The sequence below is a fragment of the Oreochromis niloticus genome, linkage group LG5 (assembly GCF_001858045.2).
Source record: "Oreochromis niloticus isolate F11D_XX linkage group LG5, O_niloticus_UMD_NMBU, whole genome shotgun sequence".
In the NCBI taxonomy this organism is placed as follows: domain Eukaryota; kingdom Metazoa; phylum Chordata; class Actinopteri; order Cichliformes; family Cichlidae; genus Oreochromis; species Oreochromis niloticus.
In genome coordinates this window covers 16,876,501-17,161,460 of record NC_031970.2, presented here as the reverse complement: position 1 = coordinate 17,161,460, position 284,960 = coordinate 16,876,501, and the positions used below count along the sequence as shown (strand labels likewise).

Here is a 284,960-nt window from a genome sequence, read left to right as displayed (position 1 = left end):
GAGCTGTTACCTTTTGGTGTGATAAGATATTAAAAATTCACACTGTTTCTGCAGCGCTTTGACTGGTATGGCAGTATGCTCATTAGCATTTAAATAAGAAAAGGATAACACTGCACATCGCAGAGTCATACCTCCTTCACAAAACTGGCAAACAGAAGAAAAACTTGAACCAACCCCGGAAACTTCGGCTGCTTTTAAACACTCAAGACTGGGAATAGTTACATCCTGGGAATAGTTACTAAAGTTGTACGATTGTTTTGACGTAACTCCTCTAGACATTCACATTATGTTATGTTGCGGTAATGTGTTGAAGAATGAGCTCATTCATGTCAATTTGTATTTAAACCCAGAAACATAAAACATCAGCGGTTCTAGATGTCTGTAAAAAAGCACTGTTTCTCTTGACTGTGGAAAAGTAAAAGTGATTTAGTGGGAATTAGGCCATTTTTCTGTTCATATACTTAGCAAAACAATAAGAAAAATGTAACTGAACCAAGCACTCAAATAAAAAAAATGCTGACTCTGAGGTCAGTCTCTTGTTTTTGGAGTAGTTCCAGTTTTTTTCTCTTGTTAATAGTAAAACCACATTGTATGCTCTCTTAATAAATACAGCACTATTTGTCTATTATTCTTTAAGTGCACTCAGGCCGACAGGAAAGACATTCAGTCCCAGTTTCTAGATTTCCATTCAAACCACACACTACTTGTGAACCCAGACTAGAAAAATAACTCGTATTTACCCAATTTTTGTTGGCCTGGCATCATATTGACTTTAACAATTAACGACGCAAGACAACGTAATGTTGGAACAATAGCCTCAGTGAAATGCTAACAAACATAGAGCATTGCTTTTGCTCACTAAGTGAGTCTTTAATTAGATGCTTATGCTGTAATGTAAATTCTGTTTAAAATGTACTTTTTCTCCAATTGCTCACATATGATGTGCCTGTTGAGCTGTATGCTAGAGATTAATGCTGCTCTTTTCTTCTTGCATATTTTCCCCATCCAGATCTCACTGTGCTTGGCTGATTGTCATTTTTCTGCTTGTACTTGTTCCTCTGTCTTTTGTCAGAGAAGCTGACTATGACTCAGCTGGAGCTTTGTGGGGCTAAAAATGGGACAGCTGCCTTTTTTAAAACGACACAAGTTTGTCTCATTGTATCTGGCTCATATGTCTTCTGCCTGGGAACACAGGGAGGAGGGCAGCTGTGGTGGAATGATTTGGTATGAATTAAAGCTGTTTCCTAACAGGCTCCACAGGGTCTGATCCTGCCCCTTGCTTTTCTGGTGAATTCACTAGACCACTGTCGAGTGTGCATTATATCATCTCCCTCATTTTTGTTATTCTCAATAAAATATACTGCAAATAATAACAGTAGTTTTCTATTTAGCATGACTTCATAGATGAAGGTGACCCAGCCGTGCAACCTGTGGTTGTTTGGAGGGTGTCTGTGTATGTGTGGGTTGTAATAGTTTTCCCATGCAGTGTTTTTGGCTTGAGTTTCCTGAACGTCTAGTCTGTCAGTCATTCTTCGTCAGCATCCTACCACAAGTCTCTGGCCAGAACAAGAGACTAAAATGACTTCTTTTTGTCCTACATTACCCACTGTTGTCTGTGGTCTGGAATGGGGAATAGATAAAACTTAATTGCTACTGACATAGTCTAGTTTTAATTACCACAACACTAAATTGGATAAACAGAATAAAATGTTAGATGGATGGATGGATGGATGATGGATGTTTTTAATTACTTAAGGAGAAAAAAAGTAATTGTGCAAATGTATTAATCCATTTCTTTCTTTTTGAAGCTTCTTTCAGCTACTGAGAGACGAAGACAAAACTAGGATGGAGGTCCTAATTTTTCTCATTCTCTATGCTGCCAAGTTAGCAGAGGGAAAAGGGGCAGTATGTAAAACTGGGATGGAGCACTATTATATAGCATACTATTCAATCTAGCAAAAAGCAAGCAGTTCAGCGTATATTGGGTCCAAATAAGGGAATAGGCCATGAACACAGAGAAAAGAAATGAGAGCAAAGAGAAATATTACATTTATTTCCAACTACCATACGTTTTTACCTATTTATTACACTTAATTGTATTCTTATCTATATCCTTGGACTGTACTAGGAAAGCTTCCTGTTTATCTTGTACTGGGACTTTTGCAGCTCTTCAGTTCATCCACTATCTGAAACAAGACAATTTATCTTTAATCCCCTTCCTTTTAAGCAAGCTTTCTTCTTATTGATTGCCCCTCGTAAACAGAAAGCTTCCACCAGAAGTTGGTGGTGCTGCTGTGCTCATAGATGGGTCTGTGTTCCTGGGTCTGTATTAACATATTAGAAATACTTTGTATCTAATATCAAAGTGAACCAAGTATATAAAAAAAGGAAACCATCTAAAGTCAAGTGGCTCAGAATGATTTCCTGCATTTCCTGCTGTCTCATCATTTGCAGCTTTGACCACGATTAATATGACCATCTGCCACTTTAACAGTACGTATGAAAATAAGGAAGAGCATAATAGATCCCCTTTAGTAATGATTGAAAGTAAAATGAATTTATTGCAATACATTTGGAGTTTTGCTACAATACAACTTTAGCATTTCAGGCCCTAAATTAAAATTATCATGGTAATCCATACTTGCAACAGCATGGTACCGTTGTTGCTTCTAGCATGTTAGCATACTGATGACAGCATTAAGCTTAAAGCTCCACTGTGCATATACGGAGTCACGGAACAGCTGGCATGGCTATCGACTCTTGTTTACAACATCTGACTAACAAGGACAGGCCCATACTGGTACAGGGTTGAAGGTTTGGATACAAATATATATATATTTATGACGCTTGAATTTTTTGATCTCGCTTTTGCAATTACTCTACTCTGGACTATGCTGAGTCCCTTGTCCTTCACCCTTCCCTCACCCACCCCTCCCCATCTCATCCTCCTGTCATCACTCGCCCTGATGAGGCTGTGAAACAGGTGGCTCAAGAATTCAAAATGACATAGGAGAGATGGGGACCAAACAGTTGTGTGTGTGTGCGCGTATGTAAGAGAGAAATACAGAAGGACTTTGCATGTGTATCTGTGTTCATGAAAGACAAGAAGAAAGTGAGATGCCAAGCAAACACAACAATAGCAAACAAAGCACTAATTTAGCTATTTCAGATTCTCCTCACTGCCTAAACTGAGAGCCTGTTGCCATGAGACACCTAAATTTAAAAAAAAATCAAACAAACAAAAAAACCTTAATGAAATCCATCTTGATGAAAACCATAGACTCTAAAGTATCAGAGATGAATGGCTGGGAAAAAAGCAAAAGATTAAATGATTTCCAGAAGACAAAGGCATTCATGAGTCTGAATGTGCTACGATCAGTTGAAGCAGATATAGTGACTTGCGATGATAAGAGAACATTTTTTCTGTCTAACACGAAGGTGCTGTTTGGTCACATGTAACAATGGGCTTCAGCTCTGCAGAAGGACAACAAATCTGTCTGGACATCTGTTCCCCAAACTGTCAGCACCAGTTGTGTTGGTAAAGATCCTGTAGTAAGTTGTCTGGAGACAGCATGGACAATCAAGAGCATATTCCTAACTATGTTTTTTCTGCGAGGCTTAGTTAGCAATTTAATTAACTGTGGAAATGTTGCAAAGATGTCACAACTGTCAGTGGCTCCACATCCAATCCCAGAAGAAAGTCGCTCAGTCTTATCGCTTCTTATCGTGTCTGCTTTCCCATCAATGCCCCCCCTCCTCCTCACACTCAAATTACCAGTTTGTCTCACACATTTGACAAAAAAAATTGTTTGCAGCACTGATGATGATGATTAGTCATTCATGTTCAAATTACAGCTGATTTTGCTTTCCTCACAGCTGTGGTTCATCTTGTTTTTGGAGCAGTGCAGAAAGACCAGTGCAAAACTGTACTCAGAAAAGAAAAACATTTAGTTTGGTAAAACCTAAAATATCATATCAGTTGCTTTATCAACATTAAACCTGAGCTTTACAACATGTTGACAGTTTTATGGTCTGCCACTGGGGATAGTGTCCAGCCTCAGACAGCTGCCAGTAATGGGCACATCTGGCTCTTGATTCTGCAAAAAGAAGCTGTTGTTCCAGTAGTTGCCAGCCAAAGAAAGCTAACCCCATTGTCTTCTCTGTGCAACCATGTCGGCCAGATAATTTGTCTCCGTGGTTTCAGATTTGTAATAAAATGGACGGAGGCTGTGTTTTCCGCAGTTTGTATGTATCTGTCATTTGTGGATTGTTGCTTCTAACCCAAACAGAGGAGACACATTTATTCAATTATTTTACACCACATGGATACCATCTTCTGAGCTGAGTGATAGTTGATGAATATATTGAGCAATACTGGATTTGCCAAAATCCCACACTCCATGTGTCTCTTCTCGTGCGTACATACTGCATATATTATTTCATTGTTTCTTTCTCAGTCTGTCTGAGTCCGAGGATTTTTCTTTGCAGTATGTGCTCCAGAGGTTGCACAACCGCCAAACTCAATGTGTTTCTGACACAAATGAACAGCCTAAGTCAGTTCATCCAGCGTGAACATGTTTCGGTATGTTATTAGCATAAAGTATGGTTGACAGATAATACTGCTGAATAGTAATTAATAATACTAAAGACAGATCTAGCAGTTACACAATGTGAACTGTTTTGTATCTCTAGTCTGTGTGATGTTGCAGTGGCTGTAAGGGCATAAACATGCACTGCTTTATAAAGCTGACAAGCTCATTTTCAAATAAAATGAGATGTTACTGGAAACAACACTGAACTTGAAAAGTGGATTTAAACACAGGCAGCTGACAGGCTGGTGCTGAGTTTGACAAGTTAATTCAGTTTTCGTTGGAGGTCTCAACATAGCTTCCTTTTCTAAAACATTTTCAGTACACACTCCTCCACACATACACTTGTGCTCGTGCGCACGGAGAGACACATTGTAAATAAAGCAGCAACACATGTAGACAGCAATCTGATTGGAACAGAGGAGGCGATCAGGCAGACAGCCTAGGGAGAGGTGGCGCCTGTCATGTGGAATGGATCTCATTAAAAGTATGCCCCAGGTCACACTTTGATGGACGGGGAGACGTCAGTCATCTGCCAGCCAGATTAGCTGAGACTGAAACCCCGTCCTCTCCCTCTGCCCCTTGAGAGCTCACAGCATACCAAGTGGGTCCGGCCAGACTTACGTGCGCCCCCCCAGCCTCTGTCAAACCTCTCACCTCTGGGTTGCCAATCACAGAAACCCACAAGCACATCCAACTTGAAGGAGAAAAAAAAACGAAAAACAAAACACCTGCTGTGTTAAAAGGCAGGTGCTTCCAGGCTGTTTCTTTTGCCTCTTGTTTGAGACTGTGTGGCTGCCTCAAAGGCCGTGTCCCCTGCCCTGTACACATTTTTACTCAAAAGAGCCTGAATAATCAAAACAGTTTTCTCATGGTTGAGCATGCCTTTGCCGTTGAACTTGATAACATTTTCACATAGTGCACTCTTAAAATGTAAAGCATAAGGAGCATTCACTCACAGGGACACAGATCTATACTACTTATTATTAAATAAATCTACTCTTCTATATGCGCTCCGTTCTTGCGCTTCCTGCATGCACTCAGTTTCCTTTCCACTTTGAATATTGTGGATGTGTTTATAGATATCCCTCAACCTAACTGCTAACATGTTTCAGTTATTAGCACATCTATAGTTTCATAGGATTTGTGTGCTGGTCTTTTTTTCATCGTTTTTTATTACATCACTTTTTTCATGTTGTTTGTCAGCACTGTCACACAGGAGCTCCCAGACACTGTAATGAAGTAGTGGGTTTATGTTATTGACACTAGATTTATTCATACGGATTCATGCTTAGTCCTTTTGATTTTTTAAACTAATTTTTTCTTGGGCATCAGGAAGGTATTGACAGGTGTCCCCCTCCTGTAAATGAAACAGTTAGCAAAGTGACATGTCATATGTTTCACTGGCTACAGGCTGAGGGGGAAAAAGCCACAAATTATGCACAAGATGTCCTTTAGCATCTGTTTAAGGCAATGGTGAGACAGGTCTGTCATTTCCAACTCATTACATATGTGCATTTTTAAAAGATCTCCTGTTTAAGCACACTGGGGTCTGATGTTTTAACTCCAACTATGATTTTTTCTACAGTCTTACTGTAGCTGAGCCAAGCTAGTTGTTTCCAAGAATAAAGTTACGTTGAAACCAAGCACACCATTGTTTTTCTTGTGACTTTACCAATAAGTTTGATGTGTCACATGGCCCTCTTCCTATTGAAAAAACAAAAGTTGTATCCAAGATGGCCGACTTCTAAATGGCCACCATGGTCACCACCCATCTTGAGAGTTTGCCCCCTCACATATACTAATGTGCCACAAACAGGACTTTAATACCACCAACCATTCCCATTTTATTATGGTGTATCCATATAAATGGCCCACCCTGTAGAGTTTCCAGTGGGAAAAACATTTCGTCACTCATCCAAGTGACTTCTCAGCTTCTCAGACTCCTCAGCTGACAGCGGGTTTCTCCAGCCTTATAAACAGTTTCTTTGCATAATGACTGAAACCAGCACCACTGATGAACAATGGGATGTGAGGTCAGTTTCTTGATCATTAATATGCAAATTGTAATTACCATTGACCAACAACCACTGATCAATGACAACTGATCAATGGCCATGAGTACCATTCACAGAGAGTTGGGGAATGGCTGCAATCACAGGATTGTAAGATGGTGAAAGATGTACCCTTAGGCCCCCTCCTTGATTCAGAGATGGTCTTTCCCCTTTCCCTTTTCTCGTAAATGGCCTTGGCCTAGTTTCATTATGCAGATGTACTGTTTATAAGGTTGGGGAAACCTGCAGTCAGCGGAGACTGAAGAAGTCACTGAATGAGTGACGAAATGTTTCTCCCACTGAAAACGCTACGTCCAGTTAAACAGAATCAACTTTCTGGGATTTCCTTACCTGGATGATTGAGCATGCATCAAGACATGTCTTGATAGCCTATTAAACCAAGTGCTTGTAGGCTCTAGCCTCAATTTCCAGACAGACTTTACAGACTATAGATTTTTATATTTCTTCAGAAGGAGGGCTATTTTCTTGGTATTCTCCAAGAATAGCAAGAAATCATTGATAAAACCAGTTTTAAAAAAACAAAAACAAAAAACAGTTTGCTGCAGAGATAACTTCATTGAATTTTTGCTTACGCAGCAATGTTTCCCCCATAACCTAAAATCTTTTGTGTTTGGGGGAAAATTCTGATTGCAGCTTACTAAAAGCTATATTTAAGATGCACTGTTTCTAGGCTTCTCCTTATTCTGCCGTTTCCTCTTTTTGGTGTTGTCTAGTAGAAAAAAGAGCATGTGCTCTAATCATACAGCGACCTACTGTTTATCCCAACATTCCCAAGAGTTCATGTCCAGCAATAGACCTGTGGCATGATGCCCAGGACAGGAGCCACGGATGGCTCACTTTGACAAGCATGCTAGTCAAGGCTGTGCTAGGTTCACTCGAAGCAGATATGGATTCTCAGCAATCTCTGACACGCCGGTTGACGTAATTCTAAGTCAATTTGAATTACGTCTAAATATGAGGCTGGTAAAATTGAGAGATAGTTTTGGCAAAAGATGGAAATGGTTTGGGCTATTTACAGAGCTGTGGATGGGTCCAGGGAATGTGTGGCAGCGTTTAAAACTTACTTCAGCATTTTGATTTGTGACAACTCCTGCAGAAGTATGATGTCTCCCACATTTAATCCATGCTGTACTCTGACCAGCATGCAGTATGTCATGCTTCATGTATCCTGCATGATAAAAGCCAAAGGCAGTTAAGGCTGCCTTTGGCTTGCTAAGGCGTTGCCATCTCCAAAACCAAAGGCCCATGCAGCCTTTGCATGCTACAGTCACACTAAGGAAAACAGTGATTGGAGGCCATGAAACAACCAAAATTATTGTGAGCTTGTTGCCTTTTAAATTGCTGCTTTTAAGACGGGAACCAGGTCTGTCACCACTCACAGTCAGCTGCCGTTTTCAAAACCACTTTGGTGCGTCAAGACGGAGTCAATGTTGACTAGATTACTATCAGTTTGTGATAGAATGGGGGACCAAACTGGCAATTACATGTAATCTGTTTGTGATAATATGATAATTAACTGTGATAAAATTTACAAAAACTGTAAATCCACATATGCACAAATTCATATTAATCAGAAATTAAATATAAACTACTTCAATTCAGAGTTCAGCCTAAATGTCATAGATTTGAAACAGACATTCAGAAATTCCTTCATAAATAGTGACGTCGTTGCTGCTTGATGGCAATTTAACTGTTAAATAAAATGGCCAGTTAGCAACCTTGCTTTTATATAGGAAATAAAATACCAGTTGGCAACTAGTTAGGTTGAGCCCACTGGAGATGAGTTGTGCTCATGGTTGCAGACTGCGTTTATAAATTCAGTGGCAGTTATTTGCAAACCTTCACCAGTCTGAGAGTGACTGCAGTCAGACTGAGACAGAACACAGTTGTTTGGAGACAGGTTGTTTCCCACCAGGCGACCCGTGCAATTGCCTTGAGACTGAAAGTGGTCACATAGAGTTTGGGAATGTTGCACTTTCAACTTTTGAGTGACCAGTTGGTTCCTGCAACTTTTTGCAATCTGTTGCTGAACATGAAAAAAATCAGTGCAATCACTGGGCAAGGAGAGTGTTGTCCCACTGCTGTGAACAATCCATATTTCCCTGGAGGTCTGGTTGTTGTAAACACTCAATTCTGACATCATTCACCACTTGAAATGCATATTTAACCCGACTCAACTCAGATGCTGCTGAAATGCAGCTCATGTGGAGTTGCTTCCTTTGACTTTTCCCAAACATGTCAAACTGCAGCACTAAACAGAGTGCTTCCAGGCTATACGGCTCTCTGTTTGTCATCATGTGACTGCTGCAACACCTGGATTCCAGCTGTTTGTTAAGACTTGTTGCTGCAATTGGGCAGATAATTAGGTCGCAGTGCTTGTTTGCATTCTTAACTGATTTCCATCCTTTTGTCATCTTTAGCTCATCAGTAGTTTTTTTCTGGTTCTCATTATTTAATACAACAGAGGTAGAAGTTATTCATTTGTTAGATTAATGTACTAGAAAAATAATGAACTAGTAGCATCACAACAATAAGAATAACAAAATGTAAAAAAACATGAAATATTAAGCAATCGGTTTCTTAATAATAAGGGAGAATGATCAGATTTCTTCACTAATACCGGCAAATCCTCTTAGCATGTGTTTTACTCCTAATAACTGATGAGTGCACAGTGCACTTAATACCCGACAGTTCAATTCTCTACCTACACCCTTGCACTGATGTACACTGCTGTTGAGCATAGCAATAGATTTATGACTATCGAAATTAAATAAAGATATTGATATTGTAAATATGTTTAGGACAGGGCACACTGGATTTATTGGGAGGTCACTAAGGGAAAAATAATGGCCTTGAAGATTTCATCACATTGGCTGAGGGGTCAGAGAGGGCTCAACAGTGGATGTGATATTTGCCTTCTTTTCCTGAGGGATTATGACTTTTAGACATCATTGCAACATGAGCTACTCCAGAACACCATGCTGAGCATTCCCTCCTGAGACACCCAGGACCTGGGTCACTTGGCTTTGACATGACCCTTCACCCTTCCCTACTTACTTACCTAACTGATGTTATGTAAGTGGATATGTAAGGGAAGTGTTAAGAGGCATGCTTGTTTTGTTGCGTTTCTTTGAAATGTTCTAACTATATGGGTGAAGCATTTTCATTTAGTAAAACATGCCAATTAATTAGTTGAAGTTTAAGAGCTTGGCGACAATTTAGTTGAGATGGGGGAAGGGGGGGTGACATGCCTCAGGTGCAGCAGACCCTAGTGACTGCAGCAAGAGATGTTAAAGAGCGGTTGAACACAATGCATCAGTAATCACAATAAATTTACTAATCCCTTCCGGAAAACACTACGAGAAACCCCACATGCAGCTCTCCCTGAGGCACAAAGACCCTCAGCAGGCACATTTCTTTTACATCCCAGTAGTAAAGGGTTTTTTTTGGGGGGGGGGAGAGAGAAGTGGAAGCTACTCATTATCCAAACAATCATTTTCAAATATTTAAATGTCAGGAAGTGGCTATTTGGTGGAGTGGAGAAAGACGGTGGGATGCTTCTTACAAGCCACCAAATTAGCCAGCCACACTCAAAAAATATTTGCCCAAAATGCAGACTTTAATTTGATTATTTGAATAAATAAACCTTTGATTTTTAAATACTCAGTTGCTTTTTACTCAGAATTATTGTCTCATTTAGTGTAGCAGGCAATATTGCATGCCTATTACAATTAAGGTGAAATAAGAAAAGGTATCATAAGCTTAAACAATGATGATACACATCAGCATTACATAACCATGGAATTTATACGTTATTTTATGGTTAAATGTGAAGTACAAATACTGAATTCCAACAGCAAAAATGCTACAAGCCTATAAATGGCAGAGTTTTCATTCCTCTGGGGTGTTAAGTGTTGTTGGCTTCACTGCACAGATATTGACACATTTAAGGTACAGCAGTGAATTAAACAGCAAGCTGACATAAAATTCTTTCAACAGTTTTTTTTTTTCAAGTGCTAATAGATACTCAGCTGGACTATCGGCATCTGCATCTTTTTCTCATTAAATGGTACTGGGTAGCCTGCATGTATTCACAGCATCCACGAAGAGCAAACGATCAAGTAATCAAGCTGCCGCCTCTCACAGGTTGTTGCCTTCCTTGCTTTTCCCTCATCTGACTGTCACTCAGTACGATACTACTCTCTGCCTCCCTCCTTTAATCACCTGTCATTTCTGGTAATGCAAAGCGACTGCCAGGGCCATGTAGGAAATCAGCCACATCTTTAATGTCACTTCTTGTTAATAGAGAAAGTCAGGTAGGAGAGATGGGCACATTTACTGTACATTCACAGGGACCTGGCTAAACCCCTGACAGTGAATTCCTCTGCTTTTGTGTGGGTATTTCCAGTTGCACTGCATTTTTTTTAAATGAGTCTTAAGTGACAGTTGGTTTCTTTGGCTGTTTGGTAACTGGATCATTTTGTTGACACTTCGCAGATCGAAACAAAGATTGTTTCGGCACCTTCCCCAGCCCTTTGCTGTTCCCAGCTCTCGCAGTCTTTCATAGCCCTTTATCTCCACTGACACAGCTGGAAGAGTTCTCCAACTCACCCACAATGAGCTCTCAGCCACAGCTGTGCTCGCTGCCTGCTGCTGGGTTCAATTTTTAATATTAATGAAGCTTAAGCCTGACACTCACCTGCAGTGCAGCATACGAGCGAGAGGAAGGGAGGGAGACCTCGTTCATGTCTGACAGCCCACCGTGGCGAGAGAGAGCTGCTGACACGCTGATATTATCAGCATCACTCTCTCCCTCATCCCTCTTACATGTAAAATATGTAATTTTAAGGCCCTGCACTTCAGTGCGTCAGAGCACATGCAGGTTAGCGTGTGTTTACCTGTAGCTGCATTTTAATCTTTTTTACTGCCTGATTACTTCCTTCCTCCAGTGTTATTTGGGATGCCCTTCTTTCATCAAGTCTGCATGAGGGAGGATCACACAAATGCATGGGCTAAAGGAGCATATAGAGAAGAAATTGTAGCAGTAGCATTGACTGAAGACGCTCACATACCACACACACAAAAATCTTGAATACTAAATTATATTTCTATGCATGCATCAAGTCTTATGGTCTTATGGGGTCTTAAGGTATCAGATAAGTCACACCAAGACAAGAGAGAAGAAAGAAATGCAACAGTTTCTCATAATTTTGGGTCATATCTTACCAGTGACTGTCTTTAGGAGTTGGTATCTTAATGCAGCAGCTATAGTTATATTAATTATCCCATTTTAGAACCTCTCAAAAGAATTTGGCCTGGGTGGTAACGGTAGCACAAGTTGCAGGTTGCAACACACCTTTTGCAGCTGTGTGTTGTCGTTGTTTAGGCTCTAAATTCTGCTTGGTTAGGATTAGGCACTCAAAACTAGGTGTACGGGTTAGAAAAACATAATACCATAACGGTAAGCCTGCATATTGACAATTGGCAAGTGGGTACCTGTCCCAGTGATGCCGAAGGTTGCATAACTGAGACACACCAGTAGACCCCCCCTAAGAAATGAGAACATGAAAATCATGATTAATTTTGTATTGCTTGCAGGTGTCTTCTTGTCAAATCTGTCTTCTTGCAAAAATCCCCCAAATTCCTAAAAGCTGCTGTGTGGAGCCATGCATTACAAACAGGACAGGAAGCAAAGAGTTTCTTATATTTTGGCAAATGGAGAAACTGAGCCTTCACTGAGACAAAAGCAGACAAAAGCAATGCGATGTTCAGCAGGATGAATGTAAAAACTAGGATTATGACATTCAGGATACATGCGCACCTAGAAGTCTTTTGCTGATTTAGATTACTATATTTAAGCTGATCAGTGTTCTTTGATCAGTGGGTTTTGGTCAGTGATTGTTGATCAATGGTCATGGGAATTTGCATAACTATGATTAAGGAACTGACCTCACATCCCATTGTTCCTTCAGTGGGCTGGTTTCAGTCATTATGCAAATGTACTGTTTATAAGGTTTGGGGAAACCTGCAGTCAGCTGAGACTGAAGAAGTCACTTGGATGAGTGACGAAACGTTTCTCCCACAAAACGCTACGTCCAGATGAACAGATTCAACTTTTGGAGATTTACTTTCCTGGATGATTGAGAATGCATCAAGACACTATATTTAAGCATTTTGAATAGGTGGATAATTCAGAAAACTTTACTAAAATAGTCTTTTGGCACTGAGAATTAATATCTATTTAATAATTAATTTGTTTTATAACAGCATGCTATGGGTGCTATAAAATTAAGGTACCAACACAACTTTGACAGTTTTAGAAAAATTTTGCAGATTGGCTTTAAGATTGGGAGTCTTTGTCGTCATAGTTACAATACTTGGCCAACCATGTTAACATAGGCAATGGTTGTGGTTATAATTAACAAACCAATTTTTGCTGATGCTTGGAAATTTAAAAGAAACAGAGGTCTCTTGTTATAAAAATTTGACATTTTTAGTGATCCATCCATCCACCCCAAACTCCTACCTCTGCGGACTGCATGTCATTTCGGGATGATATCATTCACCTTTTTTTCTTTACATCTTGACAGACAAGACTCATAACTCCTACAGCTAACCACAGCCATTGTCAGCTGCACATAAACAAATACCATTTGGAGCAGGGTAACCACAAATTTTGTCATTTTCTCAGGGATCTCATGTTAGCACCCTGTCTCGGGCCATCATCTCGCTCTGACCTTTGTGGCACTTTTGGAGTTTGTGAACGTTTTCTCTAACCTAACAAGCATGATGAACTTCGAACCGGCACTCCCACATGAAATCTGTCAGCACGCCATGCCTTTTTCACCATCAACCCACGGGCATGACATTAAGGTTGCCCTACATATTAAACTGGTCACGCTCTGAATTGTGGTTGTCCCTACACCCACCCCACCAGTCAGCCCTCTGGTTGCTTCCCCCTGTGCGCACACAAGCAGCCCTATTTGTTGTGGTAACAAGGCTACTCACAAAGACGTCTGCTGATCTACTCTGGATACAATCAGAATCTGTAATGGCATAAAAAGAAAACGCCTCAGGGAACTATTGACTATTGCTGTCGCATCCAGCATTACTTATCTGAGTATCTTGTTGGCTGATTAAACTAACTGTTAGCCATCACTTTCTAGACTTTCACCCACGGGCATTAGCTAATGTCACCAGGCTTCTTCTTGGTATGTGTAAACAAGCTTATAAAAATATTGTGATTATCATGTTTAAATAAAGTACTCGCTTGGAAGAAGGAAATATTGACTTTACATTATTTCTTTGTATACAGACTGAAATAAAGACTACTTAATGCTATTTTTTCTCTGTAGTAGTTATAAGACCCATATACTTCCTTTAGCCTTTTGGTAGTTGTCATAAAGATATGACTATTCACTCTTTTTTTCAGTTTTTATTAGTTTTCTGTGGCTGTCCCAGAGTCTTTCATTCTGTCGACCTTTGTTAAATATTTGTTGTTTATTCTTTCGTGAATAAAGTAGCAAGATTTATGATGGCAGAATGACAAAAAGCACAAATTCTAAATAATCCTGCCAAAATGAAAAAAAAAACAATGTTTCTTGTGCATGAAATAATAGAAAGGAGAACTGTGCTACCTACAGCACGATTCTAAAATAAGAGGATGTCTGGAGCAGCTGACATGTCCTGTCATTTTGACCTGGCAGTGTCCTGCCTTTCCAGACACAGTTAAGCCTGAACGCAATCATGGCTAAAGTCCTGTGCTTCACAGCCAACACAGGAAGCACAGCTAAATATGCTCACATACACACACACAGACCTTCCAAGATACACATGTGGGATGTTGGCTTGTCAGTTCCTCAAACATTTCCCCTTTGGAATATTGTCACCTGTTTGGTGTTTCCATGGACACCAAGCACACTAATGAGGTAGGGTGTGTGTTTCCATGTGTGTGATTATGTGAGTTTGTGTTTACACAGAATAAGGGACAGATATCATAAAATAGGGAAAGGTAATGGGCAGAGGGTTCATCGGTTTTATGGCTTTTTTTGTTGTTATAAACCTCCAGTATGTAAAAATAACAGCACAAACATATATTTACACATACATATTAGTTAGTTTGCTAAAGATGGGTTCATAGACAGAGAAGAAGATGATTGTTCTTGCCTCAACTTGTCAGACCTGATGAGTCATAAAACATATGTCCTGGGAGGCGGAAAGGAAGAAAACTATGCAAACATGGGAACCCACGGCCAATTAACAGTGGAAGCAAGACAGATGGCCCATTTGGCCGGTAAACCAGAATTTTCACTGAGTTCCATAACCTTGTGGACATGTGTCCTTTAAAAAAAGATTAATATGGGTATTTTTGTGTGGAGGTGTATTTGTGTAATTTGAATATTCTTTTCTGCGTTTCATTCATCCCACTTTTCTTTTCTTTTTTTGTCTTTCAGTGTAAAGCACATCAAGTTGGCATGTGCATGAATAAAACTGCCATTTCTAGTAGGCAAGCTTTTCATTCGGTCACAAGAAGTAATTTTGAATAAAAATGCAAAACATGTCAAGTCATACAACAAAGAGAAGTACAGCTTGAATAAGGATTAGACCGATGAGGCGTTTGCATTTTATGCCTCTTAAATTCTTTAATTCCTGGTCATTTGAGTGTCACAGTGTCATGTGTGGATCCACGCTGTGACAAGGGCATGGGTTTGTCACCTAGAGGCGACAGTGACATGTGGGAGTGGATTACAGGAGTGAATAAAGCGACACATGTTAATCTAATGGCTTTCAGAGAGTCAATCAATGACCCAGTTTCTCAGTGTCTGAATGATGAATTAATGTGGTTGACTCAACAGATCCAGCAAACAAGTAAATAGTGAAGCAGCTTTAATTTAGAGGACATTATTATTTTATTATTATTATTATCATTATTATGATTAAGATACTACCACTGCCGCACAGAGAAACTGTGAAGTACATGCTTTATTATACTCACACTTTCTAATAAGATGCAGGCAAAAAACTGTTTTCCACATTTTGTATCTTTTCTCAAACACAGAAACCAGGTCATGTAATCAAAAACCCACAGCATAAAGCCCACAGCCCACATCAGCTCTACCATCTGTGAAATGGTCTAGTCCTGGATGACAGACCCCAGGTGTAATGGACACACGACTGAAAACCAAATGTGCCTGTTTGGGGAAAAAATAGCATCCTTCTGGTTCATGACAGCATGTGTATGTGTGTGTGTGCATGTCAATGTGTGTCTGTAGGATGAACTTCCTCCTCTCTAGTCAAACAGACACCTATAGGATTCTTGCTCAATAAACTCTCTGCCCTATGCACCTTAGAGGAAGTCCATCTGCTCTGGTGAGTGCCGAGCAGCCTCTGGGCAGCATGAGAGATGTATACATAAACGTACGGTTCACCACTGACGACCGTGTGGAGACTTCCACTTCCTAAACGGGACGTTCTTCCCTTCCAGATCCACTCAGGCTCTGTGACATGTTTAGCATTGCCTGTAATTAATGTCTGAGACTTTGCAACAAGAAGCTTCAGACCTCAAGGGGAACAAGCAAAAGCTGAGGAAATTTATTGTCCATATCCACATCTGTTAGACCACTTTGGGTTTTATTTCCATTTAAAAAATAATGCAGAATAGCTCATATTGTTTAAAATCTTTTATATTGATGCCTTTTTCTTTCTTTTTTTTTACAAGGAGCTGATATTTATCCACTATATAGGTTATTGTAGTTTGCATTTTCTTTCATACCAGAGTCTGTGTTTATGTGTGCTGTTTACTGCACATCAGCCTTCGGAGAGCTATTGCTGTTTCTCATGCGATACTCATGCCCAGCTACAGCCACAGATGTAGACAGCTTAACATGTCTGTCAACATGACGGCATATTATTTGGTGTTTCTAGCATCTCATAATCCCCTCTGGATTCTTCAACACACAGTCTGGTAGAAAAGGAGTAACAGGGAGTCACAGTTGACACAGAGGAGTAAGCCAATTTTTTTTTTTTACATTTTAAAATATGTTTAGTATCAGTTACTTAATAATATCAAATGGGGCATGACGATATCCAGAAGTAGTGAAACTATCCCATTTACAGGTCCAGTTCCTTTGATACTAAAAGCCATTTTGTCCATTGTTGTCCTTTGAAAATAATAAGTAATAAATAATTAATTTTACCTTTTACAATGACTCAGTAGGTAAAATTAATATAGTTTATAGTTTATGAATGAAAATAGCTTATTGAAACCCAACGACTCAAATAAAAAGTGTTTTTTTTTACTGGTTTTTCCATGCTTTCATGTTGTTTGCACCAAATTCTGATCCTACTCATCCAACTAATGTTTTTCCAACCTGCTATTCTTTGGTGACCCCGTGTGAATTGTGGCCTCAGTTTCCTGTTATTAGCTTACTAGAGTGACACCCAGTGTGGTCTTCAGTTTCCGTAACTCATCTGTTTCAAGGTTCAATGTGTGTTGTGTTGTGTGCTCAGAGATGCTCTTATGCATACCTTGGTTGTAATGAGCGGTCATTTGAGTTATTTCCTCCTATCAGCTTGAAGCAGTCTGGCCATTCGCTTCTGACCTCTGACATCAGCAAGGCATTTTCACTCAGAGAACTGCCACTCACTGAATAGTTTTTTTTATTTTTTTTGGACCATTTTCTTTAAACTTTAGTGATGGTTCTGTGGGTAAATACTCAGACCAACCATGCCACATTCAAAGTCACTTAAATCACCTTTTTGCTCCATTCAAATGTTCAGCAAGCTGTCTTCACCATGTCTATGTACCTATATGCACCGAGTTGCTGCCATGTTGTTGACTGATATTTGTTTTAACAAGCAGTTAAATAGGTGTACCCAATAAAGTGACAGTTGAGTTTGCACAGCTGCAAAAAGAGTTTCATCATTCTGATATCCAGATCAACTTAAAGCTGTAATGAAACGGTCCATTTTGGTCCATTTCTGCTGTTATGATGAACAATTCAAGATGCTGTCAAGGTAGATCTGCTACTTTCTTCTTCTTGTGTTCCTCAGAGTAGCACAACAAATCAAAGCCTGATTACCTGTCTTATGCATTTAAGGAGATCCTCAATGACATTATTTCACTATTTACTCTCCTGGGTCTGGATGTCGACAAAAGATTAATGGGGTTACCTCGGGTCTGTCTTCCCCGGTGCCTTTTTGAGCATAATGGCCTGCACACACCAGTTCCACCTGGAGGTCTAAATCTTGTAATCAACTTGCAGAGCACAGTTGACATGCTGCTGATGTCTGCTAGCCTTTGGAACCACTCCTGCAAGTCAGCACATTTTGACGACTGCTGATAGCGATGCATGACTCTGAAGACTAGATTCTTTTTTTCTTTTTACGAAATAGATTTTGGTTTGAAGACATCATCCTGGATAATGCAGTGAGTTTGGGAGCTGTTTATGTGTTTGTAAGTCCCCACCCACCTTTTCTTCTGATAGCAAGCATTCACAAGAGACAAATATATGCTGTACATTGTGCACATGTCCGTTTTTTAAGTATTATATTTTGATTAATCACTAAGAGTTTTACACTTTTTACACAATGCATTCACCTTACATGCAACAGATCCCCAGTTGAAAACCATACTCCTAGTACCAGTCCCAAGCCTGGATAAATGGGGGGGTTGAACTTCCAGTTCAACATGCAGGTTATCCTGCTATGACAACCCCTTGGGAAATAAGGGAGCATCTGATAGTTCCTGCTTCTCCTTCTCCTTCTTACTTGGATCACAGTAAACCTGAATAACTATATATGTGGAAAATGAAGTAATCAATAAAGGCTCCATATGCTCCAATTGGATAGTCAAACTACCAAAAACACCAACATCTGATGCTCTTTTATCACCAAGTTCCTTAACCTTAAAAAAAATTGAAATCTTAAATTCTCATCATTACCCCATCCTGTACATCCATACCAGTGATATATCTTAGACCTGATTTAGACATCTGAGGGGAATCTTTGTAGAGCCTACGATGTAGCCTACATAAGTACCTAACATTGCTGCATTGTTTTATGCTGGTGTTAATTACTGTGTGGTTTTGTCCTGGTGTTTTACATGCAGTGCCAGCCAGTAGAAAGAAATAAAATGCTGGGACTGCTTTCTCTCCTGGATCCCCATTGATTGCTATGTGTTGTGTCATTTTTTTCTCTTGGTCAAACACATCTGTCCTTCAAGTTTTTCTACTTATTTCTACATTACCTCACATCACTTTTAGCAGTTTTAGCAATCTTCCTCGAGGAATTTCTATCATCTATGAGTCCTTATATTGATGCTATGATTCTTATTCCTTATACTGAGATGATGATTGTTATTATCTCACTGATAAATACAAAAAAATGACAGTGAAAAAGTAACTGGAAATGCATAGGAGGAACTGCTGGTACTGAATATGCCATCTAACTACATGTAGATGCTACATGTAGTTACATTTATAGGAAGTTATACATCAGGTTACACAGCAGGTCAGGACATCGCTACAGCAGAGATTTCCTGCTGAAGCATAAATCGCCAGTAACTATTATTTTACTTACATAGCTTTTGTTTGAGTTAAAAAGCTTCAATCTAGTTTGTATATACAGTCCAGTTCTGAGACACCATTCTCAAAAGTGGAGTGAAAATAAATAGTGCTTGTTTTACAATGCAAGCAACATACACATAGTGCTTTACCCTCTATCATATAAATCCACAACAAATATATCAGAGCAGTTTTGGGGTTCACTATTTTGCCCAAGAACACTATAAACTGTAGAGAAGTCAAACATCAAATCATGGTCACAGTCACCCTGTTAGGCTTTGTCATTATAATTTAACTCAGTAAAATTATAAATATAGGACAGTGTACAGTTTGCATTTCTTGCTTATAGATGGTGCACTCATGGTATTGCACTCATTCGTACACAGAAAAACTGACCAGCATAGCTGTGTGTGTGTGTGTGCGTGTGCATGTGTGTGAAGGGTGAAAAAACAGAGCCTTGGAGAGAATTTCACACCCTGGCTTCACACCTCTGCATACCTTGCCAGTTTTCCTTAAAGTGGACCCCTTCTGAATAAGCTGTATATTAATGTGCGCAGTGAATCACAGTGTTATGATATAGGAAAACCACTCTGCCTATTCTCAGCTTAGCTCATTATCATTCTAGATCCTGACTAAACTACAGTCACGCTGGATGTTTCAGCCCCACCTTGACATATAAGGAGCGACAGGCCAGTTTCACAGATATAAACCTTAAAGGATATTTTCACAGGGGAAAGGTGACTGATTTAACTGCTCTCCAATCCCCTGCACATGTGTGGTAAAATTTATCACTGCTGCAAGAGAACTGTCAACCTGTGTCAGAATTAATCAACCTTAGTGAAACAGTCCCAGGCACCCACAGACATAAATCTGCACATGCACGAAATTCAAACAAATACCTTTCTCTTCACTGTTGATGAAGTTTCTTGAATATGGAACCCATTTTTTTTTTTTTTTGGTAATATAAGTAACGGGAATTGAAATGAAAGAACAGCCAAGACAGCAACGCACAGCTTGCAAGCACAGACTTTACTGAAAACGTCTTTTAAAAAGCAGCTGCACCAGAGGGGCAGCAATGTTTACTGTAGCACTTTTAAATGCGTTGGCATGAGTATAAAGGAGAGGGATATTCTTCGGAAGCGTTTACAGCTCTACTGACTTCTTCCCCCAATGCAGCGAAGGTCTCTAATTACAGAGTCCTTCACATACTGTCCGTGCTCACCCCTCACGCTTCAAACATGATGCTCCATTCACACAGTCTCTGAGCTCATAGAATAGCAGCCACAGCTGTTGCAGTGTCATCAGACACTCATCCAACAGCAGGAGGTCAAAGGTCAAATATAGCTGAGTTCATGTTTGCTTGGAATTGCCAGATGTCATCATTCATTGCTAAACTGTATGTGACTTTAACATCACTGAGTAATATTCTAACAATATCAAAATGTAGACTGAACTGACAAAAGTGACGCTGTTTTTCAGAGTTTGAGATGAATGCATTTCTTCCACTGTAAGAAACCTAATCGAATAGCTTACAACGATTTTGATGATCAGTAGATAATGCTGAGCTTTTTTCCTATCCAGCATCTTTAGGACTAATTGTAACATAGACTATGAGTCAGACCTCATCATCCAGCATCTCTGTATGATTAGAATAAAGGTATTTGGGTGTTACATTTGGACAAATCTCTGACTGCACTTTCTTGTTCCCTTACAGCAATAGGATAATTCAGTAAAAGGCTTTAACTCAAATATTGTGCTTTATGTTTATATTTTTTGCTCATGTCCATCTGTTTGTGTTAAAGTATTTAAAAGCATCTAAAACATACAGTTTTATTGATTTTTTTCAAAAATTCTTATCAGACTAAGACCTTGTTGGTTAAGGACTATTTTTAGCGGTAGATTTGGTGCATTTGTGGCCATGCTCATTATAATGAAAGATCCTCCAGTGTTTCTGGACAAAAATGGAGGTCTGTGGCTCCAATGCTGGCTTCCTTGATAACAGTTGTTAGCTCATTTCTGCTCAGTTTAGTCTCTCTCCATGGGCTTTGTTGACAATATCACCATATTTTCCTTTCTGAGAAGAGCTTAATTTACAATACAAAGAATAACACACACTGAATACTTCTGGAGCTCTGTCACTAATCCATCTCAAGCACTCAGGTATGTGTGTTTGGTTGGGTGGCATAATAACCTTTCCCTGAGGGAGTCATGTCAAAAAACATGGGTGCTCTGACATATCCAAGCATCGGTGATGTTGGGTCACGTATTCCTATTTTTTTTTCTCGACTGAAAGTCTATCCAGCGTAATTCTCAAAGACCCTGGAGTATTCTCTCAAAATGAATAACATGTCTCTCTTGAACTTTGACTCTGAGCCGTGCTGAGTTATGATTGTTTTGCCCCTGTTGGAGTATGATTACATATGGTTCTTCATTTTAACAATCCTCCACTTGTTGTCAGGCATCGCCGGGGAAGGGGAGATGAAGTGAGGGAATTTTATCCCTCAGGAGACAACTACTCTTGGACCTTCTTCACTTACTATTGCACTTAGCTCTAAAACAAGCGTGTTCACAGTTACACACTGCAACTGAATCTCGTTCAGAATATGTAATCTAAATTGGGCTTTTTGACTGTTTACAAAGCTGTATTAAGCGACTTTGGTGAATGCAAGTGAAGTAAAATGCCCGCTGGAACCCTGGTGCACTGTTTCCTCTTAGAAAATAAAATTAAGTCAATTAGATTAGAAGAATAAAGCCGGTGGTTATCATGCTGCAGCCTTTTAACTATTCAGTTACGCTGGTCTAAAAGGTTGTGGATATCAAATTTTGCTTGGACCAGCCAGCATTAAATATCATTTAAACAGAAATGGTTGGCCGCTGTCTCACTTGAACATACATATTCAAAGTTTCATCAAGCTGAGGCAGAGGTGAGGTTAGGGTTTCCTGTTAAGAATGCAGGAAATTACAACATAAAAATAACTATTTTAAATTGGGAATAATTTTCTTTAAAACTAATTGTACTGAAGACATATAGAAAGTGATATAAGATCCCCCCCAAAAACTACACAAAACTAGAAAACATCATCATGAGCTTCATGTTTTGTATTCACTCGCACAAATCCAACATTAGCTCTGGCTTCTAGAACAGGCACTGAACATGTCTGTGCCTTTCAAAGACTTGACCTTTGACCACTGCAGTAAACAGACTTATTGGGTTATGTTGATTTCTCTAACAAGTAAAAGGGTCTGAGGACGCCACTAATGAGACAGCGTGGGGTCAGGAGCTGGGGAACAGGATAGTAAGCTGTACCAAGACAAGAGGGGTTAGATGAAAAAAAGACATGGATCTTTCTACAAAAGACACCAAAAACACTGGATGCTGGACGCAGCTTCAACTAGCAGAAGCAGGAACAAACACTCCAGCTAATATTTAACATTTTCAGCAAAATTATAAGTATGCAAAAAGAAGCTGACCAAGTCCATCCAGTCTATAAACATTTTCCTGTTAATGTCCAACATTTTGCATAACCGGCATGCTCCTTTAGCCAACATGCTTTCCATTAAACAAATAAGTCTTGACACAGTGAGAAGACACGTATTTGTTTGCAGAGAATATTCAGCAGCAGTTTATTGGCCTTAAAGAATCTGGACAAATTCCCTTTTGTTTGGAGTATAGAGCTGGCCTGATCTGATCGTCAAAACAGAGGAATGGATGTTGATTTTCTCTCTACTGACCCTACTATGTGAAGTGTCCTGATATGGCTTATGTTACTAATTTGCACTAAGTAAATACATTAGGCTGAATTAAATTTCACTTTAAGCTATTAAAATACCAATCAGAGTGATGGTGCAATTAAAGATGTGGTCAGACAACCTCGTGTTTATTGTTTTTCAATACCAGATGTCTGTACTGAAAGATAAAACCAATCAATCTAAGACAGAAATGGGATTATAAAGGAAACAGGCTTGTTCATTTATGGCTCAGCATTTGTCAAAAGGTCCTTCAGCGCTACAATAAAAGCACCAGTCCTCCTGAGCCTCCCAGCAGGCTTCTGATTTGGCATCCCCAGGAGAGCCCTCAGCCCATGTCTACACTAATTGCTCATTGATACAGATTGTGATTATCTGTGCTTACGGGGTAATTATGTAGTGTCAGCGTCACTAAAATCAGGGCTGGAATGAGGCTATCACCGTGTTGGCTCTCTGGGGATTAGGGGGGGGTTGTATGTCTGGGCCTCTGCGTTATCTCAATTCCTCTGCTGTCCTTATCTCCAAAGCATGAGCCTGGAGAGAAACAACAGCCGGGCCACAGCCAAAGCAGACAGATAACTGTAGTGCCAGGCATGCAATGGAAAGACGCAGAGTGAAAGTATTGTCCAGACAACAAACGCAAACACACACAAACACACACATGCACACACATGCACGGCTCATGTTGTTGCTTTTTTGCGTGCCAGCAAGAGAGAGAGAAAAATGCTGTTTCACACTTTTCATCTTTCAACTGAAGGATGAAAAGAAACTGACTTGGGTGAACTTTAACAATTGAACTGAAATTTGGAATTTGCGAACTGGGCTCACGCATTGTGTCATTCCTGGCCTTTTTTATGTGTTTCTCTAAGCTTTTATATGCAGCCCACAATTTATATGGGCAACAAATTCTTACTAAACCAGCGGTCTACAATTTTATGGCTCGGTGTTTTGACATCACATTATGTGGAATTATATACAGCCTGTTCGGGCTTAAAACTAGGCCAACATTGATTCAGTGCCACAACTGTCTTAGCCCCCATTTGTGAAATGGAATGGGAACTCATAGCCCAAAACAACACAAGCACAATGCCTGCAAAAAAACAAAAAAACCCCAACTAAGCTGTTGCTTTGGGAACTTTTACATACTTAAATGCATGATGTTGGTGAAGGTGGGTATATAATGACTCATAAAATTAAAAATACCCCAAATTACACTCAATAATCTGTTTTTAAAGGAAACCGCAGCTTTGAATGATTTCTTGTGAAGAATGAGGAGTGCTTTCTTTACCAAATACCCTTTGTTTCTACTCCCTTGTCTCTGTATATGAATGTGTGTGTGTGTTGGCTCTGCCAGTTCACCGTCTGCAGGGGTGCCTGTCAGTCAGAACAGCAGTAAGTGAGCCGAGGCCTCCGCAAAGAAATTACAAGGCATAATTATTCAGAGGCAAAAAGCCTGTCTCTGATTGAATTCTACATCCACTGTCATTCATAAGGGATTGTACAAATCTAGACTGTGTTTTTTAGCTTCTAAAAATTTGTTACAGGCACCATCTTTGATCAGGGCAGATGCTCAGCCGCTGATTTGTCTCTTAGACTTCATAAACTGTTTCCACATTTTAAAAGCCACACTGAAACAAGAGCTGTTTTCCACAGACATTACATTTTTTTCATCTCAGAAGAGCTTGTTGAAGCACTTTTGCTGACCCTACATCTACTAATACATTGAAAAAATGTCTTAATGAATAATCTTGCCTTAATTTATGTTTGTCCTTTCATGTAACACTTTATTCCAGCCCCTACAAACAATTATGACATATTTCTAACACAATATAATATAACTGCAGTGATTTTTTTTAACAATTGAAGCCAAAGTGTTCATTATCAGTGTGTAAACAGCTGATAAATGATTTCTAACTCAGGATTTACATAGCTGCAATCATTTATGTTCACATTTATAAACTCGCTTCTCAATGATTGTTTCATGTGTATAAATATTAGTTACATTAGTGAAAACATACATTAGTTAAAACACACAGTGTTATCAGACATTATATAATTATATATGTTATCTGATATCAGGTTATTAAAAGAATACTCTAATGTTTATGTAATACTGTAAATTCCTTGTGAGGCTATATAGACATTTTAGTCCATAACAGACTAATTGCATTGTGGTGTAAAGTCTGTTTTTAAATGTTAGTGACGCAACTACTGTTTATGTTTGGAAAGATTAAAAGACTTTAATTTGTCTAATTGGAAATGGGCTTGTCTGATAAGAAATCTCTATTAAGGAGATTCATCTGTAAAGCATAGATTATTTAACTTTATTTCACCGTGTTTATACAACATAAATTAGTATTAATCAGCAAATTTACATGGTGACAATTGTGAGGTAAACAGTTGAAATACTTGCTGGATAATGTCATACTGCAGTTTGGCAAAAGCTGAGCTTGAGCTTCGTTCAGCTTTTGGGCCTGATGAGCCTGTCTTTCGTTTTTTGCCAGAACGCTCTGAATTGGCACCACATGTGTGTGTTTTTCCCACACAGAGCTAAAGTTGGTCTTGCTTTTGTGCCTGAGTGAAAAAAGACACTCTTCATGCACTGGCACAGAAAACTGGTGCTGGATATAGTTGTGGACCACTGTAATATGGAAAATGGGTAGATAAAACCACCATATATGTGTGTATATATATATAGATAGATAGATAGATAGATAGATAGATAGATAGATATAGATATATAGATAGATATATATATGTATTTATAACATCTATAGGAAAACTGCTAACAAAACAAATGAAAGCTATGCATTCTGCTAAAAAGAAAATATGGATCCCATAAATCAAAGAAACATGCGTAGTCACATTTTTAAAAACTAAAGTCGGAGCATTTTTCATCAGAACAGGGAACATTTCATAGAATAACAATGCTCAAGTCTCAGAGCCCTTGAACATTTCTTTAGCTTCGTCTGCTCAGTGTAACATGTCATGTTTCAAGTTCTGAAGTATCTGTTCAGTGATGACAGACATTTCCCACGACCCTGCATTCATTCTTCAAATAAGCTCTTTCTTCCCTCTGAGATCTTCCCCTCTTTTTAAAACACTGACAAAGAAGACTTTTTATGTTTTATCACTGAGCCCTCTCTTGTCTTTGGCAAGAGCTTCTCTTTAATGCACTCTCGAGAACATATCGCGAAAACTTACAGCGTCACAGTGCAACAACTTGGTGTAAGACATTATATGTAAAAAGTTTTTATATACTGTGCAGACTTTTTAAATAATTTATATTGCCAGCACACATACGTCTATGAAATAAAACCTCAGTCTCACTGCATATCTTCGGCTACTATTAGCAAAGAACGAAGAACTTACCTGCCTATTGCAGTAACAGTAATGTCAATGTCATTGTGCTGATGAATAAACATAAAACATTTGTTTAGTCTTTGCAAAAATGAAAAGGTAAAATTGACAGGTTTTGCACACATCAAACAAGGCACAGTGTGCTGTCTTCTTTCTAGCTGCAGCTCTGTGTAGATGAGTCTGATTGCAGCTGCAAGCAGGATGCTCTTGCATGTGACACAGTGTAGCTAAAAACTGTTGTTAACATTGCTTCAGGAGACATTTTTACTGGGACTGTGTTTTTTTAACCCGTCAGCTGTGGTTTTGTGGACACATTTTCTACTCTGTAACTACTTTTATTATGCTTGTCAGGCCCAGACTAGCTATTTCCCCTGGGTCCAATCATTATGGTAAGCTAAATGGCTGCTGGCTGTAATATATGATATATTTAATTCACCGTGTTTACTTTTACCTTACACACATGAGATTGGTTTCAGTCTTTCTATCTATCTCTATGCAAGAAAGCCAATATTTCCAAATATATTCCTTTGACTGTAGTGCCTGTATTTAAGTATCTATATCCATTAGTGCTTATGATTGCTTTTAGTAAAATCATCAGAAATGCTAAGTCACATTCTGAGAGCAGAAACTCTTTAAAATTGTTGGTTTTAGAGGGTGTGTAGTTTAGTGTTCACCTACCTCTGAATGTCTTGAAATGTACTCATTCCATGTAAAAGTCAAGTAGATACCACATAACCAGCAAAGAGCTTGTTAGTTTCCCTCATCATTCTCCTCTCAGTGGGCTTCACCTGCAGCATAGTGGAGCTCTGCTTGGGGTGCAGGTGCTTCTTCAAATCTGAAGTACAACTCTTCACTGGAGAAAGAACCATTATCATCAACAATATACTGCAAATGTTTTAAAGGCTGTCCTTTTTGCAGTCTGACCTTAACATAGTCACTGACAGAACCACTGGACTGGATTATTTTCCTTTTCACTGTCAACCAGACAAGAGGCAACAAAAGAGGAATAAAATCTGGTAAAGAGATTATTTTTGTGTTATATTTGGAAAAGGCAGCTCATGGAGCTGGAGGCGGCAGACTTGAAGATGGTAATACTTTCACTGAAACTGACCAGGAGGGACAGGATTAGAAATTAGTACATCAGAGGGACAGCTCAGGTTGAGTGATATGGAGACAAAGTCAGCAGTGGTGAGAGGGTTTGGACGTGGGCAGAGGTGGGATAGTTGATATACTGGAAAAAGGATATTGAATGTAGAGTTGCCAGACAGAAGGAAAAGTGGAAGACCACAGAGAAGGTTAGGAGGATGTTAAGGATAGGGTGAGGCAGATGATCCAATGTACGTAGCTGATCGACAAAGAAACTTAGCTTGCAAAGCTAATGCATTAGGTATTTGTTGCAAGAACAAAGTATTAAAAACAGTAATATGCTCCACTTTTTATAACAGGGTGCTATGTATAGTCTGAAATAGAAGAATAAATGTGATTCTTTCATTACCCAGCATATCGTAACATAACATTATTTACACTGACATTTAGAATTAGGGCTTACAACCTCCCAGTGCTCCCATACAACCACCAGCCAGAGGCCACTAAATGACATTTAAAACAGATATTACATATAACTGCACTGACTTCACCAGTAAGCAATATTAAATGTGTTTAAAGGTCTACCATTGGATGCTTACCAATGACCCCAGAGCAATCACAGTAGTAAACAAAGTGTAGTTATCTTTATCCCTTAATGATCTGTCCCAGCAGGTCTCACTGCACTCAGATTATGATTTTAGCCCTGTTGCAATCAATGTCTGATTTCAACCTCCATGTATTATGATGAACATGTTATTCCTGTTTTCCCTCTGCTTTGCACGATATTTACTTCACGGGTATTGATGGACTCTCATCCTCTTTCTTTCTGGTCTGCAGTTCCTTATCTGCCACTTCAAACAAAAGTCACTCTCCCACCAAAACATTGTCTAACAGCTGCTAAAGATGCTCCTGCTGCTTTCAACTCACTTGTAGCTTCCCCCTCCCTTTCGCTGGCGGTACACAGAATACAGATTATCATCAGAGCATCCCTTTGTTGCTGCATGAAGGGGATGGGGGTATTTGAGTTAGATCTCCTGGATAACATTCGAAGCACCCAGATTTAATTTCACGCGATCCTCTTTCATGTTGACAGAGTTGCTCAAACTGTGATGTTTGTGTTATGATTTTTGAGAGGTTTTGACCTGTATACCAACTTGAGCATCCTGAAGCTTATGTACTAGATAGTAAATAAAAATATATAAGCAAAAATGTATGTTTTCTCTTTCTATGCTCCCATTTGTTACTATTTGCGTGTGAATGCTCTGTACTGGATGACAAATTCGGGAGGAAGAACTAAGGCTCCTGCAGAGACAAGACAGAGATGTTGTTGCTTTTTATGGCTTGATGGACGGGCCTTATCGATGGCTGTTCTCACAAAGCTGACAGACTAAAGGGGTGGATCTGATCTCCGTTTTTGTTTTGTTTTCATCAGACATCTTATCTATGAGTGAGTTGGGTGGAATCCAGCCACAGACGTAATGTCAAGGAAGGAGGTGACACGCAATGCTGTTGCAGGTTATCATAGATTCTCAGTTACGCATGACCCACCTTGGCAGTGACTGGTTGCCACTCCAAACTGTTTGCATGGAATTTTGGCTTGTTTATCGGCCTTTATGCTCGGGTTATTGTACAGTTTGTAGGCGTAACTGCATTTAAATTTTCTCATGATTCCTTATCAGCAGATAGTGCTTTGCCAGCTATTTAAAGGAACACTTTGACATATTGAATAATGTGCTCTTTTTTTTCCTTCTTAGCAACAATTAGATAAAGATATCTGTGTCATTCTTCAGGCCTATTTGATAAACAAAATATTAAAATAGGGAACTTACTGGAAAAGCTGAACAACCAATTCCTTAAAAGGCCTGCACAGAGGAAAAGACCAGCAGTAATGTAGTGAACAAAGACCATGTGATTCAGCATTGACAGGTGAAATAACTGTGTTAGGCATGTGAAGTAGGCTGGTACAGAGCAATGCATTAAAGCTAAAGAAGTGTTATTTGGCATATAACAGAGAGACATATAAAGGGTTCAGAGCCTGGAATGTCCACTAGTGTTTAACTTTAAAGGGATGAAGACTTTGTGGAGAAGTTTTAGAAGAGCTGCAGTTTTCCTTTGCATACAGTCATGGTTGCTGTAGGCCCAGGGGACAGATAAATAAAACATGTTTGTAAATCACTTTTAATTGTAGTGTACAGTGATTCTGAATGACACTGGTTACTCAAATGAGCTCTAAAAAGAACTCAAGTGAGTCAAAAAAGTAAACACATAGACACAGCTGTGACTGTGAGACTGCAGTAGCCGCTCTACTTGATGCCACACATTACTAACTTCACAATGCATAAACTCGTAGCTCTCACCTCTATGTGTAAACCCTTTTAAAACAATATTTACATCTTAACTACCAAACTTCCTGTCAGAAATTCTGTCACACATATAAAAATAGTTTACAAGAGCAGACAAGGCTCTTCTGTAAAGCATCTGTGAATGCACTTGTCATTATATTGAGATCCTCTTGCTAAAATAGATTACAAATGCCTGGGGGCATAAAATAAAACATTTCCAAGAAACAGCATGGGACTTAAAGTTTCTATGGTTGACGAAGACTTAAGACAGAGCTCTTCTATCTCGTACTGTCAGGACATGCCTTGCTGAGGTGCAAAAACAAAACAGTCCACAGCAATCAAGAATGAGCTCATGTACTGGGAAGTATGGGAATAATCAGTTGTTAATGAATCAAGGCTCATTGTGTGGATCAGGCAAAATATCTTGCCAGAATCTGAGTGTTCCCCTTTTCAGATATCAAAAGAACTTTGGGAAGTTGTCACACTCAATCCACCAACACATAAAACAGATTTGTTCCCATTAGGATGATTCCCATAATCACATCTGAGAGTTAAATCCTACCTCTTTATTTTCTAGCGGACTTCACACGAACAGCATTTATCTGATTTTACTGTAAACTTCTTTACTGCTTCTGTCTGCTTACTGTAACTTGCCCATGGAGATATGACTCGTCAGGAGACCTCTCGTGCAAGCGTCAGATGGCGCCTCTTTTCTCTTCCTTGGTGCGGGTTGACAATGAGTAAGAGCATATCATTTAAGGAAAAGATGAGTAATTGACATTACAGGAGGCTGTTTTATATTATAGCTGCCTATTTTCTCCCAACCACATATTCTGATAAATTTTATCATCCCCTTTTATCTAGAGGGATGAGCTAAACTTGTTCTAACCTGAATACGTTGATAGGAGGGAGTCAGATATGTGGTAGAGGGAGGAGACGCAAGTTTAGTCTGAGTAAAAAAAGGCTACTACACTGCCATGGTGTATGAGTAGATATTGTGTTACATGCAGAGATGAGTGGAGTATCAGAAGTAGCAGTGTCCTCCTCTTAGAAGTGGAAATGTCCTCCTCTCTTTCTGCAAGGCATTCCATACACACCATATCCAGGGAGCGGCCCACATCAGATGATCCTCTTTCTACTTCATACACTGCCGACAGGGCTGTCGTCAGAGGGTTTTACCAGCGGTGTCTGTGAAACCTGAGCGCTGCTGGACAGACTTCACACTGGGGGCAGGAGGTGAGGGGAGGGATGGTTTAGCACTATCGAAGAGGTAACACACACCCTAAGTACCGGGGAAACCATGGCTTGGTGGCTAGCCACAGGGCTGCCTGCTTGAGGAAAGCCAACCCGTCGCTTCTAACGGGATCAGATTTCCTCACAACTTGTTGCTTGGTGCTATATAAACTCTGGCATGTGGTGATGATACCTGATAGGGACTAAAAGAGCCGCTGGAGAGATTCTATGTACCCACAGTGTCCCCTGCTCTTTCAAGTCAGTAGCTCTTGCCCACACCAACTTACTGGCATGATCACCCTCTATGAGACCCCCAGCGGATCTCCACCATGGAGAACTCACTCAGACTCAGTCATCACTGCACTGTTAATGAGGGTCTCAAGGGACAGTCTGCCACAAATAAAGGGACACTTTGGGACCAGGGAGCTCTCTTTAGTTTATTGTATCCTCATGTGTTAAAGCTGTTTAGATGCCAGGTAAAATAATCAGACTGTCATCTGAATGATATCAGATTTGACAAGCTTACACAAAGTCACAAAGATGATAATTATTTATTTCCCTATACTCCACATAAACATAGGGTTTAGAGTGGCTTTAAAGGGAATATTTTAAAGTCCAACGGTTGTTTGGGATCATCCATCCACCAATCCATCCATCCATCCATCCATCCATCCATCCATCCATCCATCCATCCATCCATCCAGCTACGGGGCAACAGTCTCAGCAGAGACTCCCAAACTGTCTTTTCCATATCCATCACCTCTACCTCTGCCAGAAGCTGATTAAAAGACTGCTGAGATGCCCTAACGGGAGAAAAGCTGTGACTCTAATCTACCTCTAATTTGGAGGTGGTAATTATTATCCCAGCTACTTTACTCTCCACTGCAATCCAAAATAGTATGAGCTGGAGGTTACAATGAAGTCAACACAGCACCATAGTCCACAAACACATAAAGACATGACCCTGCAGCCAACCCTTGGCTGCACCTAGAAATTCTGTGCATAAGAGATGTGAAGTCATCAAAAAAGAAAACCCACACTCACCAGGAAGTACTCTGACTTCTTACTGTCAAAAAAATCCAAGATACAAAGCACCATTAACTGTGGAATTGAGGGCATCCTTAAGATATTCCTTTCACAGCCTGACTACATATTAGGAGTTTCCCCATATCAGCTGATCATTTTATATACCATTCACATTTTGGGTTTGATTTGGACTCACTGTAAACTTAGCACTAACACAGTTTAATAACTGTATAACTTAATTCTAGTGATGTATGGACATTACAAGAATACCTGATCAGCTTTTATTAAGAAAACAGTGAATCGTGGAACGCATTCACTATAAATGGCCAGCATTTGTATAGCGCTTTTACTCAGTCCCTAAGGACCCCAAAGCGCTTTACACTACATTCAGTCATTCACACACAGGCAATGGCAAGCTACATTGTAGCCACAGCTGCCCTGGGGCACACTGACAGAGGCGAGGCTGCCGGACACTGGCGCCACCGGGCTCTCTGACCACCACCAGTAGGCAAACATGGGGTTAGTATCTTGCCCAAGGATATTTGGCATGCAGCCAGGAGGCAGCCTGGGATCGAACCACCGACCTTCTGATTAGTGGCTGACCTGCTCTGCCACCTGAGCTACATCCACCCCGGATGTATAATACACCAGTAGTACAAACCAGCAACTGAATTAACCAAAGCAATTTAAAAAATGCCTTTATACCAACAACAAACTCAAGGCTGACAAGTCTGCGGGCCCTGAATGGAGTAATAAGTGCTTCTAGCATCAATTATTCATTTTTATTGAATAGGATGTGAGTTTTCTATTCTTCTAACGTCAAAGACCTGATGAGCTGGCAGCCTCTGAGGGAAGTCCATAACCTGTCATAAATTTATCATAGTATAGAAATCTACCAATCAATATCATATTCTTTAGCAAAGATTAAGCTAATGCACGTGGTTGACTGAGAGTTGTTAGATCGTGAGAAATGACCTGGTTACTGGAGAGCAAGTATAAAGAATGAAGAATGAAAGGCAGTAAATGGCTTTATCCTGGAGTTGTACAGCAAGATTGCACGCCAGTCTGATTGTTTTGACATGACAAATGGGCATTTCAATATTGACAGAAGACAGTGTACAAAGCTCACATTATCTATGTTTTAGGAGGTTATTGAACTCCACTTGGGAACTTGTGGAAGCAGCGCAAATCAAAGATTTTAGAACACAAATAAACTCGTCATATGTGACACATAAATATGCAACTTTAACTCAAACCACATCACAATAGGCTGCATGCATCTCTGGTTCCTGGGTCAGTGTTAACTTTAACAAAGCAGCCTGTGACCTTTCAGCTGCCTTAAGCTCTTTGGAGAGTCTCTTCAGATGAGGATTAGGAGTAGAAAAAGAACTTGGCAACGTGAGACTGTTCTTTTTGTTTCAGCGAGCAGGGAAATGGAAAGAGACCACATATTTCTGTGAAAGCTGCAAAGAAGGTGAGCAAAAGGGAGAAGATGGGATTAAAACCGCAGAGAGCCCCTTTTTCCCCATTTAGAATTTTGTTTATGTTGTTGACAGGCCTTTTAACCTCCCTAAGCTCATTCTGTGAGGTCTCTTTGGGGGCTCACTTTGGGTTCGGAGCCTGTGGAGTCTCCATTCAAACAGTTGCATTATTTATGAGTGCTGTGCCTGCTATACTGATTTGCTTTTTGAGACTTAATGATACCTCATCATGGAACAAAATAATGACGGGGACAATAAATTTAAGTGCCGCGGGTGAACGCCATGTCAGGTTTCTATCCCTGAGATCCTGATGACATCAGTGATATGTTTTTTCTTTTAGACGGGTCCAATGGATTGGCCTCAAGGTCCATTTCACACTGGATTAGTTTCCATTTCAAGCCACAGCCCAGCCCCCCACCTTCTATATTAGACACGAACTAAGGTTAAATCCTCAAAAAGTCTTTTTCATCGCTTGTCATGGGTCTAAAAGCAATGTGACAGAAGTTTGCTTTTGGGGCATAAATTATGTTGGGTTAGGCCGCAAACAGACTCTAATCCAATTGTTTGAAATAGATCTGAGAATGGGCTTGTAAATCACAAAAAACATTGTTCTTGAAATGTTGAATAAACTGGCAGGAGATGCAATCTCGTGTTTAACCCCGGCTAACATTCCCGCAAGTAAATTGTTAATAATACTCATAAGACCACCAAAAGTACCCCATTTTCTCTCATCAGTGTACTTTCGCTGTACCTACAGATTTAAGGTAAACATGCATGCTAATGCCCATGCACAGGCATTGCATATATAAGAGAATATACACAAAACCACACACTATAGGCAGAATGTATAAACCATTTCTGTGTTTTAGCAGACAGCTGTATTTGTATGCCACAAGGTCCTCATCTGCCAGTGTGCTTCCAGATGTGAGCACAGATAGGTCACACTTAGAGCAGCATGGCTGTTTCTATCACGGGAAATCATAACAGGAAAGGTCTAAAGGGGAACGTTATCCAAGCTGAAAGTTCCAGCACATCACAGACTGTGAACACCTCATCATCATCATTCTACAAAGGATTGGTAAATGACAGAGGCTCATTACTGACATTTGTGTAATACTAAAAATGTATAAAAAATGGCAATAAAGTATGTTTAAATGCATAACGGTGTTAGGTAGAATCATGGCAGATTGATACTATTATTGCAAATCTTTACATAAAGTTTATAAAACAAGATTCTGCTATTAATTAGCGCTTTATTGTGTCGCTGAATTAGTATTAACTCTTGTCCTGTAACACCTCATCACATTGAGTTTCCAGTCGCACTACATTAGCTCTACCTCAATGAGGCCAGTTTTAGGAGTAAAACCCCCTCCTCCTGTGACCCTTTGACTCCAGTTCACAAATTGCTCACATTCTGTCACTTTTTTTTGTAGTGCATGCTAACAGACCCAAAACACTCAGTTCTGTGTCAAATACCACTGGTATGTGTTTCTCGTCTTATGAGGTTCTTGTGACATTAAATGCATCCTTGATAATGAGTTTAAAATGGTTAAAAGAAAAGTAAATTTCAAAGAAGTTCCAACATTTTTCAAAATACTTCAAGTTGATTTTTGGGGAAGGTTCTATTTCTTTTGGAGTGCGAATATCTAAGACATTCATTAAACTATTAGCACTGTAAATGTCTGTGAAATATGATCATATTTCTGCTCTTAGAAGTGAAAACAAAAAGAAGAGCACACTTTAAATTAATTTGATTACGTGTCATCAGTGTCTTGGATAAAGGTCAGTTAGTGGAAACTATCTTAGATGCATTTTGATCAGCTCCGTCTCGGGGAAGTAATAACTAAAGGGGTCATTTCTCATTAACAACGGTTTTGCTCTGGGCTTATTCAGAGCGCTGCCTGCAGAGATTTTGGTAACAAGCATGAGGACTCTGTTAGCCCAGCTCTCCAGCAGAGTGGCACATAGATGACTTTGCCACAAAAACCCTTGGGGTCCTGCTGCCCAGCCTGGCTTCATTAGCGGAGTTAACCTTCAAAATGTGCTGCTGCCGCCTGCTCTGCCCTCAGGTCTGTTATGGCTGTGAGGAAGTAGGAGCGAGACATGTGTCAAATATACTGTCAACACGCTAACCGGGAACAGGTTGGACAGAGTGGCAGTCCAGAGTCCCGCTGCAAAAAGTTTGGTAAATTGTACAGGAAGTTGAAAATCTTTCTTTCAAACAAATGTCCCTTCCATCTGTATGAAAGTGACAAAGTGAGAGTCAGACTTTTATTTGATGAGGGTCAACTAAATCGGGACCCATACGAGCAGCAGCAGAAGCCTAATACACAACATGCAGTATATAGGATATCTTTGTATGGTGACAGACCAGCAGTCTCTAATCACAGTTTCACACTTCATGTTTAGGATTAGGTGTGTATATTCAGACAATGTGCAACATAGCATGGATGATATCACATGAAGGAAAAACATAGCTAAGTATAAAGGAACGTACACTCAGTAACCATGATGCTCTCTGTACATCTTGCACTGGTTTACCTTCCCTGAAGACCACACTTTCAGTCCGATATATGGGTAGTATTATATGACCTGAAAGAAACTCAAAGGAGCTGTGGAATTTGTCAACATGTATATGCAGTGAAGCCAGAACACAGGGGCTGGACTGAATCAGCCTTTTGGAGTCACAGTTTATTAAACAGAAAGAAGACCAGCACTGAATTTAAGTCTTACCAGTCTCTTGCACAGAGTGGGCTGTCTATTATTGCTGTACAATGTGCTTTAAATGTTTTAAACATTATTATTTTGTGATATTATTTTCACTTTATGATAAGTCTTCACCGTTCCGGAAAAAAACTTCAATAAAAAATGTAGCATGATCTTAGGTAAGACCAGCTCAGCCTGCTCCCAAACCTTCTTTTTCTTCATTTCCTCTCCACAACACCCTTTTGCTCTGTGTGAGGCTGTTTCACACCTCCCTTCTACTGGCCAAAGGCCTGATGAGGTCCAGATGTGGTGCAGATGAGGTCCACATTTGACGTAGTGACCTGAGAAGAGCTGTTGACTCCAGGTGCTCCATCAAACTTCCATAAGTTCTGCTCAGATTGCTGTGCTGACATAAAGGTGCATGTCCCGCCACAGGTTCACTGTTTTAATTTTATTAAAATAGATTTGATAGAAATTTCAAATCCATTATTTTACATGTATGACGAGATTTCATCAAAAAGCCTCTGATTTTTAATTGTGGTCAGGATATATGTACTCTGTATGCACATGCTAAACAATGTGCTGTATCAGATGACTGACTTTGCACTTTGTTGCCTCAGTAGCAAAATAAACTAGTGTATGATGGATGTGATTCGTTTGTTTAGAAGTTTATCTGTCAATGAAGCATTTAAACAGAACAAGTTATTCACTCATATTTATCATATGGCGCTTATTGCAGTACAGCCTTTTATAAGGGCTGCTTCTAACATGTAAGGCTACATTTCACATCCTCGAAAAAGAAGAAAAAATCCCCTCAGCACAGTCCTATAAACCTGTTAATGATTGTTTTACTATTTAATTAAAGTAATAGATCAAAAGGTATTGTTACAGATGTTATTTGACAGTTTCTAGGCTTCCATGTTCACAGATGCCTTGATAGGACAAGCATGTTGCTGTGTGCTCACGTGTGCATAAATCTGTGTGAGAACAGGTTACGACGTTACCGTGCATAAACTGTGACAGCGGTACGGTGCAGGCAAAGCTCATTCTCAGGGGGAAAGGCTCCCTTTTGGCAACAGCTGCATGATGTCAGCTGTCGAGCAGAGATTGGGCAGATGTAGTGATCTGAAGTATGCTGGAGCTTAAGCTTGTCATCCACAGAGAAATCAGAAATGTTAAGCGGGCGTAGAGCAGTCCAGCGTTTTAGATTAAACCTCTGCTCTGAGTTTGAGACAGGGACATAACTTTTATTAATCTGTGATGCAACTGCTTTGCATGTTTTTGCCAGTGTTTAATTTGCTCTGTTATCAGTCAGAAAAACTGACATTTTTGTGTGATTGCCTGGAGCTTAGCCTTATTATGCACAAAACAATAAATCATAAAAACAATGTGCATCTACTGCAAAAGAAAGCAAATATGGCAAACTAAGGATACCAAGCACTAGCTATGCAGAATATTACAGGTAATGAAAAAATGTGGCTTTACTTTTTGCAATAAAGTTTGTCATAGATGTGTTAAGAGCACGTAAGTAATGTAGGTATGCAAATGTGTGAAGTATGTTTATGCATTCTGAATATAAACACTGTTAGTACAAATAATGGAAGGAAATTATCTCTGTTATCTAACACTCCCTAAGCTACAAAATGGCACTAGGGAAAAACACATGAATGGATAGAATTAGGCTTATCATGCTGTTTGTAGGTCAAGCCGTAAGATTTTATCCACATCGAATGTAATGTTGCTGCAATACTTTACATTGTAACGAGTTACACACAACAATGGTTTGACAGTGATTAATTGGTAAGTATATATGATTATGTTATGACTTTATGATTGGGCTGTGCTAGTTTCCTGGTTTCCCAGCTGTTTGCCTGATGCTTCTTTGGCCTTACAGCAAATGGCACCTCATACGGAAAGCAGAGGATCATGTGTTGCTCTTGCACACAATATAAGAGAAGAAATACATGACCTATTTCCTTTGTGACAAAAAATGAAAAACAAAAGAGTTATAGTACGGCTTTATAGTTGTATCTGTTCGCAGAATTTAAGTGCATCATTTATTTAACAGCACACCACTGACAACATTGGATATACTTACATTCATCACATAACTTATTATAAAACACCTCAAAGTGCATCAGATTACGTCTTTAATCACTTTTTAGCAAAATGCACTGTAGTAGGCTTTCTCAGCACTGTCTCTAATATCAAAGTTTGTATTGTGACTGAACACCCACAGAATACAGGTACACCAGAGGAGTAGGGAGACAAAAAAGTACTGCTAATTATTGGCTGTCACAGGACACAGAGATGATGAATAACGATTACAGATGGCATAAATTGCTGTGTAATTTCATATGCTATAGGTATTTTCATTTGGAGCAGGACTCCTCTTGTACTGTCTGACAGATGATATTCAAATAGAAGGCGAGGCCAGAGGAATAGCATGCCGTTGTTGAACCATTTGATATGCCGTGGCTATATAATGGTCCTGGCAAGATGCAGAACAGAAGATCAAACACCTTCTTAGATTTCAGGAGAACACAGTGTAACACAAAACAAGCTCAAGACATGCGTCATTGTGCTCTGGTGGGCGCGTTTGCATTGTAGAATCCGGTATTAGAAACTACGGAGGAATTTTATGGTGATGGTTGATTTTCAAGTGAAGAGAAACAGGCGTTCGTTGGCGCTGATCGGTCCAATAAGCTCACACACTATCCACAATAAGGCTTCATCGAGTTTTCTTATTTGATTTATGCATGAACAGCTGCAGGAGTGGAACTCGTGCCAACCGGGCCTGGCACAAAGGTGGAGCTCTCCTTCAGCCACTCCAGATACGTTCTGATGATCTATGAAGGTGATTAGGCTCACGTCAAAGGAAACACTCTGGGAGTAACTAGGAACTGTAGCTTGCTGGAAGTCACCCAGGCACAGACAACTAATGTTCTCTGTGTTCCTGAATCATGAGCCCTCTATTTGCTGGCAATGAGCACACTGCGAGTATATCATAAGGTTTTTGTCAGGGTTCAGAGACACCAGTTGGCCTAACATGCAGAATTGTACAATGGCTGCGTGAATGAGCACATCTGATTTTACTTTAATTTGAATTATGCTGTAACATGTCATTTTTACACATAATACAGGCAGAAAACATTATTAAGGAAAAAAAAAGTAAAAGAAATCTGCTGTATATTATGCCCTGTATTTCTTTTAAGTAGAAAAAGCTTGGTTATCTTTGTTGGTTTGGTATGGTAGCACTGTCAGTGTAAGCTACAATTCTAATAGACTTGAATTGGATTAATTGTGTGATTATATGTTCACACCACTGATATCCACAGGTAAGGGCAACACCTTCTCACCCTGGGTCATAATTTAAGCACTAGCAATATTAATACTAAGTAATTATCATGTGAAAAAATGGAAATGGCAATAACAGGGCTAGATGAAAACTAAGTGATTAATAAATTTGAAATTCTACTAAAAATTAAGACAACTCTTTGAAATGACCATTAAGAAGTTTAATTTAAACCCATAAACACGATCCTCGCTGCTGTACCAGAGAAAAAGTATTACTAAAAAAATGGAAATTATTCTTCTTGGAAAAATGAATGTGTTTATTCTACTTAATACCATCTCAGCCAGTTCTCTGAAGCCCCCGTCACGCAGGCCTAGAGACCTATCAGGGACGCCCCTATTTGCCCAAAATTCTCACAGCCTGTGTGGCTGGGGCTTTAACTAGCATTCAGGCAAATAGATGGTAAATCTTTAGGGTTTCTATTCATCATGCTACAAAGTGAAAACTTATAAAGCTTCCAATATCCTAATGGCTTAATGGGTCATGAATAATCCCACATCTTAATCTAATCATAGTGCATTCATGGTTGATAACAGATTCCTTTGATATGTTGAATAGCAACAGTGTAGCATTTGTGTATTTTGCTTGCATGAAATTTGCAGTAGAAGTTGAGCCAAAGTCAGCTTTACTGTGATTCCTGCCATATGCACAGGGCACGCACAGAATCGTTCCCCCATGACTAACAGTGTGAGAACAGATAAATGCAGAGTTTAATAAAAAGAAAAATATGAGTTAACCCAACGACAAAAAGAAAGCGCAGTGGGGGGAATTAAAAATATCTGAAACTTTTATGGACTTTTATGCTTGAATGATTCATAGATTCATGTTAAGTCGCTCATCAATAACAGCAACAAATAATTTCCGGAAAATGGTCAGGAACAAGACCTGGACTGGAAATGAGTGAAAAAGCAGAGAAAGACCTCTTCAAAAAATACAAGAAAATCTAACAACTTGGAAACAAAATACAAAGAAATTAGGGGTGGCTCAAGACTTGCACACTCAGGTTCAGTAAAAAGATATTATACACTTTCCTCAGGGATTAATGAAGTATTCTGATTCTGATATTACAGTCTGTATAGAGTAGTTATTATTGTACATGCTACATGAGATGTGACTAAGATGTGCTGTAATATTCAGCTGAAAATTTTAAATTAAGGTTGTCTTGATGACAAGGGGCATGCATGATGGTGCATCTATGTCTGCATCAGTGCACTGTATTCTGGTTATGCTGCAAAGGAGGCTCTTTTGTGCTTTTAAACTTTTTGCTTGTGTCAAAAAGTTAAGCTTAAAAAAATATCTGGAAGCACAGAAGGCAAGAGTCGCTGTGTTGACGCTAATTAGGAGCAAAAGAACTGCAGGAAGTCTTTGAAAAAGTCTGAGATTTCAAAGGTAAGAATCTGAGATCAAATGCAGGGGCGACTGAAGCAACTTGAAAGAAGCTTTCAGTGCACTTATTGATTTGCATGCAGATATACTGAGCAAAGATATATAGAAGTGTAAAAAAAAGGTTAGGACTAAATAGAAAAAGGCATTTTACTTATCTTTGGCTGTGTTTTGGAAGGGTAATATAATATGTGAGGATTATGATAGAATAAGTAAATAAAATTATACATTTTAATCACACTACAGATCATCTGAGTAACCAAAGAAACAAAATACCTATGTTGTCATCAGAAACTCTGAGCTTTATTCTTCAGAATGAAGTAAAGACTTTAAAAAACAATGAGGTTCATTATCAGGTTTTCAGAGAAAGACTGAAATTTTTTTTTCCTGACAGAAATTCTAACAAAAAAAAGGTAGAGCGAAATCACCTACCAAACGCTGCAGATGCATGTTACACCTGAGCTTTAACAGGCAGCCATTAAGACACACACATTACAGCATTCTGTCTTTGCTTGCACACCTACACAGTATTCAGGGAGCGGCCGACCCAAGTGGCTGTGTTGTTGTCAGTATTGTCTCCGGGGAGGTGGAAGTGGTTCAGGTTGAGGCTTTCTCAGCTGTCAGTGAGTGTGCAAGGCACTTACATGCATAAAAGCGAGGGAATGAAAGGCTGGTAGGTAGATGGAGTCATCTTAAACATAAAGGGTTTTAGATGCAGTTTGGAGATTTACATAAGGAGGCATTTAACTGACATGATTAGGCACTTTACAGCCTTGCTGTAGTGTGTTGTTTGAGGTCTGTGCTACAGAAAGAGACAAAATGATTTATTGCCTCCATTTGTCATCCAATGGCCCTCCAGGACTCTAAGTAAAGACAAATTACATTAACAAGACACAGAAGCCCTCCTGTGCTCAGATTTGTCAGAGAAATGGTGTTTCTTTCAATCCACTGTCTTCTATAGTTCAATATAAAATTGCATATGATGGCTCCTCATTTCTAACAGAGCAGCAAATTGTACTCCTGATAGTCAACATGAACATTGAGCCCGCTCTGGTTTTCGAACCTCATCACGTCTAGTAGATTACCACAAATTGAGACCTACGTATTAGAGTGGAAATCAAGAAGAGTGAATGAGAATGCCTGAGCTCAGATTGTAGATAATAACATTTGCATGTTTCCCACCAGCTCCATCCATTCTCATTTGTGTAAGAGCATAGGCAACATTACAGACTGCTATAATCCCTCAAAGCTGACAGTCGTGATGTGGCAGGTAATGTTACTGTACTGGTTTGTGCCTCCAGGACAGTGAATGATTTGTACAGTCGTTTTCCTTCCAGAAATTGGCACAAGCACAGGTGATTGTGTTTCAGCAATGCTGTTGTATAGAAATGCCATGAATGTTGTAAAGCCAAGAACAGTAATGGAAATATCCTGCAGCCAGCTTAGCATAGATCAAGTTGGGGGGGAATGAGAAAAAGCAGCAGCACTACGTCTCCATCTGTTGTACAACACTTTGCTGATCATGTTATCAGTTGGAGAAAGCTAATGTAAACCTACTGCTGATGAAACTAACCATGTGTCCTCTGGTTTCCTCCATAGAGGGAAGACTAAGTAGAACTGTAGTTTGGGGTAAAGAGCTGGTGTTGCGAGCACCTTTCAGCACCCTCTGATTCAGTGCACATTTACAGGGCCCCAAAACACAGGTAGGCTGAGGAGCAAAGCCATGTTTCTGTCATCGGGGGTCTGCAACCTGGATCTTTGCTTCAGCAGTTCCAGTGCATACGTGCTATGTAAAAGCCTAAAAAAATTACAGGTATAGTAGCAGCAGGAGATTGTCATTCTCACCTACAAGGTTTCAGAAATATGTTGAAGAAGCTTTATTTGGTATGTGGTACAATAGCAGACAGGGCATCCAGAGGAGGGGTGAGGCTGTGAGCGGCCACTGTAATGTTTGGCAGTGGACTTCAGGCATACAAAATGAATGTAGTGGACTTGATTGAACATGCTGCAAGTACATTTAGCCTGTCTTGAACATAGACTCCTTTTTTCTCAGAGTGCAATTTACTAAAAGAGCTCACGCAACATTTATAACGTGGGAGAGTCTGACCTGTCTGGAACGTGCAGCAAGAGTGTGAAATACAAACATGGTAAATCATACCAGTTAGACAAAATGACTAGCAGGTTAGTTCTCAAACTGCAAAATAAAAAAAAGAAAAGAAAAAAATGGAAGCTGCATGATGATGATGTTTGTTTTTCCCCTTGTGGAAGCATAAGTTTATACATTAACTGTAATTTTGCTGCAAGTGTGCATCACTGCGACTGTATAGCACATTAATTCAGATGAAGAGGGAAAATAATGGAGTTGTGTGTGTGAGAAGGAGATAATATAGAGAACGCTACTAATATGGTGTCAGAATGGACTACTAGTAGTAAAACTGTCGTGCACAGTATAGTAGTAATGGCTGATTGCACTGACAGCTATTTCCACTTACTGTGAATAGCAATAATACACTGAGGCAATGGAACTGACCTGAAATAATCCATATGCTAAGCTCATTAAACATATTCCCAAGTGCAATCATTATTATAGCAACATCCTGACAACATTATTGCCAGGTATGGCCATAATAAATGAAAAAATCATCATATTGACATTAGTTATAATAGGGTGTAGGGCCAACTTTCCAGTCAGCTAATAAATTATATTATTTTTTCCACCCCAGGCCTCATGTTGCTCTCAGCCCTTTGCTCACTCAAGCTGATATTATATTAAAAATTAAACAGGACATTAATAATATACAAAGATGAAAATATAAATATCTGAGTGCCTGGACTTGATGACCATGAGGAACCTTATTAGTCACACAGAATTTGAAACCAAGGAAGGGCCAGCTCACTTGAATCCTTAAAGATTTCTTGCATACCGCTTGTCTTACCTAGCTGTGGAGTTTTATTCTTTACTCGCATTTTAGTAATTTTGTAGATTTTTTTAGGTTAGCAAGTAACTGAAATAATGGTGGCTTTAAGTTTTGATAAAAACCATAGGGGAAAAAAGTATTTTATGGAAATCATGTGAAAGATTTCATTCATTAAAAATGAATGAAAATACTACTCCACACTGTAATTATGAATATCTTTAAACTGCTGTGTACAGGCACATTGTTAGGTACACCTTTTTAACTTCTTGTTAATACCTAACCAGCCAGTTGCATGGCAGCAGCTGAATACAATGAGTCATGTAGACATGGCCAAGACAACTTGCTGATTTTCAAACCAAGCATCTGAATAGGGAAGAATTTTTACATGACTTTGGCATGGTTTCTGGACTGGTCTGAGTATTTTAGAAGCTGCTGATGTCTTGGGATTGATCTTCTAGTGATCAGGTGTGATCTCTGATCTCTAGGGTTTAGAGAACTCCTGTCAGCTAACAACAGGAAAATGGCGCTACAATTGGCACAGGCTCGGCAAAATTGTACAGCAGAAGATTAGAAAAACAGTGAATTAGTCTTAGTGAGTCGATGAGTCTCAATAATATGTAATCAGCATGAAAGCATGGATTCATCCTGCCTTAACCCAATAATAAGCTGATCTTTGTTTGAAAGCCTAAGTCTACCTGAGTACTGACCACAAAATTCCCTTTTTCACCAGTGTACTCATCTTCTGACAGCTGCTTCCAGCAGGATAACACACCATGACCACACCACAAAGCTCAGAACATCCTAAACTGGTTTCTTGAACATTACAACAAATTCATTGTACTCAAATAGCCTCCACACCAGATCTCAGTCCAGCTCCTTTGGGATGTGACAGAACGAAATAATTGCATCATGGATGTGTAGCCGACAAATCTGCAGCAAGTGTGCGATGCTCATTGAATTAAAACAGTTCTGAAAGCAAAAAGGTCTCCAACCAAGGACTAGGATTTTGCACCTAATAAAGTGGCTGGTTTTAAGAGATAAAAAAAAGTCTTATTAGTGTTGGTTTTATTTAAGCCTTGACTTCCCATGAGGAACGGAAGAAGGCTTTGTGCTGAAACAAGACAATTCTTCCAGTAGATGAGTTGAATTTTTTTATTTGTCCTGCTTTTAGTATTTTTTCCTCTTAAGTACTCAGATGACTGGTGAAATAGGTTAAAGAAGTCGCCTCTTAGCATTTAATAGCCACACTAATGCACCTTATGAGACAAGACATGAGTTATAGATGTTCCGACATATGGTAGCACCTGAGGACAGACGAAGAAACCCTCGGCACTCTAGCATGTAAATCTAATCTTGTGAGGACTGAACATACAATTAGATAATTACTTTTTTATTGCTTTTGTGGTGAGGGGATTATTCTGCTGCCTACAGCTAATATAGACACTTCCTTATTATGCACATTCAGCTTTCATATAAGAACCCTCCTGATCCCCACCCCCAATGCAATTAACATAAATTCTCATATGGTTAGTGTGTTCACAAGCACGTTGTTGGTCAAGATAAAAAAACAATAGTTTGGAAAGGTACTCACAAGATTATCATGTTGTCCTTCACCATTAGGTTTGCCAATCCATTTGGCACACAATTTTATAACAGTTTTAATTTGAAACCATGTAAAAACAAAACAAAACAAAACAACAACAAAAAACAGAGGATTTAAGCCTTTTTGGTTATTTTTTCCCCCCGTTTCTTTTAATCAAATTCATCCACACTACCTCAGGCAATGAAATTAAGTTTAACTGTCAGGAGACAATAGTGAGTCACAGAGCATTCAAAGCAACTGCCACTCTTGATAGTGATTAATATAAAAATGACGCAGGGCTACTTTTAACTTTTTGAATCACATCTGAATCTGAATCGCTCAGATGAGCTTCGTAAATCTCGTACAGTTCTTCCAAGCAGTGTTAATGCAGAGTGCGCCTAGAAAAGCAACGTGGCAATAAAGATGAGAACCGCTTATGCCAAAACCTCCTGAGTGATAATTAAATGAGACAACTGTAAATTATACAAAACTTGGAAGAGAAGCTTTTTTCTAAGTCAAAACAGGCTGTGAAAATAGAGGGAAATGTTCCAACTGGTTGTTTTCTCTATTAATTTAGTGCTATCACTTCTGTCATTTCTCTGTCAGTTGGAGTTGGAGTGCAGGACCATGACATCATTTCCAAATGTCTGTAATGTTCTCACTGACAGGGCTGCTAGTGGGTCTCGTTCTGCTCTGAGCAAGGGTCCAAAATTTCTCAGCATGAGCCGCGCTCTGAAGTATGTCCCTCAACTCGCAATTATGAGGACATTTTCAAGATAATGTTGTGGATTAACAATCAATAACAGACAATTTTCCAACTTACACTTGAAAGACCAAACCAGATGGGGAAACTGCTCAGACAAGAATGATTTTCCTATGAACTTGCAGTGGTTTAGTTTCTTTGTTTGCACGGGGTGACCACAGACACATGCTACTCCTTAAGGGACTCTTTCTGCGTGGGATATGCTTTTGATCATTTGTCATAAGGGACAGAGACGAGATCTGAGATGACCACACAGTCATCCTACATGTTACCATATTGTAAATCCATTCCATCTTTAATAATGCTATGTGGGTTATGTTTCTGGGGCTCTTTGAAGAGGGAAAAGCAAAATGGGAAAAACAAAGTGATGTGCTGTGAATTAGCTTTCGATGCAAGGGTGCAAATACCAGGGCAAAAAATTAGCAAAATGTAAATATATCCAATTTTTTAGCATCTTTTTACATTTAGAATATTTCCACATCTGCAACAGCTTAGTGTCAGACCACCAATAAAAGCAACCAAATGATGTTTCTCCCTCCTCTTCTCACTGCTGTAGTCTGACAGCACATTTCAACATCTGAGAATCCTGCTGACTGTATCTTCTTGTGCCGTGTCCCCAGACTGCTGCTCCGGCTCCACCTGCCTGCTGCTAAAAGGCGTCAAGCTGGGATAATTGGCCCCCCTGTCCACTTTTTACTGCCATCCACAATGTCTGAAAGCTCTCCTTCACACGCACACGGGGGATACTAACGTGACAGTTCCCCCTGCGCTACCTCTCTATTTGGCCTCTCATCCTCACAGACTAACTGCACATTAATTTTCATTCCGTAGACCATTAGGACTGGATAATGATGGCATCTGTCACTGGGAGCTGGGGGTGTCTTTGGGGTCTTGTGACAGAATTGAGAAAAGAGAAATGGAAATCAGTCCACAAAAAAATGAAAATGGCCAGAGATACCTTCTCAAAACGCCTCCCTTTAGCCCTTTGGGACAGTGAGGGGAGATAAAATGCTAGATAATCCCTCACCCAGTGTATTTATTTGAGTGCATGAATCACAGTATAAACACCTACTGATATTGTTGACACTGTTATACAATAGTATTATACAGGATCTGGACTGAATGATAAAAGCAGCATTTTCAAATTTCCTAAATTTCTACTCTGACTGTACAATCACACATTTTATTTAACTTATAGTTTACAGGAGGTCTAAAAATTATGTCACTGAAGAACATGAAACCCAAATCAATGGGAATCTTGGAAATAAAACTCCTATTTATATGGAAATACAAAGATCATGGCTGCAACTCCACTAAATCTGTTGCCTTCAAAATGTATTCATTTGATTGATGCCTGAAGATACAGTGACGTACGATTAAATCAAAATACAAGTTAATTTAAACACACCAGAAGGCTAGCAGGGTAGAAAAATCCCTGAAAATATGGAAGTAATTTTAGGACCTTTCAATGTATTAATATATGATCAAATGCTTGATTTTATCTGACACACAAGCTGTCCCTTTCCCAAGGACAGACTTACAGTGACCACAAAAATGCTTTAAAAACAAAGGGCTGCACAGTAATTTTGTTATGGTAGTGTATGTTATTCATCTTTACATTGTATTTTGCTAAAATATACTTTCATTTTAGGTTATTTTGTATATGGTGGAGCATAAAGATTTTTTTGCTGCATAAAATGTGACATTTGAGCAAAGGTATTACATAATATTCAGTAAACGTTTCATACAATTTCCCCCTTCTGAATAACTTGGTATGTGGGAAATGTGGAAAATCCTGATAGCTGTCACATTATATTACTGTTAGTGGAGCCATTACATTTGGTAGATTAAGCAAAACAGAAAAGTTGTCAAGCTGCACACATTAAATAAAGTAAATTAGACAGGTGTACAAATAAAGACCTACCGCTTTGCTTTTGGAACACAAAAGAGCAACGGAGGCTTTAATTTCACTCCACATTTGTACAGATGTTTCTGCAGAGTTGAGATGAAAACTGTATTTTATTAAAAGTGTGTTTCTGTAGTATTATTATTATTAATTTTTTTTAATTGCTGAGCAAAAATGGGCGTAAAATAAAACAAAAAAAACAAAACAAATTACCTGATGTTTTTGTTTCTAAGTAACAAAATCAGGTTTACACTTAACTATGTGGATTTGTAGGTTTAACTGTATTTACTTTACCTGCTGGTTGTTAAGATACGGGTGCAAAAACAAACTGGATTAATTCTTCCAGTTAGGCAAGTTATGGCCCTAAACTAAGCATAAAGTAAAAGGCATGACTGCTCTTGCACACGTGATAAAATGTTGGCTCCCTCCCTGCTGTATCTGCTGTTTGTCACACTGATTGCAGCTCCTCAGGCTCCCTGTTCTCAGAGTAGCTGGTATACCAGCACATCATGCAATCCTCTACAGGCACTGAACTGAACCACCACTGTAGGTCTTAGTTAAACTCAGTAAAAGCAGAGATGGTGATGTTCTGGGTTCTGCAGTGCACAATTGCAAACATTAAAACCACAATCAAGACTTACTGTAATGAATAAAACAATTTGTCAGAGCTAGTCTTCACCAGCATCCATAATTAGAAATATGCACATCCACTTGAGACCTTCGGCTGTCTTCAAGTTGGTGAAGACATCAAACACATTCTTACTTGATTCAATTATCTCAACTGAATACACCAGCGGTCACACCAATATATAACACGGCATCACACTGCCACCTAGTGGTCAGGAGATGTGTGTGCAGCTGACATGAACCTCAACAGACACAGAAACACAAGGTTAATTTCTTTCCTTCTTTTTTTTTTTTTTTTTACTTAAAATATGCACATATATAATAATTTTAACCATTCAAATTAGAGTGTAAAAAAATCGTTCATTCTTAAGACAAAACTGTGGCCATAGTGACATTTCTTTCAAAGGACGGGGAGAGAAAAAGACAATCTAGACACATTCACAAATATACATACAGGCCACAAAAAAAAGTGGGGAAAAAAGGGCAAAAAGTATTCAAATCAACTGTATTAACACTTCATATACAAAATCCATAGAGTTTAGTAGGGTTTTAAGCTCCATTGAAGCCTTGTAATGTATTTTTAAGATCTCATTTGTCAGTGTTCAGTGTACAAAAATGTGGATCTACAGAGTAACAATGTCCAAAGGCATTTGTACGGATCTCTCATGCCATGGCATGTTTTTAACATTTCACATATCAAACAGAAGATGTGTTCAGATGAGATCACTCAAGTTCCTTGAACCGTGCAAACATGGCCTTGCGTACTGCTTGTTTGTAGGTGGCATGGTCCCAAACGACAGGCTCCTTCTTCTTCCTTGGCTAAAAAAGAAAAAGAAGAAAAAAAAAACAAAAAAACTCAATAAGATGTCCAGCAGGGTTCGTACGCTTTTTTCAGGGTCAAATTCAAGCACTTTTTAAGCACTTTCAAGGTCCCTTTTTAAGCTTTTCCAGCTTAAAAAGACTCATTTTATTTCTCTATCTGATAAGAAAACAATTCAATCAGATAGCTATTTATTGTGAATGAAATAGTTACATTTTCAAGCACTTTTAAGCACCACATCTGAAATTCAAGCACTTTTCAAACCTTGAAAAGACGACATTAGAATTCAAGCATTTTCAAGGATTTCAAGCACCCGTACGAACCCTGGTCCAGATAACAAAAACCTCTCATAATGCTAAAACCAATCAAATGAAACCCAGCACCTACCGCGACAGGTTCCGCCCCCAAACCAGGCCTCTCACTGACTTTATTCATTTCCCTAAACACACAGGGAAAAACTGTTAGGCAAATATGAGCAGAAGCATGCTTTAATTTTTTTTTTTTTTAAATCTCGTAATATTTACTTTGTTTCCCATTTTAGTCACAATAAACACATTTTGTTAATGCCTCTACCTGGAGCTCCCAGCCCAGGTGTTTTGATGCTGTGGTTGTGAGTGATGGTGTTTTCTTCTTTTCTGTTCTGGTGATTTGGGTGCTTCTCTGGCACTCAGCTGTAGAGGACACAATCACTTTTACTTAGTCTACTGAATTATCCACACAATACCCTCCTCTGCAAACGTTCCCACTCCACACATGTCCACTTACTTGTCTTTCCTGGTTCTCCAGTGCCTCCAATTCCTTCTTTGACCTCTTGATTTTAAGGTGGATCTCCATATTTTGCTGTGGAGACAACAATGCAAGTTTTAGAGGCTAAATTTGTAGTATCAGTGCCAATAATTGATGATAGAAAAGTCAGAGGGTAGTACTTTGTGCAGATCAGAAAGCTGTTGGTGACGGATAAGAGCATCCTTGTTGGGGAACTGCCTTCTACACAACAGACATGCCATCTTCTTCCAGTCAGTCAGTTTGTCGTCCTTTTCTTTTGACTGGCTGCTCTGAGTGGTTTTAACCGTCTCCTCCTCCTTTTCTTCCTCCACCTCTTCATCGCTTCCGGCTCCATAGTCTGATGCCAGCATACCCAGGGATCCCATTGGACGCTGAAAATGGAAGCAGATGAAGGTTAAACTGAGAATAACCAAAACACCAAAAATATGACCCAGAAGGAAATCTTACTTTTGACTTCTCGTCTTTCTTAGCAGGAGCAAGGGGCTTCTTAAAAAGATCATCTCCACCTGCAATCTGCAGATGACAGAATAGGAGGAAGAATGATTACAAAACAGCAGAAAGCAATAGCTGTTACTCCTGCAAGTGAAATCGCCTGAACTGAGTCGACTCAATTATGATGTTTGGGGGTCCCTAACCTTCCTTTCAAATACAGCGAAACCAGCATCGGCCGATTTAGACTGCCTCTTATCGTCGTCTGTTCCGGTCTTCAGCAGAGGAGATGGAGCACGCACAGTTTCCTTTTGACGATTCTGGATCTTTGCCCAGCGCTCCATGTCTTTCATTATCTGCAAATAGTAAACAAAACATTTCTCATCTATTTGCCCCCTGCACACATTTATTTAACATTATGCACAGCAGGTTTGTTGCATAACTGATACCTTGACAGCAGCTAGGCTTCTTGGCTTCTCCTCCTTATCCTTCTCTTTGTCCTTTTTAGAAGAGTCGTCACCTTCTTTGTCCGGAGCAGCAGCAGAAGCTGAGCCAGGCTCCTGAGCTGAACTGGCAGCTGAAACGGGAACTGGAACCGTTGAAGCCTGCGGTGACACTGACGGCTTCTTCATTTCTAGAGGGGCATCTGCTGCTGGGTTTGAAAGAATGGCCTGGTCTTCAGCCGTCATGGTAACAGGTTGGTTATCTGCAGAGTTACTTCCTGGGACTGGGACGTAGGTCTTTGACACAGCATCCCAGTACAAGTACTCCTGGGTTTGAGCATTATAGAAATACTACACACACACACACACACACACACACACACACACAGAGAATAAAAATTAAAACCAGTAATTGAAAACTCATGCTACACATAACTCAAATAATGTTAGTCTGACATATTATTCATAAGCTTGAGGAATTTAACTTTGTTAAGACATGTTACAGATCAAAAGTGTACTGTTATTAGTGTGCAAAAGAAAAATAATACAAGAACATCCTCTTGCACTACTGCCTGCAGTGGAGAAGTGGTTAACACATTCATTTGGCAAGTGAAAGGTTCTATTCTATTCAAATTCCCTTTGGGGTTGCTTAAAAATCTGCTAAATTAAATCAAAGCATCTTCTTATTACTTAATGATTGGGTCATAAATTTTAATCATCTAAACAATCAATCTTCACAAAAAGAAGTGGGAGGTACTGGGTAGATGTTTTAATTATGCAGTGAAATCTACAACATAAACTCGTATTCACATTCTTCACAGCAATCATTAATCTCAATGACTCACTAAACTTTGCACTTTTTAGGCAGCGTGCAGGCTCACCCTGGAGTTCGGATCGTAGTATAGCGTCGTCTCCGGATCGTAATAGAAGCCTGACGTGGCATCATACAAGTAGCTAGACGTGTCTGGAACCTCAGCTCCTGGAGGAAGCATAGCAAATGAATGAACATAAATACATTGGATGGTAGATGATCCTAAAAAAAGACCCATTTAAACCGTCTAACCATAAATGTAGGCCTGTGATCCGTCTGTGGTAGCTGCCATCCCAGAAGACTCTGTGGTCACATGAGCTCCAGCCAACTGGTATGATGGATCCACAGTTGGAGGTGCAAGATAGCCGATTCCCTTTGAGGGGTTGAAAAATAAAAAACAGTTATATGGTCACATTTCAGACAGCATACATGCAACTTTGCTCTTTTGGTATGCAACCTACCAAGGTACCGCTGGGGTCTAATGGCGGCGCAGCAGCACCACCTGAGGAGAAACAACAGTTTTTAAATGGAAATATATATATCTATATATATAGATCTATAGATGGAGATAGATATCTCCAACAGGAGAGACACACTAGACTGTATCTGAGAAAGACTCACCTTGCATTCCAGTAAGAGCACCAGCAGGTGGCTGCAGAGGCTGCAAGAACTGTGGAGGTTGTGGATACTGCTGCTGCTAAAACACAAAAAGAAAATAGATCATCTATGAGTCTGTACCATTCACTTATCCAGCTTCAGTAATTAGAGAGCACTGCAGATTTAATAATGCTGACTCTTATTACTTAGATATTTGATTATGAAACCCAGAACTACTACCACCTCGATAAAGATGCAGAACAGCAGTCAATAACTGTTCACATACTTATGCATAACACCCAAACATCAATAGTCAATGTAACTCATTGCTGACAAATCATGAAGCATGGCAGCACTTGTCAATTAGTGGTGCTTTTCATTTCATTTTATTTTATTTTTTTAAATACCACAAGATATACAAATATAATAGGGAGCTTTTTTAAATATATGACTTTATAATTTACATTAAAGATGTGTAAAGCTGATGAGCACACAGCCTTTGGTCATGTGTCTTCACCCAGACATCACGCAGAGATGTTCAAACAAGTTCATTCATAATGCACGCCTCCCACGCTGCTTTTGGATGTTCTCACTACAGACATGCCCAAACAAACGACACAATCTTTAGTCCTTTTTGTATCCCTTGCTCCTCCTTCCTTCTAGCCTCTTTGTCCATCTTATTCACTTTCAATCATTCCACTTTTCTTCACCTCCCTTCTTATGTTTCATCCTCACATCCTCCCCCACTGTCATTATCCGTCCACTTTACCTTCATACAACTTTCACCCTCCTGTTAGCCCTCTATTTTTCCCCACCTTGCTTCTTCCCTTTTTAACAGTAACTGCCCTTTACAGCACGGTAGCTCACAGACAAACTACATCACCTCAACGTGGGCAACCAGGTGTTTGTCTGGAGTTCTGTGTCCTCCTCCTTAGTCATTAACATCATTAGAAATCAAAGCTCTGGAGTTTAGTAGTATTTGCACAGAACTAATATTAAAGATGATATTAGAAACCCTTTTAAGCTGTTATGATCTTAATGAAATTATGCACTTAAATTCACTTTGCCTACTGAACTGAAGAAGGGGTAACTGTTCGGAGCTCCCAATAAAAAACCCTTCATATGTTTAACATTCAAAAATGCAGTTTTCTATAATTTTTTTATAAAGACCACAACTTACCCCGATTATGCTGCCGTCAGGTGGAAACCCAAGGATAGAAGTGTTTGATTTCTCAACATCTTTTTTGACACTGAAGGGAAACCAAAAAGAAAAAAAACAAAAAGGTAAAGATTTTTCAAGTGAACATGTCTGATTTGAAAATCTTTGCAAAGCAGTTACTTACTTTTGGTTCTTCAGGGGTTTTGCAACCTCAGCATATACTCTGACTCCATCGATATAAAGGGGCCTGGGTTTAGTGAGGAGTTCAACCAGACGTGTCACTTGCTACAAAAGAAGAAACAATGGTATGTTCCGGATACTGAACAAGTAACCCCATTACAAACTCGCCAAGAATGGAAAAGGAGCGATATCTGGCAGTACCTCATGGGAGTCCATGTCAACAAAGCAGAAGCACTTTGATCCAGGTGGTTTGCCTTTCACTAGACGAACATTTCTCTCATCCAAATAAGCAAAGGGATCCAAGGCTTTCAGGATAGTCTCAACTGTTGTTGTGGACTTCACATTTTTTATTATCATGGCTGTAAGAGTGACATTTTTTTACTTGATCTGTAACAGCAAATAACTGAATAAACATATTCATCCATATCAAGATACAAAGGACAACAAACTGAAGTTCGCATACTCTTGCTGTCTTTAAATACAGAGTCAGACTGTTGTGAGGGGTGATGAGGAGGGTTGCGGTTGTTCCAAGACTCTGCCTGTTGCTCCGTATCATGCTGTTGAAGCCGCTGGTCCACCTGCTGCTGCCAGGCCTCTGGAGTGAGGTCAGAGCTACGTTGCCACTGACTATGGGAAAAGGGCTCAATCGGACCTTTTGGTCTGGACCCATTCAGGTTAATCTTCAGCTCTTCCAAAGGTTCATCTGATATGGGCATTTGGGGCTCCTGGATTTGAGGTACTTTGTGATCTGATTCCTGTAGTAAGAGTAAATACGAGCCATAATTTTTAAAAAGCATTTTTTCACGTTATCTTTTACTTTACAGATATATGCTTTATTTTATTTACAAAGTCTTCTTGCTCCCATAAGCTAGTATAAGTTACTATTGTTGCTGTTTTCTATTAATGCAAGTCCAATACTTAGATCTACTCTGTTCTATCCAAGATCAATGTGTTCTGATTATTCAGAAGAAACTGCTTTTTGAAGATGAAGAACTAAAGATTCTTTTCTTGAAATTCACTCACATGAACACGTCTTTCACACTCTTCTGGCTGGATATACTTCACTGAAGCAGTTCTAGTGCCAACCTTTATAGACCCCTGAAAGAAGAACAGAAAATACCAGTCAACACTAAACTTCCCAGTTACTCATATCTAAAATACCAGTGACACCCAACATGCACTGTGGCAGGTTTAGCCCTCCTCTCTTCTATGAGGACAAAACGGGCCATCACTAATGAAAGAGTGCAAAGCCCATGTCCATGACCCATGCTACACATGGATCATTAGTCCCCGAAAAAACAGCTAGTTGCAAGGGGACCACAAAGCGCTGTCTATGGATTATATTCATTACTACTCTATCAATAGATAAAATTATCATGTGGGCCATTATAATCTCCGATTTCTTGCGCCAAAGTAACATGCTGAAATGTATTTTTTGCCCAACCAAAACCCAAAGCTATGCAACTCACTATTAAACAAGAAAACGACAGCGAACCCTGAACTGAAGAGCTAAAACTAGGAAATGTTTGTCTTTTTTTTTTTTGTCAAAAATAACTGAGATCATACCAATTTTTTTCCCTCTCAATCCACCAGCCTTATTAAACAGTCGGCACATGAAGTCTGAAAAGTGTCATTAGAATCAGATCAGATTGTCTACAGTTGTCCCTTTCTCACATGGAGCACGCAGTAGATATGTCCACATTTGATGCATTCTCACTACTACAAACATTCCAGTTGGTTTAGGCCACAGAGTTGCATAGTCAGAGCGGGTAGGAGGCTGGACACATGGCGCCCACTGCTCGTTGTGAAGTCACCAGACCTGCACTAGTCTCTCATTTGCAGAATCAGATATAACGCAGACTTAGATATAGGGAGCTGGTCCAGACATTAGAAATTTCACTCTTGGTCTAGAAGTCAGCCATCCACGGAAGAAAAAAGATCACTATAAAGTGCTAGATGAGAACCAAATTCTGAGCAGATGAGTTGTATAAACCAAACATTGCCACTGTAAATAACCCATTTCTAACTCCAGGCTGTATCTGCATGAGATGAGATGTATCCCAAAACCTACAGTATGTATAAATGTTTTTACAAATTTGAATCATTTATCATCCATAACCCTGATGTACACATTGTGGAAGTCAAAAATGCATCCAAATGTGGCCAGTGTCTTCATTCCAGAGCCATTATTTTACCCCCAAATACTAGAGCCATCCTTTTCCTCTCCTAGCAGTTTCAAGGTGGATATTCAAATATTTGTCATTAAAACCTGACAACTGATTCCATCGGGTTTTTTTTTCTCCTTTAAACGAGCTGATCACAAGCTGCTGAACATGTACAAAAATAAATAAATTATTGGTGATATAGATGAAAAGCAAAATAGTCAACTTGAGCCAAAACAGCTACACATTTCAGCAAAAATCCAACTGGTCAAGATAAGTCAAGATCAAAGTTGCTCCAAGCAATCCAAAGGCAGATATCGAAAACCACAAAAACAAATAAGTAATTGATGAGTTCAAGAGGCCAGCAAGAAGACTTGCATGCTGAGAAAAAGTTGAAGATAAATGAAACTGAACCGAAAACAGAAGACATGCTGCAGAAACTTGAAGACAAGACTGTTTGCAACTGTGTCTTGAAGCTTTGTGAATCTGTATTCCCCATTTTCAGGCATTCCATGAAAATTTGTGTAGTCAGAGAATCTATCCAATAAATGTTGTGGCAAAGCACCAAAAACAGAAATGTCAACATAATAAATGACCCTAAAGGAACAGTCAGGGGCTCGATCACAAATCAAACAGCTTCATTTCGAGGAAAACCCAAAATAACTTTCTTGGTGATTCAACAACAGCTGAGATAATATAGTCAAGATATCGTCCGGTTATTTCAGTTTGCACCAAAGTCGCGAAAGCAACAAACTACAGCGCCAAGCTGTAAGCACAGCTAAAAGCTCTCGAATGCAAAGTAGTTACAGACATTATAGATAAGTGGGTATTCACTATAATGCTTTACCCTTCCTAAAATTACAACTAGAAAAGGTTTCAATCAAGACCCATTTAAAAAAAAAAAAAAAATCATTTGAATGAAGACAGTCAGCAACACAGCTTACAGCCACCACACACACAACTCCTACAAAACAAATACGGTCAACTGGTGAAACGTGACATCTTTCAGCTACTTCAATCAATCAGTTACATTTTAGCTACAATACTGTTTTTCAACCCCAAGGCTCAAGATGAACCGACTGTCACTTTCTGATATGCCTTCAAACTCTATTCCTCAAACTGGGAATCTTTCAAAGGATGCCGGTACAGAAAACGAGCACCAATCAGCCTCCTTTTTTTTTCTTTTTATGGGAAATCCTGTGAAAATTGCTGTGTAAAATGTTAAAACTTGCAGCTGCTTACTTGAAAACAAAATGCCACCGCAGGATGAGAACGACGAGTACTCCAAATTTTGTAAGACATAAAGGCACCCATGTGTTGCAAGCAGCAAAAAATCTCCTTTGGTCTTCATAACCAAATAGAGTAAACGTTCGAGTTTAAAAAGAATAAATGTTAAAAATCATTGATTCATTGTAGATAATGAGACTAGCTTTTCATCAAACGTTAAACCATGCAAGAACTATATTTCTAGTTTCTGGTTAAATACGTTGCAGTGTTACTCGTTTGGCACGTCATGGCTGAAATCTGAAAAGTTAGGACTAGTAATCAATAAAAAGAAAACCAGTTACTGTCTGTACATACAGTTTTAAAGTCATATTTTTCTAGATCTACTTAATAGGTTATCTGTGGTGTTATTATGGCTGTGTAGATAAGCACTGATATGTTAATAAAAGAGATTAGGACCACCTATTAAAATATATATATATAAAAAGAAAAAGAAAAAGATATCTTAAACTGTCGACATCTGACATCATCTCCTCAGCCAAGATGACTTCACTAAGAATTAAAGCAATCCCTTCCATGGTTCTCTTCCTCCCCATTTACTAAATGCCCCCTCAACCCCTAGTAATCCTGATGGAAGAGATGGCCTTCGTAGAGTGACGAGGATGGGCCACCTTGTTGGACTCCATGAAGTGGACTGCATCCTCGAGGTTTAAAAACTCCACATAGGCCGTATCGTAGCTGTAACCTGGGGACAGCATTTGAAATACAGATGGGTTTTTGTTAGTCAATGCCAGTAATGATAGTCACCCAGTGAAACATTACAAGAATGCATTTGTGAATACATCGAGATCAAAGCGAGCGAATTTTCACACCTTTACCGACACCCATACCTTTTCAGGAAAACTTTTAGTTTATGCCTTTTTTTCTTAATCAGTCTTCTGATGACTGACGACATTTCAGACTCGTCATGAAAGGCTTTGATAAGCCAAGCCTTAACAGACCACTGGCAAGTGAGTGTTTGAGTAGAGAGCACCACGGAGACAGAAAAATTTACAATTTGTTTTCATATCTAATCAAAAATGGAAAAAAGGCACCCATTTCTGTGAGGTGTTTTGATACATTTGACATGATCTTCACAAAAAAGCTCAGCATCATGAAGGCACTGCATGTACAGCGACCCACTGAGGAAAACCTTCACACTAAAGCAGATGTTTAAATCAGCAAGATGAACAAAGCGCCAGCAGAGGGCTTTCCATTTCAGATTGGCAGACATCTTTTCCCCCCTGATCAGAGTACTTGGATAGCGTCCCCGAAGGACACATTCAGCAAGTCACATGCCACACGTCTTTTTTCTGAATATCACTCTCCAAAAGCTGCTAATATTTAATCTTGCTAAGTCTTTTTAAACGCTGGCAAAGACCCCAGATCTTCAAACATGAAAAAGGATTGCAGAAACACCCTCCCCCCCCTCTTTTCTGGTAACTGCAAGTTACCAGAGACAACAACAAGAAAAGCAACCAAGAATGTAAAGGAATAAAGAATGCGGAGGTTCGAATATCGTAAAAGCGAATCGTCAGGAGGACAGACTAGCGAGAAACTGTCCCAAACAGTTCCACAAAGAAATTTCATTCTTACCTGGCACAACCTTCTTGATTTTCATCCCCTGCATTGGCACACCATCACGAGCTGCAAAAGCACCAAGAATCTGCAAAACATTTCAAAATGAGTAAGCTGTGTCATGTCTGTGTATGACAATTAAAAACACAGTATGGTTTAAAAAAAAAAACAGATAATGTAAAAGACAAGGTTGCATTTCTATTTCAATTACCTGCTCCATTGTGGCAGTCTTAGGAATACCAGTTACAGATATAGTATTGGAAACGTTGTCTTCCATTGATGCACTCCTGTAATCTTGATCCTTTCAGGCGGCAGCCATTAAAATATTCAAATATTATTAATACAATATATTGTTAAACAAATACTAGTGAGGAAAAACAAATTACACATACCTTGGAACCAGATTCGCTAAACTTTGAAGGTGAGATTGGTTTAGACTCTTTAAGGAGCTTCTCTGGAACTTGAAGTTCTTCATGTTTGTAGTCAAAAACCCCTCCAGAGCCTGTTCTGTAATCAATGTCCCTATAGTCCTGATCTCTTGCCTGTATAGTGCTGCTGCTTGGGAAGTCCTGTTCGGGCCCTAGCTTACCCCTTCCAGGTCCTTGATTTGGTGGGCTATCCTTCATACCTTTAAAGCGATCAGTTGGCTCCTGAATTTCGTGTAAAGGATGATTCTTCTCGAAAGGCGGCCTTTCATCACAATTTGATTTATTGTGAATATGCTTTGGGTCTCTTTCTCCAAGCCAATGTTTACCCTCATTTTCCCTTCCTTGCGGACCAGTAAGGGGACTTATTTCTGGAAGTGGATGATCTTGTGGGCCTTTGCTTCCAATTGGTGGTAGACCCATGGGAGGAAAGCGATCACCACGAGGAAAGCCAAGATCCTTCCGTGGAAAGTCAACAGATGGTCTATCCCGCTCATTAAAGCCTGGTGGATCCCTAATATTCATATCTCGGCCAAAACCTACAGGTAAGCTGGGTTCAGGTACACCACCCATACCTTTGTTGAAGAAAGAGTTGCTATCCTTTCGACGGTTCTTCCATTCTTCTGCAAGTGTCATCTCTTCACCACTCCGATAATCCATAAGGGGACTGTTACTCTGCTCAGAATAGTCTCTCTTTCTGATAGCGTCTACTGCATCCATAAAGTCTGACCTAGGAGGACCGACATCTGGTCTTCCTCTGTTTTGTGGAGGGACATCATTATTTCCAAATCTTAAAGGAGATCGATCTCTACCTCTAAATTCAGCTGAAGGTCCGGGGCGATTTCTGAAATCCATATCAGAATCAAAGCCACCCCTTGCATTGAAAGGTGGCCCTCCTCTCCTGTCAGTGTCCATCATTCTCCTGTCACGTGCAGCCAAGTCCATATCATAGCAACCTGCCTCTCCAATGCCCATTGGTGGTCTGTCATGCATGTCTATAAATCCATCCTTTCGCTCCATTTGATCCATGGGGAACCCTCTTCTTCCATCAACATTGGGATTGCTAAACCGTGGCATTTCGTAATGGAATGGTTCTCTCTCCCTCATATCCATAAACCTGTTTGTTTCTCGAGGCGGCATACCCCTGCCTCCCATATCTACTGAGTTCCTGCCGGGCCCAGGGAGACCTGAAGAATTCATAAGTTTGTCTCTAATGGAATTTTCATAGTGCCGCCGAAGACTGAAATCAGGCTCTTCTCCAGGTCTGAAGAACTCTCTGTTTGGCTCCCTTCCTCGCATATCATGTGGGTCCATATCACGCCCCCTCATGGGTGGCCCATCCATCCTCCTCATTTCCATAGGCGGCAGATCAAGGGGTCTTGGGCCCATATGACCTATATTCATCCCATCTCTACCTCTATAGTCAGGCATGGGACGATCTCTGCCCCCAAACATTTCTCCACGGTGATCACCACTGGAATATATTAATATTTATTAAAATATTATTTTTAAAAAAAAAAACACAAAAAAAAAAAAAAACACAAAAAAAAATAGGTGCAAGCATGGTAGAACTAAGTGACATCCAATGATTTAGTTTAATTGAATTCACTGAGGCTTTATTAGCATGGGTTTCATGAAACAATAGTGCAAAAGCATTAGAATTTATCAAACTATTTGGATAGTACATCATGACAATAATCTGTACATTAATACAGTTTTATGCTTTATATTGACAACAAAAATACAGTGTATCACATGCATGTCTGTGTGCAAAGGTAATTTAAATTCCTTAGGTTGTGGCATGTTAATTAAGAATAGGTATTCTTTGAAAGAATATGTATTATGTAGATTTTGTAAATTTAAATATACAAAATCTGAGGATTTACTTTGTTAAAGCAACTTTTACATTTCAGAAAATTAATGTCTGTCTTAACCTCACTTGCTTAACAGTTATCACTGACCACATATAACCTTCATATCATCTTAAGATGTTTATTCTTTCCCATTTTCAAAATAGGATTCATTATATTTTATACCACCAGGTGTTGGGCTAGCAGTGGGAACTGCATCGTTTCTGAGAAGGACCAGTTAGTCGCAGCACCAAATGACACAGCAGCTGTTGTGTGTGGGGAGCTTTAGCATGGAGGTTTTTATAGGTTTGGGAAAAAATTTGAGTGAGAATATTTAGTAGAGGTCTGTGTACTTATCTACATGTATTTGTTTGTGGTTCTTTGTCTACATGAGAAATGCCTCCACAGACCTTTGCTAATAAAGGTTCTGACATGTCCCTTAGTGTGTAGTGCTGAGTGGACCTCATACTTCACAACTCTATAAGAATATGGATAATCTTAAGCCAGATTTGACAGTGAGTGGATATGTTTATGCAGATCAATACAAACATTCAATGGTTCAAGGTAGGTAGCAAAATGTAATGCATAACTTTTTCAAATTAATGATAGTGCCAAATCACATCAGCAGTCGCTTGAAGGCGCTTTATATTGTAAGGCAAAGACCCTACAATAATACAGAGGAAATAATACATTAAGATTGCAATCTTACAAAATATGCAAATACATTTCCTACTGCTTGCAAATAGCATTGCAGGTAAAAACATGTGCAATTGGGCAAAAATAAATACACAATAGTACATCTTAAAGTCAGTATGCGCTTTTGACTAAATGATGCTCGTTTACCGAAAGGGTGGTCCTCCCCGTGGTCCTTGCCCTGGTCCATCCCACATTCTTATAAGTCAGTATCCTATCTGCAGAGAAAAAACAATTTGCATCATTATCCACACCATCTAAGCTACCCATGGTACATTGGTCCCTTAATAATAAAGCTGATAACTACTGGGCTTTGACAGAAAAAAAAACCCCCAATAGGACTGATCAGAAATCTCTGAATGTACAGTCACATGAAAGTGTCCATTTATATGTAAGAAGAGCGCTATTAGGCCGATACAAAGATGATTTTCAAAAGATGGCTGCACGGGATAAACATGCAGTGTGGCGTGAGTGCTAATGGTGGCCCACAAAAGAACGGCTCGCTAATTATAGCCATAGGTAGGCCTCACAAAACTACGCCACAACATAGACAAATAACAATGATGTCCTACTAATTGAACTGCGAAGGAATTCAACTGCACGATCGAATCATTTCATCAGCGACAGTGTTTTAACTTGTAAGACCATTGTAACAAAAGTCAGTCTACGGTAAGTGATGAGTGACGCTATCGAAGCTAACGTAACTTGGCTAACGATTAAAGGACGTTTTCGTTTTCCCAGCTTCCAACTGCGCAGCACCTTCACCAGGGCTTATTTTTCAGTATTATTACGTGTATAATTAGTCTATGGAACCCACCTCGGTTGCTCCTCGAGCTGAGAGTTGATACTGCGAGAATTTGTCGCTCAGACCGTCGATGGCTTGAACGAACTACCGAAAAATGGAGGCGTGTGCTCTTCTTCTACAGCTGCTGCAGCGCAGACTCGTCTTCTTCGTTTTTGTTATGGTATACCTATGCAGGGCGAATTGCTGCCACCCAGCGGTTATTAAATGCACTAATAATAATAATAATAATAATAATAATAATAATAATAATAATAATAATAATAAATACATACATTATTCAATTTACCAAAACAACAACAACAACAACAACAACAACAACAATAATAATAATAATGATAACACCAGTAATAATAATAATATGTGTTGGTGTGTTAGGAGACAGGTGTACGTATGTTCTGAAGAGAAGAGGGATGAAAGATGGCAATGGTATAGTGGAAGAAAACAGGAAAAAGATTCATAGTTATAGTGAAGAAGGATATGCAGATGATTGCATGACACAGAAGGATGCTATGGATGGAGAGAGATGATCCACCTAAAGTGAACAGCTGAAAGAATAATAAGATAAGATAAGATAAGATAAGATAACCTTTATTAGTCCCACACGTGGGAAATTTGTTTTGTCACAGCAGGAAGTGGACAGTGCAAAAGTTATGAAGCAAAAATTAGAATACAATAAGAATAAATACAGTACACAACCGTACAGAATAGAATAAAATAAAATACTATATACAGTAGAATAAAATAGAATAAAATATACAATAAGATAAAAATAGAATACAAATGCTATATACAACTGAGTAAAAATACAACGATGCCAGAAAAGATTATTGCACATTAGTGTTATTGCACATTAGTGGATGTGTGTGTTTGATCAGTTAAAGTCTTTGTTGTGGAGTCTGACAGCAGTGGGGAGGAAAGACCTGCGAAATCTCTCCGTCCCACACCGTGGGTGCCGCAGTTTCCCACTGAAGGAGCTGCTCAGTGCTGTCAGAGTCTTTTGCATGGGGTGGGAGATGTTGTCCAACAGGGATGAAAGCTTTGCCGCCATTCTCCTGTCACTCACCACCTTCACTGGGTCCAGAGGGCATCCTAGAACAGAGCTGGCCCTTCGGATCAGCCTGTTCAGTCTCTTCCTGTCCCCAGCAGAGATGCTGCCGCCCCAGCAGACCACACCATAGAAGATGGCTGAGGCCACCACAGAGTCATAGAAGGTCTTCAGGAGTGGGCCCTCCACTCCAAACGACCTGAGTCTCCGCAGCAGGTACAGCCTGCTCTGCCCTTTCCTGTAGAGGGCGTCTGAGTTATGAGTCCAGTCCAGTTTGTTGTTCAGATGAACACCAAGGTACCTGTAGCTGTCCACAGCCTCGATGTCCATACCTTGGATGTTCAGTGGTTGCAGTGGAGGATGCTTGTGCCTGCGGAAGTCTACCACCAGCTCCTTGGTTTTACTGGCGTTGATCTGGAGGTAGTTCAGCTGGCACCAGTCCACAAAGTCTTGGAGACTGCCTCATGGCTGAATCAAATCTGTTGAAGAAATGATTCAGTTCATTTGCCCACCTCACATCCCTCCCAGGCAGAGAGTTCTGATGTTTGTGGCCTGAGATGGTTCTGAGGCCTCTCCAGACTTCACCAACGTTGTTTTGCTGAAGCTGGTTCTCCATCTTCTGCCTGTAGCTGTCCTTCCCATTCCTTATCAGTCCCCTCAACTCTCTCTGCACCCTTTTCAACTCCTCTTTGTCTCTGGATTTGAAGGTCCTCCTCTTCTGCTTGAGGACAGCTTTAATTTCTGGGGTAATCCAAGGTTTGTTGTTGGAGAAACACCGTACAGTCCTGGTAGGTACAGTGTTATCCACACAGAAATTAATATAGTCAGTAATGCATGTAGTAAGGCTGTCGATGTCCTCTCCATGGTCATCACAGATCACCTCCCACACAGTCGACTCAAAACAATCCTTAAGAGCCTCCTCGCTCTCCTCCGACCATCTCTGCACTGTGCGGGTGGCTGGTGGCTCCCTGCGCACTAAGGGCTCATACACAGGGACAAGGTGCACCAGGTTGTGATCAGATCTGCCCAGTGGAGGGAGGGGTGATGAACTATATGCCTCTTCAGCATTGGCATACAGTAAGTCCAGTGTTTTATTGTCTCTGGTTGGGCAGGTCACATGCTGGGTGAAGGTGGGCAGTGTGGAGTCCAGTGAGGCATGATTAAAGTCCCCTGATATTATGAGAAGGGCTCTCGGAGATTGTGTTTGCAGTCTGCTGACCACAGAGTGGAGAGAGTCACAGGCTGCATCCGCGTTGGCTGAGGGGGGAACATACGCTGTTATCGCGATAACATGCGAGAATTCCCGGGGCAGGTAGTACGGACGCATGCTAACGACTAACAGCTCAATGTCTCTGCTGCAGAGTTGTTCTTTCACAGTGATGTGCCCAGGGTTACACCATCTGTCATTCAAACACTGCCAGTCCCCCTCCTTTCCTCTTACCGCTGTCTCTCGTCCTATAATAATAATAATAATAATAATAATAATAATAATAATAATAAGAGGAATATCTCCTCCTACTGCACCCCAAAACTTTCTCTGTGGTCTTTCTCTTTTACCTCCTGTCTGGAACCTCCATGTTCCACTACTTTTGTCCAGTAGATCCACTATCCTTCCTCTGCACATTTCCAAACCATTTCAGCCATCCCTCTCTAATTTTACCTCTATGATGTGCTTTCTAATTTCTAATTCTGTCTTTCCTGGTCCCCCAAATGAAAATTTTAGCATCTTCCACTCTGCCACCTCCAGTTCCTCCTCCTCTCCTTTTTGTTAGTGCCACACAATAATAATAATAATAATAATAATAATAATAATAATAATAATAATAATACTTTTCATATTGGGTGTCCAAATCAGTTTAGTTTTTAAAAATCACTGAAAATCCAATTTACCACAGACAATTATAGAAGCCCAAAGCTTCAAGGCACAATAAACAATATAAATATTGGCTGGGACATTTTATGAACGTGCATGTGTTTGCATATGTTGCATCTATTGTTTGTTTTCTGTGTTAGCAGTTATCACAGTTTGTAATTAAATACACTTTCTTGGTATAATATTACTGGAATTGCTGATCTGGTCTGACATTGGGCAAAAGGCATGGATTCTTATACTAATTGAGAAACAAAGCAAAACATAACACAATCAAATGTCAAACACTGTATCATATAAGTGAAGGGCAACTTCAGAAGAATGTCAGCTTGTTTCAGCAACAGGAGTATTGCTCATTTTATTCATTCACAAGCATTGTAGCAACTTGTTAGCTCAGCTAAAGGTTGCCAAATACACACAATTAAAAAAAATACACATGTATACACATACAATTCAAATATACATAGTCGTACAGAATATGGACTCTGCCATAAACTCTGAGTTTTACTAGCTACGAGTTACAACACAATAACAACTAAAACATCACTCCACATAGAATGCTCTACATCTAGTTTTCAGTGTTTTAAATGAAGTGTCAAAGAGGACAGAACACAATTATCAATACAGCGGCTAAAGACTCTAAACGGAGGCGCAAATAAAACAGCTAAAACATTTCAATGAACTTAGTAAGCATTTCTAATCAAGTTGTTCCTCTTGAAACATATTCGTACATGACTGCAACAAATATTAAGGCACTTTAACTTAAAACGTATGCTTTCTTGTTGCCTTAAAATTCTAAGTTGTCAAAAGTTGTGCGGCAGTAGTCACGGTGTCAAATTGAATCCACTGTATTTTTACATAGTCTTATAAAAGATTTGAATACCACTCATATTGTACAAGTTTGAAATCTTTAAGACGGCTGAAAAATAATTATTTGGACTTTTAGTTTTATATTCAATTACCTGTGAGATGGTGTGTTGCTGTCTATTTTGGAGAGACTTTTAAATACAACTCTATATATTTATTTTGAAATAAACCTTAGTATCGTTAAATTACCAACTCATAATTTTAAGCCACAAGATATAAACTCAGGATTTTAAGTTCTGAAGCTAAAGTAGCAATTTGCCAAAACAAAGACAAATATATCTATATACAGTGGCATGATGAATAAAGTTGAGTTAATTCCACTAAACTACGCTGTGAGTTTTTTATAGTTCTCAAGGAAAACAAACACAACAGAAGACCTACTTTGCAACAAAACAAAGGAGAGTGGCGAACACTATTGAAAAGACTAGTCATTACATAATGCAAAAGGATGAAAGTGAGTTGTTGTGGATTAATTCTGCAAACTGGGGGTAAACTTAGACAGCAAAGACACAATACCATGATGCCAGATTTATTGGCTGTACTGCACATGTGATTGTTGCTCCTCCTTACGTGTTTGACTGAGGCCTAGTCTCCTTTTCTCTGTGGCAACATTTGAGGAACGTCACCATTGCACCTTGCCTGCTCTTCCTGTCTGGTTGCACTGAGCAGGGAGAGTGCAGTCTGTGTTTCCGGAGCCTTTTCACTGCAACCAGCTTTCATGTTGGCGGCAACGCCGTCGCTGCCACCTGCTGGAGGAGCAGGAGCACCGCTTGGTGCGTTGGGGTCAGCTGGAGCCCCCGTGGCCCCAGAATCGCCCTGCTCAGATGCTCGAAGTCTCTTCATGAGAGTAGTCACTCTAACAGCTTTCTGTGAGTAACGAAAACAAAATTTAGTTCATATAAGATGATTACATACAAGGAAATGCATTAGTCCATCTTTTCACTTGCACTCATCATTGGCAACTTCACTAGCCACTTTATTAGGCACAACTGTTCAACTACTCATTAATGCAAATATCAATCACATGACAGTATCTTCATGCATTTAGACATGTAGGCAATATCCTTTTGTGCATTGTGCTCTAGCTACATGCAAGATGTAATCTAATATCTGTAGGTAATTTCTATATATTTATATTGTGTGTGTTTATATTAATGTTTATATAGAGATGTATATATTGTAAATACCATATAATCTATATTCTATTCTATTTGTCTAACCCTTTTTTTGCACCATGACACCAAAAAATATCCCTAATTTGGGTGCTACAACCAACAGTTTGAAAGCAAGCAGGTACCATCAAAGTGTGTCTAATAAAGTGGATGGTGAGTGTAAATCAGTATTCTAAGAAACAGAGTCAAATGAGAGTCATTTTATGGATAAAGAAATGTTTTAGACATTTTATACAGCTAGATATAGCCTCGTAGTTGGATCCTGGGCCACAATTGAATACAACATATGCATTTAATGTAATAAACTAAAAACTACTTTAATTATGTAATTACATTACAGTATTAATTTAATATATGATGTATACTTCATATGAAGGACTACCTTCCACTTGGCTTTGGCAAAGTTCTTTTCAATTTGTGCACAAACGCCATCCTTGATGTTCTTATCTGAGGCAGCATTGCCAGAAATCCTGAAAATAAGTAACAAAAGAGAGATTTTCTCCAGTGCCTGAATTATATTTAAGATATCTATTCAACAACTTCATAATTTAACTTGTATTTATGGTACTGTTTACATTTGAGTTCGGTTCTTTACCATTCATGGGCTATGGCTTCTTGTGCTGTCAATCGCTGATCTTGGTCCACTTCCATTAAAGATGCCACTAAGCTTTTGGCTGTAAAAATTACAAATAAAATAAACAAACAAACAAGAAAAAGTAAAAAACAAAAGAAAAACAAATGTAACAACACTGCATTATTTATACCTTGGACACATCATCTGTAATCTGCCTATTGCAGACATACATACATGTAACCTTGTTTCCAAAAAAGATCAGGAGCTGTGTGAATTCATATGGGCTGCATATCACTTGAGTGCAGATGACCTGAACATCTCAACTCAGGAATTTGTTTTAGAGAAAACAACCAGATGTGGCAGTTTGAGACAGCTGTAGTAAACTAGTCTGACTCTAGTCTGTGATTGCTACTGCTGGATTCTGTCCATTGTCTAACATCTTTATGGCAGTATGTTCAAAAATATTTAGACAGTGCTGAGCTATGGTTTGCATATACTGCTACTCATACCAAATCATTACCTGACTCATATACTATGATGCTGGTTTTTGAACAGTGAACTAATAACAAGTTAAAATCCCACTTTGTTCTTCAGCTCATCAATGCTTCATCCATATTTTCTAATAAGAACTTCAAATGTTGTTTGTTTTCTAATAAGACCTTCAAATTGTGTTTGGCATGCCAAACAGCATATATATATATATATATATATATATATATATATATACATATATATATATATATTTTATATAGTCAAGTCTAACTTCTATTTATGGATTGGCAAATCTTGGAAATTTTAAATGTTTTGACTATGGACATTGTTAATATACATATGCCTATTCCTGTGTACTTTCACATACCCCAGTGCTACTTTAGAAATTCCTTTACATATTTAGACAAGCTAACCTTCATTTGACTGCAATGAAAAGCATTTTCACATGCTTTGGATGAAAACCAGAGTTTAGAAAATCGCAGAGCCCGTCAAAATGTTGAACAGTGTTTTAGGATGTAAGACAGGGGACACAGAATAGAAACGCTTTGCACCCCTATATAAAGAGAGACATGTGGTAAACCTAATAATAGTATATTAACAGTAACCTGTAATAGGTAAATGGAAACATATGGGAGAAAGGTCTGATTCAGGGAAATTACCACTTGCTCTAATCATACAGGAGATTTAAAAGAGAAATAAAAGGCTGCCGCTAATAGAAGCTTCCTTCAAATATAGTCACTTTGTTAGATACATGTTGGACCCCCGTTTGAATTCATATCTGCCTTAATTCTTCATGGCATAGACTCAACAAGGTGCTGGAAACAATCATCAGAGATTTTGGTTCATACTAACACGATAGCATCATGCAGTTGCTGCAATTTTGTTAAACAGATTTTTGATGTGAATCTCAGACCGGCTTATCTGGCACAAACAACTATTGCCACATTCATAGTCACTTATATAACTTTTCCCCCCGTTCTCATGATCAGTTTGAATTTCAGCAAGTCATCTTGACCATGTCTACGTATCTAACTGCATTGACTTGCTGCCATGTAAATGATTAGACATTTGCATTTTTGCATGTGCTGTAGAGTAAGTATACCTAATGAAGTCTGTAGTGAGTATATATGCCTGCTGCTGTCTGAGGCTGAGGTAAATAAGGGTCCTGATCCCTAAGTGAGAACATGCAGGGTTTTTTGTTTGTTTTCTGGTTTGCATTCTGTTTTTTTTTTCTACATTTTACACAGCGTCTCAACATTTTTTAATTTTTTTTTTAAAACAAGGTTGTACAGTCAAATACATTGAGTGTCTCTTACCAGAGTCTGAAATATCATCCCAGTATGGGGAATCAAATTCATAATCCCCTGACAAAATCTTTAGGAAAAGATTCTTATCACGATTATCAGAGTCATCTTCTTCAGCATCATCATAAAAAGGAGGGTTCCCAGACAAACTAATGAGGTGGAAAAAAATTAGGATAAAAGAATAAGACTTACTTCCACAAAACTCTAACTTAAAAAATAACAAAACTTGTAATACAAGATACTCTAAGCACATTATGAGTCACTTACAGTATATACATGATCACACCTATGGCCCAGCAGTCCACAGGTCTTCCATATCTCTGTCTTGCCACCACTTCAGGGGCTAGCAGCAAAAACAGGTTTTAAGTATTTTGGCAGGTTTGCACTTTATAATTAAAAACTAAAGCAGTACAAGATGAATTTTATTGATCTGAACCGATTTTACTCACCAAGATATTCAGGAGTCCCACATGGATCTTTAATGAGTCCATTTTCCAGTTTTGCCAACTGGAAGTCGCTGATAACAATTTTGGAGTGCTTCAAGCGATTAAAGTAGACCAAGTTCTCCAGCTGGTTAAGAAAATGAAAATTTGTTTGTTTCATAGAAAGCATATGATCTTAATGAATGCAACATTTATTACAAGGTGGTCCCTGCATACAGTAATTTATTTGGCCAGTGATGATATGCTGTTGTTTTTCACTAGGTGTCAGCAGTGCAGTACCTTAAGGTTTCTGTGGATGATTTTCAGAGAGTGCAGGTAAGCTACAGCTTCCAACACCTGCCTCATAACATTGCTGGTGTCTCTCTCTGAGTAGTAGCCTTGATCTAAGATCCAGTCAAAGACCTCTCTGCCTGTAGCGCTGGCAGAACAGGACACCTAGATTTAGTACATCACTTCTTGATAATACTCCAAAACATTTCACAGATTCAATAAATCGTTTCTTTTGTGAGAGGTGAAGAAGTACAGTGAACAACAAATGCCCCCAAAGTACTCACAGCTCCAGGAAAATAAAGTACTCTTTCTTTGTTTCGAAGGCGTCAACGAGCTGAAGGATGTTATGATGTTTTACCCTTTGAAGGGAACAGGAGAAAGATGCAGTGACGTAGGTGAGGTTACATGAGCAATAACTGAGTCAAAAAGGATAAAATAATCTCAGTGGTACTCTGTAAAACAAGAGCACAAAACAAGGTAAAGCTGTGTAACTGCAACAGGCAGTTTTTTCCATTACGTCAAAAACTGCCAGCATGGCATCACCACGGTCTAGCTCATCAGAGGGTGAATTTTTAGAACACCAACTAAAACAGTGCAGGCCTTAGTCAAGCAATGACAAATCACCACAATAATAGTCAGTTCTGGGTTCATAAATAATCACCATCTAATGAATTCCTTATTAAACTGATTTGGGACCAAGTATGCTGATTGTTATTATAATTTCTTGTCAGTTGCTGGTGGTGTTGACCTTTATTATGTATTATTTTTCATGCAAATGTGACAATTGAGTCCTTAGACATCACAATAGGCCCACCGAATGTTATGTGTCTATAGAAGTTCAGGCTTTTAAAAATAAAGTTTTACAGGATAAGAATGGTGGGAGACCCATTTAAAAAAATTAACTAAAAATGTGTTTGGTTCTGATTTTGTCAGGTCCAATACTCATTTGTCACCTCATCTTAAAGCACAGGTAACACACTACTTTTATTTAAAAAAAAGTGATGAGCAGTAGTTTTGTTTTTTTACTCATCAGTAAACACTAGATTTAAGCTGCACCTCTTGTGCTCTAATAAACATTTACAAAAGCAGTCCATGTGGGATAAACCCATGTTTATGGTAATGCCATGCCATCTACTGCAATAGTTATGCTCACTGATCTCTCTTTTTCTTCTTTTTTTAGCAGATTTTCAATATCTTAAAAAGGCATAAGTCATAATTTGGCTGCAAAATAAATACATATTAAAAGGATAAATTAATAAGTTTACTTCTCAGCTTGGTAGATGGTAAGTAAATTTTGAATATCACCGGGCTTATCCTTTAAGCAAAAACAGATATATATGAAACAAGCAAATAAGCTGACTTTACTCTGTTTGTCACTTTTGCAATACACCAAACTTGAATATCTTGGCTTTTTCACCACAGTGCGCCCTTTTTGGGATTTTTGGCTGAACTCAGAGATAAATGGTCATTTCACATCAGCTTTGCTTCACTGCCAGGTGGCTTCCACACCCCTAAATGAGCACCTCCATATTTTACTTACATCTTCAAGATCTTAATCTCATTCTTGGCAGCTTTCCTGACTTTCCTTCCATCCTTTTTGTGGAACTTTTTGCATGTGTACATCTTTAAGGTGTTCCGGTCCTTCGCCCGAAATATCTCACAAAACTCCTCTCTGTGTCAGTCGGGGAAAAAAGCAAACATATATCATATTATGAGCCAAATTCCTCAGAACTCTGTACACACTTGTCAGCATTCAGGTAGGGAAAGGTTTACTCACGATTTAACAATTTGTCCGAGGTCATACTTGTCGGTCACCTCTGAGGGACTGTTGTAATCCTTCTTCTCCCCGAGTGTCAAACAGCCAAATGGCATGGCAGCTCGTGCCCTAGCCGGGGAATATCTTGCCAACACAACCTGGCAACGATGGGTAATAAGTGAAGAGATAACATATGAGTATAGCTTTGTTTTGAAAGATATCGGCATAGTACATAGTATTTGCTAAATACTATAAACAACATTATTGCACATTAGTTTTAAAGGCTGTGCTAAAAATTACTTCAGAAAGAAATAAACTGTTTCATTAATGACACTAAAAGAAATGGGGGGAATGGTTTCTCAGCGATGCGTTTAACATTAAATGAATGCAGTAAATCAGTGCACACGTTTGCAGGAAGCATGACTCTCTTTCTCTGGATACATCTGAGACTAGGCAGGCATAATTGAGCTTGTGGGAGCAAATTATTTCAAATTACCACAAGAGCAACACAACATAAAAATTAAAAATTTCAATAATCTTCTTCGGGGAACTCAGTGAGACCGGCAAGCGTGCTTCTTTCCATCCTGCAGTGAGTCAGCCCTGTACTGCAGGAGCAGCGGCTTTCATTTGTCTGTTTTCTGCAGTAAAGAATATTCAGGTGGATTTGACCTTGTGCAACAGCTGAAAATTTGAAAAAAGTTGTTGCCCTGTTGGTGTTCAAATAACAAGAGTAAAAGCCACAATATTAACATATAAAAACGTACATGTTTACTGTCAACCAGGAAGAATTCAATTTTAAAAATTAAGAAAATATATGAGAAAAATCTCTTAGAGAATAATATTATTGTCCAAGTACTGTACTACAACAAAGTAAGTGGTAGTTTATGATCACAAAACTAATGAATAACATGCAGTGTAAGCCACATGGTTTCCCAAAAAGAAGTTCGGTGCTTGTGTTCTAATTAGGGATGGCCAATGTAGAATAAAAAAGACAATCGCAGAATACGTAACTGTGTGTCAGACAAGTATCATGATGCTGGAAAATGTGAAATCACATAGGATCATTTATTAAATGCTTATCTTTTTTTGGTCAATCTTCCCAAGAGCACCAACAGAGTAATGTAAAACAATTTAGACTCTAATAATATAGTCTGTGATTTATACAGTAATTTTACGGTATGAGTCAAAACACTCATACCATAAAATTCCATGTTCCGTGAACATCACCTTCCACACACATCATGTATGTGATCCATCCATCCATGCACGGGTGGCGATTGACTGGCTGGAGCCCATCAGAGATGTTACAAGACGAAAGAGTGAAAAGCTGAAATCCTGGGTACAGCCTGGACAGGTTGCCAGTGTATTTTCATGCAGGTTTTATTTAACTCCGTTCTGCAGAAATCCCAGGTTCTGAACCACCAATGAATTTTCTATAACACAAATCTCAATATATTGTAAGATAAACAACATAAATATGAGAATTTTTAGTATATGGGAAAAAACTTTTACTAAATATGTCAATCATACATCATAACTAACCCACAGCTTTCATAAATACAAAACACTTTGAGTGCACTGGTCTCTCTAATGACCGAAATAACAGAGCTTAGAAATACATAACAACATAAATCCTTAACTGTAGGATAAATGACTGCATGCAGGATGACATTTCCAACTGTACGCCACAAAAAGCCCAATAAATTAAATTCACCCACATGAATTCCTCTAACAGGTTTCTATGCCAATTTCACAGCCTGGCTACATAACCCCGCTGCTTTTTTTCATCGTGAAAATTGGAGCACTTTTACGGACACAGAGTGATCTAACACTGGATTATTTGCTATAACGTGTTCTCAGAGCAACGGCATCTTTGTGTTTCGCCTTTGCTTTGAATTAGTTATCTACTTTGCTTAGAGACTTTCTGTCTTGTGAGATCAGTGCAAGCAGCTGGTGGTCAAAGTGTTTACCAGCTGGGCCTCTGGTTTCCATTCTAGGTTAGAACTCAAACTTTGCTTTGAAATCACACATAACTTTAAATTAAGATAACCTGAGCTGATGCAGCTGAACAAGTCCACAACTGCCAGCTAAAATTACTGATGACATAGGAGCTGTGTGTGGATAACAGACTATTTTTTTGGCAGGCCTTACAATGGAAGTAGCAGCCAGTGCAGAAGAGTGGGAGTACAAAAATTCTGACTGAGGTGTTGAGTGATAGCCTCAGTCAAGACCAGAGATAAAGATTTCTCCCAGCTGCGGCATCCGGTAATATCTGTAGTACAGCAAGGTGTAACATATTTTAAGAAGATGGTCTTTCAGTGTACTTTTTAACAATGTATTGCTTAAGAGTAATTGTGAATCAACACCCTCAAGTTGAAGACACTAGGATGGTATAGGTGGCCAAATGTTCTGAAGGTGACTCTCCAAAGACGTCTATGTGAGATAGTGATGCTGCAGTATCTGAACTCCTTATCTTTTCCAGCGATATTCCAAATTTTAGCTTCTTTTTAAGGAATCTAAGAAATGACATAAGTCAGGTTAATATGTCACCATAAGGCTATTTAGTGGTTTAGTGGAAAGACACAGTTGCCAACTTCTTTATCGCTTGGATTTTGTGTTTGCAAAGGGCTCTTTCAGTAAATAAATTGATAACAATTCTAAAATGCAGCATCCTTTATTAGACTTCAGCAAGTGACCTTTATTGCATTTTATACACATCTTGTATCTCTACCTGTATATATTGTAAAATGTTTGAGCTATGAGGTTAATAGCATTAGTACTAGGATAAGCAATGCAGTAGGTAGTTACAGTACAACTATTATTATTAATTTAAGAACTATGTAATTGTGTTTTGAATAGGAATGCGGAAACATTATGCAAGTTACCAGCATTTCTAAGTCACTGTTACTTATGTGGTAAAAAGTAATCCACCCACTCTTTGACTGCAAACAGGCCACTTTTATTTTGAGCACGCTAAAGTGAAGGTGGGGGTCAACTTGGAGTAGCCAAAGGGATCAAGTCTCTTCTTTTCAGCCATTACTTTTTTGTTATTTAAGTCCATCCCAGACTTTACTCAAGGTTGTGTTTTTTCTTCCATCAGTGTGCACAAGCAGGAGATGTTTCCTGGGGGGTGAGTGAAAGACCGAGAGTGCTGCAAACTAAAAGCACACGATCCATCTCCTCCTGCAGAGCTCTAGCCCAAACAATTCCGTACTTCAGTTTACCATTTGCCTGGTGAAAATGCAGAACACAACAGCGTGGCTCTCCTCTGTCCTAAAGGGGCGAGCTTTCACTTCACCATTGGTCTAGAGTATGGGGAGCATTTGAAAGATATGCCCAAGCTAAATCACATCCTCTGCATGAATCTGACAAGAACAATACCCAGGCTCACCATTAGCATTTTCTCTCACTCAGATTGATACAACTCTGTTGTCTGGGTATCAGAATAATCTCTTTTCATTATACATACACCAGTCCTGTAACGCTCATTTAGACCAACGGAAGAACACATATGTGAGGACACAAATGCACACATTTTGCTTTCATTATTTGTGTTTATTCAACCAGAATTCATCATCTTATTTACCCTCACTTATAAAAGGGCTTGAACAAAAACTAGGCCGCAAGCATATTTAGTAAGGTCTGACCAGAGTTTTAAGAAACAAGCATTTCATCTCAGGGCCTCTGTTTCTCACCACAGCCAATAGCTACCGCAGAAAGACAGACGATATCATGAATGCCATGCAGAATTATAGGGTAAGGCGGATGTGAGACCAGTTAATGCAATTATCAGACCTCACAATGAATCACAGATCCCTACACCTGTTCTCAGAAGCTTGAGTCACAGGACGGCTCACCAAACAATAAACAGAAATATGGCAAGTTGGGCAGAATTTTGTGTGCACATGTTTTTCCCCTTTCAAAGCAATCTTTGAGATAAGAAGCAGTTCTTCGGCAGAAGACAAAAAAAAAGACAGAAGACACTTGACTATTGCTGAATCAGGGGTCTTTTATCTATGCCTTTTGAAAGAGCTGAATGAAGTGCTCTTCAGTAATGGGGATGTAAATTATGTCTCAAATTAAGTCGCTGAGCTCAACTTAAAAAAGAAAAATATAACTAGTGACACCCTTGGTGAATAATGACAAAGGCAGAGCGGTGTGATTAGAAAATAAATTAATTTTTAAAAAATGATGTCACTGTCCAGCTGCTGATTGGTAGCATAAAGTAGTAGTTCAGGTTATTTTGTTTTCAATAACAACTTTAATATACAGCCTACAAAGCTGACAGTCGTGATGCATGGGGTTTGAATAGACACCTTCTTTTTTTTTTTACAGAGGTTTTGCAACATTAAAACCCAAACACAAAAAAACTCCCATTTCTATGCTGAAATGGGATTTAAACAAAAGTGAACAAAAAGGTCAAAAATGTATAAAGAAAAATGATCCCCCTGAACTTGAATGTGATGTATAATATCTGACAAGAAACCAAGAAGCAATTTGTGTTTAGGTCTCTGTCCTTTTCATTGACTTTGTTGTTGTTATTCACTAGCTGGAGTTGCAGTTTTTTTATTGATAGTGACAGTGGGATGAAATGTATGTTTGTTACAAAAATGAAACTGTGGGTACACTGAGTCATAGAGCTGCAGTCTCATAATGCTGCTACTGACCCTTTATTAAGGAAAATAAATTACATACATCTGGAACACATTACCAACTGGACACGGTCCTGCCACAAAGGGTACTAAAATATAAGCCTTTGCCTGTAAATATCATCCTAGGGCACATCTCAGCTGCCTACCACCGGTCTAATTTTGAAGAATAAGATTAATGAGGATGGATGACACTTTTTCAAACTGCGTTCCAGCAGTTGCGCAACACTGCCTAACCTTAGGGGACTATTATGATTCAAAATAAAATCTTTGAGGGATGAGGCATGTCTGCGTTTTGTTCTGCTCATGCTGATGTGAGTTTGAGGGGAAAAAAAGCCTGGAAATTTGCATTATGCATTATATTCCAGCAGTTAAAAATGACAGCAATTTATCAGAATTTTAAAATAGTCATTGTTTTTAAGCAGTCTCACCTAGGCTGCAGTGCCTGAATGGCATGAACGTGTTGGGTTTAATTTTTTCTACAGCTGACCAGAACAGCTGTTAAGTTAAAATATGGCTAAAAATATTTCAGAAACTTCTACTTGGAACCATCATCTGCATTCAGTAAAAAAAAAAAAAGTATGACTGTGGAGCTGGGTAGAAAAGATTTATTTGTATATTTTATCTTATGTGTTAAAATACTGAGTTTAAATTTTAAAATATCTGAAATAAAAATTAGATTTGATGAATTTGCTGATTTCAGCTTGCAGTTTTCTTTTCTTGTAATTTAATGAATTGGCATCATGAATATGTACATGAAGTAATTTCATGTGTGTTTACGTGTTATGCTTCATGACTCATTTTGCTTTATTAAATAAACTATTATCTAATAAACCCTAAAATACTAAGACATTACATGTTCAATGTTCCTGCAGTGACATTGTATTTATAGTCCATCTTATAACTGCATGTTGTTTCACTGTAATAAAGCTTCATCTCTTTTGGTCTTCTAAGCAGCATAATTGATATGCTGAGTCATGTTGAACAACTGTGATGGAAATTGGATGATGTGTACCGATTTTCCCCAAAGCAGACGTTCATTTTATGGATACTATTTACTGTCGTTGCCTTGTTTACTTGTTTTACGTTCTAGTAGACCACTAGTACACATACTTCACAATGTAATGGGTGTGTTTGTGTAGGAGGTAACAACTGACAACTTCTGAAGGCAGTTTGGAAGAACATAAACCTTTTTTGCAGGGGGGGGGGGGGGGGGGGGGGGTCTGGAGAACATTTTTTTTCTTTCATTGTGCTTTTGCTGTTAGGTGTGCCCGTGACATTTTACAGACATGACTATAAGCGTCCTTATTTATTCCTTATTTATTTATATATTTATTTTTAAATAAATGTTTCTTGCTGCTATTTTGGAATTGGATTGTTTGTCAAAGCCATGTGAGACAGTGGCAGCAGGCCAGAGCTGTGGATTTGGCCACAGCTGAGGCTCTTCAAAGGAAACTGCTTGGTGACAGGGGGCAGATGGCAGTGATAATATCTGAGCCAAATTTTATAGCTTGTAATGCTTCATTTATGATTAAAATGTCCCTCTTGCTAGCTGTGAATGCAAAGCACACATTTACATTTTTCATTTTCCGACACATTAAGGCAGAAATGAACACAGGCGAAAGAAAAGTGTTTGTTTTGTCCCCCCCCACCCCCCCACCCCTCCTTGAACGGCAGGTCCAGTGAGGTGGAGAAAATTTTGACGAGTATGAATCAGTCCTTTTTTTGTGCTTGCTTGTGCAATGCATTGACTCGTACCATTCAACTCTTTTCTGAAGCATCACTGGCTCATCTCACCACTTTCTTCTGATGTTGTTTTGTTGCCATGGTTTCCAAGAGCTACAGTATGCATTGTGGTACTGTCTGTACAGAACAGCTCTCTGTGCTCTCACTGGCATTACTCCCCAAAACCACTGCCACTTCATGTGACCGAAACTCTATTAAAAGAGTTTACAGAACAAAACTTCAAGAATATTAACCAAGGTAACTAATCAAGAAAGATACTGAAGCTTGTTCACCACAATACTCTGATACTATACCAGAGCGATGTGTGACCCAGTTATCAGACAGCTACTTTAACCTACTGGAATGCACCACTGCATAGAAATATTAAATTCAGTGTATAGCTTGCTACATGAACTGAAAACCACAGCTCTCTTCAGGTAAGCCCTTTCCACACTCTTCTTAGTGATGAATCTTTTACTGTTTCTTGGAAAGAAGAACCACCACGGCTTAGAATAAGAGAAATATTAGACAAATAAAGCAGAGTGTGGTGTGTCTACATCTCTTTTTTTAAATATCTGTAAATACTTGATATTCATAGATGCACATTGTGTCTAATATGCATTTCCAAATTCTGCATTTAAACACAGTATATCTTATCACTGTATCATTGTATCAAGTCTCTTGTTTTCTGCACCAGGTTTCCCAAACTTCTGTGCGCTAATTACAAATTCCCACTCCTGCAATGCTGTATAATTGATCCAAATCCGTAATGACTAAAACGACACGTCACCGAAATCCTTTCAAGACCCACTACAGGTATACAAGGGCACCCTTGTGGCTTTCTTTTTTTAAAATGGTTTATTCTAGGAGACAGTCACTTGGACTGTTGTGCTTCTTCTGGGAAAGTGTTCAAAACGTCAAAGCACTCTCCCTCCTTCTGGGGTGTAAGAAGTGTTGGCCAAAGTAAGTGGGGATTGTAAGCTCGCTGGCTGTGAAAAGATGACAAATAATGACAAGGAGGCATGGACACCGCGAGACTGTGAGACTGTTAAAATGTGAACTGAAGAAGTACTGCAGTCTGAGTGCAGGGAGAAGACGCCTTATGTAAATCTGGAGCGCAGTTTGAGCAAGTCTATGAACTACCGCTTCAAAATCTTAGATTTTGAATTAAGTTATGATAATGAGGAGTATAGGCAAACTTGCCATCGGCAGCAAAACCGATTTCACCGTTATTAGTCTTCCTATGGGAATACACTGACAGCCCAATAGCTCATGCAGGTTTAACAGTTTATGCATAGCTCAAAAAATGCGGGTAGCACAGGTTCGTCCGATGTCACCGATCCTGCTGTTTTCTGAAATCACGTGAGAATGTCTACTATTCCTACCAAAATGTTTAATTCCTCCAAAAGTTTTCAAAACATCTCCGCTGTGTTGTGTTTTTGTATCAAAGACGGTCATTAGCAGTTACTGAATAAATAAACCTCGGAGAACATCCCTCAACAATTTCACTTATCGGTTTTTTTTTTCTTTTCTTTTTTTTGACGGCAGTGTTTTGCAGTCTTATGACAGTAATCCAAATTACGCAAACTGCACTCACTTACCTTCAACGAAGTCAACTGGTACTCGGTAATCCAAGTCTTTGCGTAATATTCGAGTATTTGACTGCGGCTTCACTTTTCTTTGGATGCATCCACTGATGTCCCAGCGTGCTATCACAGAGATATAAGATACTCGAGCGTTTCCAACAAGTCAGCGTATTCACGGGAGTATTACGTGAACGTGTGATGGTAACCGCGGACTATGATGCAGAAAGGAGGGGAAGCGTGTGTGCGCGCGAGTGCGACCCACTGTGTAGCAGTGTTTGGAGCACTATATACGTGCACCACTGCATCAATTATGTTTTGAAAACAAAATATATTTAGGGAGATGTCTCAAGATGGGGCTTGGATGAACAGGGAAAAAAAGCTTCTTTTTTTATAGAACGAAAATCTCGTTGCTACTTTCACGAGAGAGACTGGAAGTAATTCCATTTTAAATGGCCATTTTTTTCATTAGATCTCTTTCATCCCTGAAGAAAGAACGGTGCAGCCCACCTTTGGTGTGAACTTTAACCAAATAACAGCAGATTCATAGATAAAGTACCATCATCAAAGATCAAGTAATCCTGCAAGGTGTTTGACTGGAAAACATCTCAAACACAAGCAGCACTGAGCAACCAGCAATTCCATCATGTATGAATGAGACTAGGGCAGTACCTTCAACTTCACAAAAACTGCAAGCTCTCTATGATATATTTTCCAATATATTTCCCAGAGTATAGCCTATACTCATGTTAGAAACCACCTGCTATGTTAAGCAACTGACTAGGAGGCAACATGCTTTCTCCTTTATTTCTCCACAGAGCACATTCATATCCATTTTTACCAACTTATTAAAGTGTATTGATTTCTGATGCCTTTTAATTTGCTGTGATGAACCGGATTGAAGGTCCATGCAGCTTGATTGTCAGATCAAACCGAAAGCCAGGGAGTACAAGAATGCCAGTCCAAAGTACCTTTGGGAAATAACTGGCAGTAAAGTGAGTAACACCAGATTAATTTAGTACATTAACTGTATCCCTTATCCAAAGCTGCTACACGACATAAAAATTAACCTGTGCAAGAAATAAAAGGATCACCAAGCACAGTTTTGTTTTTCATCTCTTGAGCTAATACTGGTACAGGGCTCACTCAAGCCTCTGAAGAGGTGATTACATGAGGTAGAAATAACATTAACAACACACTTCTGGAGCAGGTGCTATCCTCAACCTCTTCACAGACCGTGTGGGTGCTGTGTGTCATGGTGAAATTGCTGAAAATGTGCAGGTTTGAAAATAAACATCTATTACGTGGTTCTTTCCGCTCATATTTTTAATGCATATAAAGTTTAGTTAGTTTAGACAACAGAAATCTGTCATTTTTAGCACTCGCTGAGTGCAGTGAAAACAGATATCACCATAAGTAACTTTGCAATTATGTACAGGTATGCAGAGGATCTGCAGGGATTTTAGATTGTAGGCAGACTCTGTAGCACTGCCTTATATAACAGGAGTGTCTCTCCTTTCCGAAAATGAGTAATGCCGCTAAAAGGCCATTGGGATAACTGGAAAGAGTGTGGTGGAGCATCTTTAACCTGCTCCCCACCTACCCACAAAACCACCTACTCTCTCTTTTCTGACTCCCTGTAATATATGGCTCTCCAGAATTCTGGTTGTCTTAGGAGTACAAGTTGTGCTGTATCACAAATCTGAATCCTGGAATTCTATATACTGTTGTCAAAATTTATAAACTGCTATACGTTTAAAATCATCTCTCCAGCCATCCACTAAATTTTAAAGTGGAAAATCAAACATTTAAAGCTAAAAGAGCTCGGAAATACAACTCGCACTAAAAGTGCAGCAAAAGAAGCACCTTCTCTAATGAAAATTAATAAGACTGCATGGAGTTTTCATCAAAAGTGGGGCTTCTGTATTTCCTGAAAACCTACATTATTAGATAAAAGATATTTGGAGAGTGTCCAGGATGCTTGAGACACTGTCTAGAACAGTCATAAAGAATCTAGTGTGACAGCCTTGAGACGTGACACTTCCCTGTGCTTTGAGTGATCAGCAAGTCCAAAAAAGTGTCATATAAATCTAGTTCATTGTCAAAGGAGCTGAAGGACAGCAGGTCATTTTAGATATGTATAATGAAGGATTGCAACATGTGTAGAATATATATTTACTCCACACCCGTGTTTACATTTGAATATTTGTATGTCCACATGCTCGATACAACTGCTAAATTGGCTCTGACATCAATGATGTCCGTGTGCTGTCACCATAGTAACAGCCTCTTAGGGACAAGGATTTTGCAGTGTGGTGCCATTTGATAGAAGAAAGTGTAGTGCAAGTCATTTTGCACTAACAAATCTCACAACAGGTATGTTTAAAACAACCATGAGCATCATTTCCAGATCTAAGAGACTCCGGGGTTGGTTGTAATTCTTGCTGCTGAATTTAAATTAAAATCCAATGATTTTAGCGCCTGGAAAGTTTAGACAAACATTTTACAAATTTATTGAGTCTCGTCGGCCTGAAGACCCTCGTATCCCTAGATCTTCCTCTGAGCTTTGATTCACTGTGCACACTTTACTCGCATTTTTTCGCGGCGTCTAATGTTGGATATTTATTAGTTACATGTCTAATTCATTGCGTCACGATGAGAAACTTGCACAGACAGCCATTTCAAAGTGAATCACATTAATGTGGATTTCGACCTTCAGCAGTCATTGCAGTCGCATAAACGCAAATTCGGTTAACAGCAACAGACTGTATCATTTTTATGAATGCGGAATTCAGAATTAATAACTACCCATTGTTAAAGCTATTTTGCCTTGTGCATTTGAAAGGATGCTAAATATGTTTTATCTAATAAAGAGAAACACTCTCTACTTAGTTCTTTCCTGAACAAAACATGCACTATATTTCCCTAATGTGATTTATATCATTCGTAATTAACCACAGGCTTTTTAGTCGGTCATACAGTAAAAGCATACGCAAAAGTGGAATCTGCGTCATTAAGCTCGCAGGCACTACCTCACTGTGCTTCTCAGAAACTACTCAATGCTCTGCTCATCCTTATGTTACCATGGCTGCATCTAGTTAATCCAGCATTTGTAAGTCTGTGAATGGACTCAAATGGCTCCCTGCTTAACAGGTCCAAGATGTTTGTCTTTTTGTCTGTGTCTGAAATCAGTTCCTTCGGTGAAGGATTTCAAATAAAGAGTGGGCTTTGTTAATACCACACCAGACATGACAAGAATTTATCCCAGTACATTATGTTACAGGTTTTAGGAATCTTCTAGATCTTGAGAAAAGACAGAAAAAGTTATTCCAGCAGATCAAACAATGTTGTTAAATCAGCAGAATTTCCTCACTGTTTTATTGAAAAGAAAAAAAAATGTATTTATTTATTTATTCACTTCTTTGCAGAGAAGGCTTTGCTCTTAAATCCTTTTCTGACCAAAATATTTTTTTTCTTCACAATGCTGTACTCATGTTTGTAAAAAGATGAGTCAACTTATATTTTAACTTAGTTGCCATAGAAACCAAAACCAATAGTCATGGGGTCTGTGATGAAAACCTTTGAAGGACTGAAGGCATGCTTCTCAAGCATTAGTGGAGACCTTGACAGCTATTACAGCAGTCTCTTAAGACATAAAGAAAGACTTCATGTGAACACATTCCTATTTATTCAATATAACATATAAACACTGCGGCAAAATGCAAATAGTAGTCCAGCGGGAAGGTTAATGCAGAAGACCAATGTTAAAATTAAAATAGTAATGTGGAGTAAGGCAGAAATGGTTCTAAATGTGAAGACCTTTAAGTATTTTGAAAAGGACATCTTTAACTCGATTACATTACAATAATATGTTTAGTCTTGGTACATTGCACAGAATTACTCTTGTAATGATTAGAGCATACAACATGATAGTGTGTGTATTCAGTGTCATTTATCCATTCATACAGAATGCAGTGTTTTACATTTAAAAGTAAAACCACAAGTAAATGTTAGTTTTTAATGTTGTTTTAGGTGGTTAACACTGCCACCTCACAGAAAGAAGACCCTCAGTTTGTATCCAAGTCAGGGCCTTTCTTTGTGAAGTTTGCATATTCTTCCTGTGCTTGTGTGGGTTCTTTCCAGGTACTCTGGCTTCCTCCGACAGTCCAAAGACATGAATGTTAACCACAGGTGTGAATGGTTATCTACCTCTGTGTTGATCCAGGGTGTACATTGCCTATTGCCCTACAACAGCTGGGGTAGGCTCCAGCCCCAACTATGAATAGTATAAGCTGAAGAAAATGGATGGATGTAAAATAATATTCAAGCTAGTCAACAAATCCAAGTTACAATAATGTTTCAATTAATACTCTAGTATCATGCATTTAGTCTCCATTTATTATATTGGAGCTTTGACCTGCTCAAGTAAGAATCAGCAGCAATTTATGCCTCCCTGTGTTGTGTCCTTAGAGTTCTGATAAAACTGAATCTCAGTGAGATAATTCAACCAGACCTCTCCATGGTGTTCTAGTAATTGCGATCATTTGTGAGTTTGTTGTTTGTTTTTGTTGTTTTGACATTTGGGTAAATTGACCCTCAAGAGTAATCAGCCATAAACAGTTGGAGAAGTCATTTGAAATTTGATTGGTTTTTGCCTCCTTACAGGAAAGCAGGCTCAGTGTCACAGATGATACCCTCACACTTCAAGCAGAACATTTGGTGCTCTTTGAGGTTACCATAGCTACCCAACACAGTGAGACTGGATGTCCATGATGTTGATCAGCTCATAACTCGTGATGCATGCATGTATTCTGTGTCAAAGCAAACACCCCATAATAATCTACCGCATCATGAGTCGAAGTGAGCTAAGCGGGAAAAATATCAGGTCATGTAACATGCTCCTAACTTTTAGTAAAGGGAGGGAAATTTAGGGGAGCAAACTTTAGTTTGGTGCACTACATTGTTTGGCACTGTACTTGGAACAAAGCAACAACAATGAGCAAATTAGCGAATTTTAAAGGTTTCATATCCTAATAAGTACTGAAGTCTCTGTGCTCGTGTTGAAAGGCAATTTATCTCTGAGTTCTCTTGTGCTAATTCACAGTTTATGAGGCTTGCCTTTGGGTCTTCACCAGCAGTTAACCACTTTCATAAACAGTGGGACTCTTTCCTAATTGCTGCAGGCTATGGTGGATGCAGAAATATTACACTTGATACACTGTGTTATAGTTCAAAAAAAGGAGGTGAGCAGATTAAGTCAAGAAAAAAAAAAGATATTGGATGTGTCTTTTATGCAACTTCAGTGTTGATGATTAATATTACAGATTCTACTTCTGCAACCCACAAAAGAATGTTATACCTATACAGAGAAACATATAATCTGTCTACATTTCAGTTGAATGAGCTGACCTTTAATCAAATAAATATGTTCCTTGCAGGTACTGGGTGGTACCAAGAGAGAGATATAGGTCACTACAATATCCGCATAATGCAGATGAGATTTAAAAAAAAACAACAATTCAGTGAGTTAATGCAATAACACACACACACACACACACATATATATATATATATATACATATATATATATATATATTAAGAGTATTCCCAGTGATGTATTCACTTTGGGAAATGCAGTATAATAATCCTTCTAATTAATCATGGGATGGAAAATAACCGTTAGTTACTCAATACTTGAATGGGTGTTATTCTCTCACATATGCATATTTGTGTTCCAGTCTGATTTTATTTATTCCCTCGACAAAACAGTCATACGTGAAAATTATGAATAGATTATAAAACATGCATAAAGCCGTTTGCTAATTTTCAACCATATCTCTCTGCCTTCCTACACACCACTGGTATCAAATGATGGTTGTCATAGCAACAGGCTCACAAGCAACAACAGGGCTTTTGGAAGACAAATACATATCAGCATAACAGAAAATCTCTCTTATCCACATTTTCTGTCTACAAACCTGTCTGAACTCTGGTAACGAATGCTAACGTGGTTCACGCGGTTCATTTTTTTCCCTCTCATGAACAAATTTTCATGCAAACTCTGTAAACGTGGGCAAATTGGTGGGTTTTGGTCACTGAAAAAACATGACATTTAAAGAACGCATGGAAAGTGTCTCGTTGGTGTTTGGTACAGCAGGACAGATGTATGTAATGAATGTAATGAGGAAAGCTGGCGCCTTTCTATATGAAGTTTATGATCAGTGTGAACTCCTTGGACTGCTCTGATGTCTCCTTTGGGTATAAGGAGAAGTTTGAGTATTTCATACTTGAAAAACAAATATAACTCAAATAATATAATTTTAATATTGAAATATAAGTAGAATTTAAAGGAGCCTTTAAGATTTTTATGTTTGATAGCAGTTAAGACATAGTTTTTAATTGTTATTCTTATTGACTTGACCATAAGATTAGCACAAGAAAGTCATGTAATTTGTTTAAAACATCTACTATATTGGACAAGGTATACAGCACGTATAACAACTGTTTTGTCCATTCATTCCAAATACTTTCAAGGCATTTAAATATATCACATACTGTAACATTGCTTCCAAAACTGGGACATGGTGTGAAATTTAAAAGTTGACACATTCTCAGCAAATGTTAAGTGTGACTTTTACAGGCTGAAGGAGCCAAAACTATTGTCAGGCTACATTGTTCCTGGGCAGGAAACTAGCAAAGCAGGAAATTCTTCCAACACTTGTTAACAGTCTTGAAGGTGGGATAGGTCAGCCAGGTTATCACCCAATCAGTTTCTCTCTATTTTTGAGATTTGCTGTCACTGAGATGATCAAATTAATGTAATTTTCAGTGACTTTTTCAGTGAAACATTTTTGCTAGTTTAGAAATACTTTATATCTTGTTTATGCAACTAAAACAGCAAATATTATAGACCAGTAGATAAATATGACAGAAAACTTCCATTTAGATTATTCGTTATCGAGATAAGACACTCACATATACTTTATTTAAAATGAAAAACTGAGAAAATCCAATGCATATAAATATATGTATAATTATATTTGTGCATTATATATAATGTATTTTTTATGTAAATACACATATCAATGTATTAATAATAAAATAAAAATGAAATAAAAACTTAAAATCTAAATTTTGCTACCCCAAATCCATCTTTCCTGTCCAACCATGGTCCAAATATTTACAGGTTTATGTAAACAATGCAGGCTGCTTCATGCCAGAGTGAAAAAGAAGCTGTGTAACAATTCTGTATACATGGACAAAGCATACAGTAGACCAGGGGTGAGCAATTAAGATTCCCGGGGGCCGTGTGAGAAACTGGGACTGTTGTGGAGGATTTCACAAATAAGCTAAACACAGTTCTGCTCAATATTAATTTGATCTCTTTATGAACTGCTACTGGTAAGAGTAGATGTTACAATTAAGCCCTAATTGTGGCCCGCTGGGAAAAATCAATTGCTCTGCCCTGCAGATGCACAAAGATATATACAAGACCAAACACTGAGACTGCATGTAAGAAGTCCCCTTTAGTGTTGCATACACTATAAGGGCTAACTTAGCTTCTTATTTCTTCTTATTTATAAACACAAAGAAAGCCTCAGATTGATCTATGTCTGTAAGAAATCTGGTTAAGGTCCATCATGTATTAGGTTTGCCCTAATAACTGGGAGGGTCGGTTTGATGGAGTTTATACTCAGTTGCCGGCAGACAGTGGTGCAGTTGTACAGCCTTGATGAACAACAGTAATGACTCCATGTTCTTCTTGCAATAGACCCTTTTAATAACAGCCAATCTGGGCTGAAAAAGTAGTTAATAACACCGCAGGTGTTACTAATTAAACTAATTATGACACCGTACCTAAAGAGAACAAAAGACACATTGCATTAATGTAATTAGGAACAACTTTGTCTAACTGTCATGTAATGTCACAACGGTTGATGTGTTAAGAGTTTATTTCAGCTGAATCTGGATGTTTAAGGTTTGTCTTATGGGTTGTCTGACTGTCCGATTGATCCATGTTTAAGTTTAAATAGAAAGGAAAGCCATTAGCATGCCATGAGTTCAGGATTTTATTCTGTCACCTGAAAACACCATGGGCCAAAGATGAATCCATAAATAACCAAACTCAGTGTGGAGAAAGCATAGCACAGAACAGCATTGTGCCAACACATAGCAGGTCACATCATTCAGAATAAGAATGCGGAAAAAGAACTTGTTTTTATTGTAATTATGAGCAACTAATGTACATTATTAAATCATCGTACTAAGGTAATGATGTGTTTTCTTCACTCTATGTTATTATATTTTTAATAGGACATTAAAGGACAACATCGTGTTTTTTTCCTGTTATTGGTACATCAACGGTTAGCCTGTTCAATAATAATAAAGTCAGTAATAAAATATAATGCACACACAAAGCACCAAAGAAGTGCATGCCCACGAATACCTATAAATCACACACAGGTTTGCAAGCTGAATCACATTAATCACATTTTAAACCCATTAGATGATGGCAAACTTGATGGTAAAATAAATAAAAAAAACATAATTTCTTTTATTTACAGTATTTTATCACACATTCACATTAAAGACAGTATTTATCAGCTAAAAGGAACTCTCCATTATTTTAGTTATATAATAACATATTTGGCATATACATAAAACATACCTTCAAGCTGTCACTATGGAAGCAAATTCTAACCAGGAATTCACAGTAAGCACAACTTTGTGAGCCTATCCACTGAAATAGAAGGAGGATAAAAGAAGTTAGGGACAATGAATCTGTGTGACTGAAGTTAAAACTGCAGGAACGTACGAATGATCTTCAGAGTTTCTATGTGCATATACATTTTCATGGTTACCCGTGCCACTGAGTCATCAGAGTGCATGAGTTTTGATGGCAATGACTGGATATGGTATTAGAATGCATTCAATATTTAATCACATTTAATTAGATTTGTGCTGTTATCATAATAACACATTCAGTATGTGGATGAATACTGTAATCCACATGTGCGTTTTGTAAGCCAGAAAATGCATTAGCGCACTGATGACGGCTAATGAAAAACTCCAAATGGGAAAAAAAAACAAGAACAGTTAACTGTGTGCATGGCCTTGTGGTTCTAAAGCACTTTCATTGCTCTGCAAATTTGTGTTTGCTTTTCAATATAATCCCATCTGTGGAGACATTCACTCAGAGAGCAGAGACAGGAACAAACAGAACACTTCTCTCCATCTGTGACCTCCCAACTCCTCATCCTCCCTCTGAATGCATTGCAACAATGGAGAAGCGCAAGGGAGAGGGAGGAAGACTGCCTCGCTATTCAGGTAGCTACTGATGGTACACAAGCTCAAGGATAGAGGACTGAGTTCAGAGAACAGACGTGAGAAAGCGTGCAACATGTATGCAAGATATTCTGAAAAGAAAAGAGGGGTTTTCAACATGCAAAGGACTCCGTTACATTAGTCCATTACTTAGGAACAATTTCAATATTAATGTGAAAATAGCAGATCACCTATGATATATGTTTTGCAATTAAATAAAAATGAAGCACTTTAGAGCACTGTGAAATTGATTCCTTTTGACTGCATAATATTCTGCAATTTGAAATATTGAGTAAATATTATGTACACAAATACAGAACTTTAAATTTGATTTATTAAATGTTACATAAATGTATACAAAGGTAAACAAGAAGAAAGCCGATGACCTCTATGCAAACTTATTAGTAAGTAATTAAGCTTGCACAATCTTGTTATAGTGTCATATTTCCTTTCCCTGTCTCTCTCAGCCCATTTTTTTTCTTTTTCTGAGCAACGTCTTGAAAAACAGGGAGACCTTGATCAATGATGAAAACCTCAGACTGCGAATTGCATGCACAGCCCAAACAGCTGCAGGGAGTAGCTCAACAACTGTGAATCAGGTAAGTTTATTTTATTTTCTCTCACTTCCCAGGCCTTTTTTATACCAAGTGATGCAATGCAGATCACCTGCAACTTCACTAAATAGCCATACAGTATCATTACCATTATATCAGTCACAGACAAACTGCAGGAAGCTTGTTCTGCAGAAGTTTGTTGCCTTTCTGGTGTTTAAAGATCAGTCTCCAAATGCAGTTCTTTTTAATTCACTCTTGTTTATCTGGATATTAAAAAACTCAGAGGAGTGTGTCTGATCAGATACCTCCAACATAAAAACCAAATGCTGAACATGTCACTCAGCTCATCATCATCAGCCAAAATAAACTGGCAACTGCATCCGTGACATTACAAACAGTGGAACATTTAGATGTTGGCACCTTATCCGTTCCTTCAGCTTCTAATTTTAAACAAAAATGTCTCTATTCATGTGTCGTTATTCTGGAAGATTCTACAGCGAACTTGCATTGCATATCTATGATACTATTTAATTTATAGTAAATTATCATTATCTTATTTTAGCTATGAAACTGAGTTTGTACTTCTCTGGTCCAGTTTGCCACAGATCACACAACAGCTGCTGTATGATACTTTGCAGATTTCAACCAACTCTGCTCCAAAACCAGGGCAGTGTGAAATAAAAGTTTAAATTATTTATAAATATATACTGTTGTAGACAACAAAAGGAATTTTAGACCAGACACTTTAGGGGTCTGCTCTCTGTTCAGTTGAGCTATTCCCCATCACTGTGGGTTTGGATAGGAAGGTGTTTGTGTGTCTGTGTGTGCAAAGAGAAGGAGGAACATTCAGTATTTAGTGGTTCTGAATAAACAGACCAGCTGAAATTATGTGCTTATGCTGAGGGTTGCTTTGAAATTCATTGTATTGTTAGTTATAAAATAATATTCACTTAATGATTGTCCCTCCATCATTTAATTTATTTTCCTCCTAATTATTAATGTGTATTATACGTACTATATTTACTATTTATAAGGTTGGAGAAATTGAAAACATAACATCCACAACTTTTTGACATTTACTTACCTGGATGGCTGAGCATGCATCAAGAAGCTCCTGTTGGAAAAAATATCAATGTCTGCTATTGTTCTGTCCTCAGGCTTAAACTGGTATGGACTAATGCCACGTTTACATTTACATTTGGAGTTGCTGGTTCTAACTTGCAAACAGCATTCATTTCAACATCAGTCATCACGTCATGGAAGCAGACATTTCCCCGATGTTTAGTATATCTGATTTAAAAAGTCAGAAATGTATTAGATTGCTTTGTTCGTGTGTGTGCGCGTGTATGTGTGTGAAAAAAAACATGGGTACGTTCTACAAAAAATACATTCACGCTGCATAATTTGGATTATGGGATTATGTGTTTGAGGAACATCGACATCAATCTCGGAAATATTAGGAGCATTTTATTTAAAATCCTTCTGCAAGGCCACCAATTACACAAAATTCAGTAACAGATCACAGGGCAACCCATTTTAAGCTATGTAGATGTCCTAGTGGTAGTGCCGGGCATCAGTTTCTTTAGTTTCAGTAAGCAACAAATGAGTCAACTGTAGCTTCAACTGAAGTCCATTAAGAGATCTGTTTATTCACACATAGTTGGCCGAGCACATTTACTTTCACTTTTTACAACATACTTCACATTTATAGTGTCTTTTTGTAGTGCCAAACCTGACAGTTGCTCAGCATGTCTGCTGAAATCAAAACGCAAAGAGAAATATTGTCACAGGAGAAAAAAAAAATCACTCTGATTTCCATATCATAAGAAAATCAATGTAAAAAAAAACATTTTTTATTCTCAAAGTTGATTTCATTTTTTATTTAAAATCCATGCTATGTCACAAACAAAGACTGATGGTTTATAGCGCTTGTCTAAAAAAACTTAACTCTGAGTCTGAGGAACAGTTAAGCTGTGTGCTGTGTCTTTTTACTGCTTTAGGTTCATTGAGTTGAAGCTTAGAGTGCTTACTGCATGAGCTCCTGCTCATCACATACTGTCTAAAAATACTTTTTTAAAATGATCTGAATAAAAAAGGTTGATAGCAAAAACATTTTTTAAAATTCCTGTAGGTCATTAGTAACATACAAACAAAAGACATCCTATGCATGCTTCAACATGACTTAAATAAAGGCATCTTACACAATGTTCATAGGAAAAAAATCCAGATTCTCTTTAGTCTTTAGGCCAGCTCATTAGATTTTTTTTTTCCCAAAACCTGGACCTGAGTGTAACCAGAGCTTGTCATTATTGCTACCACCTTTACAGTACCTAAAGGCAAGGGATGGAAAAAGAAAATCTTTTTTTAGATCCATAAATTATTCATAGAGAGTATTACAAATGCTAGATACACAGATTAGGTAGAGGCATGCAGTTTTCACTCTGGTTGAGCTAACATTATTCAGACCTCAAACAGTTTTGTGTTTTTCCTCTCATCTACCTGGCAGAGAACAAGTGCTGCACTGCTTCAGACCTGTGTCAATGCACTCAGCATCATTTTCATCTTTGGCTTTGACGATCCACTTTCATGAAGAACTTTTGTACTTGCTGCGGTGCTCTGAATAAAATTTTAAATTGATTTTTTAAAAAGCTGGAATGTTCCTGTTTGCCCATCTGCTGAAGGTTTTTTTCATACTGTTTATTCACAATAAGTCTTTTTGGAGAAGATTATATGGAATCAAGCATTTTGTATAAAACCCCGCTTGACTGTGGAAGCTACTGAAAAGATCAGATCAGTCTTTGATTAATAAATAAATAAATGGAGCAATAACAAAACTCATCTTTGAACCGAATTCATTGCTCTTGGTGAAAAGCTAGTCCGTGAAAATAAACTAAAATAAAATCAGTTTGAAACCACATTGCAGATTAAAATCAGTGCCCATATAATAAATGACCTTCGAATGTCCTATGTACTGTGGAGATTATTTTAATTAAAAGCAAAAGGCACAGATATTCATCAAAATGCTTTGCAGGTTACATTTTGCTGATTGAAATGAAAAGACCGTAATGTGTTACATTCACTCAGTGAAACTGTGAATCTGGTTCTCTGAGGTTTAGTTAAATATAGTTGTACCGATGGTGCGGCACCTTTGTGTGGAGACAACTGCTCTAGTGCAGAACATCACTGCACCAGCAACTCAAGTTTTCTTCAGAATAAGGCATTTGTTGCCCTCTAGTGATAATTACAGGCATGGATGTGTTTCTACACAGCACAGAAAGCTCACTTTCATAACTCTGGGCCCAGAACGTTTTTTGTATCAGCGGCTCCACATTTGTGTAGACTGAGTTATTTTATATGTGTGATGTAAGATGTTCACATGTACTCTTTTTAAATCTACATGCTACAGACCTAAATAAAACAATTTAAGTTAGCCCATATGGCAAGACAATTGTGGTGCAAAAATGAAAACTGTTAACCCCTGAGCACAAGTCACTGTTCATACGTCCCCAAAGTTTAAGGTACTGATTTAGAGACATTTAGAGACACGTACTATATGTTTGAATAACACCATGTACGTACCACTTAACCCTGTTCTGCAAGTCTAAGAACAAGGCTCTATTTTACATTCATTTTGTCTCATTCACGCTTGTGTTATAGAAAATAAGTCAGCATGCTTTTTCTATTTTGCCACAAAAAAAATGTAGTAACCAGTATGAATCTTCCAGTGGGGTTTTTTTTCACTCCAGTTAGAGTTTATAATGCCTACAGTGTCAAATAAATCAGTAGTGAAATGTTCAGCGTGCTCGGGTTTATACACATAAAAAATTTATATGGTGAGGAAAGCTGTCCTTTTCTCTTGTATGTTTTCCAACTCTGCATGATCCTGCCAAAGAGGTTTATGTCATTGCACCTTCAGCTGGCAGCATTAGTGTCTGTGTCCAAGTCTGAGGTCGTGGCTTCATTTCCAACAAGGGAAGAGTAAGGCCTTGGCTGGTCTAAGTTGACGTAGGTAACCTTCAAACTGATGTAGTGCTCTCCTTTCAGATTGGACAGGATGCGCTGTACTTCGGTAGCCAAGGTATGGAAGGTAGGTCTACACTCGGGCTCCGGGTCCCAACACGCCAGCATGATTACATAGCTGTGGAATGAATAATTGCGCAAATTATTGAATGAAAAGCTGAGTAAGTAAAAGAGTAAGCAGGTGAAGACACTACTGAATAACGGGTATTGTTTTTTTTCTCAAACACAAAGTAACATAGAATTAAATCCCTGCTATTTAGAGGTATGCAGGGTGGAATTGAGGCCACTAAAGACATTAAAGTTATATAATAATGCCCATATGCTACGGGATAGTTAAAGGGTGCTCATTCTTACAGGGTGTCTGGGCAATACTGTGGCTGCAGAAGCCGACGTCCCTTCAACAAGTACTGCGTGATGTCATAGGGGTCCACTGCTGGATACGGGCTAGCACCTCTGGTTAACAGCTCCCACAGTAAGATGCCATATGACCACTGTGAAACAGATAAAGAATATATATTATATGTATATTGATTGATTGATTGATTGATTGATTGATTTAAAATGATCTTCACTGGCTTGATTAATTTGGCACACTTACAACATCAGACTTGGTTGTGAACTTCTGTGTTTGCAGGCTTTCGATGGCCATCCACTTTACTGGGAGCTTCACCCTTTTCTGATCTTGAATGCTGTAGTACTCCTTGTCGTAGACGTCCCTTGCCATACCAAAGTCAGCCACCTTTACTGTGAAGTTTTCATCCAGCCTGTCAAGACAAAACATCTTAAGAATGGATTTTTTAGTTCCAATAACATATTTCTACTTTACATTTCTAACATGTAGACTAGCACGTGTACAACGAGTGTCAGTGAATATCAATCATGTTCTCTATGATGAGATCTAATGGTGTAAGCTTATACACGTTGAGTAATCTATGTGTTTAAACCAGTGGTCCCCAACCCCCAGGCCGGTCCGTGAGTCGTTTGGTACCGGGCGGCGAGAGTTGAGGCTCGGGTGTGAAATTTATGGTTTTCAGGGTTTATAGCGTTTTTTTATCGTTATTTTTTTAATCGTTTTTATCCTTAACTCGGTTAAAAAAAAGAATCTAAAATGAAAATGATTTTTTTTTCAAAATCATGTTACTGTACATTTGTCACTGTTATCTAATACTTTTTTTTAACATTGCATAAAATAACTAATAATTTAAAAAGATGCCTGAAAGCTGATGAGTTTATTCCCAGCTTTGTAATGAACATCAAATTATTTTCAGGAAATAATTTCATTTTGCTATATACAACTGACTACAACAATGTGTTCACAAATTTAAAACGGCTAAAACTGCAGAATTATTTCCCCTTATGGCCAACTAAGGCTCTTGTAGTCAGGCAAAGTCTTTCATATCAAGGCCAGTAATCAGTGCATGAGTCACACTCACATGCAGTTACGCGCAGCCAGGTCTCTGTGAACAAATTTCTTTTGGGCTAAGTACTCCATTCCCCTGGCAACCTGAAGACCAAACCCAATCAAGTCTTTCACTGTTGGATTCTGTGAAGGACAAGAGTTTGTAAAAACAAAAAAGGAGAGATCTAATGACATGTTCTGAAATGCTAAAACTTGTAATGACGTGAATAGAGCATCTTCACAGTCCCCACAGTTTAATTTACCCTGTTCTCAGAACGGATGAAATGGCGCAGATCTCCATGCTTCATATACGGCAGAACCACCAGGGGGAGCCCTTCTTTGGGCAGCATGATACCCAGCAGTGACAGTATGTTAGGGTGGTTAAAGCCTTTCATAATGATCCCCTCTCTGAGGAACTGGTCTACTTCCCCGAAATCTGTTATCCCTGTTAATAAAACACATTTGATAAAATACTTTAATATACCAGCCAGCAGCTCACAAAACACCAATTTCTTTTATAAAATAAGCTGATATTCACTTACTGTTCAGTGATTTAATAGCACAGTGGATTTCTTTCTTGTTGCTGTCTAACAGGTATCCATGATAAACTGTCCCAAAGTGACCTATATTAGAAGAAAAAATGCCTTATAGGAATTCTGTGCTAAATTGGCAGACTAGTAATAACAATTGTACAATACTGAGGTTCACCTTTGCCAATAATCTGACTATCCTCAATTGAGAGCATCTCAGGTGGGATTAGCACATCTTTGACCTCTTCAAGAAGATTGGAATTCAGGCTAACCATTGAGATATTGTCTCGTGACATCAAAGGAACAGACAGATGATCAGAGCTGGCACTGTACAATAATCCCTGGAAAGCCAGTCCTGCTGAACCTGAAGTTTGATAGTAAAGATCTATTGTAATGCATTGGAGAAAAACACAAACAGGTAAAGAAATAAAAACAAATCAACTGATAAAATCTGAGTAAAGGCAAAGAATGAAAAGCATGGATGTATTTAACAGACTGAGATAAAAAAAAATTAAAATGATTATCTATGCTCAAGTTGATAATGCTCCTAAATAATAATAATGTTCCTAAATAACTTTATTAGTCAAGTTCTTCTTTGTCACTTTAAACTGAATCAGTTCATGACTTGAATCTCTCACCTTGTCTGTAGTCATCTGTTGGAGAAGAAGGATTATTGTTGCTCGGGCGTAGATTATGTGACATCATCCTTGATAAACGATTCTCTAGGGTGGCTGGGGGGGGGGGGGGGGGGGGGGATAAATTCAATAAATCAAAATCAATCAACAAAGAAAAATCATAGAGATAGACCGGACAAAATACATTCTGAAGGTGTGCCTAGAAATTTGAAATAATAGCATTTTTATAGCAGTTTTTAGAATACACAGTTACAAGATCCTTCATGCCACCTGCTAAAATACGATATCAGTGGATGAGCTAAAACCTTATATCATGAGCTTGGTCATGTAGGGCTTTTTATATATAAAATTACATTTTTTTTACTAAATTGTGAATGTCACTGGAAACAGGTGAAAGGAAGAATCCACTGAGGATAATGTGTGAAGCACCAGTTAGCAGCCGAAGGTCAGCTAAGAACGACTGAGAGATGCATGTAAAAAACTGAGTTCCAGTGATTAAAATTTGTTGCAAGATTGCTTAGTAAAGTATGTCAGTTTATTGAAATGCAACACGAAATAGCAAAGTCATTCTCACCTCTCTTCTTTTTCCTTAAATGAATCATCACAATTAATGCAAGGGCAGCTCCTACTACCAGTGCGGCAATGATACCCAGGACAATGCCTACAATCGCATTTTGGTTGAAGCTGTCATCAAAGAGCACTGTACCCACATCATAAACTTCATGGTTCACAAACACCTGCAGCAGTAGAAAATATGATCCCTCTTGTTAAATACATTAACTTAAATATGAGTCTCCATAAGTGATTTAGGATGGCTTAAACAGATGATTCTTACCCTAACAGGCAGCCCGTCGCTGGGAACAACCAGCCCTTTAGGAACCCTGCAGGTCAGCTCATTTTGCAAAACCTGTGCTTTGCAAACCACATCACCAATGGTCATTGTGATCTTCATACATGTTTGTACTGCATCCAATTTTTTATGCTGTTACAAATTGAAAGAGGATTTAAATATTGAAACACAAGTAGTAATTGTTGTCTTGTGAAGAATACTATGTTGAAGAATGCAACTACTGTTCCTGAGATTTTTGTACAAACAGCCAAACAAATGACAGAGTGGGAAAAACTGCGGATGAGTGTGTGAACATACATGCAGTGAAACCTCGGTCTCTCCTGGTTTTAAAAGTAATATACTGTCATCATTTTCAAAGGGAATGACTTGGGCATTAGGGTAGTAGGAAAAGTTTCTTTTCCAGACGTCATTTTTCCCATCTATGTGAATAGAAAGCGCTCCAGTTTTAAAAATGGTATCTGGAATTCGTTCTGGAAAAGCAGGAGCCCAGCACTCCATGTGTGTGGCGTTTCTTGTGCCATTGCAAACCTGAGGTAAAACAAAAAAATAATATGCTGTTTGCAATCAAGTTAAAATTAATTAACTGACTAATGTAACTGCATTAGTAAAAATCCCAGTAAAGTTTTGCAAAACTTGACTTACCTGTTGAAAACGCTCACTGGAGCGAGATTTCCAAGTGTACTCAACCACAATTTTGTTAGCGACATCAAGATTCTGACCTTCTATCACCAGCTCGGAGCCTCTGTAAGGCAATATAAATGAGCATACCTGCTAGTTTTGATGCGGAACTTGGTGGTAAACCTATTAGTTAGACCAGTTTAGTTCATACCTTTGGAAACTGCAATTCGGCAACACAGAGTTTATAACAGGATTATTCTTGTAGGAAAACATCTTAGCGTCAGTCACTTGAAGGCTGTCAATAATGACTATCACAGGTAGTTCCCCAACAGCTTCAGCGGCTTCTGTGTGGCAGACGATTGAAGACAAATTCCCGTTTCCTTCAGAAACACTGAAAGCAATAGAAATTCAAATAACCAACTGTACGTAACTAAGACTTCCTGCTTAAATGCACAGCAAAACCAATGTGTCGTAGCGTCTATGTTACTCACTTTTGAATGGTGCAGTTTTTATCTCCAATTTGGACATTTCTTGTTACTCCTGTGTTAAGATATCTGCCTGTTAATGTAACCGCTGTTCCTCCAAACATGGGCCCGTAATCAGGCTTGATTTCTGTTATGCTGGGTGTCTAATTAGAAACACACCAAGTAAAATCACATTGTGGTTCCGAAATGCATTACAGAAATTATTTATGATAATTAGAAAACAGAATGGGTGGTGCCATTTAAAAACTGATCTCACCACAAATGACAAGCCAGAAATCTGAGCTGTGCCTTCAACTGAATAAATGCCCTTCACTTCTCCCTCATGCACTTCCACAGTGATGTTGAGGCCCTGGTTTGGTGTTTCTTCCTTGATTTTGCACACTAGTCTGTATTAGAGACACAAGGAATGACATGTCTGTTAGTTCTGTGAGAGAATGTGAGCCATCAGATGTTTCCCATAAAGGGACGACAAACAACAACAAAAGACAAATCATGTGAGAGAGAAGATAAAAAGTTAATGACATGCAAGAGCGTCTTATTTACGAGTGGCGACTGAAAATCGGGTCGTCAAGGTTAAGTGCTCAGCGCATTATGAGAACTCCCCTAGCAGCCTGGCATATAGCAGCATACAAGATTATGGTCGAGGATCAGCCCTGATTAAAGCTATGAAAAGCTTCATTTAGGAAAACTGTTATATCTAATCTTATAAGTAGAGAGGAAGTCTGCCTCGTGAACCCAAACTAGAGCTGATTCCACAGGAGACGGGCCTAATAGCTCAAGGCTCTACCTTCTATTCTACTTTTGGAAACTCTAGGAAAAAAAATAAGCCTGTATTCTGAGACCCAAGAGGTCAACTAAATCCAATAAGGACAAACTGTAATCGCTCATCTGCCTGCTTTCCTGGGTGTTGCTTTTCTGTTCTTGACATCACTACGCTGTCAGTCTCAACGCTGTTATTGTTATTCTCGTCCAATAATCTTTTTCCCCTGCCTCCTCTGAGCCAATCAGCCCCCACTTTGGCTGGTTTAAATCTGTGCTCTCCATCCTTATCCCTTTCAGACTCTCATTCACGCAAGCCACCTCCTCCTCACCCCCACCTCACAGACACCTCAGTGAGAGCTCCATCCAAGCCCCAGTCTTCATTTCACCACCACCAGCATCTAGACTCCGGGGGGTCCTGTCCTAAATCCTTTCACTGCTGGGATTCATGATGGGTCATAGGGTCTAATTGCCAAATACATTAATTTCTCTATCTTAACACATAATGTTCAGTTCTTCAAGCTCTACATTGTAGTTAATCAGGAAAATCTGCTCAATCAAAAAATGTAGAGCTACCCGTCCCTTTGTGAATAAGGGAGAAGCTGAAAGCAGCTTTAATCTGTCTTTAATTGTGCAAAACAAATTATCCTTTTGCACAATAATTTGACCAAAGATGCCACTCAGATGATAAGAACAGAAGTTTATATGTCTGAATTAACACTTCAGTTATATAACCAGTAACAAAACTCAATACCATCATTTTTTAATTAAGTCTGAGCAGCACATTGAGCAGCACTTCCAACATAAGGAAATGGACCACATGTGGGATTGAACTACTCACCTGTTACTATTGCTCTTTTCAGGCAGGACATCACACACGGTCCCTGAGCCCACAGTAACGATGTGGGATTTGCCGCTGATGATGGCCAGTCGCACACTAGACTGAAATTCTGAACCGCACAGCGTCACTTCAGTCACACCACCAGCGGGGGCCATTTTAGGAAAAAACTGGAAAAATAAAATTACCACCATAAATCCGTAGCTAATTATGTGTATGTATAATCAGTGTGACTGGAGGAACTTTATGACTCATTTTGTTTAACCATGCAATGGCTTATCACAGAGTTACACAGAGTGGCAGATCTACCTCTGTTATGATAGGTCCGCAAGACTTTTTGTTCCACTGTGAGCTACACTCCTCCTGCCTTGAGCAGATTCCCGAACACCAGCCACAGTTCATGAAAGACGGAGCGTTCAAACACATGGGGCACGTCTTAAAATGTGCACACCCTGGTCCTGTAGAGGGCACCCTGAACATCTTGATTGGGGAGAGAGTAAGATGAGGGGTGTTATAAAAGACATACAAGAGAAAATTCATCAAGAGATAAGCAGTACCTGTGGCAGGTATTACGAGTGTTACCTTATTTCCAACCACAAAGAGAAGTGAATCCTCAGAGTACTCAGCTGCATTCCTCGACACTGCAGTCTCTCCCAGTGAATAGTTGGCAAAAATAATACGGTTATAGAGACTCAGAATCATCTAAACATGTGAAACAGAGAGGTAATGTCGCGAGGATTCATGGAAATCATAGCAAAAACATCTACATTCAGTACTTCAGTATAATGCATTCAAACTTTACTCTCCAGTCCAACACCACGTTGTTACCTGGAGTATCCTGCCATCCGACGTGCCAAAATGGCCCACCGTATGAGTCCCAATCGTGTTCACCAGAACTGAAGTAAACAGTACATTTCTCATCTCGCTGTTGAAGAGATCGACTCTGTAGTGTGGCTTTGACACCAGAGTGGGCTTATCAGTGCATCTGTTATCAGAGTTCTGTACAAGCAGAAAAAACACATTTACACATGGGCAGCTCAAGGAGTTTCAACTTCAGCTGAACTTCATACATGACTACGTGTTTATGTGACAAGAAAAAGGGATAGAAAAAAATTCGTAATTTTATTCATTTATAGAGGAAGTGCTGTAGTTTCCTCCAGTCATGGTAACAAGCCGTAAGTGGAAAGTCATAAAACAGCGGTGACCTCAGGTCTGTTGACTTGGTGACTGTTTCTCAGAGTAGTTTCTGTCTTCTGCCGAAACTAAACATTTGCACGGTGGGCGTGCAAAACATGAGTTAGACTGGTTTAAAAAAAGGTCAGCATCCAGGAAAAAAGCAGGATTTGCAAGACTGGTGAAGTAATTAAGCTGACCTGCTCCAGCATGCCCAGATTTGAGTTCTCACTTCAATGTCCAATTTTCACACCATTTGAGCTTCTCAGCCTTTAATGCTTAAATGGAAATACAGTTCACTGTATTGAACACACCAGATTCAATAAGTAAGAATCTGGGATTCTAAAGACAGCTTCATGACTCTTTTAACTAATATTTTTTGACTGAGTGATATTTTTCCTCCTTGCCCCTCACTTCTTTCATATTCATCCTATTTCCTACTCAAACAGAGATGAGTACAGTCCAACACTGACCCTCCCCTTGAAATTCCACATTTTTATCAGCACGATTTATAACCTGTGTTTCTTGGCACACATTCCCGTAGGTGTACATGCCTGTGGGAGCTCAAAGGACACAGACTGAGCGCCATAAAATGAAAGACCACACCTTTATTTTATTTTGACGTGAGGAACCATAGCTGCATTCAAGGTGTTTCAAGAGAGAGGTGTGCATATTCTTTTAAGACTGAACCTGCCTTTACCGTCCAGTACCTTTCTCTTCTGTATTGGTTTGTGTATTTGGAAGTGGGGGAGGAAATATTCCACAGTGAAATCCACTAACCTGCTAGGACTGGAAGGACATGTGTGCTGCCCTGAGGCAGTTTGTGTCCTCTCAGTTATTTGTTTTAAAATGAAAGAAACTGAAACTGTTTTTATACCAAAGCCTTGTACTACAAACAGTTCACACCTTTTCATTGAGAAAGACTGAAACTTACTGAGCAGTGACTGAAACAGAACAGAGTAATGGTGTGGCAACATGCAGGTCACACCACTGACTCATCCACCCCTCCCTGTTCTCTCTCTCGCTCACACACTCACCTTCATCAGATTTACCGCAGGCATACATCATTTTAATTTTCAAGATTTATGGACTAACTTTAGTTTTACTTTGAATATACAATCCTTTGTTGCTCAAGAAAATAATAATACTGTAAACCACTTTGCTCTCATCACAAATGACTTAATTACACAATGTTTGTCTGGACAGACCACTTCCTGTATGGGCATATAGTGACATTCTGACGACGCTCGAGCATAAAAAAAAGAGTTACTCACTTCATGTGGGCAGTTCTCACATGGCTGGAAGTGGCAGAGACCTCTGGATAGCTGCTCTGTACTTGACTTACAGCAGGCCTCCGCACCAGCCTCGATTGCTTGGTTTATTTTAGCTAAAGGAAAGGCACAGAGGGCTGAGTTCTTCTGAGGCTGGCCATGCTTGTTTACCTCCGCAAACACCCCATACAATATGTTTTCTCCCTCAGCTACCCTCAGCTCATCAGCCAAATCCTTCCCGATTTGTCCGAAATATGCTGCCTGTAATCCATTATAAACAGTGTCCTTGAAAACCCCTCTCCGTCTTCTCCTGCGCTTTGGCTCGTACCGGCACTCCAAAATAAGCTCTCTGTACATCCACATCTCTGGATTAGAAATAGACAGTCGTCCCAGACGAGTCTGAAAAGCTGAATCGCTCTTGGAGGGATTTTCCCTCTGCAAGAAAAGAAAGTAGACATAATCCCCGGCAGAGAAACTGTAGATGTAGTTAATGCTGTAAGAGTCACGTAGTCCAGGAAGCACTGTCACGTTTGTGACCATGTCAAAGCCATCTTCAGTTGAAAGTGGCCTCAGCACTGATAATGACCTCCTTGGGTACGTCTGCGTTATTCTGTCATTGACAGAGGCTGCAACAAAGAAGTATGATATCTGCCCATCTTCAGCGATTGTGGCCTTGGTACCAAATGGGCTGGCCACACAGTCAGGACAGTAGGTTGGAGAGTTCCTTTCTTTTGTGTATAAACATTGAGGTCTAGGAACTTCAAGGGTAATGTTAGTAAAGTAACAGATCCCATACTGAGTACTTCCACAAATGTACAAGTATGGAACTATATTTAGAGCAGGATCCAAAAGCAGAATCTCGTTGTCTGTATCCACTGGGTCCTCAGGTTTAACTTCTACATCGCATGCCAGACAGGTTTCACAATCAGGACTGCCTATAGGTCCAGTTTTTAACTCCCATATTTTATTCATAGAACTGTTGACTCCCACTACCGCATTCTGATATCCAATGTAAACTTGTTCATTATCCGGGTTCACTGCAATGTTCTGTATTGGTTTTGGGGTTTGGAAGTGGGGGAGGGAATATTTTACAGTGAAATCTATGGACCTCTGAGGTGTAGAAGGACATGTGTGCTGCCCCGAAGCAGTTTGTGATTGCATCCATATCCATACTGTCAACAAGGCAGTCAAACTGACCATTTCCACTTTATGGTCTGCTGTGAATAAATGCTACCTATAAGACAGTTTTCTCGAAGAAAACATTCTGGAGAACCAGCAGGAGCTCTGCAAGAAAAAGCAGAGAAGGAATGTTGAGATTTACCAGACAGGGAGCTGTACCACTGGATTCTCATATTCAGCCGAGATTCTCCACTGGATACTGTAAACATTTTAGCTTACTTAATCTGAGACACAGCTGGAGAACTGAGGAAGGAGGAAAGTATCAGCTGCTTTTTTTTCTTTTTCTTTTTGAGGCTCTTGATTAAGCACTTCCTTATCTTCAGGTGTAAATGCCTCATTTTAAAAGGTAGTATTACCTAATATACGCAGTTACGGCATGTAAAACCCAACAAGAATTTGCGAGGATAACGATACAATCTAAAGCGGACAAGAAACAACACGTTGTAACATGTGGAGTAACCATGGGAGCGTTCAGCCCACCAAAACTACACAAAATACATACAGAGTAACAACTACATTACATGTGTCAAATACACAAAAGTAATAGTTATTATCAGTGCAAAACGGTCATGGAGGCTTATATAGGACTACGTTACTGTAAATTTCACATTACTATATGACATAAATCCTAATGAAAACCATGATACTATTACAGTTAGAATCATTTGTATTAACTCCAACTGTTTGGATAGGAGTCATTAACATGGACCAATAGCTGAAAGTTCTCCGGAACCAATAAAATGCGTTAAAAAATCTTTAACAACTTCTTTAACAAATTTGAGTCCCTCAGAGATACGTATGCTAGTGAAGTTCCACTCACCTGACAGCGACTGAATAGCTCTATCAATGAGTTTACACTGGCACTGAATTCCCTCATTCCTTTAAGACAACCAGACTTTCCGTCAAAAAAAAACAGGAAGTCACTAACCCTTCACAATAAAAGCATTCCAGGCCAGCGGTCTCGTGTCTAAAGGGTGATTTTTTAATTTATTTTTTAAAGGTCATCAGAGCTACAGAGAGATTTACATTTTTACAGTTGTATGGTACTGTATCGACGGGAGATCTGGATAAATTATAAGCCAAATTTCAATAATGAAAAAATAAACACTGTGGAAATTAATATCCTTAAATCCTGCCATTATCGTGGCATTATTATCTTATCAATCCTGTTTGCTAAATAAAGGTACATCTATCTGTCTGGACCAATATTCATTTCGCTATTATTACAAAACAAATAATTCGTGTCGTTTTTGTGCTTTAAAAATGAGAGTGACACTGCCCGTTCAAACAAGTTTTCTAATATGATTCAATGTTTAATTTTTAAACTGTTAAAGACCGGAAATGTCATCATCATTCTGACTCGCTTGACTGTGGACTGTGATATTCCCTAAGTGGATTCTGCCCTACCAAGCCGCGCCTGCAACGAGGAAGTATGAAGTAGTTGCGAAATTTGACCACCGCAAAAACATCCTCATCATTTCCTCTCCAAGAGAGCTTTGTCATATTTCATCCTGAAACATATTTCCAGTCAGACTTAAAATTTTGTGGAAAAAAAATCTTGGCTTTTGAAAGCAGTCTGTAGCTTATATCAGCGCCTGAAGGACATTTGCCAAAAATGCATTGCTTTTAGATGAGGAACAGTTTCTCCTCAGCAGCCAGGAAGTTATGGGAAGAATGTATTCCCTTCTCCAGACAGACCACCTAAAAATGTATTAGTGGTATAAAACACATGGAAAAACCTCAACTTTGCTCTGTTGGATGATGGTACATGGAGGCTGTAAAAGTTGAGGCCAAAATGACCATCACTGTCATCAGTGTGCCAACAGAAATGCTATAATGTGGATTTATACTCCAAAGTTAAACATCTACTACTGAATCCAGAGTTCAAAGTAAACATACGCTACAATGTCACTCAGCAGGCTTTAACGTCCTGACCTAAAACCACAAAAATCCACAAGCAACCATTACTCCTAATGTCGTAGAAAAAGTTTGAGGTAGTGCAGGAGCCAAAAGAAAGAAGAAGTTTTTTTCTTCTTTTTTGCTGGATTGAGTGAGAGTGAGAGTGAGAGTGAGAGACTAATCAAACAATCTGCCAAAAACAATAATGGTAAGGACATCATGTTTGCTCCTCAGCTTACATCTGTGTATCTGACAACCTGACTCATAAGACATGGGCCAAGCAAACAGACTTAGAGCTCACTGCAGTTTAGATTTGGATTTGGCCCATACAAGTAAAACAATCTATTTTGTAGCTAAGAAAGAATGTTTCCAGATATTAAATCCCCAGAAGACTGTTTAAAGTAAGGGTATTCAAGTTTATTATTATTATTATTATTAGTAGTAGTAGTAGTAGTAGTAGTATTACAAATGTTTGTATCATGTGAGATATTAATTAACAGTTCTTAGTGAGAAAATAAAAGTAAACCTACCACTTTGGAAGTGGAACATAGGCCGAATAACTTACTTCATTATTTATTCATTTCTTTCATCTGTATTTTCACATTATTAATTTGTTATTTTGTGTCCAAGTCATTGTTATAAACAATTTTTTTGAAACTGTACCATCTGAAATGTTGTGTTGTCTATGAATTTCATCTATAACTTCATAAATTTGGACATCCTAACAGCTTTTTTTAAAATTATTATTTGCTAATCTTGTGTGTTCTCCAGTCACACCATAGTTACCCTGGTAGCCTGTTTATTTCTCTGTCTGATGATAATAATGAGTCACTTTCGGTCCATCCTACACATACAGTAATACATTCAGTTGGGTTTTTTTCTTTGACTGCCAGACTGAGATTATAGAAAATTATGACATAGACATTACGTAATACTAGTGTGTTTTTTTGTTACTGTCACCATAGTAATGCTAAAATTTACCTTCAGACATATTTTTAGACAAACCATTTTTTATTTCTATATTGTTTTTGCATTTATTCTTTCTTCCTAATCAGTTACATACATTTAACTTCAGACTCCAGGATAGAAATTATGTCCTGCTTTAGCTATAAGTCTATTTTTATTGATGCATGAGGGGATTCTGTGAGTTTCATTAAGGACTTGAACGTTTATGTATTAAATCCTGCTTTTCAGATTTAAGGTGAGCACAGAGAAACCAGAGCTAAAGAGAAATTGAGCCAGAGAATCATAAATAATTTACTTGCACTTTCCTACTCGCAGTGGAAAATATGAAAAAGTGAGAAACTTTTATTGTTACCCAACACTAGGCACAGAGGGACAAAGGTTACAAAGTTTCGAGTCGCCCTCTAGTGGCCGTTACAGAAAGCGTTTCTTGGTGGGCCCTTGCAGAGACTGAATCGAAACTGAAATAAACTGCTGCGTTTTTTTTTCTTTTTATCACAACCGGTTTACATTCAGTTCCGGGTTTTGACTGGACGATTCTTTCTCTAAGCTCTCTCAGATTTGCCCTCAACTGCTTTTACAAAATGTCAGAAATCTCTGAAATCGATGAAGGATTCTACTCTCGACAACTGTAAGTACCAGCGATGTTCTGCCAAAAAGTGCACACCTGCCAAAAAGTGACCGGCGGTATCGTCTAAGAAATGAATGATTGCTGGTATTTAAATTGTTTTAAATGACCTATGACACTGTGTGTTCTTTAATCTGCACAGTTATGTTCTGGGCCATGAGGCGATGCACCGAATGGGCTCAGCCAAGGTCCTCATTGCAGGAATGAAAGGTCTGGGAGTTGAAATAGCCAAGAATGTGGTGCTGTCCGGAGTTAAACATGTCACTGTCCAGGACGAAGGAATGACAACATGGAGCGACCTGTCATCTCAGGTATCCAAGAGGGATGCGTTTGAGCTGATTGCATAAACACATAAATATACAACAAACTTTAGGAAGCCTGTGTGATGAAGGGTTACTAAACCGAGCTGATTGTGATCCTGGTAATGGTTTGTTTTGTTTTTTTCAAACCTTTTTTTCTTTTCAAATGTTATTAGACTTTAGGATGAAACTGTGTCACTGATATTATTCCATGATGAAATAAATCCTCAATATTTCAATGTTAAGTGATCGAATGTTTGTGCACATTTAGTTTTGCTTTTTCTTTCACTAGTGAGGACACCCGCCTTCTTTATCATGCACTGGGAACCACCCGATAAATTTTAAGATTTCTCTTTCACTCTTTGAGCCTTGACACAGGCAAAACATTCAAAACTTGCTCAGAATTACTGCTGAGCAAACTCAGTTTACTGATGATGGTCATCCATTCATTTATTTTCTTTCATTTATACAATTCAGGGTCATGGGGGATGAGTGGAAGAGAATGGATGGATTGATGGATGGATGGATGGATGGATGGATGGATGGATGGTCAAACGTAATACAGCAGGTGGACCTTGGGTTGAGATTGTTTTGTCTTTCATTTTAATTGTTCCCAACAGTTTTTCCTGAAGGAGTCTCATCTTGGTCAGAACCGGGCTACATGCTCAGTACAACAGTTGGCAGTTTTAAACCCGCATGTGGTTGTGGCAGACTACACTGGACCACTAGATGAAAACCTTCTTCTGCAATATCAGGTATTTTAATCTTTTTCCCAACAGTACTGTGCTGATGTCCACTAAGGTTAAAATAATCTTTTTTTAAAAATTCTGGAACCGAGAAACTTTCTGCCCTTCATTAAATAATATTCAGTTCATCAAGGCCAAATCATAGTGCACATCAAGCAAAAAACACCTTTCTGAGTAGGGCTATGTTTTTACAGGTAGTGGTCCTCACTGACTCCTCATTGGAGGATCAGAAGCGTTTTGGGGAGCTGTGTCATTCACATGGAATTAAGTTCATTGTAGCAGACACCAAGGGACTCTGTGGGTAAGATAAACTCTCGAACATGCATTTAAATCAACATTATGGAACAATCAAGAGAAAACTCTCAATTGCAGTCAGCTGTTCTGTGACTTTGGGGAGAAATTTGAGGTCTTGGACCGGGATGGAGAGATGCCTGCATCAGTGATGATACAATCTATCTCTAAGGTAACACTTTTAATTTTATTTTGTGCTAATGCTAAATTGCAGATCCAGCCATACATTTTGAAATCCTGGTACTTCATTTATTTCTGTGTAATGTGTATAACAGATCCTATGAGTGGACCCCTAAGTGAATCCAAGATATGCTTTCAAACTCTGACCATTTTAATGACTAACAATCCCTGAACCAGATTGTTCAAGAAGTGTTGCAAATAGGTTTATTTAACAGGCTTAAGAACTGACAGTTAGCATGTCTTTATTTTAGGATAATCCTGGAGTGGTGATCTGCACAGATGACCAGAAGCACGGACTCTCAGATGGCGATAAAGTTATTTTTTCTGAAGTGCAAGGCATGACAGAACTAAACAATATGGGGCCCGTGGAGATCAAAGTCCGGGGTGAGTGTTTTTTTACCAAAGATGGCAATTTCTTTCCTCAAGTTTTCTCTTCATGACATTTTCAACCTCTATGATGATCACTACTCTAAAAATCTGATGCAATTAGAGATTTTTTCTTCTTTACCTGTAAGTCATCGGCAGTCATTATAGTTTTATATTTTCAGCATTGGGTTTGTATTATTTTTCAGTAAATCTGCTTTTAACTTTTTTTTAATTTCAATTCACCATAATAACCTTTGTCATTTGTCATCTCAATCATTAGGCCAGTATTCCTTCAGCATTGGTGACACTTCAGCCCTTTCTGAATATGAACGGGGTGGAGTGGTGAATGAGGTTAAACAGCCAGTCCTGCTAAAATTTGTAGGTACAAGCGTTTTGTTTCTACTTTAGCTTTTAAACAATAAATCCATTGTTAATGAAATAATCTCATTTTTATTTGCAGAAACCACTGAGTGAGGCTTTACAGGACCATGATCTGCTGGTAATGAACGACTTTGGAAAAATATCTCGGCATAAGACCCTGCACTTGGCTTTCCAAGCACTGCATAGCTTTGTGAAGAAAGAAAAGCGACTCCCTGGTCTCTGGTCCCAGGTCTGTAAATCCAGCTATGGTGCTGTAGTTTAACCATTAAAGCAATTTACAGGACTGTTTCCACTCACTTGTTGGTGCTTCTACAGTCCGATGCAGATTACCTGCTAAACATAGTGAGAGAGCTGAATGAAGTCGCACAACTGGAAGAGCTAGATGAGGTCACAGTACAAAGCCTGTCGTTCACAGCCCAGGGAGATTTGGCTCCCATCAATGCTTTCATAGGAGGCTTGGCTGCTCAGGAAGTCATTAAGGTGATGTCTGAAGAAAATGCCTGAAAATGTTCATCTTTGCGGGGGGGGGGGGGTTATTCATCATAAACTATTACTGTTTACACTGTCGAGTCTTTTTTTGAGTTGACCGAGTATTGTGTGCCTTCTATAATATTCCTGCAGGCGTGCAGTAGGAAATTCACACCTCTTCAGCAGTGGCTATATTTTGATGCACTGGAGTGCCTGCCTGAGGAAAAGCATCAGCCGACAGAATGCTCATTCGCGATGGTATACCTTTAAAATATAGATTCCCAGGCTATCAAACAATCTCTTCATTTGACTAATATGAACAGCATTCAAACGCATTTCATCTGTCTCTTTTCTTTTTCATAGAACGGCACAAGGTATGATGGACAGATTGCTGTGTTTGGCTCTGCGTTCCAGGAGAAGCTTCAACGGCAGAAGTATTTCCTGGTGAGGACTGATTTGATATTTGTCCAACAGAGGGCACACTCTGCACTGTAATGCAGAAACTCCATGTGTGTTTTTCTTTGATCTTGTCTGGTGTAAATGATGGCACATTCAGGAAATAGCTGTGATTCAGGTGGCATTTCCTGGCATCTTTCTATAGGGGCTGTTTAACAGTACTTTCCCTGTTTCCTTTAAAAGTGTGATTTTGTGCTGGGTTAACATTTTTGAGGGAGACAGTGTATGCATTTCAGGAAGTTCATGAGCTACTGAATGCCTAATCTCTATGTAGTAATGAGCAACAACAGATGAATGACTTTCTGCAACATTGTAAAACACATCTGAGAATTTCATTTTTTCCTGTTATTTTCAAGGTTGGAGCTGGTGCTATTGGCTGTGAGCTTCTTAAAAACTTTGCCCTAATGGGGCTTGGTGCAGGAGATGATGGACACATCACCATAACAGACATGGACTTAATAGAAAGATCCAACTTGAACCGCCAGTTCCTGTTCAGGACTCGTGATATCGGGGTGAGAAGCCACACAGTACAGTGTATCACAATTCTGTAGTGAAAAATGTGAAAAAGTGTCATAGCACATCTGTGCAAGTTAATAGGGCTTTACTTACAGGAGAGGCTGGGGATGAAGGTATTATTACAGCCTGAGATGGCTTGTTTTAGTTTCCACATAGCTGCCATTTTCCAACACTTGTAACTGTTTTATTGTATGGCTTATTTTGGGACTACATCAGGCAGTTAATCTCTCATTAGAGTAAACAGCTGCTACTGAAAAAATGAATAATAGAAAAGTGAAGCTTTGGGGTATGCTAACAAAAGAAATTCTGGCATGCTATTCGGAATACAGATCTTCTTCAGATTTATTATTATTTTGTTTTTAATACCTATTCTTGTTCACATACGTTATCTCACAGACTAACTTTCCCATTTTTGTGTGTTTGTCAATTGGCAGGAACCTAAATCAAAAGTTGCAGCCAGAGCTGCGTGTGACATAAACCCACAGATGAGAATCACAGCGCACCAGAATCGCCTGGATGCTGACAGTGAAGGAGTATACGACTACTGCTTCTTCATGGGCCTCGATGGAGTGGCTGCAGCCCTCGACAATGTGGAAGCCAGTGAGGACACTTACTGTCATTGTATTATAAAATGAAATTACAAGTCAAAGTCATCTTTATTGTTAATATCGCCATAGGTTCGGGACATACCCACGTACCCATGGTGTGCAAAAAAGACTCTAATTATGAATAAGAAAAGAGATGTAAAAATATGGGGCACAGGTATTTAAAAAATGAGGTATTGGTGTAAAAATAACGAATTATACAAATGTTATTATAGCCTATATACAGTATTTCAGTCTATATAAGATAAGATAAGATAAGATAAGATAAGATAAGATGACCTTTATTAGTCCCACAGGTGGGAAATTTGTTTCCTTACAGCAAAGTGCAAAGTTATGTAGCAGAAATTAGAAAACACTGGAAAGCAATAAAATACAATAAAATAAAATAAAATACCATATACAATAGAATAAAATGGAAATACAAATACTATATACAACTGAGTAGGAAAATACAAAAATACAACTTCGTCAGAAGAAGAATTGCACATATAGCAGTCTTATTGCACATGTGTGGGTTTGTGTGTTTGATCAGCTGCAAAAGTCTTTATTGTGGAGTCTGACAGCAGTGGGGAGGAAAGACCTGCGAAATCTCTCCGTCCCACACCGTGGGTGCCGCAGTCTCCCACTGAAAGAGCTGCTCAGTGCTGTCAGAGTCTCCTGCATGGGGTGGGAGATGTTGTCCAACAGGGATGAGAGCTTTGCCGCCATTCTCCTGTCACTCACCACCTCCACTGGGTCCAGAGGGCATCCTAGAACAGAGCTGGCCCTTCGGATCAGCCTGTTCATTCTCTTCCTGTCCCCAGCAGAGATGCTGCCGCCCCAGCAGACCACACCATAGAAGATGGCTGAGGCCACCACAGAGTCATAGAAGGTCTTCAGGAGTGGGCCCTCCACTCCAAACGACCTGAGTCTCCGCAGCAGGTACAGCCTGCTCTGTCCTTTCCTGTAGAGGGCGTCTGAGTTATGAGTCCAGTCCAGTTTGTTGTTCAGATGAACACCAAGGTACCTGTAGCTGTCCACAGCCTCGATGTCCATACCTTGGATGTTCAGTGGTTGCAGTGGAGGATGCTTGTGCCTGCGGAAGTCTACCACCAGCTCCTTGGTTTTACTGGCATTGATCTGGAGGTAGTTCAGCTGGCACCAGTCCACAAAGTCCTGAGTCAGTCCTCTGTACTCCTTGTCGTCCCCATCAGTGATGAGGCCGACTATTGCAGAGTCATCAGAGAACTTCTGCAGGAAGCACTGGGTGGAGTTGTGGGAGAAGTCTGCAGTGTAGATGGTGAAGAGGAACGGAGCCAGAACCGTTTCCTGTGGGGCCCCCGTGCTGCAGACGACCCTGTCCGACACACAGCCCTGAGTCCTCACATACTGTGGTCGGTCGGTGAGGTAGTCCAAAATCCAGGTAGTGAGGTGATGGTCCACTCCAGAGTTCTCCAGCTTGTCCTTCAGAACCAAGGGAAGAATAGTGTTGAAGGCACTGGAGAAATCAAAGAACATGATTCTCCAGGTGCGCGAGGGAACGATGTAGGAGGTGAATGACGGCATCATCCGCTCCAATGCCAGGTTGGTAGGCAAACTGAAGTGAGTCCAGTGATGAGCTCACCAGACGCCGAAGCTGAGCCAGGACCAGCCGCTCCAGGGTCTTCATCAGGTGGGATGTCAGAGCCACCGGCCTGTAGCAGTTGAGGTCCTTGGGGCGTGAAGTCTTTATATAAGATGTCAAGTATAAAAACAAATTGCAGTCTATAGAAATCATATAAAAACATTCACAGTTTATATTTACAGTAAGTATAAGGACTGTACATGCACATTTCTAGGCTTTAACCCAGTATTTTTGATGGTCAGGGGTCTATCTTGATGGACGCTGTGTGCAACACCAGAAGCCAATGCTGGAGGGGGGAACTCTAGGGACCAAAGGTCACACCCTGGTGGTGGTTCCACACCTGACGGAGTCTTATGGACCGGCTAAATCAAGTTCTAGCAATGCTATCCCACTGTGTACTCTCAAGAACTTCCCCCACCGCATTGAGCACACATTGCAGGTATAAAATCAAGTCGTTCAGCTTTGTGTTCACTTTTGCTGTAATGGGAATTTATTGCATCTAATACCAGATGACCAGTGAAGTACAATAGTCCCTATGTGTTATTGGCATATAGTTTAGTAATTAGCACAAAGAATTTGGATTGTTCTGTGTGATATTACCTGCTGAGGTAATGCTGTTAAAATTCGTATTAGCTCTTAAACATAACAATGACCACAACATTTGAAATGACTGCAGTGGTTGCACAGTGCTCTGCAAAAGAAAGTCTTTTTATTGTGTTATTTATTCTTTTTTCACTAATCTGGTCTTGTAATTGTTTCAGTGGGCGAGGGACCAGTTTGAAGGACTGTTTAAACAGACACCTGAAAATGTCAATTTCTTCTTGAGGTAAGATGATACCATCCTCGTGCGATTTTCCTGTGTTGGCGCCAAAAGCGAGACGGTGTCTTCACCAGTCTGGTGTTACTTAGCGTGATCATTTTACAATGCTTTTCCACTTTCTTACAAAGCATTCCAGCACACCTACAAAACAGCTAATGAAGTGGTTCAAGCTCGTTATTTAGTTTTATTAACAGGAAAACATTTGGTTGGCTTTCAGCAGTAAAGCCCTTGTAAGAAATTACATAAACAGTCTGTCTCGCCAAGTCTCCTCTCTGTAATGTATAATCCACAGCAGCTCTAACACAGTTTTCTCCTAATAATAGATGCATTCTTTGATAATTAGAGGCTTTGTGGTTTAGGAACCATCCATCAAATTTTAAAAAAGAGATTAGATGACAGGAAAGAGTGCTATATGATGTGAAATGGATGAATCAGTGAATCTGCTGGATTTTAATTGTAAGATTTAAGTACATGGCTAATCTTTAAAAATTAATAACCACTGTATCAAGCTTTACATAATGCATTGACCTAATTATAACACACAGAAGTGTCATCAAAGGGAGATTTAAGCTTCCAGGTCGAAACTGTGTCTGAGTACTGAGGCTTGGAGCCATTCTAATCCAGTCATGTTTTGGGATTTGTCTCTGTTTGTTTTAGTGAGATTCAACTTAATCTGCCACGACAGTAAAAGCATTTACTCTCTTTCTTGTTTCTATATGGAAGCAAAAACTGGGCCTAGAGCAAAAATGGTGCTTGTGAGTTTAAACAACCAAATTTTTCATATTACACAGTTTTTTAGAGATAAGAACACTTGTCTACTAAGATAACCAGTTTTTCCCAGCTCTCCTTCTAGCGCAATCCTGGAAATGTTTTCTGGGCATTTTTATGAGACAGATCAGCTACATGTCATAGTCCAGCAAATATTAAGTCATAGTTCATGAGGCTATGGAAAGGAAGTTTTTTTGTTGCCGCTGTTTTAATGCCACACCCATACAGTTCTTCTGTGTACAACTATGAGTATGCATGTTCCTGTTCAGGCATGTTTTTTGTTTCCTGAGCGAGCGCATATTAGTGGCGCAAGAACTGCCCATGTGTGGGTTTAGAGTTGTACTGACCAGCACCTGATAAACTTACTCAACACTGTCTTCTCCTGCCTATGAGTCGAAACACTCAGAGAATTCCCCTCTCTGAGTCACCTTCAAGACAACACTCAAAAGATTTTTTTAGTCATTCTCTTCTGTGACACAGGTGTAAACAGTTTGGGGTTTTTTTTCCAGTAAGGCTTTAGTCAGGTTGACGTTGCAGGTCATGCGTGCCACGTGTGTTGTTTTTAAAGTGTACCTTCAGCCAAGTCATGTTGCAAATAAAAATCTAATCTTTTATTGTGAAGGAACGCATCAAACATATTATTATTACCTTTCAAGAGCCTGCGTTTTGTCTTTCTGCTCAGCCAATGATTATTATTATTATCTGCTCTGTCACTGAATACAACTACTGCTGCTCTATTTTCCACAGGGATGCAGCATTTATAAAGCGAACTCTAGATCTTGGTGACACTGAGGCCTTGGAGATTCTCGGAGGAGTGTGGAGCAGCCTGCATGACATGGAAGCTGGAGGACAGCGTCCAAAGTCCTGGGAAGACTGTGTGCGCTGGGCACATTGCAAGTGGGAGAGCCTGTTTAACAACGACATCCGTCAGCTTCTGCACTGTTTCCCTCCCGATGAGGTAAAAAAGCAACTATCCTGATGCCAAAAATGTAACATGTGTAATTTATCTCCATGAACACACAGGGGCACTGTTGTGCATGTAAGATATTTACATTCCAAACAGTTAAACACTACAGTGAGATATTTGAACAATAGGAATTGCATTTTTCACATTTCACTTCATGGAGTACTGCAGCATATTTCCCCAGGAGTAGATGGCAGTATTAGCCTTGCTGAAAACCTGAAAAGCACTACTGATAAACTCTTTGAGGGTCTCTGAGGGGTTTTTAGTCTGTTGAAATGTGCAGACAGAGCGATGTCACATGTTGCTGTCATACCTTTGGTGTGGGGGGGTGGACAGATCAGTATCAACCTAAACAAACCCTCACTAACCCCAGACTTAGAACACTAACAAGCTCTTTTCTAACAGAACTTCAGCAGTGTTTGGCAATGTTTTAATATTTATTAATGGACTTTGTATTATCTGTACATCTCTTTAAAAACAGCTTTTGGTATGGTATTTTTTTATTATTAAATATAAATTTTCTCTTATCTAATCATCACAGCACATGATACAGAAACTCTGCGTCATTTGTGGTTTTGGCTTTGGTTCTCTCTCTTTTTCCCCCCTCCTTACTTCTCTTTGTCCTAGTTACGTAAAAAGAGTTATAGTTTTATTGTTCTCGTTGAAAGTCAGTTTTGACCACAGACTTTCTGGGGGAACTATGATAAGGAAGCTAATGTCAGTTAAAAGTCAAAAGCTAAACTGACCAAAGCTGGTACACGGGCAACACTGATGACTGCACGGCTACTGTACTCTATGTCGCCACAGCATCTCAAGTTGGAAAAGTAGAAAATACAAGAAGTGACGGGTGAGAGAAGTGGATTGACTGACTGCTTTATTTTAAACATCTAAACACAGCAAAAATAACAACAAAACAGAAAAAAGAACGAAAAAGAAATTGAGTTTCTACCAATATCTCTCTATACAACACAATTTATATGTTCAAAAGGGAGTCTACGCTCATTTGATCTAACCCTGCTTAATACTAATTAATAATTTACAACTCACTCTTCATCAGTACATAACCTGACAGTATACATGTATGACTAATGAATGAGTGTAGATGAAATGACAAGAGATTTAAAGGCATCCTGTCATAGAATTTGCTGTATTAGTGAGAGAAATGATATTCAGCTCTTAAACTGCTTAATTAACAGCAATTAATTGAATTGTTGATAAATTTGGCCATGTAGTTATTTGGTTCAACTCTCTTTTTCTTAACAACCAGAATAAAGTTGATTTCAAGTAGAAATTTCCATTATTAATGTCACCTTTATTCTTAGGTCTCTACAAGAAAAAAGTACAACTGGACAAAGAGCCTTAGGAGGCCCCAAAAAGTCTTAAATGAAAGTGTTATCCTTCTTTTTAAGGACAAATCATTGTTTTGGCCCCCTCTGGCCCTGAAGAGAAGGCCAACAACATGCCTGATTCTGAAAAGGACAATGTTGTTGGTGCCTTTTGGCTGCTATACAATGCCCCCCCTGCAGTGAAAACTGGCACCACCAGTAGGAGACTCTCTCTTTCTCGGCATATGGACCATTTGGAAACATCAAAGCTCTCAAGTCCCTTTGTTCCTTTATCAGACATACAAATTGTGTAGTCAACACACAGCTGATAACAATATTAGTGTGACTGCACCAAAGGAAGGTAGTTGACTTGCTTTGTTAGAATAGTAAAGTAGGTGTCAGGCTTTATCCAGTAAATTACTGATGCACTGGAGTCGTCATGCATTAAATATCATATAAGCTGAAAATGTAAAACCTAATCTGTTTACTCGTGTGTTTTTGTTTGGAATATAGCGTCACCTTCATTATATGTAAGGCAAAGATCTCACCATGACAGTCATGGGTTTACTCACCAAGTTGTACATATATTTATTCTTTTTTAAAGAACAAAAGTGAAATGATTTTACAGCTGTTACTCGTTGCGATAAAGGGATTTTCTTCTGCCTCTGTCTAGAAGACCACTCATGGCTTGCCCTTCTGGTCTGGATCCAAGAGATGCCCTCACCCCCTGACCTTTGATCCTAGCAATGTGAGTAGTGTCTGGTCCAGTTCTTCATCCAGTAGCAATCATATACATAGTAGATGGTAATGAGAAAACATACCACAGTATACTGATAACCACTCACATTCCTTCTTTATCTTGTCTGATAGTGGCTCTTCCTCACTCTGACCATATAATTGAGTCTTATCTCAGGTACATATGGGCAATAAAAGAGAGATAATAATCTGCTTTCTAGACACATTCAATTCATGTTATTCTCCTTATCAGTGAATTGAAAGCAGCATTGCAGAGAAGTGAAATAATGGAACTGTACTGTGCTTGTTTAATAAGTAGCAGTTACTGCCACTCAATGCACAATATAGATGTGCATTTTTGGGAACACTGGAGAAATTATTGCAGCTATATATTCCATTAAGGGAAGTAATTGGCATTACTGCTCTATGTTAACATTGTTCTGACTCTATTCTCCTTTTTTAATACGTTTCTTTTCACAGTTTCACCATGATGGCAGTGCTTCTGTAATAGACTGTGTTTAACTAGAATGTTAAATGTGTTTTCCAAAGCATTATATTTTCTTCTTCATCAAGACTATGTGATTGTTGTGTTGTAGACTACGCATATTGAGTATGTGATGGCTGGAGCTAATCTGTATGGGCAAATCTATGGGATCAAAGGCACAAGGGACTTTACCTCCATCAGAGGAATCTTAGAAAATGTCCATGTACCAGCTTTCACTCCCAAGTCCTCCGTGAAGATTCATGTTACTGACAAGGAGATGGAGGAGGAGAAAAAACGTGAATGCGATGATGCTGGTCAGTTAGTTTAATCTTTTGTTATGTTACCAACCATCTTTCTTCCAGCACGTCTTATCTTTACATATTTTTCTCTTTCTCTGCCACAGAAAAGGTCAGACTTGAGGAGTTGAAAGGAAAGTTGGCCTCACCCTCTCTGAAAAGCTCAGCTCAGATGTACCCCATCGACTTTGAGAAGGTAGGGCAATAGGACAATGACACCTCTGCCTCAGACTTCAGAGAAGCTGCAGATAGTCACATCTTCATCTGAGCTGATTCAACAGTGGTTTTAGCAGGGTAGAGTTATATATTTTTAAACCGTCCCTCCTGCTTTCAAAAATTGTAGCAATATAATGATTATTTAGTCAGACAGCTCAGATAGAAATTGTATATTTTTATGTGAGAACTGGTTTGCAGTCCGCAAACAGCATACACAGACTCCTGAAGGCACACTTCCCTTAATAAAACGTTGTCACTCTTCACATTAAGTTACGTTTGGCACTTGGCTGGCATTGTAAATATTCATAAAGGTTCATCTAATCTAGAAAGTTATTTAGGAGTGTAGACTAGATATAATCCCCACTTCCCAAAGCAAACGTTTCCTTCCAATGTATTTCCTAAAAGTTAGTCACACCTTGGAGTAAAGCGATTTTCTTAATAGGACAGCACTTTCCTAGTGACAGTATCCCTAACACTCTATATTCTTGCTTGATATCCTCTGGGAAACATGGCCACAAAACACATTTAAATGAGGCAACCCCATGGTTTAAGAAGCCAGCCATACACTTTGTTCCATTTGTCTTCTCCATTTCCTCTCATCTTTCAGTACTTGTAAACTTTTGAATGCCAGGTAAAAATAATTTCAATAGTTTAGCTTTAACTAAGACAGATTTTGTCATTACAAATGCATGATATTTTCAGTGTGGCACATTGCCGTTGCCGCACATTGGCTAACTTGAAAAACAAAGTAGAACATCTTGGGTCCAGTTTCTGTTTTGACTCCGGTTAGTTAATTAATAAATGCTAAAATAAATGGAAAAAAAGACCAGGCTCTAAATCAACTATAAATCTATATCCTCCAAGACTTAGTGTAACTATTATCTCAAAATCTATTTAAATAAAAATTAACAATTGTAAGCATAAACAAATTGTGCAGTAAATGAGCCATTTTCTTATAGCGTCATTTATTCCTCCCTACTGGAACATTTTTCCTCAGCATCCGACATGTCCTGTTGGATAGGACTGGATCCAGTAATAACTGTAATAGCCAACATTAAATAAAGCTTATATGTATCTACCTGGACATTGGGGATAACAAAGTCTTTTCTAAACCTCTGTTATGGACGAGTTTACAAGAAACTCTGCCCACAAATTAACTGTACCATATTACCCCATAATTAAGATACTGTTGCTCAACAAAAGGTAAAAGCAGGTCAAGATGCCGCTGCTGAGTGGTAGAGGTTGTTATTAAAAGAATTTAGAGAAGGTAAATGACTTTAAATGAGATTCTGATAACACATGCAATGAACCAAGAGAGACTAATGAAGGTGCATGAGGTAAGTCAGCTAAATATCAAATGTTGTCTTGAATAAGAACAAGACTCCCAAACCCCCTTCTCTTCATCTTTATCCCTCTGTGCCCTGGTCAGGCTGTGGATAGATGGAATGTGTGTAGGAGGGTTTCAAAGGCATCAGGTTGCCAGCTTGGAGCTTCCTCACAACCCCTAAAGCAAACCTGGAGTGACAGTCACCCTCCTAGCTTTTGTAGAGCCGCACCAGCAGAGGCATGACCTCACTGGCCATGTCGATCACAACAGAAATCTGATTTCCACTGCTTTCTGACAGGGTACTAAGTCATATATCAGAGTGACTGAAGCGACATAATAACAAAGCAGGCAAAGCTCAAAGAGGGCACAGAGAATGACATCACTGAGTATGTCACTGGACGTGGACATGGCCTTGAACTGTTCCACTAGCAATTTATAATGTTGCTAATACTGTTATTAAGCTGTTTTTTGTCATTATATGTAATTGCTGTTCATGGGTATTAAGCTTCCTAGTGTTATATCTTAATTAAAGAATATTTAATGTTCCTACTCGTACAGGATGATGACAGCAATTTCCACATGGACTACATTGTTGCTGCATCTAACCTGAGAGCAGAAAACTATGACATCCCTGCAGCTGATCGTCACAAGGTCAGTATTTTCACTGTGTGCATCATCTAATTGTATGTATACATAGTAAAAATAAATGAAAAATATGGACAAAGATCAAAGAGATGAAGCTGAGTTGAGGGGCGAATGAGACAAAACAGACCTGCCGACTGCTCCCCCTCCCTGTAGGTCATGTTTTTCCTAGGTGCTGCACACACCTGCCCTAAAGCCACAAAAACAGCCCCCTCGTCTATTGTTCACAGAGCAGAACTAATCACGGCACTTTACCTGTCGCCTGGGAGGTGACACCTGAGCCAGGCCTTGTACCAGCCGCCACAGTGACATACACAGCCAAGACATGGACGGTGGGGGGAAGGGTACCCCTAGGAGAGGGGTGACAAAAGAGAGTTAGCCTTGTGTAATCAGACATTTCCACATTTTGCGTCTTGATTGCAAATAACTTCTCCTTTAGTCACCATTTAACCACATGCATAATGAACATACAGTATATCAGTTATGCAAGACTACATGAGGGCTAGACTCTAAAATATTTGTAACTGTCGAAGGTAGAAATACTCATCATGCAGCATCATCAGTATATTGTGTATGTATATGTATATACAGTTAGGTCCATGTTTTGTTGGACTAACACACAATTTTTGTAGCTTTGTCGAGTCCGTTCTGCAGCACTTGACTGAATCTGAGCAGAGTGTATAAAGCAGTAAACTTCAGAAATCATCCTGCTGCTTCTGTCAGCAGTCACATCATCAATCAACAATAGCGGCCCGGATCCACTGGCAGCCATCCCTACCCCATGAAATATCTTAGCCTCCATCATGTGTGACAGATGAGGTGGCATGCTCTGAATCCTGAGCCGTTTCTCTCCTTCTCTATACCTTTCCCTTCCTCTGGAACAAGTTTATTTCATCTGTCCATGTTTTTGTTTTCCAGAACTGTGCAGGTTCTTTTAGATATTTTCTGGCAAAGTTTAATCTGGCTTTCTTGTACAAGCTTGTACATCATAAAGTTTTTCTTTAAAATTTGTGATTGCTGTATTTTGCTTTGCCAAATTCAATTCAATTCAATTTTATTTATACAGCGCCAAATCACAACAACAGTAGCCTCAAGGTGCTTTATATTGTAAGGCAAAGACCCAACAATAATACAATAAAGTGCCTCATATTAAAGTTGAAGTGAAAAGCTATGAAATACAAATTCAGCACTTTGAATGAACTTCATATGTTATATCTCATTTATTTGTCCATACATAACAAGGGGACAGGTCTTAATTGACTGATAAGCCATGAACTAAAAATAAACTGTAACTAAAATAAAAGACAACTTCAAGTACTTCAAGTATTTCAGAACTAACAGAGTAAATGAATTAAGTTACTTTCTACCAGTGAAATGGTGTAAAACACAAGTTTATATTTGTTGGATCACGTTAGGATTGTACTGAAAGTGACTGAAGCTAACTGAAATATTTTCTTGCCACTACATGACACTGCCATGTGAAAGTGAACGTTCCACTCTCACCTTTGCAGAGTAAGCGCATTGCCGGAAGGATCATCCCTGCCATAGCCACCACGACAGCCGCGGTGGCAGGCCTCATGTGCCTGGAGCTGTATAAGCTGGTTCAGGGTCACCAAAAGATCGGCTCTTACCGCACAGCTTACATCAACCTGGCCGTCCAGTACTTTGTCATGTCCCAGCCGAGCCGGCCTCAGCAGTTTGAAGTGAGTAACAGCTCCATATGACCACAGCTTTATTTTAGTTATAGTGGTTTTAGGGAAGAGATCAATAAAGCTTTCAGTCACATATAGGACCTGAGTAAGGCACTTTATAAAGTCTGACAGACTCTTACTGTATAACGTACTTTCATAATTTAAACCTGTCTATTTTGAGGATAAATCTGGTTCTTTGTAGATTTATGTCCTTCCTTTTTTAGTGGAAAGCATTAAGCCATGAATGAGTGCTCTCAGAGTAAAAGCCCACTTTTGGCCCTCAGTCTCTTGAATATACTGTAAGCCCATTCTTTAACTAGCTCAGTATAATCCTTAGCATATTTCAGTGCAGGCAAGGCATAAAACAGATTCATGCTTGACTTTTTGTTTGGACAAATTAAGTGAATTCAAAGCAACCCTATTCCCTGAAGCCAGTGTCCTTCTGGGCTCAGTACCACACTGTATGAGGTACACAGAGCTCTCAGGGCCACACAGTAACATGTTAGTTATCTGACTTATGATTCAGATTCAAATGCTAGACACATTTAAGGTCAGGTTTGAGAGAATATCATGCCAATTAATTTTACAGCAGTCTTACATCTCACTGTAGCTCGCCTCTGGAGGTAATCAAATACTAGACTGGAATGCTCCAGCTTTCCCACTCAGGGCACTAAACCTCTGACAGGGTCAGCAGTTGGGGTAACTGTGTCCTATGGGGCTTGAGGGTACTCTGAGACAGTGTGGGTCTGGTTTCAGCTTTGGTTACAGGGGAAAATTCAGCCTCTGCATAAACGCTGCCATGATGACAGAAGCAGCTGTAACTTTTGAGTGCAGTTTGGAGGTTCCAGACGTGCCTTCTTCCTCTCTCTGTTCTTACAGTTGTTGCCTGTAAATTTGTTGATGTTTGCATATACTTTCTATTTTTTCATGCCTTCTGAAATTTTCTGAGATGCATTTACATTTCCAAAGCAGCACGGGACACTGGATAGAGTCAGTCATTAAAATAATCAGTCACAGTGACAGAGTACCTGACATTATCCCAGCCAGAAGGTTTATTCAAGTATTCAAGTACTGAATCAGACAGATGGGCAGACATTAAATTTTTCAGACACAGGCGCTTTCTTCATGGGTTAAGGCTCTGGGGTTTAAGCTTTTGTTTATTCAACAGAAGACCCAAAGGAGACAGGACACCCACAGCCAGAACAGCATTTTTAGAGTTAAAGATAAATGCTAAAGTAATACCGGAAGGCATTCATAAATCAGGAACACACATGCAATTATATGAGAACCAGAGAATGAGGGTTAGCTGCCAAACCTTCAGCCATATAATGTGGGACATAGTGCCAAAGAAAACATTTTGGTTTTTATGGTTAGTTTAAATTCATAATTTATACCAAGCTTTGTAATTGACAGTCTCTATTTGTTTTTATTTACTCTTTCGATATGGCATCAATTCTAGTTTCTCATCACTCTATTTATTGTAAAAATAGTTTGAATGTCCACATGTCGTTATCATGAGTATATCAGCAATAACATATATTTTGACTGGTGGAAATAAATTGGATAATTATATTTATGAGATTGTAATTGCCAAAAGTTTTATTAACCTTTTTAAGGGGTCCTTATCAGAACTGTTTATGTTATGGATTCATGAAAAGCCAATAATAATTTAACCTAAATACTGACACAGATTTGGCCTCAGATATCCAGTATGAGACTAACTTAATCACCCGGGTTCAAAGGTCCAGGGTGTCTATGCCCTTGTTGATATATATTGATATTTTTAAACAAATTGAATCTCGTTTTCAATGCTGTAAACATCTCCTATGCACGAGTGTGGTGTAGATGTTATGTGACTAGTTAAAGAGATCACATAATATAAGATTTCTGAGTCCTGCAATCCTTGATTACCGCATTTATGTGCTGAAATTAATTAGTGTGGAAATGACAAAAATGGTGTACATATAAATGATTTCAGATATCATAAATTAGACAACGACGTAACACAGAAGGCAAAGCCATTTCTTTTATATTCTCTTATCTCTCTAATCTAAGATTAGAAAAGTTTTTGGGAGACAGCCTTTGAAGCAACTGCAGGCGTGCAGCTGTTAAATTTCACTGATCAGACATGCAGTATTAAGGTCTCTGCTTACTTTTGCAATGGCTTGGACCTCTCCCCTTATGAGATCAGTCTCAGTTCATTAATATCAAGTAACAACAATCACGTCTCGCTGGTTGTGCAGGTGGGCCACCCAGTGTTATTCCAAAGTGACGTTAACGACATTACTCCATTGCTAGATTCTGGGCAGTCATCATAATTTAACCTGTACTGCCACAATTCTGATCGCCTAAGTGCTTTAATGTGGTCATACACAGCTGTCACTAAATAACCATTTAACTTAGCTCTTAAACTAAATTAAATGACTCCCAATGCCCCCATTGTCTTAATAATTTTCCAGGATTTCTTGCAGCTGTTTGGCAAAATATGAAACTTTCCTGGTATTTCCCTGCTGCTGTCCTCTGTATAGAGGTAGAGATATGTAAACAAGAGGTTTGTCCTTGTCTGCTCAACACTCATTTGCGTAGCATTCCTCCCTACGTTATGTTTTTCAGTTGGGGAGACAAGGCCAAGACATCAAAGGCAGACCGAGAGTAACAAATTCCCAGAATCTCTTCTACTAAAGGATCATAATATAATACAGCCATAGACCGCTGACTGTAAATAAAGGTGCACATAGCCAACCATTAGTCCCATAAGTCCCACTGTGAAACCTCAAGCCAAGCATTTTGTGCATCGCAGTATTGACATTTTTTTAAACCAGACATGATGAGCAGCAGCAAGGTAGTTTTCACAAAGACTTCCATACGAGAAGGAGACATTTTTGCAACCAACGTAGTCTCTCCCTTCTCTTTTTAAAAAAGAAGAAACTTGTTTTTTATACTGTAAAAAATATGGGTTAGTTTTTCCATCTGTGTTCTGGTACCAAAGCTGGCAGTGAACATAGTGCCTGGTAAACACAAAATGTTTGCAGTTCCACAAAAATGGCAGAGTTGCCATAAAAAGGTGCCCGTTTTAGGTTCAGTGCTCTGCCCAAGGACACTTGGCACATAGAGGAGCCAGGGATTGAAGGGCAAATACTCAGACAACCCTTTCCACCAACTGAGCGACAGTTGCCCCATATAGTATAATCCATGCTGGCTCTTTCATTCAGTCAAATGTTGAATCAGCTCTGTGACTACCTCAGCTGCAAGTTTAAGGCTGCAGCAACAATGTCCTCTCTGTACCCTTCACACAGAACAGTCAGCTGCAGCTGCAGACTATTTTCAAACATGCAGGGCCTAAAATGCCTGGAAATGTTTGCAAAAAATGTATGATATGATAAATACACAAAAGATTGTTGTTGCTTGTTGTTACCACCGCTATAGTCAGTCAGACAGTAATACATACTAACTGCTGGTACCATATTAATCTAATTATCACAGTGCTCTTAACTATCCACATCATGGAAGTAACTCTAGAGTAGACTGGCCTTTGCAATGACTTTAACTTCATCAACTTTCCCAAGCTGTACAAAGCAAAAGCTTCCATTTAAAGTTACATTAATCAAGATGTTTACTTTCACATTAATTGCAAACTGTTATTTGAGCAGGGTTACCTTTTTTCAAAGGAATAACCCAGCGCTTTATATAGTTTTTTTCCAGTTTTTTTTTATTTCTACAAACTAAAGCCAGCTTTTTGTTTCACCTTCAAGGTTGTAGTGGGCAGTGTTTTAGGGGCTAGAAAAAAACAATGGTGATAAACTGGCTGTACTCTACCAGCTCAGTGCCTCGCAAAGGTAGTGGAGCATAAAGGGATCAGTACTTCCCTTAATAGTTGGTGAGACCAAAACAGATTTACTAGAACAAAACTTAAAAAAAAAAATCATGTTGTACAATGTACTGTTTGTAAACATATTAATCATAGTAAGTATATTTGAATAATCAGTAATAATAATAATTCTGCTTCCTAAAAAAAATGTAAAACTATGTACTCTTTGTTGCTAGTTGGACTCATTTTCTGAGATTTTCTGGCACTAAGTCATTAAAGGACATTTCAAGAGCAGCAAAGATTGATGAGTGCAGCTGTAACTAAGCTGCAGCCTCACTAAAATGCAGAGAAACATCACCCGAGGTCAGACAGAGGAGGACATGTTTCAGCTGTGTGTTAAATATCTCAATCTTCAACCCCTCTAGCATCTTGCCAACGCTCTATCAGTATATGCTGTCTTTACTTGTCTGCTAGGATGCTTGGTAGTTGTGTTCCATGGAAATACTCCCTCTTACATGCCTGTGCACACATCCTCCACACTCCTAACTTTGTGCCCTTTCACGCTTCCTTGGTGCCCCACTTCCCCACTTTGCCCTTTCAGTCTCTAATTGAATTAGCAGAGTTGGAGGCAAGACTCTGGAGGCACTCGTCGGTCAATGGTCACACCGCTTCTTTGTTAATTACCTGCAGAAATGATGGTTATTTCCTGCCTTCACAGGAAGCAGTGCATTGAAACCAGATTTCCCAAAGAACTCTATGTAATCTTGCTGACGGCAGAGAATCAGGAGGAGGCAAGGATTTTATGTTCATCTGCTCCAGTCTCTGTTTCTAATAAACCTTTTAGTCACAACTTACTTCTTTATTTGGATTTAAAAATCTGAAAAAAAAGAATGTTTAAATTTGCTGAGTAGACATTGTGTCTGTTTATTTCTTTATTTTTTTAAATGTAGAAAAGAAAACCCACGGCCAACTGATTTGTGATTTGAGCATAATTGAAGGTCACACATCTGTCACACAAATAACAGGGAATGGCTTAAAGACAGAACAAGAACAACAAAGGAGGAGATTTGCCTCACATGTGGTTAAATATGTGTTGGTCTCATTGGACTGTGCCAGTAAAGAAATGGGGTGAATATGATCCAAGGCCTTCTGGATTCCCAGAGGAGTGCAGAGGCCATTGTGCAGTTTGTAACTCAAGACCCAGACATGAATAGTGCTTGCGGGATAATGAGTAATCTGTGATCAACATATGCGGCTTGTGCCTTCTGTTGTTTTCCACGGTTTATTTGGAGGCAGTATTGTTTCGGTAGAATGCTGTTAAGTCAGATGTTTTCTCTGCTGCATTGTACTGTTATTGTTGTGCGTTAGTTCCCCATCTATCTTCTCTTTCCCTTTTGTGTCATCAACAACGATATTGTGTCTTTGCACTGGTTGTTTATTTATGTAGCAACAGACGCAGATCAGATCAGACTGGATATAGCAGATCCAGAACATTGTTAAACACAGACTGTAGGAGGTAATAAAAGTCGCTACCCAGATCTTTTATTTAGCACAGTGTGCGGTACAGCTCAAAACTCACAAAACTCCATTTATTCAAACTGATAAGCCACCAGTGTTTGATCTAGCTCAGTTATCCTCAGTAGTATTTTTCTCTTCCATACATTTTTTAATACAGGGGCAATATGGCAGCTGCAATTCAAGTAATTGTGTTCAAGTGTGTGTCAAAACTGCTGCATCGCTGGCCTTGATCTCCAACTTTCCTGTAGGATTTCAAAAACTCAGAATCTTTGAAAAGGTTGTGAATTGCTCATTGTCCACTCACTCTCTTCTGTGCAAATATGAATTTTTGGGGGATTTTAAATTGCAAATGTGGAGGACAGAAAGCATGACTTTCCATGTGAAATGCGGCATAGAATTGTCTTCTTACAATTTTTGCAGATATTTGAAGATGATACAATCATTTTAGGATGAAAGCACTTTAGCTGTTTATACCTACATTCATTTCTACTTTTGAACTATTGCAGACTCTAATTTATAGATGAAATTATTTTATTAATGAACAGGAAAGATTCACTTTTCAACACAATTGTACAATCAATTAAATCAGTCATAGCTTTATTTATGAGGCACCTTTCAAGGATGTTGTTGCAGTTTGAAGTGCTTCACAGATGAGTGATAAGCTGTTAATTAGACATAACACAGTGTAATAAAACAACAGGTTTCTGGGTTCAAATCCAGGCCTGGGGCTCTCTGTGTGGATTTTACATGTTCTCCCTGTGCTTTAGTGGGTTCTGTCCAGGTGCTCTTGTTCCAAAACATGCATGAGTTAGGTTAACTAGAGATTCTAAATTGGGCGTGATTTTGAGCATGGGTGCTTGTGTTAGCCCTTCAACAATTTGATGATCTGTCAAGCTGCCTCTACAAGCATTTTGTGTCCTGCATGTCAGAACTATCAGCAGGTTCATGCTGGAGGACCTGAGGGGCTACACTGGGTAATGCACCGTGAGACTTGTATACTGGTGAAGTTCTTTAAAAACAAGTAAGATGATTTTAAATAGGGAAACTGACAGGCAGCCAGTTTAAAGACGGTGTACGGTGTAATGTGCTTTCTCCTTCGGGTCCTAGTAAGCAGTTTGGCTGCCAAGTTCTGAATCACTTGTAGCAGATACTAGAATACATTGTATTGTATACAATACATTGTGTGATATAGAGAGATCAAATAGCATTACAGTAATCAGGCATACTAGATATAAAAGCATACCAGATATGAAAGCATATGAAAGTGTTTCTCTGCATCACTCAGAGAGAGAAAAGGTCATAATTTAGGAGCAATGCTCAGAAAAACTGCAAAAAAAACAACAAGAAAAAAAACAAGACCTACATATCAGACTCTACAGGCCTCACTTGTTAATTTTTATATTTCACAACAGTGCAACTAGAAGAAGATGAAAAAAGTATGGTTTGTTTGGAAGGGTTGCCAGAAGAAATCATCTTCTCTCTAAAAAGAACATGGCATTACGACTAAGGTTTGCAAAGTTGCATCTGAACAAACTCCAAAACTTCTGGAACAATGTACTTTTGATAGACAAGACCAAAGTGGATATGCTCGGTCATAATGCACAGTCCCATGTTTGGCGAGAACCAAACACAGCATATCAGCACAAACACCTCACATCAACTGTCAAGCATATCAGCACAAACACCTCATACCAACTGTCAAGCACGGTGGTGGAGGTGTGATGATTTGGGGTTGTTTTGCAGCCACAGGATGTGGGCACCTTGCAGTCATTGAGTCAACTATGAGGTCCTCTATGTAACAAAGGGCTCTAGAGTCAAATCTGAGACCATCTGTCTGACAGCTAAAGCTTGGCTGAAACTGGGTCATGAAAGCCATCTATAAATAAATACCTGCAAACATCAAAGAACTGAAGTAATGTTGTAAAGATGAGTGGGTTAATATTCCTTCATCGAAATGTGTGAGAGTGATAAAGTCATATAGAAAACAGTTACTTCAAGCTTGTGCTGCTAAAAGGGATTCTACAAGCTATTGAGTCCTCTGAAAACCGGAAAACTTCACATGACTGTAAATGTTAAAAAGTAGCAGCTCTAAAATCGATCCCTGAGGCGCCCCACTGTTTTAATTTATACGTTTGAGCAACATTAATATATATTCTCACAAATAATTTTATACAAAGATCCATCATGAAAACAGAAAATCCCTTTCTCCCATAGTTCTTGGTAATCAATTTTTTTTCCCCATGTTGCAACTTCTGTTGGAAACTCTTTAAAGCACCAATACTGGTTGGAAATGACTCAAGATGAGTGTAGGTTTCTACGCTTTTCATGAGGTCATGAGTTTTTCAAATTTACCCATCAATTCACATCCTAAGAGTATGCTGCCTTGTCTCCGTCTTTTTCTTTCTTTACCTTAATTGAACACAAGAAACCTCAAGAAAAAGCTAAGTTTAAAGTAGATAACACTGAATGAGACCATATCCCACGTTTCCAGAGTCAGTAGTGGGTGTCTGCATGGCCCATTATCTGTAACATTTTGAAACCAGTGATTTGACATTTACACCCACTTTTTCATACATCTTCCAGTGTAGCCATTCAGAACGACTATAAACACATCTGAATTCTAACATGGTCAGACAGCATGACTTGAGTAATTATTACTAAGCCATTCCCTATTGTTACGTGATAAACAAAATGTTATAATAAGGTCACAGGTGGCACATAAGTGGTTTTCCTAAATTTCACCTACTAATGATATCACCTACTACCTACTAATGAAAATAAGAAGTGTCTGACTGATTCAGATTGTGAATCAAACTAAAATAGATGAAAGAGGCTTTGTAATGGCCTAGTCTTCCAGTTGGTCGGGGATTACCAAAATGGTTACAATTCATACTACAAAGTAGTAAATCCCTCCCTATACCAAAAATTAGGAAACCCATCCAGCATTTGACTAAAAAACATACATAACAAACGCCTGACAGAATTAGGATTAAGACTCAAAGGACATTGCAGGTGATATTGGAGCCAGTGGAGCTTACTGGATTGAGCACATGACCAATATCCCAAAAGGAAATTACTGGTGCCGTGGGTTCAATCCCAACATCGGATAAGAGGGAGATGCTTATTTAATGTCGTCAAGAGCTGAATATCATATTGATCTACAAATATCAATGCCTTGTTCCAGTAGCCAATACATGAAAACGTTGCATCATTACATACAGCATCACATCACATGTAACCAAAGAGCATGACCTTTGATTTCTAAAGCTCAGATCAATGTTACAAATAAATACGTAGCAACAAAGGGCATGTTGATCACAGAGCCCAGGGCTGTATGCTGTTATTGAACTGATCCCTGTGATTTGCAGAGAGCTGTGTCCCATTACATGCCTCATACCAATAGTAAACATCGTGTTAGTTACCATATTTTTCACAGAGTACGTTCATACATGTGTCTGTGCCTGTATGTTCATAGTAAGTAATGCAGTATTAAGTGCAAGACATCAAGAAATAGCAAAACTGAAATGTGCAGTAAGAAATTTGCACTTATTCCAAATGGAAGAAAATTATAATGCATATGCATGTGTCACAATCAGATGCATCCCTGTAAGGCATTTTAATTATAATCCATTGCTTTATAAGTGGGAATCCATCAAACATCTGATGTTTGAGTGTCTGCACAGGCTCCAGCACGTCAGTGGCCCATTTGTAAGGGTTTTATTGACTTAGTGCTTCTGCCCCAGGTCATTTTCAGTCAGGTGGAGTGCTGTTATCTTCTCATTGAAAGACAATCACATTGAGATTCTGTTTGCTGTTTTACACGTCAATGGAAGCCTTTTCAAAAGCTTCTCACTGCTTTTAGTCTGTGTGTCAAACTCTGCACTCTCCTGAGAAGAGCCTGATCGCTGCAGAGCTCCTACCCCCGCACTGCCTTCACCGCCTTCACCCTCTATTTGTATCTTACAAGTTAGCTGTCAAAAAGGGACCTAAATTTAAAATAAACAGGATCTTTAATACTAATGGCCCATTTTTTTAAATTTTGTATGAGGATTGCATCAGGCTGGCATCCTGTCTTCTCTCTGGGGTATGATAATTGCAGAAGGTTGGATAGAACAGTTGGAGGTCCCAGCCATCTGCTTCTTCACTGCAGCCTAAAGAAGACTGGTGATCAATAGTGGCAAGTAGCAGATGACACTTCCAATCGAACAAAGGGTATATTTTACATAACAGTACTGTTGTCCCACTAAAGAAAACAGGAAAACAAACAAAACTGTTTCTGATGTAACATTTTGTTTAAAGTTTCGATTTACACTAAATCTGGAAGCAGGATTTGCATGCGGCATTACAGTGATCATGGACTGTTTAGTCTTGATTAGATAGCACACCAAAGGCCTATCTTTCAGTATTAAATGGTAAAATGGACTGAAGGGCTGATAGTCACCAAAAGTATTCTCACTTAGAAATAAGCATGAGCTATCTTTTCCAGTAACAATGTTAACTGGGAGATTGATTTTCTGGTTTCATAGAAACATTGTATAAACAAGCCTTAATGGAAAAATTCCCACTTTACAGCTGAGACGTTCTAGTTTTTAATGTTATTATATGATTGGCTGAGTCATTTCAGTCAGTTTGTCATTTGGTTTTGTGCTATAAGAATAACCTACTGAAAGATGCAGCCAATTTTCACTACTTTAAGTCTCACACATACTCACTATAACGACTGTAGCGTATGTTTGTGTCTCTTCCTGAATGAATGGACCAATCTCGTTGAAACTTTGAATAGTGAGCATCAACACCTATATGGCGTATACAGATATTTTATAAAAATACTACAGTCCCATGTATTTGTACATTTGACAGTTCAACTGAGCACAGCATGGTCACCTTACAACCACGTGCATATTTGTAATTTAGTGCCTGCATGCTACATTTGTTTAGTTTGTGCACATTCTTAGTTTGATACGAATGTGCACAAACTACCACGATGCTTTCAAGCATCAAGTTATCAAAGTAAGCCACTATAAAAACTTAAAGTCTAGAAAATAGTGCTGCAGAGCAAATGACAACAATGTGGAGATAAGAAAATGAAGTCTGAATGATCATCATCATGTCAGGAAACAGTTTATGAAGCAACACATTGGGTATTAGTTAATCTTATAAAACACTATATATTGATGTGATATTAATATTTATATTGTTCAATATATGACATTTAAGAAAATTGCTATATTATTACAATCAGGATTGTTCTGGTAAATTTACCAGTATATGGATCTGAGCTGCCCCGCATGTAGCACTGGGTGCTAGCTAGTATCTCTGAATGATTTTTACATTGTAAGAAAATGCATTTTACCTCATCTTAAAATGTAACTTCCAGTCTACCAAAGCAGACCTATGATATGACCTATGATCTCCTATATAATGGTTTTTTATATAATAATATAATATTGACATAGCTGAAATCTTCTTATTTTAGCTGTTCCCTTTAGCTGTTGCCACAGCAGATTTCATCCCTAGCATCCTCTTGTGTTACACTAAACCTCAATATCGCTTCCTTCACTATAAACCTGGCAACTCCATCTTCAACATCTTTTGTCCAACATATCCACTATCCCTCCTCTGCACATGCCCAAACCATCTCAACTTTGCCCCTCTAGCCTTTTTCCAAACTGCTTAGCCTGAGCTATCCCTATATCCTATCATTTCTAATCCAATTAAAATAAAAGTCTTAGCATCTTCACCTCCATCTCTCCAGACCATACGTCATAGAAGACCTCAATACCATGTTGTAAACCTTACCCTTCACCCTTCTTGCTATCCTTCTGTCACAAATCACCATTGACAAAAACAAAAAACAAATATATGCTTAAACTGCAGTTAATATCACATTCAGTAATCATCAACAGTGGAGAGCAACTTGACCTTCAGGTTCATTTAAGAATGTATCTAGAACATTAGATCTTATTGAAATGCTACCAAAATGTGTGTGTAAGAGGAAAGCTACAAGAAGCTTAAAGAGATCAAAATGAAAATGTGATCTAAAGAGACCACACAGATCCTCCATCTGCCTCCTCTAAAGCTCTCTTTGAGGGCCTCTAAAGGAAAATAGAAGCCTTTGAAGAAACAGGCCTCAAGCCTCAGTGGGTTGTAAAAATATTTCCACTGTTGGGATTCTTGCCAGCAAGTGAAGCTGAGACAGGAGTGTGCCTGTGCAGAAGTGGTTCTTGTGGCAGGCTGAAAGTGGGAGGGCTTATCAAAGTTTTCGTACTGGTCACTGGTCGCTTCCTGTCTCCAAAAGTGCTCATTGTCTCAAAGGGCAAGATTGAAATAGACATTATGAGCAGCACATTATGATTTTTCTTCGAATGGTTGGTTCTGTTCACAATAACCAGCAAAAATGTGCTTCAGTTAGATTGGGATTCGTTTTACCTCCTTATCAGGTTCATGAGCTAAACTTCCTCAGACTGCACTCCTGCTCTCATATCTGTAGATAGAGCCATCTATTTTGGGGCTCCATCAATCAATTGCATATTTTATCACAAAAGACTGTATTGTGTATCATGTCATATGTTGTTAACAGCCCTAGGGAGTTAACAGTTACTAAAACCATAACATGTAATCTAGAAAACAAGCAAACAAAATAGAAAAAGAAAACACTAATTTGCGTCCAGCGTCCAAGCCTTTGATTGTTGGGTCAGATTTTGGCAATCTTGGTCTACTTTTGTGTTTTTTTGTCTTTTTTAAAGAGTCTAATACTGTGCTGACTCACTAGAAATAACACTTTGTGACCCAGCTCCTTCTGACCTTTTCATGTCAGTCTGCAAAGTGTACGCACAGAAAAGTAGCTCACATTCACTTTGAGATGGCTTTTAATTTCCCACTTGCTTACATGTATTGCTAAAAGGTCATTTTTGTCTGTAGGCCATATTGATGTCAGTACTCACCTATGTTTATGTGATAATACACATTTATATCTTATGGAATCAGCTGATTCATTTTATTCTTATTAAGGGGGCGAGGATTTATATATTGTGTGTGTTTTTTTAACCCCACATTGAGTGTGTGTATGATTTTGGCACTGTATGTGGCCTGTTTTCCCATAGATAAAATACTGTCTGTCAGGAAGAGAAGGGGGGATCACTGGGCTTCCTGTCAACAAGAGGAAGCAGCCTGCACGTTTGGCTGTTAATGTCAGATGTTGGGGAACTTCATATCTGAACACGCACGGAGAGAGAATTTACATCATGCATTGTAGTTAATTATGGAGAAGTCACAAACACTGATGGAGTATATGAGAAAAGCTTTATTTCATTAAACCAAAAACAACCTCACAGATTGTTTGAAGGGCTCTGTAGAGTGAGAATGAAAAGCAGGGGGAGAACAGATCAGAGCCAGAAATATTACACATGAAGCAAGTCTGGTTTTGTTCTGGAAAAAATGCTTCTTTCATGTTTTATGGGGAAGTTTGAAGCTCTTTATAATAAAAAGACTATAGAGCAGATGAAAAAAAATTATATGCTGTATTTTCACCATATTTTCATCAATTTGAATTTATGTCCCTCAGGCAGATGAAATAGCTATTTGCTTCGTTCTCATCTTCTGAAATTAGACTGCACACAACAGCTTAATTTGTACCACATATGACAATAGACACACAACAGTAAACCTAAAAGCACACTTATAGCCAGTATTGAATCCTTAATAAAGTGTTTTTGAGGTTCAACAATCTGAAACTCAACTACAAGTCTCAAGTGAATATGTGCAGCTGTGATAAGCCACCAAGCAACACTTGGGAGGAATTTGTCATTTGCACTATTCTCAACATAACAGAGGTGCTGTCAGACAGTAATTCTAAACTCTAACCTCAAGACGACCTTTCCCAGCTTTTATTGTATATACACTATCCACTGTAAGTGCATGCAGTTTAATTATAACCACTTCAGAAGTGCAGCTAAAAGTCTCTTAACAGTGTCCCCAGTCTGGCAGTTCAGTTTAAGACAAAAACAATAACTTTCTGATTCACATTTCGTTTTTTGTGGGGGCATTTTTGTTTTTATTGTGGAAGTTCCATGACAGAAAGATACTGCATTTGTGCTTGTGGGAAACCGTTTGTAATTGTTTCCAGCGGCCTGTTAGTTTCCAGCATTCTCGTTTATTTTTTCACTCCTGTTATACTGTGAATAGTTGACGTCACCATGGTAGCTGATTGGCTTTTAGTTCCCCCCCAGAGTTGGGTGACAGACTTGCGAGAGAGGAAAGGAGGAGTGGGAATAAAAATAGACTGCACGCCTGCTTTGCATTGTGTATAAAGAGCAACTGCACACAAAAGCATAGGTACACTGAAAACACACAATCTACTTTACAGTCCAACAGTGATGTTGCATGTGCAAGGTCATAAAAGAATCCTTTTTTCCTAGATGTGTTCAGGTTCTAGTTCTTGTTCTTTCTGTGGATAGTTTAGGATTGTACTAACAATTGATGCTAGTCACACGTTAAAATAAGCTGACATGTCCACCCTTATGATGCACATCTTGCAAACAAAATGCAAGAAAGCATTTTAACTGTTCAAATAGAGTAGAAAAAGTATTTAACTATTAGTCCGTTTACAAAAGTGTGCTTTGTCTGAAAACTGGGACAAAGGACATCGACATCACATCCAGTGAGACTTGGGTAAAAGTATGTCTCAAGTGTGTCTCCATAACCTCAAACCTCATAAGTGGTGGGAGTTGTAAGGGCTAGTCAAAAAGTTCCCCTTGGCTGCTGAAGCAGAGATAATTGGACCCAGGTTCAGCCAGAGTTTTGGTATTCTCAGCTCGAGCCAACTTTTGATCTTCACAACTTCTCCTAGCAGACAGCGTCTGTATGTGAGCAGAGTCGACTGACTACGTGACATGTTTAGACTTCATTTCTGCACGTGAGGATTTCTGATCCATTTCCATCAGGTGATTTTTTTTTTCCTTAGGTCTTACATATGTGGATTATCATGTTTAGGGTACACATATAGTGCCAAGTGATGAACAATAGGTCCAGTGGCAAATGCATTGTTTATGCTTACAAGGGTTTAATTAAGCTGTCTCAATGTGCAAAGTCAAAGATTAATCCTATTGACCTTATAAATAACTTAATTTACAATCTGATCCCATGAGAAAGTGGGGGGTTTGAAGGCAGTGCCTTTTGTTTTTGGCCCCTGTTGTGTTGTAGGCTGTAAAATTAAAATCAGATCTATCATTTCACTTTGGCCACTGCTCAATATAATGATATAATACCAGCAAAACTATTAAAATTCCAATTTGTTTTAGTGTCTTAGTGCCAATTAACTCAACCTTAATGTAGCCTTTTAAGGACATTTGGAAAGGTTGTCTCAAACACACATAAAACTGCAACTAATATCTGTTTAAATCAGCTTGAATTTTAGTCAGTCAAATTTACTCAGTGTGCTTAATATGCTTAATCAAATTGTGCAAATATACCTTGAATATCCTTATGCATGGTCCTTACAGTGGAAATAAGAAGAGTTCAAACAATGGATGTCTTTATACTTAGACTCAAAAACTTCAGGAAATTGAGAAAGAAAATAATTTAGATAGATTTAAAATTTCAACAAAGTGAAGTACAATCTGGAAGTCTGTGGAGAAATTCCCATGTTGTGTCTCTTGCAGCACATTTATATTCACACAGATTTTTTTTAGATGTATTTTTTACTTTTATAAAGATGCAAACACACAACATTACATGGATATGTAGATTCTACTGGTGCAGATCATAAACTGTGAAGTTTCAAAGATGTAACTTGACAAAAGTGCCCTTCATCGTATATGAGGAAGAAACTTCTTGACCTTAGTGTGGCTGGTTCTAGAGTGCTGTTTGTTCTCAGCTGCTCTACCAATGAAAAATGCAGTGTCTCTGTCTTTGAGCATGCAGGACTCTTGTTATGGACTTAACCATTTTCTGCACATCCCTCACAGCAAGCAGTACTTCATCTGTCATCCTTGTCCGCGTGAGTGTTGCTGTATGTGATATGTCTATCATCAGGTTGCAGGAAAGAAATTCAGCCTTTGGGATGACTTCCTCGTTGAGGGCAGAAGAAGTGGTCAGCAGGAAATGACCTTGGAGGATCTGTTCCAGTGTATCAGGGTATGGCCTTCTTATTTCTTTCAGCAAGGAAACACACTTTCTTCACAGCCGGTGCTGCTGAGTACACACATGATTTTTTTTTATTAACCTTTCCAACCCTCTCCATTCCACACAATGCCCATTGTATAACGGGACTTGCTATTTTACACTTACCTTCTCAGAGAAACAAAAATTAAAGTGAATAAGCATTAGAGAATAAAAATCTTCTTGCTGTTGAAATTTGTAGTGGGTTAAAGGCTGGCTTTGATAAGTAAACAGGTAATTGCTCCTTTTATTAGTAAAACATTACTTTTGAAAATAAGATCTAAAAATTCATGCAGTGAACAGTTTAACTGAAAAGCTTGTCATAATTGTTGCATTTTCCTGTTTCTGCACTGTTTTTGTCACAGTTTTTGTACCTTTTCAGTCCTCTCAGCAGTTCAGAATAGAGCTGTGCTTTGGTTAAGGGCAACCTTGACACTGTTGTACTTTAACCGCGGTCTGGGTTGTCTGGGTTGTCCATCTTATCACCAGTAACAAAAGACAAGAGCAGCACGTGATACTGAATTCAGTCCTCTACTGTGAGGAATGGCGAGTCGTTAAATTTCCAGATGTCACTTCCATCCCAGATAGAGTGGTACAGCTGACTGTTGACCTGAATGTCGTATCCTAGAATGCAGTGATGGAAAACCCATCCTTAACATCCCATTGTTACGCTGATTTTAACCAACATGCAAACTCTTCCTGTTTTTAGTGTGATCTTTATTACTTTTCTACACTGTACATTTGATCTCTGAGTCATTGTCTTCATCATACATATGGGATATGTTTGTTTCAACCAGAACATCTGAGCACAGCACACACAGCCTATTTGTTAGGAGCTTGCAATCTTGCTCTGAACAGACATTTGGTTTATTGATGGTGTTGGATTTTATTTTTCTGAGCAAGCAAAGGGAAAATAAATTGGCACGTCTTCTTACTGCTCCAGTTTTTTCTTTAACCTTTTAACCACTGGGTTTCCTTAGTTTGCTTGTGGAGTTTCCTGAACTGCTGCAGACCTTCAGCTCTGCAGACTGGTGTCCTTGCAGAAGGACATCAGTCTTTGTTTTCTGCCTGCACTCTATCTGTGTTTACTGTCATGGCTTATTGTGCTTATTATACTTTACTACAGATTTAATCTTGACTATTTGTCTTTGTGCAGGAAAAGTGCAACATGAATGTCTGCAGTCTTTTCTATGGGAATTCTGTCTTATTCAGTGGACACAAAGAGAGGCTGAAGAAGAGGTATGTCTTAAAACATAGATACAGTACAAACTGCCCATCACTACCTTTACGTGACCTTTACTGCACATATAAACAGTCACAATAAGCAACAGTCTCCTGTTTGTTTAGAGGGTAATGAGGTGTTTCCTCCTAGCCGGTGTGGAGAGAGCATGTTGACACACTAACACGCATCACTAAACACAGATGACTGAAACTCCTCCTCGGGTTTCCTCCTGTTTGTTGAGGAAAGACGTTAAAGAATAAAATTAGCGTGACATTCTTTTTCTGCATTTTAGAAGAAGCTATGGTGTTTGACTCATTCAATGCTGCAGCAAATTAAAGGCATGTTTCATTAGCTCCAGGGTGTTTGAAATAAATCAGATGACTCGTGCTGCAAACTCTCCTTATCAGTTAAATAAGGACCCTGCAGGATTTTTCGATTCCTTGAAGAAAGTAGGAGGGAAATGTAATAAATCACTTTTCACCTCCAAACTTTACAGGCCATGGCTCACTGGGTAAACTGAAATATTCGATTATTAGTCCAGTCTGCTAAAATAATGTTGTGAGTACTTGAAGCTCAAGTCTCTGGGGAGCTGATGTTGTTGTTATGATTAGGTTAACCTACAGGGGAGAGCAAGGTGCAGACTGCAGGCCATGTGGACAGCAGACCATACAAGATAAATGTCCTCTGGAGTATTCACTTCCTGTGCAGTCACCCTGTCCAGAGCTTCCTATGTTGGACCAGTGAAAAGGGAACATAAAAACTTGGACAATGCATTTGTTATTGGGGTTAATGTTCTTTTATCTGCTAGTTATTAGTTATGTTTAAGATTTTCCATGCAATGTAAAGCTATGTGGGGATATATACTACAAAAGAGGTATTAGTAGAAGCAGCTGATTAATAGTGAGAATATGCACACACAAAATTTGATTTCCACATTTTTATTAAGAATAGCTTATGAAGTTTTGTTTTGCTTGTTTGTTTGTTTTTTTGCAGAGTGTCTGATGTAGTGAAGGAGGTAACAAAGGAAGACATCCCTCCACATAAGAAGATGCTGGAATTAATCCCGTCATTTTCTGAAGACGAGGACTGTGAGTCAGTCCCAACGATCAGATACCTTTACTTGTGATACCATCGGCGCAGTTTCAGTGAATATAAGTTGCATGGATCTGCTGCTGTGTAACAAGGGCAATTCTCAGGACCTAGCATTTAAAAATGAACCGATTTTATTACCTGAGCTTGATATTTGAATGATTTTCTTCTACGTTTTTATTCCTCGTGTTTTTAAATTATTGAAATGGCATGATTTTTGTTAGACTGCATTCTTTGTTGTGTTAATGAACTATGTTTAAAAAAGAATGATATATCAATTTATAAATCATTATACGGAAAATGAGGAATCTTGGCAAACTGCACTCTTTTACCTAAAGTTTTGAGAAGTTGTGAAGTTGCAAAGACATACATGATAGATCTCCCACTACTGGGCCAGTGTTAGTAATTAGGCTTAAGTTAAGGTCATGCTGTGCACAGCGTTTATGGATATGGAAGATATACTGCCATATGTTCAGAGTAGAGAAGCCAAAGTCATTTAGCAGGATTTCATCTGTCCTCAGCGTGCTTCTGTACATTCCCCGCCCCTTTCTGCAGCCTCAATGTTTCACTCCACACCCTCGCATTAACAGGCTGACATTATTAGCACGCTCTGGATGCTCTTGTCTGAATTTGATTTATATAAAGTGAATCAGCTCTGTAATCTTCTCTGCAACTACTCAATATATGTCTTCAACTTTACCTTGTAATTTGCATGATGATACAATCGCGATTACATTCAGTTGGAACAATAAAATGCCTCTTTGAGGAACAAGTTATTTCTGTGTATTTCATGAACAGACTTCAGTTCCCCAACCATCATTTAAAATGTTCTTTCTCTGCTGGTATTGTGCATGCAGTACTGTGCAAGTCTCTTGAGCCACCTCGCATTTCTTTATATATATTGTTTCCGAGGAGCCAGATGTTGATGATTTTCAAAGTTGTCTTGAGTAATAGTTCTTCAGGCTTTCTGAAGAGTTTTTACTTGGACATTGGATGCCTTTTAATCATTTTTAATTCTGTCCTTGACTGTTTTAATCCACATTAAACTAATGTATGACCTATTTCAGCATAGAAAAGGCACCTAACTCAATGGATAAACTAGTATAGTGCCTACATATAACTGACAACTTAGCAAAGAAACAATTTCAATTGTATCTTTAGGCACTTTAGATACTAGCAGATTGTTGCAAACACAAAAACATTGTTGGTGTTTTTGAATCTATGAAAAAATGCCAATGATGACAATCATTTGTGAAATAGTATTTTTGCCCCAGCAAGAAGGTTCCTGAAGAGCTATTAGCTGAAAACTTGGCATATCTCTGCATGATGTGCAGTGTGGGCATCAAAGAAAATTGGACAAGTGGAGGACAAAAGAAGAAGTGACAGACGTACGAAAACTATCTACAGCAGATGAACAACATCTGAAAGTCCAGCAATAACTTGACACAATACCTGAGACATGTCTGGCTCTTCAGTTGATTTACCTTCTGTTTGCTGTGAAGAAGCCTTCTTAAGAAAGGGAAACAGGCAGAAAATGCTAAGGTATGCTAAATTACACAAGAACTGAACTTATAGTTATTGGAAACAGGTATTATGAACTGTCATGGTTTGGGACTGGATTTCAGAGAGTGGTCAAACGTGATGGAATTATGAACCCAGAGATGTATCTTCAGAAGTTGATCCACCATGCAATACCATCTGAAAAACATCTGATTGGCAATAGCTTCATTTTTTTTTACCATGAGAGTGACGCCAAACACACTGCCAGTGTAGTAAAAGCATACCTGGATAGAAACACTCATAATCCAGCAGTCACGAACCTGCCTCTCCACAGTTGCCTTATATAATGTATTTCCATATGCACGTGTTTCAATAAACTGGATCTAGTTTAGGCTTTCCTAGGAAAACATAAAGAAATGGGAGTGGCTCAAGACTTTTGAACTATACTGCGCAAGTTTTGATGCACACCACTCTTTTTTGAATCTGGTACAAACTCTGTGCCCTTTACGCAGCTCCTAAACCTTGTTTTGTATTTGTTTTCTGTTTGTTTTTAACTAACTGGTGTGATACAATAATTATATCAACGCATTTCAGTCGTTTTATGTCTGTTAAAAGTTGACACAAAATACTACTGTGATGATGAAGCTTTAAGATGATTAAAATTATTTGAATACAAAACACTGATTGGTTTTTGTACATTTTTAATATTCTTGTAGCATTTAGCACTGCTCAGACAAACAGGGACAGACAAATTTGCATTAAATAATAATACTAATAATAAAAATAATAATAATCAGCTTTTAGTCCAAAAATATAAACACTGAAAAAATAAGTTCTTTTGAAACGGGTGTCTGTAGGTACAGTCTTCAGATGTAGCCAATGATGTCATTGCATATGATGGGTTGCCGGCTCCCTGTCTTCATGAGAGCGGTGAACTGGTAAAAATCAGTGTCCAGTGTATGTAGACCTGTGTGGGACTGGTGAAAGAAAGGTTTGAGTCCTTGGAGTCCCACGGGACAGGACATTCGTTTAGAAGCCTCTGCAGCCCTGCAGCCCTTGGTGGAGTCTCCTGGCCTCTGCCTCATCTCCACACCTTTGGACACCCCTGCAAGTTTTCGGCGCATGTTAACCAGAATGTCTTTGGCAAGGCGTCGGCCTGCATTGGGTTTTTGTTCTGCTGGCTCAGGGAGCTCCGGTAGGTCCATCCAATTCTTTATTAGGTCAGCAAAACTGTTGTCACCCAAAACCAAGGGCTGTCTGTTCCTGCTGCGACTCAGCAGCAACGTCGTCCAGTCCTGTTGCTCACTGGCCTCGAATGATGTCCAGCGCTCCAGACAGGCGTCCGATGTTGATTTGGGTCGGACACGACCAGAAGGTCCTCTGTTTGTGCGGAGACAGGCAGAAGAAGACACTCGTATGTTTCTGGTCCTCCTCAGCACCACGCCTTCATCAGGCCAAGAAGCTTCAGAGTAACCTGAGTCAAAGTCCACACTCTTCTCACTGCCGGGAGAGCCCTGTTTCAGCCTTTCATGCTCCTGTTGCTCTTCCTCCTCTTCCAGTGGGCTGGCCAGGCAGCAGGCAGAGTCATAGGTGCTGGCTTCACTGGCATCAGAAGCACGCAGTCGAGTGAGTCGCTCTTGCTGTGCCCTCTGTTTGTAGAGCCGAGTGACAGCGAAAGACCGAACACATGGTTCGCTAAGTGGCCTCGGCCTGCTTATCTGCTTCAAGTCCTGCAGGGATCTCCGCATGTACTGCATGTGGTCCCGGAGGCAGTCAGAAGAATCTCCTAAACACAGCTGCACAACAGGAGAGGCAGACAAACAGTTAGTGGTGCAAGGAGAATTTTAAAAAGTCTGTTCAAAATTGATATGTTCACCAAAACTACTTAAGTAAAGACAAGCTATGTTCATTCGTTGCAACAGACAAGAGAGCTCCTAGGCCGCCTTCCAACATATCCCATCATCCCCTGGCCAGTCTAGCTAAATCTTGAACAGTTCAGTGTGTTATTTCCAGAACTCGGCCAGTAAGATTTTTACCAGCTGAGATCACTGCGCTCTCTGGCCATATAACAACTCAAGCATTCCTGAAAAACCTCAGCTTTATGGAGACCATCCCATGCAATATGAGTCCAGAAAATGAATTAAAAGCACAGGATGCAGATTTCATACTGGGGAAAACTCTCCCTGCCTCCTAAATTTAGAGGGGAAGTTGAACAAAGTAGAGCTTAGTCTGGAGTGGAGTGTGAAGGCTCACATATCCTCTCTGGATTCCCCTAGTTCACAGGATGTGGACTGGCATGTATTATAAAACAGGAAGTGACAGCAACATTTTGGAATTGCACAAAGATCATGTGCTCAATGTTAATTAAACCATCTTCCAGTAGGCAGTATAATTATATTGATGAAAAAATCCTTTAAATTTTAATCTGCACTTTGATCATTACAAAAATGAAGAAAAAACTACAATTTACTAAGTCTTCCTGGGTCAGGAAGTTGCAAAAATGCCTCTAATCTAATCCGTAGTGCTATTGTTTAGCTTTCAAGTTCTTACAATATTTGGCTTGCTGAGCTTCTAACTCCTGCCACTGTTTGTCTTGGAGTGCTAAAGGTACCACAATGCCATGATGTTATCACAGCTGTGGGTGCTGAAGCATTTGGCCCCTGGGGGAGACTTCATCTGACATGCAGAGACATCTACTGTGAGATTCTGTGGTCAGTCTGCCACTTTTAAAATGCCCTGTTCTTCTTGGCTGCTTTCACACAATGGGCTAGAAGTGATTCACCCAGCTGTGTGCTTTTGGCAAAGGCAGTCTGGTTTGAATTAACAGTGACTTAGTGGATTAAAGCACTATAAAGAGAAGTTGGTCAAGGAATAAAATAGAAAACAAAACAGAAAATAAATACCAAAAAACTAGAAGAAGCCAGTGCCTTAAGAAAGCTTCACATAGTGGGTTTACTAAGGGGTGTGGGCATTTGCACTCTTAATGAAACTAATTCAGCACCGAAAATACAAGAAAACTAAAGAAAAAATAAACTTACCATTGCTTGTGAGAAAGTGAAGTTCAAACCCCCTGTTTTTTTCTGCAAAAGAAAAGACAGTAGTGGATTAAGTTGTGAGCGTGTGGCAACTACCACCCTTCCTAAAAACACAGCGGTTTATTATTACCAATACTCACCTCTGTATGTGGCTCGAAATGAATCGCAGCAGAATCAGCAACAACTCCTCAGATGAACAGCTGATCGGAGGTATATTCGCTCTTTGTGGGTCCTCTCTCCTCTGAACCAAATGAAGCTCCGTCAGCGGACTTTGTCGATGCTGAGCTTTTTGTCGCAGCAAATCAGCACAGCCCATTACAAAACCAGCCAATAGTGAGTCGCCTGAAATAAGATGCCCCCTGGAGTCATTTCAGTAGTTCCCGCTGTGCGTTTCACACCACACTGTTGGGACTCCACATCTGGAGCTCTTTAAATTAGACACCTGAGAATACTCAAGTCGTCGAATTGCTGTTTTGAATTTTTTGAGCACTATACATTTCCAGCAGAGTTATTATAGTTTCCTATTTTCCAATTAGTTTATACTTTTTTTTTAAATTTCATTTTGACTGTTTTTGTATCCGTTTAGTTTCCAGAGTAGTGCTGCTGGTGTCGGTTTAGTTGTTATTGTTTGGAAATGTTTTTGCTATTTTCAGTGTTAATATTAGTCTTTTATTGTATGGAGGAAATATGCCAGAGACCAGATTTCGGAAAATTAGTATTAGCAACAAAAAATAACTTTTTGAAAGCAGTTGACTTTCAGTCTTATAGACAAGTTTCAATAAACATGCCCGTTAAATACTCATGAGCTAAGTTATGATACAGTTTATTAGATTAACAAATACTAAAACTAAGGATATTACCTCTATATTTCTCCCCCAACTTTACAAATAATTTCAGATAGTTTAAACCTTTACTAAAAGTCTTTTTTTTTTTTTTTTTTTTAGTTAACTAAAATGTTTTTTTCTACGTGTAGTTTTAGTTATTAGTTTAGTTTTAGTTAACTGCAATGGCTTTTATTTCAAGTACCGAAAATTGTAGAGACGTTTTTTAGTTCACTCCAGAATCGTGCAGGCTACTAAAGGCCGCTGCTGCAAAGCCGTTCAGGAAAACAGCTGTGCCCAAAGTCCCAGGTATGTATTGATAGAATTAAATCTACATGTCGCCACCTTGTGGATCTTTTCCACAAAGCTTTTTCAGCAATGCGTATTCACTATTCTATTCTAATGGTCCTTTTGAAACGCAAAATATTTTCTGGCACGACTACCGCACGTCCTTATCTCAACTCTTTATATGCTGACAACACTCTGTATTGTAATTAAGCAAAGTTTAGGTTGCAGTCGCACTCATTTCTTTGCTTTAAGTACCTATTACATGCTCAGTTGCAAGAACTAACGTGTAAAGGATGTATTAAAATAAAATAAAACAAGTTTGGCTTATAGCTGCAGTTTGTCCGAATGGTATTTACATAGTGTTGTTTTACCAAAATACTTTTTAGTTTAGTTGCATGATTTTCCTTTTCTTCTCAGTTTTTTGTTGATGTCTTTTTAATCAGCAAAGTGCTTATTCTATATTTTAAAGTTGCTCAATTCATTCTCTTTAGTGTCCTTCTGCTAGTGAACTGGTGAAGAAACAAAATAAAGTATTCTAAATTTTCTTTTAACACATCACACAGCAGAATAAAAGATCATGTGACCAAACCTTTATTTACGTTTAACAAGTGAATGACTTTAATCTTAACAAACAACTATCATCCATTTGTCTTGGTATTGTGGTGCATCCTAAATGACGGATTATGTGAACTGAAGTGGAGTAAAAATAGCCCTAGTTCACACTATGAAGATAGCATGTCTCTAAAGAACAAGTGTAAACAGATATCAAGGCACAAACATATGTAAAAAGACTTGGATTGAAATGAAAAGTACAGAACGATCCATGTTAGGAACAGACATAACCACTTAAAAATCTTGCAGATATCTTAAAAGTGACACATAACCATTTATGTTTTGTTTCTTTTAAGAAGTTACTTAAGGAATGTTAATCAGTTTGTGGGGAATACAGGCTAATCTATGGACAAGTCATGCAGAACAATGCACTATAGTACAAGAGTGAATATTGATTCTGTGTAAACATTGTACAAAAACATTTTCCCTTCATCCATTTTCATTCTCCATGCTTGTTGTTTTTCTTCTAAAAAATAACTTCTGTTTACAGTCAAAAGGTTCATAAAATGCCAGTTAACATAAGTTAATAGAATTTTTATAAAAAAGGTTCATTTGACTTTATCCTCTTATTAAAATTCAAAAGTAAAAGGCAAAGTAAAATGTAAACCTAAAAGGAAAACACAATAAGAGATCCAAATATAAAAGAATGCTGAATAAGTCAAATAAATACCAAGAGGTTCCCCAACTGGTCCACGAAAATGGAAAACATGTTTTTTTTCCCAGTGTTTTGATTTAGTCATTTGGTATAATGAGATGGCAGGTCTTAATTGTGTCAAACTTTACTCTTACAACAATTATTTATTGAAGGCCAGTTGGCCAACATACAGTTACACAGTTTCCAAATGCAATTAAAAAAGCAGATCTTTTCATGTAAGTGCCTTAATTGTTATTTGATTGTTTTTGTCAAATTACAAGGTTCTCGGTCATATATGTGTACAAGTAACCCCTGATAAGGAGCAGTAAGCTATACAGTATATAAAAACAATAACAACAGATCAGACAGATAACGTGATGGTTGCAAAACAGTGATTGTTAAAGTTCTTTCAGGTTCCCCCTCTAGGAATCAGTTCTCTTATGGTTTTCATTATGAAAAGCAGTAATCATTCATGGCTATTGCAGTCACTCATGCAGTCTGTGTGCCTCGGGTTTTGTCCTGCATGAAAAGACAAACAAGTATACATTCTTTAGACAAGTAAATGTACATAATATAAAATGCAGAAAAAGGAGCTCTTGTTTCACGTTTGACTGTCTGATTTCTAGTGTTGATTGCAAATTTGATCCTTAGTGAAAAAAATTGCACAGATCTTGAGAAGTTAAAAAAATGCAATGTAAAAAAGTAATTTCACTCAATTTGAATCACATTCAAAACGATGATTTTTACAGGAATAAGTCACTATACAAATTCATGCTGAAAAACTCAAAGTTCCCAAGTTCTGTCTTCCCTTTAATTAATTAATGAAATTAATTTTGTATCACAGCAATGACATTTGTCTTACTGTGGATAATCCACTGTTTACTATTGCTGAACAACAAGACAACCCACCTGATGAGCTCAAGCTAAATGATTTTTGCCAGCTTTTCTTGCACATTACTTAAGCGATGAAGCATTAAATTAAAATGTTGCCAATTTATTTCTTCACAGTGATAGATTATTACAGCTCTAGACTGAATATTGAGTTGTGCCAGTATAGACAATAAATAGCTGATGAGATCATTAATAGGCCACCTAAATGACAACCCAAATGAAAATACGAAGAATAACAGCCCATGATTAGGCTTTACGGTAACATTTCTACCCGCTCTGAAGCTTACCTTTAGAAAAGACCACAGTCTTTTAGGTTGTTCTTAATAATAACGTCAGTGACAGCATCGAAGACAAACTGCACGTTCTTGGTGTCAGTGGCACAGGTGAAGTGGGTGTAGATCTCCTTGGTGTCCTTTTTCTTGTTCAGGTCCTCAAACTTGGTCTGGATATAGCTGGCAGCCTCATCAAACTTGTTGGCGCCTGTAAAAAATGATTTAGGAGACAAGAAAGCGGTTTATTATCAAGTTGAACTTTCTGCAGAGAATGATTACTGTGATCTCAGATGCAGTATCACTCCTGATGCTCCACTGTGTACCTGCGTACTCGGGGAAGCAGATGGTAAGAGGGCTGCGGGTAATCTTCTCCTCAAAAAGATCCTTCTTGTTGAGGAAGAGGATGATGGAGGTTTCGGTGAACCATTTGTTGTTGCAGATGGAGTCAAAAAGCTTCATGCTCTCATGCATTCGGTTCTAAAGAGAATCAAAACTGGTCATGGCTCATGACTTTCACTACAGTATAACAGTTCATCAGCGCTGCCACCAGGGGACAATGTTCTTCTATATTATAAAAGTGAGGACAAATATTGCAGGTACTTCACAGAATCTCTTGGCCAAATGTCTCCTGAGCACTTTCTTTAAGCAATTGAAAAAATTGGGGTTAAATAGTTCATGTGCTATAACTTGAAGAAATAGCTATTACGTCTTTTATTGCATAATTACACTTCACAGTGAAGCTCAATGAGCTAATTTTACAACATGGAGCTGACTATTATTCAGCCATTATAAGGAGGGATGGGAAATGGTACATTCCTTGCAGTGCAATATAATGTAATGTATCACATACTGAAAATGAGCCCGAGAGCAGATTTATGAAGCTAGTAAAGTGATATCATCCATACAGAAAGAGGCTCATGTACAAGTACACATACACACAAGCATAAGAGGGTGGACTTTTCCTTACCATCTCCTCGTCCTCTGCCAGCACCAGGTCATAAGCACTCAGTGCAACACAAAAGATAATGGCTGTTACTCCTTCAAAACAATGAATCCACTTCTTTCTCTCTGAGCGCTGGCCTCCCACATCAAACATTCTGCCAGAGAGATCAAACAAAGGAGGTAAATTGTGTGTTTGTGTGTCTATACTTGGGGAAGGTGGTCACAATAAAAAAAGGAGTAATGTGAACCTAACAGGGGAAAAAACTGCTATTTCAGGAAAAGTGCTGTGAATGAAGGAAGGGCAAACTTAGAGTGACATTCAGTCCCAGGAAATAAATTGGCTTTCATGTAGTTGTTTGGGGACCAAAAATGGTGAGGAGGTGGAGAGACTGTCACATAATTTATCTGATAAAAGACTGCAGGGTCAGTGGAGGATAGAAGAGGCAGACAGGGTCCATATTCAGGGTAAAGTGTCAGTTAATGGGGATGCTGAGACTTGATTAAAACTTGCAGAAGAGAGGTGTAAGAAAAGCCTACGGAAAGATAAAAACAGTTCGCCATATCCAGGACAACTACTGCACACATATATAATACAGGAACCCAAAATGAAGTTTCGACCAGACACAACGTGATCTAAAGCCAGCCACTGTCAATGGTGACAGCATCTGCATGTATCTCCTTTCTGAAGCTTAAGGTGAATAGAGCAGAAACAGCACAAACGTGGCTTTTTTGTATTGATCGCCTTCATGCATTATTTAGCTCAAATACTGAGGCTGTAACACAAAGCAAATATCAGACTTTATCAGGAAGCAGGTCACACCAAAGCCAAGTGGATACAGCTGACTTTTTTTATTACCCATAACCTCTTAATATGTATTAAAAAGTGCATTAAAATGTGTTGAGACCCAAAAAGACAAAGAAATCTGCAAAAAACCAAAGATATAGCTCATCTTTTTTATCTACCCAACACTCTCTTTCTCCATTTATACCCTTTGCACATTTATATAACATACTTTACATATTCACTTTACATATCTATGCATGCATTACTATCCCACACATAAGTGCTTGGGCTGGGTTAGAGCACATTTTATGTAAGACCAACAGTACTAGTTCTGTGCCATGTCAGACAAACATGTTTTATTACTAAATAATGCTCTGGTTTTATTAAGGAGGAGCACTGTGGGAAGGATCTAATTTATTAGTCAGCTCTTAGCGCAATCACAGTAATTAAGCTTTTAATTGCTGGTATAATTTGTCTTGTGATGTTTCAACATATTTCAAGCCAGGAGGGTCACTTGCCCCTTAACGCTATCAAGATTGAGATCAAAATCAAGTGTAGATTTTTTTGGGTAAACTAGAACCACGTTAACCCATGAACTCTGGAAAATGTAGAGAAAATCAGGTCCTCTCTTGCCCTTTTCACAGTCACCATCTCTCATTTCCCCCATAAATAACGAGACACCTCCGACTGCAAACACGTAAAACAGAGCAAGAAATAGTTTCTTTCAGACACGTTTTCATGGTTGAAAATAATCCTGTGCAGAAGGCAGGACATATGACAGCCACTAACAGTGAACTGTACAGATTGATACTGCTCATTTCTTAGATGTGCAGATATCAGACATGAACTGCTGTGGAGCTGGCAGGTTAAAGACAGTTTTCATGTTTGATCAGACTGAGCAGTATATTTTCCACAGCTTTGCAAGGTGTGATCGAGAAAGGTTCAGGGCTGCAGTTCACATTTGGTAAAATCTATTGCCTGTCTTCACACAAGGAAGGTCATAACAACTCTAGAACAGGTATCTTGATATGCCGCTGTCTACACTGATTAAATGACAACATGCCCATATCTAATATTCAAGTTACATTTTTGCCTTACTGCTTTTCCAAAATTATATTCGGCATCCCACTAAAAGTCAAATATGCCCTCTGTGTGTCATATTGGTGACCTATGACCTATGGCACCCTGCCTCTTGCCTATGGGAAGGGGGCTCAACTTTCAAGTGAGGGTCCCAGAACTCTCGCAAAACAATGCAAATGGCTAAAGAAGTTTAAAAGTGAAAAAAAAATTGTGACAAAGTGAAATTATAATGTATTTTTTTCATCTAAATATTTATTTTGTTTAAAAAATATGTCGCTTTTAATTGACAGGTTATTGATATTGAACCTTACTTGAAGTGGAGTTCCTTAAAAGTGAAGTGAGTCTCAACAATGCCGGTTGTCTTAACCCGAGTTCGTAGCACATCTTGCTGGGTCGGAATGTAATCTGTTTTAGCTATCCTCTCCAGGTCATTCAGGTAACTTAAGACAGAAAGAGAGAGAGCAAGGTTTCAAAATGACTACAATCTGCAACAAATGAGAGACAAAAACAACAACAGGAAGGCATGTGGCTAAACGGGCTGCTGAGGCACTACCCAAAAGTGAATTTTTGAGTCACTCGAATAGCTTTAAACTTTGATTTCTGAAGTGCTTTTATAGGAAGTGTGTAAATCAGGTCCTACAGTAAAGTTATAGTCAAATGCAATGTGCATCTTGCACTCTAACCAGTTTAGACTTGCAGAACTGCAACAGAAAAATGAAGTTTAATTATTTCTGGCTTTTTTTATTGCTCAGTTTTGCTATCAATTTGTTTCACTTGCCACTCAACAAAAACATCTTGTGGCCCATTTTCTCATAAATCACCACTATAAAACTGCTGACCAGCTGCAAACAAAATTAATTATTATTCTCTGTAATGTGAGTTATTATATCCACAAACGTTTCGTATTTGCTATCTTTTCACGTGGCCTAAAAAAGGCTTTTAATATGCCACACCAGTAGATAAAATTCTACAAGTATATCACTGTGTTTCATCAACAGATTAAAGCTACATCTACATATGGGTATTTCATCTAACATACTCTGTTCCTGTTTCACTCAGTGCAGAACTCATGGCTGAGTTTGTATATGTGAAATTGGTTTTGCAGCATATTTTCCTCTTGATTGATTCTGTTGTTGTAAGATTTTTGTGCTATAGCGCCTCCGGCCAACGAGTTTCCTGCAGATGGTAACACTGAATATTGGTTGTGACTCCGCCTCGGCCGCACTCATTACTAAAATTGAGCTTGTCAGAGACCAACAGCTACACTGAATACTAGTTATTTGTTGTGGTTAATTCTGCCTACGATCTCTTTACACGTTATTTGTCTGCTTGAGAAAACACACGTCTGCACATTTACTTTGCTGAACTTAGTCATTTATAATTTGCTGCAGTACGCTGCTGCATCTCAGATGTTTTTTTCTCTTTGTCCATTTCAGTTTACCAGCTATGTGTCTCCTGGAATAGAAGTGTGTAATACTGCACATGCTGTAAGGCTCTGTATTAAATGCATTTTTTGGGAGGACACATTTTCCATCATCACTCCAATTTGCCATGGTATTTGTGGTGTGATGCTTGATTTATATTAGACCTTTAATTTTTTGTTTGCTCTTATGTTCCCGGGTGTTTTTTCTTTTCCACAGCCCTTCTGTATTTCCTGTCTGTGTCCTCTGCTTGCCTGTGTGAGTCCTTTGTCCTTTTCAACTCCTCGTGATGCTTTTGTTGCATTTGTTTCCCTGTTTTGTTCCTTTTGCCTCCCTCATTTTGTTTTTTATCTGTGTCTTATTATCCATTGCTCCCGATGTGGATATAGTCTGCTTGTTTTCTCCCAGTCTTTGTCAGGTCATTACCCTCATCTCTCACTAGTTCCAGTGTTTTCCTCAGTTTCTTGTGCAAGCTCCTCACAGTTGGTTTGCTTGCATTGCTTTATGGATTTTATTGTATTTTTTTCTCCTGCCACCTCAGTGCCTTGCAAAGTTCATACTAAAGATCTCTTTATTTTACTACTTGCCTTCAGTCTCCCACGACGCCATCAACTGGGTTAAAAAATAAAATCTGATACCAACGTAACACAGTCTCTACAATGTTAAGCTTGGTATAGGCCCTTGGAGTAAAATGACATCATAGCATGCAACACAAACCCCATCTCTATACCCATTATCACATGATAAGAAATACAGTCATACTCTCCATCATATTATTCCATTTTTTTAAAGACATGTTGCCTTTAAGAGCAGTATTCAATATGAAAAGCATGTGGGGAAAAGGAAACATTACAAAGACTATCCAAGAAAGAAGGTAATTTCTTTTGTTTTTGTTTTTTTATGTCAAAATTTACAACTCATATTTCCCACTTTCCCTCAATCCTTTTTGCATTTTCTCTGCTATCTGACAGACTGCTGGTCAGTAGGGGAGTGTGAAAGCACCATGTTTGACACTGCCTGGCTTACACAAGCATTGCATCATCATCCAAGGCCAACTGGGAGCTTTACTTGCCCAGCCAGCCCACACTTCACAGAGAAACTGAGATATATATCCACCATTTCATTCGGGCTGATCAAACCATTCATGCATCCTTAAAATGTTACAGAATAACTAATGAGTTAAGAACACCTAAAACTATAACAAATGACTAAAATTTTTGTTTTGTCTCACAGCACAGCAGCCATTACAATAGATTTTTAAACGACATGACAGAGTTGTTGCGAAAATATCACATAAAGCAACATTTCATACTTTTATATAGCGCTGCCACAAAATTAATCAGCATGTTCCAATAAGAAATGATCACTTGAGGATGTTATAAGAACTATCAATTCTCAAAGTTTACTTCGAAGCTAATTTTCCTTGAAGTAAACACAATTTTTTTTTAAATCTCATTTTTTCACTCCCCCAAGACAAATTATTCTGTGCTCTGCTTATCAGGTTATAATATTAAAGAATCAAACCCAGAGAGGGAGAAATAATCACTAAATGAAAGTCACTGAATAATCCTTCCTGTCTCTATGACTCCTGGGAGAAGTCACAAACAGGTTTTTCAAAGCTGTCACATATGACTGAGGCTGAAGGGACTGCACACCCCTTCCAAAGAAAAAAAAAATAATCTCTAACTATAACTCTCTGGAAATAGCAAATGTAGTGAATTAGTTCTTAAACAAATCTTCATCTGTATATGAAAACAACTGATAAATTTCCCAATTAGTCACATTTCCATTTGCAGAGGATTAATATAGCGTCTGGTGTATTTAGAAACAGAATGTATACTGACTGACATACGAGCAGGAGAAGATGCTCATGGTGGCAACCTGAGACTGTGTAGAGTAAAAATCAGTACATTTGCATTTAATTAACAGATCACAGCAGAAAAATATCCACCCACAAATTCACACTCACTATGCTGCCGAGTCATTCAGCTGGTATTCTCGCGATCTTGCGAAGCAGCTCTGTATGCCGCTGTCACTCCACAGTCGCCTGATCACGTTAGCCAAGTCATCAGGGAGAATGCCCTGTTCCTCAGCAGCTGCAGCCAGGGCAAAGAGCTGCTGGGCATCGTCCTGCAGGGGGCAATAAGGACACAGGAGTGGGTTGTTAAGAACACTGCCACTAAAACCGAGGCGACAGCTGCTATCCTTGACACAATCAAACATGATCAAAGATCCAGTTGGTTCTCAAAGACAAAGAGTTACATGCTCTTATGTACAGGACGTTAAAGGGTAAGCGCTGTTACTTCCCTCCTATAATGGCTGGGAGGGAAGTCGTTCCTGAAGCAAATTTCATATAACTGATCAAATGACAAAAACCACAGTTGTATTTCTCGGGTAACTTTTTTTTTATATATTTCAGCTGAAGCTAAGGAATAAGGTTAAGAAATATCTAACAATGGCATTTAGAAATAGAAAGGATATTTCTTCTGCCAGTACAATCAAGAGGAAAAATTACAGTGGCAATTGGCTGACAAACATGTTCTGATAGTTCTTGAATTCCTGCAAAATGGCAACACTGGAAACCAAAACGTATTCTTCAGCTATGGAAATATGATACATTTTCTAAACAAGCTAACCTGTGTAACATGTTAGAGAAATTTCAACAGGCAGTTACACTCGGATTTTGATTTAAACACTTATTGATAATATAATACAAGAGTATGGACCAATGTGAGCTATATCTCTATAGAACTGGCACAAAGAGAGGAAATAGTTTCGTAAAGTGATTATAATATCATTACAACATGCGATAAAGCAATGTGGCAGCCAGTTTGGGCTGACCACATGTAAGATATATGAGATAGGTCTCTATGACTCAAAGTAACAGCATGCAGGGCTGCTTCAACAGACTGTGGTTTGATTTCCTGCTGTTTGCCACCTTGCTTGTTTCTCTCAGTTCACCGTCTTCCTGTTGGCACACCGTTAATTATTTTTCTCTCTGACCTTTATTCTCTAGGATAAAAATTCTAAGAGTAATAAATACACCCTGGTTTTCTCTGCACATTTGTATGTGTAACTAACTTAATGCAACTGCAGTGAGAATTTTCTTTAGGGCTGTCTTCATGAGCTAGAGTTCTGAATATGTATGGCATCATCAAAATACGCAAATGATTCATAATGAAACATTTCATAATTGTGAATGGAAACAATCTGGACTGAGTAGAAATCTGTTACTAGCTCTACCTTCCATTGTCATCCAGTCAATATACAATCATGGTCACTTTATTAGGTCCACGTATTCAACTGCTCCTTAACAAAAATGTCTAATCAGCTACATGCCAAAAACCCAGTTTAGATTTAGACATGCCAACATAATAAAGACAACTTTCTGGGATTCAAACCGACAATCAGAATGAGGAAGAAAGATGATTTAAGTAAGATGCTGCAAGGGCTGGTCTCAGTATTTCAGAAAATGCGCATCTACTGGGATTTTCCCACACAACCATCTCTAGTGTTTACAGATAATGTTCTGAAAAAGAGAAAATATCCAGCGAGCAGCAGTTTAAATGCCTTGTTGAAGTCAGAGGTCAGAGGAGAATAACCAGACTGCTTCAAGCTGACAAGAAGACAGCAGTATTTCAACGAATCTCTTGCTACAACCACGTTACGCAGAAGACCATCTCTGAATGCACAACACGTTGAACCTGTAAGTATATGGGATAGAGCAGCAGAAGACCACACCAGGTACTACCTCCTGTCAGCTAAGAACAGGAAGCTGAGGCTAAAATTCACAACGGTTCACAAAGATTGGACAACAGAAAACACCACAAAAGCCTGGATTCGTCCTGCCTCCTGCAATGGTGGTGTAATTGCGTGAAGGCTATTCTTTTTAATAGTTTGGGCTATTTAGTAGCAACTGAGCATCATTTCTGAATACTGTTCCTGACCCTGTCCATAACTTTATGTACATAGTGGGCCCATCTTCTGATGGATGCTTCCAGCAGCATAACACACCTGGTTTCTCGAAACTGACGATGAGTTCACTGTGTTCAAATGGCCTCCACAGTCACCAGATATCAGTTCAATAGAGCACCTCTGGGATGTTGTGGAATGGGAGATTTGCATCATGGATCTGCAGCCTAAAATCTGCAGGCATTCTAGGATTCTATTGCATCAATAATAACCAAAATCTCAGAGTTATTTTTTCACCACCTTGTTAAATCTATGGAGTGAAGAATTAAGGCGAATTTGAAGGCAGAAGGGAGTCCAACCCAGTACTAACAAAGCAGCCGGTGAATGTACGTCTGTGCCTATTTGATGGTGATGTTTAAGTTGGTTAAATGGCCAGCTTACTGAATTTGTGTATAGCATTACTGCTCTTTTAAAATGTGTTTATTTAGTGGTGCGTTATAGTGACTATGACTGATGCGCTCACATGCTGCCAATGAAATTGATCTTTACAGTGACTCTCTGGGAATGTGACACATTTATTAAAACTCTTTCTGCTCTTTTTAACACACCTACAAGTTGCAGACTGCAGAATATTAGACACTCTCCTTATCCTTCTCCTCTTTGTCATTCACTTACAAATTTGCAGGCTCCGACTGCACTTGCAGCTGTAATGAATCACCATGAAACTGCAAACACTGACTTGAGTTTCATGTTTACTTCTATACAGCAGCATAATGTGTCTGTTAATGATCCTTATCACATGCAGATCAGCTGCTACGATCAGCTCAACTGAAATCCAATATGGGGCATAATTAAAGAATAGTATGAAAGCCATAAGCGTGTGTCAATTTCTACAGGGCTGCTGCGCGAGTATGGGCAGGCTAGCACACTAATTGCTATGTGTGGGAGTGTGAGAGTAGCATCACGTACACCCAGCCATTTGACATATCTATGGGTGAGAAAAAAAACGTCACCACAGCAGAGTCCTTAATCCTTCTATTACAGCTTCAGTTACAGGATACACACACGGCCACTGTCAGACCTCACTGGCAGCTTGTTTGAAAGTTGATAAGTGTTCACAGGTTGCATCTCAACATCTCTTGTCTTCTGTCTGCAGGTTTCAGTATAAAAGTTTCACGAATGCCCTGTTGTCTTTAACTTAGTGTGTGTATGAGCTGCACCTAATTATTTAGTGTGTTCATTAAGTATTTCTGATATGCTGGAATTATTCAGTCATAATAATGAAGCTTTTTAATCACCTAATTAAACATCTGAATTAACGGAATCCAAATGCACATCTCGCCCTCACAATCGCATCACATCTCTGGCCAAAATCCCATAGATATTAAATTTGTTGTTGGATGAACTACAGAGACAACTTCCACATCCACACATCAGAGAAATCATTAAATATTTTTTACGCGTCAGCCTTTGAAATTGGCGACACAGCGCTTAGCTTAAACATGGCATTCTTTGCGAATCCTTACTTTTAAACAGCTGTACAAATTTTTTTTTCCCCCCTGAAAGCAACTGTTAATTTTTTCTGCTCAGATGACAACTGTTGCTGGCAGATTTTATCAGCCGTAGCTATGGCTAAAATAAATTATTTTTAGATCCATGACTTGTATGTTGAAAATCGTCTCTGGCTGCCTCTCAAATATTTCACTCTGCCTCGTTCTAAAATGAGACTCCTGCAGCAGCAGATGAACAGAAGCAGTGAAGTAGTGGATTGGATGACTTAACAAAGACCTACAACTTGTAAAGCTCATTAAAGTTGAATATAGAGACAGACTTGATAATTCTGTGGATATTTAGCACTAAAAACAACTGTTTTCACTTCATCACTTTTTTTTAAACTTATACATAATAAACAGCTTTAACGATGTGAGCTTTTGCCTCACTGTTTGAAATTTTGACCACATTTAATATGAACGTGTTATGTCCAGATCATTTAGAACATACCAAGAAATGGAAATCCTCAGAGAAACAATTTTTCCTGGGTCAATATTTTTTTACCAACAAGTCAACACAAAGGCAATTCAAGGAGAACTGATAAGCAGGTGCTTACCTAAAACCAAATATGGCTTAAACTAGGTATTACTGCAACACACCGAAGTGAAATCAAATGAAAACCGAGTTAGCGACCTGAAAGGCAAGAGCCTTCCAGTAGAAGAGAGAGGCAGGGAGGAAACTGGTTTCTATAGATTCCCAAGCATTCCCAAGCCATTTCCTGATTAGGACCTGAAATGGAGCACGTAAAAGGCAGGCCTGCCAAAGAACATAAACACAAAACCTAGGGCTGTCACAAGCATGCGCTACTGTAACTCTTTATATATGACAGTAAATAAATAAATGCATAATCAATCATCTTTAATATGTGGAGTAATTGAAAGACTGATAAGCCTGTCTTCATTAGCTAGCCAGTTATAAAACCATTAGTTTGGGAGTAATTGGGTTTAGCAAACACTAACATGCAAAGCAAACATAAATGATGGGTAACAATTGTTACAAAACACATCCAGACACACGGGTTAGCAACAAGATCTTCTTTTTAAAGTTAGGTATTCTTCAAAATAAGAAATTCGTTTGTGTTGCTGCTGAGGCTGCAGAAACCAGCCTCAGCAGTGCTGTTCAAACGTGCCCTGCTAGCAGCACTGAATTAATCCGATCTGCACCAGAGCTCTCAGTGGCTGCTGTTGCTCCTGCAGCAGGTATACTTTCAGACTCCTCTCTGTCTAGTACAACTTTAAGGAGACAGCAGATCAAAGATGGACCAGATGGAGTCAGTAAGACAAGTGCTATTTCCCTGCAGGTTGCGAAGACATATCAGGAAAGGATTATACTGTGCTCCAGTTCTGTGTAACACCTACTACATGAATCTTACTGCTGATAAAAAAGGCTGCTGTGAACAGATGCATGTTGGAAATCACATGATACCATGTTTGTTTAAAACACTGGCACAGCCTGACAGTGGTATTGACTGAACAAGAACTGCCAAGAAGAGGAAACATGTAAGAAAGAGATCTTATTTCCCAGAGTCATGGTAGCCTTTAAATAATCCTATTTTACCGTGTTATACATGTCTTAGTAATGACACATACGTGTATATGTATGTATGCAAGCAACTGACTTATTTAGTCTCTTTATATTGAGAAAAAGGACCAAGTGAATAGGACACAGTGACTGGAAACAATGGAAAACTTGTGATTTCAATTCTGGGAAAGCACAATGTAACTCTCAAGTACTGTGCCAGATACACAGTTGCAAGATGCTGATGATAAAGCAGGCTTTGTTTTGTTTAGCCCCAAGCGACATCCTGGTAAGTCAATGGTTAGTAAGGCCAAATTAAATTCAGCATTCTCACATAACAATGGTTTTTAGCCTTTGGTCTGGATCTTGCTCCTGAGTCTTTATTGCTCTTACACATCCCATGCTTATACCAAGAAGATAAAGCATTTTGTAAAGATCAAGTAAAAAAGCATTTAGAGTGATTATTTTGTACACAAACGTCATGCTTTAGAAAATACATTGTGTTTGGGAGTGTTTGTGCATCTTACCACTCTGGCAGGATTGCTGTAGTCTATCTTCAGACTGGCCATGGCTTTAACAATGGCCATTATAGATTGGATGGTATTACTATAAACCACTGCTCTGTACTGCTTACACTCATCTTCTGAGTAGCCATCTTCATGGATGATCCTGAGAATATCAAGAGACATTTAAGTTTTATTTAAGTGCACATTAAAACATTGCCCACAGTATTCTCAAATAAGTGATGCAATTATGCTTGCTGAAATCATTTCTACTGTTTACCCTGTCAATTAAAAAACTCTTCTGGTGCACTTCAAGTGTAAATAATGACAAGTTTTTGCTTTTGCACAGAATGTGAAATTCAATTAACAGCAGACACACATCAGGATGGAATTAGTTCATGGCCGATAAGAACAGGATTACAGATTAACACTTGGTTCGATGTACATGAGGGGGAATCAATTTTTTAGTCTTCAAAAACTACTACTTATGCTTCACTATGTGCACTACAAGCTCATTTGGAGCGTTCTCCAGGATCCTTGCTATAAAAAAAAAGTATATAAAATGAAGCAGCTTGTGAATTCTTACTGTCAGCAGGTATCCCAAAAAGTCATGCTGGAGATCAGTGGTACAGATGACATGGATGGATGTGGGTGGCAACACAGAGTAAGGAATAGGACAGAATCTGACCTATTTATTACCTACTGCCTTTATTACCTATTTGTCACCTGTTTGACCTTATTTCTTTTAATAAATCAATGTAAAGTGGTCTCAAATTCTCCTAAAGAAACATACATGTTGATTATTACTGAATTATGTCTAAGAAGACGTATTCCCAAGATACTGTTACATAGTTAGCTGCGAGGCTCAGATTTAAGTGAAACTGCTAAACTAACCAACTAAGAGTTTTGGCTGGGTGTAAACACACAAAATATTTTTGAAGCTAAAAGCTGATTTTTGTTTTGTCTGTGTTGCTATCTAGTCTATAAAAGGCATACTGAATACTCAGTATAACATTTATCATGTCAGCATGCTGTGTAGGATGATGTGTAGCAAACGGGGTTAACACACAGTGGGACTGCCTCAACACTGCAGCATTCAGCTGATGCAGTATCCTAACTTTACCTCTTGCAGTATTATTACCCTGACTGCGAGGGAACTAAGTGTTTGTGCATGCACAAGTGTGCAGCCCATCATGAGGTGCAATCACCCAGACTTCATCAGGCTGCAGAACAAAGTGCAGAGAGAGCAAAGTGAGACAGCCCCACAGTAATTCTAAAGTGGGACTGCCCCCTGCTTTTACAGCCTACCGATGTAAATGTTAATGAACAGAAATAATTTAGTAAACAGCTGCCTTCTTTTTGAGCTCTTCTAAGAACATTGAATTAGCTAACTTTTCCTACTGTAACACATGTTTACACTGCACAATGTCATACGTGACATTATTTAATGTCACGTATGACATTAAATAAAAGGTCAGAGTCATGATTGCTTCTGTCTTCATGCTGATAAATTGGTACCTCTGTACAAGTTTATAAATTAGCTTCAAAAGCAACAGACTGTTCTTGGTCCAAACTCATAAAAAATGGATTCAATGCCTGGTTAGCCCAGAGGAATGTGAATAATTAAGGCATTTAGTGTCCTCTGTGTTTATCCATTAGTGTGTGAGTATCTGTGTCATTGTGTATCCTGATTGGTGCACAAGCTTTACAAAAAGAAAGAAAGAAAGAAAAGAAAAGCCTTTGTATTATAGACAACATAAAAGCTACCCCGACATCATCCCCTGGTTTATGAAGTCTCGTTTTGAAGCCTCAAAATGAGTGTTTTTACCATCGTCATTTTGATTTCAAAATACCTATATGACATGGAGGGGTCTAGCTTTAAAATTACTTGCTCACTGGACCTCCATTTTGAAACACAGGACTCCCAAGATTTACAAAAGGCTTTTTTCATTCAGTACGACTCAAGACTGAGAGACTGAGCCCAGAAACCTATCAGGAAAGTGTTCGCAGAGGTCAAGACAGAGGGACATTTTCCCATAGACTCCTATTGGTCTGCAAGTCGTTTTTCAACCACATCTCAGGGCTTCAGATAGAAGTGCATTAAAGGCACTTCACAATTGGATTCATGTTTTTGACTCAGAAGCCAAGTCTATGTGTTAAGTAACGCTTTCCAATAACCCTATATGTTCTCATATGTACAAAGAAATTCTAAAACATCATCTGGGAACCAACCTGAAATAATTCCACTGTATCGTATCTAAAAATGAAACGTTTTAACTGTAAATTGCTCAAGTTATTATTTAATATGCTTCATGGTCAGTGTCTCTGACCGAAACACATAAAATAAGAACAGTGAACTGTGACAGGGAGTTAACAGAGTTTCCCCTTACAGCAGTCAGTCAATACTTATTGAGGCATACTATTACAACTTATGCAGCACACCCCACTGTAAGTTGGAAATATTATATCAACATGATATGGATAAAGTTGGGCCTATTGACCAATCTTAGGACATGGCATCATCATGCACTGGCATTTTAATAAAGTCCAATAACTTACCTCTCTAAATGTCTTGGATTTCCCTTATGAGCATCTTAAAATTAAACAGACTGTCAGAAATCGATTATATATATTCTTCTGCAGACTTTTGTAACTGAAGAATTAAGCATTACAGCTATTGAGCTTCAATTATACCGTACAGATATAATTTTCATCAACATTGCTGAGGTTGCAGGGGGAACCTGTCTTACCAAAGAGTGTCCACATATAAGCAGACAAGACGTGAATGAAATGAAATGCAAACGTACACTTATAGCTAGAGCTACATGTGTGTTGAAGAAGGGGCAGTGATAGCGAAATCAGTTTACACACTCAAACTGATTTTTCTCTGTGTTGCTTTTAGCTTGTATTATATTTTAAATTTATTATATTTATTTAGGATTATCTCTTGTTCTTCTTTAAATACGCAGCTCTAGACCTGTCCATTTTGGGAAATGGGTCATCTGGTGTCAGCACTGCCCCTCTTATGTAAACACACTCATTGCTAAAGTCAGAAAATCTAGGTTGACTTCTTGGGGTGATAACCGGCATCGTGTGACCACTTATAAAATGACTGTGGTTATTAGGCTCAGTGACACCATATAATTAAAGTTTATTGTGATTATAAAGAAAATTCTTGATTTGTGAGGTTTTTAAAAGACATTTACAAATACTGGCAGCGGCCAATGGTACCCCTCAGCCTCCTAGTAGAGGCACCCATCGTATGAATTTAAAAATCCCACGTCACCTTGTTCTCAAACTATCGTATTCACAAGATTTTCAGATCAATTGACCTCGGACTTCTATCCTTGAGGTCGAGGCCTATGAGATTCGAACTGTTCTGAGACCTCGAGTAGATACACCTATGGTATCATTTTAAATGTCGCTTTGTCACTTCGTTCTCGAGTTATCACGTTCACAAACTTGGGTGTCCATGTCCTCCGCCTGTCTGGCAGGGTGACGACAATATACCACGTTATATATATGTACATCCTTTCACAGCTGAGGGGTAAAAATCTAAATGGGCAACATTTGCTTCCACACACAGACAGAAGAACTATTTGGTTTCTTTTGTTAAACAAGGAAACAACTATTTGACCAACAGATCATAGAAAAAATGAGTAATAGGCGTATAGCATTAGAGCTAATATTAGTTTGTAGCTTTTAATGGTTTTGTGATTACCAACCAAGTTCCAGTGAGGTGAAAAAGCTTTTGTGTTACACAGAATTTAAAAAGGGTGGAATAAACATTCCTTTTGCAACTTACTTCATCTGCTTTACAATGGTGCTCTTTCCAGACTCCCCAGCGCCTGTTGGAACATTAACATGAAAGAGTTACAAAGGATCTGTGTGCACATAATAAGAACAAACTTAAACTTTAGTTGTGGCTGTTCCTGCTTTGAAAATAAGAGCAACCTAGTGATGACCTACTACTAACATCACAAATACTCATGAATACTTCCCATATTCATTTCAGCGTTTATTTTTCACTCCAAAAGAAGTGGCTTTTGACTATTAAATATTTCACAACTGCACAGCTTCTCCTAAGCCACATATTATGATGAAAAAAGGTCATTTAAAGGTGGCTTTGCGGCACACAACATTTTCTCAGGAAAGTCATATTTAGCTAGTTGGCTAATTAGACAAACTACACAGCAGAGGTCTGTGTTGGCTCTTAGTCATCCCGTTCATGGTGGTCTTAGGAGCTTGACAAAGAAGGCAACTGGACTTCCTTAAGTTTATGAAGACATTTCACCGCTCGTCCAAGAAGCTTCTTGAGTTATAGAAACAAAGTGGACACTCCCAGGTATCCTTTAGAGCGGCTTTGGAGGTGGTCGTTGACCCACTATTGATCATGTGCATCATCACATAAGCCAAGATGTGAAAAAAGTCAATGGGTCATTACCATCAGCAGGGGTGAAGGGTGAAACCACTGTGAGACTTTGCCCAATCATGTGACCTACCCCAATCTAACCTGAGGCAAGGTGTGTGTGTCCGGGATCTAAGGACCTAAAGACTGCATTGTAGGTGGCTGACAGTTGGTGTGGTAAGCCACCACCTCTGTTCAATGATGTTTGCTCACAGCGGCCATCTGTCCTCACTGTCCAAAGAGTGACCTTTGTCCTTTAGGTGAACGAGTGTACAGCTGAGTCTTGTCCTGTTGAGGTGTAACTCTATGTTGTGTCATGCATTACCAACCTCCACTAAAGGTCAAATATCTGGGACTCCATACCTTTTGTTTTTAGAAATGAAGAAGCCTCATGAATGATAGGTGAAACGTCTTCACGAAACTAAAGAAGCCCAGTTCTTTGATGCATGAGATTTATGAAATGTGTCACATTTATATTAGAGTTTCTATTGACCCTCACAGATGTGGAAGGGCCTACGTGACACCAACATGCTTGAGTAAAGAATACTGTGCGCACAAACGAAACATTAGAATTTCATCGTCTTTTATACCAAATTATATTAGAAACCCCTTGGTTTGGACTGGAAACTCTCATGTTACTTTATTATTATAAGTGATAGTATGGAGCAATGTTCACTCCATTCGCTTGTTTGTAGTTTGATCCTATTCCAGTATTTCAGTTACTGTCAACTGACAGCAATTTCAAAATTCCTCAGGAAAAGTTAACGTCAAAAGCTAAGGAAAAAAACAAGCTAGTCAAGCATAAAAGTAAACAATAGATATTGAAATAGTGGATTTGGAGAAGTCAATGCATTGCAGAGCACAGTACAGGGCACACATTGGATTTAGTGCTGAAACCACCATCTTGGTTATGCTGCTGTAAAAGCAAGAAATGCTACACAAACAGGACAGTAAAATTCCTATTCCTCTGGATCAAAATTAAAGAACTAAAGATCCATTAAGAATTTAAAACTTAATTCTGAGTCAGCCAAGCAAAAACTGTATGTTCTTTATACAAGCAAAATCATCATGCACACAGTTCACAAGTCAGCGCTTTACTGCCTTTTGTTTCATAGCCTGTAAACCTACTTCCATAAGTTCTGAATAGAGTGAGCAACACACTGAATGAATACAATGTTTCAGGACAATTGTTATCATGTTGAAATGAGGAGGTGCGAGCCCTTGCCACTTCTGTGCCACCATAAACTGTCCCTTCACGCCACCTGACCCAGCCCTGCCAACAGACATTAGCTTAGCCTTGGGCTGACGGACCAACTGGGACAAGCAGTGTTGCCCGTTCACGCTGTCAACACACATCATTTTCGCACACATCAAGTACTTTTCTGAGAAAAAGAAGGGAACACAGGCCAAAGGGAGAAGTGTAAAAAGCCAAGTCTTAGGTTACATTTGCTGTGCTGCAAGCTGTCAGAGAGCTGGATGGATCTCTAGGTGATTTGTGTATTTATAAAAAATTTATTTTATGCAACAACCCAGCACACAAAAGAATGTGTTTTTTTAAAACATGAAAAATGATCTTTTCAGTTTTCTCTTTTGAATTACTAATACCCGCTTCTTGTTGTAGAAACCTCTAATCAAGACAAAACTGTATAAGGAGCGGCTTCTTTGTTTTCAACACCATATCTCTTAAGAACACATTGTTTTATTGCAAGGGGGCTTGTCAAATCTCCTCTTTTGAACTGCCATCTACTTATATCTGGAACATTAAAGCTTCCTTTCAGATGCACAAGCATGAACAAATAACATAAATACAGCCTCTGATTTACAAGTGCTTATATAAAAAATGTCCTGGTTAAAGATATAAGGTAGGTGGTAGAAAGTGTGATATCCACCTCTCTGTGGACACACACGTGTATGAAGGGCACCTTTCTGATTCCAGAATAAAACTCATCCATTAATATTTCAGACCTAAAGGGAGGCGGACGCTTGTGAGCAGCAGAGAAAAGAAAAGAGCCTCCCAATTCTTCAGGCACACAGTATTACAGGAAAACCAGGGACTGCTCTTATTCTGCTTCAGGGGAAAACTTTTGAACTGATGTTGTATTTACAGGAAAATATCATCGTATTCCTGCAACCTAAGGGAATAAACAGTGCAAGATAAACACGAATATTTTTAATCCATCTTCAGTGTGGAATTGATTGTGAACCATGAGAAAGAAAAGCAGTCTGAATGACTGTGTTTCCTTGTTTTATAATGAAAAATATAAAACCACACTGTAGCCAGCAGAAGATTTTTCAGGCAGATACCAAATACAGATTTCAAAAGCAAACATTAAAGGTAAAGAGTATTTTATTATTAAATATGTTCAATTATCTCTCTTGCAGGGATAGCACCTTGCTAAGATGATGGAGTGTTTTATTTCCCCCGCAGATATAAGGTAGTAGTATAATTCCTATTATGGACTGAAAAAAAAAGTGTTACACAACGCTTATTTCAAAAGCTCAAATTATTATTTTTAATTAGCATGCGTTGTGTCTTGCAGATACATGCTGAAGACATCAAACATATGAAGCGAGATATATGGAATTATGGAAAAAATGTGTAACTCTAAATATGTTTTATATTTTAGATTCCTCAAAGTAGCCACTCTTTGCTTTGCTGACAGCGCTGCAAACAAGCAAGGGTTCATTTGTGGAACTTCTTGTCTTCTTAATGGGGTTGGGACAATCAGATGTGTTGTGCAGAAGTCAGGTTGGTACACAGCTGACTGCCCTATTTGACAACTGTTAGAATTCATATTGTGGCAAGATTCAGTCAGCTAACTAAAGACGAACGACAGTCCATCATTACTTTAAGAACTGAAAGTCAGTCAGTCCAGAAAATTGCCAGAACTTTGAATGTGTCCCCAAGTGCAGTCGCAAAAAACCATCAAGTGCTACGACGAAACTGGCTTACATGAGGACCACCCCAGGAAAGGAAGAACAAGAGTCCCCTCTGCTGCTGAGGATAAATTCATTCGAGTCACCAGCATCAGAAATCGCAAGTTAACAGCACCTCAGATTAGAGAGATAAATGGCACACAGAGTTCCAGTAGCAGACACATCACTATATCAACTCTTTTTGGTCAAATAGCTGCTAAGAAACCACAACTAAGGAAAAGCAACAAGCAGAACAGATTTGTTTGGGGGCCAGAAACACAAGAAATGGACATTAGACCAGTGGAAATCTGTGCTTTGGTCTGTTGAGTCCGAATTTGAGATGTTTGGTTTCACCTGCTGTGTCTTTGTGCGACACAGAAAAGGTGAGCAGACGATCTCTTCATGCATGATTCCCACCGTGAAGCATGGAGGAGGAGGTGTGATGGTGTGGGGGTGCTGTGCTGGTGACACTGTTGGGGATTTATTCCAAATTGAAGGCACACCGAACCAGCATGGCTACCACAGCATCCTTCAGCGACATCCCATCCGGTTTGCGTTTAGTTGGACCATCGTTTATTTTTCAACAGGACAATGACTCCAAACACACCTCCAGGCTGTTTAAGGGCTATTTGCCCAAGGAAGAGAGTGATGGAGTGCTGCGCCAGATGGCCTGGCCTCCACAGTTACCTGACCTAAACCCAAGTGAGATGGTTTGGGATGAGATGGACCGCAGAGTGAAGGCAAAAGGGTCAACAAGTGCTCAGCATCTCTGGGAACTCCTTCAGGACTGTTGAAAAACCACTTCAGGTGACAAACCTCATGAAGCTCATCGAGAGAATGCCAAGAGTGTGCAAAGCAGTAATCAAAGGGCGGATAGTTTGAAGAATCTAAAATGTAAAACATGTTTTGAGATATTTCAGACTTTTTTGTTTTTACAACATAACTCCATATGTGTTCATTCATAGTTTTAATCCCTTCAGTGAGAATCTACAATGTAAATAGTCATGAAAATAAAGAAAAAAAACATTAAATGAGAAGGTGTGTCCGAACTTTGACTGGTACTGTATATGAAACCACTATTAAAATTACCCAGGTGGTTTTCACATTTGTTGCTGTTAAACTTGTTTTAACAATGCAGTTCTGTCAAGTAAATCAAGTAAACTGGGTGTTCGAAAATGTAAAGAGATCGACATTACAATGGTGATGTTGCTCAAAGGTTTTCTATTTTATGTTTTAATTGTGTCTGATAGTATATTGAATACTTTGTTAATTCATCTTTAATTCAGGTAGAGACATCGCTGGCACTCAAAACAGTATTTGAAGGGTAGAAAGACCTACTCGACATGAATCAATTGCCATTGAGAAGGATATTAACACAGTTTTGTGTGTCAATAAAATGTCTGATTGCACAATTGATTTCAGCAACTTTCCCACATGTAGCTAAAACAGTTATACAAGCCCCTGCAGAGTACATCAAATCGTAGTACTAAAAGCAGTCAATTTTGTTGCTACTGACAAATCTAAAGAATATTCTAAATCCGCATGCAACTCCAATCCAGCCCACAGCATGACTTTGGAAAATGTGAAGGAGGGCATAACATTGGGAAAAAAGAAAAAAACATTGTTGTGAATTAACAAAATTCTTTAGTCTTATAATTACAAGAGTCTGGTCAGTGAGCTACCTGAACATTTTCTCTAATTTTCCACATTTATTTCATATGACTTGAACCCAAAGAGTCATGCTGACAGACTTCTTTTTATTATTACATTATTAGCTTTTCTTTATAACGTTTTCATATGGTTACATGTCAGTTGTGATTTGACACTATATAAACCTAAATCCACTAAAGATCAAAGTTGGCTGTATGTGGTCCACAATGTATACTGAGTATTTGGCATCCCTGTTCTAAATAAAGACTTGTATCCACTGCTTCAGGGCTAGTGCAGCAATGAGGGTGAACCAGCATTACAAAGATCCATCTATGCTTTGTGCCGGCAGGTGCGAAAGTCCATTCAGTCAAATAGGCTCAGAATCACTTTCTGCCAATTAGAAGAACACCCCCCCCCTTACTTTCTGCTTTTTTAACCTCAACTATTCATAGCTGTTCCAGAGTTCTTTTTCAGTGAGTACCAGAACATGCAGCAATGGTAACAGCATGATTTGTAGCATGAGGATCATAAGTAGCCAGCCTACAAAAAATACAGCCATTTTTCTCAACACATCCAGTACCCTCACAGACCCACTTACATTTATAAAAAACTTGGCAGTTGCCTCAGTCACCCACTGCTGATCACACAAAGTGTCCATTCATGGTCTGATGAGATATTCTGAACCGGGCAAACACACAAACATCCACACATAATGTCACAGCAGAAAAGGTCAGTCATCAGTCAAAAAGCTTTTACAATACCAATCTACATCTGGCATTTTCTCGAGGGTGTTTACAGCTCGATTAAAAGATAAGGCAGCTGACGGCAAATTAATTGCTACAATTTTTATCATTATTTATACAGCATGAATGCCAAAAATTTACTGCTGTTTAGTATGACTAAATCGTTTGTTTTCGGACTCTTAGTCAAACAGGCCAACTAAAGATTTTTGCTATGAGGAAGAGCAGTTATTCTCTAAATGTCACGTTTTTTTAAGGTGCATTAAAATGTTGGTTGCTGACATTTTTGAAGGCACTGTCATTGGGTCTATAAACCTGAGGCCCACATTTCAGCTGAAAGTAGCTTTTAGTTGTTGGGGAAAAAAAACTAAAACCCAGCACTGTATTTTATTTACTATCACACTGTAACTTTTACTCAATAAAGTTACAGTTTTATATAGTTGTTGGTTTTTTTTACTTTATAATTACTAAAAATGTTCAAAATATAAAAAGCACCATCTCTGACATGCAGTTATTATTGACTTCTATCTGCTGTTTAGACTTGTGAAAATGAGCGTTGGATCTGTCAGGAAAAGTGGGAAGCTCAGAGTGATGCTGCTTGTCTTCGGGCAAAAAGAAATCACTGGTGTGACTCCATGTCTATCAGAGGATGGCTACATCATGCCTGGTAAAGCACTTAGACAAATGCAGAAATGAGAGGGGAGTTGTTTTTGACATATGTAGGTGTTAAAACATATGAAAAAACTGACCAAAAAATCATAATACACAACTGACGTCTTATGGTCTTTATTTGAGTCACATCTTTTAATTATGTTTCTGAGGCTGAGGTAAGCTGCATTATAAATTGGCTCAGAATAGCTGCGTACAACAGGGAGGAGATAAGAACTCATAGAGTCCCTTTGGAAGGGCTGGCGCAGGACCTTATAAGTGTATGATGTAGGGATTCTGAGCAGAGGTGAACCCATTTCTATCTAGCAAACATTATTAAGACCGTAAAACAGAATTTAAAACAGAATGAGTGAGGACAATGGGGAGGAAGAAAAAGTACTGTAATTAAAAAGCTGTTAACAAAGACAGGATAGATAGGTGGGACTGGGAGTAGAGTTGGACAGTGTGAACAAGAGTGACAAATGAGCAAGAAGTGGAGGAGGTGGATGACAATGCAGAGTAAAGTGTGTGAGAGGACTGAACACACCGGGAAATGGTTAGGAGAAAAGATAGTGGGATGAGAGAACTAGCATGAGTGCTTGATTTAAAAAAAAAGTCATGAATATTCATAACAGGTTATCTGCCAACTCATAGATAAATGCAGAGCTCAGGTATAAGGTGATGTTGGAATGAGAAACACGTAAGAGTGAGCTGTAAAGCACTCAGCAGCAAAAATCACTTGTTTTCTTCCTACTGCCAGCGTTGTTTCAGCAAATTAGTGTTTAGCTAAGGCCCCAGTCACACAGGCTTAAAGGACAATCAGCAACCATCTGGGATGAAATGTCCATGAAGGAAAATGTGCACGCTCTGACCAGTTGCCAAGTAATTGCTGGCATTGAAACTCAAATTGCTATAGCATCATTCACTCAGGCCTAAAGACTGGTCAGTGACGCCCCACGCAACTGCCATTTCCTAGGGAAAAGTATGTATTCTGCAACCGGTTGGCGAGTAGTTGCTGGAGGTTGCTGGTTGTTACAGATATGAAGCACTGCACTGTTTCATCTAATAACTGCTGAATTATTTCACATTCAGAAATGGCACTTCAGTGATTTTCCTAGAGGAAAGGTCAAGAAATTACTAGATTACTGGATTCATTTTCCCTGGAATATAAATGCTGGGCCTAAATTTCATGGGAATGCATCAAACAATTATTTGAGTCTGGATTTAGTGAAATTGACATACACTACAAACAAATACACTTCCTAGAAACAGGGCGAATAAAAAATCCATTCTGCCCTTTCAGCACAGTGTCTCAGCATCCTAAAGAGGCCTATCATCACAAACACTGTTTCACATCTCTGTGCCACTCAGCCCACTGCCTTTGCATTTCTTTTGTGGAGACATGTAACACATCTCAGCATATGCCAGCGTTATAGGCCATCTATTGTTTAAGCGTCTGCCATGGGAGAATGAGTCACTGGCTCAGCTGTGACACGATTCCTCCTGCTTTTTCATCCGGCCCACTGCCCCCAACCGTTGGTGTCACGACTGCTTCATCTAGCTTTTACAGCCAATTAAAAGTTGAACTGTTTTATGTGTTAATAGCATCAAGAAGGATCCTCAACAAGAGACTATTTTTCTATACAGCTCTGTCACAGTGTACTGGGTACTGGTGTGATGTTCTGTGGCATACATACATACACAGGATTGATACCCTGAGGATTTTCTTGAATAGAATTTGAACAGTAAAATATGAGTAAAACTTGTTAATGTTAATGTGTTAAGTATCATTTCTTTCTGAATTTGTAGCACTATCATTTGTATTTCTTATTGAGTCTAATTCCTGTCAACAAAATACTGCTTTTAGCATAGAATAGCTCGACCCTTCAGTGGACTGAAAATAACTGCTAAAACATCATCATCAGGTTTCACTTGCGGTGACAAACTCAATATCTGATCCCAAATTATGCAATTTGGCTTAATTCAGTCTTAAGATTTGCTGCAGATTTGCTTGTTTGGTTCACTTTTACCACCTTCATCGGCATCGTTTGTAGCAGAAGCAGGCTGTTGGAGCTAAGTATTGAGGCCTAAAAGAAAGAGTGAAAAGAGGAGTTTATAGTGGAATCTCTGGTTGCACAGCATGAGTACAGTTATTTATGGGAATTTATTTGTGTAAGAGAGAAACTCAATTCAAGACAATTAATCTGTTTCCTTTTTACCACACACTTGCTTCAGCTACACTGCCCTCTGTTAGCAGGCTATTATTAAGAAACCCCTAATTTTTCAGCAAGTCTTAAGTCAATATGCTGCAGCAACTGAGTAATTTCTTGCAGACACTCCACTACTTTTGTTTTTCAGTGGAAACAAAGACCTATATAAGCTTAGTGTGTCACAATAAGCAGGTTCTAGTGGTGACTCACACCAAGCAGAGTTGGTAGCGCAGGTGTTTCAGCCAACCAAGCAGCTAACTCCCCACCACCACCACCCAAACCCCATTCACATGCAGAGTAGAAAGCAATGGAGGAATTTTTACATGGCTGAATGCAGTACAGTATGTTATCGCTTGAAGTGAGAAAGTAGGTCATCCGCCTTGCACAGAGCAATGGAGCTTCGCTGCTTTGCTCTGCAGAGTAGGATGCTGGCTGCACTCTGAATGTACACCCAGTGCTAAATTGCACCAATGAAAGCAGAGTGAATATAAGAAGAGAACAGATGTATATCATTTAAAGAGGATCAGGGAGAAACAAGACCAAGTGGAAGCTTCTTCTGATACAAACAAATTCACAGCACATGGAGAACATGAGACAAAAAAACAAACAACCAATGGCTGCTGTAACATGACATGCAAATGTATGCAGTGCAATCAATCAATGGTGCCTGAGGAAGTGCGCTGAGCATATAAGTGTATAGCAGACACCCACTTCATTACTGTCTCCTTATAACAGAAGCACTTCTTCACTTTTAATCCTTTTAGAACACAATGCATGCTTCAGCACCTTTAACATCCTGTTTTAAATTAATGCCTGTAAGCAGCTGGGAGGTGTCTCCAGTACTGTTCTTGATTGTTTCACACATTTCTGTGGTGACAACCTTCTCAGTCACCACTGACAAAACATCAAACTAGGGCCTAATTAGGAAATACAACACATGCCCTTCTTTTTCTAATCTACTTCTTTTTACATGTTCCTCCCATAACAATGTAAGCCACAAGGAACATAATAATGCACTCTTAAAAGCAATGACCCAGCAACCCTTGACCATTTAAGAAGGTGACTTTATTGAGTCAAGTGCTGGATTTTTCAAAGCCTATTACATCCCGGCAATTTAAAGTCTCAAGTAATAGTTCTCCATTTCCAGCACAGAGGTCTATCTGCCAACATTAGACCATTTGTGGGTGTTTTTCACAGTAATATGACTTTTCAGGATGGGGTTATGGATGTAGCTCTGTCCTGTTTTTTTCCACTGGCAATATATCAAAAAATAATTTCTTTCAGCCAACCAGTAACATGTATATATATCACCTAAAAATGCATGTTCTGCATGCAGAAAAGAAAATGCACTAGAGAAACCAAGTCAGAGCACTGCACCTAGTCCTTTTAACTTTTTATGGGGTAGCACGCTAACATTTGCTATTAAATAACTCCCTGTAGAGTTCTCGTTCCAGCTATTTGTCAGTCCATTAAGACCTTGTTTTGGGTCAGCCGTTCAAATGGAAAAATCAGCTTATCTTACCTTAGCTTATGTTTTGAATTACATAGAGATAATAGATTCTATGACAGACTTTAAATCCCATCTTGAGGCCAATTTCTAGGGAAAGACATTTTGTTTGTTCTCTATGGATACATAAATTGGAATATGATTTCAGTAAGGACTGATTAATGACAACACATACGTAACTGTCTTTATGTTTTGTGTGTGTGGAAGACAGAAATATCTGTCGATCATTTTGAGTCACCAAATATAAGTATTAGTCTTAAAAAAATCCCTTTTTGGGCAGGCTCTACAAAATACAGTGTAAAATGAATGATTTAGATCTGATCCATTGCCTTGTTTCTGCGTGTATTCGTTTATTTCACTTCCATATTACAACGGTTTTCAGTTCATTTAATTTACTTTTATTATCACTACTCTGATCATCTTCATAAGAGCCAGTCAGCATTTCTCAAGTCCTGATCCCTGTTTTTCAACACATTGTTCTGCCTTTCAGACCAGCATTCATGCAACACTACTCCCCCTCATCCCATCTCCTCCCCTGTCCAGAGAATCTCTTTCAAGGCCTCAATCAGCCATCTGCTAACTCTGCTCTAGTACCAGAATCTAGACTCCGGGGTCCCGTCCTATTTCTTACCTTCGCTTGGGAAACCTTTCTAATATGACATTTCATCAGAGTACTTGCAAAGTACTTCTGTGTATCATTAAGTATTGTTCTTTAGGCTTTAGTACAAAGAGTGGTATGAGTGATAATTTAACAGTAAAGTTTTAAGACAACAAAAAAAAACCAAAACAAAAAAAAACATCTACACATTGTCGTTTATTGTTAACAGTCATATCTCAAGGTTAAATTCATTTACATTTACATTTCTCTATTCTTGGTCATTTCTGATGATGAGCCACAAACATCAGCCCTTTAATACCTCATATATAACTCTGCAGGCTGGAGTGAGTAAGAATGAGCTACTAAGACAGTTTGATACGGAAACAGTTGGAGGGCTTTAGACTTGGATAGCTTCCTGACACTGATCTGGTCATTATGTAAATCCTTGGCAGAGAGAAAGGTTTTCTCCAATTCAGTTTAAACTGACACTACACCATATATCTGACCAAGAACAATACGTATAAAACACAAAGTTTGTAGCAAAGAGAAGGCTGTTTCCTTTGCTCTCGAATCAATCTGCTGCACCAGAAAAGTGATTGCTCATATAACAAACCACCACAGCTGGTATTAGCCTGGCGGGCAGTCTGCTTACTCTACCATCTCCCTATGTTTCTGCAGACCATTATGTCAGCTTATACTCTTTAGTTAGACACACACGTCAGCAAACAAATGAGGCATCTGGAGGTAAACTGTTCTACTATTTGAGGGACCATAAAATCATGCAGTATTCTCTTGTTACACCAGATTGCTGGGATAAGTAAGGAAACACAGTACAGTTTTAGTGCCCTGACACTCTCATGAAACCTTTTAAAAGGCAAGCAAACTCTGACAATGCAAAAAAACACAACACAACCCCCCCCCCCAAATCTGATATCTAGATTAAAAGATGATGAAAGGTAGCTGGAGTGCAATAGAAATGGTGAGAATATGTGAGCCACACAGCTTTACCACTTCATCTTCATGTCCAGTCATGCTGCATATTATTAGCATTATGTATAAAAACAGACTATACACACCTGACAGATCATTTCCGACTTAAATCAGAATATTTTTTCACATTGCCATGTGCCTGTAAGATGCTTATGTTGCGGCAGCTGTTTCGTTACTGTTGACCCAATGCCTGAGAGAAATGAGACAGAGTACCGGCTCCGCCTGGAAAACACATCTAAATGTCGGCCCTGGCAGAGCTGGCCGTGGAATGATGGGTTGCCTTGCTTGTGCTGGCATTCGATTAGTTGCCACGGTTACAACACTACAGTCTCCTTACCAAAACAAAATCTTGAACAACAAATTCACGTGTTTTCATGTTCTGAAAGTAGAAAAGATCTTTTTCCAACATTAGAAAAATATTTGTTTAAGCAAAGGCTGACTGGGTCACAGATTCAAAGCACAAACAAGGCAACAGCAAGGACTTTTCTCATTTAAGTGAACTTTTAAAAAGCCTATCAGTTCAACTGCCTATGCATACAACATACATACAACAATTATGTTGACATATGTAAAAAACAAACAAAAGAGAAAAATAAAGTGTGGTATAATGGCACATGTTTTCAGGACTTCAGTATTGATAATCATTGATAATCAGTGAACTGGCCTGTTGAGGATGGAGGTCTGATGCATGTGTGGATGTATACCAATGATTAATCCCACTTTACTTCAATCAAAACATCAAGAGTTAATGACAACTCAGCAAAACACCACACATCTTAACAGACCTGTTTGCTGTTAAAATAACATCTATAGCTAAACCTCTGTGTCTTTCACAGAGTGGTTGTAGTTCAAGTTTCAAGTATAGTTCATTTGGATCTTTTGCAGTCTGCCTCCTTCACTGCATAGTAATGAGTAACTGCCAAATTAATGGCCCATTAATTTAGACTTGAGCCAAGAAAAATTTGGTCTCTGCCTTCTTCTCTCTCCCCACATCATCTAGTTCATGTCAGAGTACATCTTACACAGTAATATTATTAAATGTAAGACAAATAAAGTATCTTGTTTCAGACCAGCTGTGGACATCTTAATCAGTGAGCGACAGTGCTGGAGTTACTATTGTCCAGGAAATGTAAACTTTCTGTTTATTATTCGTAGCAGGATACTGTGGACAGAAATTTCACTTTACAAACAAGCATAAACATTTATGTCACTCACCATCACTCGCCATCATCAGCTAAACAGACACAGCTATGAGGCGATCTTAATTAATAGTGCATTTCAAATCATCTCATTAACTCCACACTGTTATACATTCTTGCCCAGTGTATGCAATAATTTGTAAGAAGACTTGACTGAGGAATGTTAATGGCATGAAGTAATGCGATCACAGATGAACTGTACAAAGTAATGTTTTTTTTATTCTATTGTTTGTGAGTGTATCTGGTGTCTTAACCCAGCATCACAGCAAAACATGTAATAGACCCGCTGGTCCACCGCGTCCATTTCATGCTTTGCCTCTCCAAAATGTGAAATGGACACACATGCAGAAGTTAAATTACTGCATGCAGAAACTGCATTACCAGCAGGGAGAGATAATATATTTAAAGCCACAAAGTCGGTAGTGAGCAAAAAACCTATGAAATACATTCCAGGTCCTGAATCGCCGGAAACGATTAAGCTAGGGGGCTATCGTGTATATACATGTAAATGTATGCAAATTCTGCATGCGTGTCTATTTCAACATTTAAGGAGAGGCAAAGCGTGAAATGGACATGGTGGACCGGCGTGATATCAGGTTGGGTGTTACATTACTATCAGTATCTGTCCAAAACTGATTCACTTGCCGGGGACCTAACGAATATTCACTTTTTTAGCTCTATTTCTGGCCTCCACCAGTTCCTTCACCATGTAATTTCAATATCTGACTCTTTAGCTGTTTACTCTTACACCCAACTAACTTGCTAGCTGATGCTGAAGTGACAAGTCCTGTTGTGTAATGTTGTTCTTGCCAAACTAAAACCTCTACATATTGTACTTATATGCTATGTGCTCTGTGTGAGTACAATATCAATAACTGTACAGTTGAATGGAGTAAGTTTACAAAGAATGTAGTGTAAATGTCTCTGAAAATAGCAGTGTTTCAAATTGGTCGTGAAAAAGGTTGGAATCGTGCCTATAAAAGACATGAAGGAAGCAACAATCTTTAGTAGAAGAAAAATGTGATAATCCGAAGAACTATGTAATAATATTACTTCTATATCTAAATATTTACTAATAGCTGAGTGGGGGAGGACTTTTAAAGAACCATTTCTGTCGCAAAAGTAGCAATGAGACATTAAGAAAACCCCGTCACTACACATGAAACAGTGTAGTCTACAAATGAAGGATGTCTGGAAAATCGTACATAAACTATCAAGAAAGGTAAATTCATTATTCTACAGAAAAATGTTCCCCATCAGTCTCATATGGATCAATATTTCTGCTGCAGTTCTTTAAGGCTGAGCTCAGTTTAAATGTTTTCTATTCTGTCTAATCTCTAGTAATGCATCATATTTTAATAAATATGATTTGAAGTGGCTGTCCTGTGAGGACCACAAAACTCTAAATAAAAAGCTGTTAATGAGCATTTGAATCACAACAGTTTCACTTCCCGGTCAAACAATAGTTAATAATGCTGAAGCGCTAACTCAGATTATGAGGACACAAGCTCTGCTGCTAGTTGGGATGATTTCAATAATTAAGGGAGAGTTAAAACAACCACTGAAATGTCAAAAAGAAGAAAAAACAAACCTTAGAAAATAAGCCAATGATGCCCCGTGGTAGCAAAAGATATGTAGGTCAGGCACTGGTGAACTTAAAAGGATCTTAGTAAAAGTAACCTTCAATTTATCTGCTAATTGGAGGTATCAATGCCACAGGCTTTGTTTTGTCTCAGTATAAATTTTGCTTTTAATCACATGAAAAAAACTTTGTAAGACAGTTCAAAAGTTTTGCAGTGTTGCAGGAAAAGTATTTGCAGTTTTTTGTGTATTTTTGATGGTGAGATAAAGAAAAAAAATAATCACGAATCATCCAGCCTTACTTCGCAAAAACATTTCCATCTGTTACTTCTGCTAACTCATTCACTAAATATTCAATATAATATAATATAATATAATACAATATAGACATCAGGGTCTCAGCTGTTTGTGGACAGTTTATTTGTCTTTACCTTGGAAAGGCACTAGGCTATAATGCTTCATTGTGGTTACTGTGCCTGTATTTCTACAGATCATACCATCTTGAATCATCTCGCCACCTCAGTGCTACTCCTAAAATGCTATTATTACCTCGGAGTAGGAACAAGCTGTATATTACCTTCCTGAAGACCAGTGCATCATCATAAACTCTACTGAGACTTTCCCTTTTCAGCTTCTGTATGATCTACAACCTAACTGGATTATTAATGAACATTTTCATTAGTACACATGAATTGTATCAGCCCTCCAAGTAGGTTCTCTGTGATCCATGGAGGTTTGTTCCAAATGTTAACCTTTAAATTTACCTTTCTAACTTAAGAGTGTGTGAAAAGTTTAACCTATAAAGCTGCTCATTACAAAAAAAGACTTCCACTTGATGGTCGTTAAGTAACTTGCCGAGGCAATAATTTGGGGTAAGCATTCATTTAACTGCATGACTTGTGTCAGGGGGTAGCAACACGAGAGGCTGAATATGCTTCCGTCTGGCAGTGACCCACAGTGGCGTGTCTAGAAAATTTTTGTTGGGGGGGCCAGGTAGGGGCACAGATTTGGAGAAGGGTGGCAGATGTAATTGGCAGATAATGTTTAAAAAAAAAAAATTCTACCAACAGTTAACCATCATTCAATAACCCTGTAAACCTAATAACTGAATTTGCTTTTGACTCTTATTAGAATGAGGTTTTAACCACTACGGTGCAAAGTTTTTAGATACTGCGTTGATGAAGTACAAGAGATACAATCAGTGCTTTGTCAGTGTTTACTCAGCATTCAAGGACAGCAATATTTGCATAGTATCTTTACTGACATATAGAGCACATATGTTTTGGGCAAAAACATTTTTGAATATTAAAATACAAACATTTTTAAGATACAATTGGCAAATTAGCCAATGCAAAACTTTATCTGCCTATTAAAAAAAGAAGATAATCTTCTTACAAACTGGTGTTTGATTTTGAAACAGGAAAAAAGTGGGGAAACAACTGAAAAGACTAACATTTGAATGAAACCTGAAAGAAAGTAAATACTTTCTATGCTGCCTTATGGTAAACTTTGGTAATACTGATGTATAAAGAACAACACTGGCTGATGATGAAATACAGTCAGCTGGCATGGTGACACTGCCAGTATTAACCTGCAGGGCTGGACTGGGACAAATTTTGACCAGAGACCGGCTCACCAGGTATTAAAGCCATAAAACCTTTGAATGAAAACAAACGCTGTTGTGACAGTGATGTACACTGTCTTGTTGGTATATGTATGATTTCTATACATTTTACATCAGATAAAAACTTTGTTTGGAAGATTCAGATAATTGTTTAATAAAAGCTAGATATTTTAAATGAGAATAAGTAAGAAAAGTATTTCTTTGTGACCCCCTTTCCCTGTTAATGCTCTGGCCCCCTGGCATAACTTTGCTAGACCCGCCCCTGCACAGTTACCAGCTGTCAGCTACATAGAAAAGGATCCTGGTGTTATTTGTCTCTCAGAAACAGTTCATAACTTCCCTTCAACTCAACTTGTTTCTCCATCACCTGTTCAGCTCTGATGATTCAGTAAGGACATCTCCTGGTTTCATCTGCATGTTTCCCTCTCACCACATATCCAAACTGACATCATGACCAGCAGCTTTACAGCTGTGGCTCCAGCAAACATCAGCTGATACTAGAAATTAATATTAAATAAATTCTAACAACAGCTGATCAAGCTTAAACGCGCTGCTGTTGTTCAGAGCAACATCCGCTGGTTTCCTCTTTATGGCACAAAGTGGGAGATAAACAAACAAGAGAAAAGCCGATCAGCTGATCATTGATCAGTTTCATGATTGAAGTAGAAACAGGAGAGGGAAGGAGAGAATGAGAGAAGAAGAGGCAGCTGTGCAGCAAAGACACATCCAGCTTTGTGTCTTTTTCATTCTAGCTTAAGTACAGGACAAACTGCGTCTCTTCTCAGCTCAATACAAAACCTGTAATATTTTCTCTGAATGAGGGACCATTCAATTTTTAAGGAGCCGTTGGCAACTCTACTAACTAACCTTATGAATAAAATAAAGTTCACCATCAGTAACATCACAGCACCCACCCAGCTGTATAGAAACTCCGTCATGCTAGCTAGTACGCAGTATGAGTTATTGTAACTGACTGTAAAAAGTCAGCACAACGAAAATAAACTCCACCTAAACTTGGTTTATATCTGACTCCGATAGACTGCAGGTCATAACTTCTTACCTGAAGTTCAGTTCACCTGACACTCGGACCGGCGGCCGCTTCGGGTCTCTCCTCCTCCTGCCTCCCCTTTCCCTCATCCACCCACTGGCCTCTGTGGAAGCTCCGCCATGCTCGATGGCCAGTCCAGCTATGTTAAACTGTTAATCTTTCGCCGAAAAACTGTTTTCTGTGGTGCTGTCTTTCGTGCTTGGCTCTCCTACCTTTGCTAACACGATGCTCATAGCGCAGAAGCCGATGCTGCATTCACTTACACTCGGATATGTGAGCTTCACTGTGAAAACATAATCGTACATTTGATATTTCATTGGATTTTATTGTTTTGGCTTTGGGGTGGCACCTGGGGTGGCCAGTCTGGTTGGGGGGTGGCCTGTGCCCCCCCAGGCCACCCCGCTGGACACGCCACAGGTGACCCAGACAGCTGACTGGGGTACAAGCAGAACATGTGTCAAACAACAACAATCTCTGGCATTCAGTCTCCTGTGGATTTCTATTCCGGATTCTTTAAGTCTCTCCGTGTCAGTGCTCTGGCATCAACATTTATATGAATGAATATGGGGATGGTTTCTGATGGCTATTCCAGGAATCAGCTGGCAGAGAGATCGATGAGTGAACTTTGATATAGAGCTTTAACTTGATGGACTCTACATCAGGCCCACTGATTGTAAATATTACTGAAGGTATTAAATTTAGACCGCTGAGAGGACATTTTGTACACGAAAGCTACAGAGTTGATGCCCTCCAATTGGTAGAGTCCTAAGCCCTACAGCAGCTAGTGAAATGGTTATCTGTGAAGAGCTTACACACTCTGACTATATTCTTTAATAAAAATGCATGCAGGCATATTTTGCTGTTGTTCAATATTCAAAATTTTTAATTAGAATTTTAATTAAATTCTTTAGAGCCCCCTTTTTTTTACTCATGTTCCATATCTTTCCATAATTTCTGTCTCAAGGCTTGAGGCTGTGTAGTAAGAGTGTGTTATCCACTGCTCAGAATGTCAGTGGTCTGACCCCCAGCTCTCCTAGTGACCTTGGACAAGATACTGAAACTCATATTGTCACTTATACATATGGTTGCTTTGAGACGTCACAAAGATTAAAAAAATCATATGTGCAATGGCAGCCTTTTGTTGAAAATCTCTATATTGATCTTACATTTTCATTTTTTTGCTACTTTTTATGCTAGATATTGTTACAGTGCTACCCAATGTGAGTCACTGCCACATGTGAACTGCACAGGTATTGTTTATTAACCGTTTTACTGCATATATGTTCTAGCTGCCTGTCGTGTCTGTCACTGTCTATGTAGGTTGGACATTTGTGAGTTACGGACACAGTGATGATCAACATATCTCAGCTGTAGCTCTGAAACACAGAATTGTCTCTCACACTCCACTCTTATGGCTTTTATACTGTATTGTTGCACTGTCACCTCAATGTCATTGCTGTCAATGTTGGCTTATCTTCTAGTGGGGACGCTTGGAACTGAGGCCTTGGTAACAAAGTTGGCTCATGTACACTGCATCTGTCTAACAGTTTATAATCAGTGTGTCTCATCTGAGTCTACTACATCTGCAAAATAAAGGAATCTGACTTAATGATCGAATCTTGCACATTCAGGAGTCTTCGACTGATGTGTTACTTTCCTTTGCTGATGACTGCATTTCATAAGTTAAATCTGATCACAGTTATATTTCATGTGGCTCAGTGCCCTTTAAAGTGCTCTTACACCTTTTCCAACAGTGATTACTTTCTCACCTATTTAGAGGTGGAGCAGAAAATCATCTCCAGGGGGAAAACCAATTTAAAAGATCTGCAGAGGCCCTGTTTCCCAAGCACTGCAGGGGCATAAGGCATACTTAGAGTCATATCAATAAAGTTAGTATACAACTATATTACCCAAAATATGATTTTTATAGTAAAGTTTAATATAATTACCTTCAGTTACGTCAGACCTTTCAGTGGTTATTAAGGAAAAATGCAAAACAATCACGGGATTCACTCACAACAATCTGAAGACGTCTTACATTTTGGGTCTCTGTGATAAGCAGCTGTGTAAGATTCAATATTTTCTTTCAGTGTAGACTACAGATCAGTGGCCAAAATTAAATAAAATAAAGATGTTGTGGCGCACAATTTGTACGATGACTAATGGATCTTCTCAGTCTGAATTATAAAAGAGAACTTTTAATATTTTAATTCAGGTTTCCCCTTTTTTCCCATGTGACAGCACTTCCTTCATGTCGTGATTGCAAACCCTTGTTTTTCGAGTATTCTTGACCTCAACTGTCTACATTATTTCTATCTCCCATCCTTTATCTCCTTCGCTGTCTCTAACTTAAGCTTTTTAAGTGTTCTTGCAAAAGGTCAAGGTCCTTCCACGTTGCATGCAGCACCACCTAAATAAACTGTCTCTGGAGTCTAGTGTAAGATGATATAGACAGAATTGATATTGATGATTTCTGGTCATTCCGCCAGGCTTTGCTGCTTGCTGAGGCATGTTTGCGCTCTTACACTACTGTATGAGAGGGGATGAGTGTAATATGAAAAGATGAGGAGTGAAAGCGATAAAAGAAGTTACCTAAATTATGGATGGGGCTGAAAATAGAAATGTGATTGAAAAATGAAATATGGGCAAGGATCTGCTGTGTCATCTGCACCAAATAGAAGATGAAGACTGATAATGTCCTTCAAATTTTTTATTTGTGTGCTGTGATAAAAATGTAGGTTAAATTAATGTAGCTCTTCTTTAAAACATTCATTCATTACAACTTTACAGTGTTTGCTGGGTATCAACCACAGGTATCACAAAGTCACCAGATAGATTTATCCAATACTGGCAATAGAAAATGTAGAACATTTTGTAAAAAACACTAAGGGTCAAGGATTCTACCTTAATTCATTCTCCTCCTTAAATCCAGCATTATTAGTGGAAACCGTGGAGAATTTAAGATGTATCCACCTCTGCAGATACTACACAAATTGTGAGCTCGTTTCAAAATGAGCCACAAAAGAGAGATTTTCTTTAACTGAAAACGACAGCTTTGCTCTAAATTCTGCTTTTCCAAACCATATTCATCTTCCACGCTAAGCCACGAACTTACATGCGTGGTTAAAAAAGATTACTAACAGCTTTCATTATAATGCAGGGAATTACCGCTATAATAAAATTAAGTGGAGTTGTCACTTTTGGAACAACATCAACAATAACAGGAACTGTGGTATTATGGAGGAATTTATTGTAGAAATCACATAGCAAGCAGACTGCAACTCAGCCCGCTAAAATGTTGGAGAACTCTAAATGCATTTCAGAGAAAACATCATTTCTAGGGTTGTACAGTACTTGTTCTGTGGGATAACTGACAAATAATGTTGGACAGGAAATTGTGCTTTTTTACTCTGCCACAAAATTGTACTATAGTGGTCTAGTATATAATCACACTTCAGTTTATCCACCTCTCTCACTTAATAAGCATGTCTGCTATTTCAAAGAATCATCAAAATAATTGTGGTGGCTTTTAATTTTATGTACCGTGCAGTGTGGATGAGCACCACCATATAAAGATTTAAATAGCTATTTAACATTTCAAGCATTTTCTCAGGCTGAGCAACAGCCCTGTGCTCAAAACACTGCACGGCTAATAAAATCCTTTTTCCTGTGGGTGTTCTGTTTGGTGAATCCAGCACCAAATCCTATTCCCACCACCATGGTAGGCAAGTTAGCAATTAGCTATCGAATAAAGCCAAACATCTTGTAAGGCTTAGATATTATCATAATATGAACACACTGTCCCAGTCTTGGCCTCTCTGCATTTTGTTCCCTGTCCATTTTAGAATTCAGTTATGACTTTATCAACTGTTTTTAAAGCTTTTAATGGGCAGGCTCCAAATTTGATCATCAACCTCATTTGCTTACATTCACCCCTTTAGGTCTGATCTGCTGGCAAAGCTTTCTTACATATCCCAAGGCCACAGAAAATAAAATGACAGAGCCTTTGCAGTTGCCGCACCTCATTTGTGGAAATAGTTACCACTTGAAATAATAAGTACTCTCTTCATCCCTGCTTTAAGTGTAGGCGCAAAACCTACCTTTATTCTCTGGCCTTCCAGCTGTATCTCTGCTTGTCCCCTGCTGTGGGTTTTTGTTGTTGCTCGTATGTGTAGTCTATGCTGTAACTCAGCTTTATACATTTATAAGGTTATCATATGTGAAAGCTGGGCATTTATCTGCTTGGATTCAAGTTCAGCTACCTTATAGTCACTAAGATGGATTTAAGTAAACTTAGTCAGCTTTTAAGTAAACAAGGAGAGAAAGATATTCATGATATTGGCAGGAGGTTCACTGACCCTTTACTTAGTAAATGCTGGAGCAGGCAGAAGGGGCCCTAAATAAGGAGGCAATAACTGCTTAAAAACAAACAAACATGCCACTGGGAATGGCTTTATTCCACACTAATGCCTTGATTAGTTAACTTTTTTTTATTATTAACTTATACTATAAAGTCCACAAATCTCTGACTTGCAGAATACATATAAGAATGAAAGTCTTCAGGAGACGGACGTCAGATTTGGGCAGTTGACAACTGTGATAAACACACTGGTCTGAATATGAGTGGTATGCTCACTCCCACAGATACCGAATTTAACACTCTTACAGGGTGTCATAAACCACCATCCTGCCTCAGGAAACAGCCACAACACGCTTCTCACTTTATCAAGCAAAGCAGACACATGGATGAACTGTCTCAGACATTATCTCATTCACAGGCCCAAAATCAAGCACGCACATACATGAAATCTGGAAGATCTGCTGTTCGACTGCTCATCGTGACTCGGAGCGAAACAGCCTCATTAAGAAAAACTATTTGCTTGTTGAAAATACATTTGTACTTCTGAGCACAAAAAAACTGTCAGGTCACTACTAAATACATACATAAATAAATAGCATTTAAAAAATTAAACTAAAAACCTAATACAGTATATTACATTTCTAAAAATGTGGATTTTTTTTTGTTTTCTTTAAGCAGAAAAACTCACCAATAATCACTGCCTGGTGCAAAATCTACATCAAAGTAAAAACTGCATCCTAAGCGTGACTGTAGGAAGGATTCATTTCTTGCTAGATCAGCACATACAGTAAACTCGCGGGGATTTAATGAGGACTTAGTGGTGTTCGTCAGAGACATGACTAACAGTACTAAGTATATTCTTTGAACATGTGTGTAATTGTGAAGTTGTCATCTCTGGATGGGCAGCCTCACCCTGAGCTATTCTCTCCATCATGAGAAGTGAGTAATGTCTGTGAAGAACTATTATTACTGTCTCCTGAGGGAGGGAATTAGAGATAAGCTGCAGTGGGTTCTGATTTCAACGAGGTTCAAGGGAACAATGACGGTTAAAAATAGTCTCACATTTTTGGGTGAAAATAGGGAAACAGAATGTGCCTATTAGAGTGGGGAGTATCTTGCATATTAAAGTCAGCGCTCATAAATCACTAATGACTAATAACAGTGTAGTTTCTGATGGTGATGATGTGTCCTTCTCATTTTTCAAAATCTTCTCACAGTCTCTTGTCCGTTTACAGTTTCAGTTTAACTTGGACACTAATCATTTTAATAGCATTTCAGATGTGTTACAATATTTTACCAGCAGCAATGGGTGCATGTCTGCCTTTATTTAACTTTGGATTTTCACCCTCAGTCTACAGAGGCAAATCAGTTACTCTCAAAATTACTTTGAAAAGTCATGGAAATAAATTGTTTACCATTTTCAAGTATTGGAAATTCTTTTAAATAGCTTTAAATAGTTAAAAATACATGAAGCCAACTCTACATAACATTTCTGATAAGAGATATAAGAGAAATGTTTCAGTGTTTATCAGGATTGAAATGACAATTCGAAGGGGTATACATGTGATGAAGTGATGACCTTTACTTCACGAGAAGCCGCCTTATACATTTATGTAACATTGGTTTTTGTTCCCAGTTCCTGCTCATATAAAGACATTCCATCTACTTACTCAATACAGAGAGGGCATGGTGCAACATGGTGAAATCAGTGTTTTCTTACCCCTGGCTATCTTAAAACCATGAAAACTGATATGAGAAGAGTTTTCTATGGACTTTATAGTCTTTTAAGCTTTTTACTTTACGGATCATTCTCAGGCCATCAAGCAAAAGGACATTTGTTAGTTGTGTTTTGAAACATGGGAGTTTGAATGCAACATGGCTGTTTGTGCCAGACTGGCTGATCTGAGAACAGAAACTGCTGATCTACTAGGATTTTCACACTCGCTACAACCAACGCATGCAAAACAGCATCTCTGACTGCACAATACGTCACATCTTGAAGCAGATGAGCTACAGCAGTACACACTGCACGAGGTGCCACTCTCTCAGGAAACTGAGGTTACAGTTTGCGCAGGTCACTAAAACCCAACAATAGAAAAGCAAAGCAAAATAGAAAAAGTCGCGGTGGTGTCAAATGTCAGGACAGCCTACATGAGAATTTTTGCTGACCATTACAGTACAATGCACCTATCTTCTGATAACTACTTCCACCAGGCCAACATACCATGTCACAAAAGCTTAAATTGTTTCAAACTGGTTTCTTGAACATGAGAGTGAGTACTGTACTAAAATGGGTCGCCAACAAATCTGCAGCAACTGAGTGATGCTATCATGTCACTATGGATCAAAATCTCTGAGGAACGTTTCCAACACTGTTAAATTTATGCCACAAAGCACTAAAGCTAAAGTGAGTCCAACCTGGTACTAGCAAGGTGTATCTAGAAAAGTGTCAGGTGAGTGTACATAACTGTTTAGTTGGTTGGGAATTTTATTTCATGAACAGTATTGTTGGAATTAAGATACTCGTTTTGCAAAAGAACAGCTGCCCCGTTCCCCAGACAGTTTGGTACTCACTCCTTCATGCTTCAGTGATTTCTATCAAGTGACTCATCTTCTCTTTGCCAAAAGAAGATGATTTTTTTTCTAAACACAAATTGGACAAATGCAACCATTAAGTTTACTGCAATATGCGCTCAGTCAAGAAATCAAAAAGCAGTAAGCTCCTGCATGTTCTCAGTGCTTTCAGTAAATTGCCACTCAAGAATATTTTTATTATTTTAACTTAGTGATGTTGCTGACATCCTGAGGAACTGATATCAAGACAGACGATAAATACAAGTGTGGCTGTGTAGAATTACAAAACAGTGATTATATGGTCAACTGAGGATTCCTTGTCAAATCAGGAGGTAACAAACAAGGAATGCTGCTCAAAAAACCTGATCTCACGATGAAAAAAAAAAACCTTCACTCAGCATCCACAAAAGGGACATTGATTAAAAGGGTTTAGTAGTGTTTGTTAAAAGAAATTCACCCTTCTAAATATCACCCATGTTGATGCTGTCTTGCCTAACGTTACAAAATTCACATGCTAAGATCTCTAAAGCCAACAAAGTGTGTGTTTCATTTTGTTGCCTTAATCTTGAAAACTACAATGAGCTTCTCAAGGTCAATCCAAACTTCTTTTATGAAATTTTAGGTGCAAAAAAAAATCTTATCAGACATTTGCATATAACTGTGTAATAACTAGCACGTGAAATTTTGAGTTAAGGTATCTCACAAAACATAGTTGCAGCCACATTTGTGCCATTTGAAGAAATTCCCTCAAGCCCCTGACAGCGGGAAGCCACTCAGCTAACAAAGAAATAGTCCCAAACACAGCCCCCTGTGCTTTTATCAAAATCTGTGTGACATAATTCCTCTGGACACCTTGTAAAATATTTATGCTGTTGAAAGGCCAAAGGTGTTGTTTACTTACTAAAACACATCAATCTGATCATCAATTCTTCTATCTGTTATGCTTAAGCCAGGAAAACCAGTCTATGGACAAATGGGACCAAGAAGATACTTTAAGAAGAAGATACTTCATATTGTGAGAAGCACAATCCAGCCAGTGGCACTAAGAGAAAGGGCAAACGTCCAAAAACACGTCCACCATCTCATGGATTACTGCCTGGCTGACAGATATGCCACAGTATATGAGGCTGGGCACTGGTCTGTCTGATTTGGTGATGTGCAGTACAGGAGCTCCACAGGGGACTGTTCTGTCTCTATTCCTGTTCGCTTGTACACCTCAGGCCTTCAGTACAAGTCAGTGTCACGGCACTTACAGAAATACTTTGCAGTGGTTAGATGTATAAGTGATGGGCAGGAGGAGTACAGAACACTAGTGGATGATTTTGTGGCGTCGGAATGATTTTGTTCTGAATGTAAATAAGAAGAGAGAGATGGTGATCGCCTTCAAAAGGAAGAGGTCCACGTCTATCCTAGGAAAAAAATGTTAATGTGTTGGAAGAGTAAAAATACCTGAGCATCCACACTGACAACAAACTGGAGTGGAAGAACAACACACAGGCCGTATACGAGAATGGGATGGGCAGGCTCTATTTCCTAAGGAATCTGATATCCTTCAATGTCTGCAGCAAAATGATGGAGACTTTCTAGCACTACAGTTGTGGTGAACGGAGTGTACTTTGCTATGGTTTGCTGGTGGAGCGGCGATGGAGCTGGTGGCACCATAAGACTGAATAAACTGACTAGGACGGCCTGCTTTGTGATTTTTCCATTTTCTTTATGAAGCTATGGTAGAGAGGAGGTCGCTGAACAAACTGTTATCCATCATGGATAATCCTGAACACCCTCTGCACCACTTAATGGGCAGGCAGAAGCAGTCCTTCCGTCTCTAATAGACTGCCACAAGTACAGGAATAGAAAATCTTTCATACCTCCTCTAATCACTCTCTGTAATACAATACTCCGTGTGTCTATAAAGGGGTCCTCAGCTAGTTAATTTTAGCATTTATTCTTTTAAAATTCAGTGTTTCTTTGTTTATTTTTTATACTCATTCATGTTATATATTGATGTTCATTGCTCCATACCACAGTCTTTTGATTTTACTGCGGGAGTTTGGCCTATGCAGAAGAGCAGTGGGGACAGAGGATCTCCTCGGTAAATCACGCACTTGATGGTGACTTACGCTATTGGCTTGAACGTGGCCTCTAGTGTTGTTAGCATCCTGCTGATCTTGTATAGTTCCCGGCATTCCAGGATCCACGTGTGGGGCATTGAGTCAAAGGCTTTCTTATAATCAATCCAGGCGGTGCACAGGTTATTAGCCAGTAGTTAGATGGGACCGGTACATATACGTTTTATTCATAATATTTTGATATACTGCATTACAATGATGCTAAGATTACTAGCATGACTACTATTATCACTACATTTACTATTATTACTGCTATTTTACTATTGTTGGTTAATTGATATTATTATTATAATTATTCAGGTGCTGTGACAAATTAATTTCCCAAGTGTAGGATGAAAGTATTTCTTATCTTAAAATATAATGGCACTCAAACTGTTACAATTAAGAGGATAAAAGGTATGGATAGCCATTCATAAGGATGAAAAAAGCTAAAACTCATGCTGAATAGCATAAATACTGAACGAATTTACACCAGTCTGTCAAACTTTCTTGTCATAAAATAAATAAATTGTTATGGTTGTTATAATAAAGCAAGACAAAGTAGATAATAAAACAGGAAATGTACAGCAAGTCCCAATTATAAAAAAAACTGGTGTCCCAAGTATGTGGTTTTTGAAATGAAATAAAAACTTCCATAACTTATATTTACTTTTTTTTTTATTAACTTTTGCAATGCAACATTATATTGGCCAGTGGATAGAATGATAAATAACTTCTACTGAAAGGCAATGCATTTTTTTAAACATTTTTTTATCCATCCTGTCTGTAAACAATGAATGACCTTGTTAAAAATACCCTCTTAGACCTTCTGGCCGCTTGTTTGCATCTGTTTCTATGAATTATTTTGATTTTCATGAAAAACAAACTATGTTACATAATGTTTGCTAAACTGTGTATAATAAATATATGCCCTTTTTACAGCAGACAGTTTGACTTTTCTTATTAGGAAAAGCACAGCACGGGACTCTGAAACCAAAGAAGGCAAATGAAATTCAAAATGCTGTAAGCTCCAAGCAATGTACTTGTACTTTTAAATGACGCTCAACTAGCTGCTGTCAATTTTACTCTGCCAGTCAACTGTCCTCTTACAACCTCACATTGGTATTAGACACAAAGATTCAAAGATATATATAAATATCACTGAGCAAAGAGAAGTCTGCAAATGGCTTCCTTGAGATGTCAGACAAGGTGAAGCCAGTCATCAATTTACAACAGACTGAAGAAAAAAATCATCAAGATACGATAAGTTTAAGCAAAAGAAGTGTTTTTAGAAAGTAGAACGTGTCTAGATTAAGAGCAGATGTTTGTATTTAATGAGAGGATCTGTGGCATTCAAGAGCTGCTCTTGACACAGAAAACACTCCTGTCTTTTGACAGAAGATACCATATTTGGAGGACAGGTTGCATTACTAAGTTATCAGCTAATTTCAGGAACCTTGGTTAGCAAGCTACATCCGTAAACCATAAGGGTGCATCAGCTACCTACGCCTGTGCTTAGCAAAGACTAATATAACACTAGTATTTCACCAAAACTGAAGCACAAACGTCTACGCAAGCGGCAGAGAGGTCCAGTTCAGTGAGTCCAATTACCAGAGGTAAGGCCTTGAAGACACCAGCTGCCTGCATCAAGACATCTGTCTATCCAAGTGACCGCTCCCCCAACTTCAGAATCCAGATGGACGAGTTTTTGGGTTGTTTTTCTTTTTTAATCACCCCTGCAAACAAAACAGGCCTGCACATTCTATCAAATCTTAATCTTGTTCACAATTTTGGCTTCCCACTATTAAATGAATGCAATTAAACCAGTAACAAAAATGCATGTTCCACCAGCACAACACAAATCAAACTAAGTACTGAGTACTAAGTACTCCTAAAAATCAGCCTGACGACGAGCCTTCATGTGCCGATCACAGCTATTCCCTGCACTGCGCATTTGAAGTTTCCTGAGTGTAGTCTGGAGGAGTAACACTACATTAAAAGTCAGATATACAACAGATAACAGACAAATATAAAAAAAAAAAAACGTCTGACACAGTAGAATGTGGAAAGCTCATCCCTTGAAGGAGATCATCATCCACTGTTTGAAAATACTTTGGATTTAGTGCAAGAGATCCTAACCAAGAAGAAATCATATACAAAGAGTGCTGCAGAGTTGTGTTTGCCTGGAAACACACCACAACCTGCAGTATAATGCATGAAGGCCAAGAAAAACAATACAATGTTTCATGGTGATTGCTAAAGTAAATTGCCCAACATCAGCTTAAATATCCATAAAAGCAAGGCTGTACAGCACGTAAGCATATCCATCCAGCTCACAAAGATGCACTGAGATTACAACACATTCCCATTCCATTAGGTCAAAGATAAGTGTCCACCAAACATGGAGAGTAAAAAATGTTTCTGAAAAATGGTCACTTAATAGACAAAACACATGTTATAACCAAAATCTGTGCAGGGGAAACAGAAAGAGATCTCACAGCCTTTCAGTGTTTTTCCTATGAGCATCTGTCACGTAGGTGCAATGAAAGAAGTGAAAAATGTTATAGTTTGCTTTTAGGAGCTTCACTTAGGTCAGGTAGTTAAACACCTTATTTGATGGCAAAGACATTTTAACTAAAAAGTTAAAAAGAGAAAGCAGTAATTTGCATTAAGCTTTGATACAATTTTTTATTTATATTTTATTTTTCTTCTAAGAAATGGGGTGAATGCATGTGAGAAGGAAAAAACAGTTTTATTTTAGTTGAAATATGTGTGCATGACCAGAGTTGTTCTAAACATCCAAACTATCCATAGAGGTAATATTATGTATAATATATATATATATATGTGTGTATGTATATATATATATATATATATATACATTTATATATATATATGTATATTAATATGCTTGTGCTTTAAAGTTGCTCATTTATTGACTTTTCGAGACAGCCTTAAGTGGCTACTAGATGAAATGCAGTTGTTGGCACTAGCTGTTGCCAATTCAGTTGCCACTTGTTCACCACCCAGACTCTTATCATGGAGCAATGCTGCAGGAATACATGCAGAAAGTGATTTGACATTGTCTTTATAAAATAAGCAAGAAGAAGTGTGTGCCAACATTTCTACAGATTCGATGAACATTTCGATGCCTTAATAGTTCTGCAGATGATGAAATCTCCCAAATCTCTAAATCATTTAACTATTTACCCATGCAGTCTTTCATAGAGTGGTGCACCCCAACCATTCCTCAAATGCTCCTTTTAGACCAAGCTAAATTACTAATTGCCAGTTAACCGAATTAACTGAGAGAGGGGCCTGCAGGTATTTTTTCACTTATCATCTTTTTGGTTATTATGTTTTTACATCGACCATATGATTTGCAAATCTTTCCATATGTTCTGAAAACAGAGTTGGAGTAAGGAGGGAGATTGCTGGTAAGCTTGCGATCATGACAGGCAAATAAGCCTGTAGAAAATGCCCACTTCTACTGGCATTCACACAAACTCTTGTCTTGACATTAAACACGATCCCTTTCGAAGGAGCTGACAGACCAATCAGAAGCACGATCGAGTCAAACTTAAACAGCTGAGACTGTTAAGAAGGGAAGTGAGAATGCGGTAATGAGTGGGAGGATGTATTTCCTGTTTGCATATGTATGCGACTTTGTGTGCACACAGGATGGAAATGCAGAAGGAGGAAAGGAGATGGTGCCTTCAAGATGCAGAATTTGTTTGATATAAACTGTTGCTCCGCTGTTGCCACCTATTAAATTGGCATTTTTTTTCCTGTATCCCTTTGAGAGAGATTAATGTGAATATAAGAGTAGAGCTGAAGTGTAATCCTGTGAATGCCCACAGGTTTAATATATTGAATTAAGCTTTCTGGGAAAAATGCCAGCTCAATCCTCTAAGAAGCTGTGCAGCATGTTGACATGAGGATATCTGACTTATCTCCAAGTATATAGTGTGGGCACTTGTGTAGGCTAATTAATAATACACAACATGACTGTAGACAGATGAGCACTGAAATGGCTCCTTTTCTATGCTGTAGCTAAGATTATGTGTATAGTGCCCTGCCTTAGATATAGTGAGGTTTAACTTTGTCGCATTTGTAGTAGTTTGTAATATTTATGGTTTTATGAGTTTTCGGAGTATTATGTACAGACAAAGTCACACGATCATTTCTGGAGTAAGAAACACTCCTTTCAGTTTCCTGAGGAGTCAACTCCAGATGTAACCTACCTAATAAAAGCAATTTCACTTCTCTGGCTGCCTTCTCCCCGTCCTCTCGGAGGTTTTTGTCAATCATCTTTGACCTCTCCGCAGCAGCTTTATCCTCGGCGCTCACCGTACAACCCATTGGATCCAAACGCAGGGGCGCACCGACCGCTTGCGCAAAAAAAAGAAAAAAACAATATGAATTTCAGAGTGCTGATGGTTTTAGTGCGTCGGCCGATGCCAGGAATAACAATGGAACAGCTTTGCTTCCAGCACTGCCTTCTAGAAAAAAAACAGCCTCTTCCACTTGCAAACAAAGTCAGCTTATCCACCTGCAAGAAGTCTGTGGTCCCGCTCTTCTGGTCTACAAGAAGCTCAAAAGGGAGGCAAATGAATTCAGAACATTTGCTCTGTTTTGTTTTGTTGTTGTTGGGTTTTTTGTTTGTTACACTAAACCTCAGATTTTTATGTGGTCCATGTCGAATCTATCAAATCCCTATGTCTTGCATCCATCCACAGACTGAAATGCCCGTGCTCTCAGCTCCACGGTAGACTGGCTCACTTAGTCTTGGCCTGGTAAGCAGCGCGTCCCTCGGTGGTGGCGACAGTGCTGCAGTCTCTTTCTGTGCGTATTTAGGCTCGCGCGAAAAACCTCAGGTAATCGTGGGACAATTGTAAGTTGTCAACCAGTCGCAGCGACGTCACTCGAGCAACTTGTCGCGATAGCCCTGTTAAATCAGGTGAACTCTCCGCTGTAGCTCGTGTGAGCGAAACCAATTACTGTGCAAACCAGCGAGGCGTGATTTTAGGAGTGTGATGTGCAGACCGCAGTAGGCGCTGTGCCAGCCTCATTCCTCTGCATTTCCCGCGGATGCAGACTCTAGCATGACAAATAAAATGAAGGACAGCAGTCCGCCCTCTTCTCACTGACCGACTGCGATACGCAGGGGCCCCTCTCCGGTCAAGGATGCACGGAGTGCTGTTAAAATGGCTAATGAGTCTTTGCGTCACATGTTTATGAAATACCTTGGCACCTAATGAGGCCGCTAGAATAGCTGACGTGCAGCGCCATCCAATGGACGTACATAGTTATAGAGTTTATCTGCTCGTTAAAGACTTAAAGGCATTGCAGCGAACAAACTTCATATAGAAGTTACAGATTATGTGCATAGTGCACTGCCTGAGGTTGGACACAAGCTGTTTTCCAAAACAAAACATAAAGAATCAAATTATATTACCGCTGAAATAATCAATCACATTTAAAATCAGAATACTTTATTGATCCCTAGGGGAAATTCTGTGGGTTACAGTGCTCCAGTACAAACAGTAACAAAAACAGACAATACAAGAAGTAAGAAAAAGCACAATATATACAATATATACATACATATAAGTCACTTACTAATAAATATCTGAATAAGAATGAAGAGCATGTGCAAAAAGGGTGTAGCTATTGCTGTATACAGTGTGTTAGGTGGATGAGTTGTACAGGGAGATGACCACAGGCAGGAATGATTTCCTGTGTCGTTCAGTGGTGCTTTTTGGTAATCTCAGTCTCTCACTGAACGTGCTCCTGTGGCTAGCCAGCATGTCATGGAGTAGGTAGGTGGGAGGAATTATCCAACATTGTCTTTATCTTGGACATTCGCCTCTCCAACACCACCTTAAGAGAGTCCAGCTCCATCCCCACAACATTGCTGGGCTTGCGGATCAGTTTATTGAGTCTGTTAGCATCAGCAACCCTCAGTCTGCTCCCCCAGCATGCAACAGCATAGAGTATTGCACTGGCCACAACAGACTCGTAGAAAATCCTGAGCATTGTCCGACAGATGTTGAAGGACCTCAGCCGCCTCAAAAAATAGAGACGACTCTGGCCCTTCCTGTAAAGTGCTGTGGGGTTTTTAGCCCAGTCCAGTTTGTTGTCTATGTATACTCCGAGATATTTATAGTCATACACAATGTCAACATTGACCCCTTGGATTTAAACAGGGGTCAAGTGTTTCCTGGTCTTCCTGAAGTCCACAATCAATTCCTTGGTCTTTGCCACGGTGAGCTGCACATTATTCTGCTCACACCACGTGACAAAGGAGTCGACCACAGCCCAGTACTCTGTCTCATCATCCCTGCTGATGCATCCAACCACCGCAGAGTCATCAGAAAACTTCTGAAGATGGCAGGTCTCTGTGCAGTGGCCTAAGTCTGTGGTGTATACGGTGAAGAGGAAGGGGGAGAGGACAGTCCCTTGTGGTGCCCCTGTGTTGCTGATTACCTTGTCAGATACACAATGTTAAAACAGACAGTTCCAATATAAAATCAAATACAATTTAAGATAAAATAATCACTTCCACTTCTATAATTTGAAGTATTCTAATCTTCTAAGAGTGAAAAACATGGCTACCTATATTTATTTGACGTGAGAGACACACTCTTTATTTTGACCATATTTTCACAGCACAATAAAGGAATGGGACATTTAAAAATAATAAATAATTTTGAACTATACCGGCTCACAGTAGGCTTATTACAGCCATTTAACCAGTCTTGGCTTTTCTTCTCTTGTAAAAAAATAAATCAAACGTTTTATTGCTGAGTTCTAATGTACCATTTAACTGCAGGGCCCTTGGTACTGCTGTAATGTCTTTAGTCTGAGTCAATATAGATGATATTCTGTTGGGTTCATTTCTATAGTACTTAAACGTAACATTAGCTTGAGCAATCAGAAATGCACAGACCTGTGCCGGTCTAAATAAAAGTCTTAATGTGTTACAGTAAAAACCAGCAGGATGTTGACATAATGAGGTCAGCAGCGACGGCTCATGATGACAAACAGTTTCATAGGAAAACTGACTGGTTAAAATGATAAGCTTGTCTTTAAAACACCCTGAACAGCTTTAAAAAACAGAGGTTCGGGGATTCCAATATTGGTAAGATCTACAGTCAAATGCAAAAGTGTTTTTTAGGTATTTATGTTTTGCTTCACAGCAAATGAACAGTATTTAAATGTCATATCCTTGAGAAATAGGAAAAAAATCTAGCAAAGACCTGACACAGGACCTGAGAGATGCATCTGGCCCTGCAGTTGATCTAGTTAGTGTTCACCGAAACCTTATCAGAAATATCTTGATGCATGCTCAATCATCCAGGTAAGTAAATTCCAAAAGGTTGATTCTGTTCATCTGGACAAAGCGTTTTTCAGTGGGAGGAACGTTTCATCACTCATCCAAATGACTTCTTCAGAGATGTCACTTGGATGAGTGACAAAATGTTTCTCCCACTGAAAAACGCTTTGTCCAGATGAACAGAATCAGCCTTTTGGGACTCATCAGAAATGGTCTCGGTAGAAGGTTGGCTGACAAGAATCCATTCTTAAACAAAGACAACAAGGAGAAAAGGCTGATGCATGACAAATTACTCAACAACTGGATCAGCGGCAACAGGTCTTACAGAGTGAAATTTGAAAATGTTGGTTCAAATTGTTGTCAGTATGTGCAGACGAGTTCAAGAGAGAGGTCCAACAGTGAGTGTTCACAGTCATCCGTGAAACAAGGTGGAGGTTCTGTCATGGTCGGAGCTGCATGTCAGCTAGTAATGTTGGGGTTCTTGTCAAAATTGATGGAATTATGAATTCAAAAAAGTACAACAGATTTGGATCCACCATGCAGTACCATCTGGAAAGGATCTCATTTATTTTTCAGCATGACAGCGATCCCAAACATATTGCCAGTACAATACAAACATACCTAGATAGCAAAACACACAATGATGCACTAACAGTCATTGATTGGCTGCCATCGGAGCCCAGATCTTAACATTACTTAAGTAGAGCAGGATCATCTTGACAGAGAATGGAATAAAAGGCAGCCATCATCCAAAGCAGAGCTTTGAATATCCTTCAAGAACATGCCTACAAATTAAGAGCAGTACATCGTAAAAGAAAACATGCACTGAGTCACGGGGTAAATGAGGCCAAGAAAGACAATCTAAAAACATCTGCAATTATTTTATTGGCAAACTAAAATTGTCCAGCTATTTACACTTTACAAGCTACTGTAAATATGCAACACAAATATAAAAGGCATACATTTATATACATTATTTATATAAAGTCACCAAAGTCCATAGACATTGTTATCTACTTGTAGCCACGTTATAATTAACTTCTTGAACTACAGCTCTAGTAACATATCACACAGATTTGCTTACATACGTGACAGATTAACATTTGATATCATGTGGTGGCACATGTTTAAAAGCTATAGCATTTTAAAGCAGTAGGTAGTCAGTTGTTATTTTGGCAAGATCCCTTGAAGTAACCCCAAGATCCCTTTAGTAACTTTGGTTACTAAACTTGATGAAACTAAACCTTCATTGACACCACGAGGAGCACAGCAAGTAAATGTGAAAAAGCAAGGACAAAGAAAACATACTGAATATTTCTTCTGCTCATAATTGGTCTGAAAAAACAATCTGGAGTCAAAACTGCTACAAAAAACAGAAAATAGAGTTATATATAAATAAACTGAGAATTTACCCTTGACTTTTCTAAAGTCCAGGAGTTGTTATACAATATAAAACCATCTTTGGGTAGAAGTTTTTGTCATAAGCTTTTCTCAATTTTGTCCATGAGAAAATTTTCCATTGGTTTAAAAGCTGTGAATTTATGGTTTATATTTATATATATTACATAATCTAAAGCCCCTGTAGTCTGTGAAAGCATACTCCTATGTAGTTAGTCATACCCGTTATGGGTGTTGAGATCACTTTAAGCCAAAACTTGGGAGGTATTCCTCAACACACATGAATTGAACTAAAAAAAAAAGTCTTCTCTCTCTGAGCGTAATGGCAGTAATGTCTGAGTTTTTTTTAAAGAACGACTTTTTAACACGTAACACAAAACAGATCGGGACTTCAGTACGCTTCACTATAAGATACCAAATGTACAGCTATTACTTAACATCTCTATGTGACAGTGCTGGAAGGCAAATCTCTGCTCACTACACCAAATACAGAACAGACTTGACATCATGCAAAAAGATTAACTTCATGTTTATGGCCAACAAGACCAAGCAAATTACTATCAACTAGTGAAGCAATGGTAATGCGACAGAATAACAAAAGCATCACATCGATCTATCAAATTAACTCATTTTAATTTTACAGATTACCAGCAGGCAGAGCTAAAAAAAAACAAAAAAACAACAACAACAAAAAAACCCCAACAACTCAGAGGTCAGAGGTCCAAACTGAATTACAACTATAAATGACATTTTCTAGCGGTATCTAGCAATGGATGACGTTTTGGTTTTATTTGCTTATTTTTTTAGATATATACATTGTGTCTATACATTTGTTCATAAAATTCCTATTAAAACCTGGGTACAACCAAACTATTTACATGGCCATTTATTTATGTATTTGGAATCTGGGCAAATACATCCTTTAAATTTTAACCATGGGTGATTAAAAGTGAGCGAACAGTTGGGACAGTTTGGGCAGAAACACATTCTCTTTGATGCTGCTTAAAATTAAACAAGTTTTACATCTTACGATAAATATAAAAGTAGAGCTACTTAGCTTAGCTGAGCAAAAAGACTGGAAACAGGACATAACATGTTCATTACTGGGCTTTAAACGTTCATGTAGGTGTTCTGTTTTATCCGTGAAAAGCGTGGCACTTGTTTAGATTTATTTTTTTTAAACCCAGTCATCATCCAACTTGTAAATTGTTGTGATGTGGTAGAGTAAAGAAATTATATCTGAAACCCTCGAAGAAGGAATAAAATAAGGTAAATAAACTTCTACAAAGTGTTAAAGTAAACTTGAACTCTTTATATTAAGGGTCACAGTTGGCTTATATGCACTAAAAAAGCATTAAAAAGGCATTTCTTTATCAAACACTTTACATTTTAACAAACAAGTGAAATATTATTTGTGTGAATTATCTCTGTATCATGATTATTGGTTTCATTGTATAAAGTAGAGTTAAATATATTTCATTTGAAATTAAAAACATGTTAGCTAAATAAATATAAACTCTTGCTTTTGTTGTATCTTTGTGTGCTTTTTGTTAAATGCTAAAAGGCACCCGAGTTTTTGAATAAAATTTGTTGGTTTATGTGTATGAAGCAAAAGCTTGCAGGCACATAATTAAATTTCAGCCATGCTCTAAGGCTTTAAAACACCTCACTATATAATATTAAATAATAATGATGAGAATGAACAGTTCAGATCACTGCTGGTGCAGGTTGAAATCATCTGACTGTTTTCTTTTGTGCGTTTAATGGAAAATAACTAATATTACATAAAATGTATGTTATTTTACTGTCTCTTGTTTATGCTGTATCTTAATTTGTTTCCTTTCCTGCTAAAAGACAATCATACTGTCTTTCTCTGTACAGTACCAGCTGCAGCTGTTTGTGTGTGTGAGTAAAGGGAAAACAACAGGGAAAGACAATTTCACTGTCATCCCTGCATCCTTGGATGTTATCGCACTAACACAGGGTAACAAAAAAACAAAAAAACAACCCTGTTCATTCGTAATTATTCAAATAAACTTTTACTCTGTGTTAACTTAAATAATAAAATATTGAAATGAATGGATTTTGTACAGATACATGTTAAATTACAGTCAGAAAGTTACACTGATTTCCAAGAGTGATTCCTTTCTACCCACATACTATACTGGGTGTTTTATATATTTAGAAACCCGGAAGCTGTTCTTAGCAGCCCTGTAGTGTGTTCCTGCTTACTTGACGGTATTTTCTAACCATTGACCGTTTTACAGTATGCACCCCTTTCCTAAGACTACACACAATGAAGCAGCACTTAGTGTCCTCCAACAGCAAGGCCTTCCCCCGTTGTCCAGTCGATAATAATGAAGCTCAGACTCATTACCATGAAGGAGAAACCCAAAGCAGCAAAGCAGGCAGCCTAAGAATGATGGGAAAACATATCGGACTTAATTATCAAGAAGTTGAAAAATGATGTAACATTAAATTCCTGTAATGAATTACTCGAGAATGCATGGCAAATCTTTTCATTGCCTCACCATTATCTTAGGAAGAGAGTTCATGGGTTCATCTTCTTTGGGAACAATGCGGATGTAGAAGACAGCAGGGAAGATGAAAATAAGGCAAGGAGCTGATGTGGCGCCTGAAAAATAAAAATGCACGCAATGCTGTAATAACATAACAACTTATACACAGGCCTAATCCTAATCCCATCCTCCCAATCCCCTCTGTTTTACATGCTAGCACACAAAAAAGCAAAATCTGAAAACAGCTTTATTTATTGTATCCTCTTTTTTTTTCTGCTCCTGTGCATAGATTCAAAAACAGGTGAACTCTATACGAAAACCCTTGCTTTGAGGAAGTACCCAGTGGTCCCTAAAGTTAATGTTTTATACTTTTACCTGTAACCTATGAAACATGACCTCAGTCTGAAAACAAAGTGGGACAAAAATATTGACTTAAGCTCTCAGTTTGTCCATGACACTGGTCACGTTTTTAACTTTTAATATTAGTTTGTGTGTGTATGTGTGTATACAAATGGCAACTGAAGTTACCCATAAATCCAACCTATCAGTTCCCTTAGTGCCTCTTGGAGATTTAGGCGTTATACCCCCTCTTCTTGAGTCTCAGACTCCATAGCATAAGAAAAACATTACTGTTTTGATATTATTCCAACTTTACGTTCAGTATTATACACACCAATAATGCCGAAGATTCCCAGAATGTTAGGAGCAAATATCACCAAAATGTTAATAAAGGTGAGAAGAATGAGAGCGATGGCAATATGACGTAACCAGCTGAAAGATTTGGTGGGAAATATCATCTGCTGGATGGCTCTACGTACCTGTGGGCAAAAAAACTCACATTAGAAACACTATAATGTTACAATATTAATTTAGTCATTAAATGAAGACTGAAATAAAAGGCATCACTTACTGGGAACAGCACAATGGGGACTGTTAGTGTTACAGCAGTAAGGACAGCCACTCGCACACAAAGGATCAAAGTGTCGTATGGATCAATCCGGCTGTATGTGTGCAGTAGTTCAGCCTCCACATTGCCTACAGGAATATAAACAGAAAATAGTTTAGCTGCACATGAGCTCATAGGTCAGTAACTGTAGACAGCATAGCATGACAAACAATCTCCACAAGAGGGAGCTTGGGTTCCATGTAACGCAGTAGAGGCAAATTCTGTAAAGGATGGGATCATTAAAAAAATCCCCACACATAATAAGTAACAATTAACAACAGGGAAAAGCCATTTCTTTGCAAGGGAAATGATTTTCAAAAATTTTCTGCAACATTTGTAAAGTATATTGAACATTTTAACACTGTATCTGAGTTGTCTCTCTAAAAAAACAAAAAAGTAATCTCCCTAGTCTATTATGTCCCAGCCCAAACAACATTCCTTTTGTCTTACTTAATAATAACAAATATCTATCACTGTTCTGTCCACTTGATTTGAACACAGACATTTGTATTCGTCTGCTGGTACTAAAACACCAATCGTAAAAGAAATGTCAGGGAAAATTGCCCTCACCATAAAAAGTCAGGTAGCCAAAGAGAGCCGCCAGAAAGTACATGGTGTACATGATTAAGATGGAAATGTTGGACACCTTCTGCATCTTCTTCTTTGATGGGCTAAAATCAAAGAGTGGACATTAACGCCACATTTTGCACTGAGATGTTATCAAACATTGCAGGTTATAGATGGGCGACTCACTTGCGTAGCTCAGTGTAGATGGGCAGGACCTCAGGGTGGCAAACAAAAGCGAAAGCCAAAATAGGGATGGTGTATGCTGTCTGTTAAGAGACACATAAACACATGACTTTCTATTATTAGCAGTGCAGTTGAGCTTCCCCGCATACATGTGTGGAAACTAGCAAATACATCTACAGCATCACAGCATCTCTGGCTTTCAATATTCGAAAGCGATACAGATCCACAGATACAAACGGTTCTTCATCTCAGCCGCCTACCTGTGGGTTGATGGTGAACATGCGTGGGGTGCAGTGGGAGTCATCATCCTCGTGAACCACACCGTTGTTGTACTCATGGATATGGACTGAATCGTTCAAGCTGAGGTGGGAAGCGGTACCATTGACTGAGAACTCCTCAAAGGGGCAAGGAATCTGAAACTTCTTGAAGATAACCTGCACATGTGGCAACATGTGGAAGAACAAACAGGAATATCATGAAAAATAAGGATAAGGTGATATGTCAGTCATTAAAAAAACATCCTCCAGTTATCAACAACTACTTAGAAAAACCATTTCAATCTAGATTAGGGCCTCTCAGCCTCTAAGTAGACAGATTTAACTTTGAACCTCTGATGTCTGTAGTAGCTCTTATATTAGCCTTATCAAACACTGACACATTCCACCAAAAATAGAGACAAGGATGGGAAAGTTAGCAACATAAAGTGTATGCCAGGAAGGCATGCCAGAGCAAAATAGGCTCTGTGTGAGCAGTGACTGTGATGATGTGCCACTGTGTGTGTTGGACCAACTTACTGCAGTGAGAAAGAACACCATGCAGCTGAGAGAAAACCCACTGGTGTAGCCAAGGTAACCTGAAAATAAAGAGAACCAGAAAATTTATAACTGCTCCTCAGACTGAATTTATGTGTTGTTTGGAACCACTATTAACTGCATTAGCTTTAGATGCTCCTTGTTATAAATGAAGCTACTGCAATAACATCCTGAAAATGTACAGAGTGACCTCACAGCACTGTGAGGGCAAAGACATCATGTTTATAGTGTGTATTAACGAGCAGAATATGCCGGAATTGAGAGTGCGATTATGTCAGGAGAAATTATTTTTAACTGAACAGCCCGCTGTTTCCACTGTGAGGGGTAGGACAAGAACGCACTAATTGCTTGACTGCAATGTACATACCTTTGCCTTCAAAATCATTAGATAAGTTGGATTAATGTCAAATAATCTTAATTGATAACTTCTAAGTATAGAAAATATTTCTTGAACACAACCTGGTAAATGCATGAGTTAGATAAATGCACTGCAAGAAAACAACCCAAACCTCAAACCCACTACTCTGGAGTATAATGAAAAGGAGCAAAACTACTTTAAAGAAGCTTTGTTCCAAAGAGTGACTGAATAAAAGGATATTAACTATTAATACAGACTGTAAACACATAATACTTGTTATGCAGGAACCTTGCCCAGCTGCCACGGAGATCCATTTTAAACAGAAAAACATTTAATTAAGCTAAAAATAAAGAATTGTAAATTAAACTGTAAATTTAAGTGAAGACAACATACATATGTTATATTATTTCACTAGCTATTGATTATAAGTATATTATATTACATATTATATTATTACTTTTTTTTTACTCTTGGGGAATTCAAATAATTTATTATTTATATTGGAAAGTTAAGCCAGCTGGTGATGTGTACATGGTCCTGGAAGTCTAGCTAGACTCATAGATCAGTGAATTTGGCTTTTTTATCTGCTTCAAGCTTATCTTTTATCTCTGGTCACTGTGTATGCAGAAAACACCTATACATTCACCTATATGCAATTGCCCACTCGCTTTAGTATTGTGTCAACAATAAGGTTAAAGTTGCCCTAGTAGCCTGATTCAAAAGAAGATGGTGTTTTTGTTTTCTTTTTTAACAGTAGGGCCACTGTAGGGAGAAAAACATCACCACTGTCTAATATACGCATTAGATCACATGTTAGCTGATTCTGATAATTGTTTTGAATGACTGCTGAAAACTCATTTTTATAGGTTAGCTTTCCCTTAATCCTCATCCCTCTATTTTTGGCCATAGCTTACAACTATTTGCTTATATGTTGGAATGAACTTCTGACCATATGTTCAATTATGTGCCTGTTTATGTGTCTGTACATTCGAACATGCATATTTATCTTTAATATATGGCTTTTATTCCAACTGTGAAGCAATTTGTAGCAGTTTTCAAATATCTGTAAAAAGTTATTATTATAACATGTTCCAACAGATTAACAGCTTTCTTTGAAGTGGAAAACAGTAATCCCACAACATTATACTCACCAAGCTGTTTCATTAAAGCAAGGGGCAGGATGATACTGGCAGAGACCATGATGACCAGGTAGTTTCCGTTCAAGTACCACAGACTGTTTGGAGAAAAATCTAGTTTATTTTGGTAAGCTCAGTATTTCAAACAGTGACACTCAGACTCAGTACACACTATACAGAGAGACTGGGACAAAAATAGAGTGTGTGGTGGTAACATATTTCTTCATTCTGTACATGTAGCATAGAGTTAGTGCTGTTTTTGTACTTTAAAATATGTCAGTGCGGCTAAATCTGTGACACAAGGCTGTTAAAAATCTGTTGGTCCAAATGGTTCATGTGCCCCATTTTGTCAGACCAACAGTAACCTGTTGGGAACACCCTTGGCCGCAAGATTGTGGAAAAAATGTGTCTGCTTATGTTACTCTCGACAGAAGTACTAGAATAGTGTGTTGCATAACTCAGATTATAAATATGACAGGTCACAGTTGCAGTAAAGGAAAACACTATGGTGCCTAAACATCTTAGGACTGAAGGAGTCAGCAAATGTTACCAGTATCAGCTTAAAGTCCCTGTCAGATACTTTATCCTCTCTTTTTCAAACAGAAAAAAGGACATTGGACAAGTATTAGTGTTCGCATTTACAGTCTCCTTCTACAGCTCTGCTGGTTTGTCATCATCAGGACCCCAGACATGTTCTCACTCTGAGCAAATATCTTGTGAAAGTCATTCAGGAAAAACATCTTTGTTGTGTAACCTAAATGGCTGAGATTACATGTATATGTTTATTCTTAGGACATGTACGCAAATGTTAGTGTTACAGTGAATTCATACTTCTGTGTTGAATCTACACTGTGGTATCTTTTATATCTGCAAACCCTGCTGAAACCCTGCACTGTAAACTATCCTGTAACCCACGCCATAACCTACAGTGTGTTGTAACCTGTGTTGTAACCTGGCGTTGTTGTTGACGCATCCTGCGCAGGTTCAGAGAGTGCAAACCTGCGAATGTTTATTCCCCAAGTGCCCTAAATTAATAGTACTGATAATGACCAAAATCATTTTTTGGTCTAATAACTTTGTTAACCACTGTATAAATGCTGACCCTGTCCGCTGTCAGGTGTTAGGGTGCAGTTAAAGACGCTGCAGAGTGTCTGACTCCTTTTATGATATAGCTTTTACTGATTTGACACAGTGATCCAGCTGTGTAATAAAGGATGGACATAATATATTTAAGTTTTTAAAACATTTATTTGTCTTTAATCACTACTCAAATAAACCGAATGCAGTGCCGTACTTTTTCCAGTGGGATTAATCTATCAAAGCACTTTACACTGCCTTTTTTATACTTATCCATACAGTGAGTTATTCTCTGAACTTGAGTGCTTTATCTGGCATCTGCTAAGTGAATATAAATAAATGAATGTGGTGAAACAGCATGTTTATAGTCATTTTACCTGTCTAAACTTAAAACATCAGGAGCTGTAGAGCCAAATGGGACCACACAAACATGCAGTTTAAAGTCAACTGTCTCTTAAATCCTGTGCACAGGAAAGTCTTTGTCCCCTAAAGCCTGTTTCTCACTGCTAAGCCTGTTATTCTTAACCCTGCAAGAAACACAATCAGTAGGATCGGCTGTCTCCGACAGTCCTACATGCTGGAACACAGTGCGATCTATGACACTACCAGTGTTTATGTGTGTATGCATGCATGTGAATTTGGGTGAGTCACTTAAAAGCAGGGGAAGTTACACAAATCATAGGTCATGTCTTCTTCGGCCTTTTAGGCAGTAGGTCAAACGAGAGCAGCTTTCACATGCAGCTGCACTTGCACTTGGGACAAGTCGTGTCCAGTCAAGTCTAGAGTTCAAATCCAAGTTCAGTCAAGTGAAGTCTTTGGAAGTAAACTGTGTTAGTCTGACTAGCAGTATTTTAACATTTAGCTTCCAAAGTTGCATTAGCAGTGACAATAGTGACAATACAAACAGTTTTGGTTTTCTGTCCCTTAAAAGTAGTTTTTGATTTACCTTTCACTGTTCTCATAGAGTGACAACCTTAGGTTGGATAAGGAGTGAATAAACTGGATTAACAGATTTTTTATAGAACCAAATGGCAGAGAGAAAAAATCAGCAAAGTGGCTATTGTTTCCAAATGTCTCAGCCTCTCTGCATTTGAACGTGCTGGACTTCACTGGACCCTTTATATTTTGCCAAAAAAAACTTCACATACCCCACATAAAACAACACCAACCAATTCAGATCTACTTCAGCACTGGCATAAACTACTTAAACTCAGGCAGAGTGAAAGGCACTTGGCTGTCTCTCCACCACACGATAGCTTTCTAATTCAAGAGCCACTAGTCATAAATAAAGCTGCCGACCCACTACACACCCCTCATTCCTCTTAGTTCCTGTGACGCCATGAATTTGGACAACGAGCTTCATCGAGTGGACATGAACAGTGTGTGCCTCCGTTGCTAAAGGGCTGGCCCTGAGCTGACCTATCCTCGTGCTCAGCCTCAGAATTTGGCACCCCATTTTTCACCACCTGGTGCTGTCATTTATGTGTGTGTGTGTGTGTGTGTGTGTGTGTGTGTGTGTGTGTGTGTGTGTGTGTGTGTGTGTGTCTTTGTGCAAGGCATGTAGAGCAGTTACAGAGCTCAATACATCTATTTCATTTGGCTATAAGCATTTAATGTAGGTGGCAAGTAGGTTGAGAACTACGAGAGAACGGCAGTTGTTATGTGGGTTTAGGTTGTCTCAGTTGGTTTTAATCTTAATCTTAAGACTTGATAATGTTGAGGTCAGGATTCTGGATTGCCACACTATCTGTTGCAAGACCCCTTACTGCTGAAGGTCTTTTTTTATGACTTTAAATATCTGAAGCACCTACGCCTTTTGAACAATTATGTAATTATGAGTCCATGCATCATTCATTCCCTTCTGCTTATTGAATACAGGCTTGGAGCCTATCCAAGTAAGGGAAAAATCCCACTAAAATACACAAACGAGCAACAATTGGAACAAGCCCCATGCTTAGATGAATATCTTGTGTCAAGCCCATTTAACACAGAAGGTCTGTACCTTATGCCCTGACATGTGTAATCCTGCTATTTGGCATTATATAAATAAAACTAAATTGAACTGAATAAAGTATTCTGTTGAGTATCTTGAGTTACTGAATATCTGCCCTCAGAGATGACCGGCTCTAGGCTGCAGCACATAAGTATTATAGCTGCAATCCATTTTGAGCACAAGGGTTTTTTTAGATTTAAACAGACAGCTGGAATCTACTTCAGTCCTCCGTGGCCTTATGCAGACCGTGTCTCTGGCATAAGTCTGACGTGGACAGTGCTTGCCTCTACAAGCTGACAGTAGTGAGGATTGATGTTGTGTGCTTTAGTATCAGATGCCCAATCATGTCCTTCCTGTTGTTCAGCCAATTCCAGGCTCCCATTCTCATTACACCCCCAAACCAACTGACTCAGTAAATGCTGCAAACTGGGCCAGGCCCCATGACCCTGCACACAGTGTCTCAGCTCTGGGTCAACATCAGGCAAGACTCATGTGCTTATGCTAGCCCGGTGGTGTAAATACTGAAAAGGACATAAATGACGAGACTCACTCGCTGTTGGGCTCAGCCTTCAGGAAAGCTTGGATGACCAGCGGTAACTCGGATTTAACAATGTAAAGGTAGCTGGACATAGCTGTAACAAGACAAGACAGGGGAAATGTAACACGTGGTGAAGTAAACCACAGTGCAAGTACACACGCTAACCAAACAGACATCAGAAAAATCATGACACAAGTACACTTACCACATCATGTTTACATAGGTGACACAGCAGTCACTACTACTGCGGACACTGTGGTCACGTCCTTTGTACTTTTGGGAAATTGGATGTTTTACTAACTTTTACTACTTTCAGTATTTATCATTCGCACCAAAACCTCATTGCTTTGAAACAGGTTTAAGATTATAACTTAGCTGAGCTGGGACGATAGACTCTGTAACCTTTCAAGCAAAATTGTGTATTTCTTGAAAAATAAGGTCAGTTTTCCAATGACAATTATGCTATGTAGCTTCTTTATAATGTAACTGTTATACCTATGAGCAATATCTGCAACTTCTGTCGGAATGTTTTGGTTAGAAGCAGCAGGTGAAGTTAGTGGTAGTGAGTGGTATGACTGATCACAGTGACATGCTTATGCATTTACGGTTTGCATTAACATATTTTCCCCTTTTCAGTTATCTGGATACAGATCTTACCACGTAGTAGCAGCAAACTAGTTATGAAATCAGTATGGACTCATTTAGAGCTTAAGAAGCTTTGCGAGGCACTTTAAAATCACATTAAATCACATCACACTAAAACATATAATCAAGCACTCCTACAATAAATAATTAAGTACAAGATAGAGCTGAAAAATGCATTTAAGAACATTTTAAAAGACAAGTTTAAAGAAAGAGTGAAAAAACTAAACAAAAACCATCAATGACTGTGCTAATCTAAGGTGACTTTCACAGATAATTTTCATCTGCCGACTCTGGTTTTAGGAAAAGCCAGTGTTGCCTGATGACACTCATAGGATTGCTTCAGTTTCACTTGACAAAGGACCAATGATGGAGCTTTGTGGAACGCCAGAGATCAGAAAAACTGACTGATTTCTGAATATGTTCTTTTTAAAAGGTACAATCTAAATCAGCCTGAGGCACTATATCCTAGGCCTAACTCAAGTGACTACATTAACTGTGGCTACTTCTTTGCTTAGAAGTGGTTGAAATCCGTGTTAGAATTTATAAAATATATAACTCATACTGATGACTGATTATGATTATTTTCTTTATCGTGATTTACACACACTACCCCTTATGACAAGGGAGCAGCAAAATTAGCTTTCTTTAGTGATTTTAATAATTCTGAAATCAACAGGGTAAACTATGGCTTTTTTCTTTAGAAGCTAGTTGAGTAGTTCATGCTTAAGGAAGAAGGTATGACCTAGTTTGTCTCAACAACGCTCTGGTCAGTAACTCACGGAGAAGAGGAACTTTTTTTAACGTCAAAATCACAAGGAATACAGCTACTTATAAGCAGCTACTTCATTGTTAATACTCTATCATATCCCAAACTTATAAATAGGACCGAAAGCCAAAGTAATATTAATGGCTTATTTGACTATAGTTATAGGGTCTTTACCTTACAGTATAAGGCACCTTGAGGTGATTTGGTGCAATAAGCATATAACAAAATTGAATTGAAGTGAATTCACTTTATAGCTACAGGCCAGTGGAAGAACACATGAGCCAACATGTTCCAAACCTACACTGTCTCCTCACCTCCAATATTTTGCAGGGTGATTGCTGTGCCAGCAGCTATTTTTCCAAGATTGCCAAAGGCCCTGTACCCCAGCTGTTCATAAGCTCGGATTCCTGTAAGCAGATTACAAACAATCACAAATTCAGTTATATTTGCAAAGATCTCTGTCCAAGGAACACAACGAGACACTTTGACAGGGGTTGACAAATGACTGCACAACTTAGATAAATAGAGAGTACACTGACATTTTTTTTCCAGTTTTAAAATTTGCCGAGACAATTTAAACTCAGCGAAACCTCAAATTATGGAATAAAAAAACAAAACAAAATTTCTTTATTTAATCAGACAGGGCATTACACAAGTTACGATGACTGAAAATCAAATTATTCTGTACAAAACTGGCTTTTAAAAATACATTTAAATTATGAATACTTTATTTGTTGATATAGTTTTTTTCACGTTACCTTTTTTCAATCAAGCACTCTTGCTAAATTTGAGTAGTTTTTTCTTTTCAACTTTATCAGCTGTCCTTTTCTAATGGCAACCACAATAGGGATTTTCGACGTGAGAACTTTACAAGATGTAATTGTACCATTTCTTTTCAAAACACTGAGAAATGACACAATCCTTACCCACAATGCCTGAGGATTTGAGCAGCAGATGAATAGAGTAAGATGACAGAGCTGCTACTGCAGTCAGAAGAAACCTGTGACAAAAAACAAAAGTCACACAGCTGCATCGTATGTACCACACTCGTTATTTCCTATACAACTATTATCCTGACATTTGTTTTTTGATTCATGATATTTTGTGGTCATAAAATAGCACTGACTGCATCAGCTGATTGTGCTGCACAGTACATATGACCACACAGGAAAAAATCAGTTTCTGACTCCAGGTTTTTTATTTCGGTAAACCACCTGTCACCTGTCTCAAACCAGCTCTACACACTAATCTCATTCATAAAGTGCTTTACAAATCCAAACATTATGGCTAACAGGTGGATTTTCCAGTTTGAGTGCAGCTAACCAAACAATGAAGAACCACTTACTGCTTTAGAGACAGCGAGTGACAGCTGGACAGCATATCATGAGTTTTAACATAAAACTCACTGTTGCAGCCAAGGGGAGCACAAAAGTGAAAAACTGATATTTTTTTTATATTTTATTTTATTTTACTGTCCTTATTTTAGGCTCCAGCACCCCCCGCAACCCTGAGAAGGATAAGCGGAAGCGACTGGATGGATGGATGTCCTTATTTTCTCCTGAGTTATTAGTTTTGTTAGCCAACATAAACTAATGTAAGTCTATTGACCACAAAAAACCTACCACACGATGTCACGTTCTCTACTGGCACAAGATGGCAATAAACATGTTTTAAAAACTTGAACTTTCAGAATCAGAATACTTTAACAATCCCAAAGGATTAAGCACTTATGTCTTATGTCCAGCTTTTCATGATGTAAATTAGCATTTATACGTGAAGTGTTTATATCCACTTTAATTGCAACTGTTTAAAATACTTATTCCAGCCAGATCTATAAACCTTGCAGTATCATGTATTTTCAGTAGCTGAAACACCTGTTCTAGCATTAATGTGGTTATAATACAGACATCTATAAACGTACTTACTTATTTTGCTGTACTTATTCATTACTTATTTTTCTGTATGTGTTAAATTTGGCTTGATGTAATATTACATTCTAACTATATTTGTGCTAATCATACACTATACAGTTCTAATGCAAGTACTAATAGGAAGATTTCATAAGGTATGTTCTATAGGTTCCTTCAGTACAAGAGCTACTCTGTATTAACTAAACTGACTGCCTGCTTTCACAGTTGAGCCAGACGCTGAGGCCATTTTCTGCTCCAGTCTCACTTCTTTGCAGCTACTTAAACATAAACTATATGACTAGGAAAACCTGGGTCATGGTCTGACAGCAGCTGTCTGTATGGATGCCTCTATGGGGTCTGGAGGTTCAGTTATTCTGAGCTGTGGCCTTTCTATGGCCTATGTGGCAAGGAGGCTTGGGGCCTAAGAGAGGCAATAAATAGAAGTGAACGAATCTTGGCATATAATGTGTTGCAAGACATTAAGACATATAATAAATCAGTACTATTTATAAATGTACTGAAAAAGCAGATTACTTTGAGAAGTACAACTTAGTTTACCCCCTTTCAATTTAATCACTGCATTTCAGTAGAATAGCAAATCTTGAGGTCAGAAAATTGTTGGAAAAAGACTAATTGGGAAGCTGTCATACATTTGTTTGTTCAATATAAATGTGGGGCCAGACAGCTTCGCTTAGGATGACTCCTTATACAAAGATCTCTGTGATTCCCTCCATCCATGTGAGAATTCCTTTCCTAGGTGAAGATACTTCCTGAGGTCTTCACTGGTTTCTTGGCACTGCCATGCGAACATAGTTCTAAGAATTAGTCTCAAAATTGTCTTCCATATGCTAGCTCCATAGTGTACTGGTTAACACATTTCCTTAATATACAAAAGATCCCTGTGTTGAGACCAGTAGGGGTTACAAAACCAGCCTCAGGAGGTCACAAGCCAGTCTGCTCCCATTTGGGAGTATTAATAGGAGAATTGTGCCAGAAAAGACATCCAGTGTAAAATATGTAGATCCATCCATAAGGGAGGAACTGAAATGACCTGCTACAGAACTTTCTATATGCTGATAGATATAGTCTTTTCTTTTGACAGCGCAAGAATAGACTGTCCCCATACAGTAAAAGCTATTGTACGAGGCTTGAAATAAGGGTTATATCAATCTAATTAATGATAAAAGATGAACAAGTATCCTCCTCCAAAAGAAATGTTCAAGACAATATTCAGACATCTCTGTCAGTTTGATTTGCTGTAAAAATGTCACATAACTTGTTTTATTTTTTGTTTTAGAACCCATTTACTCACCAAAAAAGGAGTATCCCAGTGTTGGCCATGGCATAAGCTAAACCCAGGATTCCACTACCCATAATAGCATTGCCCAAGTTGAAGACCGACATGCCAAAAGACGTCTTTCCTTCAAACTGTGAATGCAATATAAATAAATAAATAAAAAACAGAGTATACATTAAATGCCAATTTGTTACCTATGTTATATAGCTATAAGTGCTGGGTTTCTCACTTACATCTGTGAAACGTATGGGTTTCTTTCCACCTTCGTTGGGCAAAAATTCCTCGTTCTCCAGCCCATCATCAGGCTCTTCATATCTAGAGGCCAGATTTACAGGTGTTAATTGATGGCATTTCTATCCACCACTGAGAAAGTGAGCAAACATCGTCTGCAGACTCTAGCAAATCATGTGCTTTGAAGGTGACGTAATGAGCAAATATGTAGCTGAAAACCCTTGACGTAAATCTCTGCAAACATACCTGACTGTTTGAGTGCCATTTCTGTATAAGGATCCACCAGTTGAGGCGAGCACAAAAACAAGGTAAACATGCATTTAAAAAAGCAAATATTATGCATGAAGTTATACTTTATGTGGTTCACCACACTTGTTATCTTGTTCATCATTTTCACTATTAATGGAGAATTATCATAGTGACAACAGTAAACAAAAACAAATCAAAGATCTGCTTTTAGCTTTAGCAGCGACATTTGAATTTAAAATAATATTGGTTCATTGGATTTATGAGATTGTGGCTTTCACACAAGTATAACTAGAGAAAGACAAAAGGGAAAGAGTAAAAAATACTTGCTTCAAGCTGTATTAAACAAAGGCAGCCATTCATAAGGAAAGAATACTCACTGATCCTCATCTAGCATTGTTTTCAATGGCACACCCACATCATCGCCGAGGTCATGGCTTTTCCCGTTTGATAATATGTTCATCTCTGATTGAGAAGGCTCCATAATTCAAGCTCTGTTTGGTTTATGTGTTCGATTAAAGCAGTTCTTCTGAGTGACTTGAATATCTAGGGCAGAGGTGGAAAAAACATGAGTCAGATAACATATCAGACAAGAGGGCTTATTTGTTTTGGATAAACCATTTCATAAAGACAATGCACACTTAACATGCTTAATGGCCCTCCAGACACGCTGTTTCAACCAGCCTGTTATAGGCAATCAGCTACTTTTTAATGCTTGTGGGAAACATAAGTTTTCTCTAAACGTTCATAGACTTTTGATTAGTCCATGTGAAAAATATCCTTATATACATCTCTGCAGGTTTGTTAAACTTGAAAAGGGTGGACCTGAAAAAACCCTTATATCCAATCCTTCATTTCAGAGAGGGCCTAGAAATGTGCTGTGGGGCTGCCTTTATCTGTGCCATGTCACTGAAAGCTAAACTTTACAAGCCACAAACAAGTCATTTGTTTTTGCCTAATTCTCCTTTTTAGAAATTAGAACAAAATGTTGCGTTCACGACGTTATCAAAGTTTCCTATCCAGAATATATCTGCACAGCACAGTAATGACTCAGAGTCAACAGAGTGACGTTCAACACACCTAACAACAAGATCTGACCTCATTCGTTCTTTTTCTGAAGTTTCTGCAGTCCATAAACTGAACTGCAAATAATCAAATGTAAGGATGAAATATGATGATGCATGTTCTGCTTTCCAGAACTTCAGAATGGAGCAAAACAAACAAGTCAGGATCACTGAGGCAAAGGTCATAGTCAGTATTTTTTTTATAACCGTATTTGCTCTTGTCTTTTATATTCCAAATCCCTGGATTTTTAGTGCTACTGCTGACATCCCACACAATGACACTGTGGCCTTCATGATGAATATAAACATGAGTATGATTAAACGAGATGCCAGATCACTCACAACAAAATGCTTCAAATAACAGAGAAAGCGCTTTCCAAAACAGCTATTATGAGGATACTATAATTATACAGTTTAACAGTAGCATCAGTGGGTGAGTGTGGGGGACGCTGTATTCACAGTTACAGTCAGAAGAGAAAGTCAGAAATTTTGTCATTTATCACTAGCAAGCCTTTGATTAATAGCTCTTTAAAGAACACCACAGACTTTTTAACACAAATAAATATTCTTCTATACTTCAGTGAGAACTTAGACAGACAATGGTGTGCTGTTGGTAGTTTCCGCTGTGACCAGGGTAGAACAGCTCAATTGTGTTCACAGTGTCCTCTCTGCCAGAAGATCACTGCAGTGGCTATTCATAGTGTACAATTAAAGAGTGTCATTGATACAATGCCACTGAAACTAGGAAAGAAACTTGAGAGGACTAAAACAAAGCAACACTGCATGCTGCTTCACAATATAATCGGGTACTGAGCTCTTCAAATTTATGAATAACTTTCACCAATTCAAAAAAAGATGATCTAAATCTAGATTTTAAATTAAAAAGAAAAAACACCTAACATTACTGATACCTTGCACCATGTTATCTGGTGAGTCAGTATTTGCTCAATGATACCACGTCCCTTAACGCAGCCTCAATCCCCTAGCCTAAAAGCCCCTGACGTAAACACTTCCTGTTGCAACACTGGCCTTTGACAGCAATTATTTCCAGTGAGGTAAATTCAGAGGAGAAAATGTTGTGTGAATGCTATTTTCAAATTGAAATACACTTTGTGATATAATTTGTGATTAGTGGTGGGCATCACACGAAAAGCAATCGCAAACAAGCAAAAATAAATCAAACTTAGAAATGTAAACATGTAGAGCTCTTCAAAATGTTGAGCCTCTCACGGTGAGTGAAACTACAGTCATTATGTTTGCTCATGCATGGGATCACCGAATTTACAGTAAACACAACAAGAGCCTATTGTTTTATCTTGTGACTTTACCATGTTTATACCTAAATACAGCAGTGACTGTTCTGTTGTGGTCCTCTATATATCTAAAATCCAACATATATGTCTTGACCATAATGCACAGCACCATTCTTGGTGAGAACAAAACGCAACATATCAGCACAAACACCTCATACCAGCTGCCAAACACAGTCGTCGAGATAATTTGGGCTTGCCGTTTGCCACAGGTCGTGGGCACCTTGCTGTCCGTATGCCAAAGTACTCTAAATGTGAGGCCATCTGTCCTACAGCAAAAATCTTGGCCCACAACTGGATAATGATCCCAAGCACAGCAGCAAATCTACAGCAGAATGGCTAAAAAAGAAAAGAATCAAGATGTTGCAATGACACAGTCAAAGTCCAGACCTCAACCTGATTGAAATGCTGCTGCGAGACCTGAACAATCTGCCCATAAATGAATGGTTACAAATGTAAATGAACTGAAGCAGTGTTATTAATAAGAAGAGTGGGCCAAAATTCCTCCTCAATAATGGGAGAGACTGATAAAGTCAAACAAAAAATTATTACTTTGAGTTATCAGTGCTAAAGGTGGATCTAAAAATTACTGAAACATAGACTACTCTGTGTTTCACAGGGCTGCATAGAGTACCATGAAAAGTAAGGAAAATCTCAGTTTGGTTCGTTAAAAAATGAGAAAACTGTTAATGCAAGAAAAAGCATAATCTAACCACAACCATAAAAAGGTATTATGGTTAAGGTTAGGCAATATCAGTTAAATGTCAAATTATTCAAGACTGTATTATCTCTAAATTATTGCATTATTTCTAATGTTACAAGTACATAATTTCCTCTTACAATCACTAAAAAACCTCACTTAGAGGGAATGAAAATAGAGGTCTTAGTGTCGAAACACATGCAACAAAGTGAGTGTGCACGTGTGTGCGTGTGGTCGTGTGATCACTGAAACAAGACTGAGTGCAACTGAGAACACTCTTATAAAATAACCCATGAACATTTAAACTTTCTCATTTATTTCCTTATTCAAAAGTATGGAAAGAGCTGCCAGGGGAAATAAAAAGTCTGATGAAACTTTAAAAAGGCTACAAGAGCAGAGGTGGCCGACTAAAAATATGTGAAAACACAGTTGCAGGAGAAATTGGGAATATAAATCGATTCATAACACTAATCAGAGCCGCAATGGTAGTCCTACTAAGATCACACCACAGACAGCTCAAGTGAATATGAGAAGGGAAAGCGCTTCAGACTTGGCACAGGGATTATCAATGGAAGTCAGTGTTTCTGTGACAGTGTGGACAATGTTAAGGACGTTGCACAATGTCAGTCTCAGCAGACGGCGTCTGACCCTTGTTTGCGCTTCAGCACAAAACTGCAAGATTCAATTTAGCTAAAGAACATCAAGAAATATTTGATGACTGGGTAATCATTGTTCAATGAGCTCCTCATGATCTTGACCAACAAAATATATTTGGCATCAGGATGTTTGGCACAAAGCTCGCCAGGACTACCATATTGTCTCAACACTGAAGTACAGAGGTGGGAGGACAGGGGCATGACTTTTATAGATGGCACCATAAATCCTAATGGATTTACCAAACTCTGTACTGAAAAGACAACATACTGTTGTGGTACCACATAGTTACCAGTTACAGACGTAGAAGGACTCAAATTACCACAAAGTTTATAACATTTGGCTCAAATGTTATAAACAGATTTGTATACAAATTTTACCAGAAGTGTGGCTTTGCTAAACCAGAGAATTCTTTATTATTGTGAAAAGGAGATATGATAGATATGAGGCACTTTGCAGCATATCTTAGCAAATACATATCATTTTAAATTTGAAAAAAGTTGTTTTCAAAGAAATATCACAAATCAAACCAGCTCCACATAATATTTCTAGATTCAGAGTCTGAGTTCAAGCATGCAGTGGAGGATATTTTTAACTTTTTGGTGGAGATATGCAGGCTTTGAAAGATGCCTCGATGTCAATACTTTACTGACAATACAAAAAGTTAATAGACACATGAAAAAGTTTCTGAAAACTGCGGGAAATATTAGGAAAATGCCACAGCTGCTATTTCATCAGCATGACGAGGCCTCGGGACATATCTCAGTATAGAACTTTGACAAATACAGAAAATATTTGCCAGTGATTTCCACTTAAATGTTCCCATAAAACACAAAAGTAAACTAAAGCCAAATTATTTCTTTATACTGACACATATAACACTATCATTTTAAAGAGCATAGCTTGTCACTGATCCAGAAGCACAGGCTTTTTAAGTGTATACACATTCAATTTGTGTCCCACGAAAATTTGTGACGTTCACTCCTAAAACTATTCGACATGTGAATTTGGTCATTTTCTTTCCAAAGAAATTACCCCACCTACGTGGAAATTTAGCTCTAAAACATGTTGAAATGTGGGCTGGTTCTCAAAAGGCATCAATGTAAAACTTGCTTTAACATAATTTCAATAACTATTAGACTTTATATAGATTCCAAATGAGTTTTGTTTTCAGAAATAAAGTGACAAAAACTGAAAAATATCATTTTGAACAACTATATTTAGCTGACATTTGAAATGTTTGAACAAGTGGGAGGGTGAATGATTAGCTGATTTCTTTCTCTTTTTTTTGACAATTCAAGGTTAAAGGTTCAAGTAAGAGGAGCTATTTATATATTTTTTCTTATCATTAAAACCAGAGCATCTATTCCTGTGACACTAGGACATAAAGCAGGGCATGCACGCGACAAACACGGGACAGTGGGGAGCAGGCAAGCACATGTAGATGAGAAAGGCGCATGTGGCACGAGGTTCAGCCAAGAGCGCCTGGCAGCACCAGCTCATCCTAATCCACGTGCTTCCAGGGGACAGAGGACCACATGCTCATGTCTTGCATTACAGCCAGAACTTGAATTACATATTCTCTAGACGTACCATTTATCATGATAGGTTTCTCAACAACTAAAACCTTTATATTAACACGAACCTTTTAAGTAGTTCAAAAGAACAGATGATTTATTTTACTTTAAACAGGAATGACTAGAAAGTATACTAAAAGTATTCTAACCATTCATTTTGAAGGAAAATGGAGGTGTTTCATTTAACAATGAATTAGATAAATTATAGATTATACAAAAAGTTATCACCATTGAAGAACTTTGGCTATGCAGTTGAACACAGAAATGTATCAGAAACTTAAGTCAAATGTATGTTAAATCAAACAGACAGGGACAATAAAGACTACATAAAAAGAAAATAGCAGCAGGAACAAAAAAAAGGGAGTGTCATTAAATATAAAACATTTCTGTTTTTAGCTTTAACTACCCCCAAGTAGTTCTGACATTGCCTTTTTACTGAACTGCATAAATAAGGTAAAAAATAAACATGATAGACATTTATTTAAGCAACTTGATGCTTTGGTACAACTGTCTTCCATCTCTAAGGTTGAGCCCTCTATAAATTCAATAAAATAATCTTGGCTTATTTTTCTTGGTCATCACATACAAGCTGCCTAAATCATTTAAAGGGTCATAAAATGAAGCACCACCACTAGAAAGCACACAAGGACATAATTCAATGTGCAGTTGTGCAAGCAGACAATACAGTCTGTGTTTGTACAAAGATTTAGTAGAAAACATTAAGCTCAGTTGTCCGATAAAGGATGATTTGTAGAGCAATAGCAAACAGCCCAACAAACTTCCCCATATTTCATCAGTGCGGGTGTTCAGGTGCACCCTGATGGTAGGCGAAGTTGTGAGTTACACATCCCAGAGGCTGACACTTTAGGATCTAGGAACCATAAAAGGTCAAATTTATTTTAAGCCTAATTGATACATCCCGAATTGTTCCAAAGGAAGTCAGTACAAGCATAACACCTGTACAGGTCCGAGTAGATATAACTGCTATTATTTATGATTATTTATGCAAGTTTTCCCAGTTTCTCCTGTCTGCAATCTTTATAATTAATGCTAGATGTAAAATGTTATAGACTACAACAAAGCAAAATTTAAAAAAAGAGTAGGAAATTTTATTTATGATTCACATTTTATTATACAATCATTATATAGTCACTGTGTTTAACACACAAGATAAAAACACTCAAATGTATGTGGATTTATGATGAAAACACAAAGAAACAAAATACAAAAGACAAGCGCACATATGCAGTTATAGAAAGCAGCACCGGGTTTCAGGCTTGATAACACAGAACAAAGTCACCAAGGAAAGAAGACAATAAAAGATACTTCAAATGAGTTTAACCAGGATGCTTCAAAGACAGCTTGAGTTATAAGTAATGTCTTGTTCCTTTTAGAAGAGTTTTACATTTGTTGCAACCATGGTTTTGAACTGATTTTGCCCATTTGTAGTAAAAAAAAACAACAAAATTTTGTATCGTGTTGAAACCCAGCAAATACATAGATGTATTTTTTAAATTGTGCAAATTATGCAATTATTATGCTTTATTAGCATTAAAGCCATTTTGGAGGCTTTAGTGTTAATAAAGCCACTGTAATGCTTTCTTTAAATGACCTCTCACTTCAACTATCTAACAAGATAGGCCAAGATTAGTAGTATGACTTTGTACCTTGAGAATAAGAGATTACATATATTTATCATCTGTAGTTAAGTGTTTATTAACAAACACTATTTAATTTTTTTGTCATCTACGGTGTTACAAAGAAGATCTTCTGAATAACAAGAATTAACCATATATATCTGTGGCATACACGAGTAAAGTGAAAAATCACTGCAGTGCAATAATAATAAACCAACTATATTTCTTTTAATATTAAAAGAATATGTCCTACAGTTATCAAAAGGAAGTGAGAAGTAACTACAACCAGCTTTTTTTAAAGGGGGCTGTTTGATTCAGAACATTTTAGCCAAAACAATTTGGTAAGTTATTTAAGCAAATAGTTAACTCTCATTAATTATGACTACTTGATAAACTGCAGGACATTTTTCTGGTTTGGTAACCAGGAGTTTGCGGTGGGAAGTACTGAGCAATTATACTCCGGGCACGTGTTTCAGGCAGCTCTTACACTGCATCACAAGAATGTTGCATTTTTTATTTTTAACTGGTGAATTACTGAAAGCGCAGGGTGTTGTTCTGTTTGAACAGTTAAAAAATACTAAATGATTAAATGTGACATCAATGCAAGAATCAAGTGATTGCAGTGGAAGCATTACAGCAGGTACCCTGGCTTAAAGGCCTACGGATATTTTGATTCATTGTTACTACATGGAGAAAAAGACATTTAATAAATGTTTTATATTGTATGTTTTTATTACATTGTCTCGGAGGGCTTTTATGTCTCATATTATGATTTAAACGATTAAGTGCCCCTTTTCACATTTTTCCATGAAACACTGTTTTGAGAAAGAAGAATGAATGCAGTAATAATGTCGTATGAGGAAAACCTATCAAAGTGACCACTTTAATGAGTAAATTGTAAAGTCAGGCTCTTGGGATATAGACATAAAGCCTAAACATTTACCGAGGGAATGGGAAACCTTGTTTTTTATAATCTTGCCCACGTGGGTCAGTACACGCACAGCAATAATTTTGTCCATCAGATCCAGGATTTATCATTATTGTTCATTTAAAGTCCAGTTATTGTCTCTGCTGAGGGAAATATCGGACTCTTTCATGTTCTCCAGGCAGTCTAACTCTGTCTGATGTATGGTGTTGAGGAGATTTCACTCAGCACCCCTTGGAAAACATGTCTGCTGCAGCCAAAAATGATGCATGAAAGCTATAAGTTAGAAATTGAAATAACGAGCTGAAACTTGAACAGCTGCTATCTAACATTTTATTATTATTAACTGTCGTTCAGGGGATTTCCCGGGGTTACAAAACTTCAGACTAAATAGCCAAGGCAATTCTTTAGGACAAGTACAAATATAAATACGAAATCTATGGCTCATTGTGGAATATTTCAGTCATCATATATTAACATGTCAGCGCATATTTGGCACAGATTCATCCACAGGGAACAAACTTGGCAGATAATAGCTTAAAAAATCCACTCTGAGGAGAATTGGAGCTCTCTTTTCAATCTTAACTCTCTCATAAAATGCTGAACAAAATGTATTTTTGCCACACAATATAAACAATATCAACAAACGACTATGACTTTCTAATGACTTCAATATAAATAGACACCGGCGCATGATGAAGTCTGGTTCAACCCACAAAGATTATGAGACTCATGACAAAGATAATAATAACCTGATGAAAGGTTGACACTTGACAGTTAGACTGACTCAAACACAAAAATTCACAGGTCTCTTTAATGTGACACGTGAGTACAGCTGGCTGCACCCCACATGGATAAAACACTGACTTCCACGCACTGTGCAACCTGTCAGGTTCCTGCTCAAACTCTTAGCCACTTTGTTCACCGCACAAGGCTTATCTGCTCATTCTGCACTATGATGACCCCAGGACAAAACCCCACACTGGGGTTTAGATAGGGACCAAAGTCAAAAGCATACACCCTCTCTCACGCTACCTGGAAAACAATTTTTTTTCCCAATATGTCACAGTCGAACACATCTAGTCAACACACGCATTTAAGCAGCTGGGGGTCGAAAGATCTTGACAGCCATTGCAGAAAAACATTCACCATTTCCACACCCACCACATTTCCAGCAAAAGGAAAATCTAAGCCAGCCGCCTGCAGTCCACTTGTTAAGTTTTAGCCTACATTAACACAAGCTGTTATGCTGATTTCAAAACAAAGCAAAACAAAACTGAAGCTTCATGAAGCCACCTGGCAAAACAGCTTTACTGTAAGTATAGTTATTATTGCTGCAGAACACTTTACAGTTAAGCAACTTTCTAACATAAACAGCCGCTGTAAATTCTTAATTATATACTCAGAGCTAGAATGCACACTGTATGCAAACATTAAAAAAAGAAAGTGTCACTCTCACTAATCTTCCACCCATCATCTTGTTGTACTATCATTTGGTTTTCAGTTTCTCACAAAACAAATGCTCACAGTCAAGTAGCTGAAACCAGTCTATGTTAGGCATCTTCAGCTGAAAATGGCTAATTTTAAATGTATTTATGTTACAATTTATTTATTTATTTAACTGAGCTGTGGCCTCTTTATTGGTCAACACATAAGCCTAGTTTATACTTAAAATGGGAGAAAAATCCATTTCACAGCATTATCTAAATTAAAATGACCACAAATAAATAAATCAAGTAGAAATACAGCAGAAGTAGCCTGATACAAATCAAGACACATATTCAGCTTAAGAAAACAGAAAAGCAGCGAATATTTAGTTCACAAAAACCTCAGTGACACAACGTAGAAGAGAAATGTAATACAATTGCTACCAATATCTACTGAACCCATACAATAACAGCACATTAGGCGATAAATGGAGTTAGTAAAGCGTGATATCCCAGTCAGGTCGCTCTTAATCTTCAGCCCACAGTAACTGAGGCAAACTTTAAAGTGCTTTAAAGGGCTGCTCTTAGTTCCTTCTGGTGTTTATAGCTACTGATCCACTCTTGTCGTTGTTAGATCTTGTTCACCTTGTGGTGAACTAAGTCGGAAAAAATGTTAGTTTCCGTCGGATATGGTTTCGCTAAGAGGAGGAAGGGGAAAGGGCTTAGCTACTCCATACCATGTGCCCGCATGTGCTACAGCCTAAACTGCAGGGAAGTAGCCTGTTCTACAACCTGTAAGAATACCGGGACACTGGGGTCACAACATGTCAAAGTCTTACATCTTCCTGTGAAAAAAAGTAGCTGAAAATAAGAATCATATAAGCGATCGAACCCGTTTCTGTGTCACATACTGCTCACGTAGGCATTCGTCCAGCTTGGATTTACCTGTTGCGACTGCGCTACAGTAACTTTCAGGCGCATCGGTTTATATTTAAGAAAGATTCAGTACAACAATGGATGAGCATCAGTTTGTCGCTCTGGATGAAACACATGGTCGTGACATCTGCTCTTGGCGCTCACTCCAGAGGGACCGAGCATGCTATTCTTTCTTTATTGATCACTCCCCTGTAACTTCGTAAGTGAGGGCTCACTTGACCGCAGTCCTATAGGAAACAAAGCTATATGCCATATACCCAAAGAGTGAAGCTACAATTTCCTTTATGTCTTCTTCGCGTTTTCATTGCTTTTCCCTTAGATTACTGTATTCCTGCGTGGTTGAATGAAAATCTAAAGATTGTTATAAAGGTTTAAAGTGTTATTTTACAAGTGTCCACCTCTCTGTGAAGGCTGAAAAACCTGGAAAAATGTCAGTCACAACAAGTCACAAAGCCATTCCCCTAAAGAATAAATAAATAAATAAATAAATAAATAAAACAAAAGACAGGATTATGAAGTCTTACCAAAAGCTCGTGTCACGAAGCTTCCACGATAATTCCGCTGGTAAGTGGGAACACTCTGATGACCTCGGTCTCCTTGCGTGCGTTTCGCGTGTCTTTCTTTTCCTCAGGGAAGGTGAGAGTTGCCCATCTATCTGTCTATCTGTATTCGTGGGTTTTTACGCACATTTGTGCCGTCTCTTTCCAATGCAGTGGCTACAAACTGTTCTTTGAGAGATGGTCTGCATTGTAAAACCATTTGAAGCTCCAACTGTGGGGGTCGTCGTAGGTCCGCCTCCTTTGCAACCCCCGCCGCCCCCGCCGGTTATTTAGCTGCGCTGCTCGCTGTAGTTTTCAGCCACTTTGGTCTGTGAGTGAGCCTGTGAGCGAATATGAGAAAAAAAAAATCTGACTTTCAGCAAGCAGTGATTACTCAAGTCTTTGGAATGAAGAACTTAACTACACGGCTCTTTAGATCTGTCTGATAATAGAGGAGACGTCCTGCTAAGTTTCACATACATGTCCTAATTGGCTGAGAGCTTTTAAAAGCCCGACAGTGTCAAATATGCGCGTCCATCTTTGTCTCACTATATTCCGCATACCATGGTTCCTGCACTGAAAAGCTGTATTACTACATTATTTTTCTTAAATTGTGTATGTCTTGTGTTGGATCCAGTGGTTTCCTCTGCTCGCTCACAAAAAAACTGTGAGGTGAGAAGGTCACTTGTTTGCTTCTGGCATTATTTACCAATGGATCACACTTTCTTTTATTTATTTATTTTTAAAAATCTAAATCAACAAATTGATTTGAGATGTGGTTTTGGTGCAGGTATCAGTTATTAAAGTTGAGGATATCTTAACCTGAAATATCACCAGCCAGCAGCTGCACAAATACAGACAATTATCAGAATTCAGTAGAATAGACCATAAAAGGAATAAAATGAAATACAAAAATACTGTAGATGTAGATAAAATATTAATACATAAAATAAACAAGAGTTGCAACCCAGATTAGATCAAATAACTGGCTATTACATAGCTTACAAGTATATCATAAAAGCATGGTTATACTGCAGAAATGAATCATGTAGTTTTACACTGTTGCCACGACATTAAATGATTTTAAGCAAAAGACAACTTAAATTAAATGTCACTTTAGCGTCCTCTAGAGGTCATGCTGATTGAAGGAAGATATGAGAGACGCTAATTAACAGATTAATGCTCATTTACACCTCCATAAACACATTCTTAACCTTTACACATGTCTTTGCCTTCACTGTAGGGTCCTGGTCAGTTTTGACCAAAGCCAATAATGTCTTTATAATATCAAAATCTGAACTACAGATCTGTTTAGAATGTATAAAGCCAATAAATAGATGATTAATTCTTAATGGATGTTTCAGAGAGCAGGGAAACCTTATTTTGCTTTGTTTAAGACATGAAAACACAACAGCTATAAGGGTCCAAATATATTTTAGAAAGTAAAATGGCGATAACGTTCAGAAAACGCTGGGATTTACTATACAACCATATAACCATTACAATCATTACTCCTCACTGCTGTTTTTATAAAAACATCACCATAACTACCATCTATAAGGATATTATACAGGGGTTGTTTTTTTTTTACTGTAATCACATCTCAAAATAGGTCAAATTTGGCCCAAACAGTAAGTAAATGTTAAATGCAGAACAGCTCAGAGGAGCCTCAAAACACAACAATAACAGATCGTGATATTTATACACACAATTCCCCTGACTTTTCAAGATGACTGAGCATGTATTGGAGTGACTGAAACAATAACCCACTCTAAGATCACCAGTATCTAGCACTGAATGGTGTAAGATGCATATTTTTGAGTGATGCCAAGTTTTCATCTTTTAATAAGTGGGATCACATGACCTATTTGTCATATTTATCTTACTGCTTAACCACATGTAGAGTAGAGAATCAGCACATGAACGCTCAACATGTTACTAAGAGATTTTAGCTTGGCTTTTTCTTCTTATTTGCTATGTGCTTATAGCTATTCTGGTTCAAAACGCTTCACATTTGTTCAGCAGATAGGTGCTAACATTGCAGTTTGGTGCTTAGTGAGGTTTTAGAGCCTTTTCCTGAAAACAGCTGCCTTCATCCATCACACTAGACGTGCTAAATATGGAGCAAAGCAATAGTTCAAGGCACGGAAGTAATGCTGCAGATTTAGCGCTGATTCTCTTTGCCCAGAGAATCACTGCCAAGCTTTTTCACATACAACTTAATTAGACAATACCTTCTTTTTTTAGCACAAGCTGGATAACAGATCACTCATTCATTGTGGTTGTGCTTAGGAGAGGAAAGGTGACATATCTTGATCTGATGCTTGCTTCAGATAATCTGCTTAAAGTAATGTTTACATGAAAAGCACAAAACTTTTCAACATGACTGATCAGCTGGAACAACTGGTTACATTTTTAGCTAAACAACTTGTAGTTGACTAAAAAGACAAACAGAAAAGCAGCACTTTGTGTCTCTCGCGTATTTCTATAATTATTGTCCCACAGAGATAGGTATCTCTTTAAAAGTATTTAAGCGCTCTTCTTATCAATACAAAAACATGCAAAGTACATATCTCCACTCAATTTCTACAATATTTTTCAAGTCTGTTGAGTTTTCAGTTTCATTAAAAAAATCATGTGCTGGTTGTTTGTTTTAAAAGGGTCATCAAAAATGTAAAAAAGAGACTACTAGCTCTGTGACTGGAACATAATGGTATTACATAAGAGGAGCTAAAGAAAACAGCACTACATTCTTGCTGACGTATGTCCTGCGCTTGATTTCTTCTAGTATTTCCCAGCTGGTTTTCTAGGCGTGGCTTTAGGAAGTGGTGAAAGACTTTACATAGCACAGAACAAAGGTAATATATGTAATCAATTTGTAGTCTGTCTTGTAACATATGTATCTAAAAGAAGTGAGTTTGAGGTTCAGGACATGTCTTCCTAAGGAGTGAAAAAATCAAAGGATGAAAGATGATGAGAGTCATGAAACAATCTGAGAGATATATCGTGTTTCATACGAACTGCTTGCATGAACATGACCAACTCTTTATGTGAAGAATTAATATCACTTTTAAGTTTTTTTCTGTTTTAAGATGCGTTGGAGCTATTTATTCTTTTTTATTTTTAAATTTGTTCTTGGTTTACTTTATATTTTTCGGTTATTCACAAGGTTTATTTGCAGGTTAATGATTGCATAATTTTGTGTTTTGTTTTTGTTGTTTGCCTTTGTAAATCAGCCAGGAAGAACTGCAGGACAATTTTCTATCTTTGTTTATTCTTTGCCAAACTGGATAAATAAACCACAAAACGCAACTTTCAAGGTTTGGACATTGGACTTCTTTTGCCTGCGTACAAAATATCACCACAGTGCAGCAGTGGTCACCCATCAAAAACCTGGCAATCACCAATTATTGTTTTTCAGAGCCTGGTGGTCCTTTAACCATCTAATAATATGTCAAATCTCCAGTACAAAGTAATGAACAATGACACAGGAGGTTCAGTGGATCAGGTGGAATTACAACTGACAATCAACTGTTTATAAAAAACAATTTGATAATAAATATCAATAAAGTGTTTTGTCAAAGTTTTATTTACATGTAACAAGACTACAATGGATTTATTATATAATAAACAATTAAAAAGGGACAATAAGTGTGTCAAAACAGCCAGTAGAGACAGCATACCATACATCAACACAGACTGAAAAATGATTCTTTATTTTACTATATTTGACTTGGAGAATTTTATTTCATATTGTCCAAACAAAAAGGAACACTGAATTTCAGTTTTGACAACCAGGAAAAATTCTTCAAATGAGACAAAAATGAAGCTTCCCAGGTATATCAAGGATTATGAAACAGTGAAATAACACAAAGCATTAGGAGCCTTGTGGCATTTTTAGGGAACCATGGGTATATCCAGAGTAAGGTGGTATTGTATCAGTATTGGTTTGTGTGCAAATACAATCGCATTTAATTCATGTGGTTGAACTGTTGTCACATCAGTAGTTTTCCCCTGACAAAATAATGATTTGGAATAAAAAAAAAAAAAAAAAAAAAAAAAGCCTCTACAAAAGAAGGAAAAATGTAATTTCTGATTTTTGCCGTCACAGGCCAGTTACTGTAATTTCCACAATTCCACACTACAGAGAACAGCTGCAAGTTTCACAGGAAGCCACTGCTCAGATTGCAATTCTTAATTTAGCACCAAAATCAGACAAACGAGCAGCTTTTGTCATCTAAAGTTTTTCTCTACATGTGAAAATGTGCCTTCTCTACAGCTAAGTGCTCCCACTGCATATTCAGCTGATTTTATTGGCAGTGAGATTCTGGAATTAGTGGTGCACATATAGACCCCACTGCAGTATTTCTGAATTTAACTGCTGAAAACACTCAGAATTTACATTAAGAAAAGCTGCCGTATGTTATCAAACATAATGAAGACCAGAGAAAAATAACGCCACAAGTTTATTTCTGTACAAATAAACCAGATTTTGTATAAACTGTACAATCATTTAAACATGCTCAGACTAAAGAAAAAGTTGCCATAACATTGAATGAATATAAAAGAAATCTGAAAACCAGCAACGTAAATTCACTGTGCATATGTACAATTTATAAATTATATTAACTATGTCATTATTCCTACAACAGATTTTTTTCTTCACTGACTGGCTTACAGTAAGAGGTATAGCTTTTATGGATCACAGACTGAACTGATACCGTTAGGAACGTCTCTTTTGCTTCTCGTGACACAGACACAGTGGAGCTCCACACCAAAAAGAAGCAGATCATTGGCAGGCCATTTCAAGAAGTCACTTTAGCTTCAGACTAATGACTCACTCCAGCTCAGTGAAGCGAGCAAACATGGCTTTGCGGACTGCATCTTTGTAGGTGTCTGAAGGAGAGAGGGTGTAGTTGGTTCCTTTAGTGCCGAGTCCAGCTCCCTTCGTTCTCAACTGAGCCTGAGGAGGAAATCCACAGAGTTGAGTACTTTCTAGATCTGTATATAGTTACAGAGCCTGATGAACTATGACACCACAACTGTTACAAATACCTCAATTGGTGCTGTGATGCCCTGCTGGTTGCGACCAAGACCTTTCCCCTCCTTCCAGCCCATTGCCTGCAACATCTTGTTCCCAATATTGTCACTGTTGAGGCCATCTTTAGTGGGCTGTTCATAGTTACTGTACATAAAAGAGCAGAATATCAAATAAAGCCAAGTTTAATGATAAAATAGACTGAACTCACTAGATGAACGAGATTTCACACAAATCCGTAAAATAAACAAAAATGACTGCTTACATGGCTGGCGCTGGTTGGTTAAATTTCTTCTTTTTAGGTGCAGGCGGTTCAGGGATGCCATATTTTTCTCTTCTCTCGGCTGCCCTGTCCCTATATTTCATCTATAGAAAAAGAAACAAATAAACACACTATAATGTACAAAAACAATGTTTTCACATTCACACTGAAAAACAAAAGAATGACTCAGAAGTAAGTGGGTGATTCTATATTGAGCTGCACCTCAGTCTCTTTTCTCTCCAGCTCTTCCAGCTCTGCTTCACTCATTTTGGATCTGCGAAGAACTTCCAGGTTTTTCTATGACAAGACCAACGGAATAATGAGCTCTCTCCCTTTCTTTTTGAATAAGTTTCATTGTTAGTTCTGAAGATGATACATGTGATGTTACCTTGTGAAGGTCTGAGAGTTGCTGATGTCGGATTAGACTCTCTTTATTGGGAAACTGTCTCCTACACAGTAAGCATGCTAATTTTTTCCAGTCTGTCAGCTTGTCCTGGCTTATATCACCACCATCAGGTTCTGCTCCTCCCTCCTCAGGGTCACTGTCTCCACTGTAGGCAGCCACAAGGCCACACTAACCACACCAAGGATAAACATACATAAATATTAGCCTTTTACTAAGGGTAACAGACTTTTGAATGCATGCAAAATCTGACATTATCATCATCATACAGAAGCATAGCCAACTAAAATGAGAGATGCAGAAAATACTCACCTTTGAAGAGGTGACTGAGGTGGTTGGTGGCTCTTCTTCAGGGGCCCTTAGCATCTCTGGGATGAGTCTGTCTAGACTTGCCCCCTGGAAAAGGGAAGTGTATCCATTAAAGACATAGAAGCTTTACACATGCAGTCCCAGAACTTTGTTACGTATCGAAGCCTAATGAGATACCTTCTTTTCAAACAATGTGTATCCAGCATCAGCAGCTGCTGCCTCCTTTCTTTCTTCTTGACTAATAGGCTGAAAGCTACTTTTGAAGTTTTCCTTTTGCTTGTTGAGACTTTTAGCCCACCGTTCCATGTCCTTAGCAATCTGTAGGAAAGCAGATTTTTAAAATATAGTAAAGTGCACAAAGAAATAAGTGAAGTGAAAGTGTGCAAAAGTTGTTTCAGGCATAATAAAAATGTTAATGCAGGACTTTGAACACACCTGCTGAGCTGTCTTGCTTTTGGGCTTCTCTTTTTTCTCCTTGCCCTCTTTCAATTCTTTGGTGCCTGTTGCTGCAGAACCACCTGTTTTGCCATCATTTTGTCCAGTGCCTGTGCTGGCAGGTACATATGTCTGCTTCTCACTGTCCCAGTAAAGAAACTGCTGAGTCTGAGAATTGTAGTAATACTGAAAGGAGAAACAGCAATTTGCATGTTAAAAAAATTAAAAATAAATAAAAATGAAAAACGATCAATTACACACTATAAAATGCACAGATAAGACAGAAAAACATGCAACTCACACAAGGTTGATGTGCACTACTTACATGTGTATTTGGGTCATAGTAGAGGCCAGTCTGAGGATCGTAATAGTAGCCAGAAGACTCATCATATTGATAGGTGGATGTATCAGGAAGAGCTGTGAATTAGCAAACAACAGCATTAACAATGGTGGTAAAAATCTTTCTTGGCAAATTAGAAAAGACAGGGATAGAAATAAAGACGCATTCCAGATTTTCATCCTTTATTTCTACCAAGCTTGACTGAAGCCTGTTAACTAACACACAATTAATAAAATGAAAAGCTTTAAAGAACTAAGTATTACCAATTATGTACAACATTAAACAATCTCGGATATCATGCCACGCACATTTGGTTAGGTCCATCAAAGGAATAACAGATTAACACAGTCCTTTTAAACTACAGGCTGGAGACTGATGTTCTATCCAGGTTCTATCCATAGAAACACTTCAACACACATGACAGTGACCTTGGGAAAACTGTCATGTTACTATGCACGTCACAGTTCAGCAACGTTGGTTTAAAGGGATCTTATGTGCTCATACCAATGTTGGTGTCCGCTGCCTGTTCAGAGGCTGTTAATGTCCCCGCAGTGGTAACAGTGGCAGCTGCTAAAGCAGCAGCTGGCAAAGAAGCAGCTTCAATTCCTGAAATGTGTCCAGCCTGGGGTTTTGCCTCCAACTGTTGGGCAAGTGGCAATGCCTACAATCAATAAACAGTTTATTTAAGATTATTTGGAGATTGTTGAATCAGTAATTCACACAGTATTATACATTTATCTTATTACAGAATTATCAACCGTGTATATTACCTGCACAGCAGGCTGTGCAATTATATGGGGTTGGTAGACTTGTGCGTTCTGTGATATCACAACTCCAACTGCAGTTGGAACAATCTTTACACCCGGGGCAGCTATAAGTTCAAAAACAAAAAAATGAAACAAAACTCAAGATCATCATGCAAACAAAGTCCAAATATTATATTTTTCAAAGTTCACAGAAAATCTGAGCATTTTTTCTAGAAGCAGTAACTTAGCATTTGTTGCGCTTCTCTGAGGATGCACACACATAAAGCTGAGCAAAGGGTCACAGTGGCTTGTAAAGCAGCCACTGTGCATGCATTTAAAATCTTAACTACCTGTTAACGTCAAAATGCCTATTAGAATACAGACAAAAATGATGGAAACAACCACATTAAACATATCAGCTTAACTGAAGCTCTTAAAACTATAAATTCAGTGTAAACAAATGTTAGAACAGCTTGTAGTCTTGTCTAATCACAATCACATAAAGAAAAAATTGGAGACACTAATTTTCCAATGTTAAAATGATATAGTGAACAATTAGCTACTGAACCAATATTTTAAAACGAGTTTAGAAGTTCTTTACCTCCTAGAATTCCATTTCCCTGAGAGGTACTGATTGCTGCGCCTTGCTGGTAGTATGTCTGGTAATCCTGTATTAAAAAAAAAAGAAAAGTGTTTGTTCATTTATAATGTCATTATAATAGATACACCCACATGTTTTCTCTGAATGGCTGTAGAGTTACACAGCTGCCACTGAATGATGATACAGAGCTGTATCTCACTGAAGAAAACTGAGAAGTTGGAAATGACCTTCTTGTTCTTGGTAATGTAACCATAATTTTCTTCTTACTAACCTGGGACATGGGAGTATAACCTTCCTGTAGGTAGCTGTACTCTGACATTCCCTCTGAACTCTGCTGTGGCTGAAAAGGAAAATGCCAATTACGAGTCTGTGATATCAAAAAGGGAAGGTGATAACTAAGAGGATGTAGACAGAAAAAAGACCTACCTGACTTGAGGACCACTGGGCTGCAGCAATAGCTGTGCTGGCCACAGAGAAGGCACTGACACGATTTCCATCAGGGAGTAAAAGGTCCCTAAAAAAAAAAAAAAAAAAAAAGGGAAAAAAATGATATCCACCTGAGTGAAGCTCAATCTTTCTTTAAACAGGCAACTTGAGGAATGCACTAGGCTAACCAGGAAAAGGTTAGCCTAAGGCTAACATTTAAAAGGTTAAGAGCATAGATGGAGTTAAACCACACAGCCTAGCTGCTTTTAACCACAGGAACTTGTGGTGGCACAAACTAGACCTCTTATCATCACTTTCAACTCACTAGTAAAGACTCGCAATGTGTTGAAATCTTTTTATGACAGTCTTGAGTGTGCTAAAACAACTCGAGGGAATGCAAACTTGAATATGTAAGACCAAAATCATGTCGACAATTAAGCGAGCAGATGGGGCTTTGTTGCATTTGCTACGTCGACCTTTATGGCTAACGTTTCTTTAGTGACACCAGTTATTTAGAAAGCAGCCCAGAAAAAGCCATACTGAGGCCATTCCTGCATTTAAAAAAGAAAAAAAAGTGAGGACTACTTACTTTCTAGCACTCTTGGCATAATCCACCCCAATTGTTTTTCCATCTAGTTTTAAGGGAGGCTGCAATCCTTGAAGGATTGTTAGCAGCTGAGATGCTTCCTGTTAAAATGATTGATAATATGTTAAGTTATATACCAAACTTTTTTCAAAGGTAAAGTTTTTTCCATCTGTACATATTAAAGAATTACCAGAGGTGAAGACAGCTGCACAAAGGCAAAGCCTCTGTTCTGGCCCGTTTGCTTGTCCTTAATAAGACGAATGTTGTTGGATGATAGATTGGCATATGGTGCCAGGGCAGTCATGATGGCTTCCACTGTGGTCATAGGAGCAATATTTCTAAGGATGATTGCTGATGGGACAAAAGACGATATTTAGGGAAAGTATACTATAAATAGAGATGTTTTGCTTCCAAACTAAGCAAATGAAATTGCTTCAGTAATGAAGAAGCTCTTACTATCGCCATAGAAATCTCCGCTGGGTTGAGTTTCAGGAACTCCAGTGTTACTGGTTGCTTCACTTTCTGTTGAGAGAAAGACAGAAGTAAGAAGTGCATTAACACAACCTCCAGAAGTGAGAGACTGCAGCAAAAAAAAAGAAAAAAGAAAAAAAAAGGAGGTATAAAGTGGTATAAAAAAAAAAAAAAAAAAAAGACTCTTTAAAAGATAGTGTTGACACTATGTGCCCATTTCATGAACTACACTGTCTGTTGTGTTTCACGCTTTTTATATTATTCAGGCCAATTAGCACTTATACACCTTACTAGACAGAGTGACATTCCTTAAAAATCCACATCATCTCACAGCTACAAAAACAAACTTGGTGTTGCATCCCAGCCCTGTGGACTCGGGCTGCTCAGATGTCTGCAGTCAGTGGCCTCTTGTTGATTTAACTACTTACCAGCTTTGGCTGCTCCACACCTGAAGCACTTCAGCCTCCTCCGGAAATTGTACAGGCCACACTGCAAGTAACCGTTCACATCATTTTGATTATACACCTACTAAAGCCCTGAACAGTGCTGCCTCAGAGAACAGGCAACTATATTGGTACTGCATACCATACTTACCTAAGACACAACCTAACCTTTACCACTTATCCAAATGTAGGTGTACAACAAAATAAGATGACAGGATTGCAAAATTTGATGCTTACAGGCCTATGTCAAGTGTGTGCGGTGTTCTTTAGAAGAAAATGTTGGATAATGAGACCATGAAACCAAGAGATTAACTTACTGTGCTGCAGAGCCAGTCTTCATACTTGTTTCTGGGGTGACTGTAGTGCATGTCTATGGTTTTTCCTTGGATGGTCAGACGTTTCTGAAAGAGGAGAACAAAATGATCCAAGTGTTCATGGAGGGGACTCGTCTCATCAAAAGAGCAAGCAGTTTTGGAAGGGAGAGGGGACGGGGGAGAGGGACCCCCAACAGATAGCCTTTGAGTTACAGACAGGCACATGACGTGTATGTGAGCATGATGTAAAGAGGGTTCTTTTGGTGTTTGGGACCCGAGTGCCCAGGCTGAGCTGGAGCAAAGTGTACAATGTGACCCTAACAGACTTTCCTGACTGCTTTCCAAAGAAAAAAAAAAAAAAAAATGTATGGGCTTCTCAAAAAACAAAACAGAAGAAAATTCTGTTAAAAAGATTAAGAAAATATAAAAATAACAATTCCCAGTATTTGGGATAAGCTTGCAAAGAAAAAAAAGAATGGGGTTACACTGAAATCTGAAAATAACTAATATAGCCATGATCTGCAAGGCAAAGATGGTCTGTTCATCAAATTTAAATGCAGATTTATTAAAGAGATCACTTAACAAAACCAGAAAAATTTCTTGAAGCCTATTGCCCAATACAATTAACTATAAAAATATATTAAAATATGAAATTGTAAATCAATAATATAATCATCTCTATATTTGCTCTATTGTATTCAGTTTGTTTTTTCCAGTTTTTTTGTTTCCTCTATACAGTTTCCACACTACGTATTCAATACATTCTGGTTGCCTTTTGGGTTATTTTTCCAGATCCCCAAGATTAAAACTAGACTTGGCGATTGTGAAGCAACCTGATTGGTCTCCATCCATCGTGTAGCATCTTGCAAGTGATAAAAGTCCACGAAGGCGAAACCACGGCTTATACCTAGAGACAGCATTCAAATATAGACGGGAGGCGTGTTAGTTAAGAGTCCAAGGGCATATTATTCAAACTCTTCCACAAACTGCTTCCCGACCCAGGGCCAGATTGGTACACAATAGCCCACTCCTTAGGAGTTTTACCATAGCAAGTAATCCTGCAGAATACCACTGTTTGAACCACACTCAACAACAACATGGGTCTGCCAACTGACTTACTCATAGCAATCAATGCTGCTCTTACTTACCTTAAAGGGCTCCACAGTGTACAAGATAAGCCTTGAATCAATATTCTTACAACCTTTCAAGTACTTTGATATAGTCATCTCCTAACTTCTATGGGAAAATGGGTCTGAATGGAAGCAGATTAGCTCTATGGTCAAAGACTTGGGGAAGGTCGGGGTCCGTCACATGACTGGTTCTCACCTGTTCTCTTTTTCATCAGCCTGACATCCACTGGCTGGGGTCCCTCAAGTTGGTCAATGGCAAAACGAATCTAAACAACAACATGCAGAGGCTGCTTAACATCATAATTCAATCATTCATTCATTCATTAATACCTTTAGAAAGGTACTTACACAATAAAAACAAAGAAAAGGAACCAAAGGGTGTACACGACCAGTGCAACTGAATACTTACATCATCCTCAGTGACATGAGGAGACAGACCCCCCAGCATGATGGTCTTGCTCTTCTTCTCGTCCCCTGGTTCCCTTCGGTAGTCCTGCTCTTGGTAGTCACCATCTGAGTGATAACCATCTTCTGATCTATCACTGTTACGACGCTTCCTCTCCCTTTGCTTTAACACAAAACAACAACAGCTGCTAAGTGTCATTGCACAATTGTTTTTTCAAATGCAGTATTAAAACCCAAGGGCTATTAAGACAAACACCTCTGGGCTTTCTCGTGATCCTCTGCGATCTCCTTCATAACGATCACCACGTCTCTCGTCACCCCAGCGGCGCATGTTGTGATCACCACGTTCTTGGTCTCGCTCACGTCTGTCACGCCACTCAGACTCATCACGGCACTGGTCAGAACCATATCTACCGCTACGTTCTGTTCGACTAATCCTATTCAGAAGGCCATTTAAAAAAAGAAAAAAAAGAAAAGTCAAACAGGAGCACAACTAATACTGCAATAAACAAACCAACTTAGCACACCTTAGCGTTCAACATGTATAACATTTCAATGACTTTGCTACCATTTTAGTTTTATCATGACTCCAGCCTTGAACAATGCATTGTCTCTCAGTTAATCTTAGCACTGTCATGCCAAAAAAAAAAAAAAAAAAAGACTGCTGGAATTCAAACTGCTGTAAGTGACTTGTTGGCCGATAGTCTGTCAAACATATCTGAAACACCTCTAACATGAATGATGATGTTTTTTTGCACTGGAAAAAAAAAAATATTGTGACCAGATTGAAGCAGTTTTTGGCAAGGTGAAATTTATAAATCCTTTATTCATGTGCATGAAAAATGTCACATTTTCAATCTCTGTGACATTTTTTTTTCTTTTAACCTGTATTTGTTTTTAAAAAAGGAAAGAAGATTGTAGCTTCTACCTTCTGACAGAAATATGTCTGGCTGAGAGGGAACCAGAAATTGCAATAAATGCAACATCGGTTCTTTAAAGATACTTTGAAGTGGCTAAAAGTGACTTAATTGATTGCAATGTAGAAAACAGCAGGTACAATACACCAAAACAGGCAAAAATGTTACTCATATCAAAAAAGCAAAAACAAAAAAAACAACATTGGCAATCACTCATTGGCAGATAATGACTTTTACATTCTTGTATTGTCCTAACTTTTTATTCGGATTACGTAACACGTTTTACGAGAAAATTTGATGGCAATAAAACTTTTTACCTGTAGTATTATCGAAAACAGATTTAGTCTCCTTTATTTTTTGGTTTAAAAAGAAACTAAATGTAAGGTTTTACATATCTGGAAATGCTGGTAGAAATCAACGCTACTTTTGTCTGCCATTTCAGTTTAAACACAACTTTTGAATACTATTTGTTTTAACATATCGCCTAAACTCGGAACATGTATCAGAGACGGGAAAAACACAAGATTCCCGTTCCCACTATGATAAGCCACACCTACCATGGCGAGCTGCACTGGCATTTAATGTTGCTACTCACCTTTTGTCAGCCCCCATATTTCTTACAGCTTCCGCACTCACACGACCTCTAGAAAACAGAAAAAAAAAATACCCGTTAAAAATATACGTAGTGGTTTTACTCGTTTACACATAACAATTCCCCTTGTAGTCGCGTGAACTCGTTTAGCGTGAGAGAAACAAAAACCAAAGCCCTCCTTTTTCTTCATTCCATTATATGGAGCTAGACGTTATCAAACAGACGTCTCTCAAGCCAAAATCAACGGCGCTAACGAGAGACCGCGAAAGATTTAGTTTCAACTCTGAACGTGAAGCAACTTACCAGTGTAAGCTTTTTGATGCTTTTTTTTCACCCGCACTATTATTTTTTCAAAACGGTAATAGAAAAATTGCGGAGAAGAAAATTCATCTCACGTCCAAAGACTTATCTGCGATGGCACCTTCTTTATCCCAAGATGCATCGGTGTCACCCGGTGCATTATGGGTAACGTAAGAGTCAGCCCCGAGTTTGCCTTACAGGCATGGAGTTGTCTCTCAACCTGGTTGTTTTCTCACGCTTCCGTAGTTAGTTGTTAAGACTTACTGGGGTTACATGTTGTTATAATTATCATAACAAACAAAACAAAACATAAAACAGCAACAAAGCGTATATAGAAGTTTATTGGTATTTAAATATAGAGCATGGTTAGTTTTTTGCGTTTTCTTAAAATTAACAAATCATTGGCAAAGAAGACTTTAAAGTAGTAGCTAATTAAGGTTTAAACTTTTGAGTGGAAAAATGGTGGATAAGATAAATTAACCTATACAAGCTAGGATGAAGTAGCATGGTGGCACTGTTGTTAGAACTCTTGTCTCATAATAAGAAAGTCCTGGGTTTCTAAAGTCCTTCTCTGTGGAGTTTGTCTTCTCCATAAATTGTGTATCCTCTCACAGTAAATGTGCGTTGCTACTTTTATTTTCTTAAAACGTTTGGTGGTTTGGTGAGTGCTCAGTTGGGTAGAAAAGCCTGGACGAACAGCAAAGGGATATAGCGTAGTGCTGCCTGTGAGGGAAAACCCAGGGCAAAACGATCACATCTCGCAGATTTCCGCCATTTCATTGGCTGTTTTCGTTACATTTTCGTAATAGCAGTATATGGATGCGTTCTGAAAGCGCTTAATCCCGCTGCTGTTAGAATTTCCCTGCAGGTTTTACATGGAGTTGAAAACTGTTAATGTTCTGCTGGACACATAATTAAATTACTGTCATGCTATAACCCCGCTTTTTATTTTTACCATACGCTATTAATAATTCAATTCAACCAGAATGCACATTACTCTTTATGCAAGTATGATTTATTATTCATAAAACATTTGTTACACATTAATGCCATTGCAATGAATTCTTCTAACTGTACCAAAACCTGTATACAATAGCAATCTGACCCATTTAATATGTTGTTTCATGTCAAGCTCTAGTCTATATACACTACAAGTTTGTATTAACATTGTGAGTGTGTCTGTCTGATTACTCAAAATAGTCATAACTAGACCCATCTTCAACATAGCAACATAACTGGTGAAAAAAAGTTAAGTTCAGCTACAATGTTATTTAAGGTCATTTATTACAGTAGTTAAATTCAGAAACATCACCAAACACTTTGCTGTACAAGGAGGCCCTTATTAAATGTAAGTACACAATAATTGTTCATCTTGGCACAGGCAAATGTTCCTCTTTTGATACAGCTTTCATTTGGAAGTGACACTGTACACAACACAGATGGTCAAACTGCAGTGATACAAAATTTATAAATCATAATTGTGCTCCAGACTTATTTTAAACCAATACTAATGGAGCTTAGTTTTGTTTTGTAATAGAATATAATGATGCTTGAATCAATGGTAGCCGAGTCAGACATACATCTTCTGTACAAATGCGTCATGAGATAAAATAACACAAAATCCAGCCATATAATATATTTAAAAAAAAAAGGTCCACATCGTCCCAAAATAGGAGGGTGGAGTCCATCACACTTAGTCCAAAAATTCAGGGCGAGGGATGGCAGGTAGGTTGGGGATGTTATGAGTTTCAATGGCCACTTCTAGGTCAGGGTTTCTCCTTTTGTCACCTACAATAAGAGACATGTTTATGTAATGGGTATGGTTACTTGAGAAAAAGACAAAGTCAAATAAAGAAATAAAGGCACTTTACATTCAGTTAACTTACCCTTGCCTCAATGTATTCAATCCTCCTCTCCAGCGCTGTCAGCTTCTCGTTGAGTGTGGCCAAACGAGATCGACACGACATGTCTGATGGAGAATAAAAAACAAATAAAAAAATAAATTAAAAAAAACTAGAACGTTTAGAGGTTACCACGACGAAGCATGACATTTTCATCAGTTTTTCAACAGCTGCTTAACAAAGATGCACACCGTCACTTTGGGTTAAAAAGGTTTAAAGGGCACATCCGCATACATATTGGCCGACAACACTAGCATTAGCGGTTACGGCAGCCTGCTAATGCTTTCCTATCGTCTGTCGAATCTGGTATATTAATGAATTCATTAAAACGACTGACTCTTAAAGGACAGGTAGTTGGAGGAAAATGTAAGCCGATTCCTCTTCAAAATGTCACAATCCTCCTCCAAAACAAAAACAAGCTGACAGCTAACAGCCGCGCTAACTGCTAGCTGGGAGTGGCCATTGAAAACATCAACATCAATGCTAACAGCTGGCTGAACTAGCTAAGTTCAGCTAGTGATCTACACAAATCTGCCCAGTGAGTTTGTTAAAAGCTTACCAAACGAGTTAAGAAAGTCGGCGATCTTCTTGATGCTGCTCGTAATTACTTCTATGTATTCTCGATTCGCCCAGTCTTGGTGAATCTCTCTTTGCACTGGATCTTCCTGGCCAGCCATGTTGGACGACTTGCAGTATCCCTCTGGTTTCACCCAGGAAGTACCGGAAAGTGTTGCGTCGATGTGAAAATATTATACAACACTTTTTCCCCCAATGAAGATTCTATTTACCGAAATTTCCTAAGTTTCCTACATACATTTCTGAAGGATGTTTGTGTGTATTTTATAGAAATGAGCACAACACAATTTTTCTTTCGGTTGCTACCTTTAGGGGTCGCCACAGCGGGTCACCTGCTTCCATCTCACTCTATCCCTAACATCCTTCTCTGTCACACCAACCCTTTGCATGTCCTCCTTGGCTCATCCGTGAAGCTCCTCTGAGGATTTCATCTTTTCCTCCTGCCTGGCAGTTTCATATTCAACATCATTTGTTTGATATATCCACTATGTGTCCTCTGAACATGTCAATAGCACCTCAGAGTTGCTTCTCTAACCTTTCCTCTAAACTGCTGAACCTGAGCTGTTCCTATGATGGTACTTATTTCTAATCCAGCTCATCACTCCCAGTGAAAATCTTAGCACCATCAAGTCTGCCACCTTCAGCTCAGCCTCCTTTTGTTTTGGGGGTTCCACCGTGTCCCAACTATACTAGGTCTCAATACTGTCTTGTAGTGAGAACTTTCCTTTCACTTTTGTTGCTATTTTTTGGCCACAATTCATCCCTGACATTCATTTCTACTCACTCCACCCTGCTTGCAATCTCTTCTTCACCTCTCTTGTGCACTGTCCATAGTTTTGGATGGTTGAACCCAGGTATTAAAACTCATCCACCTTCACTACCTCTCATTGCATCTTCAGTCTTACACCTGTTTTTATCTCATTCTGTCTCGCTTCTACTTTTATTCCTCTTCTCTCCAGCGCATACCTCTACCTGCTCTCTACTCTCACTCATATGAACATCGCAGTCCACAAAGACTCCTGCCTGATGTAAACCGGCTACCTGTCCATTACCATTGCAAGTAAGAAATGAGCACAACACAAGTATTATAATAACATTTATTTCTCCTTTTAAGTCAAGCAAGTGAAAATATTTGCGATCTTATTAAAGACATTCACAATGGTCGTCAAACTTTTACATTTTTATCAGAAACCCCTCCTCACAAAAACATTTAAAGGAGTGTCGTCATTGAATTAAAAGGCTGAACAATCCAGTAGAACAATCCATTTAAAATATCACAAACAAACCCAGGCCTGCTATAACATTTTTGGAATTTGAGATCTGAAAGCATGGCATATTATCCTAATATGTGTATGTGCTGATTGATCTTTCTGAACTGTTATGTTTTAAATCACCCATAACATTTCCCAGCACATTTTATTTGATTCTCTTAAGAAGCTGTTTAATATCTGCCTCGATGTCACTTGTCAGGAAATTTCTGCTGTAGCGCTTGTAAGGTTCCCCGTCAGGACCAACCAGGAACTTCTCAAAGTTCCAGGATACGTCATTCCTACACACTGGACTCCAAATGATGTACTTTGGATCATTCATGAGACCCAGGGCATCATCGCAGGGGAATGGAAGTTTTTCCTTCAGATAGACAAACAAGGGGTGGGCATCCTTTCCATTCACATCCACCTTCTCGAGGAGCTGGAACTTTGGTTCAAAGCCATTCCCTGGACGGACATACTTCAGAGATCTTAGGATTTCATCGTTCTTGCAGTTCTCCTGTTGCACCAAAACACAAGCACTGTTAGATAGATGTAGACATTTATGTGGGGTTTTAATTAAACAAGCTAAATAAGAGGAATTGTAGTGTAACCTACATTTCCTCTAGAGTACTTAGGTGCAGTATAGAGGCAGGTGTATTTGTATTTGAGATTTATTCCCTAATTTACACTTTGTATTGTATTTTTCTGGATCATGACATTTTAGCAGTAAATAATCGTGCTTATGAACCTGATAAATGTATCCGACAGATATGGTATTTGGACATAGAACATCTTTGAAAATTTAGGATATTAGAAATTAATGCGCTGTATTATATATAAAAATCAATACTGTTAACAGCATTGTCATACCAGGAGTTTATAAATATTATAAATATGCAGGCTAAAATGTTGCTTTGACACTGATAATTTGCTAATATTTTAGTAACAGTCAGAATACTTTTAATAAGACACTTCATGTAATATATTACTTTTTTAAATAAGACACTTTACATGTATTTGAACACTTACGGCCCACTCTATTTTAACTAAAAGATTCCTAAAGTTAAAACTGTTTCATTTCAGACTGATAACACACATGCATGTCTTTAAACTTGTTGTGTTACTAAAATACGGCTCATAGGCCATATTTCTCACATGTCAAGAATAAGGAAGCTAGGCCTGGATTTGGCTAGTCCGGAGTTTTGGTCACCTCAGAAACATTACTCTCTCTCTCAAGTAAAAAACAAACACGCTTTGTACCTGATGTCCAAACTGATTGCAGGGCACACCCAAAATAACGAGACCTTCGGCGGAGTAGCGAGAATGAAGGTCGTTCATTTGAGTGTAGTCCCTGGTTGTCGTTCCTCAGAGAGACGCCACATTTTCAATAAGTACAACTTTGTCCTTTAGTGCAGAGAAACGGAGAGTTTCTCCAGACAACAGCTTAGCTGTCAGGTCGTAAAACCTTTTCAAATGGCCAGCCATTGTTAAAAAATCCAGATGATTTAGACTTCTGAAACCGTGAACTCGGATTAAAAGGCTTTTCCTTATCACGTTTCAAATTTGCTCCAAGTCCAGCCCTCGCTTTTATTCTTAGGGCGGGACATGTAGCCTAATCTAGTAACACCCCTCAGTGCAAATGCAAATTATTATTATTATTATTATTATTATTAGTAGTAGTAGTAGTAGTAGTATTGTTTTATTATCGTTTTGTAGAAGGACTTAAAGCATTTAATTTTCACGTGCTATCGGAATCTCTCTCTATTTTTTTTATTTATTTCTTTATAGATACCAATCTATAAAGATAAAGTAGCACAAGAATTTAACAAATGTGGTAACTCAGTATGGTAATTATCATTGTTTCTAACCACTTGAGGAAGTCACTGACGTCTAAATCTCCAATCAAAATAAGTCAAAAAATGACATAATGTTAAGTTTTTACTTAGCAAATATTTATCAAATGACCACTGCCAATTTTGATATTGGACACGTACACAAACCTACACAGCCGAAACTGCAGAAACTCTATTAGCAAAACGTATTTCACATCGGTATGTCTTAAGAGATTTACAGTTTGTTTACAACAATCCCCCCTTTTTGTGTGCATGAATGGTACTTTCCAGGAAGTCACAGGAAGTGAATTTATTTATTGCTTAGTGAAATGACTTGAGAACTAATGACTGGAGAAGTGGAAAACACACAAACCATGCTGTTAAACATGGTGGCTTTTTAAAAAATAAGAGCCATAACTGTGTTTACTAACGGCTCCCCCCTGTGGGTAAACAATCATGTCAGACTATATGAATGTGTGTGTGGTCAGTATCCTGATATCCTGCTATCCGTTACATCTTGTATTCGGGAATCTGCTCAGAAGTTACTGTGATAATTGGCCATCAGCCAACAAGAAAGAAAGATTACACCCGCCTACAGGTTCATACGAGGACCTCGTCGACACTTTCGGGAGCTTTTTTGGGATTCGAAAAGGACTGGATCACAGCTTCCACTTTTGGAGTGTTTTATGTTGACAGTACTAAGGTAAATAATAATTAAATAAATAAAAGGTCAAACATCTGCTAAACACTATTTTTTACTATACCATATCTGTTAGCAATAATATAAAGACTATTTTCTGTAATGTCTAAATTATTATTATTATTATTTTGTTAATAATTTAAAATATATTAACCTAAAAAGCAGGTATATATTTAAAAAACATCTAAACAAGGCGGTGCAGTTGACCGCTAGATGGCGATGTTACCATTCTCTTAAAATGGCACTAGACGACGAATACCCTACTTTTCACCAGGTATAAGTAGACAACTTATGATGAGATTTATCATATTAATCCAGCTGCATTGTGTACTTCAACAACACAGTCAAGTTAGGGACTTCTCCTGTAGTGATATTCTGTGTTTTTTAGCCGCCCAACGCTTTGGAAGACTCTTGGGACTGACTGATTTTTGTGTTTTCCCTTGAGCATTGTCATGGCACATCTGGTCAGGGTGTGGTGTGGTTTGTGGATTCAGATGTCATGGAATGTAATCCAAGTGCATTACTGGATAGCTGATTTGATACAGTCTGAAAACAGAGCTAAATGTAGGGTATGTAGTATTTCTACTATTCATCAAGGGAAAAGTTCAATGAATAAAGTACAAATGAAAACACTAAACTGAATTAATTAGCTAAAAGTAATGTTCGAAAAAAACTTTTTCCTAGTATATCATTAAAACAGTATATACACATATAAATAACTGGTTCTAATTTTGTGTTGTGTTTGATTTTGTATTGTTACAGTGTGAATTGCACACTATAATAAAACACTAGGGAGTGAAACTAATGCAGTTTAATTAGTAGGATACACTCCTGTTGTAATCATCCACCAGTTAATAAAACACCTTTCCAGGGTGGTTGTGATGAAATTATCCTCTAACATCATTGGCTTATCCTGACAAAATCGTTGCTCTAGTCTATCTGAAGGGAGTTGACACTTCGGGGAGTCTTCAATAAAATGAGGTGCTTTAGAAGGCCTATTTAGCCTAAAAAGAAGATACAGTGTTAAAATCAACTTTCCAGCTTCACTTCACTGGTATACATTGTATCATGTAACCTGTCAATCTGTTGGACACATCCAGGAGTCTAAATACCACCACCTCTTTGGCCTGGTAGGCCTTTTACTTCCTTACCACTGAGACGAGAACAAAGAATCTTAGCCTTCTGTTGCTGCCTGTAAGAAAAATGGAAATAGGATGGCGGAAATTGATATTATTCTAATTTATTCTTTCATTAGCTTGATAGTAATGTGATTTGGCTCTATCTGTAATTGTAATTATTTATTCTTATTTTGATCTAAAGAAAATAATATGCATCAATTCATCCACCTAACCCTCTATCCATTAAACCTACCAAGTCATCACTGATGTCAGATTAATGTCCTTCTGGAGCCCCTTTTTAAATGTGCACACCACATCAGATGTTCTGTGAGCCAGCACAACCAACTTCAATCAAAGGTCAGACTGCTAAGCTTATAGCACTGTTACTGAAGCTGTAGCTATCTGCTTTATTGTCACTCAAGTGCTTCTAACAGCACAATCAGTCATTTGGCTCTTAGTGAGATGTCTGTGTATGTTCCCAGTTGATCCCTTTGTGAACTCATCTTTCCTCAAATCTCCTATAAACAGCAGGAAATAATTTCTGCTGGATCTGTTTTCATGATACTTAATACTGCACCCTCTCTTGGGTCTCCGAAATCTTGTTCCCACATTTCAAGCAAGTCCAGCTTGAGCTGTGTTTGTACTGGGCTCTACCAAAACAGTGTAACAAGGCATAGCACCTTGAAATGGTTAGTCAGAAGTTATTGCATTGCTACAATGCTGGGAGTTGGGAGGTTCTGGTAACATTAGTGCAAAACAAAGGGCTGAGAGAACTAATATTTGAAATGCGGGTCAACAGTTCATCACATAAAAAGAATGAAAACTACTCATGCTTACATTCACACCTACAGCCAATTTAGAGCAACCTGCAACATTTGTGTAATTCTCTGTCTGAAATTTAGTTATGTTGATTGTTTATGGAACTAACTGAACCTTATTGACTTTAAGTCCTAGCATAGCTTCATGCACACCAACCTGATGGAATTTAACTAGAGTTTAGCAATGAACTTTTCCCATCTCCGGTTCAAAACCCTTTTGTTTTGCTCATCCTCTTTTTCCCAAGCCATCAATTAGGCTAGCAGTGGGTCCTACTTCCTCTGCACAGTCACAGCCAAGTCCTGATCTAAGCTAAAATAATTGGCGTAATGATCTCAGCTCATTAGCGTCCAGGCCTCAGGATGTCATTCAGTCCCTGCATCAGGAGCTCCAGAGAGTGCTCTCAGATAGGAGGACTGGTACTTTGTGTCTGAATAGTAAGACACTGTCCACTGATATTTGCTGTGGGAAGGATTTTCAAAAGTGCAGCTGACAGAGGATAAGTGTCAGCATGGCTAGTCTCATCCTCTGTTCTCTCGTTTTTCTCACTTTTACCTCCTTTAATCACAGCCTCTGGAGAAACAAAAGACCTCAACGAGAACTTGAGTTGGTCCTGAAATGGTTGCCATGGATACAGGGCTGGAGCAGCTCTGTCTGTTCCTCCAAATGGCTAACACATATTCTGGGCCCCACTTGCTAAATCCTCCTTCTGCACTAACCTCTTCACAGTTTCAAGGCCAGGGGCGTTTCTCTGACCCAGTGTGCCCACTTCACCGCCCTCCCACCTTTGCATCCAAAAAATGTGTGTGAGAGAGAACTGAGGGTAGATTGTATAGTTTTCCTGTCCAATTTGATATTCCAAATGACAAATTGGTTCTGGAGATGTAGATTGGGTAAAAAAAAGTGATGGATGATAAGTGAGCTTGCAGTGAAATGGCACATGTGTCTGCACATCTCTAGGGACCATATTAGTGTTACAATATGGTGAAAGCAGTGGGAAAGGGAGCTCGAGAGGCGACTGGCCAGGAAATGTGTATCAGTTCAAAAATTGGTCTTTGTGATAAATGATGAAATCGCTCCACGTTTGCCCCTTGGAAAAGTCATAGTACAACATTTAAAATGTAAGCCTTCCTGAATTTGCGTGTGGATCGTTAACATTTTGTATGCTGGCGGAGAAACCACCCTTTTTACACTACTTTCCAAGTTCCCTCGCCAAAACCAGTGAAGCTGATGTGAAGCAGAGACACAACAAGTTGTGATTGCTTGAGCTGGATTTCGGAAGTTTGTGCTTCAGATGAACTGTCAGTATATTGAAGAAACATCAAAAGACAGCACACTTGTGTATTGATGAGTGCAGAGGGGCAAAACAAAGACTGTGTACAGAGGCTTGTGCTTTTGGCAGTGGTTCTTTGTTCTGGACTCCCTAGTTGGAGTCCTGTGATGGTTAATAAATCCACTTGGCTAAGGCTCCCCACTGTGAAATCTCAAAGCAGCGAAAGCGTCAAAAATAGCCTTCTGCGTAGAGTCCCCCAGTTGTGCTTTTGCTGTTAACAATTATATCAATCAAACAATTAACTGGTCATTTTCAATCCATCTGACATTTTAAGCATTTGCCATGTTGTCATTTAATTTGGACAGCTTCAGTGAAAGCAGCCACTATTATTTTTTGAACTGATGAATACATGATTTGTGGACATTTGATAGAGAATTTGACTCTTATAATCTTCACTGAGTATCCAGTGCTTGGTGAGGTTTATCAATCATAAAATAATGATGGGATATTAATGATAATTTGATGTTTGCTAATAGTACATGTTGGCATCAACGCCATTAAAAAAGACGAAAGCCAAAATCTTAAAAGCTTGATATTTATTTCACCAGAATTCTTTGTACAGAGCTCTTCTGTTCATGCATCAATAAAACAAAATGGCAAGAGAATATAATGCATGTAGCAGGCTTGACAAGTTGCCCCAAATCAGAAAAACTTAGTGTGTATTTCCCAAACACTAAGGCATAAGCGGAACAAAACATATTTCTGTTTTGGTCATGTGTCCAGAAGAGAACATTTATATAACAAAACATAGCAATCACTGAATAATCACCATTCAATAAAGCACATCAAATAGTACAATTTTAGGTGCTTTATTCAGTGTATAATTTTGGATAATAAGTTCATAAGTGCTATCATTTTGGGAAAAAATCTCATAGACCATATCATGCCAGGTCTTCCATTAGATTCCTTAATGGCAATAATTTATATTCAGGTATATATATTTACTATCAACTACTTGTTTTTTATTATGCTAATAAAAATGTTGGCCTTTTTAAATCAATATATTCTACTTCTGTAGGCCTTTTACAAAGTAATTTACCTCAATAATCTCTAAATGACAACATTTTGACAGTAAAGAAAGAGGTTGTTGAGCAAGACCACACTTTAACTGTGTGTAACAAAATTCAATGTAGAGCTCAACCAATGCAGGACTTCAAGGCAAACGTTGATACTGATATTTGTCTATTTAAAATTCTGATATTAAAAAAAATCAGATACACAAAGAATAAAGAGATATCTGATGTGTAGTTGTCTATTTACTTCTTTCTTTGCTGCTTGGCTCAACTGGCTCTTGTGTTTGTGCTGTTTCAAACGCATGTATTGCCAAAATGGAAGTTGCAGATTGCCCTGTACATATACGGTACAGATACTGATAGATTTACAAACAGCTAATACCAGTTGATAATGTAGGTCTGCTAATAAATCAGGTTCTAATGCAAAGGGGCATTTTTTATTTTGACAAATAAAGTTAGTCAATATATTACACAGAATGCCACAATAACAAAACAAGTAGTGACGCTGAACAACAATATACAACAGACAGACCAAGTATGTGAGAAATGAGGGACAAGTACAATAGTACAAAGTACATAAACTTCAGATGAACTCTTTATAAATCACAACATAAACCTCTTTTTAAGTAAGATCTTGCATGTAACTATTTTAAAGTTGTTTGTTGCAGTTGACAGGAGCACCTTATTGTTATCTTATTGTTATTCTTTTGTGTCTATGGTTTTTTTTTTGGCTTTTATAATAGAATAAACAAAATATTGTTCAAAATATACATTTAATACATGTGAGTGTGCTGACAAAATTTCTACTTACTACAAATAAAAATGAATCTGGAGTTTCATAAGACCCAAAAGATGACTCAATACCATGGTCATAGTTATATAATTCCTTTATTATCTTGTTAAAAACTGGTCCAACCTTGTTTCACTGGCTTTTACCAAAAAAACATCAGAAATGTATGCACTTTGCTCTCTGTTAAATGTTTGTGTATTTATTTTAAAGTTTAAATAAAGTTTTTATTAATTAGCCTCTGTAATGCACTGTGAATACCCTGAACGCAAAACTTATACCTATTGCTGTCCTGTATTTAGAAGCAGAGGAGAAAAAAGCCTTCTAATACACGCTGACAGTGCTTGAAGTAAAACATTGATAGGTTTATGAACAAATTGGACGATTCCAGCTTATTTATTACATCAGCCATCAGTGGTGCACAGCTCAGCACAGCAGGAAGAAAGTCTTGGTTCTCCCAGGAGTATTCATTTGTAAAGAGTGTCTCCCTCTTCCTCTTTTTTTAATGGGCACCGGGGTGCTCAAGATGGAAGAAAGAGCGATAATTGCTGTGCTGCCAAATGCTCCAATTAGAGCTCAGATTAATGTGCATATTTTCTGTTTAACTTTGGCACCTGGCTAACATCTCCAGATTTTTTGTTTAAGTATATTATGCAGTACTATTACCATTGCCTTGCTTTACACATCCTTGTTTTTGTGAGTCCTCAGTATTTAGAGGTTGTTACATTGGAAATGTTGGTGATAGGGGGCAATTTAGAGTTTGGATTTCAGTTTTCTGCAAATTTGAGTGGCATGAAACAAGATGATGCACAATAGTGCAATGTTCTTTCGTGCCGTGAGATTTTGCACAAAAGCACTACACTAATTAACATTATGGATTACTCCAAAATAGCCAAATAACAGTTGTTTTGATAGCATTTATCTCTTTGTCAGTGCTGCTGCTGTCATTTTGGAGGTTGTGAATAATTTGGGGAGTTGGGATCATCATAATGAGAAAGAGTTTGCTGATAAGACTAATGAGTGAGGACCTCCTCCCTCTCATTTATTTATGAGTTCTTGTTTCTATGTTATATTTATTTATTTACACATCCTTATTTATTCAGTTTATTTGGTACTTTGTTTCTAGATGGTTGGACCTCATTGCTGATATGCTGTCAGTTGTATATTGAAAAAAGGAGAAAATGAGCATGATGAGGAGGTTCAAAAGCACTATAAGGGATCTGGCTATAAAGTGTTTGCCTTTCCTGAAATAACATGTGCTACTGGTTTGTTCCCCAACACGTGGGGCTGTAGCTTCTTCATACTAATAAAAGTCATTCCAGTTCATGATGACTACATCAAGGTATTGTCCCTTTGTAGACTCTTATAAACTTACCATCCAATGAATTTTGGTATTTTTAGTGACAGGTCAAAAAATAATAAATACTCTTTAAAATTAAATTCACTTGAAAAGACAAGTAATAATGAGGCAAACGCCTTGTTTAGGAAAATGTCCTGACTATAAAATACGAAATCTAGAACACTTTTATTTAGACACATTACATGGCATGTGTTCATATATATATAAGCACATGCCAAGAATCATCAACATCAAGCCAATCACGTACCAATCACGTACATTTGCTTTGAATCACAGCATCTCAGCTATGATTTTAATGATGCTTTAAATGACTTTGGACTTGCCATAATTGTTTGTGGGCTGGCCTGGGTATTAAAACACTGCTTATCTACTGGGATTTTCTTGCACAAACATGTCTAGGGTTCATAGAGATTGCTGCAAAAAAGAACAATATATCTAGTGAGCAGCTTCTCTGGTTGAAAATGCCCCGTTCGTGCCAGAGGTCAAAGGAGACTGGTGAGACTGCTATTCCTGCCAGCAAAGAACAGGAAAATGCAAAATTGATCAATAGAAGATTGGAAGAACATTGCCTTGTTAGACAAGTCTTTGCTGCAACATTTGGATGGTGGAGTCAGAATTTGGTGTAAACAACACGAAAGCATATTTTCTTGGCAGTCTTTGAGGCCCTTAGTACCTGCTGAGTATTGTTTAAATGCCACAGCCTACTTGAGTGTTACTGCTGACCAATGAACATACCTTTATCACCACCGTGTACCCATCTTCTAATGGCTGCTTCCAGCCGAATAACACATCCTGTCACAAGGCTGGGCTCTGTTCAAGAAACTGGTTTTCTTACTTAAATGTTAAATGGTCTCCACAGTCACCAGTTCTTAATCCAAGAGAACACGTTTGGGATGCTGTGGAAGAGAAAATTCACATCATGGATGTGCAGCTGACAAATCTGCAGCAATTTTGTGATGCTTTCATGTCAATATGGAAGATCCACCATCTTGGTGAATCTACACTGTTAGGAATTAAGGCAGTTTTGAAAATAGGATCAAAAAAGGATCCAACTAGCAAGGTGTAACTAATGAAGCAGCTGGTGAGTGAATGTCTTGTCCAAATCTTAAATATTTTCTGTATTTGTGATATTTGTGGAGTTTCTTTTAGAAAATGGCTGTACCAGTATTCCTATTTTAATTTCATGAACTCTGTAAAGGAAATGCATAAGTGTGTATAACAGAATGAATCACTGCTAAATCTGAGGTGGGCTTACGTCAGGCAGAGGCAAGTAAACGATCGGTATCTAACCCCATGTTCAACACATGCGCTTCTGAGTCATGCTCTGAGTTTTCAGGCAGATCTAAGGTAAAATATATTATGTAAAAAAAAAACAAAAACATCATAAAATTTCCTTCCTGGCATCCCACAATTTATATGAAAGATGAACTTGGTGACAAAGTTGAAGACAGACAGAGAGAGAGAGAAAGAAACAATTTGGGGTTCTTCACACTTAATGATAAATGACTCCAGTGATAGCTGCTCAAGGGATTCTGTGAAGGTGAATCATTGTGTTGAGCAGAGAGTTTTGTGAATATGCTTTAATTGTGAAGCGTATTAAAACAGGTGGCAACACCACAGGTTGTCTCAATAAATCTGTGTCCACTGGAGGAATGTGTTTGTGTGTCGTGTCTGGCCGGCTCTACCATCTGCTTGGACGCTGTTTAAGCCTGGCTCTGCTCCAGTGGCACTTAGCCTGTCTGAGAGGTCAGCTTACAGTCTGACTGCAGCTAGTTGTAATAGTATACCTCCATATATTAGCTGTTTTTTGATAGTCTTTGTGGTGCTTGTGGTTTCCTATAATTTGGATACGTGGATTTTTATCTTAAAATAAAACAATGCAGGATAAACTCAAATGGTCAATTTACTTACTTAGCTAAAATAATGGAGTCTTCTGATGTAAATCATAGGTTTACATCAAATTATAGTCTTTATGTTATGGCACGAACTGTGCTGGAGAGCTGCTCATTTAATTCACTGCTCATCTTGAAGTTTTAGTTTCTAAAATCAAATAAAACCACAGCCACACAGATATAATTTGGGTGGTTAAAGTAATAAATATGGCTCCCAGCTGAATAAAATCATTTAGATATAGCAACCTTCACAAAGTCTGGCTTTATCACAGGACAGTTGTACTTAAACTGCACAGATTCAGCTGTTGTGCTTAAATGAAAAAACAAAAACAAACATGATTTATTACATATATGTATATTTAGAAATGTTTATTTATCTGTTATCCACTACTGGTTCTCTCGAATGTTGTGTGTGTGTGCGTGTGTGTCTGTGTGTCTGTGTAGCCCCTGTGGCTATTATTGATGACTGAAAAATATTCTTGATGTAAGTCCATATTGATCTTTTAGTAGCAGAAAGCAGACTTATAAGGCAGAATATAAAGTATATATACTGTGCATCTGTGTGTGTGTGTGTGTGTGTGTGTGTGTGTGTGTGTGTGTATAAGAGAGAGCAAAATCTGTCTTTAGAAGGTCAACTGTAAAGTCTAAATTTCTTTTTCTGCAGTTAAGAAAAACACAAGTAATAACAATTTTAAGCTATATAAAACAAATTTAATTTCACTATAATTTTGGCTGTCTCTCTGGCTGTCTCTGTAACTGCTTTAGAGTATGAAGTTGTTTAAATATAGCTGTGTTTTCTCCAGTGTTAGTGTAACAGGAATGTTAGTTTCCTACAGACTCACACAACACTGTTAAAATGTAGGAAGGAGCAATATCACACAGTTGATAGTTCATACCATCTGAAACATGTATGGTAATAACTGATGAACTTGAAACTAGGAGCTAAAATGTCAATAGAATATGGACTGTAAAGGGGCATCCACACAGGAAGCAATTCACCTGTCACTGTATCACCACCGTTTGCTCGCTAGTGGACATTCCAGGATTTTGTTGCCTTGGTAACCATCATACCCTTGGGTTACCTTGGCAGTCATATATCAGTCAAGGGTGTATCTCTAGCTCTCTCACTGGAAGTAGCTTGAATTGATTGCCTGAAAGTTGAGAAAAGTTTAAAGGGCCCTTCATATGCAACACTGTAGCACTGCTTCCTGAAACCCATTATTTAGAATTGCTTGCTTTACTTATGACCATCTCGCCACTGCGTTGAACAAGGCGCAATGTAGAGGTGCTGCTATGGGAGTGGTCACACTGTGACGTACCTTTGCACCAATCAAAACAAAGAACGACAGGGAGCAAGTGCGTATACAAAGTGTAAGAACTTCATTCAGCCTACCTGTTAGTGTGGTGCATACCACTGTCTATGCATTCTCCGACTTCGTCACTTGGAGTTGGAGAATGTCATTGACTTTCTGTGTTCTCTGGTTGACACATCACTGCTAGTCATTTCCTGCCTGGCTGAGTTTAAGTGTTGTTGACTTCAGAAGACTGAAAAGTATTCTGTTGGAATTTGATTCCCCTTTTGAAACTTTTTGAGTCACTCTGAGAACAGTTGAAGAGTCAGGTAAAATGTATTTGCAGTAAGTGTTTGAAGAGCATCTTGAACATTAGAACCTTAAATCTTTTTAAGCTTATTTGAAATTGGTTTGAAAGGCAAATGCTCTGAAAAATGAAACAAAAAAATACACTTAGTTCTGATGTTGAAGAATGAAATAGAATTTAAAATATAGCTCACATTTAACAGAAGCAGCTGAACAACGTAAGTCTCTCTCTACATCTCTCTTTTTTGTAGTATTCGGAAGATAGCTGACACTTTGAATATCCCAAGTGGTGAGACCTTTTCAGACAAGCTCATCAGCATTTAGTATGCCTGGCTTGTCATGGTAGAATGATTTCTGTCTGTCAGACACTTTGAGTCGCTGCCCCATGGTCAGGCCTGATATTTGCGCTAGTCAGACCATCGATCGGCTTGAGTGTTTTTCGTCTGTGCCTTGGCTTTTAAGTGGTGGGCTACAACACAAGCGCCTTGGCATCTTGAGATTTGGTTCGAGCATGGTGGCCAGGCGTTCAGACTGGATTGGGGACTGGAGTGGGAGAATAATACTGCTGACATTCACAGAGATCTAAAGGTTTGTGAAAGGCAGATGATGGAACATTTGTTTGCTTTAGGGCACCAAAGTTTCTTGCCAGCACAGAGGTCTTGGACTGAATATAAAGCAAGTTTTCATTTGTGCCTTAGAAAAGACTCTTTTTTTAGCAACTGGCACACATGGCAGGATGATCATGAAGAAAGTGTAGCCCCAGTTTTGGAACATAAGGTACTGCCTCTTGCAATTCTTACTCATGTCATCTGCATGGGCAAGAGTGATGCAAAGGAGTGCACAGATGCTAGTCCGCAGGGTCTGTTAAAAATGCAGAGTTTTAGCTAACGTGATGTTTATTCAGAAAGGTCAGAAAAGGTTGTTGGATTTGTATGCTGTGCATATTACAGTGTCATACTTGAAAATGTAAAAGGGATGATGGGTTCATTTAGGTGTTTTTCATACTTATCACAGGTTGTTAGGATGACTTGTTAGCAAACTGTTAACTTCTATGAAGCCTTCCATCTCTTCTTTCCAAAAATTACAATTACATATACTATATATAGTGCTAAACAATTTATTAACCCACCTATCATAAACACAACACAGATTGTAGAAATCTGTCAAAAAATTGTTTCAAAACAAAAAACCAAATTGCTATTTAGTAGCCAAATTTGAGCTGGCACGGTGGACTTCTCTGAGAAATTAGAAATTAATCAAGCATAACTTTAAACCACTAAAACTATTTTTTTTTGTCTTCAGGAATGTGAGTAAACAACTGTAATTTGGCATCTTAATAAAAAAATTAATAATGTGTTGCTTTACTATTTTTTTTCTACTAAAAACAGTAAATTTTAAAATCCTTGGATAACAACAATAATTATATTTTAGCATTAAAAATGTCATTTTGATTAAAGAGCTTGTGTATACTGATGGATTAACGGATTACAGATGGTTGATTTTGGTAATTACCACTGCTGTTTATTTATGGGAGCTGTGGCATAAACCTTAGATTGGATGATGGTCCAGTGAATGTGTTAAGCACTGTACTTGGGCACAAAGTCTCAAAGTGATGAAGCTATATGTCTTCCTTGAAAGATGATGAAAAAAAGTTTTTTTTGACGAACCAATTTTACACAGCGAAAATGCAAATAAAAGATTAATGTCAAAACATTTATACTAGCAGGGGGTACATAATTATATTGAAAGCCATGTGAACAAAGTGATGACTCTTTAAGATCAGAAAAAAAGTCTAATAATAATTTATTAATTAAAATCCCTTTAAAAAAAAAGCCTTTTTGATCGAATTGTTTACCTTAAGACCTCAATGATTATATTATCAAGTATTTTTTCCTTCTGGTTTTTCCATGAGATGCATCTCTTGTATGCGATATTATCCTTAATCAGTATATTATATTAATGTAATAATTAAGTTATTGTTGAATAACTACCTTGAAACTAACTGTTCCCATGGGAGCCTCAGCAGAGTTGGCCCATCAAGTGTTCAAACATGACTTTTATCATCGAGCAGCTGGGAATTTAATGTTGGTGTTAAATGTCACATCTACATATGATTGATCTGATTTAAACTTTATTTGCTGTTTTCCTCTCTCTGTGAATGAATATCAGGAAGATGGATGTGAATACAATATAAGCAAGGTAGTTATTTTTAGACATAGGGTAGTTTTTCTCTTTTTTATGTACCAGGTACCAAGTTATTAATGTCTTCAGATGCTCTCCGCTGCTCTGTGATTGGATTCAGCAATTGTGTATTGAATATTGTTTATTGTGCTCCATGTTTGTCTTGCTTGAAATATTGAAAGGGTGAAAGTGTCAAAGGAAAATGGATGAAAAGGTTCTTCGAATAACAGATAAATGACTCAGTGGAACCTAACTATTGATGGCTGCAGTAGGATGTGGATGATTTCCCAATGCGAACCCCATATGTGTTTTTTTCCCAGCAGAAATTATTTCATTTGTAGTACTATTTGGACCACATGTTGGGTTTATAAAACTCTTCTTTTAGAATCCTGGTCAGCTTGTAAGCTTGTATATCTGTGACAAGGCTCTGCTATATAAAATAGAAGACACACACACACACATACACTCTGTCCGCTAAAATATTTCAACAGTTTGGGTGTATCTTTTGTTGAGATAGGCATGCAAATTAAATAAATTGCTCCAGTGTCCTCTTGAGGGATTTTCTCAAAAGCAATCCATGAAGCAATTGAACCATTCAAGTCAGTCTGTGAGCAGGATTGGGGAACCTAACCAAGGTGTGGGGTTTTGGGACCTCAGTCAACAAATGAAAAAGTAAATGGGAACGATAAAAAAAAGAGGCTTAGGACTTAACGGCTTTATTCAGCTCTGTGACTTTGAGACAGCCCTTGTTCATTTGTCAGAGCTGAATAAGTCTGTGTAAAGAGTCTTGTTGCTTGAGTGACACCTGGATTGTTCATGGTGGCAGCGACTACTGTCACTCATTATGCTCCCAGGCCCTTCAGACCATTTTTCCTCCTTACAGCTTTGAAATGAATTGTAGACTATAAAAGGGTTGTTGAGATACCGTGCTCCATCATCCTTTCCTTCATGTGAAGCAACAAGACTGTGAAAAGACTTCCTTAATACTGAAATGTTAACACTCAGCATACCCATGTGACAAAGCAAACAGGACATATAGCATGATATAGGTCTATTAAATGTGGATAATGAAATAAAAGCAAAATATATAAAGGGAAAGGTAATTGCTAGGGAGATAAGGGATGCCTCTGATAGAGTGGTATCCACCATTGCTGTTAATAACACACAAGCTACAGAAAATGGTCAAATGTTTCCATCCTCTGAATTACATTCTGTGTCATTGCTGGGTATTCATGTTTGCATTGCAGTGCCTGTTGAGCCACACATTAGGCGGTTTGATAGAGAGTGGCATTGTCGAGCAAAAATGTTTTTGTTTTTTTTATTCTAAAAATACAACATAACGGGACCTTCACTAATGTTACACCTAAAACATGACCTTCCTGAAAAACTATTAGTACATATGTGATAAAAGCTGTGCAAATCCCTTTGCAATCAGAGAAGGATCTGTTTTCTAAATACTGAAACCAATTTAGAGCCCTTGTTTTCTGTACACTTTACTGCCTGGCCTGCGTAGGTGTGTTTAATTGTCTTCTTTTTAACTAAGTATGATATGTACATATCCTGCTGTTGCTGCAGCAATTTTATTCATTGGTATTAATGATGTGTCACTGTCCAAATGGTAACCAGTAATAACAGAGTAAAAAGCTGCTTTTAATCATTTGCAGAAGTATATTTTGCTGTGGCACTTTTAATTTTGTTCAATGTCATGCTTTTTGCTTTAATCATTCTTAAATACACTACAGCTGGAGTTGAGTTGAATGGAGTTTAATTTAGAAAGCCACAAAATTGTCTTTATAGGCTCCCACACTTCACATTGTACTTCAGGACAAAAGCGAAGCTCTCTGTAGACCTGTGGCAAAATTTGGACAGACATTGACTAGGACAAGGGCAAAACCATTTTTAAAGCCTCGAGTTGTACCAGGGGGGCAGTGGCCTATTAAAATGTGAAATGGAAGACATGTGCAACCACCAGCACTATTCTTAGCATTGGCCATTTGGAAAAATTGAGTAGCTGAACAAGAGGGACTGTGGTCAGGGTGGCAACTGAGAACCAAGATCACTCACTCAAACAGAACTTTAGAAATCCTCTGGAGAGATCATAAACAGTATAAAACATCAATGTAGAACATTGAAAACCTACATACTTTCTGATGGGCACTGGGTGGGGAGATACCTGCCGTTGCCAAAAAAAAGACTTGCAGTCCTTTTCAAGTCTGCAGGAAAACAGCTCTCCAACTTGAACTCTGTAAACACCTTCCTGATGAGTTTATGGGCTCAGTCACTCAGGTCATATTGAATAAAAATTAAGTCTGTTTTGTAAATCATGGCCATACTGTGTTTCAAAAATGAGGACTTTTCAGAGTCATATTATTGGCTAACGAGTATTGATGACATTACCGATTATGTAAGTAAATATATTTCTAAAGGTGCTATTGAGATGAATTTCTCACCAAATGTTGGTAACAACCTATCCAATCCACACACGCAAGGAAAACAAACCATAGATGTCCATAAATTAAATTGTGTGTAATAAAATGCAAAGGCATTTTCGGGAATGAAAAATGGTTTGGCTCACATGTTAGTCCATGTGACCCGAGACTGTAGCAATAATTTTACTTTCAAAATAACCCAAAAGGATACTGCCAAGGCAGTGTTGGACGAAATGAAAAATCAGATAAGCTGCCAAAATCCAGGTGTAAAAACCTAAAGGCTTTTAGAGGACTCAAAGCTGCAAATATTCTCTCTAATATTATAGGGTATTTACCTTCTGATCAAAACACTTGTGCTGTATAAATGAAAGTGAATTCCACTGCTCAGAAATTAGCTTCTACTGAGTCTTTAATAAGGGTCACAATACTTTTTAAATTCTAATAAGTAAAAAAAATCCTGCAAACATAATTGCATTTGGTTTTGCTTATTCATTGTGAATGAACACTGATGCAAAAAAGGGAACTTTTTAAAATGAAACCTAAAGCACAAAGCATGGTTATATTAGTGTATATAGTGTATAATGGTGTATAGAATTATGTTCCCTTGAAGTCTCATTCTGTCCCTTAGCATTTGTGCCTCTGAAACACATGTTGGATCTCCTTCAGTATGCCCAAACAAAGAGAAAAAAAAGGAGTTTTGATTCATTTTTATTTTGAAAAGTAGACAAAGTCCAATTTACACCATATAACCCAGTGAAAGTCAAAAAATGACTTTGTGTGGACCCTTAAAGTGAAAATTGCTGAAAACTGTTCTCATCTCAGCTCTCATCACCAGCAATGATCCTCCACACAAAATCCAGGTCATTTTCAAAAGGGACAGTTGATATTTGTTCTTACAGAGTGCATAATGGAAGTGGTCATAATGACGCGTTTTTAGAGAGCAATTGAAAACAGCAGGTTGCAGAGATGCATGAGAAGATGCTGGGCCAAATTTAAGTCAGGTCAGTAATTTGGATTTTCGCCGACCATTTCCCTGAACTTTTTGATCAGAGCATTTATGTTAAATAAAACATGCAAGGGTTTAGATAAGAACCCTTGCATGAAGGACAGAATTCATGCAGACTCTTATCTCTGTCATCCATTTTGACAGAGACAAGAGTGCAGCTTTTAATTTAAGAAGTCCTTTTTCCATATGTTTGTCAGTTCCAAGAGTCAGTTCCATTTGTGCAATTTCAGTTTTTTCTCTGTTCAGAAAAGTCTTTTAGCAGTAATAAGACATGGTCTTAAGAGTCCGTTATCTGTCAGAGACAATCCCTTTTCCCTGTGGCTGTACTGAAAACACTGTTACTATCAATCATCAGGTGAATATTACATTTGAAAGCATTTTACCTGTGTCCCTACAGCATTTTACACTAAAATACATTGATTCCTAAAAGCCTGAGTAAATACCGAATGATGGATCTTCTCTTTGTTTGATACATTTCTTTCACTGCTGCAAGCATTATTCAAGATAAATCTGCTGCACGTGTCTTCATACTCACTGAAGCATGATGACACCCATCTGAACTCAAACACGCCTCAGCAAATATGACTAGGATGACCCTGAAAGGACAACTGGACTAAACCACAAATACTTCTATATTCTTGCATTTCTATTAGTGCTCGGAACCCATACTTGGTGCTATCACTGAATTTCATAAGGAATATATTTTATTTAAGAATAAAATATATGATAATAAATAATAATTATAATAAATAAATACATTAATAAATAAATAAGACCCCACAAACTGTTGAGATAAAATAACCAACATTACAGCAATAAAAGTTTTATTTACAGCCCAGTAGTACAAAAAGACTTTGACCTCTGTCCAGTTATGAATGGGGTGATTTTTTTTTGTGGAGTAGGTCCCATACGTCTGCTTCAGCAGTTTTTGCTTCTAGCAAAGCAGCTTTGATGTTTACTTCACCTTTGGTACATCAGTGCACCCCCAACATTTCTGGTGCTGGAGTGGTTCAGTTAAAGAAATGAAAGGTAACCAAAAACATCTGAAAGAGCTGTCCACAGTCAATGTGTCCATTGCTAAAGCCCTTTTAAAAAGGCTTTAAGGCTGTCTTTACACTGTAATGGGAGAGAACAGCTCAAAAAGTTCAATGGCTGTTGGTGGCCAGCAGCTGAGTCCAGGTATTGAGAATCCCTGGTGTACGTTGTTTAATGTATTACATTTTGTTATTCTAATGGATGAACAGAAATGGACTGGCTGCTGGCTTCATTGTTGCTATTTTTCCTTTCTCACTAGGAAATTGTAAATTACATAAAACAATTCCCTTTGCAGATTTGTTTAATTCAAGACAGTGGGGAGCACTTATCTGCCACTTCCATCAGCTTGCCTCTAAACTGTTGTCTGTGGCACTCACTTTCTTTTGCCTTTCTCCTCAGGAGACGGGGGGCATTGTTGAGGCAGGGCTTGCATTTGTATTGGTCTCAGTACTCAGAATACTCTTTTGTGGACTGTTTTCCACTGAAAAAAACACTCTTTTTTTTATTTTTCTCTCTCCCTATGGGATGCTCTATCATTTTTTTTACTTCCTTTGTCTCTTCTAGGCTCACTCATTCTCCTACATACAGTAGGTGCAATGTCCCCCAAGGGATTGGAGTCATTCTAAACTTTGCATCTTTAAGACATTGAGATGCAGGAGAATGCTTTAATTTATTCCCCGAGTGCTATCTATAACATATTATTCTTTATGCTACAGCAGATAATGCAGCATTGTCTCGGAGCTAAAGCCTACATGTGAATGCATTGGAATATTGGTATTTGGTCGTTTAGTTGAGTACATGCAAGTTTATTTTTTATCTCAGTTGGACTTGAAATAAGGTTAATTTATTACAAAAGTATTAGATTTCTAATTACTTTGAGATTGTACATGAGCCACATTTCCTCCAGCCAGACACATAACTCTCCATTTCTCTGCCCACAGTGAGAGCATGGCAGCTGAGGTGTCATCATCATTACCCTTAAAGGGCAACGCTCTGTGGTACCCGGTTTTTTGTTTGACAGACTGCCTGTGTGCTGCTGAGGGAGAGTGAGTCTTCTTGACCTGGACATATGCAATTTGGATTTAAGAGTTATTGGATGGATGTGGCATGAATTTTGTACCAGTTTTCATCGTTGTTGGAGAAAAAAGTTTAATGAGGAAATTTCATTGTGGTTGCTGCTGTTCTCGCTAATAGATACACTATTAGCAGATAAAATAATTTATCCCCATGCTGTCAGCTGTTATGGAAATTGGACTGAGAAAAAAGGAATGTAAACATCCAATTAGTTGCTGAGTCACTGGGTGCTATGGTGATTCCCACCTCTCAATGTGGATTACTGCTTGTTATACAGAACTTTTTTCAGGTTAAAGACACCATCTCTGTTTTTCACCAAAAATCCAGACATTAAATATAATAGGAGGAGGGGCACTCACCTCAAGTCAAGAAACAATGAGTCTCATCGCAATCAGAGCTACACTAAACCTATTTTGTGTCATGGCTGAATATCTATCATATCTAAACAGGAAGGGTTTGTAAGGGTTACCATGCCAATTTTCCCACACTGGTCCTAGAAATATATGAGTCTGAATATATGGAGTCACATTAAGATTTTTCTTTATAAATTATCCAGAAGAAATGTCTCTCTTTCTAAAACTGTGCAGTGGGGGTCGGTTAAAGCTGTGACTATGCAGCTGAAAAGGCAGAGACATAAGCATTCCTACAAACTAGAGTCAGTACTAACAATACTTATTTTATTATTCACTGAAGCTTGACTTTTGCTCGTGTGGCAAAGACTGTGTTCACTGTGTTGGTTGCTATCTTTGGTATGTCTAAAAAAAGCTGTGAGGAAAATTTATATAAAAGGGACTTATGTCAGAGTGACAGAAGGCCTTCACTGTAATAGACTGATTAACCCGCTAATGTTGCTTATCATCACGGCTGAAAAAGGCATAGGCGAAAGATGGAAAACATCATGCATCATGTAGATTGGGAACAACGAGAAGGAAAACAAGAGCTTATCTTGGATAAGATTAAGAGCGTGCGACATAATGGACAGCATCCTGATCATTGCAAACCCATCATGAACAAATCTAGTTTAGATGTGTAAAATAGAAGCTGTAAGAAGTATAAAAGAGAGTAAGACCAAACCTTGTTAATCAGTTGATTGTGCTTATAATGCCATGTGGGTGGCTTTCCTCTGATTTATCCTCAAAATGATTCTGCAAAAGTCTTATTTTATTTGAGGGGAATTTTGCTCATAAGAACAAGTTCGTTAGGATCTCTCTGTTATTTGAACTTATTCTTTATTAATTCGTGGGCATTTTTAGACTGAGCCAAAAGATAAATAAAGAGATTCATGAAAATTTGTTGAAATATGTTCATTAAATTCCACCCATGGAAAGTGTGTCCTATTTCTTTTTGTGCTGGAAGTTAATGGCTCCTTTAGAAAGCCACCACTTGTAGCTCGTGCACAATACAGGCTTTATTTGCATCGGGCTTGACTTTGGTTAGTCTCCTTCTATGATAATAGCACTTTTTCGCTTATTGAAATCACCCCTCTGATGCCCAGATGTATTCACTGTATTTGCTACGCGGCCCCAAAGTGCCTCTTTATGCCTCTTTGAGGGAAAGAGCTCTTTGCTTTTGTCTCTTCCATCAACTCTTCCAGTTCCACACTGGAGAAAAACAGTTCTTCTCCTTTTGTCTGTCATTGAATTGCTGCTCATGAGAGAAACTGCAGTAAAATACCTCTTTTTTAGATGTATTATTTATTTTCTAGATCAGACAGATTAGGACAGTATTCATCTTAGTAAGACTCACAGTTTAATTCATTAAAGGAAAACTGAAAAGTATATACAAAGCCAATTCTAAAAAAGTTGAGAAACTGTAAATGCAAATAAAAACTGCAATAATTTGCATATCTCATAAACCCATATTTTATTACAAACACAAAATTAAAAAGTCATTTTGAATTTGATGGCAAAAAGCTGGGACAGGGTCATGTTCACCACTGTGGAGCAACCAATTCTTATTTGACAACAGTTTGTAACTGTCTGAGAACTGAGGAGTTGTTTATAAGCAGGACACAGTTATTAATGAAAAGTATCATGATTTAAAATCTTGATGCGAAAGTTTAAACATTATACTCTTCTACTTAGTTGCTAACAGGTCTATAGAAATATTCATCAAATCATGATTGTTATGTAGCTTTTGTTTTATTTTTATTATTACCAGCACCAAAAATCTAATTGCAGTTCAAATCATAGCAAACATGAACATTAACAAATCAGGATTTAGTCTATTTTCTTCTTGTTATTTTAATATTTAGATGATCTTTCTCAATCCCGCTGACTTCCCAAGTGTTATTATTTGTGCATTCATATTATATTGTTTTGTTTGCTTGTTTACTTCCAAGGATACCACACATCCACTTGATTGTTAACAATGTCATTAAGTATTGTAAAGTAAACTTTAAGCCAGATTTTAAACAGATTTAAGTGATAGTGTGTATAAATATGTAAAAATCTAGTCCTTATTTTGACCACTGCACACATTAAAAACAGCAATGAAAAGCTGTATAGAGGAAATATTATTGTTATTATTATGATACAAGTTATTAGGTCAATATATTAGCTCTGGTCCATATGATATGGTACTTCTGAATGACCTTGAAAGTAAAAGTAACTTTAGAACAACTGCACGACTTTGTTGTACCGGCAGCAGTACTGCTTAATCTATTTATTCAAGCTCACGTGCTGTTTTAGGAACCTGTATAGACAGGAAATCAGCTCAGCCTCATCCATCTATCATCCACGTTCCCTAGAGACATGCTGCAAGCTGCAGAGTGACTACAGCTTGCAGGAAAAGGTATATGAGAGGTGATTAAAGGGCTTTGTTTACACCTGTGTGTGCATCTGTGTTTTCTCTAAATTCTAATTAATTAAATAATTTTGCAGAGTAACACAATACCTGAGAAGCATAAAAGAAGACATAGATGGTGACAATCAAAATCATAGCAAATAATTATTCATTTATTCACAACTTATCCTGAACTGTCAATCATGGATAACAAGATGGACAAGAAAGCAAGCAACATGAAGCATAGAAAAATACAAACGTCTTTCCCCCAATTTTTAAAACGATTCAATCAAAGCAAGGTGAGGTCATGTTATGTTGGTCTTTGTAATTTCCCATGTCTATTCACTTAATAATGCTGCAATATAATAATGTTTTCATGCTGGATAAAACAAAATTACAAATACCATATCTAGAAAAATAAAGCCATTTTATTGCCGTAGGTTAGTGAAGAAAAAAGAAAACCTTATCCCGAACCCTTTACTCTGGGCTGTTTTAAGGGTTCCCCTGGGCTATGAGGTCCTGATCCTGCAGGGGAGGAGTATGGAGAAAATCAAACAAATATCAATAACCACACTATTCACAATCCCCATACCTAATTTCAAAAGCCTACAGTTTTCCTTAGTGACTTCTCTGCTGGTCTAATTATTAGCCTTCCCTATGTTCTCAGTCATCTCTTTGTAAAAGACAGAAAATGACCGCATTGATGGGATTAGTCAGGTTGTTGTTTTACCTACCCAGCAACGAGTGCCGTATGAGTAACCGACTTTATGTGTGGGTGCACTAATATTACAGGTGCACTTGGTTGTCACATTAAGTGTAAAATAAAAGATTTCAAAGCTCCTAGAAACTTATCAACTACTTCTTCTTCTTATTATATTAGGTTGACATATTAGAATTATATGCCCGCTGCAAGTCTGGAGTTTGTCCCATCTTATATTCTGTACTATGAAGTTAAAATACGCATGAATAACAATTTAAACTAAAAGCAAATGTCCTCTCAGTCAGACAAAGTGAAAAGACTTTAGAGCTACATGATTATTTATTTGCAATCATGGACTCAAATATTGTGTCACCAGAAGATGATTAAATGATTACTATACAAATAAAATCAAAATACAATCAGAACACAAAGAAAGGCAACAACATTCTCCCATAAACTTGGAGAATAATTTGTAATTTGCATGAAAAAAACAAAACAAAACAAAAACCCCACAAACAAACAAAAAAACAGAAACACACATTATGTGCAAGTGTTCATGGGGTGATTGGGTGGCAACCCATTTTCAAGCCCCAGTTGTGGTGCTTCGGGCTCAGCCGAACATAAAAGATGGAGCGCCCAGAGTTAAAGTCTGTTCTGCTGCTGTGATTATTATTTTTGTGTACATTTATTATTTAAAGTGCCTTTCTATACAGCAGAGGTACTGCTTTTGTATCATATTATGATCATATCACTAAATTTGCTTAGCTAGCTATACATGCGTTTACAGTAAAATTCTTAAAATCTTATAATAGCAATGATTTGTAGGTATCTAGTTCATCTTTGAGAAAAATTCAAAGTTTAATTTTGACATTTATTTTATTTAAAAAAAACCCCTGTCAGTTATGCCAAGAGATGCATGAGGGGAGTGAGCACTTTTGTATTTATATTAGCATGTTCAAAATAAATTAGCATGTAGATTTCTGTTTTGCTTAATGCACTTGTCTCACTGTATTGTCAGAAAAGGTCAAAAGTATTCCTCCACATTCTGCCAAGAGGCAAATGGCACTTTTTTACCTTTTTTGTTACTAATGCACCTGTTGTTCCCTCCGACACACACACAAGGAAATCTTTTGCAGTGTGATTTGTTTCAGTAGCTTCTCAGTGGTAATTAAGAAACAATGGGAAGAAGACATTATGTATGACAAAGATGCACAGTTATTGGGCTGTAACCAGAAACCTGGAAGCCAGAATAATGTGGATAAGTGTGTTAGTCACAAAACTGAAAATATGATGCAGGCATAAATGACAAGAATAGCCATGATATAAATACAGGTACATGTGACATTAGTCCCTGGTCTGGACCATATCAACACCACAAGGAAAATCCATAATAGTTTTTAGCATGACATTCTGGAGCCTTCTGATTTATCAAATCCATCAAATCATCGCTCTAATTATAAGAAATACCCTACAGGTTTTTACAACAATATCTTTTTATGACCACCACTATATACAGTAGTATTTATTAAAAAAGGGGGACATACAGTATGCAACATAACCCACTAGTTTGTAGATGTTTTGAGATTAGAAAAGTAGAGTAGAGGTTATATGGCTATCAACCTTTTTTTGAAGCCAACCTCAAGGACCAACTACAGCTGGGAGGTTTTTTTTTTTCTGTTTGTTTCAGTTTTCAGCCCCTGAGGCTCCCACTTGATTGCAATTTACAATTATACTTAAAATTAAGTGACATCTAGTCATGTGAATAACAGATAGCAATAATGTCAAAATGAAACATAAAGCTAGTCCTAAACAGGACTCCTGGTCATAAGCCATGTGTGTTTGTGACATTGACACCCAGCTTTCCTCTTAAAATTAACTTGAAACACTAGCAGTTGATGGACTTCAATTATTTGCAGCATGTAGGGAAGTATAAGCAGCCACCCCAACAAGACTGGATTTTTAGGAGAGAAGTGTATTAACAAAATAACGAAGGGTCTTGAATGAATACTTTTTAATCCCTCATTCTTCTGCTTCCTTGGTAAATTTATTTTTTGTGCTTCTGTATTTTAAGTGTGCCATTAGAGTGCTTAGTCTATGTTTAATTGTAATCTTGAGTTACTGCATTCATGAGATGTCCTGAATCCTTCGAAAACTTGTGACATTTAATTTCTCGTGCATTTTTTTCCTGCAAATAAACAGCATTCAGTCAAATTTGAATTACCCGGAACAATATTAATACCAAACCCTTCCATTTAGCTTTTATTCCAATACTTTTTCCTTTACTTACATTTGATCATTTATTTATAGGATCCGAACTGCAAAACTCAACTTGTGTGTCATCATGCATCCATTCACATTAATATGCATTATATAGCAATCCGTGTCTAACTCTGGTTGACGAGCCAAGCCAATAAGAACACACAGATGTTTCTGAAGGAAACATGCACCAATAATTTATGTTGCTGAAATCACTCAAACTGACAATGTTGTGCCTTCACACAGCAGTGAGAGGAACGCTACGTCTGTCATAATTGGGCTGAGACAGATGGTGAGAGACACGACAGGATGAAGCTTGAAAAGAACTAAAATATTCTTCCACTTTAACCAGTCTAACTTATGTGTGTCTATAGCCTTGATTATCAGATGCGCTATGTTCGTCCATTAAATGATAACTACCTGTCACTGCATAGCATTGTTTAAATCTGGAACATCAGCAAGATGCTCGGGGACTCTATGCTCCCAGGAACTGTCAAGAAACAATCATGTTTGCGAGTAGCATCAACTTTTTGTGAAATCTCATGAATTTGTCATATTTGCATGAAATTATTAGGTCTGATATTCTTCAGCTAGTATAGTTCAGGTCAAAAAATAAGAAAAAAATGCACTAAAATGATCAAGTGGTAATGAATCCATCCACCCTTTCACCCATCAGTACATCCCTGCCACTTATCTGGGTTTGGGTTGCAGGGTTAGCAATATAAGCACAGACACCCAGATTTCCCACTCCCTGGCCACCTCCTCCAGGTCATCTGGGGGGACACTGAGGTGTTTCCAAACGAGTCGAGAGACATTATTTCTCCACTGTGTCCCTGGTCTGCCCCAGGTCCTTCCCCTTCACTCATTAGGACATGCCTAAAACACCTCTTCTAGGAGGCCTCAAGGTGGTATCTTGGTCAGATGCTTGAATTACCTCACCTGCCTCCCTTCAATGTGGAGGAGGAGTAGTTCTTCTCTGTGGAGGTTTTCACCTGATGACCTCAGAAGAACCACATCAACCACATCAAAGAGCAGAGATGTGATCCTGTAGAAACCAAAACATAAAACGTCCACCACCCAGCTGCTCCTAGAAATTTTATCCACAAAAGCTATGAACAGAATCAGTGACAAAGTGCATCACTGGTCCAACTCTCATCAGGAACAGGTCTGACTTACTACAGAAAATCGAACCAAGCTCTCTCAACAGTTGTACAGGGTCTGAATGGCCTACAGCAATCACCCCGTACTCTGAAACACTCCCCACGGGATGCCCAAGAGATGCATTTGAATGCCTTCTTCAAGTCCACACACCTTCACACAACCTCGAAAGGATAAAAAGCCAGTCTGATGTTCCACGATGAGGCTAGAAACTGCTTTGCTCCTCGTAGATCTAAGATTTGAGTTATCTGGAAATGACGGTTCAGTGGTTGCAGTGTGTTGGCAATCCATTGGGAGTTCATGAGCAGCTACGAACTGCTTGGTCTACCTGCAGATAGTCTATGTTGTCAAAAATATGTGGCACAACCATTCTGTGGGCTACTCTTGTTTATGTTTAGGTTGTCCCATCAGCCAGCCACAGAGAAGAGTGAAGTTATAGTATACAAAGACCTCAAGTGAAATTGAGTGTTAAAAACCATGAAAAGTGCCCACTGCAGCAACTATGTGTACTTTTCAAAACCCCTCTCTGTAGGCTGTCTGAGGGCAAATACCTCTACAAATGGACACAATCATGGTGCTGCAAATGAAAGATAATGGACAGACTCTCCTCTGGCTGATAATGAAAATTAGATATCCACAAATATTATTATGTTTATTATCTTCAGTATTTCAGATCTAAATATTCAGTGACACTAAGATACTGCACTATTGCTCTGGAATGTTTCTATTATTACTCAACAGTTAGCATATGCCAAAAGGGTGAATGTGTGAATGTATGGCTGTGCATGAGTGGAATGACAAAACATTTGGTATGAAAGGTTAATGAGCCCTGAAAACTGGTGTGGTCTCTGTCATGTGAGACTTCCCACATCTAGAGGAGTGAGGCAAGTAACTGAGGAAGGACATCAGTTTTAATAAAGGACACAGACAGTACAGGTGAACACATAATTTAAATTTTTTTAGTTTACAAAGAATTGTTACTCGGGACCACCAAAAACAAAAAACATGAACAAAAACAACACAAACAAACAAACAAAAACCCATCAAAGCCATAATCAATAATGGATCAAGATCAGACCTCAGGTATGCAGGTTTATTATTCTTTTTACTGTAATTAAAGCTCTGATTGAAAACATGAACAGACCTACAAATTACAGTTTCTAAAAAATTCACTTTGATGCTTGGTCAGTAGTTAGCTTCTCCATAGATAATAGTAATAGATATCTACTGTTTTATTTTACAGGTTTCTGTGACACGTTTAGAGCACAATCTTTATTTTCATACCTAATGTAAAAAAGACAGCATCACATCAAAGAAAATGAAGATAGACCAAGTGGCTCTTTCCTCCCACAGTTTCATTACTTCTTTACTTACTGTAGCTGCCTCAATTTCAGTTAGTCAGTGTCTCAAGACAAATAACCTCAGCAACCCTCAGTGCAGCTGAGCTCTTTCCTATAACGTGAGCTGCAGTTTAACCTGCTATTATCATATTTGGTGGCGCTGCACTACTATGGGCACAGTAATGTCCTAATTTGTGGAGTATTCAGTCTGGTTTTCTGTCTCTAACTCCTAAAGGAAATATCTGACTCCTTAGCTGCTAAATTTTCCTCTATGATCACCAGTTTCAATCTAGTCTCAGTGCAAAATAAGCAAAATAGTAAAGTTGCATTCTTTAAAAGAAACTTGCACATCCATAGAGAATAGGTAAATAATGATGTGAGGTGATGTCTATTAGTTTATCACATTATTTGTAGTCATATGACTCACTGTTAACATAACAATATAAGTGCAATATTATTCATTTTTATACCCATCAAGACATGCAGAGGCATTGTGACTGATGTTGATTTCAGGAGTAAAAGCCACAAGATTTCTCTGTCAGCATGGTTCTGGTGGTTATGAGAAAACTGGATGCTAGGGCACCTGTGTTGGTGCTTGGGTGGGGCTTAGGGGAATTGGACCTTGTTACTACTGCTGGTTTGTTTATGAGCATCCCAAGCAGAAGCAAACTGTGATTGACACCTTCTTAGGTGTTAATGAAAAGTCCAGACACAACAGCTTCTGCTGGAAGTGTGCTGTCACTCACCGAGGGGCTGTCCGCAGCTATTACAGACACCTTATGGACATCTTGACTATAAAAGATGCACACGCTCTTAAACACAATTCCACCTGGCAGTGATTTGTTCCAAGGAGACATGAAACCTTGTAAAGATGACGATGAAGCAGGTTTAATCATGAGTTAATGTGGGATGTGTTAAGAAGTCTTTTAAGCAGTTCCATACCACCTATTTGCTAAAGTCTTGTGGCAGAGGGCACAGCAGTCAGACTTAATGAGGAGTCCAAACATGACTTTGGAATAAAAGTAAAAATAACCATGTAAACCACAACCAAATACGCACACTCATTTATAGCATTACATTTCAAAACTTGCAAATAACATGTTGTGACTATTTGGCTAGTATACAGAAATTTAATTAGCAATTATTTTATGAAATAGAATCTTCTGAAAATTACCAAACAGTACTGTGTGATAATTTGGCTTCTATATCTGAATTTCTTTCACAAAAGCAACTGTTATTTCGGATTCTTGATTCTGACGTTTCTGCTGTTCTGACTCTCATAGTCTTGGTCTTCTCATTTGTGTTTACAAGAACCATTGGGACATACATATACATACACATATTTTTCCCCCATATTTTATATGAATTAATTTTGCAGACTATACTAATTTTTTGCAATTACTTTGCAATTTTTACCTTACCAATGGCAATTGAGGGGGTTGCCGGTAATGCAATTTAAACAAAGTGACGTGTATCACAATACTTAAAACTAATATTACAACAATAAATGGCCTTATATTACTTCTGTCTGTGATATAGTTATGTCTTTTTAACACAGCATCAGTTGTGTCTTGCTTTTTTAATCACAAGCTCAGACTTTTCAGCTACACAACAGAATAGAATTTCCCCCCTTTTGGATCACTGCATTTTTACTTTATAAAGCAGAGAAATACTGACTGGTGTTGACAAATCCTGTGGTCTTCATGTGTCATGGACGCAGTGCAGAGTGGCAGTGACATTCAGGTCCAAGACCTTAGAATGATAATGTGACAGATAGCAGTGCTCCTGTCATACTGAGACCAACTCAGCCAGGTCAGTGGAGCATTCGGGCCACAGCGGGAGCTTCTTTGGTCCATTAATTCCCAACTCAACCACCCACTATCTCCCACACCCTCATACCAGTTCTGCCTCAGTGACCTGATCAGCCCCCAGCTTCAGCACACATGGCTCCTCACTATGTAGGACAGCAGTCTTAAAAAATCATTGTATCACTCTTTTGACTGCTGTGTATGCTATGTGGTAGTATTATCACCATCAATATTATTATTTAATCAACAGTGCATAAATACTTTCATCACTGAGACCAGCGCACATTGCTGAAATTTTGACATTGTATCTACCACTGTGAGAAACTTGTAGGGGAAAAGACAAGCAACTTATCACAGTTCAGGAAGTCCCCAAGTATTATCTCCACACCCTGCATGTGTAATTACATTACAGTTCCTTAAAAAATAAATGCGCTCTCTTCCTGAGTTTGTTGGATATTTGTCACACTCATGTTGCAGATCATTGAACAAAATGTAGTATTAGATAAAGATAACCCAATTAAATACAAAATACAGGCTTTTAATGGTGACTTTATTTATTAAGGGGAAAAAAACTTTCAATTGGTTCAATTTCATCAACAACTCCCAGGCATGATTATTGCCGTACCTGTTTAGAGCCTGTCTGACAAAGTGAAATAGGCTAAAAGATAGATAGATGAATAGGCTAAAACAAAGTTTTTGACATCTGTAAGTATAAAATGGGTTACAAAGCAATTTCTAAGGCTCTGGGACTCCAGTGAGAGCCAGCATCCACAAATGGAGAAAACTTTTACACAGAGGTGAACCTTCCCTACCAAAATTATTTCAAGAGCGCTTCGACAACACACTGACAAAAGAACCTAGAACATCATCTAAAGAACTGTAGGCCTCACTTATCCTCAAGGTCAGTGTTCATGAGAGACAATAAGAAAGAGACTGGGCAAAAATGGAGAGCTCTCAGCCAGCCACTGCTAACCATAAAGAACACTGTGGCGGGCGTGGTCTGGGGTGCCGTGCGGACACACCTGCACGGCATCTGCAATCACGCCCGCCTGTTAAAACACGAGGACTTGGTGGGTGGTTGTGGTGTGGTGTATTTGCGGCTGGCAGCTTGAGAGCTGTAGCCGCGTGTAATAAAATGGCTCAAAACTATGATCCCTGGATCCGCCGTGTCTCATTCACACCACAAACACCAAGGATCGTCTTATATTTACAGGAAAAACATCTTGAAGATGCCCAAGACTGTTGGGAAAATATTCTGCGGACTGATGAGACAAACGCTGAACTTTTGGAAGGCCTTTGTCCTGTTACAGTTGGCATAAAACTAATGGCAGATTCATAAAACGAACATCATAGTAACATTCAAAAGTAGTTATGATGTGTGATGGTCTGGGGCTTCTTTGCAGTAATTCATGAATTCTGCTCTTTACCTCTCCTGAAGGAGAATCTCTCTCCATAAATTCGTGCTCTGAAGTTGAAGCACACTTGGAATGTGCAGCAGAACAACAATACAAAACACACCAGCGAGTCCACCTCTGAATGTCTCTGCACAAGCTAAAACAAAATGATGATTTTGGAGTGGGCAAGTCAAAGTCCAGTCTGAAATCTCACTGAGACCTTAAACAGGCTGTTCATGTCATGGTACCCATTTCCTCCTGCACTGGCCTGCCTTCTCTCACACACTCTTTCTCTCTCTCTCTCTGGCTCGTTCTTTCTCTGTGTCTGTGTATTGCTTGTGTGCTTCAGGGCGTGCATTATTTACCTTTGAGAGATGAGGGTTTCCTCCTCCGGGCTTCCTGTCTCTCCTGTCAAACCCTCACCTGCTGAAGATTGGATGATTTACTCACCTGCTTCTCGTATGATTGTCAAGCTGACTATTTAAAGCTAAAGAAAACTCTCAGTTGTCGCCAGACTGTTCTGACTCCTGTCCTGTTCATGCTTTCCTTCAGTTTGTTCCCAGTGCTGTCTTCTGATTCTGTACAGAACTCTCTAGTATTTTGGGACCCCTCGAGTCATTTTGACAGTGTGTGTGTGTGCCCACAGACTTACCTGCAACTCCTCCGTCCACTCTCTGAAACCATTGCTTCACAGATGGGTTTTCTCTGTGCTAAGGCAACCTGTAAATAAAACTTTGTTAACTTTTCTCAGTGTCTTGTAAATGAGCCCCATGACAGTTCATGCTCAAAAGCCCTCCATCCTTGTGGACATAAAACAATTCTGCAGAGAAGAGGTGCCAAAAATTCCTCCACAGTGATGTGGAAGACTCATTGCCAGGTATTGCAATTCCTTAATTGCAGTTCCTGCAGCCAAAGGTGGCACAATTAGATTTAAGGGGGAATTAATCATTATTAAAATTTGAATTTTTTTAAATAATACAATTTCTTTGATTTTCTGAAACGTGAAAAATATGCAAAAAAGGGGGGAAAAGAAATCAGGAAGGGGGTAAATTGTTTTTCACAGCAGTGTAGGTAAAGCATCACCCTTAAGACAGAAAGATAAAGATTCTGCTTCATCTGACTGAGAGCTGTGAATTCAAAAGATGTGTTTGTTACAACACTAATCGAATGGAGTAAGGCCTCCGACTTCAGGCTGAAAAGTTTAAAGTCTACAGCTTTGGTTTTCGCTCTTTACAAAATATGCTGATCTGCACTGATGTGATTCTGTTCGAAGTTTATAACTTTACTTAAAGTTTTCAGCATTTTTCTTGACCTCATTCTCACAATGGTCAGTTGTCAGTTAGATCATAATCATATACGTGGATACCGATGCCTGAAGTCATCACTAACCACCCACTAAAATGCAAATTTCACTTAAAAAAATGAAGTCATTATGCTCAATGTGTATCCGCTAATCCATATAGGATTTCTCTTTCCCACAGAGTGATTAGACTTTGTGACTTGCTTCAGGGGACCAACCAGCACTTGAAAACCAATCCTACTCCTTCGTCAGATCTCATGGTGGATATTTGTAATGTTTTATTTAATTTCTCTCTTTCCTCCATCAATCACAGGCACATGAGTTTGATGTAAATTAATCAGCTAATGCTTCTGGCCACATTTAGATTTTTTAAATTTGAATTTAAAATGCATTTTTTAAATAAAGATAAATAGCAGTTCATTCTATATTGCATTCTGAGTTTTTTCAGATTTATATACAACTCCTCTTACTCTAAAATCTTTTGAAATTCATCATTGAAATTCATCATAGCTGATATGCGGCATCAGGAATATATCATTTATCATACAATCAGTTAAGCAGCTTACATTGCAATTAATTTAAATCCTTGTGGTTCCCATTCTTGTTCTTTTCCAATAACTTATTTTGGGGACATGTTGCACAGCAGAACAAGTCTCTTTGTCTTTCATGTCTTGAATAAGTATAGCACAGCACAGTCAACAGCAAGCTTAGCTCATATCAATGTGCAGATTTCTTCATACGCTTGTAGAGTCAGGCTTTTCTTAAGAATCATAACATTGCCAAGGTGATAATTATTCAGTCTTTCAAATGTTGAAATCTAACCCCATTTCATGCTTTTGTCCTTGACTTGTATGTTGGAAGTCTTTTTAACTTGAGCTCAGAAGTGTGATATTCAGTTTGTTTTCTGTTTTTTACCTCTTGAAGTTGAATGAGCAATGAAAAAATCTTTTTTTTTTTTATCTTGCTTTGGGATTTCGGGATGCTGCAATAGAGTTTCTGCATTTAAACCCTCTAGATATTTGGGTTTTTTCTATCTTTTAATCATAAAAGAACTTGCAACCTTATATTCTTGCCTTCATGCTTTTTACACATTTTAAATGTGCAAAAAGCATCTAGAAGTGCAGACTAACAGCTTGATTTTCTGTTGTATGCACAAAACTCATCTCCTTTATATAGAACATATGACGTGAGCACCTCCATCCTGCTTCTGTCCAATGTGTGTGTGTCGTGATCATCATGTCTGTTGTTAATGACAGGGTGGCTTCGGGTTAGCAAATATTGATTGCCACACAAAGACAAAAGGTCAACAGAATGGCACACATAGGTATAAAATTGATCCTATTAACCTGCAAGGAACAAACTGAAAACACTGAGGAGTTGAGTGCTTGAGCTGCGCATATGATCCCATCCAATTAAAGAACAGAAGACCTTTAGCTCGCTGGAGTTTCTAATTAACTGAGTTTCAACTTCCAGTCACAGCAAAAGGTGTCGTAGCTGTTATCTAATGGTTCATTAACAAGCAGGGAAATGTGTGACAACTAAAATATACTACAGCTGATCTGTCAAGTAAAAATGCAAAAGGGGGTAATGTTATTACTAGATTAATCACTAATAATTGTCACGGTCCTGGGTCGGTTCGACCCAGCATTTTGGGTTTCTTATGCTTTGGTTTGTTTTTCCTTTATAATAAATAATAATAATGCATTGGATTTATATAGCGCTTTTCAAGGCACCCAAAGCGCTTTACAATGACATTATTCATTCACGCTCACATTCACACACTGGTGTGTTTATGGATCATTTCTTATCCTCTGGTGATGCTGTTTTGATTGTAATTGTGTTCTGTTCCTTTGCCGATGAGTATTTCTGGTTTGGGTTTTGTTAGCTTGCCCTCATGTTTAGTTTAGGTGGCCTGTGTTTGGTCTTCTGTTTGTCCGTGATGTTATTGTGCTTGCTTATGAGTCTGCGTCTGTCTCTGTCTGTCGTGTGCTTCCTGTTTTATTCTGAAGGTCCCCGTCTCATGTGAGTGTCTTCAGTTTACGCTTCCCCTGTCTCGTCAGCTCTGATTTCTCCCAGGTGTGGTCCCCTCCTGTCTCTCATCCCTTGATTACTGCCATGTGTATATAAGCCCTGTGTTTCCTTTGTTCTCTGTCGCGTCGTTAACGTCTCTTCGTTCTGTCTGCCAGCCTGCTTAGTTTATTTTCTATTTTCTCAGTTTAGGTTAGTTCTGTTCTGTTGCTATCCAGCAATAAAGCTGTGTGTTTTTGAGTCCACGTCTGCCCCCGAGTCCTGCATTTTGGGTCCTTTCTCCGTGCCTGCCTGCACACAGCCATGACAATAATAATATATTAATATAAGTTTGTCTCACCAAGCTGAAGTGTGTTTAATTTTTTTTTAAACACGTAAAATACAACAGTAAAATCAACTAAATCAGATGTCCTGATGTTAAGAGAATGTACTGGGCGCATGCAGACAATACAGCTGTGAGAAATCCACAGCTATGTAATATGTGGTAATATCAAAGACAGGATGTTAATCTTGTTTCTGTCACTGGCACTTTGTATGGATATCATTTAAAAAAGGTATTTCTAAAGCACATGCTTTCTTTTATCATATTGCATAAACCCTAATAGCATTTGCTTTCACATTGACATTTTTCTCAGAGCACAAGATTTAGAAATAGATTTAATAACATGAATAAAAATAAAATAGTCATTCTGGACTGAAATCACAGTATAGCTTAAATGCCATCGAGCAGATTTTGGTTGAATCCCAGGATTTTTGGGCAGTCCTGCTTTTCTCATGTGGTGTTTGTTTATAGAAGTCCTCTCACCATCTGTCCTTCCCCTCCCTTTGTTTTATAACTGCTCTAGGTACAGGCTCTGACAGCGAAGCTCGCTCAGGGAGTGGGGTTCTCCTGTTAGAAAACAGAGAGACGTCACTGGCGGCATGCACGGTCCACTCCCCGCATATCCAGGATCAAGGGAATAAACTACAGAGGGAGAGGCTCCAGGGGAACCTCATTTGGAGCAGACTGGTGGACAGCAGGAAAACAGAGATGAGCGTCACAGTGGAGTCTCCAACCTGAGGAGCCTGGAGGTTCCCACTCAGGAGTGGGAGAGGAATTTAAATTCAGTTAGATGTATTAATCAAGAATGAGAGAATAAAGGATGATGTTTGCAAATGATAAGAGTACATCTATAACAATATTCATTAAATGACAGGACTGGTGATGGTCAACAACTGTCATGAAAACAACAGAACCAACAATGCATTAGTCTGTTTGAGACTGTGCACTGAAAGCCCATTCCTTTCATGAAGAGGATGGTGAAAGTGTAGCTGTGTGCTTCAATTTTGAAGTTTCTGAATAACAAAAGATGTTCAATATAGAAAGCAAATAGTTTCAGAGCAGACAGTATTTTTGGTCTTGATATTTTGATTAATGATAAAAGCACAAATTCTTCTTATAAGAGTGTTTAAATATAAAACCTCATTTCAAATCAATTTCAGTGGCAGAAAACAATCCAATCTAACTCTGAAGAACTTGTTCATTGCAAAATGCAAAGCTAATGTTAAAAAAGTCTTAAATCACTGAAGTTAATATATTTAACTCAAGGCATTTCACTTCAGTGTATTCCACTTTTAATATTTTATCTGTGCAGCAAAAATCATAGTTTTAGCTTTCAAGAAGCATTTTCTTCTATTTCAGTTAATGAGTCTGGTTCATATATTACTGTACTGCTTGATCGTTTGTTAATGATCATTGTTAATGATCTAGTTTGAGGACAAGATTTGCTTATTTAGCTGTGAAAATGAACCGAAAGGAAATTAATCCCATCAACAGTGTTTATCAATTACCATAACACTAAATGTTGCAAACAAAAAAGAATAAAATCAGTGTTTGGTGTAAACATAAACTCTCAGGAGAAAACCAGTGCAGACCAGTTCATCACCTCCATAAATCCCAGACGTGTAAAGAACCTCTACCTTCAACCTCCTGTTGCTTACAAATACTTGAAGCACTTTCCAGCTCAGGAACAATAAAAAAAAAAAGAAAAAAAGAAAGTGCTTTTGGTCGAAGCACCTGCCGTCACTTTTCTACACCCAGGCCTTGTGTTTTTGAACACACCTGGCTTTGTTCCCATACTGGAGAAATAGCTTGTTGGCTTCAGGCCTAATGCCCAAACCACTTCTGACCAGGATTCTCTGGACTATCAACGGGTTTCTGTTGCATTTAGTTTTTGTTTGGCCACTGCTTTTTGGACTTCTACGGAAAAGCTGGACAGCACATGAAAACACCTGTCAGCTGCCAAATTTCAGCTTGTGAAAGACATTAATGATTCAGGGTGTCCACTTTGAATTCCTATCCTCATTCAGATTTTCAGTTCAAGCTAAAAGATCAGCCTGACCTTTTTAGAGTGGCTGCTTCTCAGACAGTGTTGTTACCCCAAACAGCTGCTTCTATGTCAGTTAATGAGCTTGGTTCATATATTTCTTTGGTGCATATATTTCTAAGTCTAGGTTTGGTAAAATTATTTAATTATGCACTGGGCTATAAAATCTGTAATTTTATAATTACTTTGTTCCTTTATTTTCCAGCGCTGTTGTTGTGATTCTGCACTGTATAAATAAAACTGAATTTAGCTTTGTTCAGGCTTTGTTGGTAAGGCATATATTTTGATAATAAAATGTACTTCACTTTCAAACGGTGGTGGCTAATGGTGCAAATGCGCAATTACCTTCTTTCTGTCGTCCTCTCACAACCTCTGAGATTGAGGACATGATTACAGTGAGTGTCCAGCCAAGACGAGTAGGCTGACAAATAAAATTAATTTTACTGTGGCTGGATGCTCTTTGACTGAATCTGGCTTCCTGCATCCTCTTTCTCCTTTAACCATTCCCACCTTTTTAAAGGTCTGTTTTAATTACAAGGCACAGGTTACAGTGTTCTCAAAATACCCTGCAAAACTCAGTGTTTAGCTTTTTGAGCAACTCTCTACCTACAGAAAAAAACGCTGACATTCATTTTCCACAACAGTCCAAAAAATCCTGGATGAGCCCCCATTTATCAAACGACCAGTCAAGGATGCTTGTACTCGACTGATGTTATACAAGAAAATGACACAAACCATATATTTCCAATTTAAAGCAGCAGTTTTTCCAGCTCTGATCTCAACCATGTGCAGGATTCACTAGATTATTATCACTTGGCAAATAAGAGTTCTCTCTGTACAGTTCCTCCATCCTAAGCAAAAGAACACACTGCAATATCTGCAGATCTTCTACAGAGAAAATAACAGTTAGTATGACAAGAGGGGCACCTCAACTTCATCTATATTCAGTTTGACTAATATATTGGGATATTTATATATTAGAGCTATTTTGTGTAATTTTGCAATATATTTTATTATTTAATATTGGTACTTTACCTTGTTAGTTACTGTTCTTGCTGTCTCTGGGATTAATAAAGTATCCTGATTCTGATACTGTACATGTAAACTAAAATGTGCAGTCTTTTGTCTGCTTCTTACATTGTTTTAATATATAAGGCTAAAGTTATACCACAGAATTTTTCCTTGAACTTTTCCTTTATTTTTTATTGTATTATTATTATTATTATTATTATTATTATTATTATTATTATTATTATTATTGTTCTTTTTTTTCTACACCGTAGAATTAGTTAATCACTGAGTTGACTACTTGAAACAGCCATGGTTACCTATACAACTCTTGTCTGAAGGGTTGAGTAGAGTTGTACAGATAATATGCACAGAGGGGTTTAAGGCAGAGATGCTGCTGCACTCCATCATTTTGGCTGCAGAGTCCAGTGGCACTGTGACACATTTCATCTAGGGACTTGATTGGCTGCTGTGGATGTCCAGGTTGTCTTTTGTTCTCCCAGCTGGTGAGTGCACTGCACCGTGTGCTGCTGTACTGCCGTCCTGGCCAGTGAATCTTCATGTTAATTTCTTCTGCCCAGTTAACCAGAGCTGTCTACTACATAACATAGTATGATGACCTGTTGACTAGCATGCCGTTACCACATGCAAACAACTTCTAGGAGCCACAGATGAGAAATAGGTGGGGATCAATATAGAATGATCCACTCGCAGCAGAGTATGACAAGTTCTCCATTAAAACTATTATTCCCAATACACTACTTAGAAAAATGTTTAACTAAATATATTTAATACTTTGCATTCCTCAAAGTAGCTTTCAGGTGTACCTCGTCAAAATATAATTGATGAAATTTCTCGATTTCATTATCCTAAATGATTCTGAATTTAACACTTGTTCACAGTTAATGTGACAACACCGCCACATCTTACTGGGTTCAGAAAGGGAGCCATTTCAAGTAGGTTTACCAGGACCAAATCTTGGACTCCAGGTTTTCTTCAGTTATCTGGATAAAATCTAGAGTTAGTATATTAATGGAAATTTTAAGTTGTTTATTAGAGTTATTTTGCTGATAAGCCTTCTTTAAGCTGCAGAATGCCCTGACTTCTCAGGAACAAGGAGGTAGAAAAAAGCAGTCCACTGTGTCCCGTAGATCATTACTCATTCATTAGTTTGCCCTAATGCAAAATAGACTAAGAGGCTTAATTGGCACAATGCTGAGCTCTCACCTGACAAGTGTTCTACAAATAAGATGATCTATAGAGTGTGTTTACATTTTTAATCTAAATGCTGATTACTCCAAAGATGGGGTTACATTCCCCAGGGGATAGAGCGTAACGAGATGGATGAGCTGAAAAAAAAGTAAGCCCTGGGAAGCTTCCTCTCTATCTAACTATAAAACCTCTCTTCTCATTATATGTATATATATATATATGTATATATATATATAAACCACCTAGTTGTTGTAAGTTTACATTTAAATGCATTTCTTACATCTTATTTATCATTTTTTCAAATTTCAAACTATTATTTCTACTGGTGAGAGAAAAAAATGGACTCACCAGAGGTATTACTAAGATCTGGGAACATGGTGACATCTCTAAAAATACTCACACGGGACAAGAAGCATCAACAGTGAAATGAGGTTACAGATTTTAAAAACCCTCCTGGGTTAGATAAGCACATTTCGAATACAAAACAAAGGCAAACTACAAATTATAAGCTAAACTGTCAGAATTACAGTTTCATTATAGCTGGGCCTCATTCAAATCCAGTATTACTGTACTAAACTGATGGGGGTTTTTTTTCACATGTTCTTGGCCTCCTGTTTCTGTGCATGGTTCTCCAGCTGCATAGTAGCACAGAAGAAAAAGCTTGACGGGATTATACAGGTCACCCAGCGGATAGCCGGCTGCCCTCTCCCCTCACTTGAAGAACTGCACAGTTCTCATCTCAGGAACATTAATAAAATCCTTCATGACCCATCACACCCTGGTCATGTACTGTTTGAACGTCTACTTTCAGGCACATGTTTCAGATCCATAAAGACAAAAACTAGCAGACTAAGGAGCAGCTTTTATCTCTCAGCCATCACCATGCAGAAAGCTGTTAGGTTATAGACAATCAGAACCAACATAATCTTCATGTACAGTGTTTACAACCACAGTTTAATACTTGTGTTACATCAACACCGGCAAATAGGAACTGCGTTGTGTTTGTATCTATCTATCTATCTATCTATCTATCTATCTATCTATCTATCTATCTATCTATCTATCTATCTATCTATCTATCTATCTATCTATATATATATATGTGTGTGTATATATATATACATATATATATATATATTTACACATTTCATTTTGAGTGACTCTCTTCTTTTGCACTGAGAGAATTGCACCTTCATTTCTTTGTTCAGTGTTTCATTACTACAATGACAATAAAGATCCTGTAACATTGATCTTTGTTTGCTATCATATAATCTTACAAAAGCACATGCTAATATCGAGTATGGCCAAAGCTTCAAATAATGGAGTCAGCATGTGTACAAGAAATCCTCGTGAGCCAGAACCTCAACCTTCAGACTGCTATAAATAGCTCAGTTTCTGACAGTTTTTTTCTACTCTTGGCTTGAGATGATGCCAGTGAGAGGGGATGTCCTTAGTAGGGTCATCTCAGGCACATAGCTCTTGCTGTGAGCACAGCATCCCCATCCACCTGCTGCTTAAACCTTATGGTTCAAGGGAGGGTGGTCTCAAATATAGAAATGCTAAGATTGCTTCCTCTAGACATTTGATGAACTGGATCTGCACCAGGTATGAGAGCTATAAAGGCTGTGAATCATGTAAAGCTGCTGTAGTGAAGTCCAAGATTAAGGAGCTGAAAATGGGCATTGTAGGTTCCCTTTAGGCAAAAATAAACACAGAGAATGGGAACTTAAACCTTGACTTTCACTTTACATGAGAGCCTCAGGTCATTGAAACTAAAGCGGTGATATCATGTATAATATAAAAGTCTATATTGTTAAACTACACAATGTTGACAATGAGATCTGCATATTTTCAAAGTACTGTTGTTGCAAAAATGGTTCAACTAGCTTCCTCTTGCCTCCATTATACTGGGTTTGTAAAAAAAAAAAAAGCCACTCATAAACAGAAGTGAAAGACAGATACCATCTTAATGACTGGAAGCACAAGCTTTCTGTTTATGGGTGAAATGAATATTTAAAAGCTACTTCTGTGCAAACTAAGCCTGATTTCCTCTGCTGATAAAAATGTTGTGGAGGAAACGCAGCATAGAGGCCCAAGCTGTGGGTACATAAGAGTGACTGACTCAGCTGAGGTGAAAGTAATCTGATCAGAAGATATTTGTCCATTTCTTATCTGTGACACCTACACCTACGTCTGTCTGTGAGATATTGTTTTCTTCAACTAAGATTGCATTTCCATGTGTGTGGACATTAACAAAACACTAAAAGAAACTTAGTTGTGGACCGATAGTTTTGTCATGATTACAAAGAGACAAGTGGTCTGATTTTTGTGCAATGGCCAGTGGCTGGAAGCACTTTCCCTCTGTCCTCTGTAATTTTGCTTGGCATTAATTGGCATGTTCCTATATAAACTCTGTATTCCACCCACATGCCCTCAACTATTGTAATGTAAACTACAATTCTATTTCAGGGAAGAAAATTGGTCCCTTTGTGTTAGCTGAGGGAATTATGCAACAAGCTGCACCCGCTCGTCATTTTAATTGCCACTGTACACAGGAAAAGTTCGTCTTTTCCCAACCCCTAACTGCAAAGTAGCTTGTTAATCCACAAATTAAAAAAATGCAAACGGTGAGATGTGTTTTACATGTGTGGGTGAGTGGCGAATTGCAGTGGCGCTGAATTCATTCAGAATTAATTTCATCTTCCTCCCTGAATATCACCGGATTTAACTGCAACCGGTT

General features: G+C 38.5%; 10 protein-coding genes and 1 long non-coding RNA gene across 20 annotated transcripts; 2 read left to right on the top strand and 9 right to left on the bottom strand.

Annotated features, from left to right (window-relative positions):
- Nucleotides 1-49,012: 49,012 nt before the first annotated feature.
- rbm6 (RNA binding motif protein 6) lies at nucleotides 49,013-62,897 on the bottom strand. 4 transcript variants are annotated; one of them, XM_025907220.1, is made up of 23 exons: nucleotides 62,756-62,897; nucleotides 62,089-62,156; nucleotides 59,363-60,869; nucleotides 59,182-59,271; nucleotides 58,989-59,058; nucleotides 58,025-58,098; nucleotides 54,991-55,065; nucleotides 54,431-54,722; nucleotides 54,169-54,326; nucleotides 53,972-54,072; nucleotides 53,809-53,890; nucleotides 52,653-52,728; nucleotides 52,493-52,533; nucleotides 52,284-52,404; nucleotides 52,102-52,199; nucleotides 51,227-51,571; nucleotides 50,984-51,133; nucleotides 50,796-50,861; nucleotides 50,489-50,719; nucleotides 50,328-50,402; nucleotides 50,136-50,233; nucleotides 49,950-50,001; nucleotides 49,013-49,561 (listed from the first exon to the last, which is right to left on the bottom strand). In XM_025907220.1, exons 2-23 carry the CDS (start codon nucleotides 62,133-62,135, stop codon nucleotides 49,466-49,468), a joined length of 3,945 nt encoding a protein of 1,314 aa, XP_025763005.1. In that variant the 5' UTR covers nucleotides 62,136-62,156; nucleotides 62,756-62,897; the 3' UTR covers nucleotides 49,013-49,465. The 4 variants fall into 4 exon arrangements, with proteins under 4 accessions (XP_025763005.1, XP_025763006.1, XP_005453579.1 ...); XM_025907221.1 differs by having other exon boundaries at nucleotides 52,653-52,725; XM_005453522.4 differs by having other exon boundaries at nucleotides 53,809-53,878.
- Nucleotides 62,898-65,982: 3,085 nt separating this feature from the next.
- On the bottom strand, nucleotides 65,983-80,762 carry LOC100706556 (caM kinase-like vesicle-associated protein). The gene is made up of 11 exons (XM_003448328.5): nucleotides 80,512-80,762; nucleotides 72,558-72,694; nucleotides 72,321-72,452; nucleotides 71,065-71,139; nucleotides 70,790-70,928; nucleotides 70,517-70,637; nucleotides 70,335-70,410; nucleotides 70,080-70,216; nucleotides 68,293-68,371; nucleotides 68,080-68,167; nucleotides 65,983-67,392 (listed from the first exon to the last, which is right to left on the bottom strand). The coding sequence occupies exons 2-11, from the start codon at nucleotides 72,650-72,652 to the stop codon at nucleotides 67,111-67,113; spliced, it is 1,224 nt and encodes a 407-aa protein (XP_003448376.1). The 5' UTR covers nucleotides 72,653-72,694; nucleotides 80,512-80,762; the 3' UTR covers nucleotides 65,983-67,110.
- Nucleotides 80,763-91,995: 11,233 nt separating this feature from the next.
- On the bottom strand, nucleotides 91,996-105,055 carry LOC100701740 (macrophage-stimulating protein receptor). Of its 3 annotated transcripts, none has more exons than XM_003448396.4 (21): nucleotides 104,949-105,055; nucleotides 102,953-104,233; nucleotides 101,334-101,504; nucleotides 101,088-101,207; nucleotides 100,815-100,985; nucleotides 100,509-100,675; nucleotides 99,165-99,294; nucleotides 98,915-99,051; nucleotides 98,635-98,814; nucleotides 98,448-98,547; nucleotides 98,103-98,333; nucleotides 97,791-97,937; nucleotides 97,530-97,692; nucleotides 96,959-97,051; nucleotides 96,499-96,705; nucleotides 96,333-96,413; nucleotides 96,054-96,235; nucleotides 95,825-95,934; nucleotides 94,990-95,155; nucleotides 94,746-94,882; nucleotides 91,996-94,509 (listed from the first exon to the last, which is right to left on the bottom strand). In XM_003448396.4, the coding sequence occupies exons 2-21, from the start codon at nucleotides 104,147-104,149 to the stop codon at nucleotides 94,284-94,286; spliced, it is 4,116 nt and encodes a 1,371-aa protein (XP_003448444.1). In that variant the 5' UTR covers nucleotides 104,150-104,233; nucleotides 104,949-105,055; the 3' UTR covers nucleotides 91,996-94,283. The 3 variants fall into 3 exon arrangements, with proteins under 3 accessions (XP_003448444.1, XP_005453580.1, XP_019214769.1); XM_005453523.3 differs by having other exon boundaries at nucleotides 96,499-96,684; XM_019359224.2 differs by lacking the exon at nucleotides 101,088-101,207.
- A 2,394-nt stretch (nucleotides 105,056-107,449) lies between these two features.
- On the top strand, nucleotides 107,450-141,763 carry uba7 (ubiquitin-like modifier activating enzyme 7). The gene is made up of 24 exons (XM_019359223.2): nucleotides 107,450-107,621; nucleotides 107,761-107,929; nucleotides 108,538-108,672; nucleotides 108,858-108,964; nucleotides 109,036-109,126; nucleotides 109,386-109,518; nucleotides 109,781-109,878; nucleotides 109,961-110,110; nucleotides 110,197-110,361; nucleotides 110,503-110,607; nucleotides 110,713-110,793; nucleotides 111,162-111,317; nucleotides 111,756-111,921; nucleotides 113,772-113,968; nucleotides 114,291-114,355; nucleotides 115,865-116,075; nucleotides 118,080-118,154; nucleotides 118,738-118,939; nucleotides 119,029-119,117; nucleotides 121,023-121,115; nucleotides 122,618-122,809; nucleotides 138,156-138,257; nucleotides 139,438-139,520; nucleotides 140,497-141,763. The coding sequence occupies exons 1-24, from the start codon at nucleotides 107,575-107,577 to the stop codon at nucleotides 140,627-140,629; spliced, it is 3,045 nt and encodes a 1,014-aa protein (XP_019214768.1). The 5' UTR covers nucleotides 107,450-107,574; the 3' UTR covers nucleotides 140,630-141,763.
- Nucleotides 141,764-142,776: 1,013 nt separating this feature from the next.
- inka1b (inka box actin regulator 1b) lies at nucleotides 142,777-145,979 on the bottom strand. Its single transcript, XM_003448330.5, has 3 exons — nucleotides 145,268-145,979; nucleotides 145,131-145,172; nucleotides 142,777-143,888 (listed from the first exon to the last, which is right to left on the bottom strand). The coding sequence occupies exons 2-3, from the start codon at nucleotides 145,131-145,133 to the stop codon at nucleotides 142,959-142,961; spliced, it is 933 nt and encodes a 310-aa protein (XP_003448378.1). The 5' UTR covers nucleotides 145,134-145,172; nucleotides 145,268-145,979; the 3' UTR covers nucleotides 142,777-142,958.
- An 832-nt stretch (nucleotides 145,980-146,811) lies between these two features.
- Nucleotides 146,812-195,736, bottom strand: gnai2b (guanine nucleotide binding protein (G protein), alpha inhibiting activity polypeptide 2b). 3 transcript variants are annotated; one of them, XM_003448331.4, is made up of 10 exons: nucleotides 195,070-195,735; nucleotides 194,762-194,908; nucleotides 164,162-164,204; nucleotides 160,381-160,522; nucleotides 154,842-155,002; nucleotides 151,763-151,891; nucleotides 149,613-149,742; nucleotides 148,969-149,122; nucleotides 148,661-148,853; nucleotides 146,812-148,001 (listed from the first exon to the last, which is right to left on the bottom strand). In XM_003448331.4, the coding sequence occupies exons 2-9, from the start codon at nucleotides 194,877-194,879 to the stop codon at nucleotides 148,663-148,665; spliced, it is 1,068 nt and encodes a 355-aa protein (XP_003448379.1). In that variant the 5' UTR covers nucleotides 194,880-194,908; nucleotides 195,070-195,735; the 3' UTR covers nucleotides 146,812-148,001; nucleotides 148,661-148,662. The 3 variants fall into 3 exon arrangements, with proteins under 3 accessions (XP_003448379.1, XP_005453583.1, XP_025763004.1); XM_005453526.3 differs by having other exon boundaries at nucleotides 194,762-195,735; XM_025907219.1 differs by lacking the exon at nucleotides 146,812-148,001 and having other exon boundaries at nucleotides 148,660-148,853; nucleotides 194,762-195,736.
- Nucleotides 195,737-198,721: 2,985 nt separating this feature from the next.
- Nucleotides 198,722-225,556, bottom strand: slc38a3b (solute carrier family 38 member 3b). Of its 2 annotated transcripts, XM_013273251.3 has the most exons (17): nucleotides 225,233-225,554; nucleotides 214,859-215,024; nucleotides 214,479-214,499; nucleotides 214,235-214,316; nucleotides 214,017-214,132; nucleotides 211,721-211,794; nucleotides 211,109-211,201; nucleotides 209,396-209,477; nucleotides 205,791-205,873; nucleotides 204,264-204,322; nucleotides 203,730-203,903; nucleotides 203,473-203,552; nucleotides 203,290-203,390; nucleotides 202,684-202,808; nucleotides 202,447-202,591; nucleotides 201,786-201,889; nucleotides 198,722-201,667 (listed from the first exon to the last, which is right to left on the bottom strand). In XM_013273251.3, the coding sequence occupies exons 2-17, from the start codon at nucleotides 214,960-214,962 to the stop codon at nucleotides 201,563-201,565; spliced, it is 1,548 nt and encodes a 515-aa protein (XP_013128705.1). In that variant the 5' UTR covers nucleotides 214,963-215,024; nucleotides 225,233-225,554; the 3' UTR covers nucleotides 198,722-201,562. The 2 variants fall into 2 exon arrangements, with proteins under 2 accessions (XP_013128705.1, XP_003448380.1); XM_003448332.5 differs by lacking the exon at nucleotides 214,479-214,499 and having other exon boundaries at nucleotides 225,233-225,556.
- Nucleotides 225,557-228,818: 3,262 nt separating this feature from the next.
- rbm5 (RNA binding motif protein 5) lies at nucleotides 228,819-239,127 on the bottom strand. 2 transcript variants are annotated; one of them, XM_005453527.3, is made up of 25 exons: nucleotides 238,969-239,127; nucleotides 238,669-238,716; nucleotides 237,413-237,593; nucleotides 237,161-237,319; nucleotides 236,948-237,017; nucleotides 236,455-236,528; nucleotides 235,625-235,708; nucleotides 235,293-235,353; nucleotides 234,850-234,915; nucleotides 234,584-234,744; nucleotides 234,397-234,494; nucleotides 233,808-233,895; nucleotides 233,653-233,721; nucleotides 233,382-233,448; nucleotides 232,805-232,905; nucleotides 232,539-232,695; nucleotides 232,020-232,111; nucleotides 231,695-231,880; nucleotides 231,437-231,577; nucleotides 231,263-231,346; nucleotides 230,936-231,121; nucleotides 230,770-230,844; nucleotides 230,551-230,651; nucleotides 230,303-230,432; nucleotides 228,819-230,210 (listed from the first exon to the last, which is right to left on the bottom strand). In XM_005453527.3, the coding sequence occupies exons 2-25, from the start codon at nucleotides 238,683-238,685 to the stop codon at nucleotides 230,085-230,087; spliced, it is 2,574 nt and encodes an 857-aa protein (XP_005453584.1). In that variant the 5' UTR covers nucleotides 238,686-238,716; nucleotides 238,969-239,127; the 3' UTR covers nucleotides 228,819-230,084. The 2 variants fall into 2 exon arrangements, with proteins under 2 accessions (XP_005453584.1, XP_019214767.1); XM_019359222.2 differs by having other exon boundaries at nucleotides 232,539-232,674.
- Nucleotides 239,128-239,958: 831 nt separating this feature from the next.
- On the bottom strand, nucleotides 239,959-241,696 carry brk1 (BRICK1 subunit of SCAR/WAVE actin nucleating complex). Its single transcript, XM_003448334.5, has 3 exons — nucleotides 241,426-241,696; nucleotides 240,852-240,934; nucleotides 239,959-240,753 (listed from the first exon to the last, which is right to left on the bottom strand). Exons 1-3 carry the CDS (start codon nucleotides 241,541-241,543, stop codon nucleotides 240,727-240,729), a joined length of 228 nt encoding a protein of 75 aa, XP_003448382.1. The 5' UTR covers nucleotides 241,544-241,696; the 3' UTR covers nucleotides 239,959-240,726.
- Nucleotides 241,697-242,525: 829 nt separating this feature from the next.
- On the bottom strand, nucleotides 242,526-244,233 carry gpx1a (glutathione peroxidase 1a). The gene is given in 2 exon segments (NM_001279711.1): nucleotides 242,526-243,209; nucleotides 243,953-244,233. Coding segments are annotated over 2 exon segments (576 nt in total). The 5' UTR covers nucleotides 244,178-244,233; the 3' UTR covers nucleotides 242,526-242,858.
- A 468-nt stretch (nucleotides 244,234-244,701) lies between these two features.
- On the top strand, nucleotides 244,702-278,873 carry LOC112846902 (uncharacterized). Its single transcript, XR_003220112.1, has 2 exons — nucleotides 244,702-245,227; nucleotides 278,480-278,873. It is a non-coding gene; the product is annotated as an uncharacterized LOC112846902 (long non-coding RNA).
- The last annotated feature ends 6,087 nt before the right edge of the window (nucleotides 278,874-284,960 follow it).

What these genes read in the sequence shown, in the direction of transcription:
- rbm6 (XM_025907220.1), bottom strand. Translation starts at nt 62,135, where the DNA reads ATGTGGGATGGACCAGGGCAAGGACCACGGGGAGGACCACCCTTTCG. An exon ending in TGTATTTAAAGACAGCAAGA is followed by an intron (nt 54,327 to 54,430) that starts GTATGCGAACTT and finishes TCACTCTTACAG; the next exon opens with CCATGATAATAAAAAATGTG. An exon ending in ATCACAGGCCTACATTTATG is followed by an intron (nt 52,200 to 52,283) that starts GTTAGACGGTTT and finishes TGCTTCCTCCAG; the next exon opens with GAGCTGAGGTTCCAGACACG.
- LOC100706556 (XM_003448328.5), bottom strand. Translation starts at nt 72,652, where the DNA reads ATGCCATTTGGCTGTTTGACACTCGGGGAGAAGAAGGATTACAACAGT. An exon ending in GAAGCCATAGCCCATGAATG is followed by an intron (nt 68,168 to 68,292) that starts GTAAAGAACCGA and finishes ACTTATTTTCAG; the next exon opens with GATTTCTGGCAATGCTGCCT. An exon ending in TTGCCAAAGCCAAGTGGAAG is followed by an intron (nt 67,393 to 68,079) that starts GTAGTCCTTCAT and finishes CGTTACTCACAG; the next exon opens with AAAGCTGTTAGAGTGACTAC.
- LOC100701740 (XM_003448396.4), bottom strand. Translation starts at nt 104,149, where the DNA reads ATGGTCAGTTTGACTGCCTTGTTGACAGTATGGATATGGATGCAATCA. An exon ending in GTGAGAACTGCCCACATGAA is followed by an intron (nt 101,505 to 102,952) that starts GTGAGTAACTCT and finishes CTGCTTGTACAG; the next exon opens with AACTCTGATAACAGATGCAC. An exon ending in TCTTTGTGGTTGGAAATAAG is followed by an intron (nt 100,986 to 101,087) that starts GTAACACTCGTA and finishes TCCCCAATCAAG; the next exon opens with ATGTTCAGGGTGCCCTCTAC.
- uba7 (XM_019359223.2), top strand. Translation starts at nt 107,575, where the DNA reads ATGTCAGAAATCTCTGAAATCGATGAAGGATTCTACTCTCGACAACT. An exon ending in TGACCTTTGATCCTAGCAAT is followed by an intron (nt 118,155 to 118,737) that starts GTGAGTAGTGTC and finishes GTTGTGTTGTAG; the next exon opens with ACTACGCATATTGAGTATGT. An exon ending in ACCCCATCGACTTTGAGAAG is followed by an intron (nt 119,118 to 121,022) that starts GTAGGGCAATAG and finishes CTACTCGTACAG; the next exon opens with GATGATGACAGCAATTTCCA.
- gnai2b (XM_025907219.1), bottom strand. Translation starts at nt 194,879, where the DNA reads ATGGGTTGTACGGTGAGCGCCGAGGATAAAGCTGCTGCGGAGAGGTCA. An exon ending in CTGAATGACTCGGCAGCATA is followed by an intron (nt 151,892 to 154,841) that starts GTGAGTGTGAAT and finishes TTCTGTCTTAAG; the next exon opens with TTACCTGAATGACCTGGAGA. An exon ending in CTGCTTCCCCGAGTACGCAG is followed by an intron (nt 148,854 to 148,968) that starts GTACACAGTGGA and finishes CATTTTTTACAG; the next exon opens with GCGCCAACAAGTTTGATGAG.
- slc38a3b (XM_013273251.3), bottom strand. Translation starts at nt 214,962, where the DNA reads ATGGAGCCTTCTCAATCAGAGATGAACATATTATCAAACGGGAAAAGC. An exon ending in AACCCATACGTTTCACAGAT is followed by an intron (nt 214,133 to 214,234) that starts GTAAGTGAGAAA and finishes TTGCATTCACAG; the next exon opens with TTTGAAGGAAAGACGTCTTT. An exon ending in AAGGCTGAGCCCAACAGCGA is followed by an intron (nt 205,874 to 209,395) that starts GTGAGTCTCGTC and finishes TTCTCCAAACAG; the next exon opens with TCTGTGGTACTTGAACGGAA.
- rbm5 (XM_005453527.3), bottom strand. An exon ending in CTCATGTCACTGAGGATGAT is followed by an intron (nt 237,018 to 237,160) that starts GTAAGTATTCAG and finishes GTTGTTGTTTAG; the next exon opens with ATTCGTTTTGCCATTGACCA. An exon ending in GATGGATGGAGACCAATCAG is followed by an intron (nt 235,709 to 236,454) that starts GTTGCTTCACAA and finishes CTCCTCTTTCAG; the next exon opens with AAACGTCTGACCATCCAAGG.
- brk1 (XM_003448334.5), bottom strand. Translation starts at nt 241,543, where the DNA reads ATGGCTGGCCAGGAAGATCCAGTGCAAAGAGAGATTCACCAAGACTGG. An exon ending in CGACTTTCTTAACTCGTTTG is followed by an intron (nt 240,935 to 241,425) that starts GTAAGCTTTTAA and finishes ATTCTCCATCAG; the next exon opens with ACATGTCGTGTCGATCTCGT. An exon ending in TTGAATACATTGAGGCAAGG is followed by an intron (nt 240,754 to 240,851) that starts GTAAGTTAACTG and finishes CTCTTATTGTAG; the next exon opens with GTGACAAAAGGAGAAACCCT.